The sequence below is a fragment of the Pantherophis guttatus genome, chromosome 1 (assembly GCF_059756535.1).
Source record: "Pantherophis guttatus breed Tessera chromosome 1, ASM5975653v1, whole genome shotgun sequence".
Classification (NCBI taxonomy): Eukaryota; Metazoa; Chordata; class Lepidosauria; order Squamata; family Colubridae; genus Pantherophis; species Pantherophis guttatus.
This window is the reverse complement of record NC_142063.1, coordinates 37,193,333-37,481,690: the sequence shown is the minus strand read 5'-3', so window position 1 is coordinate 37,481,690 and position 288,358 is coordinate 37,193,333. Positions and strand designations below refer to the sequence as shown.

Here is a 288,358-nt window from a genome sequence, read left to right as displayed (position 1 = left end):
TTTTATGATCCCTGCTTGGCAGATTCCCCTGCTTCTTTACCCTTCATGGGCTAGCAAAATAAAGAAGAAAGAACATAACTTAGATTTACCTTTTCCATCTCTGTCACTTGGGCTATTTAAGGAAAGTTCTTAATTTTAACTGTTTAAAAACAAAACCCCAAAGCCAAAGTTAGATCCATCACTGCACTGTTCTATCAATTAACTTGCCAAAAAAGAAAGGGAAATGCTCAGCTTTTCACCACACCACCAGTGAGTTTAATGGTCATGAGCCAGAGATGGTATTCAGCAGGTTCTGACCAGTTCTGAAGAACCAGTAGTGGAAATTTTGAGTAGTTCGGAGAATCGGCAAATACCACGTCTGACTGGCCCCGCCCTCACCTATTCTCTGCCTCCCGAATCCCAGCTGATTGGGAGGAAATGGGAATTTTGCAATAACCTTCCCCTGGAGTGGGGTGGGAATGGAGATTTTACAGTATCCTTCCCCTGCCGCGCCCACCAAGCCATGCCACGCTCACCAAGCCACACCCACAGAACCAATAGTAATTTTTTTTTTAATCCCACCACTGTCATGAGCGTGTTAGCTGTTAGCGAGGGGTAGGTTGTACTCCTGTACTAAAATACTCATGATCACGCTGGGGTTAAGCTGGAACTACTGATCTCCTCTATAATAACTCAGCATTAGTTTCAGTGCAAGGAAAATATAAACACATCAAGAATGTTTTTCCACTAGTCTCTTCCTTGACAAGAATCAGTAATTGTTTTGGCTATTCATTAGGGAAACTGAAAGCCTGCATACTTGTAGCAGAGGAAAGATTACTTGATTTTAAAACTGATAGAGGACAAATTACTGGCAAGAAAACAACCTCAGCAAGTGGACTAGAATTTTTAGAGAGCATAATTTTGAATATGTATGCGTACACAGGTACATGTGCTTGTTCAAGAATCTTAAGAATAAGAACGCTTAAAATGCAACTCTCCTATTGTTACAAGTGGGCTGCCTTGCTCCTTCTAGGCATCATAGAATATCTTACATGCAATCCTACAGGTTCAGCAGAGATTGGGACAATTTTGTTATTTTCCAGAATGCATATGCATTATTTAGCTCCATGGATTTTATCAGTGCACCCATCTTTCCAGATATGCATGATCTGAAAAGTCATAGGGGATTATAATGGCTGAACTTTGTATTCTTTACTCTTTGTATGTAGAAAATCAGTTGTCAAAAGGGATTTTGGTCTAATTTTTATTATTTATAATAAGGTTCTAATGATATAAGGTTCAGCAAATCAGTCTGTCTTCCCTTGTTCTGCATGAGTGTAGCCATGAATTCAATCCATTCAATTTGCAATTGGTTCCTAATAAAGGAAACTCCACAAAAATGCACATGTATTTATGGAGACCATTTCCCCACATGCACCTCATAATTTTTCCTAATTATATACATTATGACATGCCACTTTTCCTATTTTGTACTTTGGGGATGTAATTTCTACTAAAAAGAAGTCCAAAATTTTAAAAAAGGAAATCATTTGAAGTTGTTTTAAGCCAAATATTGATCCAGAAGTTGTAGATTAATGCAATTTAAACTAATTAATCTACCATCTCTCCTGTAGGGTAGTGAAAAAGTGAAGGACAATGAAAGCTGCATATGGAATTGTAAAAAAAAAGAAATGTCCAATTTAAGTATCAGAACAAAGGCCCTTTTCATTCACGCCTTGTATCTTAATCTGCTTGGATGTTCATCAAACTACTAAGAATTTGGTTTCTCTCATCCAGTTTCAGAGATATTTTGCCATATGATTAACGCCTTGGGTCTACTTTTGAATTTTTAGGAACACAACCCAAGAGTTCGTTTTTCAATAGACATTTGGGTGTAACAAACAGCAAAAGAATATCTAGGGGCACATGAAGGAGTAACAGGGAAAGAAATATTTATTGGAAGGCACTGAACAGTCATACAAAGAGCTTTATAAATAGACTTTACTCCATATAAATCCCCCAGCTGTAATAGTAACAGATAAGCTGGCGCCATAATATCTGTGGTGACTTTACAGTGATAGATAACAGTGAAGTTGAAATTGATGAAGGGATTCAGACAACATGGCAGAAAAGGTACAGATACCAATTCACTGATTTCTAAAAAGCACAATATCGGGGATACATTTTATTGCAATACAAGTTTCTTTCAATTTCTCAGAATTTGCAATTAAGCAAAATATGAAGCTAGCTAAATTATCTGAGCTGAATAACTAATGTAATTCCTATGTTATGGTAAAATTAAACTCGCTTTGGTTTTCAGATTTTATTCATACCCAAGGGGCGTCAATGGATTGTGAAGTTTCCTTTCATCCCTCTTGGAAGATCATAACAAGTGACTTTCAGTGTGTACTATATTTCCCCTGTATGGCCAAATTGTTTTCATCCTATGCTTTTAGGGTTTTCCCTACTTGCATAAACATGTCCTGACAAGCTTTCCCCCCCCCCTGCCCTGTCATGCTGTTGTCTTTTTCTCATCCCCCAGTTGTATCTGAGGCTGTCTTAAGTCATTTTTTTACTCCCCTTCAACAGGTAACAAATTGCTGTATCTTAACTGTGAGTATTTCTGACTTGCTTGATTGACCACTAGTTCTGTCATTGGTGCTCCATAGGGTAGCAATCATCCCGATTCCTTCTGAATGCATCATGCTAATGTAAGCATGCCCCTTCCTCTCTTCCCTGGACACTGCTTTTCAGGGCAATTTTGCTTTAGGTAGTAGAAAAGTCTAGTTCATCCAAACTGGTTTTCTGCCTTTGCCTATTGCTTACTAGTTGTTCAAATCTATCCCAATTTAAAGAACTGGAGAATAGCAACTGACCAGCAGTGACTGATGGGAGAGGGGCCTGTTGGGAGAAGTAAAAGAGAGACAGTGCTTGGTGAAAAAGTCAGGTCTTAAGAGCTTTCTGAAAAGGCAGGGAGGATTGGAGCCATTCAGATCTTTACAGGACTGGTATTCCACAGGGCATAGTGTGTGATGCCCTAAAAACCAGGTGGCACTTCAGTCATAGTCATGGATGCCAACTTGAATCTTTTTACCATACCCTACAGTCACCCTGCAACATGCTTTAATCCTAACTGATGATAAGAATACAGCAGCCAACATTTTAAAAGCATGTTAGATAATAAATTACTTGATTAAAGCAAGCAGCTATGCCAGTTCAGTTCTACACTGAGTGACAAATAAAATATTGCTGGATGCTATATGTCCTCCCTGCCCATCCCTCTCTCTGCCAAGAAAACTCATTAATGGGGATTGTAGCTCAGAAAGCAACCAATAGGAGTATAAAAGATTTGCAGATGACATGCTAACTACCTTTTCTGATTTTTTCCCCCTGTTTGGATTCATAATGTGAATTTCATATTGAGGTTGAAGAGAATGGCCAAACCATGGAATTAAAACAAAACAACATAAATCTGCAAGTCCCTTGGAAAAGTTATACAATATTTACCACTTGACTCCTTGGTTTGGGAAAGAATATCATGTTGATTTCCCTTCTTAAATTGAGAGAGAAAATATATTATTCATAACAGAATATTCTGGAAAAAAGGTAAAGATTTGGGCATGCTTTTAAAACAAGCCAGTCTTGGCAGTTTTACTTTTCTTAGAATCTGCTCAGCAAGAAGATGGAAAAGCTTTTGTAAAGAATTGATGGAGTTAGGAATATAATTATAGTACCTAATATTAGGAATCACTTTTTTAAGGGAGCCAGTGTGCTCTAGTTATTGTTGTGAAAGGTTTGGCTGCAAGGAGAAATAAAGACTGAGAGTGGAGTAGAGTAGAGTAGAGTAGACTAATGTGTGTCTGGTGTGCATGTGTATGGGACAGAGGGGGGAGAATGATATTGGAACAGTCAAATAATATTATAACAAGGAACTTGAAATGTATTATGAACAGAATAAAGGCAAATCTAATTAGTCAAATGGATAAATATTATTATTAAATTATTTTAATGATTTTATTACAAAATAAATAATGAAAATACAATAATATATCAATTTCAAATTAATTTTACAATTGCATCCCAAGCTGATAATAAACGTATCACTGAAAAGACACAGTAATTGCCTTAGACATTTGCATTGGTAGCTGATACAGCTGATACAACATGCTTTACTTTGCAATAGGACTTATATAACATTAAAAGCAATGATTTAAATTATTTTGTTTTATTTAGTGGAATCTAGAGCAACTTCAGAGCCATTCTTCCACCCTTGAGGAAGATGTAGAACTCCAGCAGAAAGATTGTAAGAAAGAGAAGAGGTAGAACAGAAAGCACAAAGCAAGACTCAGACAAACAATCAAGCAATAAACAATAGCCTAATGAAGGGACTACCAAGGAGTACACAACACTCTACCAGCTCTGACGAGCCAAGCTACTGTATATAAACAGAGAGCAAACCCCACTGCCTTCTACCACTGAAGATCTGACCACTGGTCAGATAATGAAATGGCTGTAAGCCAAACTCAGAAAGCACCAAGGACTCCAAAGATTCTAGGCTGTCTCTTATAACAAGCCCAACCTGTCAGTCTGCTTCTCCCTCTGCTAATGATAATCTGAAGCCAAAAGAAGAGAATTCTCAGTATACTTTCCAAGAGGGATTGATGCTAGCTGGCCTGCAACGAAATACATAAAATATGAAATGTGTGTCACATATTGATTATGTACTAATATTAATCTGCACAGTTAAATGACCATCAACACACAACTTTTTTGTACATTATTGATGATGAGCAGCCAATTTTTGAAGATTGTACTAAAACTTTGACATATATGGATTATCTACTTACAAGATAATATTACCATTGAGAACAGAGGTGGGAATGACATTTTTTAAATAAAATTTTTGAAGAGAAACCAAAACCAAAAGGCATTTCTAATAACCATGCCACAGAAATTGATGAGGTATCCTTCTGCAAATACAATGGTAGTCATCATGATGAAGAATCCTGCTATCAGTCTGCAACGGAAGAAAGTTTTTAGTATTTCAGTAGCCATTCAACTGAATTTGGCAACTTCTAACTGCACAAGTTCCAATGTGCACATATAGCTCGCCTCTGAGCAATTTTACGAATGTTCTTAGATTTCTTCATATGATTTCTATGACAGTTTAAGATTTAAGGTATTACTTTTTTGAACAAATAAGCATTTCAAGACCAAAAATATCTATCAAATCTATTAAGTTATTGGTTAATTGATTAAATTATAGAGTTTTCGATCTTACTCTTGTGACTTGGCTGGAGTCCCCTGCCATCTGATTAATGTTTTCTAAAAAAAAATGATGAACCTCTTGGTTTTGTCCTTTCTGTGTATTATTGTATCCCATATATCGGCTCTCTGCACAGCTTAGAGTCCTGCTGTCATAAAATGCAAGTTGTGTGGGAGCTTACACAAATAGAAAATATTCCTTGTTTTCACCATTTCAATCTCCAGTGTATAGGCAGGAATGTTGAGGCAGAGAAGGCTTGCTTCTGAGCCCAACCATACATGAACGATTGGATTTGCAAGCTGCTCCCAAGCCCGCTTTTTTTTGACAATGTTTTCTCCAGCTGCATTTTGCAAACTGCTTTCAGAGCTCACTATTTTTATAATTGAATGCTGGGGGCAGGGAGCAAGGCACAGAATCTGGCTCTCCAATCTAGGCACCAAGGGTAGGAGACTTAAGGATGAATGCACACTCCTCCCAGGGCAGAGGTATGGAAAAAGTAAAAAACCCTCTTTTATCAGTTTCAGCTTTCGGAATGATACTGGTTGCAGGCAATGTTTTGAGAGCATCCATGGTTATATTTTCCTGTGAATGGATAGAATTCTCTGCATACGGTAGGATTCAGTATCTTTTCTTTTACACAATGTACTTATGACCCAAAGGGAAAAAACAAACAAACCCAGAATAAGGATGTTGATACTTTACAAGTAGTGATGTGAATGGAGATTGCCATTATTTCTTTTTTTTCTGCAGCATCTTTTGATTTTTGCCATTTCTCTGCATTTACCAACAATATCCAAATCCTAAAGCTCAGGCAGAGTTGTGGCTACCAGGATAACTACTTGCAGCTGAATACAGAATCCTATCCAAAGAAATTCCTCATGAAAAGAACCTAATCCAGAGACTATTCTTTGCATTAGGAACCATAGAGAGGGCTTCATAAAAAGGAAATAGGTATAATGTGAAGACATGGCCAAATGTTGGACACTTGTGGCGGTATTATCTACTAGCCCAAGAGGAACAAAAGAAACAAAAGGAACCAGAGATCCTGACATTTAAAATCACATTCTGTTAATTTAATGTGAGAGAACTCTTGTGAAATTATGTGAGAAAGACAAAAACAGAAAAAAAGAAAATTAAGTAGGTATATGCCTCTAATATATATATATATATATATATATATATATATATATATATATATATATATATATATATATATTAAAAAGAATCAAATAAATTAATATAATATAATAAAATCACCCCCACCCCAGCAACAGCCAATCACACGACCCATTTCATGGGCTCCATCCTGCTCTGGTTATCTCTGGGTAATTGTATCTAAAGGCCTTGGGAATGGACATTAACGACTGGGAAACCTTGACCTCTGATCGTTCAGCTTGGCAGCTAAAGACGCAGCGTGGCCTTCTCCAATTCCAAGAGACACTTGTTCGGCAGGCTGAGGCAAAGAGGCAGTCCCGGAACCAGCAAAATCTAGGGGCTGCCCTCAGTGTGGAAGGGATTGCCACTCTCGAATTGGCATTTTTAGTCACACCAAATGCTGTTTTAAGATCTCTTTCCAGAGCACGATACCATAGTCTTTTGAGACTGAAGGTTGCCAATGTATCTGGAAAAGAAAATCAGCTAAAAATATGAACTTCACTTATAAAGTGTGAAGCATTCAGAGAATCCTTCTCCTCCCTTTATCTGTGGAGGTGTCCCTTGGCCTTGCTTCTAAAAGCACATCTTGATCTCATAGCCATAGCCACAGATTGAAAGAAGGAATTGACCGAAGTGCACCTGATCTTCCTTCCCCAATGTTTTATCAAATACATGGAACAGCCTAGAGGTTCACAGCTCCCAAGAAACAGCCAAATACAGATTCCTGTGCCCTCTTCCAAGTATTGGATAGAAGCATACAGACAAATTTTGTTGTTTTGTGTTCAAGTATGTGTATCATTGCCCAAAGCTGTGGAAGGTACGTTGTGTTTATATTTTACATGAAAATGCTGAGAAAATTCTTTTTAAAAATTGATTGAAGAACACACCCAAGAACATTTCAGATACTCTAGACACCCCAAGTAATCTTGTGAGCTTTTTGTACAGAGAATTTTTTTTTATATCAAATTTGTATACCGCCCTACTCCCGAAGGACTCAGGGCAGTGAACAGGCACAAAATAAAACACATAGATACAAAAGTTAAGAGCAGAATTAAAACCAAATTAAATATTTGAGCCCAAGACAATTTAAAATATCCCAAAAATTTAGAACAAATTTAAAATTTCAGTTTAAATTTAAAAATTTAAAAATTAAAAATTAAAAGGGGGGAAAGGTCAGGCCAGGCCGGCTTGCTGAAATAGAAAGGTCTTTAGAGCGTGGCGGAAAGTGCGCAGGTCCAGGATCCTACGTATCTCCAGGGGGAGCTCATTCCAGATAGTAGGTGCCCCCACAGAGAAGGCCCTCCCCCTGGGGGCCGCCAGTCAACACTGTTTGGCCGACGGCACCCGGAGGAGCCCCTCTCTATGAGAGCGTACCGGCTGGTGGGAGGTTGATTGTGGTAGTAGGCGGTCCCGTAAATAGCCAGGTCCTAAGCCATGGAGCGCTCTAAAGGTGGTAACCAGAACCTTGAAGTGCACCCGGAAGACCACCGGGAGCCAGTGCAGCTCGCGCAGGAGAGGTGTTACGTGGGAGCGCCATGTCGCTCCCATAACTACCCGCGTGGCTGCACTCTGCGCCAGTTGGAGCCTCCGGGTGCTCCTCAAGGGGAGCCCCATGTAGAGAGTGTTACAATAGTCCAGGCTTAATAGTCCAGAATTAATGGGAGAAGCAAGGATTCACACCACAGTGAAGATAGAATTGTGAACCTAACATGACATTCAAACATGTACATTCCACTTTGCTAGCCTAGTTTTTGAATCTAGGAAAGAGAGATAAGAAAGTTTCCTCTCTCAGAAAAAGGGGAATATAGGTGTAGGAAAATGGAAACAGGTACAAATGAGGATAAAACATACGTTTGCTTAAAAATCTAACAACAGCAACAGTGTTAAGATGTTGCTCTTCTTGTCAGAGAACTAAGGGTGCTTCACTTTCTTCCCAAAGCCTCACACAGATTAGGTCAAGCCTCTTCAGACAAAGTAATTTTGTTGGTGCTTCAAAATGATGGGAAGTAATCTGCACTGAAGCTGAGCCTGGCTGTCTAGGCTATTAAAGATATCTATATGCCATAGGCGAATAAAAAGATAAGAGGGCAGTCTTATAATGAGAAACAATAACTCTGCACACTTTGTTTACAGTTTACCCCAAAGACTGCAGATTAACACAAATCTCAGAGCATCTTTATTATAGCACTGTGTTGCAGAGTTGGGGTGGGGACTGACAACAGAGGCTGGAATTGCTAAGTAGGCTGGGACCATCTGTCCTCTTGGGGAGGCAAAAATGTGCATGATTGACTGACACCTGCTTGTCAAGGGCAGCCTGCTGGGAAATTTGCTCTTGGATCACTGAGCTCAGGGTTACATTACCTGCATTAGAATCAGACAAACAATCTTGCTTGGATTCCTATTTATTTATTTGCAGGCGCTTGCTGGTTTCTGTTGGCTTGGTAACATTGCATGCCTGTTTTGTTTATTCTTCTTTTAATTGATTTGTAAATGGATAGCTACCTTTTACCCCAAACAGCTGTGATAATAGCTCAGAACAACAATATGTTGCATCATAATGTTATCATATTTTTCATGCTGTGTGTGTTGAGTTGTAAATTGAGGATTTGATCTTTTGTGTTCTAACCTATTAATATTGTAAGCAAATTTCAAAAATCAGCTAACTAAAATAGACATAATAAGTTATAAAGACCTTTTACAAATGCCAGCTGACATAAAGCAATTATTGGAATTAACCTAAACCATTTTCCTACAGTTGTCTTAAATTTGAAGTCATTTATAACCTCTCTAAATATAAAAAACTTTATATGCAACTTACTTTAACAGTTTTTTAAAATGTAGCTATTCATAAATAGAATAAATAACTAGATTTGATTTCTCTAACATTCATGTTCTTTATGAATTCTGAACAGTGAACAATGCTAATGGACCCATTTACTAATATCCATTCATTCAACCATAATAAAGGTTTTACTTGTTTCTGTTTATTAATCAAACTTCTTCTCTTTTTTTGCCAAGTACTGTCTTTCTGCTCCTCACAAAAACAAAAACTAAAATAAATACTTACTAAACTGTGGGCAGATCAAGGTTGAAATCCATGTCAGATTTATTTTACACTCCTTATATCCAAAATATACTTTTGGCATTTCAACATCTAGACCTTCACGTTTGGACTTCAACTCCCAGAATTTTCTAGCCAGCATGCTGGGGAATTCTGAGAGCTGAAGTCCATACATCTCCAAGTTCCCAAGGTTGGGAAACACTGGTCTAGAATGATACTCTGAGTTAAAGTTTGAAAAGTAGGAATTAATATCGGGGGCATTCTCAGTAATGTCAAAAAGTCAAGATGGTACCTATAACTATCAAAGCCTTTATGATATATTAAAAAGTAAGGGGGGGGGTTGAATTAAATAGTCATGGCCACCATCTTGCCTTTATATATATGTGCAAAGGGACACAGTGGCTCAGTGGCTAAGACGCTGAGCTTGTCGATTGAAAGGTTGGCAGTTCAGCAGTTTGAATCCCTAGTGCTGCATAACAGGATGAGCTCCCGTTACTTGTCCCAGCTTCTGCCAACCTAGCAATTTGAAAGCTCGTAAAAATGCAAGTAAAAAAATAGGGACCACCTTTGGTGGGAAGGTTAGGGTTAGGGTTAGCATTCCGTGTGCCTTTGGTGTTTAGTCATGCTGGCCACATGACCACGGAGATGTCTTCAGACAGCACTGGCTCTTTGGCTTTGAAACAGAGATGAACACCGCCCCCTAGAGTCAGGAACGACTAGCACATATGTGCGAGGGGAACCTTTACCTTTACCTTATTCATGTGCAAATGTCCCTGAAATGTAAGTTTATTTCCATGGGACACATGAAACAATCTTCCCACATGGTATTTGATCATTCATTACTAGTATTAAAATGCTTTTGTCTGTGCACATAAGAGGGAAGTGGTGGATCCTGACTTGTATTATCTTTTATATATGCTTAGCCTGTGAAATTTGAAGAAAATCAGCTTTGTTTTTATAGTGCATATAAAATTCTTACATCATATTTTCCCCCAAGTATGAGAATTGAGTTTGATGTTCAGGTCCTTCTATTGTCTTGCATAAATACAGTGAAAAATCATATGGGATCAATTCCGCATGTCAGGCTAAGGTGCAGTCAAAACAATTCTCCTTTAGAGGAGGGGGTCTGTTTTCAATTATCTAACTAAAGGCAATCAATGGTCAATCTCATCAATGACTGATTGCTCTCCACAGTGGCAGGAGCTTTTTGTCGTCTTTTATGGAATATAGAAATAATTGGTTTTTTCTGGCTTTTTCTGTTTTAAAAGAAACCAGCCACATCCCAATATCCAAAGAATCATGTTCTCAGATAATAACATATTTTCTTGATTCAGAATTGTATTTATCTAATTTCATTTTCATGTCTATATTCCCTTGTTTATATGAGTTCTATTGCTGCTGTTCAGGCATTCCCCAAGGCAACAAAACCAGTTTTCTGTTGTCTTGGTATAAAACATTTGTTTTAAAATATAACATGAGTTAACATTTTAAGACTGCAGTACTAAAGACTTACAGTTCAGGAAAGCCTCATTGAAATCATGACATTATTCCTGTCGATGCTAGCTAGAATACTATGTGTACATGAACTGACACTTCACATTTCAGCTGATGAGGCTTGCTTCCTGAATCCTGTTGCCTTTTTTATAGCCAGACCTTTTCTTAAGGAACTGACACTACTTGTGTGGTTTCTCCTTTGTTTATTATCACAACAACTCTAAAAGATCAGTGAGGGTGGAAGAGCAATAGGTCCAAAATTATGTTTAATAATATATATATATATATATTTAATAATTTTATTTCTATACCGCCCTTCTCCCGAAGGACTCAGGGCGGTGTACAGCCTATTAAGAGCACAAGACAAACATCAATTAAAATTATTTAAAATTATTAAATAATTTGGCTCAATTTAAAACCCCAGAAATTTAAAACACCCAATTTAAAATTATTATGTTGATAGCCCGGCCTGGCGGAACAACAGGGTCTTGAGTGCACAGTGAAATACCCGGAGGTCGGAGATCTTACGCATTTCCGGGGGCAGTTCATTCCACAGGGCTGGGGCTCCAGGGCTGGGGCTCCCACAGAGAAGGCCCTCCCCCTGGGTGTCGCCAGCCGACATAACTTGGCCGATGGCACCCTGAGGAGACCCTCTCTATGGGAGCGAACTGGCCGGTGGGAGGCTATTGGTGGCAGAAGTCGGTCTCGGGTCCTATGCCATGGAGCGCTTTAAAGGTGGTGACCAACATCTTGAATCACATTTGTGGCATTTGCATTTTGCTATAGGATCATGATCTATCTCCTACCCTTCTCCCAATGGTTTTTAACACTGGTAATGTGGTTAAATTGATGAATATATTTAAGGTTTATGCTTAATTCATTGTTTATATTCATATGCATGGCTACATATAAGTATAATATTGGCCTACTATTGCCACTTTTAATTCTGGTTTTGAAAGGCTTGGCTTTATTTAAGCAACTGTAATTTGAATTATAATTCCCATCCAGAAATGAAGAAGCAGTTTGCAAAAATTGGACAATAAGCTATCCAAATGAGCTGCTGTTACTACTGTAGTTGCCCTTTTGCTAAATATGAGAGTGACTCATTTTGAGAGTTTCTTGCACTCCAAAAAGATGGGATGCATTGAGCAAAAGGGGGAAAAAAAGGGGGGGGGGCGTTTACTTCTAAATCTACATTTTACATAGTTTCATTGATGTTTACATTTAATTAAATAAATTAAATAATTAAAATTCCTCAGAAATGTGGTATTTAATATTTTTGTCATCATCTTAACAGTTTGGGAAAAAGGGCTATCTTTAAAGTTTTGGAGATTCTCAAGTAACTTTGAGCTTTAGTTAGTACCCTAGAGATGCCATTCCAAATTAATGAGTAACAGTACAGCAAACAATAATAAAACAACAACTAAACCTCCAAAACCCATTTGCCTTGAAGTCGTCAGGGTTTCCCATACTGATTGCTATCTTACAAGCAAATTAAAAAGTGAGTTGACCAGTTTAAAGAATAAGTCTTTTAGTATCAATAAGTCTTTTAGTATCTACCTTAGAGCATGTGAGCATGTCACATGCTCTAAGGTAGTGTTTCTCAATCTTGGCAAGTTTAAGGTGTGTGGACTTCAGTTCCGAGAATTCCCCAGCCAGCTGGCCAAGGTTAAGAAACACTGCTCTAACATTATTTATTATTTATTATTATTTATTAATCAAATTTCTATACCGCCCTACTCCCGAAGGACTCAGGGCGGTGAACAGCCAAGATAAAATACAGATAATACAAATATGAAAAAATCCCTTAAAATTATTAAATATTTCGGCCGAAACACAGATTAAAACACCCAATTTGTAAAATCACGAATTAAAAAATTAAAAAATTTAAAAGATGGGAGTTAGGCCAGGCCAGCTTGCTGAAATAGAAAAGTTTTGAGAGCACGGCGAAATGTGCGCAGGTCCGGGATCTTCCGTATCTCTGGGGGGAGCTCGTTCCAGATGGTAGGTGCCCCCACAGAGAAGGCTCTCCCCCTGGGGGCCGCCAGTCGACACTGTTTGGCCGACGGCACCCTGAGAAGCCCCTCTCTATGGGAACGTATTGGTCGATGAGAGGCTATTGGTAGCAGAAGGCGGTCTCGTAAATACCCCGGTCCGATGCCATGGAGCGCTCTAAAGGTGGTAACCAAAACCTTGAAGCGCACCCGGAAGACCACCGGGAGCCAGTGCAGCTCGTGCAGGAGGGGGGGTCACATGGGAGCGCCACGCTGCTCCCATAACCACCCACGCAGCCGCGTTCTGGACCAGCTAGAGCCTCCGTGTGCTCCTCAAGGGGAGCCCCATGTAGAGAGCATTGCAGTAGTCCAGGCAGGAAGTAACGAGAGCATGAGTGACCGTATTTAACGAGTCCCGATCCAGAAAGGGACGCAACTGGTGAATCAGGCGAACCTGATAAAAAGTCCCCCTGGCCACGGCCGTCACATGCTCTTCCAAAGACAGCTGTGAGTCCAGGAGGACACCCAAGTTGCGAGCCCTCTCCGTGAGGGCCAATGACTCGCCCCCAATAGTCAGTGATGGCACCAACTGACTATATCGGGATGTCGGAAACCACAGCCACTCGGTCTTGGATGGGTTGAGCCTAAGTCTGTTTCTCCCCATCCAGATCCGCACGGCCTGCCTCCAGGCACCGGGACATCACTTCAAGGGCATCGTTGGGGTGGTCCAGGGTGGAGATGTACAGCTGAGCGTTGTCAGCGTACTGATGGTACTTTACCCTGAAACTACGGATAATCTCACCCAGCGGTTTCACATAAATGTTGAACAGAAGGGGCGAGAGGACCAACGCTTGTGGCACCCCACATACAAGGGGCCTCGGGGTCGACCTCTGCCCCCCTGTCAACACAGACTGCGACCGGTCAGAGAGAAAGGAGGAGAACCACCGTAGGATGGTGCCCCCCACCCCTAACTCCTCTAGCTGGTGCAGCATGATACCATGGTCGATGGTATCAAAAGCCGCTGAGAGGTCTAATAGGACCAGGACAGAGGAACAACCCCTGTCCCGAGCCCTCCAGAGATCATCAACCAACGCGACCAATGCCGTTTCCATGCTGTACCCAGGCCTGAAGCCCGACTGGAACGGATCCAGATACGACGATTCATCCAGGTACTGGGGGAGCTGTCGCGCTACCACACTCTCAACAACCTTCGCAACGAAGCGAAGGTTGGAGACTTGACGATAATTTGCCAACACTGCCCGGTCCAGGGAAGGTTTCTTGAGGAGAGGCCTCACCACCGCCTCTTTCAAGGCGGCAGGGAAGACACCCTCACTCAAGGAAGCATTTATAATCCCCTGGAGCCAGCCTTGTGTAACCTCCCGAGAGGCCAGCACCAACCAGGAGGGACACGGGTCCAGTAAACATGTGGCTGCACTCAGTCTGCCCAGTATCCTGTCCACGTCTTCGGGCGTCACAGAATCAAACTCTTCCCAGATAATACTCACAAGACCTGCCTCTGTCCTCCCCACTGAATCTACCCCATCAGAGTCCAGATGTTCCCGAATCTGAGCGATTTTGTCATACAGATACTGTACAAAATCCTCGGCTCTACCCTCCAAGGGGTCCTCCCGCGCTTCCTGGTGGAGCAGGGAGCGGGTCACCCTAAACAGGGCGGCCGGGCGATTATCTGATGATGCAATAAGAGTGGCAAAATAGTTATACTTCGCCACTTTTATTGCCACCAGGTAGGTCTTAATATGAGACCTTACCAGTGTTCGGTCAGATTCAGAATGGCTGGCCCTCCAACCACTCTCCAGGCGTCTTTTCCGGCGCTTCATCTCCCTCAGCTCCTCGGTGAACCAAGGAGCCAGGCGAGATCGACGCCGGGTCAGAGGCTGCAAAGGCATGACCCGATCCAAAGCTCCAGCAGCCGCCCTATCCCAGGCGGCCACCAGCTCCTCAGTCGAGCCGTGTGCCAGAGCCTCAGGAAATGGCCCAAGCTCCGTCTGGAACCTATCAGGATCCATCAGGCGCCTGGGGCGGTACCACCTCAATGGTTCCGCCTCCCTGCGGCGGGGTGCGGCGGTTCGAAGGTCAAAGTGAAAGAGGGAGTGATCTGACCATGACAAGGGCTCGATCACTATATCCCCTATCTCAAGATCACTCAACCACTGACCAGAGACAAAAACCAGGTCTAGCGTGTTTCCCCCCGTGTGAGTAGGGCCATGAACTAACTGGGTCAGGTCCATAGCCGTCATTGAAGCCATGAACTCCCGAGCCACTTCAGACGCCTCACCGATGGATGGCAGGTTAAAATCCCCCATGACCATAACCCTGGGGGTGTCAACCGCCACCGCGGCTATAACGTTGAGCAGCTCGGGCAGGGCTGCCGTCACATGGCAGGGAGCCAGGTACGTAACCAGCACACCCATCTGCACCCCATGACTCCACTTCACAAGGAGGGACTCACAACCAGCCGTCTGAGGAACAGTGGCCTCCCTCGGACCAAGACCTTCTCTAATGACAACCGCGACCCCCCGCCCCTCCCCTGTGTCCTCGGCTGATGGAATGCGCGGAAACCAGGTGGGCACATCTCAACGAGGGGGACCCCCCCTCCTGGCCCAACCAGGTCTCCGTAATACCCGCCAGGTCCGCTCCCCCCTCCTGAACAAGATCACAAATGAGGGGGGCTTTATTTACCACGGACCGGGTGTTGCACAGCATCCCACAACCTGATGTGGCCCCCTGCTCCTGCCATATCTGCCCCTCCCACCCACAGTACTGATGTAATGACCATCCATAACACAAGCTCTAACCCCCTCCTTGACCCCGGTTCCCGCATCTCTAGTGCTGTGCTCTTCAGCCGGCTCTGGCCTCCTCCCCGACAGGTTCTCCCCCAAACCCACCGAACCCATCCCCCTCCCAGAAACCTTTAAAACCTTATCTAAAAATTTCCCCAAAAAACCCCACAACCCCCTCCTCGCCGCATGCCACCTCTCGGGATTCCAAAATCCGTCATCAAGGTAGGCCCTCGATAGTGAGGAGGGCCATATCTGCGAGAGGGGGGAGTCTCGCAGCGCAAGCAGGTCAGCAGCCGTAAACATCGCACAAAACAGAGATGGAGATTCAACTGGTCAGGGCTTCACCAGATCGTCCAATAATACTGGGTCAAAGTAGATCTTCATATCAGGAGCTGGTTCACTGCCCTCTCACGACAGTGAAAGGGGCCAGTGATATCCCCCCACGTCTGGAGGATAATTATCCCAGTCACCCTCTCACAGTGACTGGGGCAGATGACACCGACAATAAAGTCACAATAGTCCATCCTTTCATCTGGCGAATGACAAACAGCCCCCTCAGCACCTGCACACCATTTTGCCCAGTTCTCCTCCAGTTTGGGGTCGCACAAGAAGCCAGCAATTTGTAAAGTTATTAAAGACAATGATGATAATCCCACAGGCACAAGTTCTTCCCTGGGGCGAAAGTAGGGATAGCAGACAAAAAAACCCAGTCCAAGTCCAAGGGTGGGAGGCCATCAAAGGCCAACACCCACACATACCTGGGGAAAGAAAAGGGGGGGAGGAGAAGCCACCCGAGGCGACCGATAGAGCCCTGGTCAGCCTCCCGCCTCTCCTGTCCCAAGACTCCCCAAATCCCCAGTCTCAGCTCTGATGACAAACAAACCCCGGATAACAGGGGTCAAGGCTCAAAAAAGAGCAGATGGTAATCCTGAGGGCAAGGCAAGGCTGTCTGTATTCCCCCATCCACCTGCTGCAAGTTCTTTCCTCAGCCGGATGATCTGTGGCTGCCATTGCCTTCCGCCGCCGCCGCCACCACCACCGCCGTGGCCGGCTCGCAACCGGCACCCTGGGCTCCCCATGGCACCCCCAGGACCCCCGAAAAACGTCAGGAGAGCGTCCCAGAGATCCGTGAGGGGCGAGGGGATGAAGGGCACCTCCAAGCCGCCGCTGCATAGCAACGCCAACCACCGCCGAACGCTCTGGCTTCCATTCCTCCCGGCGCTGACAAGCCGGAAACAGCTGTTTTTAACAGGCTGCCGCCCCATCTCCCGCGGCAGCTTCAAACAGCGCGTCCCGCCCTGCCCTGATATTCCGGAGGGCGAAAAAGCCCTCAGCAGGCAGGGCAGGCATTCCCCTCATTGGGACTGGAGCCGGAGATAGTTAAAGCGGCTCCCGAAGACCCCTGACACCAGTGACCTCTCCATCTCCTCAGCGGAGCTCAGCTGACCGCCGCCATCTTGGGACACGCCGGAACCGGATTCACGAACATGATCTAGGTTTTGGCCTTCAGGGCAGGAATAGATATTAAGTCTTGCCCTGCAATATTGAATAGCACTGAATGGACTTCTTACAGCAAACATAACCAGTAGATCGGGGTGAAATCCAGCAAGTTCTGGAGAACCGGTAGCGGAAATTTTGAGTAGTTTGGAGAATTGGTAAATACCACCTCTGGCTGTCCCCAGAGTGGGGTGGTAATGGAGATTTTGCAGTATCCTTCCCCTGGAGTGGGGTGGTAATGGAGATTTTGCAGTATCCTTCCCTTGCCACGCCCACCAAGCCATGCCCACCAAGCCACTCCATGCCCACCACTCCATGGTCACAGAACCGGTAGTAAAAAAAATTGAATTTCACCACTGCAGTAGATTCGTATTTTGTTATAATAAAAGCCATTCCAAGGCGAAGTGAATACAGTCAAAACATTATAGGCCCCAAAACACCATCAGAAAATTAAAAATGGGGGGAAGGGTATTGGCATTTTTAAAAGAGAGTTCTGATACATGTGCTTGCATAAATGCATAATTAATACCTCTGGAGAAAAAAAAGAAAGACGTTTTCTTAGTTGATTTCTCTATTGTATCTGAACTCTCTCGTAGTTGAGGTATTGAAATATTGTTAGAGTGGGGACCAGGGAGGCAGAAATGCCTTCCTTTTATGAGGCAATATCATGATAATCATGTTTTTATTTGACAAGTACAGGATATTATTTTTCCTGAGGACAGCTAAGGGAGTGTGCAATTTGAAAAAAATATGGATGGAGTGAATAATTCAAGCCATGGCTTCATTGTAAAGTCTGCAAGAGGGGGAAATGTCTGTTTGTCTTTCAGTTTTAGTTGATTCAGTTCTAGTTTGGTAGTAGAACCTAATTCCAAGGCTCAGGTTTTGATGAGTCTCCAGACAAGATGTTTCCAGTCAACTGCCTTCTTCTATTCTCTTTATTCTTTGTCATGGTTGCCATGGTTCCTTTATATATTTCTCTGTCAGTTCTCTTTTCATATTTATTTCCAGAAGGTAAGACCCTGTGAAGCTTTGGTTCAAAGATTTGAACTCTTACATCAAAGCAACAACATAAATCATTGCATTGAATTAAATGTCTCCAAATTGACTGATTTGGACTTTTTTCACACATGCAGGCATGAATTTTTTAATCAAATCAATTCTATTCCAACCATTGCATTGAATTTATAATCCAAATTGAATGGAGGATTTAACTAGAATTGAACTCAGTTCATAGAGATCTGTCAGAGTCAGAGGGCAAGATGTAGACTAGTCAATTCTCCTTCTCACAGTATCTACTTATTCCAAAAAAAGCAGCCAGCAACAGCAAGGTGAAAAGGGCAGCATTATAAGGAAAGTCTCTGTTATACAGGGTAGTAGAAGCCTGTCCATACAGCCCATACTAATTTAAACAGAAAGAACTATAATAAGGAACAGAAGACTCAGACTTGCTTCACAGTGGTTAACATTTACTATTTTATTAATTAACAATATTTCTAACCTGTTCTAAAGAATTCTGTGTAGCATGCAAGTACAAAATCAGAATTTTAAAACATTATACTGTATCTACAATATATCTCATCTCTCTCTCCCTCCCTCTCCCTCTTCCTTTCCTTCTCCCTGTCTCCCCCTTTGTCTATCTCTCCATATTTGGCCCCAGTTTTCAGAGAAGTAGGATCAAAGGCATGTGGAAATAAAATAGCTATGAACAGCTAGCAGAGTGGGGACTATATACACCTCTAGAGGTGGGAAGAGATTTCCAAAAACAGAGAATATATCAACTGGCCACATGTTTCTTCGTTGTGAGATTTGAATTTAAATGTAGTTCATTTGCATTTATCAATATTCTGTATTTGCATTAATGTTTTCATCTGCATTTATCAATATTTCTTTGCTCGGTTCAGTAAGATTCTTAGTGGTTCCATGCAGTAGTGGGTTGCTACCGGTTCGCCCCGGATTGGGCAAACCGGTAGAGGCGGCAGCGGTGAGAGGCTTTGCCCACCCGCCCAGATGCTTTTGTGCATGCACAGAAGTGTTGCGTGCGAGCATGCGTGCACCCACAAGCAAACCAGTAGAACAGGTTTTGAAACTTGCCCCTGGTTCCATGAGCCCTTTCCTGCCTCTTGCCTTTATTGTTATATAGTGGCTCATCATTATCACTCTTGTTCTATGGACTGAGGGAGATATGGAGAGAAGTACTGTTTCACCTAAGTGCTATTGCTAGCAGTATTGCTGTCCTGATATCAGGGCTGGATTTAGATGAAAAGAGGCCCTAGGCTATTCCACTTATGAGGCCCTTTCACCTATAGTGAAAGTGTAATTTTAATTTTGCTAACAATTTGAATGTAGGCCCCTCTTGATCTTGAGGCCCTAGGCTGAAGCCTAGTTAGCCTATAGGAAAATCCGGCCCTGCCTGATATATTTATTAAAAACCAGTTACTAGTTTGTCAATTCTAAGAATATACAAATAAACCCTGTTGATGGCAAAATGGGAGAAAATGAAATGAAAAATTCAAGGGAAAGTGTATATTCAAAATTCAAAAATAAGAAAGAACAGAAAGAATAAGAAAGTTGTATAATTGAAAATAAAATAAAGCATTTGAACTGAAGATCTACAGAGAAATTCAGAAGTATCCCCCCCTTTTTTTTGAGCTCCATAGTTTTATGGCTAATGCACAAAAATTACACTTCTCAGTTTTATAGCCTAAAATAATTGTTACAGACCAAGCAATGGGTTTTCCATTACTGTCATTCAGATGATTTGCTTAATGCTGAGCACATTAGATTTTCTACTTTTGGACACATCAACAGTTTGATTTTGAATTAAAATCTGATTTCAGCTAAGCTTTAGAGGGATGACATACCATAGAGAAATAAAATAAAGATTGGGATTATAATTTCCAAGCAGAGGACCCTGTGCCTAGAGTTAGCCCCTAGATCCAGTTCCAGACAGGAAGTACCTAAGAAAGCTCTAGAAAAATATCAAAAGAAAACTTTATTAAAAGCAATGAAGAAGACCAAACAAGACACATAGCAAAAAGCTGTCAGGTATCAATCATGGTAACAGAAAGAAGCATGTTTAGAACTTGTTAATATGTCACAAATACTGAATTGTAGGGTGTTAATTATGCACTGAGTAAGCCAGTAATTGGGTCCTCCTCAGGATGGAAAGGCAGTTATTTGGGTCTAGAGGAGACCAGTATAAAATATGTAGAGGCAGCTTGAGTAATAAAAGGAAAAACATGAAGCAAGCAAGTGTAAGTATTAAAATGGTATGACATCTTAATCCTAAAATGGGGAAATCTGCCCTTGTCTAGAGATAAAGACAGAATGTACAGTATTTTTCGGAGTATAAGACACACCGGTGTATAAGATGCAGCTTAGTTTTTGAGGAGGAAAATAATAATAAAAAAAATCTGCCTACCAGATATTCATCTGGCTACTGTCCTTAGTCTGGTCAGCTTCAGCTCATTAGTTTGCTGGTTTTTTATCCCCTGCTTGGAGATAAAAAAACAGCTTCTAAGGCACAGCTGAGAGGAAGCAGCAATGAGAAAAGCAGGCAAAGCACGGGGGGGAGATCGCTTCACTCGGCTAGCACCTAGTTAGGGCTGAAAAAAAGCTTCTAAAGAACAGCTGAGAGTCGGAACAAAGCATGGAGATCGCTTCACTCACTAGCACCTCGTTAAAGCACAGCGGAGAGGGAGCAGGCAAAGCTGGGAAGATTGCTCACTAGTGCCTTGTTAGCGCCTCATTAGGGCTGAAGAAAAGCTACGTTCGGAATATAAGACACACCCAAATTTTCAGCCTTTTTTACGGGGAAAAAGGTGCGTCTTATACTCCAAAAAATATGGTATATACAAAATGCAGATGCTACGACTCTTCTGAAAAAGTAGTGATATAACCTTACTTCACTCTTTATAATTAATTATATGAATATTATTACTGTACAGAAATATATTCTGCTCTTGTTTTACCCAGTGCCTTTCTTTTCCTTTCACATTAGATCATTCTTTTCTCTTTAAAAAAACTGTACTAAAGATACACCTTGTTAAGAATATTTTCCAACAAATAAGAGCACCAGAAAAATAATTTGTATTTATACCTCTTTTGACATGAGGAAGGAGGAATTAATTTCCAGGCTATCTGGGTGTGCACACTGATGACAGATGAAGACCTGGCTTTGGTCCTGGGCCTGGGTTAATGTACTGTATGTGTGTGGGGTGGGGGGAGGTGCTGTCATGCTTTGTTTTAATAGTTGTTTTTATTCAGGGCCATCTTGTTTTGTTTTGTCTGTGTTTTTCATTGTTTTAATGTAGTATTTTATTTTGTAAGCGATCCAGAGTCTACTGGAGGGGGCAGTATAATAAATTTGATGGCTAAAAAGATAGCAATGAGTTGTTCTGTGTGTATTTGTGCCACCTTAGCATTTCTTCTATGTTTTGTGTGATGAATTATGTCTGCCTGCCTGCCTGCCTGCCTGCCTGCCTGCTGCCTGCCTATCTATCTATCTATCTATCTATCTATCTATCTATCTATCTATCTATCTACCGGATCTTATTTTATTTTCTTTTTTTTAATTTTAAATTTTTTATTGTAAACACATTAAAACAAAATACAAACATACAACATTTGTATGGAAGAGCCTGTAGTACAGAGGACTAAAGCACTGTTATTAACATCTGCTGCTTGCAATTACTGCAAGTTCAAATCTCACCAGGCTCAAGGTTGACTCAGCCTTCCATCCTTTCAAAGGTAGGTGAAATGAGGACCCAGTTTGTGGGGGCAATAAGCTGACTTTATATAAATATTCAAAAGTATGAAGGCTATTGCTTAACGCATTATAAGCTGCCCTGAGTCTCTGGAGAAGGGCGGCATATAAATTAAAGAAAAAAAAATTATATACATAAACTCTTTTTACAGCTCTTTTGTAGTGATCCTTTCTTAATATTTACTATTTATACATATTTTAACTTTATCTTATTCCATATTGCTATCTTCTTTATTTCATCTACATTTTACTTGACCTTTACATTTTAGTCATTTATATTACAATTTACCAATTTCCCCCTTAATTTTAACATTTCTTTCTCTCTCCTTTATTCCTCTTTCTCATTTTTCCTATCCTCCAACCACTCATACCATCTATGCCAAATTTTATAGCATTCTGTATCTTCTTTCTCCTTGAGTTCTTTTGTCAGTTTGTCCATCTCTGCGGATTCTAAATCTTTTTTAATTAACTCCTCTTCTGTTGCTGGATTTTCCTTTTTCCAATTTTGCGCATAGACTATGCGGGCTGCTGTTAGTATATGTAGTATTAAATTTTTTTTTTTACTTTGTGTAATTTTCTATGAAAATCCCTAGCAACAATGTCTCTGGTTCTCCCTTTATTGATTTCTGTGTTATTTTCTCTAGCCACTTTTTGACTTCGGCTCAAAATGTCTTTGCCACTGAACAAGTCCACCAGAGATGGTAGTATGTTCCATAGTTACTTTTACACTTCCAGCATTTCGGTGAGTTGCTGGGGAATATCTTTGCTATTCTGGCTGGAGGTAAATACCATCTATGGAACATTTTCAACTGGTTTTCCTTATATGCCGTAGATAATGTCAATTTCATGTTTATTTACCACATTTTTCCCACTTCTCTAATTCTACTGTGTGATTGAAGATCCTTGCCCATTTAATCATAGTATCTTTATCTATTTCCTCTTCCATTTTATACCGTAATAAGAATTTATATATTTTATTAATTAGTTTCTGTTCCATCCCATATACAATTTTATCCAATTCATTTTGCTCCAATTGTACCTCATTTGTATATTTTGATCTTATTTGTAAATACCAGGTCTTATTTTCTTTTGGGCCCCAAAGGTTTATTTTCAGGAAGTGTCTTATTTTTTTCCCCATGTATGGGAGATCCACTTCTGCTTGCTCGTGGTGGGGCAGGAGGCCATGCAACATATTAGTGCCGCCACTGATTTGAGGCAGTGACATGGATCTGCCCCACATGCCCTACACTGCTTACCTCAAGGCCCCCTCAGCCAGGCCACCAACACCCTGACACTTGTCATGCCTGCCAACTGCAGCACCAGCACACCACTCAGCCTTCTGCTCCATTGTGGCCACGAGCAAGCGGAAGTGGGCTGGCAGCCATGTAGGCTCCTGCTGCACATGGTTGTAGGCAGCGGTGAAATCTCCCCGGTTCTATCTGGCTTGCCAAACCGGTAGCGCCGGCAGCAGGAAGCTCCGCCCAACTACCAGGACGTCATTACTTTCCAGTTTTTTACCATCTGTGCATGCACAGAAGGTTCTGTGAATGCACAAAAGAGGTGTGTGTGTGCATAGCACACACGCACTCCCGTTCTCAAACCAGTAATGAAGGTAAGTGAATTTCACCATTGGTTGTAGGTGCTCCTGCCGTGAAGCAGTTGTTGGGGCCTGGTTGGCCTGGCTTGGGGGGGGGTGGCTGATGTAAGCCAGTGTGGGCCACATCGGGCAGCTCCACCACCACCCTGCCTCACCTCCTGCTCGTGGCACTGCAAGCAACTAGATGGAATGGGTGGGCGGGCAGCTGTGCAGGCTCTTAAGTAGGGCTTATTTGGGGGGTAGGGCTTATATTAGCACACACATAAAAACATGCTAGAAATTATTTTCAGGATAGGTCTTATTTTCAGGGAAACAGGGTATCTATCATCATCTATCTTTTTCACATGCACATATACAGATACAAAACTTTATCACAACAGTGCCAAACTGCTTTGGGCATGTATCACTGATGATATCACCATTAGATAACAAACCCCCAGCAATATTGGCATTATCAAATTCAAACTGAAAAGCAAATATTTGTGGAAAGCAGAAGTATCACTTTATTCAAAAAAATTTCCCTTTTGATGTGCGAGGATGCATGCATATTATTATCAAGCTACTTCACCAGTGCAGAAAATATCCCAGTACACCACAGCAAATTTTTCTAGCATGTTTTAAAGTGGCTTGCTTGTTGGGAGCCATGTACAATAAAGGTGCATTGATCTCCTTTCTCTTCAAACCAGGAGGAAGGTCTGAAACATCAAGTGAACCAGAAGACCTCATTAACTCGATCTATCAACGATGCTTTTTAATGAATAAAAAAAGTGGGGGGGGCAATGTTATTTTAAAATCTCTGCAGCATCTACCCTTAACGCAGGTCCCTTCTCTCATTATCTCAGCCCTGCCTAGGAGAAAATCAATAAACAATTTGCATTTTTTATCAATATTTAATGTCAGGCTGCAGGATCCTTTGAAACGCTCAAGTCCTTTCAAGACTCATCTTTTCTTTTCCTTTTTTAATTCCTTTATTTATACATTAAAAAAAAACAACAACAGAGACTAAAGGTCCAGCAAAGGCTCAAGTTCTGTGATCAGTTATAGTTACTCTAACATATTAACAATTGTTCTGGCAATCATCATCATCATCAACATCCTCCACAGCTGTCTGTCCAAGAGCAGAAATGGCATTGCTCAGGAAGCATGGTGTTGAATTTTAATGACTGCTGGAGACGAATGAGGCCAGGTAGCTATACAATTAGCAAGCAGTCAAAAATATATGTTATGTCCTAAATGAGGGACAAGATCTCCTCTTGACTCACAGTGTGCAAAGAGCCTTCCCTCTGAAGCCTGTAATGAAGAAGCTAGATGAGATCCCAAGTGGATTGATAGAACAATTACACAGGGGGAAATGGTAGGTGATGCCAAATGTTACTCCTCTGCCAGTTATATATTAGTTCCAACTTGAGTGCTTAGCTTCATCATGCAATTTATTTATTTATTTATTTATTTATTTATTTATTTATTAATCAAATTTCTATACCGCCCTACTCCCGGAGGACTCAGGGCAGTGAACAGCCAAGATAAAATACAGATAATACAAATATTAAAAGTCCCTTAAAATTATTAAATATTTTGGCCGAAACACAGATTAAAACACCTAATTTATAAAATCAAATGAATTAAAAATTTAAAAGAGGAGAGTTAGGCCAGGCCAGCCTGCTGAAATAAAAAAGTTTTGAGAGCACGACAAAACGTGCACAGGTTCGGAATCCTCCGTATCTCTGGGGGGAGCTCGTTCCAGATGGTAGGTGCCCCCACAGAGAAGGCTCTCCCCCTGGGGGCCGCCAGTCGACACTGTTTGGCCGACGGCACCCTGAGAAGCCCCTCTCTATGGGAGCGTATTGGTCGATGAGAGGCTATTGGTAGCAGAAGGCGGTCTCGTAAATACCCCGGTCCGATGCCATGGAGCGCTCTAAAGGTGGTAACCAAAACCTTGAAGCGCACCCGGAAGACCACCGGGAGCCAGTGCAGCTCGTGCAGGAGGGGGGGTCACATGGGAGCGCCACGCTGCTCCCATAACCACCCACGCAGCCGCGTTCTGGACCAGCTAGAGCCTCCGTGTGCTCCTCAAGGGGAGCCCCATGTAGAGAGCATTGCAGTAGTCCAGGCAGGAAGTAACGAGAGCATGAGTGACCGTATTTAACGAGTCCCGATCCAGAAAGGGACGCAACTGGTGAATCAGGCGAACCTGATAAAAAGTCCCCCTGGCCACGGCCGTCACATGTTCTTCCAAAGACAGCTGTGAGTCCAGGAGGACACCCAAGTTGCGAGCCCTCTCCGTGAGGGCCAATGACTCGCCCCCAATAGTCAGTGATGGCACCAACTGACTATATCGGGATGTCGGAAACCACAGCCACTCGGTCTTGGATGGGTTGAGCCTAAGTCTGTTTCTCCCCATCCAGATCCGCACAGCCTGCCTCCAGGCACCGGGACATCACTTCAAGGGCATCGTTGGAGTGGTCCAGGGTGGAGATGTACAGCTGAGTGTTGTCAGCGTACTGATGGTACTTTACCCTGAAACTACGGATGATCTCACCCAGCGGTTTCACATACATGTTGAACAGAAGGGGCGAGAGAACCGACCCTTGTGACACCCCACATACAAGGGGCCTCAGGGTCGACCTCTGCCCCCCTGTCAACACGGACTGCGACCAGTCAGAGAGAAAGGAGGAGAACCACCATAGGACGGTGCCCCCCACCCCTAACTCCTCTAGCTGGTGCAGCATGATACCATGGTCGATGGTATCAAAAGCTGCTGAGAGGTCTAATAGGACTAGGACAGAGGAGTAACCCCTGCCCCGAGCCCTCCAGAGATCATCAACCAACGCGACCAATGCCCTTTCCGTGCTGTACCCAGGCCTGAAGCCCGACTGGAACGGATCCAGATATGACGATTCATCCAGGTACTGAGGGAGCTGTCGCGCTATCACACTCTCAACAATCTTCGCAACGAAGCGAAGGTTGGAGACTGGACGATAATTTGCCAACACTGCCGGGTCCAGGAAAGGCTTCTTGAGGAGAGGCCTCACCAGCGCCTCTTTCAAGACGGGGAAGACACCCTCACTCAGAGAAGCATTTATAATCCCCTGGAGCCAGCTTCGTGTAACCTCCCGAGAGGCCAGCTCCAGCCAGGAGGGACACGGGTCCAGTAAATATGTGGCTGTGCTCAGTCTGCCCAGTATCCTGTCCACGTCTTCGGGCATCACAGAATCAAACTCTTCCCAGATAATACTCACAAGACCTGCCTCTGTCCTCCCCCCTGAATCTACCCAGTCAGAGTCCAGGTGTTGTAGGTAAAGACGGGACAAGGCCAAGCTCTTCAATGCAGGAAAGGTTTATTATGCATAAAGGTTCAAACGGCAGTAACATAGCAAAATGTTTGAACCCTGAAGGGTGTACAAAGGTGTTGTTTTTATACTCTAAATTACGTATACATTTATACGGGTGTATATTTAAACATATATGGTCCTATGAGGAACCGAAAGATGCCTAGTCCAGACATTTGGTAATAGATAAAAGCAAAAAGGGAGTCACATGAATATACTGGGAGTCACTTATACTTATCATATGTTATACATGACATTTAGGGTGGAATGCAGAAGTGAACAACAGGATGCATCTGTCTGGGTCAGTCTGCTCTTTTGAGATAAAAATACCTTGTGTCATCTCAGCAACTCCTTACTGGCAGGGAGAGAAATATTTAGCCTTGACCAAAGTTTCAGGCCTTTATTACTGAGGCTTCGAGTTAGAACCAAAGAATATGTATGTACCCCAAATCTAATCCTCTTCACAGGTGTTCCCGAATCTGAGCGATTTTGTCATACAGATACTGTACAAAATCCTCGGCTCTACCTCCAAGGGGTCCTCCCACACTTCCTGGTGGAGCAGGGAGTGGGTCACCCTAAACAGAGTGGCCGGGCGATTATCTGATGATGCAATAAGAGCAGCAAAATAATTATACTTCGCCACTTTTATCGCCACCAGGTAGGTCTTAATATGAGACCTTACCAGTGTTCGGTCAGATTCAGAATGGCTGGCCCTCCAACCGCTCTCCAGGCATCTTTTCTGGCGCTTCATCTCCCTCAGCTCCTCAGTGAACCAAGGAGCCAGGTGAGATTGGCGCCGGGTCAGAGGCTGCAAAGGCATGACCCGATCCAAAGCTCCAGCGGCCACCCTATCCCAGGTGGCCACCAGCTTCTCAGTCAAGCCATGTGCCAGAGCCTCAGGAAATGGCCCAAGCTCCGTCTGGAACCTATCTGGATCCATCAGGCGCCTGGGGCAGTACCACCTCAATGGTTCCTCCTCCCGGCGGTGGGGTGCGGCAGTTCAAAGGTCAAAGTAAAGGAGGGAGTGATCCGACCATGATAAGGGCTCGATCACTATATCCCCTATCTCAAGATCACTCAACCACTGACCAGAGACAAAAACCAGGTCTAGCGTGTTTCCCCCCATGTGAGTAGGGCAATGAACTAACTGGGTCAGGTCCATGGCCATCATGGAACCATTAACTCCCGAGCCACCTCAGACGCTTCACCGACGGATGGCAGGTTAAAATCCCCCATGACCATAAGCCTGGGGGTGTCAACTGTCACCACGGCTATGACGTTGAGCAGCTTGGGCAGGGCTGCTGTCACGTGGCAGGGAGCCAGGTACGTAACCAGCACGCCCATCTGCACCCATGACCCCACTTCACAAGGAGGGACTCACATCCAGCCATCTGAGGAACAGTGGCCTCCCTCGGACCAAGACCTTCTCTAATGACAACCGCGACCCCCCTCCCCTCCCCTGTGTCCTCGGCTGATGGAATGCACGGAAACTGGGTGGGCACATCTCAATGAGGGGGACCCCCCCTCCTGGCCCAATCAGGTCTCCCTAATACCCGCCAGGTCTGCTCCCCCCTCCTGAACAAGATCACAAATGAGGGGGGCTTTATTTACCACGGACTGAGCGTTGCACAGCATCAGCCAAAGGCCCAGGGCCTGAGGGTCTGTGCAACCTGGGGAACGAGAGGAGCATTGGAGGCCGGAGCGCGCCACCGCTTGGAGCCAGCAGGCACGCGCTCCCACAACCTGATGTGGCCCCCTGCTCCTGCCATATCTGCCCCTCCCACCCACAGTACTGATGTAATGTCCATCCACAACACAAGCTCTAACCCCCTCCTTGACCCCGGTTCCCGCACCTCTTGTGCTGCGCTCTTCAGCCAGCTCTAGCCTCCTCCCCGACAGGTTCTCCCCCAAACCCACAGAGCCCACCCCCTCCCAGAAACCTTTAAAACCTTATCTAAAAATTTCCCCAAAAAACCCCACAACCCCCTCCTCGCCGCATGCCACCTCTTGGGATTCCAAAATCCGTCATCAAGGTAGGCCCTCGATAGTGAGGAGGGCCAAACCTGGGAGAGGGGGGAGTCTCGCAGTGCAAGCAGGTCAGCAGCTGTAAACATCACACAAAACAGAGGTGGAGAGTCAACCAGTCAGGGCTTCACCAGATCGTCCAATAATACTGGGTCAAAGTAGATCTTCATATCAGTAGCTGGTTCACTGCCCTCTCACAGCAGTGAAAGGGGCCAGTGGCATCCCCCCAGGATAATTATCCCAGTCACCCTCTCATAGTGACTGGGCCAGATGACACCGACAATAAAGTCGCAATAGTCCATCCTTTCATCTGGCGGATGACAAACAGCCCCCTCAGCACCTGCACACCGTTTTGCCCAGTTCTCCTCCAGTTTGGGGTCACACAAGAAGCCAGCAGTTTGTAAAGTTATTAAAGACAATGGTGATAATTCCACAGGCACAAGCTCTTCCCTGGGGCGAGAGTAGGGATAGCAGACAAAGAACCCAGTCCAAGGGTGGGTGGCCATCAAAGGCCTACACCCACCCATACCTGGGGGAAAAGGGGGGGGAGGAGAAGCCACCCGAGGCGACCAATAGACCAACCCTGATCAGCCTCCCGCCTCTCCTGCCCCAAATCTCCCCAAATCCCCAGTCTCAGCTCTGATGACATAAAACCCCAGATAGTAGGGGTCACAGTCCAAAAAAGAGCAGATGGTAATCCTGAGGGCAAGGCAATGAATTCCATTGACTTTTCTAAATGAACACTGCAAGAAGTAGTTAAACTGACTTTTGTTTCCCTGCTGTACTTAGTTCAAGGAAATATCAGGGACATGGCTATGATGTCACATATTGAGTAGACTAAGTACTAACAAGATTTCATATGTGTCAGAGATTGCTAGACCTAAATACGCCATCACTCTGCTAAACAAATAATTCCCTCAACACTGTCAAACTAGTCACTAAGTCTGCATTACTATTAATCTTCTCATTGTTCCTATCACCCATATCCTCCCACTTATGACTGTATGACTGTAACCTTGTTGCTGGTAGCCTTAAGCTATATATTGATTGTTTCCCTATGACTATCATTAAGTATTGTACTTTATGATTCTTGATGAATGTATCTTTTCTTTTATGTACTCTGAGAGCGTATGCACCAAGACGAATTCCTTGTGTGTTCAATCACACTTGGCCAATAAAGAATTTTATAAAGAATTCTATTCTAAATTACATTGACAGTTTTGAAGACTTAAGATATCCTGTGACATATCAAGACATTATAAAATATAGATCTCTAGGAATCTACAGATTGGACAATTTCATGAAAGAAGATAATAAGCAGAGCCCTGTTAGACCAGACCTAAGTGAACAGACTTGCCGTACAATTATTCTTCAGCATCTGGCAATGTACACTCATACAGCTCTTAAAGGCTGAGGTTAACTGTAGTCTTCAAAGTCCTGCAGCCATTGATGGACATATTTGTCTAAATTGTCTTTTGGAGTGATTGTCATTCATCTTCTAGCACAGAGGCCTTCACCTCATTTTGGAGAAATAGATAACTATCATACAACTATTCACCCAACTATTTGATGAGAAAAGTTGTGTTATTTAGTACAGTGCATTTTTACTGTGCATTTAGTAAGCTAACTATGCATTATAGTTTTGGGTTAGGAGAAAACTCCTAACTGAGGAGCCTATTTTCACTTATTTGGAGTGACAAATAGGTGCTGCAAAATGTAAAATTAATGCGTCAGGTTAATTTCATGCACCCCTTGCCTCAGACCGATTAGTGTAAATTAAATTTCATGCTCATCAGCTAGAGTCATCACGAATGTTCTGCGTGAACCTGTAGATTTGTGATGATCACAGGAGCAAAGCGTTGTTGGATGCTGTTTGCTCAGAGCACGAATGGCTTTTTTTTTTTTTACCATAGTAATGAGGAAGCTGTGCAGTTGCTGTTCAATAAATAATGAGTATTTTCTGCAAATAGGGAACATTAATCGGCTCCAGTCACCACAGTAACTGAATGGTGGTCGTTACATGGATGAATAATCTGATCTTGTTATAACAACAAACATATATGTCATGTTCTCTCTGGGTAATGTGTTGCATAATTTGCCATCGCATCCTTAAGCAGCTTGGTCCAGTTCAAATCACTGCAGATGACGGAGTATATTAATTTTTGCTTAGACCCTCCACTTAAGAAAACTTTGAAGGATGCAAGATAATGGCTCCAGGAGTCATATAATTCTTCATATCCTCATCCTTGAGGTCAGAGGCAATGTTCCCATCTTCCTTTTCTCTGCCAAATTCCACAACGGGGTTCTTCCAAAGTCATGGAATCCTACTGCAAAAAAAAAAAAAAATCAAAAATATGCCATGCATTTCAAGCAGAAATTGGGATGGAGCAGCTCAGACAGTCTCCAGAGAGTTTCCAACCCATATCAGAAATGTAGACCAGCCATCCAGTCACAATAATTACTCTCTTGAAATAGTTGGAGCTATTGCAAATTTTTCAGGAAAAATGTAAGCATCCCTCTGTACGCTAAGAAAGACTTTATGTTTTCTATGCTGAAAATGGTTCTACTTGTTTTGAACTTGAGTGAAAACCAGGAAGGACTCTGTGTAGGGCAAAAGCCAGCAAAAACACCATTGCTCCATTATGGTTTTCTCAAAAGCAGGCAAGAAATAGGATTCCCACAAAAAGATTTGCTTTGTAGGTTATTCTAAATTATGAATCTCTTTGTGGTAATCAGGAGACAATTTTATCCTCAGTGAAATAACGTGAGGTAAGACTAGCCTTCTGGAAGATCTTTAAAAAATGTTGTTGTTTTTTCAACTGACTTATGAAACCCATAATATTGGGTGGATGGTGCTAGATGGTTACATGATGGTTAATTGAAATGTATGTATTATTATATTTTCCATGATTAAAAAAATTAGTTTTAGAATTTTAATAGGTTTTAATGCATTTAGAGTGTTTTATTTTGTATGCTGCCCCGAGTCACTTTCTGGGATGGGCAGATATAGAAATGTGATAAATTAAATAAATATAACCCTTTCCTTCCTTGGCTATTTCTTTATAGGTAGTCCGTGTTACCAGTCACAATTGGGATAGCCCAGGGATGAAATGCACTGATGTCTGCTACCAGTTCACTTCACTACCAGTTCGCTTCATGCGCACATGCACAGTGCACCCCAAACACGTGCTTCGTGTGCATGCACACTGCAGGCGCTACCGCGTAGCACTGAAAAAGGAGGATTAAGAAGCCTTTTCTAAGGTAAGTAGAACAGTGAGCGGGGGAAACAGCTGTGCCAGGTGATTTAGATTTGCTAGAAAGGGTTTCCTGCTTTCTAGCGAATATAAATTCGCTAATCTTTGGAAATACCGATTTGCCTGATCCGGTAGCATTTTTTTTACTATCAGTTCACCCAAACCGGTAGCTTTTATTATTATCGGTTCGGGCGAACTGGTCCGAAGCGGTAGCATTTCAACCCTGGGATAGCCTCTCAGTGAAAGTATCACTAAGTGAAACTGTAACTGGTCTACGAATTGTCAAATCCTATAATTCCTATTATCAGGCATGGTTTTGTACCTAATGTTCAGCTGTTTTCAAGTTTATTTCTCATTTTCATGGAATCATAAGGTACATTTGAGGTCTTCTAGCGTTGACTAGGGCAAGAATCGTCAGATGATTCCCAGATAAATGGCTGTTCAACCTTTGTTTGAAAACTTCCAATGATGTAACACCCATGACTTCAGGAGGTGGATGGTTCCTTTGCTTAGTAGCTTTCATGGTCTGGAATTTTTTCTTATTTTGAATTTGGGTGTTTTAAATAAATACATAGCAGCCATCCTTTTATTTTGGGCAAAGTAATGATGAGGGAATGTGATGGCAAAAGTTGAGTTCTAACTTTAGTATGCCCAGTGTTTTGTTTTAAACTCCTGTGGCCACTCTCCAGTAGACCTGCCCTTTGTTTATCTTCGCATACATTACCCAGCCTCAGAACTGTCCTCTCTTTTAGCACAGGACAACCCGGTTCATTCTATCAAAGTGAACCAACTTCTCTTGAGGATGCACATAAACTGTGGATGACATTACTCCCTCTGGGAAATCTGATATTCTAAGTATGTCATTTTGCCTTTGCAATTGTTTCTCTGCTGCCATCTGAAAGTGTAAGTGGCCTTAGATGGGAAAGCATGTGTGAAGTGGAGCTAGCAAAATAACTTTGAATTAACTGGTTAAAATGACAAATGATTTGAGGAGAAATAGTTCAGTGAAATGGCTCCTCCCATCCACACAGTTTGTTTTATTGATTTGATTTATTTCACTAATTCCTCAGCCCATTTACCTCTGGTTTACTTCTGCTTACACACATAAAGGATTGCTCTATTAAGCTCTATTTTACTTCTGCATTTCCGCTGTGGTATTAAATAGAAATGGCTTCTGAACCTAAAACACTAGCAGGAATTGCAAGTCATTGTTAAATATTTCATCATTTACTACATATTTTCCCCAAAATAAGACCCTGTCTTATATTTTTTTGAACCCTGAAATAAGCGCTTGGCCTTATTGCCATGCGCTTAAAAGCCCGATTGGGCTTATTATCAGGGGATGTCTTATTTTGCGGGGAAACGGGGTAATTTTCAAACAAAGAATGATGAACCAAACCAGGCTATTTTCAAAGTAAGCATGAGTGTTTTTAACATTCATGCTATGATGATTCTATGTTTAAACCTTCCCAATCAGGTTTGGCTCCTGACAACTGCCTGGACAAGTCCCTGCAGTTTTCTTGGTGAGATTTCTGAGTGCCATTGTCTATTTCCTGAGAATGAGACAAGTGATTAGCTGAAGTCAGGATTAGAACTCATGGTGTCCTGGTTCCTAGCCTGATCTCTTAACTGCTACATTGAGCCTTTCTGTTTGGAATATAAGTACTGCAATTAGGGATGGACCTTGGGGCTGAGATCCAGGTATACTCATTTCAAAGGGAGGCAAATGACCACTCAGAGAGCAGATGATGATGACTGCAATAACAAACTGGTCCAGGTATCAACCATCTGCACTGGTGCATGTCAATGTCCACCAAAGCTGAACCTACAAAGTGGAACATTCATTCTACAGGTCTGTTATCAGCATCTAGACTGGGCACACATCAATCCAGGATCTTATTTTACTATTTCAATATTTTAAATTTATTATGCATTTTGACCACAGAAATATGTTTCTTCCCAAGAATTAGGAGAAGAGAGGAAACTGCATTTTATTGCTGTGGTAATGACAGTTCTATTTGTTTGAATTTAACATGTAAGTCATGCTTTTGGAATTTCATATTATCTTTTTTTAATCACATATTAGAAATGCAATTTAAAGGTGTGAAATTGTGACGGGGCAGGAGAAAGTTTTCATTATAAGGGGAGCTTTTTGCTAATTGGAGTAGAGTGCATTTTAAGACTATTTGGACCAGTGTAAAAAATAATCAAATTCTGTCATTAATCTTAATATTAAAAAGTGACAAAAACATTGATAATGTTCACATATATGAATCCTCTCTGAATTCAGTGCTGAACTGTGAGTAGCACAGTTGTGAGTAGTACAACAATATGATGAATGGTTAAGGGAACTAGGTATGTCTAGCCTATTGAAGAGAACAATAAGAGAGACATGAGAGTTGTCTTTCAGTACTTTGAGGGACTGTCAGAGAAAAGAGAAGGTTGACCTGAGTGTAGGACAAGAAATAATGGGTAGATAGAAGCTTGGTAAAGAGAGACCCAACTGAGAATTAAGAAGAAATTTCCTGACAGTGAGAACAATTAATAATGGAATAGCTTAACTTCCAGAGTTGTGCGCGCTCCATTGCTGGAGGCTTTCAAGAAAAGATTGGACAACTATTTGTCTGGGATGCTATAAGGTCTCCTGCCTTAAGTAGCCAGTTGGACTAGAAGACCTCCAAGGTCCCTTCCAGCACTATGATTCTATGAGTTCTGTGACATCCTTCATGTAAGATTTCATTCTGGCCTTACTTGTCTTGTGTTAGAGAAAATATGTTAACTGCACAAATACATGTATGCACTTACAAAACACTCTTATTATTCTTTAAAAGTTAGCAGCCTTTAACAGTAATGGCATGCAGTTAGCAGATTAAAGACTACAGTATTTCCCTAGTGTATGCATTGTGGCTAGATTCATCCAATCTCTAATGGAAATTGTAATTTCACAGCTATTGTGTTTAACAAAGCTTAGAAGCATCAGTTGTCTTATTAACATTTACAGTTCATTTTTCTAATGGATAATATTATCTATGAGAAATTAAGTAAAGATTATTAGTATTTGAAATAAGGAAAAAGAACATTTTTTCTTTTCCTGGTCCATTTTAATGAACTCTGGTTAGCAGCAGAGGAAAATTCATACCCACATTCAGGAACATACCTCATTCTTCATATTTGTCACATGAACAAAGCTTTGCTTAATGTATATTATACAGGTAGTCCTTGTTCAGTGATCATTCATTCATTGATTGTTCAAATCAGTACAACAGTACTGAATGAAGGGACTTGTTTCTCATAGTTGTGGCCATGGCAGTGTTCCTGTGGTCACATGATTGGATTCAAGTGCTTGTCGTGTGGCTCACCATTAGATGGTCCAACCATCCTGCAGTCACATGATCCTCATTTGCAACTTTGATTGGCAGCTTTCCACAAGCAAAGTCAATGAGGAAGCTGACAGGAGGCTGAAAATGGCAATCACATGATGGTGGGTTGATCTGATCATGTGGGATTCACCTAATGACAACAACTGGATCCACCTCAACTCCTGTTGTAAATTGGTGTGGTCACGTGATATTGTGCTTTATGACCATGTTACTTAATGACAGAGTTACTGGTCCCAATTATGAGGAAGCAAGGACTACATGCATTTATTATTTTATTCATTATCAAATTTCTATACTGCTTTCTAAAAGAATCTTCATAGTACACAATATAATAAAAAACCTATAGCACCCACAATATATAGTAGAAAAAATAACCACAGGAAATTATAGCAATGTAATTCAGTAATTAATGAAAATAATTCAAAATTCTTTTTTAGAAAAAAATGGAGCAATATACAATAACAATATGTTATTGCATATAATTATGTATATTAAGAAAGTTAAAAATGAGCTCAAAGCCTCAAAGAGTATTATTTTAATACCAATTTTAATACAAAAGGAACAAAGCTTGATTACACATCTGTATCTCCCAAGTAACAACACATAAAATGAATATCTTTAAAAAATACTATCAAATGATGAAGAATATTTGATTTATTTATTTGTAAAATGTATTATGCGCCTATCTTATCTCACAATAACTCTGAACGGCTTACAATATTCAAAGATAAAACTATATAAAACCTAATAATATATATATATATATATTATCCTAAATTGTACTTTTGCTATAAGGTGAAGAACAACAGGTGGGTATAGATGAAAATATATTGAGGTGGGATCCTCAACAAAAAATTTCAACAAGAAACTCTCTTACCTAGAATCCAGCTGGTGATCCTATCATGCAATTTCATAAACTAATTCTTAAAGGCCAGACAGATCAAGGCCAATTGTAATTTTGGGGGAAAGGCTGTTCCATATGGTAAGTGTTGCAACATAAAAGCCACGTCTCCAGGGTCCCAGAAGATGACACTGTTTAATTGATGGGACCTGAAGCATGTTAGATCCATTGATTCTTATAAAATGGGGTAAAGATTACCGGAGACAGATAATGCTGCAAATATCCAGACTCTGTGCTATGAAGGTGACCTCCAGCATTTTGAACTGCACCCAAAAACTTACTGATAACCAAGTACAATAGCAATATTACACATGGATACAGAAATGAACACAGAACTACTTGAGTTGCTGTGTTTAGGCCAATTATAGGTTATAGTAGTTTTCTCATATTAGATGATAATATGAGAAGTAGATTAGATGAGAGGTAATTTAGGCATGAGTGATTGTGAGTAGAGTCATCCAATCCAGGAATGAGTAAAATTGATATAAAGGATTGATTTGTGCAAAGGCTACAGCTGCCATAGGAGCAAATGAGTCTATTACACCCCCCTCCAGAACTGATAAAAATTCTGTGGATCTTGGTGCAGCCCAAATTCATAACAATTCAGTCTTGCTAAGGTTGAGCCTAAGTCTGTTTATCTTCATTCAGTCTCCCACGTGCTCCATACACTCAAAAAGAAACTTGATGGTATCATCTTCATGACTCGCAGTTGAGAGGTGTGATTATACGTAAGAATCTGGAATCCTGTTTCTGAAAGCAATTGACATTTCCATATACATTGCTTAATTTTATTTTCTTCATCCTTTTATTCCTTTACAGTTTTATTCCTCCTGTTCTAGGAGTTTAAAGCGGAGGTACACGGTTTTTCTCTCCTGATTTCTTATCCCAAGAACAGTGGGAGGTAGGTTAGATATACTGTAGCAATTGATTGAAAGTTGCCCAGTGAGCTTCATAGATTAAAATAGATGTGGATTTCCCCAGTCCCAGCCCAATACTATGTCATGAGTGGAAGGTAGGAGAGTGATACAAAACCCTGGGAACTAAAACATGTATGTCTATATGCATGCAGACAGTGAAGATTGCTTGGAATTCTGTCAGGCACCAAGAATCAGGATCATATATTAAGTTGCAGTTCAAAAGGTTTATTGCTCAAATATATGCACAAGAATCTAGTAAACTAAAGTTCAATACTAAATTGGTGCCAGATAAGGGTCAATGGAATTCAAGAAAGGTTGGATTTGGACCATTTGTGGGAATGTAAGGAAATGTAATGACTCTAAGCTGCTGATGTGCTTAACTCCAACCCTGAACTCTGCCTGCTCTTCTCCTACAGAATCATCTGCAAGGAATGTATTTTATGCAGAAATGATGCTGAAGGAGAAGTGTAATATATCTGTCAGTTGTGGAGTGGCATCTTCTATTTGCAAATCAATTACAAATGAAAACAGAAAGTGCAAATTATCTCAGCCATCTGGCTCTTAATGCATGCCCATTGTTATGCTCAAACTGTCATGGTAATAAAACAGCATATTAGTTGCAAACAAGGTTTAGATAAATTCTAGTGGCTCAGTCTGAGTTCTTGTTTCTAGGGCATGTTCTTAGGGTATCAAGGACTTCTAAAATTAGAAGAAGTGTGACGAATACTGTAAATTCACAATTAAAAAAAAAGAAAAATAGAAAACAATGAAAAGCAAATCATTTGCTAGCAGAAACCAAATTCTGGAATAAGTAGAAATATGCATATAAATCTTTCGCAAGATAGTTTTTGGTATCTAGCGTTTTTTTCATCAGAAATTTTTAATGAAGAGACTCACCAGTTGAGATACAAGTGGACAAGAATTGCATATTCTTTACAGTATTTAAAACAAACAAAGAAAGTGTAGTATAAATTTTTACAGGTAGAACTAATCTATGTTAACTCTTAAAAGAGGACAAGATTAGGAAACAGGAGTCCTACTGATTCTTGGAATGTACTTTAATGAAGTTAGGGTGGGTGTTGTAACAGAATATTTCAGTTTATACCAGAAACAGTAAAGCTGGATTTGTTTATAAGTTTATTTTTCATACTTTCTCCTTTTCCAGAATTCAGTTATCTTTTCTGTTATGGTGTTACATTTTCCTGACATTCTTTAAAAGACTGTGAAGAAAAAAAAGTACCCTAAATAAGTATCACCTTGGAAATACTATGGCAGTGAAGAGTTTTCACATAATAAAGTGTAGAGAAGCACAGGACCATTTTCACCTCTTAAAATAAACCTACTAACTAATACTAAAACTATGAATCCACCTAAAGAGTAGTCAAATTTATTTGTTGCTAAAACAAAGCAACAATTAATACCAAACATAAATTAAGAATCATTTCACTTTCTTTTACTTTTAACTGCTTGATTCTACACTGTACAGTTGTTTCTATGACTTATTGTGAACCATAAGTAAAGAATTTGATTTGAATTGAATGCTTTCCAGTAAGATAAAGTGCGGGCTAATTTATTAGCCTTAGCTGCAGCAGATGCAATATTCCCTGTTACTGTAATGGAACAATTTTTGGCACATTGTTCAATCTGCAACCAGCTGAAGCAAAAACCACTTTTAATCTAAGAACTCTCAAGTTCTATGCAAGCTAGATTTTCTAATTTAGAAAAAAAAAAACCTTCAACTCAACATATTGTGCTGCTGTCGGTATCCCATCAGCTCAAAAATAAATGTAATATATTGACACAATCAGAATGTGACTGCTATCAACTTACAACATCTCCAGCACAAGTTGTAATTTGCATCTCTCTCTCTTTCCCTCCCTCCCTCCCTCTCTCCCTCTCCCCCACTCTCTGTTCTTCACCCACAGAAAATTTACTGTGTAAGGGAAATTGGTTTATATTTTTCATTATGGACTTATTTATATTTTTGTGCACTATAGTGCAAAATATGTAGAGACTTTTTATTACTTCAGCAAATGATTAACCCTGCATTTTATATACAATTACCTGGTTTGATTGATTGCCCATAAGGGAATAGATCTGGCAAATGGGGAAAAATCCCTAAAAATAAGGGCTAATCCCCTTTCTTCTGAAAGAAAGAGGAAAAGAGCATTTATGAACACAGCTGTTCCCTCCATCCCACTGTGTCTACATCTAAGCTACAAAGATTAGTATTGCTATATTAGTTTAATTGTCATCACTTTTCTCAGAATGTCTTGAGAATCTTAATTTGCTAAGATGCTGGGAACTTTTTTTTAATAAACATAGTTTGCCTCAGTCAAAGAATTACAATTCTGAAGCTTCCGTGGGAAGGCAGAATGGTCTGTAAATGAAATTACATTTCAGAGTTGAGTTGAAATGTCATCCACCTTTTTGTAATCTTATTTGTAGGTGGCAAAACGGTGTGTGTATGTGTGGGGAGACATTTCTACATCTTTTGAATAGGGGCATGAACAATATTTTGGTAGACAGGGAAATGTTTAATAAAACTGCGTGAAAATACCCTTGGTTGGTATCCCTTTTTCTTTCCCCAAAGTCTGGAAAGTGACATGACATGGTTCTCAAGGGTCCTTTCATTAAAACATATGAAGCCCTTCCAGGTGGGGCTACAGCAATGGTGGGATTCATTTTTTTTTACTACCGGTTCTGTGGGCATGGCTTGGTGGGCATGGCCAGGGGATATGACAGGCAGCAGTCGGCCTCCTGCACCCCCCGGGAACAAAAATGAGTCGTGAAGGGATGCTCCACACCCCCGCACCCCGTTTTGGGCCTAGTAGGCCTCCCTGCAGCTTCCTGGTAGCAAAAACAGGGCATGTGGGGACTCCTGAAAGGGCCAGCCAGCCATTTAACTACCGGTTCGTCTGAACCGGCCTGAACCGGCTGAATCCCACTGCTTTGTTTGAAGCGAGGTGAGAAGAGGCGAGATAGTGTTAAATAACAATGCCCTTTATTAGGCAAGGCCTAATAACAGCAAACACCCTTTACAGTAGGAACAAATGAACAAGGCAACAATTTCTGTCACGGCTGCTATTTATACAGCAGCTGTCAAACAGGTGGCCAATCATGCGCACTCATTTCTCCCGCTGGCCGAGCTGTCACTTCACAGCCAATAGGCAACACTTCCATGTTGCTGGGCAGAGGCGTGGCTACGTATGCCACACCCACCACTGGCTGCAGTGTTGGGATTCTCTTTAGAAAACTCATCAGAGCAACATGGTCTCATTGTCATTGCTTCTTGGGATGAGAAAAAGAGAAAGAGCAGCTGCTGGAGGAAATTCTGGGTAAGCTCTGTAAAATTTTCCCATCATTTCCCCAGAAGTGTTAATCACCCTATTTTTTCTCTTTAACTCAGTGCATACCAGCCAATACAATACTTTTGTGAGAAATTCAGTCTAGCAAACTAATATGGAATAATTACTACTCTGATCTTGTCACAATGCCAAAAGACCCTCCAAAAGGTAGGATCCCAAGGAAAGTACTGGGGCCCTGCTACACCTGAACCAGCTCTTAGGAATCTCAAGACTCCTGTTCTTGTTCATACCCCTATTCAAAAGATGTAGAAATGATTTTCAGCCTCCCAAACACCTTCTGCATTTCTAGATCACTAGAATTAGGAGGGACTAAATTACAGCAAGAAAAGAACACCCAAAAGTGCTTTTTCAAAAGGCAACTGGACTTCCTTTGTTTTTGCTTGAAGATGTTTCACTTCTCATCCAAGAAGCTTCTTCAGTTCTTTATGACCTGGATGACTGAGAATCTCCATAGACAAGAGAAGGAACCGATGATATTCCACATGTTGTTTAGTTACAACTCTCAGTGACTCCAACTAGCATGGTCATTAGTGAAAGATTTCTATGAAGGATTTCTCCATTTCTCTCTAGCACCAAAATAATACATATTTAACTGAAGTTTGTAGGAAAATAACATTTAAGTGAATTGCAAAATTCAACAGGAATGGGTTATTTCTTACAGGCTACTGTGCATCTTTCTGTCCACTTCTGGTCAAATTTAGCTTAAATGGAGTGGCATTGAAATGAATGGATACTAAAATTACACACACACACAAAAACAGGCGCACACGCACACACATGCACACACACCCACACCCCTTTCTAGAGGAAGATAAATTAAATATACCATTTAAGTAAGTCTCTATTCACTTCCTAAGTAGCAAAAGAGAGACAATAGATCATCTGGTCTGGCTTTTGCATCTTTTCTCTTGATGAATTTGGCCCATGCCTAAAATTGAAAAGAAATCCTGTTTTTCTTATTGGAGACAAATCTAGCAAGCAGGAAGCATATGTTGCACTTGGGACCACATGCTGGGGAGTGGGAGCTGGAGGCTCTCACATCAATCAGTTAACTTCAAACAATACCTCCATTCACAGGGGACGGGGAGGTTGTGCCATTAAAGTCAGCCAGAGGAGGTCTCTAATGCCATTTGGCAGCCCCAGAGAGCTGCAGAACATCCATCTGACAAAGTTGCCACAAGCAACAAGCATAATAAGACCAACAACAATAATAAGAAGAGTAAAAATAATAGTAATAAAAGGGTGGGATAAGTGGGGAAGCCTGGAGGGGAAGATAGATAATCAATAGGCCAGATATCAATTTGCGTTTCACTCAGTGTAAAAATGTATTGACGAGGCAGAGAAAGGGGAGACTGCCATGGGGAGTCTTAAAGGTTTACCATGAAATCTTTAACACTATTTGGCTAATGTGATCTTGGCAATAATTACATAGCTTGGAAAACTTGGTGTTTATTTATGTCTCTCTCCAAAGGGCAGCATGGGGTGTATTGATTGGTATTAGAAATGATAATGAGGTTATTTTGTGTGTTGGCAGAATGACTTAAACCGTTTGCCTGCTCCTAATAAATCAGAGCTCTGGACGAGATGCACTGACTTCAATTTTGAATAGCCTGCTTTCTCTTTCTCTCCCCATTTTAGTCTTAAAATCGTTTCTGTCTCGAATATGGTAATCTTTCAAAGAATGTAGGCTCAGATTTTCTTTACCAAAACAATATTAATTACTATGTTACTTACAAACATAGCAAGAATCCAAAAAAAACAACAACACACCATTAGATCCATCCAGAGTTCTTCTGATTTTTACATTCCAATAAGCATTTCGGTTTTGAATCCAAAGAAATATTAAATAGGGGCATTCAGTCCATGAGCTTTGTACAGTTGATGAGTAAGCTATGAATTTCTAACAATGAAAGGGAATTCCTCCTTGCTAATCTTATATGTCAAAACTGGATATTATTAAATATGCAAATATGGAAATGGATAAAATCCAATATCTAATTTCCACCCTGGCTTTTTCTCCTTTCTTCCCTTGAGATGGAAGAACCCAAGAATACAATTGGAGGATGCATAAGAAGTAGACAGAATTACTTTTATTCCAATCCCATCAAAGGATATATTTTCTACAAAAAAGAGTATACAGTTGGATTCTACCAATGATAGCAGATCTAATAATCTCTCATTCAAATGAAATAAAATGGTTAGTACCCAAACCTGACCCTCCGTATAATTATCAAGGGTTCTTCTTTTCATGAGCCTCCAAATTACCTCTCATAAAGTAATATATAATGGAGACAGTGACCTATCACTAGTTTCTAGACTGACGTAAGGAAACTGAGGTTCACCAACATCTTCTACAGAGATCTAGCCTCGACATCTGGGCCAGGGATATGATTCATTACAATTTAAAATTATCTAGTTGAACCCTGTTGTGAATCTACTGAGGACTTTTCAGTATTGATTAAAACAGGAAATGCAGTTAATTATAGTCAGTAGTGGACTTGGAGTTTTTGCAACCTTGGGTGAGAATTTCATTGCCTCTCTACTGGGAAGTTAGATTTTTATAATTATAATTAATTTATCAGTTCTGATACATTGGTTATCAGAGGCTTGAGTTTCCTCAAAGTTCTATTTTATTAGAGATGTCATATTGGCACATCTGGGAAAACCTGAATCTGAAAGTTTCCAGGTTTTCCCCACCGAAGTGAAAGTTCAAGTCCCTGCCCAACACCCACATGTCCATCACATGGTCCAATCAAAGCACCATTCCAACTGGAGATACCTCCCAGTCATCCAACCCCAGGTGCCAAGGCAAGGCATCCTTGACTCTCTGAGAAAGGAATGTTATTTTGACTACATATCACCCATACTCTATGCAATCCCTAATGACATGATTATCATTTCTGATTATAGTTGGCTGAAAAGAAACTATTTGAACCTTTTGAGATGAAAGACGACAGATATTGTTTAGCGCATTGTAAGCCGCCCTGAGTCTCCGGAGAAGGGTGGCATATAAATCAAATTAAAAAAACAAACAAACTAAATGATCTCTCACTAAGGCAATTGCTACTAATACAGTGAAAAAAAAATGTGACGTATTGCCCATACATTTTGCATATGTATCTTTAAAACTATAGTTGAAGACAAGCCTTGAGGTTGATTATATAAACAACTTATCAGAATCAACATCTTCCTCAACATGCAAAGATACAGTTTGCATCCTTCCAGTGGTTTCTACTAAAAAAAGGTGGTATCAGATAACTTCCTACAAATTTATTGGTGCAGCTGCAGATGGCAGCTGGTTGTAAGTCAATGACTACCTGGAAAGACAAATGGACTGTATCTTCTTTGGTGGAAAGTTGAACACCTTTCATATGCGCTGTTTCCGACGAATTCTTGGCATCACCTGGCAGGACAAAGGAGCATTGATTGTGCCTCAGGGAGTTGGGGGGGGGGCTTACGAGTCATACGAATTGGAATTTACTGTAGTTGCCAAGGGAACCCACTTAACCCAGTGGTTCTGGGCACTGCAACTCCACCCCTCCTCTTTTTCACCTCTCTCCCAAACTTTGCCATCTGACCACTCTGCACAGTGGCATTCATCAGTGGTAGTACTGGGGCTGGGGCTGAAGTATAGGTCAGGGGCTTTCAGCAATGTATGTAGGCATTGGCTTCAGCTTCTGTGCCATAGTGCCATTGAGAAATGCTGCCTCAAGTCCCACACCACTGGCCTCACACCTTTGTGCTTTTCAATCTCCAAGTCGTGCAACCCACATCTTTCCTAAGCCATATATCACTTTCCTTTCCCAAGCTGGCATTCAGATCATGTGATTTGGAAAAGGAATGATGCACACAATTTGGGGAATGAGGTTTCTGAAGTATCACATGTCTGGAGCACCTCTTGTTCTCCAGCTCAGCATCCCATTCTCATGATCTTTCAGTATCTTGCCCAGGTCTTGCAAGAGGGGGATGCTGGGTTGGAGAACTCAAGCATGCAGGCATTGTGCCCTCCTTCCTTCTTTGGCCACATGGATCATGGCTTCCTTCCCCCACTTAGCTCACTTGCATGTACCATGGCCTCCATTTTTCTTTCCTTGCTCTTGTTTTGAACAAATGCTTGTAAGTAGAGGACTAGCTTTACTTACCGTGGTGGCCCAGTGGTTAGAGTGCAGTAATGCAGGCTACTTCTGCTGACTGCCAGCTGCCTGCAATTTGGCAGTTTGAATCTCACTTGGCTCCAGGTTGACTCAGCCTTCCATCCTTCCGAGGTTGGTAAAATGAGGACCCAGACTGTTGGAGGCAATATGCTGACTCTATAAATCGCTTAGAGAGGGCTGTAAAGCACTGTGAAGTGATATATAAGTCTAAATGCTATTGCTACCTGCATTTGGAAGATTTAAACAAGAAAGAACAAGGTTCTCTCATCACTGCAAATATGTTGCAGCTGTGCAATTTGTATAATCTCATAGGCTGATCATTAACACTCAATGTGATATTGCAATTCCAAATGCAGAAGAAAAGGGCACCCTCTTTCTGTCCCCCACATTATCTCCTTTGCACTTTTCAACAGACCATTAATTATAAGTCTTCATAACCTATTATTCTTCCACCGGATATTCAGGCCATTCTGAAACTCTACTTATTTATTTTCCTTAATGGGAAGCTTGTCAAAAGTCTTTTGAAAACTCAAGTAGATTACCCATCCATCCATTCCTTTTAAGTGGTTATTTAATGAATTCATTTAATGAGTCTTTATAAAGGATGTGGACAGGTTAGAAAGGCAGTGATTTTTCCCATGCTAAAGCTGTGCTGGTCCTGGTCATTTCCAATTATTCTATTCCAATAGAATTTTCTTTCTAAATTGTCATTTTGATTGGCAAACCCCCCAAATATCAAACGGAGCCTTGGGGGATCAAGCCAAACAGTCTTCTCAGGGCAGAGCTATTTTTAGTACCTTTTAACACAGGGTGTATCCTTTAGCAATTGATATTTAGGAAAACATGGCCACGGATGGAGAAACTATTTTAACAAGCAATTGGTAAGACCCATAACTGCCCTAATCCTTTTTACAAATCTCATCTTGGTGTGAAGACTTTGCTACAAGGGGTCGCAGTGCATTCTCTAAGTTGATTATGCAACATGTAAAGAGGCAATTTCATTCTGCTGACTTAGAAAGCCATCTCATTTTGTATCTTAAACCCTGAAATAAGCTGGTGTTAGAATCCAAACTATTGTAGATCCATATTAATTCGACATAAATCTTAGAAAGAAAGCAATTTTCAGTGGGGGTTACTCAAGAGTGTGAGCATAGAACTGCACCATATATTCTTAAAATGAGTCTGCATTAAGAAAATGAACACCAACTAATGTAATTTCTTTTTAATATTCTTTTCATTTGTATATTATTTGTATATTTGAATATTATTTCTCCACTTCCTCTACTTAGCTATTAGAGTGCTTTACATAAAATAACAGATATCAAAATCCCATTTAAATCTATTTTATGTGAAGGAAAATTGTAGAGAATGATGCTTTCAAGAAATCAAATTGTGGGCTTTGTGCAATCCTTGAAATAAAATAAAAAAATCTAACCAACAAACACAGCCATCACACTATTCCAGTTTGGGCTAAGCAACATTATGCAGAGTGTAGAAAGGAAATAAGAAATAGTATGCTAATGATACTAAAGGCAGGAAGTAAAAAGAAGAAAAGAAAGAGCTTCAAAACCTCATTTCCATCAAATATTTTCACTGTACTTTTCCATACTTTTCTATTCTTGGAAACAATCTATGCTTCCACCATGTGGATGCACTGCTGCATACACTGTCTTATGTTGCCTACATTTCTTCCCCCTCTCTTTCTGAGGATCTCAACACTCCATCCAACCCCCGCTTTCTCAGTCATCCCTATTCTTTTGACCCTTTCACTCTTCCTTCATATAGTTGTTTTCCAATTTAATCCCTGTTCCTTTTCTCTGTATGCTCACACTACCTCAATGTTCTTTTCATGCAGTTCTGATCATTCACTTTTGTATTCAATTCAGGGGTGCCTGTGGAGGAAGGCTATACGACCAGAATGAAGAAGGCAACACTGCAGCACATAAGCTCTGCCTTTTTGTATATGTGCTATGATGTCTATGCATGTCCCCAAGGGTTGGAGCTTGTGGGAAATATAGCAACACCGCCTTTTGATGAAAGCAACGAGCACCTGTGGAGACCATTGATGTAATCCACATTTATTCTTGACCTCCTTATACATTCTGTTTTACCACACATTTCTTAAAATCCCCATTCCATAGAATCCACCTTACTTTTATGTTTAGCATGATATACCCACCCCTCACTTCTGTCTAACAAAATGGATAGAAACAGTCCTATACTTAGCAATGTTCACTTCTTTCCACCAAGATTCAGTCCTCACAAAGGACCATATAATAGCCACTATTTGCAAACCATAAAACAAATATTGATTCATTTTTCCATCTTTGGCACATTCTACCAAGTTATGTAAATCCAAATATTTGCTTTAATTTTTAATCTTTTATATATAACTCAATTGTTAACTTCATTTTCCTTGTCTACGTTTTGGTCTCTGATAGATTAGTTGTCATATTTGTAGTCCTTGCTGCTTTACCTCTATTCCCTATCATTTGCTGTAATTTATTTGACTTTTCAACTGATGGCATAGTATTATCTGCATACAAAAGTATATGTACATTCACCAACCACACACAGCTTTAACATTCCTTCAAACATTCCATATACATTTATCCCCAAATGTATTTTAAAGGATATCAAATATCCTTGTCTTACTTTCTGCTCGGTGTTGATATATTTCTTAAACATTCTATTTATTCTCATGCATCCTTTACTTTTATCATATACAGGTTTTATCATATTCAGCAACCAATTTTCAATTCTATAATCATGCATAACATTCCATAATTTAAATTTATTAAGTTTTGCTCACTGATACATTTCTTTGTAACCCGCTAAAGAGTAAATATCCGGTCTTCATGTAGCCTGCACAACTTAAAGGCACACTATGCTTCCCAAATGTTGCTCTCTGGCAGAATTCTGGTTACAAGAATTGACAAACACTTTCCCAGGCTAATTTAAAAACCCAATTCCTTTGTAGTGTTTTATATATTTTACTGCAATTGGGCAAAAATACAGAGAAAGCAAAATAACAAATTAAAAATGGATATATACAGTTATCCAATTAGCCATTAAATTAAGACAAAAACAACCAAATAAAAATAAAAAATAAGTAACTCAAAAATTAACTGTTAAATTGATGTAAATGACTTAACGTGTACATCTAATAACAATATAACAAATTGTGTATTAAAAATGACAGTCCATATAAAACCTATGCTGAAGGAAAATTTATTGTTTGTTTTTTTTAATTTGAAATAATTTTTTTTTCAAAAATTGGTAAATTACATATTTCTTGAATCCAGTCTTTGATATCTGAAGTAGTTATAATTTCTAGTCTTTCAGTGTAATTAGTCTGACTATTTCTTACTGAGATCCCTTCATTCCAAACACCCAATGAAAAAGAACTCATTCATGAAGCTATCTATCTGGACCCGTACCAGTCGGGCTTCAGACAGGGGTACAACACCGAAACGGCATTGGTCGCGTTGGTGGATGATCTCTGGCGGGCTCGGGACAGGGGCTGCTCCTCTGTCCTAGTCCTATTAGATCTCTCAGCGGCTTTTGATACCATCGACCATGGTATCATGCTGCAGCGGTTGACAGGGTTAGGAATAGGGGGCACCGTTCTGCGGTGGTTCTCCTCCTTCCTCTCCGACCGCTCACAGTTCGTGTTGACAGGGGGGCAGAAGTCGACCTCGAGGCACCTCACATGGGGAGTGCCGCAAGGGTCGGTCCTCTCGCCCCTTCTGTTCAACATTTATGTGAAGCCGCTGGGCGAGATCATCCGTGGTTTTCGGGTGAAGTGTCATCTGTACGCTGATGATACTCAGCTGTACATCTCCACCCCTGACCACCCCAACGATGCCCTTGAAGTGATGTCTCGCTGCCTGGAGGCCGTGCGGGTCTGGATGGGGAGGAACAGGCTCAGACTCAACCCTTCCAAGACCGAGTGGCTGTGGCTCCCGGCGTCCCGATATAGTCAGCAGGTGCCATCGCTGACTATTGGGGGTGAATCCCTGCCCCCCACAGAGAGGGCTCGCAATCTGGGTGTCCTCCTGGACGCACGGCTGTCTTTAGAAGAGCATATGACGGCCATGGCCAGGGGGGCCTTTTATCAGGTTTGCCTGATTCACCAGTTGCAGTCCTTTCTGGACCGGGACGCCTTGTGCACGGTCACTCACGCCCTTGTCATCTCCCGGCTGGACTATTGTAATGCTCTCTACATGGGGCTCCCCCTGAAGAGCACTTGGAGGCTCCAGCTGGTCCAGAATGCGGCCACGCGGGTGGTTATGGGCGCAACTCGTTGCGCCCATGTGACACCCTTCCTGCGCGAGCTGCACTGGCTCCCAGTGGTCTTCCGGGGGCGATTCAAGGTGCTGGTCACCACCTTTAAAGCGCTCCATGGCACAGGACCTGGGTACCTCCGAGACCGTCTTCTGCCACCAATAGCCTCCCACCGGCCAGTTCGCTCCCACAGAGAGGGCCTCCTCAGGGTGCCATCAGCCAAGTTATGTCTGCTGGCGACACCCAGAGGGAGGGCCTTCTCTGTGGGTGCCCCAGCCCTGTGGAATGAACTGCCCCCGGAAATACGTAAGATCTCCGACCTCCAGGTATTTCGTTGCACACTCAAGACCCTGTTGTTCTGCCAGGCTGGGCTATCAACATAACAATTTTAAATTGGGTTTTTAAATTTCTGGGGTTTTAAAATTTACCCGAATTTATTTAATAATTTTAAACTATTTTAACTGATGTTGTTTTGTGTTTTTAATAGGCTGTACACCGCCCTGAGTCCTTCGGGAGAAGGGCGGTATAGAAATAAAATTATTATTATTATTATTATTATTATTATTATTATTATTATTATTATTACTATTATTATCATCATCATTATCATTATCATTATCATTATCATCATTATCATTATCATTATCATTATCATTATCATTATCATTATCATTATTGCAGGGTGGCATCATCCTGACTTTTGTTCATAGTATTCCCATAATCTACTGAATCTTTAGCCAATAGAAAAAATCAGATCTTCCTTAGTTGTTTTATGATCTCCTCTTGAATCTTTATATGTCTCAATATCAGAGGACTAGTATTTCCATAAATGCCTCATTTTGCAAATAATAATGTTTGCCCTTTTCCAGTCACCTGGCACTTCTTCAGGGCTTTCCAAAGATAATGGACAGAGGCTTAGCTCAGCTAATTCTTTTAGCAGTCTACAAAACAGTTCATCTAGTCCTGCAGATCAGAGCTTGTTCAAAGTAAATGAGTAACTCCAGCCATGTCTTTCTCAGTTTCAAGTTGCAATCCTTGGTCCTCCACCTGTTCTTCCCAATTGCTCAGTGGAACATAAAATCCTTTTGTAGAAGAGGATTGAGCCAAAGTGGAAGTTGAGTTGTCTATTCTACTGTTGTTGTTCCTATAATTATCTTCACAACTTCACTAGGCAGCTGATTACTATTTCTTTTCCCTTTCTCTTTGTTTGTTTGTATCTGAAGAAATTTGACTGTGAGATGTCTTGAATTTAAAAAAAAAATGGAAAGAAAACATATCCATTTAATGACCTCTAAAGGGGCTAAAGATGTGCTACAGTTAGGAAACAAAGAGCTTAATCCACAGTTTTGCATTCAGATTTCAGAATGCAAACATGACAGTTTTCATGCTGGATCAAATATAGTGAATTATTTTTACATCTAAGGAGGAAAATGGCTTTTGCTGCTCTAATAATTGTTCATCTGTATATAGCCTTACATTCCTTGTCTCATTTCCTATTATATCTGACAAGACATCATAGGACATGACCATGTGAGCTTGTCAGTTATTTTGCAGGAGGTTTTTTTTTTTTTTTTTGGAGTGGAAACAAAAATCAATATTGAAGTTTTCCTTTTTCAGTTTTGGTTGCTGCCCGGTCATTGTGCACATTGATGTGGGCCATCTATTTGATTAGGAAAACACTCATGAGGCCTTTGGTTATGATGCTTACAAAAGTCACAGAGAGACCAAACTGAAAGCATCCAGCCCCCTTGATAGTAATAGATATAAACTTTTGATGAAAATTCAGTTCAAATGTAATTAGCAGTAGATGCATTAAGCACATCAGAGAATGAATGTTTGTCATACATGGTTAAACAGATCAGTTGTAGATGCTATAACTAATTTTAAACCATGGAAACAGACAGGCTGTTGACAATCTATAGTAATTGATTCATCATTTATTAAAATGTCCATTAATCACAGCAAAGCTTCTCACATCATGTGGCTGACTGGAGCCCTTACAATTCTTTCACTGAAATGCTCTGATAAATATGAGTAAAGGTAAAGACTGGAATATATAATCTCAGTAAAAAGAAGCATTACTTTGTGGAAAATAGGATTCTTGATCTTAAAGCAAACAAAAATGTAACTGTTCCAGGATTCTAAAAGTTTCCTGTGATGTTTTATGTCAACTTTCTTTTTTCATGTCAAGTTGTTTTTCATAAAATCACAGAACTGCCAGCTTGAAAACTTCCCCAATCACGCCTTTTCAATGTAAAACTATGCAATTTTCAGTAAATTAACTCAAATAATACAGTATAGAAGCCTATTGACTACACCCACCCAGCCTATGATATTTTCACATAATCCATAAAAATAGTTTAAAGGAGGGGCATCAGATCTTAAAATTTACAGCACAATATTTTCCCTTTTTCTCAGTGTTTCTGTGTTTTCTGTGCCCATTCCCAGAAGTCATTGTAAAGCATTCGAAGGCAGTGCTGGCAGCATGTTTAAGTAGGCATTCCCCTCCAGTGGTGGTATTCAGCCGGTTTGAGCTCATTCAGGTGAACCTGTAGTTAAATTGCTGGCTGGCCCTTCCCCTCCCCTCCCCTTCCAGGAGTCCCCATGCGCCCCATTTTGGCTCCTAAGTAAGTGCAGGGAGGCCTACTAGGTCCAAAATGGGACACAAGGGGTGTGTGGTGCCCCCCATGACCCATATTTGCTCCCAGGAGGCTTCAGGGAGCCTTGGTACTACAGTGGTTTAGAGCACCCTGTTATTAACACAGCTGCCTGCAATTTACTGCTGGTTCGAATCTCTCCAAGGCTCAAGGTTGACTCAGCCTTCCATCCTTTCTAAGGTAGGTTAAATGAGGACCCAGTTTGTGGGGGCAATAAGCTGACTTTGTATAAAATATACAAAAGTATGAAGGCTATTGCTTAGCGCACTGTAAGCCGCCCTGAGTCTCCGGAGAAGGGCGGCATATAAATCAAATTAAAAAAAAAAAAAAAAGGGAGGCCTCCTACGCCCAAAATGGGGTATGGGGGGTGGTGCAGCCCCCCACAGCCCGTTTTTGCTCCCAGGAGACTGCTGGGAAGCGTACTAGGCCCAAAATGGGGCATGGGGGTATGTCATGCGGCCCCCCCTGTGGGCCATTTTTTCTCCCAAGAGACTGCAGAGAGGCCTACAAGGCCCAAAACTGGGTGCAGAGGGGTGGTGCATCCCCTACACCCTGTTTTTGCTCCCGGGGGAGTGCAGGAGGACGAATGCTGCCTGTCACACCCACTGGCCATGCCCACCATAGCCGTGTCCACCCTACCGGTCATTAGGTTAACAATCGGTCAGTTGTTAAATTATTTGAATCCCACCACTGTTCCCTAATATGGTTGTGGGAGTATTTGTTTTTGGCAAGCTTCTGAGACAAGAATATTGCATGAAGCCTTGAACTGTATTTCTCCCAAGAAAATACCAACTGATTATTCAAAAGTCACTAAGTTTAGAAATGGATATAAAGATTGCAACATTTGTTTAGCAAAAAGTAATAGGCTCAAAGATAATCTCTTAGTACCCTCCGTTGAATCCTTCAGTATTCGTATAATTATTAGGTAGACCTTTATGTAGCAGATTTTACTCAAAATTTGTCTCTGTTCAATATGGATTGTATATATAAGGAGTAGAATGTTCACTTGAACCCCCAATCTTTTTGCAAGATGATCAATATATTATTATTATTGGTGTTTCATAGAAACTAATGGCCAGTAATTGGACAATCCCAAAGGCTAAAATAATTCTTTAATTCTTTTAATTGATTAATTTCACTGGCTGTTATGAAAAATACTGGTCTTCGTAATACATCCTCTGAATCCTTAGAGTAATTACTAAAGTAGAGAAAATATTTGAACTGGCAACAGCTGTTTCATAGAAATACTCAAGAGATGCTTTGCCAAATTTCCTCAAGCCTGAGGAGAACGAGCCATCGTCTGAAACTGCCAGAACAGAAGTCTGTGAAAAACCCTGGCTTCTAGTTTCTACTTGCTTTGTGATCTCAGCATGAAACATTTTTGGCATTACAGCCCCAACTAGCAATTTATATATCAGTTGGGGTCCTCAGATAAAATATGTGAGGTACCTCTAGTCTAGATTAGTAGAACTGAAGAAATGGAGCCAAGAGGGTTGGGTAGATTTAAGTCCATCCTCAGGTTTGGAGATTCACTGATCAATTGCTTCTCTTAGCTCAGTCTTCGTAATGAGGTTATGTAAGATGTCCTGGAGAAAAGATAGGATACAACCCATAACCTAACAAACTTCTTGTCAGCCTCTATGATGCTTGCTTGCTTTCGGCTGCCATAGTAACGGGAGGGGGGAAGGTATAATAGGTATTTGGGAGGGGGGAAGTGAGCTGGTGGAGATGTCTCGTGAAAGGGAGGAAAACTCTCACTGTCTTCGTAGCAGCTGCAGGGAGTGCTGATAGCAGTCAAGGTCAACTGTTCCGGCATGCCAGATAGATGGGACCATCTGAAGAAGCATCACACAGGACACCTTGGGGAGATGTGGATTGGACATTCAACTTGGGTCCTTGGGGGGAGGGATTTGGGGATGCTTTCAATATGTAATTTTTGCACCTATTGCCTCAGACTTTGCTTTCCTTTCATTGCATTCAGTTCATACTCAGTAAAAGTACCTTTCTCTACAAACATGGAGTTGGGGTTTTTCTTTCTTGAGTTTTGAACGGAGGCACACCTGACATTTTTGTTATTTCACACAAAGAACAATAGCTTCAATTATATCATGGAAGCCTTTTGTATAGACCCATGAAATAACTGGAGAGAGAGAAAATGCTCTTAGGACTAGTGCTTTTAAACATTAGCTCCTTTTATTTCTTTCAAAAATATAGCTACTAAGTAAACATTTACTTTTCTCCTTGGGAACTGACCTTTAGTATTAAGTAGAGGTCACCTGAATAGCATCATGCATATTTGAATGGTTATACAGGGCTTATTCTACACTGAGTTTCCCCAGGGTAATTATTTCAAATCAGAGCCAGGGAACTTTAATATCTGTATGCAATATGTATTTACACTTCATGGCAATGCATTAAACAAAATTCTATCACATTCCGTCTTTGTCTTTGTAATTTTTTTTTCCGTTTCAAAGGCATGTTGTACATGATCAGCTTGCAAATTCCTAAAAGTGTTGGGAGGGCTTCTGGTATTGTTAAAGCAGACCTGGCAGGTGAGGAATAACAGCTAAGAGGTGAGGAAATAGCAAAATATAAAAATGTAAAGGTGCTCACAAAGACAGCAGGGAGTGGGGAGATAGAGTCACTAGGCGTCTATCTAAGTCTGATATTCTCATCATAGTTTTTGGGGTGGAAGAATTGTGTGTGTGTGGTGGAGTAACAGTAACTGAGATCAGCAGCCCTCATTTCCCACCCCTCTTGCCATTACCATGTATTATAAACTTTAAGTTTGTGTGTGTGTGTGCGCGCACACACACCTTCATGTCAGTCTTGACTCCTGACAAATGCCTGGACAAATCTCTGCAGTTTCTTGGCCTGATTTCGAAAGTGGTTTGCCCTTGCCTTCTTCTTCCTAGGGCTGACATAGAATGAATGGTCAAAAGCAGGGGTGGGTTCTACTTACTTTTACTACCGGTTCGTAACGGGAGCGCGCACACTTCTGCACATGCGCACATCATCAATTATGACATCTGGGCAGGTGGGCGGAGCCTCCCACCACTTTTACTACCAGTTCTAAAGAACTGGACAGAACCGGGAGCAACCCACCACTGGTCCAAGGCTATCAATTGGCTTTGTGCTTAAGGCAGGACTAGAAGATATGCTCTCCCCATTTCTAGTATGACACTGATATGATAGCATTATCCAAAGCCTGAGAATATTTTGGTAGAGTCCTTAGGAGGAATAGGACAGGAGTTTTGTCCAAAGTTTGAGTAAGTGTTTTGAAACATTAGATGGATCAATATTATTCATTTAAGGTGGAAAAAAACAATTCCTTAAAACATGGCCCCTAGAACTATTTCAGCATTTTAGGCCAACACATAATCTTATTGATTGGGCCACTGACTTCAACAGAGGGGGAAAAAATGAAAGCAAAATCCTAAATAAATATAATGAAAAGATACTTAATTACGGAACCATTAGATGGCTTAAGCCTGATCACGGTGTTGTTTTTCAGAAGACATGAGGTAGAAACCTCAATGGGAATTTTAACTGAGACTCAGAGGACAAATTAAGACAGCCATCCTGTTGTAAAGTTGTTAAATACAATGGGTGTGTGTGGAAGTAGCTACTCTTTGGTTTACTGATTGTATGAGCTTAAATGTACCTGCAATGAATTTATTAGAATGGTTTAAGGATCACAAATCTTCCAGTTGGCCTTTCTTTTGACAATATGGAAATAATAATACTAGATAAAATCTCCTTTGAGTGAAACCAACTTCATGGACATATCCATGTATGGGTAGTCCTTGATTTATCACCAGAGGTGGTATTCAGCAGGTTCTGAACAGTTCTGGAGAACAGGTAGTGGAAATTTTGAGTAGTTCGGAGAACCGGCAAATACCACCTCTGACTGGCCCTGCCCCCATCTATTCTCTGCCTCCTTGATCCCTGCCTCCTGATCAGGAGGAAATGGGGATTTTGCAGTAAGTTTCCCCTGGAGTGGGGAGGGAATGAATATTTTACAGTATCCTTCCCCTGCCACGCCCACCAAGCCATGCCCACAGAATCAGTAGTAAAAATTTTTTAATCCCACCACTGTTTATCACCATGCATTTTGAGACTTTTTTGAAGTTCGATGGCACTGAAAAAGATAATTTATGGACCAGTGATTGCACTTATAACCATTACAGCATCCCATGGTCATGGGCTTGTGATCTGGGGGTTTGGCAACCAGCTTGCACTTATGAAAGTTGCAGAATCCTGCAGTCAGATGATTACCATTTGTAACCTTCCCAGCTGATTTCCAATAAGCAAACTGAATGTGGAAGCTGACAGGAAAGGTTACAAGTCACGGTAATGTGATGTCTTGCTTAACAACAAATTATACATATATATATTTGCTTTGTTCCAATTAGCTTTGCTGCTTTGCTATTGAAGTACCATCAACATCAACTGTCAGTCTTCACGGAAATAAAATTCATGTACCAGTTTACAAGGATTAAGATGGCAATCATTCCCAAAGGGCAGTAGTTTAAAACACCAGTAATATCCAAAACAATGCTTTTTATAAGTGTATTTTAAGACAGCGATGTACTGCTAACCAAATGCTCTATAACAAATGCAACATCTGCCAGGCCTATTACAAATTCTTGTATAAAATGAAATTAATCACCAGGCCTGCACAAATGAGAAAGAAAACAAACTGAAGAAAGATATTAAACCATGAATTCCCCTTTATATTTCAGTTTTTTGTAATCAGTGATTTCTGGCCAAGGCTTAAAATAATTTGTTTTGTCTGAGCACTGAGTTAGTAAGAATCTTTGTGAGATTACATTTTTGCAATGAAAATTGCACATTTATCAGTGTATCTTTCTGTCAAGCTGGTAGTTGTGCAGAGAGCTTAAGTTTCCATTACTTATAAAGAACTGATTCTTTAAGTAAGGATATGCATTTATGATGGAATAAGGAAAGCATTGAACTGAATGGGGCTATTTTGGTTCAGTTGGCATTTGTTCCAAAACTAATGCTGAGCAGAGCAACTGAGATGCTCATCCAGACTAGTGCATTCAACATATATACCGTTCAAGAGTGGAAAAGATTATTCAGGTTTGTGTTGGCCTCAGATATCTCCTTTATTTATACTTTTCATTTTTTTGTAAAAAAATAAATAAATAGAGACTATATGTTTGTACAAAAATAGGCTTTTGTAGCAAATTCCTAAAAGGAAACCCAATAGTTATCACAGTGGAGTTGTGTAGTTTTTACAGCCCAGAGAAGCTAGAAAGACCTAACTCAGACCTAATTTCACTCAGTTTCACATTTTTCAGCTTTAAGCTTGTTTCATTTCATTTCCACATGTTTCCCTTTTGAATGTTTTCCCCCAAAAGATGACTGAATGGATATCATCATCATCCCATAATATTACAATGAAGATGGCAACATGTTAAAAGGTAGCAAAGCAAAGTCAAAAGTCCTTGATTCCTATTTTGTTTCAGCCCTTGATTTTGATTCTAATGACATTGATATTAACTTTGGCCTTGATTTTAATAATATTTTTATTTTTAGGTTTTATGTTATGTATTTTTCATAACCTCACTGAAGATATAAACAGAAAGGCAGGATATAAATGAAAAGTATCACCATCACTGTTATTATCATAATTACTTTTGGAAGCGGGTCTTTCTCCTGCTTTCCTGATATTGTGACTCAACCAGAAATCTTAGAAGGTTCAGGACAGATCACCATATGATAATTATGCTCTTTCCTTTGATGTTCTCTGCTTCCCTCACCACTTTGTTTTTGTGTTGTCTGTAGAAAAATATGTTGCAACGAAGCAGGAAAACAGCAATTTGTCTGATTAAGCAGAAAAGCACATAACACAGACATTGATGCTGCTGGAATTCGTGGTCTGGACTGTATCGTCTGCATATCTCAAGACCCTTTCCTGTAATTTTGAGGGAAGATGAGTAATTGAAATAGCTAGTTAGCCTAGGCCCGAGACACATATACAGTGATTTTCTGCCACTGGAATACTGTCTCTAGAAATGAAACAGCCAAGGAAAAGACTCAGAAGACTAGAGAGTAGCCAACAACAGCTCTCTTCTAGTCTCATTTGAGGCAGCTACCTCACTCTGCATAATAGAATCTGTTGATTCTTCTTGAAAACAGGGAAAAAAGGATTGTAGAGTTTGCAAGAAGACCCTCAAACAAAATATAAACACTCAAAAAAGGGAAACAAGGGAAGGGGAGAGAGAAAACCCCAATGAACTGGTGTAACAGGTTTCAAGCATAGGATCTGTGATTTCTCAAACAATTAAGCAAGGACAATAAAAGAAAATAGAGATCAATAACTATGTAAAATAATACTCCATTTGAACAAGAAAAGAGGGGGTGGGGGAATGAGAAAATGGCTATAGCTGAATGTCAATGCTTTTCCAGCAGGTCATTCAAATATATGCCTCAAATAAAATAAAGAAAATATCTTAAAAAAAAGAAAATATCTGTGGTTTGAAAAGAGACCCTGTCAGAAAGTAACATATCTATGTTATTCAAGGAAGAGAACAAAAGTCTCTACGAATGGTTATTATAATGACTCTAGCATCCTTTTAAAACTGCATTCATTATTTGACTTCTAAACACAGCATAGCCCAGGGATAAATTTTGTTGAAGCTTTGGACAATTCCAGTGTATATGGAAAATATTTTTACCCTTTATCTGCCTGAATATAAATGTGCTCAATGCTTGCTCCCTTCAATCCCAAGGGAAGATATTTCAAAGAATTCCTGCCATTGATGTTAATATAGCTCCTGAGGGAAGTCCCAACATTGAGAAATTATTGATAGAATTTGGATAACTCTTCATTGAACTTCTCTGCTCATAAATGTGATGGAGAATTTGAAAAAAAATCATTTGGGTGAGATCAAACTGATGCCTTCTTCTTCTGCGTGATTGGTTTTGGCCACATAAAAATTGAAAGAATTAATTTTGCTTCAGGTATATTCCATGAGTGTTGATTTTTTTTATTTTCATTCCTGTATAAAGTATGTTATGCTTTACAAATTCCCTGGTATACTTCTTTGTTTAAATAAAGTTTATCTCAAAATAAACGTATGGCCAGAAATATTTTATCAGCAGATGATGGAGACTGGTCGAAACAGGGCCATGGAAAAACCAAGCAGCATGAAATGTGTCTAGGTTGTAAAGAATTAAACTGTGGGATTTTTTTTTAAAAAAAAACACTTTAGGGCAGTTGCAAACTATATGTTTCTACATATAGTTGTTGTTTTATATATTATTTGACCATGTAGTGTTTTTTAAATGGATTGAGCAGCAGCAACATCAATAACAAAAAAAAAAGTTATATAAATTCAACTGATGGGCTACATCATATTTAAAAACCTGGATCATGTATATTGGTGAAGCAAATGAAGAAAGGAATTTTGAATAATGCAAGTTTAATTATGGAATATTTAGTTGCAATATGCAAAATACTACTGTGGAGAAAACATTGCTCCTGCTTTTATTCCCCACTCTCAATTTGCAATGATGTAATCTAATAATTGAATTCTTCAGAGGAATAATTTAAAGTAGTGCTAGAAATGAAACAGCCAGGGAAAGCTTATGGAAGATTTCCTAAAATAAAATGTGGTTGCTATCATTGATCTGTCCAAGTGATGCACAGTGCAAAAGCTTTGGGCATGCATTGGGGTGCATTCTTAATTCAGGACAAATGCCATGCATAAACAGATTAGGAACCCTGAAATATACTTAGAATTCTCTACATTATGAACCTGATACAAGCAATATATTATAATACAAGATATTATGATGCAAGATAATATATTATCTAAAGCATTCTCAACATAAAGTCTCTGGATAAGCTATGACATTGTCTTTCAAACTTGGCAAATTTAAGGTGTGGGGACTTCATCTCCCAGAGTTAAAGTCGGCACATCTTAAAGTTGCCAAGTTTGCAAAAACGCTGAGTTATACTGTTTCAGTGGTAGGTTGTCCCCGGTTTGCACCGGTTCTATAGAACTGGTAGTAAAACCGGCAGGAGGCTCCGCTCATCAACCCCAACATCATCAAAACACTTCTGTGCATGTGCGCTGCGAACTGGTAGTAAAGGTAAGTAGAACCCACCCCTGTACTGTTTCCCCTGACAATCAATTAATATTATCCTCTGGACACATCAGGTTGTTCAACAAGATGAATGACTGCATGCACTGTTTACAGTTGTACATATATTGGTTCGTACATGAACAAAGTTCATAATGAAATAGGCTCTTGACCCCAATGGAAATCACTGCAGAGTATAGTTGTTGTAAAAATGATCTGAATGGCAAAAAGGGATGGTTCTAGGAATGTTCCCATGATGAGCAGTCTGACTCAGGCTATGGTATTTTCAGTATAGACTTTCATAAGATCTTATGAAAGTAAGATTCATGAATCTTATGAAAGTAAGATTCAAAAGCATCTGATGTAGCCCACCCATTGAGTTTATGTAACAGAGCTAATCCTTCAATTTGCAAATGCCTTAGGCACAGATTCCTAAAAGGACCCTTATGATGAATAGTTAGATCATAATGTAAATAGTTTTGGACCAATGAGAATCCAGGTGCAGCCCACCCATTTATTTCAGTTTTCATCTAAATGTGATGGCCAGACAACAACCAAGAGATTGCACTAATTCGTTCAAAAGGTATAATTGGATATCATCAACATGCTGATGATAACATACCACAAACTAGCAGATGACCTCACCTTGCAGTTTCATGTAGATGCTGAAAAGGAAGGAGGAGGGAAGAACATTGCAGTATTCTAGAAAGAAGGGTCCTAGGAGACAATCTCTTCCCACCAACCAACACTGACTGAAACCAGTCATGCAGAAAGGAAAAGAACCACAGTAACATGATGCCCCTGATCTCCAACCCACAGAGCTAGATTAGAAGGATACCATCATCAATGGTAACAAAGGCTACTGAGGGAGATCAAGAAGCACATGGATGAATCACTATTGCCATCCCCAGCTCAATCACAGGTCATCAACAAGCATGACCAAAACTATCTCAGTACTGAATCCTAGTCTGAAATGGGTCTAGATAATCTGATTCATTCAGGTTTGTCATCAGCTGCCAACTATAGGCCAACTGTAGCTCCTCTTTGTATGCCATATCTACATCAGCATGCAAGTTTCAAGCAATTACATCTTGCGGATCCAAAGTGCATTTAAATAGTTAAAGATTTCTATTTTATTTAATCCCAGAATTCATGTTTTGTAAATATTTAATACTGAAAAGCATGCTTTGCGATATTTTGTCCTAAAAGAAACATTTACATGAATGTTATTTCACAAATACATCTTTTCATTTCTGTTTTGCTCATTTATGAGGTTTTTTGGAGGGGATGAACATCAAGATTTTTATTCTAACATTTGGAAAAATGTGTTCGCTGAAAAAATCATTGTACTCTGATCTTAATCTTAGTTCCAGGAAATGTGAATCAAGTCAGTTTGTACAAGAATGAAAAAGGTAGATTGAATGAAATCTTCCAGCATCCAGAAGAGCTCAGACTGTTTGTTCAATGCCTCTGAAAAAGACATAACTTTGTCAGATTCTGAGTAATGTTGAAAAAATAGAGGTGTGGCCCGATGGCAGCTTTGAAAATGTCATTCCTCATTCCTTCCATAGGTAGAAATTATAGATTGAAACAAAATGCTGTGAATGTTCTGTCTATCTCAGAATTTATATCCTCCTCTTGCACATAGGAAACTGGAAGAAGATTTCCATTGCTTATTATTGAACATTCTTTGATATTGCAAATGATAAAAAAGATTTGGGAGTGAATCTGCTTTCATGGATCCATACAAATTCCTTTTCCTTCAAGGAATATTGTAGGCAAAACATTTAGTAAAGCTCCACAAATTTATCCTCCATCTAATTTATTCCCAATTGTTGTTAAAGGGAAACCCAGGAACTTTTCAGCTCACAAGAGGATTAATTCTGGTTCTCTTTTGAGTCAAAATTCTCTTCCTTTTTTGTGGAAAGGAAGTCACAGTGTTAGAGTGGGGTAGTGAGGATTGTCTGTAAAAGAAGCGATGAAGAAATGCGTTGACACAATGACAGTGAGCCATAAGATCCTTTTAATTGCTCGTTTTTTACCTGCCAAAGACAACAACACCAGAAACAAAAAGATAGTGACAGGACATTTTCAGAATGATCACCAAGTCTTATTTCTCTGCTCAGCTTGTCCAGCAGGACTTCGTGCTTTGCTGACATGTTATACCACAGCTCCATCTTCTCAGGAGAATTATCAGCAAAGGATGGGGGAATGCTAAAGACGCATAATTACCTTCCCAGCACAAAGAAAGATCTTTGATCTCACATGCATCTCAGTACCAATTTACTTACTGTTGGAAATAAACTCAAGTCAACTTGGCTTGTCCACAGGAGGCTGTTAAGTAAATCGAATTGGGTACTTATCAAACTGGGAACTTTTCAATTGCTTCAAATTATTATGCAGGGACATATAATTTATTCTCAGTCATACCTAGAATGAACTGTGAGCTGGGATGTCACCATTGCTATGAAATCATTTGTCAGATTTAGAAGTGTGCCTCAGTCTCAAACCTCACCTCGGCTGGTTTTACAGGGGATAGATTTAATAGAGTTTAAAGGGTTATGGGCACACAGAGTGGGGATTTGTGTCTGAAAGCTTCATCTGTTTGCTAAACTGAGCTGAGACTATATTACGTATCACTAGGTGATGAAAACTAATAGTAATACAGTAATATCAATTTCTATTCTGATTGAATCAGTCATGTTTAAAAGCATATAGTTTTGCTTTTCAGGGTTTTTTCCTCACTTCAGAGTATACCATCTGTGAGGCTTTGGAAAGCTACTAGTAGTTTGAGCTGAACTATTCTACACTGAAACCTTATATTAAATCTTGGTGTGTTAGATGAGCTGTCTATTGAATTCAAGATTCTGTTATGATTTATAAGACATCTTAGTCATGGAAATGGCATCCCTTTCAATGGACGATCACATCTTTTTAGTAGCTCTATGTTATAAGTAAAGCATCTCTATACTTAAGCCTTTATTTACTTTGGTGTGTTAAAATTGAGTAGTTTTCAGTTATAGCGTCGTTTTCCTTTTTAAAATCTGGATTTTGTTTTTACTTCTGTAAAAGGTTCTGTCATTCTTTATGGAGACTAATAGACAAATGCAAAGAATAGCAACAGATAATATGGCAGGATATGATTTGGATTGGTTCAATGTTGAGACTGGATTGAACCCTTTTCCCCCATGGTTCTCATGTGAATTGGGCCCTCTCACCTTAGTTATTTGGGGTGAAAAGCTCCTACTGGCATTCATAGAAGTGTTTCAGCTATTGTAAATGTAAATCATGAAGTGGTCTGATTCCATTTGGAATACTAGTTGGCGCAAAGGCTTTAAGAACTCTGTATCTCACACAGCAACTTGGTAATTATAAGATGTCTGGACTTCAATTCCAAGAATTGGGAGTTCCAGTTCCAGTATAGCTCAGAATCATTTTTTTAATTCATGTTTTAAAGATCAGTAGTAGGCTAAAAATGCGAACAATTTCACATCTGGCTTGGTCCGTAGGATAAAATTTCAAATTAGATAGACAAATACAAATATCAGGTACTTTTTAACCACTTACATTCTTGGACCTTTGTCCAGAAACAATTTCTGCTAGTGTCATTTGTGGCTATACTATAGCTGGATGTACTATAATCAAAGTTTGTGAAGGGAAAAAATATATTTGACCCTAAGAAAAGCTGCGGTGAATGTCAAAATACTTAAGTGACAAGGGCTTGGCAGCACAAGGAAATGACAGCCAATCGCTAGTTTTTAACCCACCAATCAGCCAATAGGAAGGGGCCACATAAATACAACTCACAGAACAACCCAAAACATATATTCCAGTAGAGACTATGTTGCAATATTTTTAGGATCAGACTCAATAATAATAATTAGAATTAGAGGTTCAAATATAGTTCTCTTTAATCATAGTAGGCATTCTATATTCACTGAATATTCACAGATAGAAGCAAGGAAAAATGGCGAAGGTGGCTCCTTATATATACAAAGGGTGGAGCCAAGAGTGGGAGTGGTGAATTATGAATACATTAAGAAACAAAGAATAAGTTAACCCCTGATACCCCATATATACATTATTTACACATTAGGGAATAAGGCATTTACATCTGACAAATCCCCCTCTAAATGCCGGTTCGCTATACAACACCAATTACATTCAGATTCAGAACAATATAAGACATACAATTTGGAAGTTAAGTATTTGTGCTGTTTAGAAGGTAAAGGCTTCGTCAATATGTCAGCTAATTGTTCAGAGGTATCGCAATGTACTGCTTTGATAAATCCATCTTGGGACAATTGTCTCACATGCTTAAATTTTATATCTATATGCCTAGATCTTTGTCCAATGGCATCGGACCTAGATATTTCAATGGCCGCTTTATTGTCCTCATGCATAACAAAAGGCAAAGCAGGTTTTTTCCAAACATCTGAAATTAAATCATTAAACCATACAAGGTTATTTGCAGCTTTGGATAAACAAACATATTCCGCTTCTGTGGTTGAAGTGGCTACCAATTCTTGTTTACCAGTGTACCAGTAAACTGGACAGTCATTTAACAGGAAAACATAACCAGAAGTACTTTTTCTGCATGATGTATCTCCAGCCCAATCCGCATCTGCGTAACATGTAAGTCTTGGTTCTTTGTTATCACTAGGCTCTAATACTAGACAAAAGTCTAATGTATTTTTCAGGTATCTTAAATTTCTTTTGACAGCTTCCCAGTGGTACATTGTTGGTTTACTAACGTGCCTTGATAATAAATTGAGTGGTAATGCAATATCTGGCCTGGTCCAATTGGATATATAAAGAAGTGAACCTATGACTGATCTATAGAATGTATTATCCTTGAATTCAGGGGAAGATTCATCAGTATTTCTGAGGAAATCAGTTTGCATAGGAGTGTCACAGGGTTTGGCATTGTTTAAATTGCATTTGTTTAGAAGTTCAATAATCTTATCTTTCTGGGTAAGTTTGAAACCCCTTCTAGTTTTGTTAATTTGTACACCAAGGTATTTGTTTATTTTACCTAGAGATTTTAACGAGAAATGTTCATTTAACTTGTTTACAAAGATTTCTCTTCTCTCTCTGTGTTTTCCTATATATAAAATATCATCTACGTAAATCAATACAAACTCAACGTGATCATCACTCTTTTTGACAAAGAAACAGTTATCAGCAGTGGTAGCGTTGAAATCCATGGTTTTAAGTACTTTTACCAAGCAATCGTACCATCTTTTGCCAGATTGCTTTAACCCGTATAAACTCTTGTTCAATAGCCAAATTTCATTTTTATTAGTGTATTGACTGTGAGGTGCTCTTACGTATATTTCCTTATCTAGTTTTGCGTGTAGGTACGCAGTCTGTATGTCATATTGAAATACATCAAGATTGAGAGTGGATGCTACTACTAGAGCTGTTTTCACACTCTCTGTCCTTACTGTGGGGGAGTATGTGTCAGTATAGTCCTCCGGATATTTTTGTGCATAACCTTGTGCAACCAATCTAGCTTTGTATAAGGTATTGCCTCCTTCTAGATTCTTAATTTTATAAATCCACCTGGTACCAATAATTGTTTTATCCTTGGGTGCAATCGCAGGTGTGAATACATTTAATCCTTGCAAACTCTCCATCTCTTTTTTCATAGCTAGTTCCCATTTTTCTTTTTCTTCACGAGGTAGTTTTAATACTTCCTCATATGTATTAGGTGTTATTTGTTCATCATCCATGTGCATTATGTAATCTTTGTATTTATTTGGTATTTGATTTCTGTTGTTCCTAATAGCTCTTTCTGGTTTGCTATGGTAGTCATGTAAATATCTTGCTTCCTTTTTTGTTAATGTGTCTGTCTTTATTTTGTGTTGGCTATTTGTCCATGTTTTGGTTTTTCTTTTACTTTTATTAATATTTTGATTTTCTATCGTCCCTTCCTCACGAGATTTGGTATCCTTGCATTTACTTGGAAATATTTCATTAAGATGTAATTTAGACCAGTTGGCCTGTTCATGGAACACAGCTGTTCTGGAAACTATAAATTTATTATTATCAATGAATCTGTACCCTTTGGTGCCAGTTTCATATCCCATAAATCTTAATCTTCTGGATACGTTTTCTCCTTTTCTCCTCAATTGTTTGGGTATGTGTACGTCTGCAGTGACCCCAAATATGTGCATGTGTGCTAATTTTGGTTTCCTATTATACATCACCTCATATGGTGTCTTATTCACAATACTGGACCAAGTTCTATTTTGAGTGTAATTTGAATAATGTAGGGCTTCTGACCAAAATTGTTTGCCTAAACCAGCATCCTCTAATGTGCATCTAATCATGGTTTGTAATGTGGAATTCTTTCTCTCTGCAATCCCGTTTTGGAACGCAGAAAATGGACTAGACGTGTAATGTAACATTCCTCTATCCTTTAACCATTGGGAGAATTCCTTAGACATGAATTCACATCCCCTATCTGTCATAATTTGTTTTATTCTGATATTATGTTGTGTTTCTATGCGTTTGTAAAATTCCTTAAATTTTTGAAAGGTTTCATCCTTGTGTTTTAATGTGTAAACAAAACCATAGCGACTGTAATCGTCTACTATTGTTAGGAAGTAACGTTTTCTATAAGTGATTGATGGAGTTAATGGACCAACTAAATCCATGTGTACTAAGTCAAAAATTTTGTTAGTTGATCTGGTGGATTTTTTTGGTCTGGGACTAGTCTTTAATTTAGTAGATTTACATACTGAGCATTCCAAATAATTTTCACAATTTTTTATTTTGACACCTTCTGCGTGTTCAGTCATTTTTTGTACTACAGGAAAACTTGCATGTCCTAACTTCCTATGTAAGATATGAGCACACTCGTCATGAATTGGTTTACCTATTTTTGGTTTCTTCTCATTGTGTGTATCTGTGTGTTCATGAGATATTTTACATTCATCATTGTCACTGTTACTAATATTTTCATCATCTGCCTCAATGCAATCTTCCATATTTGAATCAATGTTATGTAACCATCTTTCTTTTGTTATCAGATAGGGTAGGCCTCCTTTAATCATCACAGTGCCTACATTTGTTTTATTCTTTTCTAAAGTTGCTTTTCCCTTTGAGAAAACTATATTGATGTCAGAATCTCTGCTTAATTTTATGACACTTAGTATGTTATGAGGTATTTCTGGTATTAACAATACCCCCTCTATTTTTCCTAGACCAGGCAAGGTCACATTCCCTCTGCCTAGTACTTGAACTTTTTCTTGATTAGCTACCTTTATTACAAATTTATCTTCTGTAAATGAAGACAATATATTTTTGTTATTAGTGGTGTGATTAGTTGCTCCTGAATCAATAAGCCAATTATTGTTCTCATTTGGTTGCGTTTTGGTGCTATCTTGTTTATTTAGTCCATTCAATGAACCAGATTTTCTCTCTTTTGAATTTTCCCTGCCCCCTCTACTTTCTCTGTAATTTGGTGGGCTTCTATATTTATGTCTATCTGTGGAAGGCTGTCTATAATTGTATTTATTCCTATATTCTGACCTGTGTCTTTCCTTTAAAATTTTGGGACAATCTCTTCTATTGTGTTCTCTGGACCCACAATTGTGGCATTTAAAGATTTCATTATATTTTTCTTGGAAAGCTACCTTCCTAAAAGGTTTGTATTCTGTGTGATTGCTATAACGATTTTTTCTTGAATTGTCTTCTGCTATCAATTTGTTAGACAGACTTTCTACTGATAAATATCCTAGATTGATGGTGTCTAAGTGTGACATAAAACTATCCCATGATGAATCAAGTGAGTTAATAATGACACTTTTCATTGTTTGATCTGAAATCACTTCCCCCCTCAAATGCAGTTCAGCTCTTATTTTGTTTAAAGATATTAAATGCTCACTTATGGAAACCCCTGGTTTTACTCTGGAAGAAAAGAAGTCCTTAGACATTCTTGTGGTGGTAGCTACACTATCGCTGTGAAACAAATTAAACATGCATTGAATTATTTCTGAGACAGTTAGATTTGGTTTGATGCTATGATACATTGCAGGAGACACGCTAGATATTATTAAGAAAAATGCCTTATGGTGTAAACAATCTATTTTTAAAGTCCAAGGTCTTCTTGGGGGACTAGTGATAAAGAATAGTAAATTTTCTTTCATAAAGACAACCTGGAGCTGTTGATACCATTCTTGTAAATTAATGCCATCAACTCTAAGTTTTGGGAAGTCACTGGGTAAGTTACCCACATTATTTTGTCCATTACTTACAACCTGAGGCAGTCCGTGGTCTCGCAAGTGTAGAAAATTGCAAAACGGCATGGGGATGCTCGCAACGAGTCTGCGCGGTTCTCTGGCCAGTTCAAGTCTTTCCGGACCGTCTACGTAGTTTCGCACATGCGCGTTGTTCATTTCTTCTTTGACTTCGTCGTGGAAGGTTCTCTCCGTCGCAGCTCGCTCGCTCCGTTCCTCTTCAGATGAGTCGGTCTCTGGCTCGGTCTTAGGAGTTCTGATGGCGGCGACTGTTCTTCTCTTTCTTTTGGGTGCGTTGGCACTTGCTTCGGTCTGCGGTGTAGGTCGGAATCGACACGGCTCTCTGGGCTCGGGCGTCGTTGTTCTCGAAGTCAGGATGGGAGCGTGCAGGTCTTGAAGTATCGGCTTGTCTGCTTGCTTCTTCGTTGGCGCTTTGGAAATTTTTAATTTTGGCCCGAATGCGGCAAAAAGCGTCTTCATTGCTGACTTTACTTGTGATTTCGTTAAATCGTTTTCATTTTCTGATTCTGGCTCTTCCGAAGAGTTTGAATCCTCCTTTTCACTTTCGTTGTCTGATAACGTTTTTCGCGCCAGAAATTTTGAACTGAGCATTTTGATTGGCTCTGCTTCGCTCACTTTGGAGGCTTGTTGAAACCAAGATGGCTGCCATTCAAAATTTCGCGCGGGATCACATCTTTTCTTTTTCGTAACGACTTTCTCTGTAGTCATATCACTCACAGTTTTTTGTTCTTTGGGTTTCTCTTTAGCGATGTTTTTCTCTCTCGCTGCTCCGCTGTTCTTCAGCATTTCTTGGAGGTTCGCGATGAGGCTTTCATCATTCTTCTGGCTTTTCAAAATCTTTAGTATCTCTGACCTGAGTTCATTATTTTCTATTTCGATTTCTTCCTGGCCATCATTTTCATTTATTAGTTCTTCTTCTTCAGTGGTGTATTCTTCGGATTCTCTCGAAATCGCGTTTGTGAATTCGTTGATTATTTCTTGTTCAGTTTCTATTTCTTTGCTGTAGGCCCTGGTGTTGGGCCTATCTTTCTTAGACATTTTTAGTTATTTATTGAGTCAATTAACCATCCTCTGCTACCAGTTTGTTGCAATATTTTTAGGATCAGACTCAATAATAATAATTAGAATTAGAGGTTCAAATATAGTTCTCTTTAATCATAGTAGGCATTCTATATTCACTGAATATTCACAGATAGAAGCAAGGAAAAATGGCGAAGGTGGCTCCTTATATATACAAAGGGTGGAGCCAAGAGTGGGAGTGGTGAATTATGAATACATTAAGAAACAAAGAATAAGTTAACCCCTGATACCCCATATATACATTATTTACACATTAGGGAATAAGGCATTTACATCTGACAGACTAGTTCAGTAGCGGGTTTCAATTTCGGCCGCTACAGGTTTGATGCATCTTACTGTGAAGAAATGGTTGGTAAAGTTGACAGATTTTGCTGAAATGGATAAATTGATTTCTTTGAACAGAGAAAAGACATTATCAACATGATGATGGAAGCCTCTCATGGACTTTTTGTGTAAAAATGAAAACAATGTGATTTATGGTTTTATTGATTAGGGTACATTATGGAAAGAAAAATAATATGATGTAACTTTAGAGAGAGAAATTAAAATATATTGTACTGATAACTGCTATGAAGAATATTGGAAACTATTTCTTTATATATTTATATTTTTATTTCTTTTCTTTTTAATATGTGCATGTTTTGTTGTTTCTTTGATTTTTTTGTTTTTCTTTTTTCTTCTTTACTTTATATTAGTTTGTATTAGTTTTTATCTTCCTGTTTAAATGTGCCAATCAAAAATATAAAAACAAACAGAAATGGAATTTTGATTTTACTAGTAAAAGAATCCAATTTTTGCAAAGCAACCATCTTCACTAATCCTCTCTTCACTGTACGTCTGTAAGAACTGGTAAAATCTTTTACCTCCTTTTATCTGACTCCATTGAATTTGAAGGGTCTTTAATCATTGCTCTGTGCATAGATTAGTCTGTGTTGTTATTCCTTTATGTCTTGTGGATTTTCTTTAATCCTTTGTAAAACCTCTGAGTTACATTTCTGTGACAAAGGCAAAGCAAAACAAGGATGGATTTAATTTAGGGAAATGAATTTGGAAACAGACTCTTCTTTTCCAAATGTTTATTTTTGGGGGAGTGGTTTGTATTTTTATTTCAAGTTCTCTGCTGCATTATCTGATATACAAAAGATCTTCATCACAGTAAAGAAAGGCTCCTTACAAATGCACAGCTTAGTATGGAATGGGTCTTCCTTTTTTTCTCAGGTATTAATCTTATGAAAGATCATAGGAAATAATGTTGCAGAAGAAGAATAAGAATGCTAGGTTAAACACGACCCCATAATTTTATTCTATCTGTAGCTAGCTGAAGAAAAGAAGGATAGACTGGGAGGGACATATGAGCATTCCTAGTGATGTTAGTGGAAGAGGCATTGCTGAAGTTCTTTGGTTCAGTTTTCAGCTTTGGAGACAATTAATTGTAGAAAAGGGAGGCAGAATGCTATCATTTCTAGCTTTAAATTATCCTAATTCTCTGCCCCTAGATCACATTGCAGAATTTAGCTATCTTGGGAAGCTAAATAGGGACAAAACTGCTTAGCAGATCTTCTCTTCTATTAGTTGTGCTTCAACCCTTTTTGACGTGATTTGATGGGGAGGTATGAAACCTGGTTGAAAGGGGGATCTTACAAAGTGAATCATTCTATGTTTGAACCAGAGGAAAAAGTTTCTTCATCACTTTAAAAAAAAACAAAACCACAATACAATTAATTGATGATTTTCCAGCAGCATGTAACCAAGTCTGCTAAGTCATTGGAGAAATTCTTTAATTCCTTGATCATACTTAGGAGGCAGAAACATGTAGAGATAGTCTTCCATTATTTAAGAGAATTTGCATGTCTTCAAATCCTGTCAACCGCTTAGAATACATAAAGCCTGTTTGCATGACATGAACGATCTAGCCATCATGTCTCATCTTTAGGTATTAATACTGCATAACACATGATGGCTGGTCTTTCAAATGCCAGGCACTGTTATATTAGTTTTCTTCTTACTGGAAGAATCTTGTGGCCAGACATGGCACACATCAGAGTTCTTTCAACTGATTAGGCAAGAAACTTACAAGAAGAGATTTCCAAAGCATGAAAAGTTAGATGAATTGGTATAGACCAGAAAAGCTAAAAAACAACAACCCCCTATTATTGAAAGATTTACATATACCGTATTTTTCAGAATATAAGACGCACCGGAGCATAAGACGCAGCTTAGTTTTTGGGGAGGAAAATAGGAAAAAAAAAAAAAAAACCTGCCTACCAGATATTCATCTGGCTAGCGTCCTTAGTCTGGTCAGCTTCAGCACATTAGTTTGCTGGTTTTTTATCCCCTGCTTGGGGATAAAAAACAGCTTCTAAGGCACAGCTGAGAGGAAGCAGCAATGAGAAAAGCAGGCAAAGCACGGGGGGAGATCGCTTCACTCGGCTAGCGCCTAGTTAGGGCTGAAAAAAAGCTTCTAAAGAACAGCTGAAAGTCAGAGCAAAGCATGGAGATCTCTTCACTTGCTAGTGCCTCATTAAAGCACAGGAGAGAATCAAGGGAGCAGGCAAAGCTGGGAAGATCGCTTCACTCACTAGCGCCTTGTTAGGGCTGAAAAAAGCTTTGAAAAAACTACATTCAGAATAAAAGACGCACCCAAATTTTCAGCCTTTTTTAGGGGGAAAAAGGTGTGTCTTATACTCTGAAAAATATGGTAATTGAAAGTCAAATGAATGGCCTACAGTATTTTAAACGAAATCAAGGCTTACATTCTCTTTCTCCCACCTATATGATTTAGTGGGTCATAAATGGATCTCTTTTGGGCAGTTTCCGTCTGATTTTTGTTTTGATAACATGACTCTGATATCAGGCTGTTTGCTTTTGTCTATTTGAAAAGTAGCTCATGCATCACAAGTAGAGAAAGGTTTGATAATCCTACCTGTATCTGCCTCTTTCTCCCATTTTCTATCCATCTTGTACTCACATGGTGGTAAAAATCAAAACTATTGCTGTTGAATTTCTACTATTTCTACTATTATTTCTATAATATTTTATTGATCCAGACAGCTACCCCCATGACATGGATGACTAGGAGGAATTATTTGACTCATAAATAAACTCAGCCTCTTTGGAACTAGATTAATAAACCTCATGATTCATTCAGATATGCCAAGCTTAGGAACCTCAATCATACTAGTCTAATTGTCTTGGCTTCTTTTTATGCTTTTGCAGTATTTATATTTTCTACATTGCCCTTATGTCAGAATTGAGGCAAATGCTTGCTTTCAAATAAACTTATTAAGTTATTAAAATGAAAATTCTGACTACACAGTAGTTCCCTCAAGATTCAGATTGCCCAATTATTTTTCATGTATTTTTTCTTATGCTTGGAAATAGAAGTAGCTAGGCTTTGGTAAGAATTCACTCTTAGATAATGAAAAAAGGCAAAATCTTGTATATTTCTTTAAAGTGTTTGAACCTACATTCCTTCTAGTACAGAGACTAGAAGGACTTCTAGTTCTTCTCCCACAGACTTGGGAATTTGGGTTGTGTTAGCAATGAAAGATATGGCCTTAGTCAAGCACTTAACTCTTCTCCCCTTTGTGGACACATTTTGCGTTTGGGTGTAACAGATATCGGAGCATCCAGGGAACTTCAGAGCTATCCCAGGATTTGCTAAAGCTAAATCACTAGGAAAAGAGTTCTCAATCAAAGGGTAACATTATTAGAACAGAACAGAACAGAACAGAACAGAACAGAATAGAATTCTTTATTGGCCAAGTGTGATTGGACACACAAGGGATTTGTCTTGGTGCATACACTCTCAGTGTACATAAAAAAAAAGATACATTCGTTAAGAATCATAAGGTACAACACTTATAGTCATAGGGTACAAATAAGCAATCAAATCATATTAGGAAACAATCAATATAAATTGTAAGGATACAAGCAACAAAATTACAGTCATACAGTAATAAGTGGGAGGAGATGGGTGACAGGAACGATGAGAAAATTAATAGTAGTGCAGACTTAGTAAATAGTTTGACAGTGTTGAGGGAATTATTTCCTTAGCAGAGTGATGGCGTTCAGGAAAAAACTGTCTTTGTGTCTAGTTGTTCCGGTGTGCAGTGCTCTATAGCGTCGTTTTGAGGGTAGGATTTATTTATTTTTCTCTTTCTCATTTATTTATTTTTCTCTTTCTCATTTATTTATTTTTCTCTTTCTCATTTATTTATTTATCTCTTTCTTATTTATTTATTTATTTTTCTCTTTCTAGCAACATCCCGTTTTTAGAAAAGGCTGCTTTTGGGGGCGGGGAGATTATCTGACTGTATACAAATATGTGCAGAAAGCTAATTGTACATGCAGTGTTGAATTTTGCAGGAGAGTTGCGAAGGAATCATTTGGGGCAGATTCACCATATTCTACATGCCATCAAAGAAGGTTCATCTCCCAGAACTAATAATACGCAAACAGCATTTGCCCTGGAAGTCAAAGCAAGGGAAATAGGTTCCTGTTATTTACGCTTGGCAATTTCACCTTTTGGAAGCTCCGTTTTTACTGATAAAACCAAATGCTACACTGGAGGCCTCTTAAACATGTAGCTGTATATTTATCTGACTGATAAAAGAAGTTATCCATCTTTAACATGTGCTGCTTTGGGGGGTACTTGATAAGGGCATAAACAGGGTGCACAGATGCGCCAACAGTCTTGGTAATCATCATACTGTGCCATTAAGGACACAAGGGTTTCATTCTTTCAAGATATATTTTTTCCTTGTAATTGGAAACCTGTCACAGTGCCTTTGCTAGCGGACAGAATATTTATGTACCAGATTCATTAACACAAGGTTGGGGTGTAAGAGGAAGCGCTACCAAGTAATGAAATCAGATGTAATCCAGAGTCCCGCAGAAACAATAATCTTTTCTTTTATATGTATCCATTTCCTTTTATTACGATTGCTCTGAAATTATAAGGAGGAAGAATTAGCCATATTTGCAAACTGCCCCTTTTGGAGCACGGTGTCACATTCCTTCTTGCCATGAGCAATAAACAATGAGCATTACAGCTCACAAATGGAGATCGAGCCAATACATCTTTCTCATTTGGCTCAGTTAAACCTATCCATTTTTGTCAATTTCTGGGATTTTAATTAAAAGACGAGGGTTGGTTCTATACCAAACCAAGCCCAAGCCTAATTACCACAAGTGTTAATTGCGAATCTTGCTGTTTAACCAAATGACTAATAGAATAGGATGGCAAAATGCCTTTCTGACAGCAAACAGATTTCCTGATAAATGAAACAGGGTGCAAATTGAGGCCATCTCCTAGCCTTTGAAATCCTGCTGTACAACTGCTGTGAAAAATAATTGTAGATGATTGGTAGTAGTTTCGGAAAAAGTTGAACGTGCAACTCAGCCTCTACTTAGAAGTGTGTGAATGGGAGAAGAATGGGAACAAATAAGATCTTTAGATGTTCCTAGTTTATGTTTCAAAAGAGAATGAAACGTTTTCTCTTAGACAAAGAAGATTTCAGCAAGCGCCATTCCGGCACAAAGGATAGTTCCTGATTTGTAGCTAAATCATTAGAAGGATTGTTCCCATCTAAATGAATCTATCCAGGTTTTATGATTATTGTTTTATATTTAAGATGGTATTTTTTTACAGTTTTATTTTTAAGATGGTAATTTTTGAAGGCACACAAACAAAGAAAATGAAGCTTCTAGCAGTGCAAATGAGCAGATTATCCAAATCCATTTCATTTTATGGTCTACTTCAACACAGCAATTTTTAGCCTGGGTTTTTATTTCTAAGTGCTTTTATCAATAATAGTTGTTTTCTTTTTAACATAGACATTTTTTTAAAAATAAAATGGTAGTCACACCATTTTTTAAAAAGAAAAATACACAGTACAATGAATTTTAAACTTATTCTTAACTTTTAAAGTGACTTGCTGGCTTAGTCTTTCTTTGCAAGGAGGCATCTCCCTTTCAGAGACAATGTTAGAATGCCCATATTCATTCAATCTCCAATTTCCTGGAACACGGTATAAGTATATGATGTCACATGACCAAATGAGCAGCTGAAGAACTTGATGGAGAGGGGAAAATCTGTAAATAAGCATCACAGTTTATAGTTGAAGAAAGAAAACTTGCTGGGGTGGGGTGGGGGGTGGGGAAGCCTCATTGCCTACCTTTGTCAGAGTTCAACCAGAAGAAAAGTTAGGAAGCCACAGTGAATGAATGAGTGTGTACCACAAGCAAGCTATTCAATTATTTATAGAATGAATATTCAAATCATTTAGTTCATTTTTCTCTTGCCTACCCTATGCACCCTTTTGGATAGGTGTTCTTGATTCAATCTCTCCTTTTTTGGGAAGATGTGATCTATCACATTATTTTTTTCTGATTGTATGAGAATTGTCACATCTTGTACATTTTTAAAAGCAAATTCCATCTCCCAGTCTCTTATAGCTTTGGTTTAATGGATCGATGAATCCTAACTGGATTTCATTTGTGCTACCTCACAGAGGATAATGCTGGAACAAAGGGCCAAATCTGCTCCCATCTGGTGATATGATGTTTATTTCAATCAGTGACCAGATATATCGAACGTATACAAACAACATACAGCAAAGGCCAGCTGTATGTCTAATAGTTAATATTTAAAAAAGCAAAAGCAAAAGTGAAGATTTTTTTTCATAATCCTATTAAATGCATTTATTTTTTGCAGTTCCTTTCTGGTGATGTCTAGCAATAGTGTTTTAAAAGGCTGTGAAAACTCATGTATTCCCACTGTTTTAATTAATGAGTTGTACTGAATGTGTTGTTATGTTTATCAATATTCTGCTGCTATGAGTCTGACTTTGAACTGATAGAAGTATACTCTAATACATAGGGCACAGATCATGAAGGCCCTTTAATGTATTATGGTGAGCACTTTAAAATACAAAAATGTTACTACAGTGTTATCAAGTTTTTATACTAGGCTATTGCTAAGAATGGATTTTGTTCAGAAAAACAATTTATAAATATGTTTTCTGAATACATACAGTTAAGTCAATCATCTAAAACTGAAATACAATGTAAAAACTAAAGGCAAATGTTTTTAGGAAATGTTAAAAAACCATGGTAAAAAGAGAAGTAGAAGCGGCTTTGTGGTATCTAAAGCAGAACAACTAGATTCTATAATATCTTTGTACCATACAGTATAAACCATACAGTACAATTAACTCTCAAATGTCTTTTTTCCTCTATGTATTCAAAAGTTCATCCTGAACTTTAGCTTTGTTTCCCCCAAAATAAGACATCCCCTGATAATAAGCCCAATCGGGCTTTTGAGCGCAAGGCAATAAGGCCAAGCGCTTATTTCAGGGTTCAAAAAAATATAACACAGGGTCTTATTTTTGAGGAAACACAGGTCTGTCTGTCTGTCTGTCTGTCTGTCTGTCTATCATCTATCTATCTATCTATCTATCTATCTATCTATCTATCTATCTATCTCTATCTGCATAAAATGTATCATAAATGGAGCTCATTAATCACGATGCATTGTACTTTGTACCAGCCCATCCTCATAAAAACCTGTATATTAGGCTGAGGGATCCCAGCTAAATTCACACATCACTATGCCATTATCCAGTTGTTATGTTTGTGGCATAAAGGATTTGGCAACCCTTGTCTGTTGTGCCCTATTTAGCAAATAAGTAAAATAAAAACATGGTTTGGTGATGTAATAATCATGTCATTGCCTTGCTTAGTGATACCCCGTGAATGGTACCATTAAGTAAGATGTTTCTTATACAGGTCAACCTTGGAGCTGATCACATGGATGATCAATGGATTTAGGCAGGCAGAAGATTGACTGCTTTAGGCAGTTCATCCATTCTTTGAGCCTGTTGACCCCATAAGCATGGAAAAATTGTCACACCATGTTATGTTACTGTTGAAGTTGCTGATCATACAAATGCACTCTAAGTCTTTTGCCTAATGTTTAAGATATCTCCTTAATCTGTGTTGTGGAAATGTGCTGAACATTATAAAACATATTAGGAATGAATTTAGCACAGAGAATATGGGATTTGCTTATGGCAAGGCCATCCATTGGATTTACAGATGAATACATGTCAATATTTAGCCCGCTACCCATTATACAATGCCTGGATCCATGGGATTTCTTCTACCATCTGGTCCAGATTGGGGTATACTTAGCAAGCAAGAAATTATCCATTTCCCCTTTAAGAAGCAACTGTTGCGAAGAAGCAAGCCTTTTCTAAGATACTAACCAAGATGCAGCTGTTCATGTCTAAACAAGCAATTTCAGGTCTTAATCCAACAAACACTCCTGGGAATTGAAGTGTCCTCTTTTCAATGGCAAAGCAATAATGCACCTCCTGCCCATGTGCATGGGCATTACATCAACTACTTAGCAGCCAATGTTTTGTACCACTTGTATTCAGAAGTGATTAAGCTCCTCTCCCCCCAATATTGTACTGGCCTTGGCTGAATTAGATTTGTGCAAATCAATTCCATCTCTCTCTTTCTGTTTTGACAAAGGTAATTTGTTGCAGATACCTTTCTAGATCCATAACCAAAACGGAATTGGTTTATAAAATATGCAACATTTATCAGCTGAAATTCTGCATTCAATCTCTGCTACAGATTACAAGGTGCCAGATTTTTTTTTTTTTATTTTGAAGAATGGGATCTCTCTGTGCTGCTTTGTTTTTAAAACCGAGATACTTGTCACTCTTCCCTTTTGTATGGAGGATAACAACAGTTTACTCATGGTCGATACTAATTTTGTAAAATGCTGCATTGGAACTCATACAATCATCTGCTCCACAGTTAGATTAAAATAATGAAAATGTTTGGAGAATGCAAATGCCCATGATAATTAGCTATGATGCTTTCCTACTTTTATTAATAAGTCTGAGCTGCAGGCAATTACATTTACATTTCTTATGAAGGCTCAAAGCCTTCAAACAATTTTCTGTTATCTAGGAGAATGGTATTAAAAAGTCAACTTTAAAGTAATCTATATCATGGGCTGTCCATCTGTTTGGATAAGGCATGGCATGTCTTTATTTCTTGCCAATGGAGATTTAGACATTATGGCTGATTTGCAAAAGAATCTGCATTTTCAACAGTTGTGACTAGGTCTGTCTGCATTTTTTATTTTCTGGTAATGGGTTTGAAATAAATTGCTAGTTTGCTGGTATATTCCAACTGGGTGGGATCATCAGCAGATGAAAGCAAGATCTGATTAGAAATGAAAAGGAAAAAGAAAAAAGAAAAGAGACATGTCTAATGCAATTGCCAATATTTTAACTGAAATAGACAGTTCTTTTCCCCCTGCAAAAAGATTGCCTGGTCCAACTTGCTCTCTGTAAAGGTAGGCAGATTCCCAAATCTTGGCAAAGAGACTAAGTTGAGGAAAGACATCATTAATATTGATGTGCAATTCACATGGTGGTGAAAAGCCACCATTGTTAATGGTTGTGAGATTAATATTTGATGAGGCTGGGTGGTACTGAAATTCCATGCTGTCTGGGACAACTCTATGACACAATAAAGGCCAAATGGCCACCAGAGTTTTAGGGAAGGAGAAGCTGCCTTTTGCTTTCTGCACAGACTGAAGAATCATTTTCTGCTCACTGGCATATTTGGATTCTTCAGTCTGTGCAGAAAGCAAAAGCAAATATGCCAGTGAGCAGAAAATGTTACCATCCATTTTCAATATAAAGAATTGGGGTGTGTGGGGGTGGCAGTGGGATGGACGTTGCTACTTCTGTCATCTAACATTGTTTGGGAAGCATCGCAATTGTGATGAAGTGAACCTAGGAAGACCTCAAGTTCAGAAGCCCATTATTTGTTCTAATTCTGAGAATATCAACAGATTGGAAGAAGAATATTGTAGAGTTTCTCATCTTGGGTAATGTCCTCAGAATCAACTGCTGCTACTCAGGAGATAGTGGTGATGGCAATCCATGTGAATGCATCTTGGGATCTAGGAAGTAAACATACATACAAACATTTCCTAAATCATGATGGGATATTTTTATTTCTCAAGGAGCCTATTTTTATATGCAATTTAATATATGTCTATTCCCTCAGCTCCAACTCAGTAAAAGTCCTGCAACCCAGGAATGTGTTCTTCAATAAAACAGAAATCATAGAAAGTTCATACATTAAATGGTTTCATTGTCTTGGATGGGGTGAGGTTTATCTTCTCTGATTAACCACTTTCAATTATCACAGTTTGGCTCACTGCCTAATGAAATTAAAAGTGGATTTATGTATTCTGTCAATCCTGAGATGAGGTGAATATCTGGGATGTTGCCAGTAGGAAAGGTAGAACAAAACAGCTACTACCAATCTGAAAAGAAAAAAAAAGTTGCTGTCAGAGTAATACAAAACAATCCCATAAGCATTTGTAATTTTTATGTTATTCATAAGTACAGTTTCTCTGAGTCCTAATTATTTGTTTAAAAGTAGAAAATTGAAGGAGTAACCATCCAATTTTAAGCATGAACTACCTAACAGCACAATTACTAAGAGCCTCTTCTGTAAATGCAGCTAACATTATGAAATATCACTGAGCTATTAAAAAATACATCCCACTTCCAAAAAATTGGGCTTGTTGAAGAAAACATGAAAGACCATTTACTAGAAACCCTCAAAACATTATTAGACCTAGATCAAATTAGGAGCCATGTTCTGTATCCTTATTTATAATTAACAATCTACTAGTTTAGAAATGATAATGATGTGTACATGTTTCTCATGGAAATGTATAGTTATACTGTTAACACAGCACACACAAAAATATAAAATGATTTCACAATGGCTTTACATTTTACCATTATAAAGATGACTTCAATAATATATATAGAGAGAGGACAGGAACCATAACATAATGGAACAATGGAAAGCTGTGTCTCACACTGGGTCCACACACACATTCAAAATTCTTTAAGGATAATTAATTAAGTAAAAACAATGTTGACATACTCTATTTCAGAAACAAGAAATGTAACATGCAAAAAACATTTGTATAGAGAAAAATTTGGAAATGTTCCTGTAGGGAAAAAGTTAGACACTAAGATATAAAAGCCATAATGGGAAAAGATGCTACTCTGGTTTGTTGCTATATTAAGACCAGTGAGATTACAGCAAAATGTTATAGTAAGGAGTAGAGATGTAACAGAAGTTCAATATGGATTTATTTTAGAATGCAATGAAATGTTACTAGACAATCCATGAATCATTGGGTCATCATTTCAGAAATCTTTCCTTACCTATCACTTGTGCACCTCCCTGCACTCTCCCCAATCTTTTCTACATCTGCACACTATCCCTGATATACACGCATACATACATGTGTATATGTATACTCACACACATATATACACTGTGGGTACCTATCTGTATCTGTATATTATCTACATCTATAATTAGATAGATAGATAAATAGATAGATAGATAGATAGATAGATAGATAGATAGATAGATAGATAGATAGATGATGGATGGATGGATAGATAGATAGATAGATAGATAGATAGATGATGGATGGATAGATAGATAGATAGATAGATAGATAGATAGATAGATAGATGGTACAGGTAGATAGATGATGCATAGAATAGAATAGAATAGAATAGAATAGAATAGAATAGAATAGAATAGAATAGAATAGAATAGAATAGAATAGAATAGAATAGAACAGAATACTTTATTGGCCAAGTGTGATTGGACACACAAGGAATTTATCTTTGGTATATAAGCTCTCAGTGTACATAAAAGCTATAAGTGATAAATCATGATCATAGTCATCATATGTGTTTTATTTCAAGGCTGTTCACCCCCTGAGTCCTTCGGGAGTAGGGCGGTACAGAAATTCAATAAAATAAATAAATAAAATAAATAAATCATAAAAACACATATATAGAGATACATACTGTAGAGATATCTATCTATCTATCTATCTATCTATCTATCTATCTATCTATCTATCTATCTATCTATCTTAAAGGAATCATTAAAAATCACTTATTTGATAAATGATAGGCTTCTTTCATTTAAAGACTAGTCCACAGAAAATTTAATCCAATAAAATAATGCATGAGTATGTTTGACATTGGGTTTAGAGCCAGGATACCCAAGGATGCAACAGTGTCTGTGGATATCTCTCTTCTTGCCCACAGTGCATTTCTCCCATAGCAAACCCTTTTATATCATTAGCAAATGATTTCAATGTTAAATATTGGAAAATAAACATGATAAACAGCCGCAGCCTGTGCTTTGTTTGGATGCATGTCATTCTACTCAGAAAATGACCATGGGCAAACAGAGAAAGGAGGGAGCATCTTTGTGGGACAGGGATTGGGGTGGTGGTCAGTTGGTAAATGCATTTTGTCAGTGGAGGATAGTATTGTACAGCCCTTGGATTCAAGGGTAAAAAGACATTTAATGATTTGTGATAAATCACAGATTTATCTGTGATTTATCACAGTGATAAGAATAGCATGCTTATTCTTCTTTGGGAAGTATGAAGTTGTTACTTCCTTCGCTTCCCCTTCCCCTTCCCTTTCTCCTCCTCCTTTTTCTCCTTCCCCTTCTCTTTCCCCTTCCCCTTCTTTTTCTCCTTCTCCTTCTGCCTCTCCATCATTGTTTAATTATCATCCCTCCTCTATCTCTAACCTTTAGAGTCCCCAAAAATTTGATGCTGTTTTTCTCATTTCTCAAAATCACATTCCATATAGAAAGAGGTGAAATGAACAAATACCCTGCTGGGCACATGTCTGATTAAATAGTCCATAATATATCTTTTCTTGATTTCTGGATGACATTCTTGCTGCAGACCAGCTAAGGTCTTAGCAAGTTAAGGCATCACTTTTTTAAAAAAAATGATAATGACAGCAGTATTTCTAGCAGCAAGAAATCATTCACATCCGCATTCAAAATGTAATAATGGAAACGTTGTGTAGACTATGGAGATTCAAAAAAGCATTTTAAGCTTTCTGCAAAAGTGCATCCAGAGTCACCCTTAAGCATTGATACATGAAAGTAATATTCCTATTGTAATTTTATGGTTAGTTCTCTGAGTGCACTTTTTAAATCAGAATAGAAAAATATCTGAAGCACATTTCAGACTCTGGAACTTAATTGTTCAGCTTGTGGGTCATTCTTCGATTCTTATTCCTTTCTTATGGAAAATCTTAACTCCCATATCTTCTTCAAATTTTATCAGAGGCATAATTTTGCTTTTGGAAATTGATTCATACTTGTAACTGTGTGTGGGAATGACCTTGGGAAATAGTCTGAAGAGCCAGAGCCAGGAGAATGGTCAAATAAAAGGCAACTTAGCCCACAGCAAGAATGTGAGCATGATATAAACATCTCAGAAGGAAATGTCTGTGGAGATTCTCAATCATCCAGGCCATAGTTGTCTCAAAGGTGCTTTTTCAAAAGGCAACTGGACTGTTTTCCTTGAGGAAGAAGAAGAAAATGTTTTGTTTCTCATCCAAGAAGCTTCATCTTCATTCAGGAAACTTCATTCAAGAAGAGGAAGCTTCTTGGGTGAGAAGCAAAATGTTTTCTCTTTCTTCTTCTCAAGGAAAAACAGTCCAGTTGCCTTTTGAAAAAAAAAAAAATCTTTGAAATCTCAGAAGAAACCCTCCCTAGTTTTTTGGGATGTGATGGGGTGGGGAAGCATAGATTCAGACTTGCAAGATTGATGTCAGCCCTGTGAGATAGTCCAGACTGAAGGATGCCCAGATGAACTAACTTTATTTTATTATAAGGTTATATTTACAGAAGGTTTCAAGTTCCTCTGGCTGTAGCTCTTCCTGCTGTCCTCCAAGGTCATTCCCACATACTGTTCAACTTCTGTGGCTATTTCTGTATGACATTGCCTGCTGGTTACAATAAGAGATATTCTTCATTTCAATTTTATATATGAAAAGCCTTTGTGGTTAGTCAACAGGAAAAAGGTCACACAATGACAGATGCCTTGATATTGTACTGTATCCCTCTGAGATTCTTCCATTTTTTTTAAAAAAAACCTTTCTGCTGAAAATACATCTCTTTATTCTGTATTTAATTCAGTCCTTTTAATCAAAACTTTAAGTGTATTTTACCCTTTCAATCAAAAGAGTATTTAAGAAATAGGAGATGCTCCTTATTTTTCACTTACCCTGAACATGCTTGTCTAGCTTAGAACAATGGCAATGAATTGGCTGAAACCTGCACCTAATGGCAAACACTTAGAAATTGTTGTGTGCAATTGGCTGTGTAGGCCAACCAACTATGCAATCATAGAAGCATTCTTTTCTAGCTATAGACAAAGATTGACTCTAGCTTGTTAGAGGTGCCCAGTTCACTAAGATTGGCAAAAGCCAAAATGTCAGCCATATGCTCCAATTTTACCAACAGTTAGGAAATTCAAAATATTATTTGGTAGTGGTTTATTGCAGGGTTAAGTCAAAGGGATTCCATTTGGGGGCATTCTGAGCAGTATAGGAAAAGCTTCCTCCTGCTTTATTATTCTGTTCCTGTATACTTTCTAAATATTTACATTTTTCTCACTTACGATGAACTTATCCATCCTGATACCTTGTATGACATGGTCAAGTCTAATAGGTTGTGTAGCATGTATTGTATTCTTCTGATAACTATATGTGAGGCTGTGCAGAGTTCTAGATTCAAAGAGAAAAATGTGATTCAGAGCTTAGATGATTGTATACAAAGTATCTGTTGGTGGCATCTTTTTCTGTGCTTGCATATCTGTCCTTCATAGATGATGTGAAATCCCAGGAAACAATACGTCTGGTTAAAGATGTTCCTAACAGGTATTGTACACACACTTAGGTGTGTTCTGGCTTACATTTTGCTCTTCGCAGGTGAATTTCTACCCAGCCCTGTTATCTAATTCCTCATTACAAATCTTTGTAACTAATTCATAATAGGCAAGGAAAATGATGCTAATGGTAAGGAGATAGTTAGCCCAATCAAAGCACCACTAGGATAACTCTCCCTAAAGCTGACAGAGCAAGCCACTAGAATATAAACTGAGAGCAAACCCCACTCCCTACTAGCACTGGTAATGTTAGCTAGCTTGTAATGAAATATATGCAAGAAAAGTGCCGAGTTCAGAGTTTAACCCTGAGCTACAAATATTCTCTTTCTTCAGTATATTTAAGATACAATTGTGAAAATAGATGTTGTTTCTATTTGGAAAATTCAACTTTACTTATAGCAAGACTGTAATCGGTGTGTTAAAGCTGAACAATATATTCTGAGATACTCAACGCAATATGAAACTCTGAAGCTTCATTAAACACAGAATGCAATTCAACAAGAATCTTTGCCAGATTGTTTCCTAACTCCACAAACTGATAAAAATAACACTGTATAACATATAATAAAAACAAGGAGGAGGAGGAGGAGGGAGGGAAAGAGGGGGAGGGGGAGGGGAAGGGAGGGGGAGGGGGAGGAGAACTATATACAGTATCTAATATTCTTCTACAACTATACCTGGAACTCGCATTTTTAGGACAGTATCTAATATATGTAGATAAATTGCAAAGATTGGGAATAATTTTTTGAGAATCTGAAAAGGCAGAAGCTAAATGTTTATTTGAGACCTATCAATCCATACTTTCTTCTCAATGTTTCTTATGTTATAAATATGCAACTTTTACTTACATGTTCATATACGCACCTTTGTTTGCCTCTTCACAAATACATTTTTTCAAAATAGACCACATATTATTCACTACATTTCAACCAGCATTTGTTTGTATTAGAATTTCTTCATCTATGTACTTATCTTTAGTAAACATTCCACCAAGGTACACAAATGCATTTATTTTCTCTGGTTCACTTCATTTTACCTGACAAACACAACTACAGCATATCTGAGACAGTAATCTTCAGATCTGTATTCTTTGTTGTATCACACAAACTATGTAACATTCTCAGCCAATTGCACAGTATTGTCTGTTTACAAAAATGTATGTACTTTCATGTCCCTGGGCAATAGCCTCTAACAGGGAATTCTTATACACTTATCTATAAATATATTAAACAACCATGAAGACATCACACATTTGTTTTATTCATTTATCAGTTTTGAACCATTTGCTAAGCATACAATTTAATCTCATGCCTGCTTTATTTCCATCTTATATTACTTTCAGCGATCAAATTTAGGTCTATCTACTATCATATGCTTTCTCTACATCAATAAACATGCAGATTTTTAAGTTTCGTATATACCAGGGGTGAAATCCAGCAGGCTCTGACAGGTTCTGGAGAACAGGTAGCAGAAATTTTGAGTAGTTCAGAGAACCGGCAAATACCACGTCTGGTTGGCCCCAGAATGGGGTGGAAATGGAGATTTTGCAATATCCTTCCCCTGGAGTGGGGTGGGAATGGAGATTTTGCAAAATTCTTCCCCCAGGAGTGGGGTGGGATTGGGGATTTTGCAGTATCCTTCCCCTGGAGTAGGGTGGGAATGGAGATTTTGCAGTATCCTTCCCCTGTCACGCCCACCAAGCCATGCCCACCAAGCCACACCACGCTCACCAAGCCACACCACACCACGCCCACCAAGCCACGCCCACAGAACCGGTAGTAAAAAAAATTGGATTTCACCACTGGTATATATGTATGTTCCTCAATGACCTGCTAAAGAGAAAATATCTCCACTTTGTAAAAGATGAATATATCAAGAAGCAGAATCATAAGTGTGTGTGTGTGTGGGGGGGGAATCCATGGAAGGTGGTGTCAAAAGAAATCAAGACTGTAGCCAGTACCACATAATCAAAGCCTTGCCTCCTATGCAGATGGGACACATATAAAAAAAGGGTTCAATTGCATGGTGGCAGTTGTCACCATCATCTTTTTGACATTGTCTATGTCCCTAATAACTTTGCCCCATGGCTGGTGACACAGCCAGTCTTCAAGGCTTTCTTCTCAACATGTGGATCTCAATCTGCACATACCCAGTGTTCCCTTCAACAGGGGCAAGAAAATATCTACTTGACTTGTGCAATGGTAGATTATTCCCTGCCATACCGAGGGTTTTCCAATATAGTGAGCTGAAGGGTTAGAAGGAGGGCTGACCAAGCTCTGAATTTGAATTTGGATATACCAAATCTCTTATAAAGCTGTAATCAGTAAAGGTCTGATCAATATTTTCCAGCCATGTGAAACTCATTACCAAATGTTCTTTCATTGTAACTATCTTATCCTTGGTGCTGCCAGTACAAATACATTCTCATGTATAAAGTGCTATTTCAGAATTTCTGGTCACACAGGGAATTTTATGTATGTGCCCATTTCTCTGTCACTCAAAGTAGTGAGTTTCAAATTGTTTAATTTGACAGGACTGTATTCCATTTTTAGACCTTCTGGTTGATGGAAAAGCTTTTATGCTTTGGTTCTGCTATTACAATCAAATGGCTATTACACCTCAGAAAGGATAATTATAATACATATGTAATACATTAGATTTCATTTTAATATTTTTATATAAAATAAGAATTGCATTTTTCATACCCCTTTGTTCTGTCTAAATTTTGATGAATGAGCATCATGTCCTTGTCATGCACAACTCAGATGGGATTTAAGGCAAATTTAACTTGAGCTCTAGGAAGCAGTAGAAAGTGAAGCCGTCATCCTATTTGACTCTAACTAGCTCTTATATATCATTGCTTTCCTCATTGCTTCTCAGTAGTTTGAAATCCTAAAAGAATTCACCCCAAGTTGCAGGACATATCTTAGAAGCCTGGGAGACCAACTATCTGAAGATATTTCAGTTGAAGTAGGAATAAAACATTCAGGAAATGAAAATACTTAATATGCTTAGAATATAGAAGAGCTCCCCAAATTAATTGCTTTTCTGTAAGAATGTTTTAAAAAAGCAGAAGGATTTTAGAAATTTCATATACCTTATTGAATTCATTCTTCAATTCGCCGCTCATACATACATATGTACCCATAACTGATCCTCTTTCAGGAAAGCCACCATTATGAAAAGCTTAGAAAGGAAGTAAAAATGGGAAGCCAAAGAAGTTAAAAGTATGAGATAAGAAAATAAAGATAAATCTAATTTAAAGCTATTCCATTCTTGATAATTCCACATACCATTATATGCTGAGAAATTTACCATTGCCTTTACCACATCCATTTAATGCAGAGGTCTTCAAACTTGGCACCTTTAAGACTTGTGGACTTCAACTCCCAGAATTCTCCAGCCAGCTATGCTCCAGCAGAAGACCTCTGATTTATTACTTCATACATTACCTTTTGTTTTTTAAACTTATTTCTTCTCTCGTTAACCCCCAGCCAACTACAGTGTTCTTGGTCTTCATTTAATCTCATTGTTGGTTCAGAAATTGTTTTGTAATTTGGTTCTCATTTATTCTCTCTATATGACCAAAATCACCTCGATGTACTTCTTTCATACCAGTTGCACACTTTGTGTTCAATCCACATTTATTCAGCACTCATCTGTTCTTGACTCTATCATGTCTTGTTTTAACATACACACACTGCTTAAATAATCAATTCCCAGCACATTGAATGTACTTTTATGTTTTTTATGACATATCCAACTTTCAATATAACAGATTAAACATCTTCTCCCAGGAAAAAATAAAAAACCCAAACAGAAATTGATACGTTATAAACAAGATGTATATAAATCATGTCAGAAGTTTTAGTGCTAAATCCTTTTCAACATTTCGTTTGTCCCTCTTATGACATTTCTACAACACCCCCACTCTACCCCATCCCCAAGTATGTTCCCGCTATCCAGCTAGGCTCTTCCTTACTGCCTGTCCTCCCAGTTACTTTCCCCCCCCCCTTCATTGAAGGCAATTTTCTGTTTCCATGTGTTTCTATGTCAGTCATCCATGTTGTAGTGGAGAGAGAAATCCCTGACTCTATTCCTGGTTTCTATACAGAGAACACTCTCTTATTCCTAAATATTTTTAAACATTGAAATTTTGTCTCTGGGCTCCACTCTAAATTAGATTCAGTTGCTGCTCTGGGATGAGATCACTAAGTAAATGTTGTCACGCCATTGATATAAAAGATGCATGTCTTTGGTATTCTGGATGCAATTATGATTGTGAACTGTCAGGCCTCAGTGTTTTTATGTAAATGTGATCAAATGCATTCCTTTACATCTAGCTCTCCCCAAGCACCACTGTTATCCACTTCAGTACTTTCTATCAATTATATTTCAAAGCTGTTCTGTTCAGCTTTCATAAAGAACATGAGGTGTCTGCCAATTTGTGTGTTGATCCAAAGCAAATATTTTGGCTCTTGTTTTCCTACACATATAGGAATAATAGATGGATGCAATTTCTGGTTTACTATCTTGATTGTAATAAGAAACCATGGTTTTAGTACCCATCCAGGTGGGGGTGGGATGGGGTGTTACACTGAATAGAATAGAATAGAATAGAATAGAATAGAATAGAATAGAATAGAATAGAATAGAATAACAGAGTTGGAGGTCTTCTAGTCCAACCCCCTGCCCAGACAGGAAATCCTATACCACTTCAGACAAATGGTTATCCAACATCTTCTTAAAAATTTCCAGTGTTGGGAGCATTTACAACTTCTGGAGGTATGTTGTTCCACTGATTAATTAATTAATTAATTATTGGTTCAATTTATATGCCCCCCTTCTCCGGAGACTCAGTGCGGCTTACAATGCGTTAAGCAATAGCCTTCATACTTTTGTATATACCTGCTTAGTAGGGCTTTCGCCCCCCCCCCCAGCCATGTTCTTTTTTATACAAAGTCAGCTTATTGCCCCCACAAACTGGGTCCTCATTTTACCTACCTCGAAAGGATGGAAGGCTGAGTCAACTTTGAGCCTGGTGAGATTTGAACTTGCAGTAATTGCAGGCAGCTGGTGCTATTTAACAGCACTTTAGTCTGCTGCACCACCAAGGCGCACGAAATGTCTTCTTCTTCTTTTTTTTGTAAGGGAATAATAATTGCTGGCAAGTTAATAAGCACCATATTTGATGGCTACTTGCATTTACTTTGGTAGGTCAAAACTATAGAGAGTTACACATTGGCAAAAAAAAACAGAACATAAAATACAAGCTAGGTGGACACGACCTTGTAGACGACCCTCACTCTGTCAAGGACCTTGGAGTACGCATATCTAATGATCTAAGTGCCAGAGCCCACTGTAACAACATTGCCAAAAAGGCATTAAGAGTTGTTAACTTAATCTTGCATAGCTTCTTCTCTGGTAATACTGTACTGCTAACTACATCATACGAAACATTTGCTAGACCAATTCTTGAACCTGCACTGCATATCAGACATTAATATAATTGAGCGAGTCCAGAGATATTTCACGAGAAGAGTCCTTCACTCCTCCACTTGCAACAGAATACCTTATGCTACCAGACTTGAAATTTTGGGCTTAGACAACTTAGAACTACGCCTTCAGTCTGACCTAAGCGTGGTACATAAAATTATCTGTTACAATGTCCTACCTGTCAATGACTACTTCAGCTTCAACTACAACAATACACAAGCACACAATAGATACAAACTTAAGGTAAACTGCTCTAAACTCGATTGCAGAAAATATGACTTCAGCAACAGAGTGGTCAATGCCTGGAATGCACTAACTGACTCTGTGGTTTCTTCCCCAAACCCCCAAAACTTTAACCTTAAGACTGTCTACTGCTGACCTCACCCCATTCCTAAGAGATCTGTAAGGGGCGTGCATAAGTGCACCAACGTGTCTACCGTCCCTGTTCTAATGTCTCCTTTTATACGTATCCATTTCATGTATTCATAATCTAATTATCTAATACATGCTTGACAAAACAAACAAACAAACAAACAAACAAACAAACAAACAAACAAACAAACACATTTAATCTATACAGTAGTGGCCAAAATTGTGGAAACCTTTTGGGAAAAGTGTATTTTCTAAATCTAGCTAAGAACACCACTTTTTTTTTTGAGTGGTACCATAAAATTATATATCAATGGAAAGATAATTTGATCAAGAACGTAATGCAATAACTTTTATGAAGGATTTGCTATTAGAATAGCAGTTACAGTATAAAGAAGAAAAGTGAAACACATAGAAAAAATGAGATATACAAAAATTATCACGTCAGTTAATACTTAGTTGGGTAACCTTTAGCATGAATTACGGCCTTACAATGTAATTGGTTCACTCCAAGACTTGGAGTGAACCAAGTCTTTTAGTTCTGCAGCTGTTATAATGTGAAACCAAGATTGAATGATTGCTTCTATTAACTGGGTTTTATTGTTGGGTCGCTTCTGACTAACAAGTCTCTTTAGTCAGCTCTATAGATTTTCAATTGGGTTAAGGTCTGAGCTATTCTCAGGCCATTCCAGCAGTGGAATATGATTGTCTTGAAACTCCCCAAAAAAGTGGTGTAATTAGCCATAAAACCTCAAAAATACACTTATCCCAAAAGGTTTTCATAATTTTGGCCACTACTGTATAATAAGGAGGTGGCAACAGTAGCCATCCTGGCAGATATTGATAACATATACTAGGATAAGGTATTTTTAGTATTCATAGGGGAGATGGCTAGGGAGTCCCAAACCTTAGATCTAAATAGACTGGTAAATTAACAAAATATTCTGGCAGAAAACGGTTTACAGACTAATGCAGTCTGCAACTTGGCACTAATACCATTGCCAAGAAAACAGCATTAAGCTTTCCATGCATTCATAAAGAGTTGAAATTACGTTTTTCAGGAAGTCTATTTTAATCTAGATAGATGGTAGTGTGAGTTCAGATTAACTGAGATGCACTGCCAGTGGGGCTTGGATGTAGTAGAGTTAATCAACATTACAACACACTGATCAGTGAGAGAAATGTCATTTTAACACATCCATATGTGGTATGGTATATAAAATTAGTAATGCCTGATAAGTCCTATTGATTTCAGTAGTTTCCTCTAAGCTTGGATTCAGTTCAGTGCACTTTACCATTTATTGTTATTATTAAAGTAAGTCTTCCAAGATTTCAGTCACAGAGGTTATTGTGACAGAAGAAAAGAGAAGAGCTTTATCAACAATTGAGATGGAATGCCTGTTTCAGGCACTACAATTCTTAAAGCAGTGTATCTCGCAAAAACCTCAAGGAGTTTGGATAAGCAAACCTTATAACTGGTTTACCAGAGATCTCAATTCCATACACCCCATCTCCCTCCTTGAGCCCTCTTAAAGAAATTTATAGGATCCTGCCTTCTATTTGATAGTATAGCTTAAATTGGAAAAGTTGTCCAATGGAACTTTTGAAGCATGAATGGAATCAAGAATCAGCATTGGTAAACACTTGCATAGCTATACTTCAGCTGTAGGAAGGAGGGATCATGACTCCCATCCAGAAAGCTATGGCTCTATAATGGCTCCCTTTACCATTGCAATTCATATAGAATTTCCAACAAGCAATAGAAACAAAAATTGCACTATAATTGAACCATTTGTCCTCCCAAAAGCAATTCCCATCCCCCCCCGAAAATCTTTTAGAAAGTCAATTCTGAAGAATATTGTCAAAATATTGCCCTTTGTCCCTTTCTTTCATGCCCTGCAAATAAGTCCATATCTGGCCATTGTTGGGATTGCAATTGTAAACTACTACCATCTTTCCCTGAAAATAAGACCCTGTCTTATATTTTTTGGAACCCTGAAATAAGCGCTTGGCCTTATTGCCATACGCTCAAAAGCCTGATTGGGCTTATTATCAGGGGATGTCTTATTTTGGGGAAAACAGGGTAATGCCAGAAATATACTTTTCCTTTATTTCTTATAATATAAAGGGATAAAGAATATCATGGGGACTACAAATAGCGTGCTTTTCTCTGGAAATTCTTCAGCTCCCAGGAAATATTTTGTTGAACAGACATTGGATTTCTTCAACCTCAGCCAAATAGCAAACAAATTAGTGCCCTCTGAATATGTTTTTTTTTAAAAATTTGATTTATATGCCGCCCTTCTCCGGAGACTCAGGGCGGCTTACAGTGCATTAAGCAATAGCCTTCATTCTTTTGTATATTTATACAAAGTCAGCTTATTGCCCCCACAACTGGGTCCTCAATTTACCTATCTTAGAAAGGATGGAAGGCTGAGTCAACCTTGAGCCTTGGTGAGATTCGAACCTGCAGTAATTGCAGGCAGCTGTTCTTAATAACAGGGTGCTTTAGACCACTGTACTACCAAGGCTCCAATATGTTGGATCCCAACTTCCATAACTATCATTCAGTATAGTATATATCTGGGATTTGGGGGAATTGTAATCCAGTTTAACAGAGGAGAAGTAAGTTAGGAAAAAAATAATAGACATACATAACCTTAATATGCATGGCATTTGCAACAATCCCATGGAGTCAAGAGTTTGGCCAAATTTGAAAGCTATGTTTTCAATATTTTAATACTACTGATTTCTAAATTTCATTGTTAAGGCTGAGTGGATTGGGACTGAAACTGATTTAATTTTCTTTTCTCTGGTCTCATGACTGATCTCATTATACCAGTCATAATGGAATCTCTAATTCTTATCATTCAGGTTGGAATAATATATACCGTATTTTTCAGAGTATAACTCACCTTTTCCCCCCCAAAAAGAGGGTGACAATCTGGGTGCGCCTTATACTCCAAATGTAGCCCCACCCAGCCTCTCAAATGGAGGTTTCAGAGGCTGAAAAAACCCTCAGAAATGAAGCTTCAGAAAAAAAGCCTCTGAAATTAAACTTCAGAAGCTTTTTTTTCTGAAGCTCTGTTTCTGAAGCTTTCAGAGACAGAAAAAAAAATGAACCTCTGGGAACAGCTGATTGAGGGTATTCTGGGAGGCCAATCTACCCGCCAGTCAGCTTTTTTTTTATTTTCCTCCCCAAAAACTAAGGTGCATCTTACACTCCAGTGCGTCTTATACTCCGAAAAATACGGTAGATAACTTACCATGCAATTATTGACATGCGGTTAGAAAGAGCCCCTGCACATCTAATTCCCAATACCAACATTCTAAATATATCCTTATAAACCCAATTGTTAAGGTTTGAAAGGATTCTCATTAACTTATGGGGAAATCATCCTGGGGCACTTGAGACGTGCAAGAAGCCTTTATTTCACATGCCCTAAAACAATATTGTTAGTCACGTTAAACCAATACAGAACAAATGACTTAAGTATTAATAAGTGTTAACTGCCATCTCATTATATGTGCCACTAATCTTTTGGTGAGTTTGTTCCTAACATTTCTGGAAGTATGAACAAACCACCTGTCTGTCCTGCCGAGCATCCCTAATACAACACATGGGATTTTCAGTGCCAAATTTACAAGTCTATTTTTACATTGGCACAATCACAGAGCTGGGCTTATTCTGAAAGGCATATAGAAGTGTATAAGCTTCATTGGAAAGAAATGGGAGGGGGGGTCACAGTGTTAAACTGCTACCTTGAGGCTGAAGAAAATTACTAAGAATGAGTAGTAATGACTCAAGTGAACACCCTGCAGGCAGCCTTCAATATTCAGGTAACTTTATTAACTCTGCATATGTGCATGAGGGGATGAAATAGAAGGGGAGGATTAAAAGTCACCTTTTCTTTTCTTTTCTTTGATGATTTTATCATTTTAAAATAACCAACACTTTAGTTAGCACAATTTTCTATTCATTAAAAAGTTAGCTCTAGCTTGTTTCATTTTTAACTTCGCTTTTAAAGAGCCACTTGTTCAACATTTAAAACTCTCCTTCCAAAGGATTGCTTCTGCTTAGATTTATCCATTTATCAGATCCAATGGCAACCTTTTAAAAATTATTATTTATTTTATTTATTTTATTTTTATTTTATTTTTGAATTTGTATACCGCCCTTCTCCCTGAGGACTCAGGGCGGTGAACAGCCAAATAAAAACATCAAATACAAATATTAAAATACAGTTAAAAATATATATATAAATTTGGCCCCATTAATTAAAACAATAAACAAAACAATTAAAAACACTTAAAAAGAATTAGGCCAGCCCGGCTTGTTGGAAAAGGAAGGTTTTAAGGGCACGGCGGAAGGCACTGAGGTCATGGATTCTCCTTATCTCCTTATTTATTTCTTAACAAGAGAAAAGAATAGAAAAAATTACAAAACACATACACACATAATCCCCCCCCCCAAAAAAAGCAATAGAAAAGAAAAGAAAAAAGAAAAAAAAGGTGGAACTATTAATATTCTGTATATCTCATATTACTCAAACAAATTTCTAAGTTTACTTCAGGCCAGTGGCTCTGTTGGATTTGAGGAGGAATATCCTTCAGAGGTCACAAGATGCTCTGTTTTCCCCATGAACTCATTAGGTTTTTTTTCTTCCTCCTAGCATTCCTCCTTCATGGAATCCTAAATCTGGAGAGGCCATTAAGAGCATCAGGCAGTTTAATTTCCTTGATCCTTCTTTTCTCTCTTTTTGGAAGATAGGATCCGCATTTAGCCTTCTCCAATCATCAAAAAGTTTACATGTTCTCCAGAATATATAAGAATTTGACTTAACCGTGAGCTTCATCCTAAATAGGCATAAAGTAGTTTTGTCTTTGGAAGGAAAGAGTGATAAACCGGAGAACAGTTTATCACTCTTTCCTTCCAATTCCTTATCAGGAAGTAGCATGGTAGGGGAAGAATAGAGAAGGAAAAATTAAGTGTTGCAGTGAACAAGTATGAACATAATCAAATCCCCTGATGGCATTTGATTTCCTGCTATTGCTCCCACCCTAAAAGCACCATTAACCAGATTCCTGCTAAATTTGAGATGATAATTTTATTAAACACTAGAATTCCATGTTCAAACAGATAACATCAGCAACTGCAAATCATATTATAATTACTGCTATCATATTTTAGTCAAGCTGCTTATACTTAGAAATTAAACGATAACATGGGTTTTTTTTCATCAGCATCATCCCCAAAAGAGTTATATGGAAAGTCATAAAAAATTATATACATATATGTGTTCATGCATTCAACTATGGGCCTTCCAGCTATCAATATAAAGCATCTACTTATTATCTCTGTCTGTCTGTCTGTCTGTCTGTCTGTCTGTCTCTCTCATATCTATCTATCTATCTATCTATCTATCATCTATCTATCTATCAATCATCTATCTATCCATCCATCCATCCATCCATCCATCCATCCATCCATCCATCTCTCTCTCTCTCTCATCTATCTATCATCTATCTATCTATCTATCTATCTATCTATCTATCTATCTATCTATCTATCTATCTATCTATCTATCTAATCTCCTGTCTACCTACTTGCCTAGATCGAAATAAAAATCAAAAGCTAATTACAACCGGAAATTATCTCTTAGAAATCCTTAGTTTCCACATAGATGAGTTCTCAGGGGAGAAAGAATGACTATTACAATCAGTTTAACTATATTGCTCTGGTATAATAAGTCCAGTTTGCATGACTGCACTTCTCCATCCTTGTATAAAATCTGTGCAAATAAACTTGTTCCAGTCTGAACAAAGATCTGATTCATGACGGAACATTGCATGATTAGCAGAGCTATCTCACCTCTTAGACAAATGAGACATTTGCTCTATGTATATATGAGTAGTTTGGTTTGCTGTCTGATGTTCACTTCATTGTAAGAAGGACTGAAGTTAGATAAATTATGATGGGTAGTGATTGTACTTGTGACTTTTTTTCCTGGACTTAGAATAATGAGAATGATGTGGCAGCTACATAGTTGACTAGTGATAGTTAGCAATTGTTAGTCTAGGTGGATTGATGAAGAGCAGAGAGGGAAGGAACACTGGCAAGTGAAGACATAAATAGGCTAAAGGGGAAAAAAGATGCTGATGTTCATTCTTACTGCAGCCCCATGACAAAAGTTCTTGGTTTAGATTCTGAATTTTCAAAATTGGAAAGTGATCTTTCACAGGCACCTGGCCATTACTCAACTTCCTGCCCTGAGCTTCACAATTCCCACCGGAACATCTTTATTTTTTGCTGTGATAATTAGATGCATTCAAAGCTTCACACCAAGACTTCTTGATCAATGGATTACCTTCGATGCTGTCAATCACAAGGTACTGTTGGACTCTGTGTGTCACTGAAGAATGAAGCACAGCTGCTGCTGCTGTTGCTCCTCCTGTAGGTCTCTGCCATGAACTTCTCAAGGGACCCTCAGTGTTCTGAGCTGGCATTTCTATTCATCAGCCAAGACATAGGTCTGATTGAAAAAGCAATAGCCATATCTATTAATTTGCATCTCTCCTTGAATATTCATCATTTATGTTTCCCTTTGTTTCCATTCTAATTTAGTTAATGAAGGATAGCTAAGTAAAATATGAATGGGTAATCTCTTCCTTTATTTGGGAAGAAATGAGAATGTTTTATTTTATTTTTATCTCTATTTCACTTTATTTTCTTTTTTTTTTTTAAAGAGTCAAGTACTCCATTTCTTTGAGACAAGTCAAATTTGATATCAGGCTTTCTCCTGAATGACCTTTTCCTGTTCTGACAATAACAAGGGGAATTAAATCCTCTAATGAAATTATTCAATGTCTCGTACCTTGACTTAACCCAAAGATGATTTGTTTGATTTTGGTTTAGCGTATTGTGTGAAATCAGCTGGTGTGGGCTGTAAACCAGGTTTGATATCTAAATCAATAAATTCACAATCATAAATACATATTAATAATGGTTGCAGATAGGTAACTCCTTCCATTTAAGGATGAAACAGAAGAAAATTGGACTGGAGGTCTAAAATAGACACAAAAGAGCCTCGGTGATGCAGCGGACTAAATGCTGTTAAGTGCTAGCACTTAGCTGCCAGCTGCCTGCAATTAGTGTGAGTTCAAATCTCACCAAGCTCAAGGTTGACTCAGCCTTCCATCCTTTCAAGGTAGGTAAATTGAGGACCCAGATTGTGGAAGCAATAAACCAGCTTTGTATATAACAACACTGCTTGCGGGGGGGGGGGGGGGGGGCGAAAGCCCTAATAAGCAAGTATATACATAAAAGTATGCAGGCTATAACGCATTTTAAGCTGCCCTGAGTCTACGAAGAAGGGCGGCATATAAATTGGACTAATAAATAAATAAATCATTATTAAACATTAAGGAGCCTCCCTCCCCACATCTCCTCTCCAATCTATCTGCCCCCATGATCTGACCTAAGCCAATTGTTAGTCCTCAATCCTGTAAAAAAAAATTTAAATGTAATCATATATCTCAAAATATTGTCCCTCTCTGGCTAAGCAAAATGGGTCACTTTTGCCAACTGAAACTTTACAACAATCTTGATATTTTAACAGAATGTATAATACCAGTGTCAGCTGATAAAATGAGTTTTACTTTTCCAATAGTAAAATATTTTTAAATAATAGTCCCCCAATTCTGGAATATCATCCTTAAAAAGTTTAAACTGATGTTAATACCCCAAATTTTCCAGTGCAGCTCCAAACCCATTTATTAACCAAGCATTTATCTCCATCTGCTTTATATCTGCAACATTGTGTTGCATTTCATTGTTGAATGGAAAATGATATGTTATGACATTCTGTTTTCATTATATTGCATTTTTACCTGATGTATACCACCTGCAATCCATCAGAATAAAGAGCAATCTAGTCATTTTTTATAAATACATTTTTTCCCATTCTGGATACCTTGCATCTTTGTTTCCACTGATGTCAAGTGTGCCCATTATCTATTTCAGCATATATAGTTTGTCACTTGGTACCCTATGTCAATAAAAGAGAAAGTGAAGAGAATTTTTACTATGTTATCCTCAGTGTTAACCTAGGGAATCATAAGCTATTTAGAAAGATATGTCATTTAGAATTTGACTTGGATTTTTAGAATTAATATAATGTTTTGTAGGCTTCATAAGAACATTAAGATTTGGTTGTTTGCTGTCGCACCCAAATGACAAATTTTTCATTTACAAAAATTATTTAATTATATTACAAGCTTTGAAAAGTACAAACTTGATAAATCTGTAGAATTTATGGTTGTTAATCTGCTGCAAACTATTTCTTATTGGTTAAAGTTGCTTTGTATAAGATGTTAAGACTTTAGGTTCAATTGAATATGCCAGATAACCCAGTTTCCTAAATCTATGAGTAAGGAAGCAGGGAATGAGTAAGGTAGAAAATATATTAAGCATGGTGCAACATTGTTTCCCTTAAGTAATAATGTCAAAGACTAAATACATTGAAACAATCAAACCTCTAAACAAAGGACTGGCCAAATACTACATTTGCTAAACGAATACATTCAACAAGGAAATCTAATTCTAGCACAGAGAAAACTTGCTGTAAATATGACATAATGGTTGGCTTGCTCAACCATCTTTGTTCAGGATTTGTAAAGTTAAATGCAATTTATTTTAAACTTTGGTTGCTCAATATTTCTCTCACTGATGTGTAGCAACTATTATCATATTTATTGTTAGTTTTATACTATAAGCAGGTACTTGATGGATTGCAAACATTTCATACTGCTGAAGCCATTAATAACTTCCTAAACTGATCTTTTTCTCTCTCTCTCTCTTATGCTTTGTCTTCATTGTGTATCAATGGGGGCTGACTAAGAAAATATGGGAGATGAAAAGACATGAGCAAAAGACATGCCTGAAAATGTTGGTTGGTATTAGAATTGTAATGACAGAATTGCTAAAGTTTCACTCAGGGTAATATTCAAAGTAAATGTGAGTGGTGAGTAATTTTTCTTCAGCAGAACCAGCCAAATTTCCAGAGACTTTTCAAAGGGCACTTCCATGTAAAGTGTGGTGAACTAAAGACATTTACACAAAAGTAGAGCCGATGACTGCAGCAAAGATCAAGGAACCAGTGGGTAGTCCAGTTCCTTGGAACTTCTCAACACTGATTTGTAATACAAAATACCGTAAACTATTCACAGAAGTGAAGAACTGCAAAGGTCTACCCAAGACAAACAAATTTAACCATTGCCAGAAGTAGCCCAGACTACAGACACAAAGCAGAGGGAAGCCAGCATAGCTATTGAATCATTTTTATTCCCAAACCAGGCACTCTCTCTGCCTTCCTTCACAGAAAGGACAAAACCCTCTGAGAAACTCAAGAGAAATTGAAATAAAGAATAACTGAACATCTATAACAGCAGAAAAACAACAAAATTAGGTTTCCTGCATTATTACAAAGAAGCAGCACAAATATTAAAAGATACTACCCTCCCAAACAGCAGATGGACAAAAGATAAGCTCCTAATTGACAAGATTATTTTAGAAAACTCTTTAAGTAAAGGAAGCCCAATTTGAATGTAGCTTGGATTGATTACAAGAAGGCATTCAAGTTCAACTCTCTGCCACACGACTAGATAATCAAATAATAGGAATCAGTGCAAACATCAGAAGCTTTGTGCAAAGATCAACAGCACAATGAAAAACAGAATTGCTCGTCAATAGTGATAGACTGGGAGAGATGAACATTCAGAGAGGAATGTTTCATGGAGACTAGTTATCACTATTACTCACATTGCACTTCTTCTGTCAACAATACTGAACAAGTCAGGTGATGGCTATCAGACACCAAAAAAATCTGCTAGGCTGTCCCACCTCCTTTACAGAAACAATCTAAAGCTGATGGACACTGTCCAGATATACTGCCAAGATATTGCAATGGAGTTTGGAGGGCACAAATGTGTCACCCTTATCTTTAACAGCAGAAAAATAACTAAAACTGAAGGAACCAGGATGCTCTAAGGAAATAACATCAAGAGTCTGGAGGAAGAAGACCACTACAAATACCTGAATATCCTTTATGTGGACAACATCAAGCACACTGGAGTCAAGAGGGAGGATAGAAGTGAAATGTCATGAGGGTGAAGAAAATTTCAAAGTCCAAACTCAGTGTAGTAAATGCCACCAAGATAGTTAACATTTGGGCAATTCCAGTCATTGGAATTGGAATCCAGACCACAGTTGGAACAGTGGACTGGATTCAAGCAGAACTAGAAGTTCTTGACAGGAAGATTAGAAAAAATAATAACAATAAATCATGCCCTTCATCCATACAGCAACATTGACAGACTTTACTTACTGAGGATCATAGGTGGGCATGGAATGTTGTACAGTAGTGGCCAAAATTGTGGAAACCTTTTGGGAAAAGTATATTTTTGAGGTTTGATGGCTAATCACACCCTCCTTTTTTTTGGAGTTTCAACACAATCATATTCCACTGCTAGAATGGCCTGGGAATAGCCCAGACCTTAACCCAATTGAAAATCTATGGAGCCAACTAAAGAGACTTGTTAGTCAGAAGCGACCCAACAATAAAACCCAGTTAATAGAAGCAATCATTCAATCTTGGTTTCACATTATAACAGCTGCAGAACTAAAAGACTTGGTTCACTCCATGGGAAGACGTTGTAAGGCCATAATTCATGCTAAAGGTTACCCAACTAAGTATTAACTGACATGATAATTTTTGTATATCTCATCTTTTCTATGGTGATAATTTTTGTATATCTTCTTTTTTTCTACATGTTTCATTTTTCTTCTTTATACTGTAACTGCTATTCTAATAGCAAATCCTTCATAAAAGTTATTGCATTACATTCTTGATTAAATTATCTTTCCATTGATATATAATTTTTATGGTGCTACTCCAAAAAAAAAAAAAAAAGGTGGTGTTATTAGCTAGTTTTAGAAAATACACTTTTCCCAAAAGGTTTCCATAATTTTGGCCACTACTGTAAGTATATTAAACAGTTGAAGAAGAAAAAATAGCATTGGAAGAATTTCTTAAGGAAAGTGAAGAAAATGCACTGAAGCCAGTACACAATGAAGGCTTACTGAATACTGGAAAGACTAAACTGGTCTATAAGAAAGACCAAATGAAGAATAGAATAGAAAGGAGACATGGCAAGGTAAAATATCACATTGCCAGTAAACTCACAAAACAACAAAGCAAATGACAAGAAAGACTGGCAATGACCAAGAGCAGGAATGTTGAAGAAAGAGACAGAGGGGCTAATTCTGGTGCATAAGACCAAGCCTTGAGTACAAATGCATAAATGACAGAATTGAGAAGACAGCAACAGCAAAGGCTACCTCCACAAAGAAGCTGAAGAAACAGTGGACTACCTAGTCAGTAGTTGGTTTATGTGATCTTGTGGCAGCTAACAATCATATGACAAAATAGGAGCAATGATGCATTGGAATATCTGCAAGAAATATAATTTGCCTGCCAGCAAGAACTGATGGGACCACAAAATAGGTAAAGTAATAGAAAATGAAGAAATGCTGGGACTTTAGAATTCAAACAGACAAGCACCTACCATATAACACCCAGACTTAACAACTGTTGACAAGACAAATAGACAAAAAATGTCTGAATAGTTGACATTGCAATGCCTGGGCACAACAGAAGAGAAAGAACTGGGCAATATCACAAAATAAAAACTCCTGCAAATAAAAGCAGAACAACTGTGAGAAAAGAAAAAGATAGTACCAGCAGTAATAAGCACTTCGGGTGCAATTCCAAAACATTTGGAGCACCACTTAGAAACCATCAGCATTATCAAAATCGCCACCACTCAATTGCAAAAGGCAGTTTTAAGTGGAACAGCTTCCATCCTACAACAATACCTTTAACACCATCAAACAACACTGCCCATTCCAGGTCCCTGGGAAGGACTCAATAGGTGAATAGAAATGCCAAACCCAGTCTAAACATCTGGCTGACTGTGCAACCAAACATAATAAGAAATAAGTGCCTAGCAAAAGAGAATTACAGTATATGGCTATGTCAATATTCCCAAAGCTGCTTATGATAGAAGGGAAAACAGCTATCCTAGGGCAATGTTTTGTACAGAAATCTGTCTGTCTCTCTGTCTCTCTGTAATCTCCCCTGAGCTTCATAAGTCACATCACTATGTAATTCTGAAGGAAGCTACTTTGCAGGATGTCAGTTTTATGTTGAATGTTTGTACAGATCTTTGATCTTTTACTTACATATATTTCTCCAGGACATGGAAGTTGACAGACATGGAAATTCTATTTATACGAATCTGCTTGTACCCCAGAAGTCAAAAACCAGAATATTTCAAACAAAGTAGAAGGAATGTATTTGTTTTTTAGTATTTGAAAGAATAAAGCTTCACATCTTAGATTGCAGTCATAGAGTCCCCATTAGGAGCCAGATGCATTCCATGTTGCATTTTGTTAGCTACGAACAACTGTTAAAATCCCAAGTGACTTTTGTCTGCTGTTTACTTATATTTACAAACCACAAATGTGCAATATTTTTACACATTCCAATTACCCTTTACCTAATTGGCTAATTACTGAATGTTGGAACAGTTGCCTCCTGAATCAGATGTGTCTCAGAAGTCATTTAGGGGAACTGATGTATCCTCTGTAAGCTCTGAACATGAAATGAGACAGAGGAATTGTCAGAAGATATACAAGCGGCCACTTCAACTCTGGGAGAATAGCATCATTCCAAATTATGCATATATTAAAATTGATTTCTTTAATGATTGTTGCATTATAATAACATTTTATCATTCCCTTGAACAGCAGAATTAGGTAGCAAGAGTCATCCAGAATGGAGCCAATGCTAGGTCATTTAGAAATAAAAAGACCATATCACTGTGTGGTGGCACAGTGGTTAGCATGCAGTATTGCAGGCTAATTCAGATCAGTGCCAGTGAGTTCAAACCTCACTGGCTCAAGGTTGACTCAGCCTTCCATCCTTCCCAATAAAATGAGGATCCAGATTGTTGGGAGCAATATGCTGACTTTGTAAACCATTTAGAGTAGGCTGTAAAATACTATGAAGTGGTATATAAGTCTAAGTGCTATTGTTGTTGCTATTGCTGTGTTGTTGCATGATGTTGATTCCAGCATTCCCACTTTTCCTTCTTAATTGCCATTAAGGGAAACAACTTGCCTACTGAACAACTGCATTCTCGGGTTCTAAGTATGACTATGCTTGCACACTGGAGCCTACATGGAAGGAGAGGAAGAATTAAGAAAGTCAAGTTGGTAGACTCTCCCACCCAATCAAAGCCACCTCCTCTATTCATATAACACGTCTAAAAACGTGGGGATTTACTCAACACAGGCAAGGTGATGATTTTAATTTCTCCTCCATAGATACATATGTTTACATGAAAATTTGCACACAGTGGGTGGTTCCTCTCACTTTGAGAGAGATAGTAAAATGTCCTCCTCAAGAAGCCCTCATTAGGTCAAACTGTCCTGAACAATTTTTATCAGGTTTCCAACTTTCTCTTTCTGAGGAAGGTTGCTGAGAAGGTGGTCAGGTTATAACTTCAGAGGGCTCAGGAAGATATGCATTATTTAAAACATTTTTATCTGGAAACAGTACAAGTACGGCATAGGTGGATTTTCTGATTACTTATGGTGAAGCTGATAAGTAATGGTGGGTGGAAGTGCAACTGTTCTGATTCTTCTTCAGTCCTTGTTGGTCTTCAGTCTCCTTTTGGACCACTAAGGGGGATTAGAAGTGGAGCATACAGTTATCTAATGGTTCTCCTCCTTTCTCTGTGGTTAGACCCCTGGTGGCACAGTGATTAAACTGCAGTTTGAAAGCAAACTCTGCCCACAGCCTGGAGTTTGATCTTGATGGGGCTCAAGGTTGATTCAGCCTTCTGAGGTAAATGAAATGAGGACCCAGATTGTGGGCAGCAATATGCAAATAATACTTCTACATTGCAAACTTGCCAGAGCGTGCTGTAAAGAGCTATGGGGCAGTATATAAGCCTAAATGCTATTGCTATTGGATCTGATCAATGGTGATAAAGGGTGGGACAGCCAAAGCCCAAGGCTTCTGACACATGGAGTCCCTCAGGGCTCAACACTCCTGTTATACATCTTGGCCTTAGGCCACCCAAGTGATGCTGTCAATGTCTTATCCCAGAGTGTGCATGTGCCTGGATGAGGAAGAACAGACTTAGGCTCAACCTTGACAAAACTAAGTTCCTATGGACATTTGAACTTTATGAATTTGGAGTGATTTCATTTTTGGGGACTTGAACAGGATTATATTTCCCTCTTCAGAATGGGTGTGCAATTTAGGGGTCTTCATGGTCTTAAAAGTCCTTATTTATTTATTTATTTATTTATCGAATTTCTATACCGCCCTACTCCCGAAGGACTCAGGGCGGTGTCCTTCTCAAGCAGCTGATGGTAGCTGTGTCCCAGAAAACTGTTGCCCAAATTCATCTAGCTGCAGTAATTGCATCTATAGCTAGACTATGAACAGTCATTTTTTCATCTCCTTAGGCTTGAATTGTTGCCATATGCTATACATGGTCTGCCCTTGAAGACTACTCAAAAGCTCGAGCTGGTCCAGAATATAGCACCATAGGGAGTAATGTGACCTTTTCACATTGTTTTCCATGCAAGATTTTTACAGTCTCTATCCTGACCCTGTTGAAATGAAATCTTAAACCTGCCCTGATCCACAGCCCCTGAGTTGGAGCATGGGGTGGTGTTTTGCCTTTTAGAATGGATGCTGAGTCATTCGTTCTTTTCCCAGACTTTCTCTTATTGGTAATGCAATTTTTAATCTTCTATTTTTACTGTTGCATTTGCAAACCTCTCAGAATCACAGATTGGCCCATAGATTTTACAAAACTTCTTTTCTCCCTCTCCTCCTTTTATCATCAGTTAAAACGTCTAATATATAACCTCTGACGTATATCAGAGGTTAATACAACTGCCTAACATGCAGGCACCCAAATTCGAATCCAAGTAAGGGTATGGCTAGCTGATGAGAGCTAAATAGCTTGAAATAGATCTATACTGGTCTCCCTTTATTTCTTTATTAGCAAAATATAAATTGTGTGTGTGTGTGTGTGTGTGTGTGTGTGTGTGTGTGTGTATACACACACCTGGTCTACCCCAACATGTGGAAGGGGGCATTCTGCTCCCTTTCACCTTTCAGCTCCAATCCAGGAGCCCTCAAGCAGTCGCATTCACGACAAACCATTTTATACCAAATTTATAATATATAATTTTAGCTAGCTCACCATTTGTGAATTTGACGTGTGGTCTTTTTAATGCTAAATCATAAGCATAGCTTACTTATCCCAAAAACACCTTCCTTACACTCATACAACACATATACCTGTACTTATTCACATGCACATAGAGACAAAGGTTTCATGTTATTTTCCATGCACTTTCAGCCCCACATGGACCTGAGGCAATTCATATAGATTAGCCAAAGATAATGACCAGTGTAAGCTTTTAAACCAATATTCTCCTCAAGCTTTTTGGACACATAGCAAATGGACAGTAATTAACAATTGTTGTAGGGCAAAAATATCTGCCATGAATCAGGCTCAGCAACAGCCCCCAAATCCTGCTGGGAAATGTACTTTGATTTCTAGCAAATGGTGACTTTATGTTTTTGTTATTTCATGAATTCTGCAGGAAGGGCATATTTCTGTCATTTGGAAGAAATCAAATAGGTTAATCATTTATGATTTCATGCTTGAAAGCATATCTGTGTTACATGCTAGGGAGAGAGATCTGAACCATTACTCTAATGCCCAATGTAGCATAGGCATTTCCTGCTGCTCTGAAGTCCGTCTCATCTAACTGAGCTTTGTCTAAGATATATTATAAATGGATCAGTGGAACAGGGAAGATACAGCCTAATTATGTAAAACCAAAAGAAGAGCACCACTTTGAAAAAGTACACACAGTCCTTGGCATGCTATTTCCTGCAAGTTCAGCTCATCCAAATGTGTTATATTTATAGACTTATGTTGCTATCAACCACAGGCTGGAATACGCAAAATATATGGGAATAAAGGGAAGGCAGAAGCAAACTGGAGGAGAGAATTATGGAGCTAGACAGAGGGTTCTGATTTGAACTGCTCATCTGAAATCACTTAGGACCATTAAAGACATTTTTCCTAGTTGGTGAGCATGTTACGGCAGGAGACCGTAAACTGTGTTATTGTAACGCACCTGTGTTTCTAAGCCTTTGCCTCTTGGGTTACAGCCTCTGTCTTATATTCAGAAAATCACACTAATATTTCGTTACTAAGAATAGACACAATTCTTCCAGGGCAACTAGCTTCCTTTTCATCAGGATTCAGAACTGTGCCATTTTTTGCAGGTCAGTGGCGATGCTATTGCTATTGTCTCATGACTGTCAGTGCAGATTACATCAGGAATCTGATAATTCCTTCTCAGTGCCCACTGAAGCTGACTCCAGATTTGCTGGCACTCTTGTCATCTGCCCTCAGGCAAGATTCCTCCTCCTGTACTTCACAGGGGGCCCCTGGAGGGCCTATTTGGTACTGCAGTTGCAGCTCCGGAGATGCAAGCCATCGCTGAGATTTAATGTTATGGTCTTGAGTTAGCACTGCCATCTGCACTGAATTTCAAATGGAAGGTACTGGATGCACACATCATTTATCACAGCCCTGGAAAACTCTGTTTAAAGATGAGCCATCGAAGATGTAATATATTGCTCTTTGCTGTCCAAATATTGCTGGTTGAAGGTAGTGAGTATTCTTGTTAATAAGCACAGAACATAGTATATATTCCAGTGGTGGTATTTAGCCGGTTCTATCCGGTTCGTGCAAACTGGTAACAGCAGTGTGGGGATGCTCCGCCCACCCTCCCAGACGTAATCACATCCCATTTTTGAGGCTCTGCATTTGCGAACTGGTAGCAAAGGTAATTGATTACCACCCCTGATACATTCAGTACAAGCAGTCCTTGACATATGACCACAATTGGGACGAGAATTTCAATTGCTAAGCAAGGTGGCAGTAAATGAGTCACATCCAATTTTATGACTTTTTTCCACCATGGTTGTTAAGTGAATCTGGCTTTCCCTATTGACTTTCTAGTTGAAAGCCAGCTGGGAATTTCACAAAGGGTAAACACATGATCCAGGGATGTCGCATCCATCATAAATACATGCCAGTTGCCAAGCATCTGAATTTTGATCAAGGGGCTTGCTGTGATGGCTGCAAGTATGAGGACTGATTCTAACTCATTTTTTTTTCAGTGCCGTTGTAACTTTGAATGGTTGCTAAATGAATGGTTGTAAGTGGAGGGCTGCCTGTAGGCTGCCTTAATTTTTCAGATTACAGTCTAGCTTTTGATGCCAAATTATAATGTGTCCAAGCATATAGCTTGAGAATCATTCCCTTGCAGGTTATTAGTTGTGTCACTACGGTATAAGTTAACAAAGAAACAAAAAAAAAAGTGCCAAGTCGAATCATGGAGCTCAACGTTCTGTTTCCTGTAATGAAGAGTCATTTGCCTCTGGGAAGACCTCAAGCAGAACCGAACTGCATTATCTCCCTGTGGATTTGTTCCCTGGAATGGGCTATTTGCAAGCAATACACTTCTGATTCTGGAGATAGCATGTAACCACCATGTCTAGCATTCATGCATAGTCTTCCGTTCATATATTGAGATGAAAATGAGAAATCAAAATGCTAATTGAAAAAATGTCCTCTCCATCATGAATTACACTTTGCATAAAAAAAGACTATATTACCACGAACGTCTGTTTAGACCCTGGCATTTTACAGTACTTTTCTTCACATGCAGGACTCTACCCATTCGATTGTAAGAAAAATTCTGCCTTTCAAGGCACTGGGATTTATTCAAGCTGTGCAATCCTCTAGATTCAGTAGCCAAAAGATGCTTCGTAGCACACACCTGCAAAAATAGCACCTGTCTACATCAGAGAAATGTCAGGAGAAACCAGATTATTTTTGATCAGGTCAGCCAAATCCTGAAAGGATTCCAGAACATTTTCAAAGGAGCATCTTGATAAATTTATTAATAAACATCGTAATAAATAATCTCGTATTTTTTTCATTGATCTTGATATCTGGGAACATTCATACTGCAAAAGTTGCATTTAATCTATTCCATAAATAATGAGGCATCTAAAGATTTTAATTTTCTCATAGTTGTTTCGATGTTTATGCAGAGCTATAAATTACCTGTGTTTATCCCTCATGCTTGGCAGTTTTGCAGTGGCTGATAATGGCTAAGTAAACGTGAGAAGAGTTGAATTCCTCCACTGATTTCAAATAAACCTTATGAGTTGGAGCAATAAAGAATGTTAAATAGCGTGCAGAAAATAACATGCTGTTAGGTACCATATACCTTGCTTCAGTAAGCATTAAGGCATTTTTAATCTGAGTTCTTGCATAGTAAATGGCAATTTAATAAGCTAAGCAACAATAATTTAATATTCTGTAGTCCCTGAGCAAAATATGTCCCTGCTTTATGTGGTTGTTAAATTCAGGGTCAGAGCTTCATGGAATGGCAAAAGCATATCCATCGTTAAAATTTGTCATGTTCTAGTTCCCTAGCAGATATTCACTTCTACTTAGGTCATCCCCTCTAATACTGGTATAGATGGCCTTTGGGATTCTTGGTGCTCTCTGATTTGGTTGTTTTCTTACAGACATTTCATGAATAGAATAGAATAGAATAGAATAGAATAGAATAGAATAGAATAGAATAGAATAGAATAGAATAGAATAGAATAGAATAGAATAGAATAGAATAGAATAGAATAGTGATTGAGCCCTTGTCATGGTCGGATCATTCCCTTCATAGGCTTGACTTTCTAACTGCCACACTCCGCCGCAGGGAGTTGGACCAGACCAGATGGTTCCGCCCCAGGCGCCTGATGGATCCTGATAGGTTCCAGATGGAGCTTGGGCCATTTCCTGAGGCTCTGACTCATGACTTGGCTGAAGAGCTGGTGGCCACCTGGGATAGGGCGGCTGCTCACGCTTTGGACCGAGTCATGCCTTTGCGGCCTCTGACCCGTCGCCGAGTCTACCTGGCTCCCTGGTTCTCCGAGGAGCTGAGGGAGATGAAGCGCCGGAAAAGACGCCTAGAGAGCAGTTGGAGGTCTAGTCGCTCCGAATCCGAATGAACACGGGTGAGGTCTCATATTAAGACCTACCTTGTGGCGATAAAAGTGGCAAAATCTAACTATTTTTCTGCTCTTATTGCATCGGCAGATAACTGCCCGGCCACCCTGTTTAGGGTGACCGGCTCCCTCCTCCATCTGGGAGTGCGGGAGGATCCCTTGCAGGGTCGTGCTGAGGATTTTGTTCAGTATCTGCACGATAAAATCACTCAGATTCGGGAAGGCTTGGTCTCTGATTGGGTAGGTACAGATGGGATGATGGAGGCCGGTCTTGAGAATGTCATTTGGGAGGAGTTCGACCATGTTGCTCCCGAGGACATGGACAGGATACTGGGGCGGCTGAACGCGACCACATGTTTATTGGACCCATGTCCCTCCTGATTGGTGCTGGCCTCCCGGGAGGTTACACGAGGCTGGCTCCAGGGGATTGTCAACGCTCCCTTGAGTGAGGGTGTCTTGCCACTTGCCCTGAAAGAGGCGGTGGTGAGGCCCCTCCTCAAGAAGCCCGTTCTGGATCCAACTGTTTTGGCTAACTACTCCAACCTTCCCTTCGTGGCAAAGGTTGTTGAGAGTGTGGTGGCGCGACAGCTTCCTGGGTACCTGGATGAAGATGTCTATCTGGATCCATTCCAGTCCAGCTTCAGGCCTGGGCACAGTACGGAAACGGCATTGGTCGCATTGGTGGATGATCTCTGGAGGGCTCGGGATAGGGGTTGTTCCTCTATCCTGGTCCTGTTAGATCTCTCAGTGGCTTTTAATACCATCGACCATGGTATCATGCTGTGCCGGTTGGAGGGGTTGGGAGTGGGGGGCACCATTCTGCGGTGGTTCTCCTCCTATCTCTCCGACCGGACGCAGTCGGTGTTGGCAGGGGGGCAGAGGTCGACCCCGAGGCGCCTTGTTTGTGGGGTGCCGCAGGGGTCGGTCCTCTCGCCCCTTCTGTTCAACATTTATGTGAAGCCACTGGGTGAGATCATCCGGCTTTGGGGTGGAGTTCCATCAGTATGCTGACGATACTCAGCTATATATCTCCACCCCAGGCCATCCCAACGATGCCCTTGAAGTAATGTCCTGGTGCCTGGAGGCCGTGCGGATCTGGATGGGGAGTAACAGGCTTCGACTCAACCCTTCCAAGACCGAGTGGCTGTGGCTTCCGGCGTCCCGATATAGCCAGCTGGTGCCATCGCTAGCTATTGGGGGCGATCTATTGGCCCCACAGACAGGGCTCACAACTTGGGCGTCCTCCTGGATGTACGGCTGTCTTTAGAAGAACATATGACGGCCATGGCCAGGGGGGCTTTTTATCAGGTTCGCCTGATTCGCCAGTTGCGTCCCTTTCTGGATTGGGACTCCTTACGCACAGTCACTCAGGCACTCGTCACTTCCCGCCTGGACTACTGCAATGCTCTCTACATGGGGCTCCTCTTGAGGAGCACCCGGAGGCTCCAACTGGTGCAGAATGCAGCCACGTGGGGGATTATGGGAACGAGGAGGCGCTCCCATGTGACACCTCTCCTGCATGAGCTGCATTGGCTTCCAGTGGTCTTCCGGGTGCGCTTCAAGGTGTTGGTCACCACCTTTAAAGCGCTCCATGGCATAGGACCTGGGTATTTGCGGGACCGCCTTCTGCCACTGATAGCCTCCCACCGACCAGTACGCTCCCACAGAGAGGGACTCCTCAGGGTGCTGTCAGCCAGGCAATGTCGGCTGGCGACCCCCAGGGGGAGGGCCTTCTCTGTGGCAGCTCCTGCCCTCTAGAACAATTTGCCCCTGGAGATCCAAAGGATATCAGATTTCCGGGTCTTTCGCCATGCCCTGAAAACTTTTCTTTTCCATCAAACAGGGCTGGCGTGAACCCCCCCTTCTTTAGTCTTTTTTAGTTTTTTAGCTTTTTAAATTGTCAATGGGTTTTAATTTGAATTGTTTTAAATTTGGGCCAAAGTTATGTAATTCTTTTAATAATTTTAAATTTTGTATTGGTATGTGTTTTAGTTCTGGCTGTGCACCGCCCTGAGTCCACTAGGAGAAGGGCGGTATACAAATTGAATAAAATAAATAAATAGAATAATAGAGTTGGAAGGACCTTGGATGTCTTCCAGTACAACCCTTACTCAGGCAGGAAACCCTATACCATTTCAGACAAATGGTTGTCCAATCTCTTCCTAAAAATTTCCAGTGTTGGAGAATTCACAACTTCTGGAGGCAAGTTGTTCCACTGGTTAATTGTTCTAAATGTCATGAAATTTCTTCTTAGTTCTAGGTTGCTTCTCTCCTTGATTAGTTTCCATCCATTGCTTTTTGTCCTGCCCTCAGGTGCTTTGGGGAATAGCTTGACTCCCTCTTCTTTGTGGCAACAAAGATACTGGAACACTGCTATCATGTCATCCCTAGTCCTTCTTTTCATTAAACTAGACATACCCAATTCCAGCAACCATTATTTATATGTTTTAGCTGCCCATCCCCTAATCATCTTTGTTGCTCTTCTCTGCACTCTTTCTAGAGTCTCAACATCTTTTTTACATCGTGGCAACCAAAACTGAATGCAGTATTCCAAGTGTGGCCTTACCAAGGCATTATAAAGTAGTATTAACACTTCATGTATATATACACACACACACACACACACACGGCAATTCTGAACAGCATCTCAGTAGAAGAAACTTCCATCTTTGGGAAGATGGGAAGGTGATTTTTGTTCTGTATATATATATTTAAAAAAACCTATGGCATGTATGCTTGTGCACATATTATCCTGGAGCTCTTAGTAAGCTACATTAGCTAAAATAATTCTAATCCTATAAATGTATTATTATTAAATCTTCAGACATCATATTTCTAAAGCACAAACTAGAAAGTTACAGTTGAATCAGGGCACCACTTAACAGATGTGTGCCTGACTTTCTGTATTATTCAAAAGCAATGAATGCACCAATTTGAAAAGCCCCATTTACTTCTAAACTAGTTGTAAAGCACATTTGTTAGGAAATGTTATTGGTGGTTGTAAGCTACATTACAAACAGAACATTGACCTATTGGACTTCATAGCCATTGGTAACAATTGACTAAACATTTATTAAAACATCTGCTAACTCCTTACAAACTAATTATGATTGCTGTCTTTACTTGAAAGCTTATGTTCTACCTTCTCTAGTGCTGTGTCTGGAAAAGAATGGGGAGAAATTGCCTCAAAACTGATAGGTCTCATTCAAATCCTTAGATTATTGGTATGCTGAACCTATGCAACTGACAAATTGAGCCTGGGTTAATGCCAAATTTAGCTTTCAGTGGGATTATGTTCCTCAGAAGTACTTTGTAGGAAATCTGGAGATTCTCCTGAATGTTCAGCTTCCATTAAAACAGCAAGCAGAAGCTCTGTACAGCAATTTAGAACACTAGACAGCAAACATTCATGTCATTCGCATCTCATTTCGGGGGGAGGGAGAGAGATGAAGTGGGTGGTGCGAGATACAATTTTGCTACCTAAAAAACAATGTTCATCTTCTTAGTTCATTCCCTTAAGTACAGTACTTCAGGTAGTAACATAAATATTACAAATAACTATGTTGGATCACAGAGAAAACTTTTCTTTCCTTGCCTTCATTGATCATTCATCTGTGATGTTTCCTTTTCCCTGGAGTGTCTACTGGGTATAATCAAAAACATCAAGATGGCATCACAAGAATGCAATCATTCAAACCAGACATTTCAATCACACTTTTGTGGCCGCCACCTTGACTTTTTCATCCATGTTCTGTGAACAATGCTACCTGATTGCCTTTCTTCAGAATCACAAAACATCACTTTCTATAAAAGCAAGAAAAGACAAAGGGAAGCCATATGCCGATGTAATACTAGTATCTAGTTATGTGATCTTTCCCAGAAAAACAAGGAAGCCTGCAAGTGCCACAACCTTTGTGAAGGTTGAACTGTGCTGCAAGAGACTTCTTGTATCCTTCATGTTTTAAAATAGCCCAGTACCTCCATGGATATTTTTAGGAAAAGAAGGAAGCTAGCTGGTTTTGTTTATGGCAAATATACATTATGTCTTGGATTGCTCTGAGGGTGTAAAACTAAATCCACCCTCAGAGAAATTCATAGCATAACTCTGTTGCATCCCTATTTGGAATATAAGTTTTGAATAGGACACAATGAATTGGACTATGAAGTCCTCTCAGACCAGAATGCATTCTAAACTAAAACCAACTTCACAGCTTGTATAAAATATAGCAATGTAACAACATGATTACCTAGATGAAAGTTTGCTTATCTAAGAATTATTTTGATAGGTGATTCAGGTTTGAATTTGAAAAATTTGAAGGCTGTCAAATTTTGCAGCTGTGGAACTTGCGTTCCATACTGGATGTATGTTTATACATCTACATTATTCTTTGAAATCTGGGCAGTTCTCAAATTGAAATCTGAAATTCATGAAGTGCAAATATCTGACCTGTTCATAAATCAACCCATGGTAGAGATTCTGATATCCTATATATATATATATTTTAAAAAATAAATAGGTAAACATTTTTCTACTTTTATAACAGAAGTCTGTATAATTTGTCATTTCTGCATTCGTGTTATGAAGAAATATTTGAAAAATGGAGTGGGCTGCTGCTGTGCAAATCAAAATATTCTTCAGATTTAGATTCTACCATGCTGTTTGTTACCTGGTTCAAACTGAGACATGTAGTGACCTTGCTTTCAGTCAAATGGTGAATGGTTGCCCCCTAAAGGGCATGAAAAATATATCTTGGCCACCTTCATGAATTGTTTGCAATATAAGTTGCTTTTTTCTTGGTAAGAAATGACTGTACCTACCCCAATGTATAAGATGGGTAATGATATTCAGTATTTCAGAGAGGAATTCTTAAAATGCTCATGTTTTTATTATTTTAAAATGCTTAAAAACAAACAAATGACCCATTGCTTTCAGCATCCAAAAATGAAACCATATCTCCCATTTTGGTGCTAATATGGAAACTAGGTCCAGGGCATTCTGAAAAAATAAAAACATCTGGCAGCTTCTCGGAGGAGATCTGTGCTACCCCTGCCTATCTTCCCCAGGGGCCATGATCTCCAACTGTCCTATGGAAAGGATCCCAAACAAGATGTCCTTCATTAAAAAAAAAAAAACATATTTTGGTTCATAAAAATATTATTACATTGGAAAGTTATTGTGTAAAAGGACTCTGAATTCTATCCCATTCATCAGTATAACTTTCTGAAAAGTGAATAAAAGAGGACTGAATGGGGGAGGGGGGGTTTGAAAAAAAGCCAACAAAAGAAAGAAAGAATTTGCAAATGAGCTAGATCTAGGTTGGGGTTGCAGAAAAAAATGATATCCCTCCAATGCATCACTATGGGAGATTGTTGGGCAATCACTCAGAGTGCTTATGACTCCTCCATTCTAAGTGTATCGTTCTCTTCCTTCCTGGTCAGATAATCCAGAATGAAGCTGCAGTTAAGAGAAAGAATTCCAGCATTTTCTACTTTATTATTTATAACGGTTTGTTTGTTGCTTGTAAGTTGCTTTGGAAAGATGGTTTTCCACAAAGAGGGGGTGAAATTAATTTTAATTAATACATACAGTACATCGATAAATAAAACATTACTGTGACAAGGAAAACAATAACCACGAACTCAGAACAGACAGAATAAAAGAGCTGGAAGGGTCCAATCACTGCACAACCAAGAGACTCTATACCATTCTGGACAAATGGTTGTTCAATCTCTTCTTAAAAACCTCCAGTGATGGAGCACCCACAGCTTCTGAAGGCAAGCCATTTCCACGAATTAATTGTCCTCACGTCAGGAAATTTCCCCTTATTTTTAGGTTAGTTTTCTCCTTGGTTAGTTTCTATCCATTGCTTCTTGTCCTACCTTCTGGTGCTTTGGAGAAAGGGCGTTGGTCCTACCTGATACGCCCGTTCTCTCCCGCGGGAGGGAACGGCAGGCAGCGCGGGTAAACTCAGTCAGTAGACCAATCAGGACCGGGTCTGCAATGACGTTTAGCCCCGCCCTTCCTGCTGCTCTCTTCAGTTTATCGGCGAGGTAATCACTGCAGACTGTTGCGTGTCTCCTGCTGATAGAAAGGAAAGGTGAGTACGACCCACCCCACCCCGACACCCGAAGGCGCAGCCCCAATAGGGAGGGGGCTGCCTGCCGTTCCCTCCCGCGGGAGAGAACGGGCGTATCAGGTAGGACCAACGCCCTTTCTCCTCCCTGGTTGGGAACGGCAGGCAGCGCGGGACATACCAAAGCTTGATGTCCAACGGGAGGGCAGTACTCGGGCGAGCCGCAGATCAGGAAACATGGACCCGTTGTAGGACCCGTCTGCCGAACGCCGCATCAGCTGACGCGTAGGCATCCAGACGGTAGTGTCTAATAAAAGGTGTCGGGGTAGACCAAGTCGCCGCTTTGCAGACTTCTTCCAAGGACGCTTGAGTAGCCCAAGCCGCGGAAGTGGCTGCACTCCTGGTGGAATGTGCAGTCACCCTGTTGGGGACCGCAAGCGACTGTGACTCATAAGAGAAGGCAATTGTGGCCCGGATCCATCGGCCCAAGGTCGGAGCAGACACCTTGATCCCCATCGTGGTAGGTTGGAACGAGACGAATAAAGCCTCGGTTTTGCGAAAGGAGGCAGAACGAGAAAGGTATATCCGCAAAGCCCTACGGACGTCGAGCTTGTGCCACTGTTCCTCGAGCCGGTGAGACGGGCGAGGGCAAAAATTGGGCAAGGCGACCTCCTGTGATCGATGGTATACAGAATTCACTTTGGGAAGGAACGTGGGGTCCAAACGGAGGACCACCTTGTCGTGATGGAAAACACATAAGTCTTGTCGGATCGACAAGGCGGCCAGTTCGGAAATGCGACGAGCGGATGTAATCGCCACCAAAAACGAAACTTTAAAGGAGAGAAATTTCAGGGAAGTCGTCCGGAGAGGTTCGAAGGGCGATTGAGTGAGAGAGGACAAGACCTTTGAGAGATCCCAGGTAGGGAAACGGTGAATGACCGGGGGGCTCAAGTTGGAAGCGCCCCGCAGAAATTGGCGGATCAGAGGATCCTTGGTAACAGTTGTCAGAGAAGCACATGCGGAGATGGAAGCCAAGGCCGCTACCTGCCGCCTCAGGGTAGAAGGGGCAAGGCCAGAGTCGAAGCCCTCCTGGAGAAAACCGATGACGTGCTCAACCGAGGGCGAAGTCGGACAAACCTGGCGGGCCGAGCACCATGATGAAAAGGAGCGCCAGGTAGACTCGTAGATACGAGCTGTGGAGGGGCGCCGCGCCGCCTGGATGGTTTTGATGGCGGCAGGGGGGATGTTGGCCCTCGTCAAGAATCCCCGCTCAGTCTCCAGGCGGTTAACTGTAGCCATTGGGGCTCTGGGTGGACCAGAGCCCCCTGCAGAAGGCAAATTCGCTCGTCCGGTATTCGCCATGGACTGGCCGTGGACAGGGAGACCAGGTCCGAAAACCAGGGCCGGCGAGGCCAATGAGGAGCTATGAGGATCAGCTCCGACTTCTCCTGTAGGAGTTTCCTGAGGACCCGTGCGATGAGAGGCAGGGGGGGGAAGGCATAAAGAAGCACCCCCCGGGGCCAGGGAGAGCGAAGGGCATCCACCGCCTCTGCTCCTGGTGACGGGAATCTGGAAAGGAAACGAGGGACCTGATGGTTGGAGTGGGAAGCGAACAAGTCAACCTCGGGAAGGCCAAAGCGGTGAGAAAGGTCCAGAAAGAGGTCAGGGTGAAGCTGCCATTCAGAATGGTCCACCCAATTGCGGCTAAGAGAATCAGCCTGAACGTTAGATTTGCCAGAAATGTGAGAAGCCGTCAGAGAGGCCAAGTGAGTCTCGGCCCAGAGGCCGAGTTGTAAGGATTCGTGAAAGAGGGATCTAGAGCGGGTGCCACCCTGCCTGTTAACGTGGGCCTTGGCGGAAACATTATCGGTTAACACAAGAACGTGCTTGCCCTGAAGAAGGGGAAGGAAATGACGTAAGGCGAGAAAAATCGCCCGTAATTCCAGAAAATTAATAGAGGAGTCCTTTTCCGCTTCGGTCCAAAGGCCCTGAACCATATGGGAATCTAAGTGCGCCCCCCAGCCGGAAAGGCTCGCATCAGTCGTAAGAATAGACCGATGAGGTTCTCGAAACAGGGTGCCATTGGCAATAGCCGAAGAAGACCACCATTTTAGAGAGTCCAAAACCTTCGAAGGAAGGGAGACCTTGCGCAACGAGGAAACAGATAGAGAACGCTGAAAGGGAAGAAGGAACCATTGGAGGCGCCTGCTATGTAAGCGGGACCAGGGGACGATGTCGAAGGAGGACACCATTTTCCCCAGAAGGCGGGAGAGAGCAAGAACAGACATGGGCCGGCCGTCCAGACATTGAGAAGCCAGGTCAGATAAGCTGACCTGACGCGCCGGGGAAAGAAACACCATGGATGACACCGTGTCGATGACAGCCCCTAAATGCTGGAGACGGGTCGAAGGCGTTAGAGAACTCTTGGCCCAATTGATTAGGAAACCATGAGCTTGAAATAAACGGATGGAAGTAGAGACATCCTGCTGAGCCCCGGGAAGGGAGGAGGAAAGGATGAGAATGTCATCCAAGTAAAATAAAATACGAATGGGAAGGGACCGAATATGAGCGACAAGGGCCGCCATCAATTTAGTGAAGACTCTGGGCGCAGAGGAAAGGCCGAAAGGGAGAGCCCTATATTGATAGTGAGAGCCCCTAAAGTAAAAACGGAGAAATTTACGGTGGGGTGGAAAAATGGGGACATGCAAATAGGCCTCGGTCAGGTCGACCGAGGCAAGGAAATCACCTTCACGAATGCACTCCAAGATGGTGTGAAGGGAGTGCATTTTGAACCGGCGGTATTTTATGAACCGGTTCAAAGATTTCAGGTCCAGTATGGCCCGCCAGCCCCCCGAGGATTTGGGGACAAGAAAGAGGCGAGAGTAAAAACCGGACCTGCGTTCTGATGGAGGAACGGGCTCGATGGCTTTAATTTTAAGAAGGTGAGCAACAGCAGCCTCCATACGGGCACGGGAAGGAGGATCGCGAGAGAGAGAACAGGGGACGAAAACCCGAGGAGGAGGTGAACTAAACTCCAAACGAAGACCCTCCCGAACAGTAGAACAAACCCAAAGATCGGAGGTAGTGGCGTCCCAGGAACTGGAAAAAAAGGAAAGACGGCCCCCTACCAAGTAGTCTGGAATTCCTTTAACGAGATTTGCGGAAGGGGCGGCCTCTGCCGCCGCGGGGAAACCGTCTCGGGGGGAATCTGGAATGGGATCTGACCTGAAAGTCCTGGTTCTGCATCCCTCTGGAGGGGAAGCTGCGCGAGGAGCGGTTGTAGGAGGTGCCGCTGTCAGATGGACGAAAGGACTGGGCCCGATAATAAGGCTGTTGACGAAAATCCGATCTACGGGAAACAACTGGAAAAATTTTCTTGTGATCCCTGGTTTCCACCAAAATAGGGTCGAGGGCGGAGCCAAAGAGGGACCTACCCTCGTAAGGAGAAGCTGCCAGACGCCATTTACTCCTGGCATCAGCCTGCCAATGGCGGAGCCAGAGGAGCCTCCTGGAGGAGACGGAAGACCCCATGGCCTTGGCTGAAAAGCGAGCCGTGTTGAGGGTGGCGTCAGCCGAAAATTCCATTGCGGCCAGAATTTTATTAATGTCTTGGTGGGAGCGTGTGTCAGAGGCCGGGAGGCGGTCCTGCAGCTGCTTCAACCACAAAATGGATGCCCTGTTGAAGAATGATGCCGCCGAAGCGGTTCTTACCGCCCATGCAGAAGCTTGATGATTTTTGATCAGAGTCCGCTCGGCACGTTTATCCTCAGGACGCAATGACTCCTCAGGAGGGCCAGCAAGATGGGAAGAGGAGGCTAAGGCCACAACAGGAGCATCCACAACCGGCACCTGCAACAAGTCAGAAAAGTCAGTAGGAATAGCATAGAGCTTTTTATCCTGAGAATTGGGCAAGGGGCCAGTGCCCGGAGAGGCCCATTGTCTCTTTACCACATCCGTGAATAATTTCGGTGCAGGCAAGGTATCCACTCTGCTAGGTTGTTCTGAAAAGAGAGAAGCAGATGGGTCATCAGAGGAGGAAGCCGCTCCCTGGGAAGTGGGAGCAGGCAACATTTTGGTGACAGATAGGGCCTTAAAGAGCAAGGAGCGGAATAGGTGGGGTTTGAAAAGGCCAACGAAAGCTGGTTGATCGGGCTCCAGACCCTCATCATCAGACCATTCTTGGTCCAGGGCAAGGTCCTCAGCGGACAGAGAGGCCTGGCTAGCAGAAGCTGGAGAGCAAGGTCTGTCCAGGTGGGGAGAAGCTGCTCCCCTGTGGGAAAAACCACTGACTTGACTGGCGTAGTCTGCCACCTCCGATTCCGCACGCTGGTTGAGGCCCTCAGAGATCCCCTGGCGTATAGCTGATGATATAAGAGAAGCCAGGGCAGGAGAAATAGAAGAAGGCAAGGAGTCCAAGGTAGCAGGGAGGGGAGGTGGTGGAAGGACAGAAGATGGGGGGGGAGGGGGGGGAGGGGGGGCTGGCAGACAGAAGAAACAGCAGGTAATGGAGCTTGAATGGTGGATTCATGAGAGAGACCCTCCTGGGGTAGGGTGGCAAACAGAATGGCCGCTGCACTGGAAGAGGGAGAAGCCCCCATTTCAAGGCGATCCGGTGAAAGGGAAGATCTGTGCGTGGCCTGGGGTTGAACATGAATAAGGGCAGCCTGGGAATTAGCATCCAGAGTAGAGGCCTGAGGGGTTTGAACAACAATCTCCTTGGCGGCCTGCAGCTGCGCTTTCTGAACGGCCCGTTCCAACGCCCTGTGCCTACGCTGTTCATCCTTCTTAAGCTGAGATGATTTATGGGGCTTTTTATGGCTCTTCTGAAGCCCTGAAGTGCCCTCCCCAGGATCGCTGTTATGGCGCTTCCTTGAATTATTAGGGACAGTCCCACGGCCAGCTCTGGATGAACGGGAGTCCGCCATCTTGCAATTCAAGTTTTGGCGCGAAGGAGAAAATGGAGGGAAGGCCCCAGTACTCACTGCGCACCACACACGACAAATCCGAAAATTCGAAGCGCCAGGAGGCTCGCCAAAAGCTGCTAAGCAAAGGCTTGATAAATAGCAGCGAAAACGTCAGCAAGGGCGAGAGGGGGCGAGCGCGTTGCAGGACAGGGCTCCGGAGCGAACTCGTGGGCCCAGCCTGATAAGGAGCCAGCCGGCAACCTGATTGACGCTAGGAGCCGTCCAGGGAAAAGGAGGAGATTCCAAGCCGAAAGGCCTCTCGATCGCCCAGATAGCTCTTAAAAGAGCTGTTTGTTTGTTTTACTCTTTTTTTTTTTTTTTTTTTTTTTTTTTTTTGTGAAGAACAGCAGGAGACTAAACCGTCCAGGTCGACCGAGTCGATAAACTGAAGAGAGCAGCAGGAAGGGCGGGGCTAAACGTCATTGCAGACCCGGTCCTGATTGGTCTACTGACTGAGTTTACCCGCGCTGCCTGCCGTTCCCAACCAGGGAGGAGAATAGGTTGATCCCCTCTTCTCTGTAGTACCCCTCAAATATTTGAACACTGCTATCATGTCATCCAATCCTTCTTTTCACCAGACTAGACTGCAACCATTCTTCCTATATTTTTACCCTAAAGCCCCTATTCATATTTGTTGCTCTTCTTTGCAATCTTTCCAGAGTCTTAACATCATTTTTATATTGTGGCAACAAAAACTTGATGCAATAGTCCATGTGTAGTCTAAACAAGGCATTATAAAGTAGTATTAACACTTCATGTGATCTTGATTCTATCCCTCTGTTAATGCAGCCTAGGATTGCATTGGTTTTTTTGGCAGCTGTAGCACACTGCTGGCTCATATTTAAGTGATTGTTTACCAGGACTACAAGATCCCTCTCACAGTTACTGCTATTGAGCTAGATTCTATCTATTCTATATCTGTACGTTTATTTTTTCCTGCCTATGTGTAAAATTTACTTTTCTCAACACTCAATTTTCTCACCACTGAAATTTCATTTTGTCAACTTTGCTCTTCCTGAAAAAATCCCCAAATGTGTAGAGAAAAATCCTCAAATGCATTTAGATTTCTTCCCTCAAACTAATTCTGAGAACTAGTGGGATCACACTGGTTCTCACCTTTGAAAACATGATATGGACCTAAACAGACATTTCTTCCATGTAGCCAATTGTTTTGATCTTCCCCTAAAGTGATATCTAATAAATGGTGTAGCTATGTACACTCAGACCATATATGGTTTCCTTTTATTGAACAGATAACACAAAGCTAGCCATGCTTGTGTATTTATTAAGGAAACAGAAGACTCGTGTGAATGAGTGTATTGGCTTACAAACAGACAAGCCCTTCTACAGCCCTTCTGTACTGAACAAACCCTTGAATGAGAAATGTGTTTCTAATGTGGTTTACTTCCATTTTGAAAGAGCAGAGGTACTGAAATCCCCCCACAGACACACATTTCATGTTTTATGCATTAAGGAAACATACCTGTGGAGACAGCTCCAAGGGGTGGTAATTAAAATGTGACCACATGCCACATGGAAATGGGATACATTATCAGTTCAGCATTTTATGTGATCATGGCTTTTCCTTTAGAATTTTACCTCATGAATAAAGAGTTGCCTCAATATAAGAAGCATGCTGGGGGAATAAGTCTAGTCTCGTTTCTCATCCTTGCATGGAAAACAACAGCGAGCCCTAACTGTCTTCTTACTTGGTGATCTAATGCCTTTCCATTCTCCGCAATGGCTGTTGAAAATTGGAAATGTACCACGGAGAATCTGACTATAAAATAGCAGGGAGTTGGTTGTCAGGGAGAAAGAAATGAATGTATGGAAGAAGATGGAAACCTAAAAATAAAGATGTGTAACCAATTGTGTTTTCTCTTCCTTTGCTTAATAGACCATCTTCTTTAGACACATAGGATTCTAAATAGCCACTGCATCTCTTCTCCTGTATGTGATGTCCATTCACTGAAGAGATATGGCAAATATTTCAAGGAAAGAGAGTCTTGTTTTTATCTCCTCATTGTCACACTGGGTTTATGGTGAGGGAGAAGGGAAATTTTTGGGTACTCCTATCTCTTCCCCAAAAACATTCTGATCATCATTGTGATTTGAATAGATGGCTAATGGAATGCAGAAAGAGAAATTAGGCAAGGAAAGAAGATTAAAAACATGAATAATGGGAAAAAAGGAAATTTTAGACCAGGATGGAACAAAATGATAAGATCATTCACATTTCTACTGTTGTGTATATCTATAATTGATTTGGAAGGGGAGCATAATTTAAGAACTATTACTTGTGTTGAACTTTTATGTCTTACAAAGTTTGATTATCCAGAGATATAACTTTGATGGTCCTCTGCCTATAAACATTTAGTAGATGTGCATCCTAAATTTCCAGGGTATTCTTACAGAAAGGAAACCAAATCTAGATAGCAGTGTCCATAGTGCTTCATTGCCACCACATGTGGAAATTGGTGCCATCTCTGTGTAAATACCTCCATACTGCAAATCTACTTTTTTGTCTCCTATGATGGCACCCTTATGTATGCCATAATTTGGGAAGCATAACGTTAGAGAGCAATAAAGAGTGAATTTCAGGGGTGACAGGAAATATCAATGCAGATAGATATTATAGTTTGAAATTGAAAACCCCGTGAGCTTGGGGTTGAAACCCTGTGCAGGGACTTTTGAAATGTATTCATCTTGAAACCAATCATTTTCCATATGTTTTAAAGCCTTTGCCAAAAGGTAAACAAGGGATGTCTGGAACTGGTCTGCCTTTGATGAAGACAAGCCAAGAGCAAAGCACGAGTAATTACAGGAAATAAAATCTAAATGAAAAGAGATGAGGAGCTACACAACAAAGCATGTAAACTGCTAAGTATTTAATGCAAACAAATTTGAATGAAGCTCAGAGAGCTGTTTTTGTAACTGAGCTGAATTTTCAAAGATACATTTGTAGAAGTCAATTGAGGTGAATCTAGCCCTCAACTCTGTTTTTGGTTCTGGGGGGAAAATCAGAAATCACAAACCTTTGAAAATCCTTGCTTAAATTAAACACAGTAGATCAGAGAGGTTAGATTGCAAAAAAGAAGAAAAGGTTTTCAAAAACCTCATATTTTTCTTAGATAGACATTTATATGTAGTGTTCAACCAGGCTGACAATTAGGTACTTAGAAGCTTGAGCCAACCACTTGCAAATTAATTGTAGGCTATTCACATCTGTCCTAGCATTTCCTTGTAAAACTAACAAAGATACCAGGTTGAAGCTCTAGAGATGTGTGCACTACCTGAATGGGGCTAGTATGTGACAGATTTCTAAGTTTAGAAAAATAAATATTTTATAATGTTGGATCTAGGGTTTTGGGATAGGCAAAAAGCCCTGAATACTTCCACTTCCCAGCATTTATCCCCTCTAATCCACATCATTTTTATTATACTTATTATATCATATTTATTATTTCTATTTACTTAGCCTCTGCCTCTAATGTCATGGTGCCTTCAGATGTTTTATCCTAGGAGGAAGAAGATAAGTTGAGCACGCCCTCACTCCCAATTCCATTCTAATTCCCAACCATTTCTATGCTCAAAGAACTAGTAGCACTGAGTCAAATATCCAAATAGCAATATAACTTAGTCTTATATACAGCTTCACAGTGCTTTACAGCTCTCTCTAAGCAGTTTACAGAGTCAGCATAGTGCCCTCAACAATCTGGGTCCTCATTTTACCCACCTCGGAAGGATGGAAGACTGAGTCAACCTTGAGCCGGTGAGATTTGAATTGCTGAATTGCAGCAGTCAGCTGAAGTAGCTGTAGTACTACACTCTAACCACTGCTCCACCTTGGCTCTTACTGAAACACACAGCTGTACTCAGCTACAACAAAGAATTCAGTGGCACTAACGGTCTATTTGATTGTGAATATGCCTTTATTTTGACCAAATTTAATGTGGACCAGCTGGATTAGGATGAAGGTTTAAGAGATTTAGCTCTCTTTCAGAATAGTTTAATGTTGAAAACAATATTGGCTATTGCTTTGTGTTCAGAACTTTGACATAGCATAATTACTTCTATATCATCCTGAACTTTAGCTTTTGGCTAGGTCATTAACTTAATACCCTGTTTTCCCCAAAATAAGACATCCCCTGATAATAAGCCCAATCGGGCTTTTGAACGCATGGCAATAAGGCCAAGTGCTTATTTCAGGGTTCAAAAAAATATAAGACAGGGTCTTATTTTTTGGGAAACACAGTAGTTCTGATTCTACTACTCTGAAGTGAATTGATCTAGCTCTCTATTTCCACATATGCCCCATATGTTCCTGTTTTTTACTTGACTTCCTTGGTACACAACTTCTGAAGTCAAAATGTTCCAGTCTTAAAAGGATGGCACAAGCTGGGTAAAGGTTGTGGCTCCTTCTGCTGTTGCTTAGAAAGGAGAAAATCTGATATTGCAAAATAAAAAAAAAGCTTGGTGGGTTGGCCATGGGATCCCTTTGGATGTATCTATTTATACTCATTTCTGGCATTAGGCCTAACTCGGGTACTACATTTCTAACAAGATGTGCCTGCCCCTAATTTTGTTCCAAATATGAACTAAGCAAAGCTTTCATGGTAAAGTTCAGCACATCCCTGCTAACTTCTACTCTCACCCTATACTGTCTGTTATAAGATCTTGCATTCTACAAAGTGCCACCCACTCTGAGAATGAATGTAGGGTGGTAGCTCTGCCACCAAAGATTGCCCCTCTAGCTTTCATTGAACTTCAAAGACTGCTTGCTGTGATCTAAGAGGTTAGTAACTGAAAACAGGCAGCCCTGCTTTTCGGAAAAATCTCCTCTAAGTGGGTTGAATCAAGCTCTGCATTTTTTTCCCTTAATGTACATGTATGTGCATGAGAGACAGAAGAAAGAAGGGAGGACATAAATCAAACCAACTTCATCTTTTCCTGGGAGTGAAGGATTTCATTAAATGTTTGCCCTATAACCAAATGATTAGGTTGTGTGAGCTTCAAAAATAATTTGAAGAAATGGTTTGGACCTTGTACAAACACAACACTCTCTACAATTCATTTGTCATGTTTCTGACTTCTGTATTTATTAAAATTGTGAAGCTTTAATAAATACCAGAGGGTCTTTCCCTACTTTCACCTATGTAGGCACAAACATGCCCTGGCAACACACTTTTTCAGTCATGTCCGTCCCCATGATGTTGCCTTTATCTCATCCTCAGCCTAAGACTTAATGAGTCAGCCCTGAGTCACCTGTAGCTTTTTGATGTTAAAGTAGTATTTTTGCTCCCTTGTATCTCAGGACAGCTGTACTGTACTGTTTGTGCATGACTTGTGTGTGGGCTTGTGTGTGTATGTGATAAGGAGTATTTTTCTTATTATTTTGTCTCAGCCATTGTTTGTTACTGAAATTTTGAAATCTAATTTTATTTTATTGCTATTTTAATGCTTGTAAACTCCCTAGAGTCTATAAGGATTGAGGAGATAGATCAACGGAACAAATAAATTAAAAACGTATACAATCTGTTTAAAATCTGCTACACATTGCTAGAGGCACATAAGAGGACAAAAACTTAAAAGTACATAATAGCAGGCAAAATTTGATAAAAACATGGAGTTCTATAAGCAAAATCATAAGCTTGACAATTTCACCATTAGCTTTTCCTCTAAATGGTTCTGTGTTTGAGACAATTATAGTAAGAAAAGGTAATTACGTATGCAGATATAGTTTACCTAGACTTCATGAATAGTTCAAAACGACTGCACAAATTACTCAGTAAAAACTGGAATATACTATGGTTGATGTACTTATAAATTATTGGAAGGATACAATCAGATCTTTAGAACAAGGGTGAGACAGTAAAAAAAAAAAAGAGAATTTGAAATATCACTTGTTAGGACACATGAACAAATTTCAGATAGGCTATGGAAATAGAACAAATATAAAATGCATGATACAATGAATGCAAAACCTCAAAAATAAAGTTACAACACAACAGTGGGAAAATTCAGTGGTGGGTTGCCCCTGGTTTGGACCGGTTCGCAAGAACCTATAGTAAAACCGGCGGGATGCTCCACCCACTGACCCGGACGTCATCATAGGCGATCTGTGCATGCGCAGAAGAGTGCGCGTGCGGGCACAATGCGAACCAGTAGTAAAGGTAAGTAGAACCCACCCCTGGGAAAATTGTATATCAACTCTATAACATTATAGATATATAATTATATTTATAAATCTAAATGTAAAAGTAACTCTAATTATAAATTAAATTTATAATCAAATTATATAGCATTATGTTAAAAGAGCTGGTTTGCCCTACTGATTAAGGCACCAGATTACAAAGCTTAAACCAGTTACTCCAAATTACAAAAGAAAACTGGTATAAAATGTTTTAGAAATGGAAAAAAATATTTAAGCTTTTGTTGATCAGTGGTACATTTTTGTTTTGAAAATGCTATATTGTAGCCAGGGGTGAAATGTAAAATTTGTTACTACCGGTTCTGTGGGCGTGGCTTGGGGGGGTAATGTGACTGGGTAGGCGTGGCCAACTTTTTTTTAAAAAAACTTTTCAAAGCATTTTTTCTAATGCTTTGAAAAGCCTCTGCCGATCAGGCAACTCAGCTGGGATCGTCAGAGACTTTTCAAAGCATTTTTTAACCACCTCTTCGGCCAAGAGGTTGTGGAAAAAAAATGCTTTGAAAAGCCTCTGATGATCCCAGCTGAGCCGTGCGATCATCAGAGGCTTTTTCTTTTTACTTTTAAAAGCATTTTTTTTAATCGGAAGAGGTGCTTAAAATGCTTAAAAATGCCTTTAAAAGTAAAAAAAAAAAAGCCTCTGATAATCATGCGGTTCACCTGGGCATTGGGGGGGCACAGGGATTTTTGCTACTGGTTCTCCGAACCACCCGCCACCATCGCTACCGGATCAGGTGATCCGGTCCGAACTGGGAGCATTTCACCCCTGATTGTAGCTGTCCTCAGATAAGAAGGGACAAAAATGCTACTTTAACACCAATAAAATGCCACACTTTTTTTTCAAATCAAGTTCCTTTTGAACATTTTGTGTATATTTTTTTCCAGAAGTTGCATATTTTCCTTATTAGAGCTTTTTGTTATATGGTATTTTTAGGAACCTTTTTTTTTTCAAAAGGAGGAGAAATTTGTAGGTTATGAAAAGTACTTTGGCAGAACCATCTAGGAGAGATAGTGATGGGGCAAGTGATGAAAGCTGTGTTGAAAGAAGTTAAGTCCTTCCCTTTGGAACATTCATGGTGAAGTTGCACAAACATACAAAAGGGGGCAAAACTTGTGTAATGATGCTGCTTTGTCATTTTGATGATCTGTATATAGCCATGGATGAAATGTGTTATTTAAAGTACCCACATGTTGTGGCCTGTCAGCCGTCAGCCCTTCCAGCAGCCAAATCAGAGGCGGTGGTGGCGTGGGAGTCAGGGCCAGCATCAGGGCAACATGGGAGCTCTGAGGGGGAAGAGGGAATGGAGCTGGCAGAGAGAGAGAGAGAGGCGGAGCCTGGGCCATCCATCAGCCCTCAGATGGAGAGCCAACAGCCCCCAGGTCTGGAGGTGGTTGATGAAGAAGAAGAGGAACAGCTGGGTCCAGTGTCTGATGCATGGCTGCACAGAAGGCAGAGAAGGGAAGATCAGTGGAAAGCCTTGGGCCGATCCTGGGGAAGAAAGAGCCACCGCTGCTAACAAGGCCCCACCCTAGCTCAGGAGATAAAAGGCAGTGGGCGGAGATGAATAGGTGTGGCAGACAACTATTCATCTTCGGGCTCGATGGACTTGTTAGCCTGTGAGATAAACCTTTTGCTGGGGCTTCCAGCATTCCGAATAAAGGAATCTTTTGAGTTCACTTCAGAGGGTTTGTTGTGTCAGAACACCACGCAATTACCTCCTGTGAGAGAAATTCACTTACCCACCCAAAATCAGTTTAAGATGTCAGCGTTATAGTACAGTTTGGTATATCTAATAAAAATGCCAGTAAGTTCATTGGAAATGTATTCTTAGATATGAAACCAACTATAAATAAAAACTCTTTTCAAAAAATCAAAAACATTTGTTTACTTAATATTGTGCAGACTGAATGGCTGGGATGCATCTTTTTAAAAGAGATTTCCTAAAACAAAAATTGTAAAGAATTTTGAAAGTACATAACAAGATTATTTCAATAAGCTTTGGTATCAATTCAAAGTCCTTGGCAGGTCTGAACAATCAAAGCTTTGGTGAATAAGAAGGTAGAAAAATAATATATGTGATTTTTTATTTTTCCTCTTCCTATGTAATAGTAACGCATTCCATTGTATACGCTCAGTCTAGTGAAATCCATTTTGCACACTGTGAAAAATAATCAAACAAAAACCCTAAATGACTTTTGACAACAGCATTGGATTCTCATCTTCCAGGTAAGATGCCAATGATTTCCAAACAAATACTTTGTTTTGCTAGCTAGGATTAAATGCAAAAATAATAAAAGCTCAGAATCTTCTTTAAAAATATTTTTAAATCTGCATACTAAGGAATAACTACATTCCATTGAAGTTCCTCAATGATGAAGAAATACATTTGGTTCTGTTTGCTACTGAACTCTTACATACCTGATTACCACAAATGATACAAGAAAAATGAAGGACCATGATTATCATCAACCTGGCATACTGACTCTTGGGTGGTATTCCTCCATTTAAAGATGCTTGTTTTTCCTCAAACCTAAACTTAATCTCTAATTTAATGGTTGATATAGTTGTCTGAAGTTTTCTCTCATCAAACATTTTTTGCTCTTTTGATTGATTGTTCATCTGGTTGAATGAGCCAGAGGCAGGTAGTTGAACAGCATCAGAATGCATATTCCAGATGAACTGGAGCCCCACTCCTTTTTATGTGAGTGTGATGCAGGCAACACTCATCCAGTCACATCTGCCATTTAATAGCAATAGCACTTAGACTTATATACCACTTCACAGTGCTTTACAGCCCTCTCTAAGCGGTTTACAGAGTCAGCATATTGCCCCTAACAATCTGGGTTCTCATTTTACCGACCTCAGAAGGATGGAAGGCTGAGTCAACCTTGAGTCTGGTGGGTTTCGAAATGCCAAATTGCAGTCAGCCAGCAGTCAGCAGAAGTAGCCTGCAGTACTGCATTCTAACCACTGCGCCACCGTGGCTCTATAGGTTAATGCTATTGACCTTGCCCTCCCTGAAGATTTTCTGGCTGTAAACACTTTGTTTGTAAATCAGCAGAATGTTATTAGATATATATTGTTTATTACAAACATTTGTATATCAACCAATTACTAGGACTATTTTTATAGCAGGTTGTATATCCATAAAACTTTTAGTTTTGATTCCTAGTTATTGTCAGAATTAATCCTTGCAGATTTCTTGGCAAGATTTCAGAAGTAGTTTTCCCTTGTCTTATTTCTAGGGCTGAGAAAAAGTGACTGAACCAAGGTCACACAGCTGGCTTTTTCCCTAAAATGGGACTAAGCTTCCTGGTTTTTAGTCTGATATCTTAACTGACCTGTAATTTAACTGACATCTGACATTACACCAACTGGCTGTCATTATAGGTTTACAGCCATAAAATACAAACAACAACAAACTGTAATCAGAATTAATAATCAAAAAGGCAGCCCAACACCACTAATTCCCACATACCCTTATTTATATTTTCTGGAAAGCCAACAATGTAGGAGACAAAAGAAACCTGGAGGTAAACCGATTACAATGCCAGGAGTGCAACTGAGAAGTTCTGCCTTTAGGTTCCCATCCCATTGATCTCTCATGCAGTAGAGACTCAGATGATTGTGTAGGACAGATGAATGTCAGAAGAGTAGTCTGAACCTAAGCAGGACTTGAGACATGTATGGTTTTGTTGGGTCACAACTCCGAATGGTGAAACAATACACACCTATCTACAGAAGAGATATAAACAGCTTGGGCATTAAGAATTTATGAAGACTCTGCTGGATGTTAGGCTAACATCCCCATCTCCCACTGTTTAACTTTCTCTTTCTTAAAGTGGCCAAGCAGATATATTCAGGTAGCTTTATTTCACTATCTTTCTCTTATAGCTCCAGTGGTATAGTATTTTTGATACAGGTGGCAGTGTGAACTAGTTGTCACTGACCACTGGTGATCATCATTGTATCTGATGGGACAAAATTCAATTTTTTAGAACAGATTGAAAGAGAACATGCTTTGATGAGCAGTGTTTTGCACGACAAGCTCCTTCACAAGCCTTGTCTTTTCATGCAATCTTGAATATCACAAAGGGGATACTCATTTCTCATAGTCAAAAACCTGAATATAGGAGGCATGGTTCAATGTTAACAAAAAATCTAATAAAATAGTATTTTTCTGGGGTTCCCAGAATCTAATAAATATATCATGTTTTTTTCTCATCCATGTTAGTAATTTCTATTGATACTTAGGGGTGCTTTCTCAGCTGAAATTCAGTGTAACTCTACAGGTTACACTTGATTCAATGGAACTCATTATTAGTGGACCTGGGAATAATACAAGGGGCTTATGGTATCTCAATAAAGTGTTTTGAGTTTATGCATGTGGGCTGGGACAGGACAAAAAGGATAGAAATTCCATGATAGAAAATTAGATTTAAAGAGAGAAATAAAAATGACTGATTAAATGGTCCCCAGTTTCTCATGTACCTCCTTAGGAAACTTAATTACCCACCCCTAATCTTAATTATACCATGTGGACATTCATGTCTTGGACCACATGTCTTACCCAGTTATCCCCTCCAGTTTTATTTCTTTGATTTTACAAACTCCTGGGGTTCCTTTCAATTTCTAGTGGAAAAATTGTCAGAAGTTACCAGCATGATTTTTATCATTTTAAGCTGGTGAGTGTGAAGCACAACATCCTTACTCAAGGATGAAAGAAACAATGTAATCTACAAAACCAACTGTAACCATTGCAACCAATTCTATGTGGGACAAACATCACATCAATTAAAAAACAGGATCCATGAACACTGGTTGGCTATCAAACGCCACAATCCCAAATCCTTAATCTCTACCCACACCGACACCAAACAGCACTAATTTGATTGGAGCAACACAAAAATCATCTGCCACCCACCACCCTCATGAATTCATCAAAGCCTGTGTTCTGCCCCAGCTACGGACCCCAAAGAACGCAGCACACACAAAGTCCGTACAAACCTTAGTTTACTAATTAAGAATTACTAATGAGCTTTCTTAGTAGTTGTTTGAACACAAATACAGTTTAAATCAGTCTTTTCCGAACAAGAGCTGTTAGTTAACTTCATTAACAGCCGACAAGAATCCAAAGAATAATAACTCAATTCTGAGGCACAGTATTTCAGATAACCGTAATCTTACTGTGGTTGGCAGAATGCCCAGAAGCAATTTGCAGGAAAACTGATAAGAGAGAAGCAAGAGCCGATCAAACGTTTCTGGAATCAAGACACGAAGGAAAATGAACGAAGTTGTTTCCTGCAAATTGCATCAGTCATCGTCCTTCCTTAAATAGGCTAGGAGATGGCCAACTAGCTCAAGCCTTACTCTCAAGGAGACCTCCTCCTGAGGAGCCACTCCTGCCTTTTAACAGCTCTACACGCTTGTGCATCGAGAAGAGGCTCCTTCTCTTCTTCCTCTTCACTTATGGGAGCTTCTGGAGGTTCTGAAGGCCCTGGCTGAATCCCCGCCTCTGGCACAACATCTTCTCCAGACTCCTCATTGTCTGACTCAAGTACCAGCTGCACAGGCTGCTGGCGCATCACCACACCAGTCTCCTCGCTGACAGAATCAGCTACTAGCTGCACAGGCCTCTGGAGGGCCACAACAGCCTGGCACTCCACAAGCAATTCCATCAATAGACACATTGACCTACAACCAGACTACAAACCCCACAGAATCCAAATCAACTGCACAGCCAACCAGAGAGAGCACTGACCCTCAACCAACCCATGCAACCCCTCCAGTAGTTCGCCCCCCAACAACCCTGACCTGATGTAACCTCATCACAAGACTTATCACAAGACTCACCGATAACTCAAACTTCACAAGACCCACCATAAGACCCTCACTTGACACACCTACACCTGAAGCCCTTATAAAGAACACTGACATCCCCAAAATTCCATTATCTAGGCTGGTAATCAAACATTTGGAAACCAACCCAGAAGCTTGGAAAATGAACCTTCTACCACATCCTTATTCATGGCTATCTTGAAAGTGATTTATTCCATTCATTCAGTCCCCCAACCGGGGGTCTCGGGTTTTTCTGCATAGCCTACATCAATAACTTTTCATCTTGAAATATCAAGACTTCTCTCCTGAATACCAAGGCCTGTGTTTGATTTTGCATATATTTAATCTATTGCTAAACTTTTCTTCACTTCAGTAAAATTAAACTATCATCAAATAATATTTATAATGATCAAGTGCTTTATGAAATAAAATTGTACACAACTGATTCTTTTAAAAGGCTCCAAACTGGGCTTATTTCCTCAGCATTTATCTTCTTTGCCTGGTCTCCGAACATTTTTCCTGTAAAATAAAATTGTTTTTAATCCCTAAAATCTCCAGGGAGGTATTATTTTTCCCCCTAATAAACATCTCCACTATATGTACTTAATAAAAAAGAGACAAAGTTCTTCATTCATTTAATTATAAGAGAACCGCTTTCCCCCAAATAACAAGATGATTTCAATTGAGCCATTTCTCCCCAAGAAGTATGTCAAACCTTGATTTAAATTCAATTTACTCATGATCACACAAGGCCCCTCAAGCAGTTCTGCAAAGTTAAAGAGAAAGAGATATATACACGCAGATCAAATATTTCCAAAATGTAAAGTATTGCTTAGTTGTGGCTGAAATCAAATTGTTGGCAGTCTATGTTTGATCTGCTTCAGTTTGTGTGTGGTTGTTCCTGTTCCTTCAGCTTTCCCTTTCACTTTAGAGATGAGTGCGGACAAATCTGAGCCAGAATCTGCAATTCACACATCACATGGCATACAAGTGTGAGTAGAATTATAAAATGTACGAGTTGGAAGGGACCTGGAGATCATCTATTCCCCCCCCAAAAAAGAGATCATCTATTCCAATCCTTACAAGTATAGGATTCATTGCTATACATCCCTAATGTTTGGTCATCCAGCCACTATTTAAACACTTTAAGCACTGAAGAAAAAATAGTTCTCGTGTCTTTCCCTTTGGTATTCTCTAATGGGTTGTAAAACAAATTGTCATTCACTCCAGGGGTGGGTTCTACTTACCTTTACTACTGCATCGTGCCCGCGCGCACATGCGCAGTTCACCTATGATGACATCTGGATCAGGCGGAGCCTCCCACTGGTTTTACTACTGGTTCTTGCAAACCAGTCTGAACCGGGGCAACCCACCACTGATTCACTCCCACAAGAACTTGGTGTCAGCATTCCAGAAAAAAACCCTCTTCCAAGTAAAAACTCTGAAGCAAGCATTTTCAAAGTTCTATTTACTAGAATAGGTAATCTGGCACACTTTGTACCAAATGATCAATTTAAAATAATCCAAGGCTTGGATTGTACATTTTCTAACAACACAATTGAGGCTCTTGAGGTAGAGCCAGTCTCCATTGAGAATAGCTTTCTTCAGTGGCTCCAAATCTGTTTAAGAAGCAATGTTCTTTCTTTACCTGCTCACTGGAGCACAGGATATGTAAAAAGCCCATTTCCATCCCAGAGAGCTATAAATTCATTACATTTGCTTCTGCTCAAACACTATGATTTTCAATACATCTGAAGCAAAGCAACCGTAGCCTAAACTCTCAATCATTTAAGTAATGATCCATATAGTGCAATTTAATTTCTGATTTGCATTGGTTTTATTTTACATGAATTATACTTTTGCTATAAAGTTTATAGTAGAGTTTATTAAGGATTCCCACAAAATATTTGTTTCCATACCTGTCTCGTACAGTATCCATGCTGATGGATTTTGAATAAATTCATTCTTTTCAAAAGGAGTCACTATGTTATGAATTGCTGGATAAGATTGTCAGATGTACATCAGAACATGATCTTAGTTTAGTTGCATGTCTGGAAATGATGACATTACTTTCTTGAATACAGGTAATCCTTGACGTACGACCACAGCTGAACCAAAAAATGTGGTTAAGCAAGACAGTTGTTAAATGAATTTTTCTCCATTTTATGACTTTACTTGTCACAGTTATTAAAGGAACCACTACAGTTGTTACATTAGTAATATGGTTGCTGGCTTCTCCATTGACTTTGCTTGTCAGAAGTTTTCACAAGGGGATCACATGACTCGGGGACAGTGCAACCATCATAAATATGAGCCAGTTAACAAATGTCTGAATTTTGATCATGTGATTATGGGAATGCTGCAACAATTGTAAGTGTGAAAAATGGTCAGAAGGCACTTTTTTCAGTGCTATTGTAACTTTGAACAGTCACTAAATGAATGGCTATAAGTCGAACACTACCTATATAGAGATTCTATTTTCATTTCTGTCTTATTACTCATAACTAATACTAAATAAATATTATTACCAAAAACTTTTTTTAAAAAGTCTAGGACCATATCTAAGGTTTTCATTCTAAGATATGAAAAACCATACCTTGTACACTAAATTCATAAGTGGCAGGACTTCCAGTCACAGGGTTTTAACAGTTGCAGTTCAGTCGCAGGACCTCACTATGAATGCAGACAGTTCCAAACTCAAAACCTGCTATCCAGTGGTGGGATTCAAATAATTTAACAACCAGTTCAGCCAGGGTCAGGTTGGCTATAGGAGGTGTGGCCCATCCCCATCCTCCAGCTCCACCGTACATGTGGGACTAGCTTCCCGCGACAGTCAACCTGACCCTGACTGAACCGGTTGTTAAATTTCCACCCTTTGCCAAAAGGTTGTTTCCGAGGGTGCTTGTTTGCATGTTGGTCTTGCAACTGTTTCTGCCTTCTGGATGCATTCCACCTCTCCTTTAAGAGGCGAGGTTTCTGAGGAATGAGGAGGAATGAGGAGGGGGGGTTACATAGAGGCAAGGAGTTGATGCTCCTTAGAGCTTGCATGGGAAGATGAAGAATTGGGAGGAAGTGGAGGGAGGGATTTCCCCCCCATCCCCGTGGAGCTCCATGCAGAGGGTGTCGGTCAGTCTCCAGGCAAAAGTGAGAGGGGTGAGGAGGGGCGAGGAATTAAGTTGGCAGCACGATCGAAGCTGGGCCCAATGTAGGGAAGACTGTGGGGTTAGTTTGGCCAGGCAAATTATTACACACGCACCCGTTATCAAAGTGGATCCTGGGCGCTGTGCTACGCTGCAGTGGAGAAATGGAGCAGCTGGTATGAGGGAAGGAGGAGGAGCAGGTAGAAGAAAGAGGGAAAGCAGCTTTCTCCTTCTCTCATTCCAGCCACTCCGTTGCCTGTTTCACCATTGTAGCACAGTGTCCAGGATCCATTTTGATAGCGGTGTGTGTGTGTGTGTGTGTGTGTGTGTGTGTGTGTGTGTGAGGGGTGGTTCTACTTACCTTTACTACCGGTTTGCAATGGGATCGTGCACACATATGGAGATCACACATATGATGTACATATGATGACATCCGGGGCAGTGGGCGGAGCCTCCCGCCGGTTTTACTACCAGTTCTTACGAACCGGTCCGAACCGGGGGCAACCCACCACTTGTGCGTGTGTAATTTAACAACCGATTCACCTGAACCAGCTGAATCCCACCACTGCTGTTATCATATTGCATGGGGCAAAAATCTTCATACCTGAATACCTGGAAAGTATTGCAAGTCGGTATTGACTTGGATGTGTCAATGCAGGGATTCAATATATGAATTTCTAAGCTTGCCTAAAAGATGTAAGATGGACTAGAAGACCTCCAAGGTCTCTTCCAACCCTATTATTCTATGTTTCATGTTCTAAGCTTGGAATCAATCCTCTTAGTTACCAATTCTGGGTTCTTCCTCCTAGTTTCAACTATATACTAGGAAATTTAAATCTTAGTTGGATATTGTTGACATTTATTAATGAAAAAGAGAAAAATGTTTTTGTCCACATAAACTTCTGTAAATTTCCTAAAATCTTAGACCAGATTTTTTTCTGCATTGTTCTTCAAAATGCAGAATGCTAAACTTTATACTTATATACTTTATATTCCTGAAGGAGAAGCTATTGGCTGGAGATGGTTGGTATACTTACAGAGGAGACACTCACACCTCTCCCCTCCAAAACCTTGGGTTTTTTACTTTAATTTTTTATATCTTTAATCTGTTTTTATAATTGTTGGATGCATGTGTGTTTTATCTTTCTGTAAGCCACTAAGAGTCATCTTGAATTGCAAGATGAGCAGGGAATAAATCTGATAAACAAGCAACTAATAATTACAACTGTCCCTCTACCAAACACACATATTTTCCAGTATTAAACTGTGAGTGGGTATTTATCTTTCTATGCTGTCTGCTTCTGGGTGACAGAAATTGGAAGTACTTATGATGATTGTGATTAATTTCATTAGCACTCAGCTCTTTTTAATACTTCTTTCCTCCTCTCCCTCTGTCTTGGGGTGGGTGGGTTAGATATATGCTTTTTTCATCCAGGGTGACAGTTTAATAGATTCAGAAATGCTTAGCTCTAAAGTGAACCTGTAATATTAATATACTATTGACTAGTTATGGGTTAAGGAAACTGAGGGCATAAAAAAGCAAATGATTACGTACCATTGTGTTAATGTGCTAAGTGGTTCCCATGATTAAACATGTTCTTCAGTTACTTGGAAATTATTAGGTCATTGAAATGAAGCTAATAAAAAAGCAGACTTATGATTTGCTTGAAACCTAGCCTTTCATTTGATAAGAAAGTGACCTTTCCTCATCTTAATGCTTCTGCGCTTTTATTGTAATCAATAAAAACAATCCCTAAGGGGAGAACTGATAATTATTATGCAAGAAATGGGGTGACTATCGAAGTTACAGCAGACATTAAACTATTCACAATCACATCTGATCCTATTCCAAATAAGTGGCTGGTAAATTCAGGGTATGCTACATACAACAGATAGAAGAAAAATTGCGTTTCACTTTCCAGATAAATTAAAATCTCTTTCCTGAGGTGTACATCTATTTTAAACTGCTGGTTTTGCATAAAATTACAGAATAAAATTGCAAAATACAGGAATAGTTCAATATTTCTCTATTGGCCTCGAATGTAAACTTAATAGAGTTCACCTTCCACATATTATGTTCAGAGTGAGAAACAGAAATTGGCCTAAAATAGTTGTAGCTGAACTTCATATGTGACAGAGAATTAGAACCCAAATCATCTCTGCGGTAGCCTAGTTACTCATTATCCATGTATTGCTATGCTAACTGTTTCCAAGTCAGTCAGATTTGGCTTGCAGCTGCATCAACCTCTAGAGAAAACATTACAGTGATTGGCCACTGTTGGGATAATAATAATCCATCACAGAGAGATGCCCATAGAGCTAATAGATCACATACTCAGATCATTAAATTACATCACTCTGAGATGTCATGCCCATAAGAAAAGGCAACATGAATATTTTTGTATGCAAACGTTGAGCCAAAATTCAGGGAATTATGCCACCTAAAAGAAAACTGTGTCCAATATATAGTCATCCAGGAAATGCAAAATTCAACCAAAGTACAACCAGGAAAAAAATGGTCATAAGTCACTGTTTTCAGTGCGGTTGTAACTATGAACCAGTGGTGAAATGTAAAAATTGTTACTACCGGTTCTGTGGGTGTGGCTTGGGGGGGGTGGTTAATGTGATTGGGTGGGCGTAGCCAACTTTTTTTTTTTTTAACTTTTAAAAGGCAACTCAGCTGGGATTGTCAGCTGAGTTTAAATGCTTTTAAAGGCATTTTTTTCCTACAACCTCTTTGGCCGAACAGGTTGTAGGAACCACCCGCTGCCATCGCTACCGGATCAGGCGATCCGGTCTGAACCGGGAGCATTTCACCCCTGCTATGAACTGTCACTAAATGAACTGTTGTAAATTGAGGACTATCTGTACAGGATAAAGCTTATTTCAATGTCAGAGGTTACAGATTGCATGTGCTTTACCTAAACTCAGGTTTTTGACAAAGGTCTGCATGCCATTGAAAATATAGATTGAAAATGATTAAGTATATTAGATTGTCTCTGCAATTTTGTCCTAGTTATCTTTCCAGAAGGTTTGGTATCTAGACTGCTAGAGTAATCCATTTCTAAATATGACAGATTGATATTTTTATACTTTAGGGTTTTTTTGTTTTTATTATTGACTAAATACATTTTAGGCTGTTCTATGCCTTTTCTAGGTTCATCTGTATTTTGAAGAAATGTTTAAAATTTAATACTGTATATAAATACAGTATTTATATACTGTGTAAATGTGATTCAAAATTTTATACACACCCTGGTACTTTTTTGATGCAGGACTTCATTATAAAATGTAATAAACCACAACATGAAATGGATAATTAAATTTATTTATTTTGTATATCATCCTTTAGTTCATCAGGATATCAGAGCAGTGAACCATCAGTGATATCATTAAAAGCCATTTTTAAAAAATATCATAACGGGAAAGGGTGGCTGTTGCCTGGTCCTCCCAAAATTATTGGACTTCAGCTTCATCAGTATGGCCATGGATGAAAGGTATTGGGTATAGCAATTTGACATGTGGTGAGCCACGTGTTCCCCTTCCTCTGAATAATTTAGCAAATAAAATCCCTAACAATAAAATCTAATGAAGCTTCACTCAAGGACCTGCAGTAAAATTTAGATTGAAGATATAGGCAGATATAGATTGATTTAAATGTCACTTAATGCATTCGAGTGATGGGTATTTAAAATGGAAGGTTCTAAATGGGTAGCGGGGAAAAGCAACTTTTTTCAATGAGAGACTACATATTTCTTCACATTATGTTCAACTGTGGGGTGGAATACAGCAATGTTACCAGGATGAACTGGCTATATTGTTAATTTGTGGAGTGGGATTATAATACTAGAAACATAAAACATATTGTTAATGGTAATGATTAAAGTATTAGTTGTCTACAGAGATTCCAAGTCATCCAGATCAAAGTTGTCCCAAAGGTGCTTTTTTAAAAACCAACTGGACTTTCTTTGTTTTGAAAAGAAATAAAGTCCAGTTGCCTTTTGAAATAGGACCTTTGGGATTAAACTATTAGCCTACAAAAGAGGAGACCCAGGATCAAGTCTACTTTCAACCATGGAAATTCAGTGAATGTTTCTGAACCACTCACTCTCTTGCTCAACCCAAAGAACTGACAGTTACCATTTTGCTACTGAATCGCAGTAATGTGCTACTGGAATGGGTCTATGACAACTCGCCACAGCTAACTCAAAGTGGCCAACTTGTCATGGAACAACTCAACATGGCCAACTCGCCACGGGACAACTTGCTGCAGGACAAGAGTTACACTAATATTGAAGAAGTAGTGGAACAGAACCATTAAAGAAAGGATGCCAAAGAAGGGATAAAATAAACTGTGAATGATAAAAATTAAAATATTTTTTTTACTTATTTAAAAAATTAAATTGAATTGCTGAATTGTCCTGCAGCGAATTGTTGGCTATGCTGAGTTGGCCACAATGAATTTGTGGTGAGTTGACTGGCGAGTTGGCCAGAGCAAGTTGGCTGCAGCAAGTTGTTCCATTCCATACTGGAATACAGGCTTGAGAGGCTGTGGAGCTGGGCTGAGGGATCACATATAACATGACGGTCAAGGTTGCCTACTCTTTATAAACATTGTGGGAGAGCAGGAGAAATTACAGGATGGTTTGCTATGCAAGAACATCAGGTTCAAACAGCTGCTGAGATGTTTGGTGCCGATGTGCTCAGCTAATTATATCATTGTAATAATACCATCATTTTCCAAGTCACCCATTGTGTCTAATCAGATATGTCATTTTAGGCTTTTGTCACCTGATATTTGCCAACCCAAATGAACTGTGAAATTTTCAAAAAAATAAATAAATAAAGAGTTTGCAGCCATTTCTGAACTAGGACGTTTCATCTTTGGCTGCCATGATCAGCCATGTAATCTAATAAACCTAATGGTGATAAGGTGCTACAAAAGGAAAGAGAAGAATGCCTGTTAGCAATGGAAGATTTAGCAAAGGAAAAGGATAAGCTCAAAGCTCTTTTAAAAAATGGTATAATTCTAAGATCAACTATCATTTAAATGCAGGTTTTTCACTGGAATGATTGTAGTGGAAACTTTCAAAGTCTCATGAGACTCATAAGAGCCTGGTGGTGCAGTGGATTAAGTGCTGTTAAAGTAGCACTTAGTTGCCAACTGCCTGCAATTACTGCAAGTTCAAATCTCACCAGGCTCAAGGTTGACTCAGCCTTCCATCCTTTCGAGGTAGGTAAAATGAGGACCCGGATTGTGGGGGCAATAAACTGACTTTGTATAAAAAAGCACACCGCTTGGGGGGGGGGGGGTCCATAAGCCCTACTAAGCAGGTATATACAAAAAGTATGAAGGCTATTGCTTAATGCATTGTAAGCTGCCCTGAGTCTCCGGAGAAGGGTGACATATAAATCAAACTAATAAATAAATAAATAAATGATATCAGTAGACATTACTCACGCATGGACTAATAATGCTCTCCTTTAGATTTAGTCCAGCTATTTCATTATTTGCACCATATTTTGCAAAAGGCAGCTTTATTTACCTAGCTAGTAAGATAGATAGTGTGTGTGTATATGTACAACGTCAGCGTTCCAGAAAACCCCAACTCTGAATAAAGACGTAGAAGCAAGCATTTTCCAAAGTTCTATTTACTAGAATAGGTAAACTGGAACATCTGGGAAAACCCGAATCTGAAAGGTCCGGTTTTCCCTCAGTAAATCAAACCCCCCAAAACCATTCCCTCAGTCCTCAGTTGATCACAGTAATAGTCATTAATCATGGTGGCTATATAGACTCGTCTTAAATTCTTAAAGTCAGTATATGATTGAATAACATAATTCTGGAATATGGACTACTATCAATCTTTTCCATATTCTATCCACAAATATTTACAACACATATAATCTGCCCCAATCCTAAAGGAACTGGGAAGCATACAAAATCAATATACAGAAAAAAACTATATCAATAGGAATAATCAGCTGGTTTCTATTTCCAATTCCTCATGGCTCCTGTATAAACTTTATTGAAACTTTGAACTCAAGTCTTCAGGCCCTGATTCACCTGTTGAATCACCACATTTAGCTTTGCAAAAATGTGGCATCAAATGCCTTCAGACTACAGCTGGTAATATATGCTGTTACAAATGCTACTGAATTTTAATTTCTGGCAACCGCAGGCAGCATGGTCAATAGCATGAAATCCTAAGAGTTCAGTAACTTCTAGAGAGCCACAGATTGTCTATAAGTACCTTGCACTAATCTCCAGTCTTTTCCCTGGATTTAAATCCACTACAGTTTGGCTTCTTTTTCCTCCTCTTCTTCTTTCTATGAAAACACTTCTTTAAAAACATGAACTAAAATGACAGGTATTCTCTCTCTCTCTCTCTCTCTCTCTCTCTCTCTCTCTCTCTCTCTCTCTCTCTCTCTCTCTCTCTCTCATAAGTTTAGCAACTGAGGCCTTACTAATATCTGGAAATTGAATCAGCACACATGGTTAATTTCTAAGAGGAGCTGGCATACTTTCCTCTGCTTCACTTGTTAGCTTTTAAAGCCAAGCAAGGTCAATTAAAACCGTGTATTCACTTTATTGCGCAGAAAATAATTGCTCATATTTTGTTACACGATGAAAGGTTATGGAAGATAACTATTTGAAGTCTTTGTTATAGTATACTTAAAGAACTCACTATAGAACATGATAGGCAATTGCTAAGTTATTTTCTTCCCTACTCAGAAATGTTAAATTCAGTGGCTATATAATGGTTTAGAGATTTGTTTTTGATTTACTTCTGGAGAGTCAACCAATTAGATTTTCCTATTTTTTTTTAGCATTAGTTAATGGGAAAATACAATTCCATTATGCTGTTGGGAAAGCTTTTGGGATCAGAAAACCTTGTCCAAGAGCTATTTTTCATAATAATCAAATAGATATTTTCACACATACTGAATGAGTGGCAGTACACTGCATGTACCTCTGAGTTGGCAGTGGTACATGCTGCAGTATGCTATTTGGAACAGGAGTCTCTAAATTTGGGGTTCTAGCTCACTGTCCAGTAGTGGGTTGCTCCTGGTTCTGTCCAGTTCTTTAGAACTGGTAGTAAAAGCGGCGGGAGGCTTCCCCCACCCACCCGGACATCATAATTGACCATCTGCACATGCGCAGAAGCGCACATGTGCGCACGTGCATGCACTCCTGTTGTGAACCGGTAGTAAAGGTAAATAGACCCCACCCCTGATGCTGTCCAATTAGTGAACCCAAAACAAGGAAACACTCTTGGGAGAATTGAATTCCCAAAAGTAACACTTTATTGGATACACCTTGTTGATACTGAAGAAACAAAACCAGATCTGGTTTCCCGCCCAAATACTTGCCCAGTTAAACAATATTTTCTCCTTCTCCTCAGCCCTGGATGATCACATTCAGTGATGGGTTCTTCCCGGTTTGGCCCGATTCAGCCAAGCCAGTAGCGGTGACAATATGACATCACCGAACCAGTTCTCTTTGTTCGGGAGCTGGGTCCTCCCCTCTGCGTTATTCTTACCTTTTATTTGATCCCGTCCCCAATCTATTCGCTGCCTCACAAGTCCCAGCTGATCGGCTAGAAGGGAAAAAACTGTTTAAACTCTTGCCACGGGGCTTCAAAGGGCCGCCCTACAGCTGATCAGTGTTAAAAGGCAGTGTGGTGGTAGACCAGTGCGCTCGAAAAACAAAGAGTAGACCGGTGCCTCCAAAAACAAATGAGTAGACCGGTGCCTGGAAAAACAAATGAGTAGACCGGTACAGCTCTACAAGCAGTTAAAAGCCTGGTAGACCAGTATCTCTGCTAAATCCTAAAGAATTGTCACATGATCATCAAGCCACGCCCACAAAATAAGCCACGCCCACAGAACCGGTAATATAAAAAATTAGAATCCACCCCTGATCACATTGTCCAATTATGAGATGCTCTTTTGTTATGGGAACAGTCCATTTCTTTCTCAAGCACCTGAAGTGGTGACCTCAATGGCTTCCATGCTCTCATGATCTCTGCATACATTCTCTACATTCCATTTCCCCTTTCCCTCCCCCCAGTTCATTGACAACTTGAAAAGCATTAAGGTTTGAAAGAAGCAAAGCGATTCAATCTTGACACTTGCATAATATAACTTATGCATGCTTGAACTAAAACTGGGCTTTGATTTGTGCTATATTGGCCAAATTGGTACCAACTTTACCATTGGTACCATTGGCAATGAATGCTGTACATTGCACAGGTATTATTCAGAGAGACAGAAATACAAGAGTCCATAGATTCAGATCTGTGCATATTCCAAACCTAACATAAGTTACAAGTCAGAATATTGTGCCAAATTTTGAAATAACTAGTATTTATGATTAATATATGTTTTGAAAACTATTTTCTTTATTTAATATTTTACAAGAAAACAAATACAATCTGCAACTGAAATAAATAAAAAGACCCAGAAGACTTTGATTTCTGTCTTTACTTCTATCTTAATTAATTAATTAACTAATTAATTTCTATAGTTGCCTGTCTCAACAAGGTGACTCTGGTTGGTTTACAATTCTAAAATATTAAAATGTTTAAAATAAATGAAAACAACATAAAGATAAATATATAAATATATGTAAGACCACACCTAGAGTTCTGCATCCAGTTTTGGTTACCACACTATAAAAAAGATGTTGAGACTCTAGAAAAAGTGCAGAGAAGAGCAACCAGGACGATTAGGGGACTGGAGACTAAATCATATGAAAAATGGTTACAGGAACTGGGAATGGCTAGTCTAGTGAAGAGAAGGACCAGGGGAGACATGGTAGCCGTCTTCCAATATTTGAGGGGCTGCCACAGAGAGGAGGCAGCTATATAAAAAGCTTGGGAAAGCTATTTTCCAAGGCACCTGAAGGCCAGACAAGGAATAATGGATGGAAACTGACCAAAGAGAGATTCAACCTAGAAATGAGGAGGAACTTTCTGACAATCAACCAATGGAACAGCTTGCCTTCAGAATTTGTGGGAGCTTCATCACTTGAGACTTTAAAGAAAAGGTTGGACTGCCATTTGTCAGAAATGGTGTAGGGTCTCCTGCTTGAACAGGGGAGGGGGGGACTAGATGACCTATAAAGTCCTTTCCAACTCTGCTAATATGTAATCTGCAAATATACAGCAGCCAAGGTAATTATCCAGTATAACTATAAAGCAAAGAGATGGGACCCAGCTAACCAGCATTCTTGCATATATCTACTATATATAGTAAAGAAATGAGGTATGTTTCCATGCATCATATTAAAAAAAATACTACCCCAAAAATTTGAAATGCAAACCTTAATTCTAACTTCATTGGATTTCATCATATTTGTTGTAGTAAAATGGAAACATGGGAAAACCTTGGGGGGAATCTGCCCTTCAACTTAATTTTGGTCTTTTTTTATGTCCTTGGTCATATAATTTGTAAAGCCTATAAATTGTACATTCTGAAAGCAAAATGAGGTGAGCAGGCTTTATTTTGGGAACCCCAGCTTCCTTGTTTAATCTGCCTCTCTGCTAAATCTGATCAGTTGTGTGAAGGCTGATGAATAATGCTCAGGCTTTCCATGTTATTCTCTCTGCAATTTAAGTATTCCTGCTCTAGCTACTAATGCATCCCATGATGCCAAGTTAGTTCCTTGACAGAGGCAACTTTTAATGAGGGTCCTGTGAAAATCTGCATCTCCAACCCACAATCTTTTAAGAAGTTTCCCTCTGCTGATTCCAAAGTCAGCATTTATTTTGCTAAAGAAAATTGTAGTTTGATGTTGGTGGTGGGGGATGGAAGACAAAATGTGCAGTTTGGTAGGAATCAAAACTGGAAGATTTCTGAGGTTATGGAAGCCTGAAGGAGTTGAAGAACAATAACTTCTATTTTTATTATAAAATAGAAATAACTTTCTATTTTTAAAGATATTTATTTGTTACGTTTTAATGTGTTAATGCTGGAAGCCATCAAGTCATTTGCTATGAGATGGGTGGCAAATAAATTCAACAAACAAACAAACAAACTTAGTCAAACAGATGATCTGTCCCCGTACCCACACACACACACACAGCCAGTCGAGGGTTAAGGAAACACTTTGGAACGCACCCAGTTCTTATCTCCGACTTGGCAGCGATAGACACACCGTCTGCCAAGGGACTTTATTTGCACAAACAGACAGATAAAATACGAACGTTCAAGAAAGTCCAAACAGAAATAATATTCCTCCCAGCAGTTCCGGACGAGGCTTTAGTGACTCCAAGGTTTTGCTTTGTTCGTCACAAAAGATCCTTGACCACCACTCTCTATTATATAGTCTCTGGGGTGTGGTCTCTGGGGTGTGGTCCAGTGACTCAGTGCTAATCCCTAGCACGCCTCCTAAACTGCTGCAAACGTTTATCACGCCTTCGGAGGCGTGCGTCCAGGAATGATGTCTCATTATCACTTTGACTGGAATCAGCTGTCTCCTCTCCCTCGACCGGCACTTGAGACAATGCCAGAGGGGAGGGGCCTGGAGAGGGAGGCCTGGCTGACTCCTCTTCCTCATGCTCGGAGCTTTCTTCCTCCGATGGGACAGGCTCAGAGGGCGGGGCCACAACAACAAGCAGCTGGTGAATTCCAAAGAAAGAGAACAAGTGTGACCTGTAGGAGATGACCAGGCTGAGCCTGAGGGAGGGGTCATATGCATCATCAGTCATGAGTCCCTTATGCCCACAAGAGATCGAAGTCCAGTCCACCTTGAATTCCTTTGACTGTTATCGACTACTAATTTGCTTTGACTGTTAGTAGTTCAGATTCTTGTAGAGAGCATAAGCTTGCAATAAATCTTTATATTTATTTGAACTGTCTGGATTTGCTGATTTTCCTGGGGCCTGACATGACTCTTTGTTTTAAGCAGAAAGATGAATAAGGAAGTTTTAATTAAAGATAATAACTTATATAGATTTGTTTCCATTTGGAAACCATTTCTGGATTTTGTACTTGAAACTGAAAAAAATGAAATTCTAATTTTAGTTTTTAATGATTAGATTGGTTTTATAGATTGTTATAAAAATGGCTTGAAATGTTTAGAAATGTAAAACAAAAAATTGAGGCTGTAACTTTTTCTATTCTACTGAGCTGGAAGAAGTTGGTAGTCAACTACTTTTCTTTCTTTTTTATTCTATTTTGCACTTTTCATTCTCTTTTTAATTTTCTAAATTTTTGTTTGTACTCATATTGTTATCTTAAAATAAAACTCCCTTTTTATGACCTTGTATTTTATCTTACAATAAACTAATAAAACTTCAAAAATGAGGAAGATAAATATATTAAAAATCATTATTGTTTTCCTAACATGGAACTTTGTTATTTCCCTTGTTAATGCAAAACTCCTTAAATTTCCCTGTTGCCATTTTCGCATACAAAAACTTTATGAATGTAAGTTTTTTTAAGCAAAAAATTATTGATATGAACTTTTTTTGATAATATACAATTTCTTGTAAGTATCCAATAGCAATTTTTATAAATATGTATGGTATGTTTTCCATGCTAATTGTTGATCAAAGAAATATCAACAAATATCAGTTCTACCATTATTTTGAGAGATCATGCAGAGCCATTTCCAAAAACACAGAAATATAAACAGGTTTTTTGTCAGTAATAGTCACAAGCTTTGAAGCTTTAACATAAATTTCACTATGAAAAGTGCTTAAACACTGGTCTTGCTTTTTGAAATGAGGCTATTTGAAATGCTTGTGAAAACACAACCTGAGTGCCCGAAAAAGTGCAATGAACATTTTCTGTCTGCACTATTTGAATTAGTATTTTTCCCCAGCCTTTACTGTAATTGTTGCATTCTTTTGCTGTTCAAAGAAGTATCTGGAAAAACAATGTTGATACTCCTCTTACCAGGCATATAATAAATGCAGAATAGATGGAGTAACTTGGCAAAATAATCAGAAAAGCAGATCCTCTGTAAAACCATTTCTGAGAGGAGGTAGTTGAAGGAGAGCGGAAAGGAAGGTGCAGGGAGAGGGAAATGTAGCCAGAGGAGAAAGTCACTTGGAAAGACAGCACAGAAGATTTAATTAGAACTAAGAAGAGTCAGAGTGGAGACACTGCAGGAGTTCAGGAAATTGGCTCAGTGGAAGAATGAAGATCAAGAAAACCAGCAAATTACTAAGAAGAATTTCAGATGTTGGATCAATGGAAAGTGCAGAATTTAATTCCAGCACCATAAAACCAGTGTAGAAAACAGATGACAAAAAAACTATTGTCTTGGCAGCATCTGCTTTCCTCTGGAGACACAAAACATTACTGGTCTGTTTGTTTTTGTCATCTCTCTTCCCCTTCCTTTTTAATACATAGAACAAACTTTGGACTTAATGTGTTCTGGATCTGCCAAACCCTACAATTTTCAGTAGTAATAGTGTGTAAGTTATCATCATCATCACCACCACCACCATCATCATCAAATTTTATTTTTCTTCCTCCTAATATTATCTAGTAGTTTATGTTTTCTGAATTTCCACTTTCCCCCCAAAAAAGGCAAGATTGCCTTTTTTTTATCACCTAAGGTGATGGATAAGATTGTCTTTATTCATCACCTTTCTTTGCAAGATTATCTTCCTTTGATTTTCTACAGGATCTAAGCAATGTGTGGCCAACAGCAGCCCTTTTGTGGTCTCTAGAGCCCCCCCAAGTGGGCTGGATCCAACAAGTCTGACCTTTTTTGCTTTTTAGTAAGGTTAGAATGTTAAGATGAAATCTTTCTTCTTCTTTTTTTAATGACCCTGTAATCCCTTGCATCAGGGTGGAGTTAGGGCAACTGAATGGAGCTGAGTGTTTACTGGCCAGATGCCCTTCCTGATGCCTACATGGAGTTTGCAGCAGATATTTTTTCTTTGTACTCAGAGAGAGAAATATCTGTCGCTACCTAGGATCGAACTCACAACCTCCTGATTGTGAGGCGAGAACTCCACCTCTCAGCCACCACACCACTCTATGTTAAGATGAAATATTGGTCTTAAACTAGGAGTGGGCAAGAGGCCACATGAGAAACTGAGTCTATTGTGGAGGATGCACCCCCCCACACACACACACAGCCATCCCACATCCCCCCACCAATGATGCCTTGCCTCACACAGATGCCCCCTGCTGCCACAGGCCAGGTGTGGCCCACAAACTCTAAAATGCCTGGGTCTGCCTTAAACCTTTCAGAAGCTCAGTGCAAAGCAAAGGTAAACACCTCCAGTGAATCACTATCTAGCCTCCATATGAAATTTTACCTTGAGGAACAGCCCATTCCCCAATCTTTATTTGCAGTGGAGGTAAAGGGTTGTTTTGATGCTCTAGGCTTGACAGCAGCTCAAGGCATAGCAGTAATTTTCATTGCTTGTCTTAGCAATTTGGTAGAAGACGATGGCAGCCTGCTCTCAAATTGCTTCTGAGGGTGTGCTGAATTGCCCTTAATTTCATAGCATGCAGTTGAGCTTCATAGCCCACTCTAGGCTGAGGAATGCTATTACAACTAAAGACAAAGCTGTTGTGCATATTTGAAAGTTGCCAAAGGTGTTCAGGTGTTATTTTTTTTTTTAAAAAAAAGAATTAGCTCCTATATGTAATGCAATGCTATAAAAGTATAATAAAACCCAAATCTCATTTGTTCCACTTCATGTTCTTCTTATGCAGTGAAAAAAGAGACCCCATAAAAAGCAGCATCTGTGCTCACTCTGTATGCTAGAAAAAGATCACATGGCTGCTAACTCCATTTACATGTTTTAACTGTTCACATGCCATCTAATTCCATTTGCTACATACTTATTTGGGAGGTGGTGGGGTGTCATTTAAGTAGGGGAAATGAAAATGAAAACAGCCATTCACTTTCTTAAGAAGACAGATTCAAGTGTTTTAGTATATAGTGGCCTGCCAGTATATACTAAAATCACCAGATTAAAAATAGTTTTTTTTTTTGTTTTTTTTTTAAAAGAGATTTTGCCAGCAGGATATTATATTTCTACATTTGGCTCATGTCATCCATTTTACAGAAAGAAAAACATGACAGAATTCCACTGCAAGTGAGCCAGCAATTTAGAAGTCATTCATCTGTTTGTAATTCAAACCAAAGTAATGCCTTAGAACATCAGAATTACTTTCAAATTGGTGAAGAAGGAAAAAGGCATAACAAAATAGAGATTTTGTTTTAATTTTATTCACTAAAATACAGTATGCCTGGCTGGTGCTAACTGTTTGCGCAGAAAAAAAGGAGAATTCATTTTGCTTTAACAGTTTGTACATATTAAATAAGAATCAGTTGGTCTAGTGGTTAATGCACCAGTCTACAAATCAGAGATTGTGAGTTCTAATCCTGAGTTAGGCAGGACGGGGGAATGGAGGAGGAGCGGAGGAGAGGGAGGCAGAAGAAGAAGAAGAAGAAGAAGAAGGAGAAGGAGAAGGAGAAGGAGAAGGAGAAGAAGAAGAAGAAGAAGAAGTAGTAGTAGTTTTATCACTGGAGGTTTTTAAGAAGAGACTGGACAGTCACTTGTCTGAAATTATATAAGGTCTCCTGCTTGAACAGGGGGTTGGACTAGATTCCAAACCTTTGCAACCAGCTTGGGGAGGAGAGAATTGGGCTGCAGTGGGCTGGCATGCACTCACCCCCTGTACGAATGGTAAGTGTAAAATCTTGCTTTTCTCCACATTAAATTTCATTTTGTTGGATAGGGCCCATTGTTTAAGTCTGTCAAGATCTTTTCAGATCCTGAGCTTGTCATCTGGAATGTTGGCTATTCCTGCCAGCTTAGCGTCATGTGCAAATTAGTTGAGTTTTCCTTCTATTCCCCCATCTAATTTATGAAGATATTGAATGCTCATTTCGGTTCATTCTTCCTCCTCCTCCTCCTGTGGCAATCAAGACATCAAGGTGTTGGTCATTACCTTTAAAGCCCTATATGGCTCAGGGCCAGGCTATCTTCAAGACCGCCTTCTACCACATAGCTCCCAGCGACTGGTAAGATCCCACAGAGTCGGTCTCCTCCGGGTCCCGTCAGCTAAACAATGTTGGCTGGCGGGGGAGGGCCTTCTCTGTGGCTACCCTGGCTCTCTGGAACCAATTACCTCCTGAGGTCCAGACCGCCCCCACCCTATTGGCCTTCTGCAAAGCGGTGAAGACCTGGCTCTTCTGGCAGGCCTGTGGCCGTTGATCTCATTATAATGATCTTGAGAGACCTGGCCATGAATTGGAATGCATGTGTTTTAACGTTTTTAAAGTTTTTAATGTTTTAATGTTTTTCTTTTTAACGTCTTTTATGGGATTGTTCGCATTGTTTTATTCTTTGTTGTAAACCGCCCAGAGTCCCTTGGGAGTTGGGCGGCATAGAAATGCGACAAAATAAATAAATAAATAAAAATAATAAATCTCTTTACCACATCAATTTATGTCTCCTTGATTACTAAAATAACTCTGATAATTGTAACTGTAACTCACTCTCTCTCTCTCTCTCTCTCTCTCTCTCTCTCTCTCTCTCTCCCTCCTTCTCCGTCTCCCTCTCCCTCTCTCCCTCTCTCCTCTCTTCTCTTTAATCTATCTTAACCAGGGGAATCTATTAATCAGTGAGCTGACAATTTTTGTGGCACAATAAAACTAAACCATGGGCCAGCACAATTTAAATCAATATTTTTTTTATTGATTTAAGGAGGAGGAAATACATGTTAATGTCATTTTTGGATTAAAATTAGCACTATCATGCCTTGTCATAAACAGCCTCTTTTACAGGGAGTAAAAAGAAAGTAGAGAAGATACCACCTAAAATATTCTGATTCAGCTGTAGATTCAAATCATTGGTTGCCTTTTGGGAAGAAGAAACTTCAATCATTTATCAAATAGTATTTCCCACAAAGAAGACTGAATTTTGTTTCTGGATCACCTGCAATTTTCTTTGCAGTCTCTCCTGTTTTAAAAATTAAGTGGACTTGGAGTCTTGATTTCCCCTGTGCATAGTAATTCGGCCACTTCCCTACATTTCAACATTAACAAGCTCTGAGGGCGGAGGGAGGAAGGAAGCAAAAGAATAAATTCATTCAAGAGTATGAATTGCTCAAAACTCAACCTGAACTTCAGCTGAACTTATACACAGTCTCAATTTTTTTCCCCTTAAAGAACTTGATGATTGGCTTCCTCTAAACTCATCCTGTAGGTGGAAATACCAAAAATTTCCAATGGAATCTCTTTTATGTCATTTCCATTCCAGATGAGGTTGTATTGTTTTTATTTTGGGTGAATCAAAATAAAGATCAGATGGTATTATGAGCTTGGGCTTTTTAAAAAATGCATTTTTTTTTATAACAGTTCAGTAAGATACACAGAACTTTGTTTGAACTGTTTGCTCTTTGTTGCTCCTCCCATTCTTGGCATAGACTGAAAGAAGGGATGGTTTTTACTGATAAAATCCTGTCTTGTATCTCAATTTTATAGGAAGTATTAAATAGTGAAATCTGCTTCAAGTGGCAACATTCAGTTACTTTTCTCAGAATTATTTTTTGATTGTGTTTTTTCCCTGCCTTATCTTTAACTTACCCTTTTATTAAAATTTTTTAACATAATGTTATTTTACCTTAAGATAATGTAAAATGCTTGGAGTTAGCATTTTGCCTGATAAATCACGTCTATATTTTATTGGACTGGGTGCATAGTTAATCCCACTGAAATGAGTTATAAAACATTAGGGCAAGTTAGTCACTTCATAGTTCAAAAAGACACCAATAGATTATTTAAATGCATTATAATGGTTAACATGCTACAAAAATGCACAATTTATGGTAAAACAAAAAAGTATTTCATTCATCCTTTTGAAGTACTCAAAAATGCTTTTCCTCAATTCTGTGTGTGCATTTTGTTGCAGAAACAGGAAGAGAACACTTTAAGGGCATCATGGGGGAATCAGGTGATTTACATCATAAAGCAGAATCCCCATGGATCTAGAATTTTGCTCCTGTCATTTAGCATGGGTACACAACATGTGAACCTTCCGTTCTTACCGAATTAAAACTCCAAGGTCCCAGACAATCTGGCCTAAAATTAGATAAACTACATTCTCCATACTGAGACATTAAGGTGTTGATGTTGCATGTACCTGTGATGTCTCCCTTGAACGATGCCCCAGATACCTCCTTAGATGTCAGCTCAAGGGAGGATGAGCCCATTCCTGGAATGTCAGGAACTGAGTTGATTGATGGCTCTGAATGGCCAACTGGAAGGGATTTGGCTGAGACTCCAGCTGGGAAAGCTTGCAGTGGCAGAAGAGGAGGAGGAACTACCTTCTGTACTCTGCTCCAAGAACACATAAGACAGAGAAAAGGCAGGTGTCAACTTTGAACAGAACCTGGCAACTGAGGAACAGGAAAATGACCTTTTGTCATCCAAACTGATACTAACAACATAGCAGTCAGAGCCATTTTAGTCCAGGAGAACCAGCAGGGCCAGTTGCAGCCCTGTGTGTACACCTCAAAAAAACTGACAGAAATGGAGCAGTGGTGGGGAGTATGGGAGAAGGAAGCCTATGCTGTCCATTAGGTCCTCCTCACCTGGTGCCATTTCCTGGAGGGGAGCAAGATGGACTGACCATAAAAACCTGGAAGTCCTCAAAATCCCAAGGAAACTGTCCCCTAAGCAAGCACACTGGCCCCAATACTTCCAGTGATTTAACTTTACCTTCCGCTACCTTTCCAGCTTATGCTTTGTCAAGATTACCGCAATACAACAGCACCAAACCAGAAATAATTAAGGCCCTACTCCCCAGCTTCAAAATTAGTGGCCGAGTGACCACTAGGGAGAAGGTGAAAGAGGACCCATCTCTGGACAATACCATCACCCTAGCTTTTAAGCAGGCTCTAGACCAAGGTCTCCTACCTTGGCAACTTTAAGCCTGGAGGACTTCAACTCCCAGAATTCCCCAGCCAGCTGGCTGGGGAATTCTGGGAGTTGAAGTCCTCCAGGCTTAAAGTTGCCAAGGTTGGAGACCCCTGCTCTAGACCATGACAAAACCACAAAGACTCCTGCTCAATGAAGGATGGCCTACCTTGGATGGTAGGAAAATTATATGTCCCAGTCGGCCAGAGACTAAAACTCATGCAAACCTGCAATGACTCCAAAGTCTTTGGGTTTGTAAAAACGCTTCACTTACTGAAAAGGCTGTTTTGGTGGCCATCCTTCAAGAAGGACATTGAGAGCTATGTAAGGTTCATTAATTGGAACCTTGACAGCAGGAGCAGAGAAGGTCAGCCAGATTACTCAATAGGAGAAAGCCCCGCCCATCTTGATGGGCTGCACTGGCAAGCTGGCTATTTATCACAGCAGACAGATGGAGGATTTGCTGTGAACGTGTTTGTTTTCTAGCTATATGTTTTCTGACCATTATGATTCCTGACTCACTCTGGATTGACATTGTGTTTGGAATTGAATTGTGCCTTGAAAACTCTGGAGATTTCTTGACTCATGAGCTCTCTTATGTGTGGATTTAAGTTTTGCCTGCTGGATTTAAGTTTGTCTGGTGGAGTTATTTTGTTTGAGCAACTTTGTGGACTATTGAGCCATTGCTTTGTGGACTAACCTTGGCGTGCTCGTGGCTGGACTTAATTGGGACAGTTCTAGGTTTTGGAGAAGGGAATTGCTGGGGAATAGTAATAAACTCACTAAACCACAGTTATGTGTGAGTGTGAGTGAGCAGGGCAGCACAGTATCTGATGCATGTATCAGGATGGGTGCTGCTGATAGTTGTGGATGATGATGATGATGAATTTGAATTATAAATATTCATTTAGACTTTTATGTGGTTATTGGGGGTTTTATTGCTCTTGTAACCTGGTAGATATCCTTTGTTTGAAGTGGCACAAATCACTTGTAAATAATATATCCATACATTTCAGTATGAATGGAACTGTGACATTCAGTTCCATTACAATAACAAGTGTAATATGTCCTTTATTCAAATTGGCAAATATTATTTTCATCATCCCATGGATAACACTCGAAACTTCAACTCGTAAAAGATGATTTAACAACATTTGTAATAAAACTAACTTTAAGGAACATGATAGGTACACTTTTGTATCTCTTTACTTCTGCCTATGTTAGGAAGTGCAAAAGACAGAGACGGAATGAAACTTAAATAATTTATTGTCATTTGTTTGAAAGAAGACAGGCTCCTATTGTGTTTTATAGCCTATAACATTAACTCACCAAAGCATCATTCGGCAGACATATTAGTTTTAGCATGTTGTGAGGGGAAAGAAATGCATACACTAAGCATCTGGTGCTTCTCTGCATCTGTAGCATAAAATATTCTCCACTATTCAACTGATTTCACAGCACAATTTTTTGGATTTTGGAGAATGAAGGAAAGATTCCAAAGTTACCTGTTTTTCTTTAGCCCTTTGATTTCCACAGCAGGCAAATGATGCATGTGGTATAATTATATGGAGAGAAAGTTATTTGATGTTTAATTTTGCCTCAACAAACATTGTTTGCTTCCTAAGCAGCATTTTAGCCCTATCACTATCTTTCTAATAGCTGGGTGTTTTTTTTTAATTACTGATAATTAGTATTTACGCAGAGCCGTTAGCAAACAATTCCTGAAGTGCCTATAGTAATTACACATGTAAATAGTTATGAAAGAAAAATGTGTCTACTGTAATGAACCAGGGAGGAGTGCTTGGTAAAAGAGGGGTCAGAATATAATGGTTCAGAAAAAATAAATAACCCAGGAAACCAAAATATGACCATTACTCATCCTTTTAACTCAAATGTGTTAGTTTATTTCTAGCATTTATAGGCTTCTTTCCAAGAACACTTGTCACAGACAATATTCAGTACAAAAATATGGGAGAAGCTTTGTATAAAACAGGGGAAGTCCCCAAACTCTTCAGCTTGTTGAGCCCTTCATGAAGTTCTAGATTTTTTATCAACCCAAACATATGAAAATTATTGAATAAATACTACTTTAATAGTAATAATAATAATAATAATAAATCCAAAAGATCCAACAAAAGGGATAGCATCAGGCAACTACAGGTCTATTATCTGCTTACTAACAATTTTCAAAGTGCTAACTGATGTAGTAGCTGAGGCATTTCAACAGCATACTCTTTCCATCAGAGCAGAAAGGAAACCGCCCAAACAGCAAAGGGACAAAAAATCAGCTCCTAATTGACAACATGATTTTAGAAAACTGCAAGAGAAGGAAGATCAGTAAGAAGGCATCTGACATATACTTGTCTGGAGTTTGGACTGTACAGATGTGCTACCCTCACCAACAACAGGGAAAAAAATAGTGAAAACTGAAGGAATCAAGATACCCTATGGACTAGAAAAAGACCACAAAAATAATAATGATAATGATTCATGTCCTTCACCTGGCTTTGTATGAATTTATTTTTCATGCTTGGTCTTGTGCAGCCAGAATTAGCCCCTTTGTCTCTTTCTTCAAATTTCCTACTCTTAGCCATTGCCAGATCTTCTTGTTATTTGTTTTGTCTGCTAGTTTTTATATACATACCTTGTAATACTTTGCCTTGCCATCTCTCCCTCTTTTTTTCTTTTTCTTTTTTCTTTATTTATTTGTCAAGCATATATAAGATAACAGGTAAAAGTATAAACATAATTTGAATACATGAAAAGAGTAAGAGTAAAAAGGAATATTAGGACAGGGACGATAGGCACGCTGGTGCACTTATGCATGCCCCTTACAGACCTCTTAGGATTAGGGTGAGGTCAACAGTAGACAGTCTAAGGTTAAAAGTTTTGGGGGTTTGGGGAAGAAACCACAGAGTCAGGTTGTGCATTCCAGGCATTGACCACTCGGTTGCCGAAGTCATATTTTCTGCAATCGAGTTTGGAGCGGTTTACCTTGAGTTTGTATCTATTATTTGCTCATGTACTGTTGTGGTTGAAGCTGAAGTAGTCATTGACAGGTAGGACATTGTGGCAGATAATTTTATGTACTACACTTAAGTCAGACCGAAGATCTTTCTTATAATCCACTTTGGTCTCTCCAATAATCAGTAAGCTTTCCTGGTATGCCAACTTCCCTACATCTTCTTTACTGTCCTACAGATATTTTTTCCCCTTCTTCTGGTTACTTGCAATATTCCATTCCATTTTCTTTGGTAAGTGGAGTCTGTCAACATTGCTGCGTGGATGAAAAGCATGATTCATTGTCATTATTTTTCTGGTGTAGCTATTCAGGCTCTTCAGTTCTGTTTGTGGTCAGTCCACTGTTTCAGCTATATATCTAAAGATTGGAATTGTTCAGGTGTCAATTACCTTGATGATATTTTTCTCCAGTGATTTTGGATTTTAACATGTTCTTTACTCTCATGATATATTCACTTCTAACTTTTTTCTTGACTTCAGTGTTGAAGCTTGAAGAATGCCCAGATATTTGTAGTGTTCATCTTTATTTAGACTCTTGATATCATTTCCTTAGGGCATCTTGATTCCTTCAGTTTTCAGTATTTTTCCAGTCCAACCTTGGCTTTATGTATAAGAAAATCCAGAAAAACTGATGTTTATCAGAAAGTTGGCTGTATAGTGAAAGGCAAAACCCTCAGTTCATTAGTCTTCTAATTAAAGTAAGCAGCTAGTAAGGTAAGGCAAGATGATGGGATCCCACTCATGAGAATTTCACCAAATATCTCTATTTTTTAATTAAATAAAAAAAATCTGTTTCATCAAACAGAATGAGATTTTTTTTTAAAAAAAAAACAGTCAAGACCTTTCTTATTTTCTTCTTATTATTATTTTTTCTAGCAGAGGTTGAGTCAATCTGAATTTTTACAAATCTGACGTCTTTTAGATCTTTTGGTATTCAACTTCCATTCATTTAGCACTTATCTCCACCTTCTGCTTCTTCTTGGCATAAATTATGGGGCCTCTTAAAAAAGAAAAAAAAAAAAACCACCCAGATTCTCACCATTCCCCATTTGGGTCACATCAAGTCTTCTATGAGACCCATAGAAGGAAGAGAAGAAAGGGGAAAGGAAGATTAAATTATTCCACTCTCTGCTTGGTGTCTCTTCTACTACCCTCATATAGATCACATTGCATATTCCATTAGTATAAATTATTAAAGTGAAATGATATTTTTTGTGTGTGCAACCGTTCTGCAGGACCTATTTGAAATTAATCCTTTCACTTTATTATGAGGTAATAAAACTTTACATTTCAGCAAGATAGAAAGAGAGAACTCTGTTCACCTGGGCCACTGAATTCAGGAATCAATATATTTTAAGCCTGACAATAAACTTGCATTCTGTCTCTCTCTCTCCCCCCACCCTCCCTGCCCTCTGCCTGGGTGCATTTATATTCATCAGGCTTGTTCGCGTGCAACATGGCAGATAGCCATCTAATGCTTTCTTTCTCAAGAAATCCTGTTTACAATATCACAAGCAGATAGCATCAGGCCGAGTCACAGGATGGAACTGCTAATCATGTCTCCAGAGGAATACGAGAATGGATCGCTCTGAGCAGGCTGTAGAATGATTAGGGCATGTCTTTACCCCCTTCCCACCCACCCCCACCTTCTCCTTTGTCAGACTCCTGAATGGCATCTATCACAAAGCAGGCTAATCCGAGAGACACACCAACCTCCTTATGTCTTGAATCACAGTTAGACTAATCCTTCTCTGGCATGGAATGAACAAATGGATCAAGTTTATGCTAATTTGGCACAGTTCGATGTTGGTGCTTTGCCCCTCCCAGCTCCCCAAATTAAAGCTTTGCTAGCCTCTAGCATTGTGACTCTAATGCCCATAGAGAAGAAGGGGATGATGAACTGGCGAGGGTTCCTGTGGTTATTTGGAATTTATTCTTTGATAGAGTTTTTATCAGCAGCAAAGCTATAACTTTAGGTGAAGTGTTTCCTAGGATTTCAGGGCACAGCATTATAATTTGCATTTGATACACAGTGTGGTTTCTCTGCAAGTTCCTATTGCCAAGCTGGATCTTGTTAGAGATGAGAACAGCAAGAAATGGATTAAAAGAAGTCTAAAAGTCATTTGGAACTACTTAGAATGCAGGCATTTTCCAGACTGTTGCTTAAAGCATCTGTAGTTCTTACTTTTTTTCCCCTCCAAGGCTTGTTTAGAAATTTATTTCAGTTAAATGTGAATTTAGCAAAGAACAGTATTTACTCAACTCACCCTTTGATCAGTCCATTGATTCAACAGGTGGCGGCACCAGCCCACTGATCCTCAGAAGTTTTCCTTTAAAAAGTAGGCCTTCATTGGCAATGCAAGAAAATACTAGGGCAAATTACCTTGGGAAGGTTTGATTTTATTTATTTAGTTTTCTCCCAGCTTTATTATTTATACCAATAACCCAAGGTAGTGAACATATCCAGCACACCTTCCTCTTCCTGTTTTTCTGACAACAACAGCCCTATGAGGTGGGTTGTGATTGGCCCAAGTCAAACTGGAGAGAGAGTGTGATTGGCCCAAGTCAAACTTACCCACTTGGCTTTCATGGCTGAGGTGGAACTTGAACTCACAGTTTCTCTCATTCTAGCCTTGAGCCTTAACTACTATAATGCAAGAATCCTCATAATACAGGAGCTATCACCCCCCAAAAATCTTACTACTTATATCCTGTTGATGGAAACAAAATAAACAGCAAATAAACAGTACATATGCTCAAAAATCACAGGCCATAATAAAAGAAAAAGTAAGCCAATTAATAATTTGTTCTTAGGCTTAGTCAAAATGAGAGTGCAAGCTTTCAAATCAACAATCAATGTTAGAGTCAATAAACCTTATTGTTGTATCATCCAGTTTAAGTTTCTGGATTTTTCTCTTTTTTGTATCATCCTGATGAAATACAAAGTTTGCACACTTTGATCTATACAGCTATTATTAGATAATAAACTTATTAGAATGAACCATATAAAAAGATATTAACCAACTATATTCACAATTTTTCCCCAATGAATCATAAGCTGCAATGGTTTTTTTATGCGCTCAATGAAATTGTTACTGTTGGGGAAATATTCTTTGTTCTTAGTAATTCAAGTTTCCCTATTTCACCTATGCTCCACCAATGTAGAATATACACATTTGGAAGCAGTTTTCCAATGTCATTTGTTCAAATATGCATTTAACATGGAAAGCTAGTCTGTTTATCATGCAAAGCTATATGATCTTGAGCACTAAAAAAAGAGAAAATGTTGGTTACAGTTACTATACCCTATTAAGTGAAAAAGCACTTCCCAATCAGCCAGAATAGAACTGGAAGGGGCCTTGGAGGTCTTCTAGTCCAACCCCCTGCTCAAAGAGGAAACCCTATATCATTTCAGATAGGTGGCTGTCCAGTCTTTGTAAACCCCAGCTTATGCCACATACTATTTTCTGTACAACAGTGTCATCAGGTATGCAGGTAAATAAATGTAGCACGAATGAAACTACTGCAAATATAGTTGTTGAAAAGTATCAGATTTTTTTTTTCCTTTCCTATGAATGCTGTTACAAGAATTGTTTCTGGTTATACGATAGTTTCAATCAACTGGTCCATGCTCATTTATTCACATAGATGCATAACTAGAAAGAACTGAAAACTACACTTTGCGGCATCTTCTGTTCACATGGCATTTTTGAGATAATTGCCACAGACTGAGATACATTATGTTATACAGCCCCTGATATATTTATAAATGCTCCTAGTATAGAAACAGAGCCACAAAAATGCTTTTGTGATTTTAAGTCAACTCCCAGAATATTTCTCTCTCATGTGTTATTGAATCAGAAAGGCCAGAGAGTAGGAGAAATAAAAAAGAGATAGACCTTAGTAGATATTCTGCTAGCTAATACAATGGTCATCATTCTAAGACCACACTTGGAATATTGCATCCAATTTTGGTCATCATGATATAAAAAAAGATGTCGAGAAAGAGTGCAGAAGAGCAACAAAGATGATTAGGGAACTGGACTAAACCATATGAAGAACGGTTGCAGGAACTGAGTTTGAAGGACTAGGGAAGACAGGATAGCAGTGTTCCAATATCTAAGGGGCTGCCACAAAGAAGAGGTGATCAACTTATTCTCCAAAGCACTAGAAGGCAGGACAAGAAGCAATGGATGGAAACTAATCAAGAAGAAAACCAACCTAGCAGTTAGGAGAAATTTCCTGATCGTTAGAACAATTAATCAGTGGAACAACTTCAGCGATGGGTTTCAAAAAATTTTGGTTTGGTGGGCGTGGCTAGGTGGGGGGCATGTGACTGAGTGGGCATGGCTAATTTGATGTCACTCACGCCCATGCCCACTCACATGACCCCCCCACCTAGCCATGCCCACAGGAAAAGGTAGGAAAATGTTTGGAATTTCCACCTATCTACCCCCGCCCTCCCTTCGCCAGTTGCCCCTGTTTCCCCTCCTTTAGAAGCCTCGGCCCTAGCCCCACTTCCTCTCCCACCACTTCCTCTTTGTTCGGGCTGCTTACTTTCCATGGCAGCTGGTCCAGAGTCCAGAAGGCAAGATAACTGGAGTTTTCTATGGCTGGAAAGAAGATTCTTTAAAGAGCCGCTTTGCAGCTGTGGCAGCTGGCCGCTAGCTACCAAAAAGTACTAGAGGTCGTAGAAAAAGCTGCTGCCATCGCCGCCATGTTCTTTGCACATATGCATCCCATTGGACTTGCAAAGTAATGGGATGCACGTGCGTGAAAAACATGGCGGCAACAAACATGGCAGGCGAGCCAAGTGAGCGGCGACCGGGGGACCATTTTGGGGCCATGGCCAGCCAGCCACTGCTACCGCTTTGGTGACCTTGGCCAAATTTCTGCCAACGGTTCACCCGAACCGGTGCAAACTGGCTGAATTACCACCTCTGAACAACTTGCCTCCAGAAGTTGTGAATGCTCCAACACTGGAGGGTTTTAAGAAGAGATTGGACAACCATTTGTCCAACCATTGACTGAAATGGTATAAGGCTTCCTGCCTGAGCAGGAGATAGAACCAAAAGACCTGCAAGGTCCCTTCCAACTCTGTTATTCTATTTTTCATCAAATGCAAACTAGTAGGACACATTTTGGAATCCTTCTTCACATTTGAAATTGCATCTCCGCTTGTGGAAGATGTCTTCTCTTCCCTCCATTGAATTAAATGGATCACACCAGAACAGCAAGGTTGTCATTTCTGGCTGTATTCACCCATGAATGAAAGCAAGTATTTACTTAAGCATTGGAGTTGAAATAATACTGACTGTAATAACAGCTTTAATAGATCAAAGGATTCTAGAGTTGGGAAGGATCATTTAACCCACCAAGTCCAATTCATATTCAATGTAAGAATCCAAATTAAGGCATCCCTTAGAGATGGCTTTTCAGTATCTGCTTGAACACATCCAGCCAAAAGAAGATTCAGGAACACTCTGAAAAATGGTTTTCATGGCCAAACTGCTTTTATCTTTAGGAAGCTTTTCCTACCATTTATTCAGAAAGTATTTTTTTTTAATTTGCTTCAATTAGGAGTATGCAAAAAATCACCCAACACTCTTTATACTAGATTCTTCACTCCAAAAAGAATTCAACCTATTTTGTGCTAATCCAGATCACAGTTTGTCTCAATTTTGAGGTTTGAATTGAAAAAAAATATAGCTCTACCTCCTTTTTCTGTAACAAGGGGGAAATGATCTATAGCAGGGGTGTCAAACTTGATTTCATTGAGGGACGCATCAGAGTTGTGTTTGACTTTGGGGGGGGGCAGGGTGGGTGTGGCCAGCTTGATGTCACTCCTATCAGGGGTGCCTGTGGTGGCCTGAGCGCTCTGCCAACGATAACAGGCTCCCAAGCTCCGTTTTTGGCTGCCACGGTCTCCTGAAACCCTCTGCCAGTGAAAACGGAGCTCAGGAGGGCTACATATGGCAGAGGCTTGCAGGAGGCCATGGCAGACAAAAACAGAGCTTGGGAGCCAGTTTTCGCTGGCAGAGTACTCGGGCTGCCACAGGCACCCTCGACAGGAGTGATGTTGAGCTGGCCATTCCCACCCTGGCCCCCCGAAGTCAAACACAATCCTGATGCGGCCCTCAATGAAATCAAGTTTGACACCCCTGTACTACAGAATCGAAAACAGATGGCCATCCAGTTTTTGTTTAAAATTGTCCAGCAAAAAAGAGTACACTCTGTTTTCAGTGGCAGAGGGTTGCAGGAGGTCATGGCAGCCAAAAATGGAGCTCAGGGGCCTGCTTTCGCTGGCAGAAGCACCACAGGTTTGCCCTTTGCTGTTTCCAGGGCGGCCCCGTGGGCCAGATCTAAGTACCCCACAGGCCGGATCCGGTCCTGGGGCCTTGAGTTTGACATCCCTGATCTGTAGGATTCTGGGCTATTTTTAATCAGGGACATCGGAAGTTAATCTCGATCACATTTCAAGTGAATTAAAATGTACTCTGAATGGCTGCTTCTGTGTTGTGCTCAGACTTCACACCAAATTGGAATACCAATAAATTTTCTACACTGAGCTTTGAAATGGTAACAAAGGGCTCTAAAGGTGATTTAAATCTTAATGTTAACCAACAATGCACATTTTAAACATCACCAACAAGATTTAAAGAAGTGTCTCTATGCTCATATCATTATTTCCATCCAGATTTACACACTGCCTCCATACAAAGCACTCCATTTGGATGAAGACGGGAAATGAATTTCATCAGACTACATGAATCATGGCTGTAGAACAGAATTTGTCTTGTGACCCTGTGAGTAATGCAATCCTTTCTAAAGAGCAGCAACAAATGATACAATGCTGAGAACAATAATGATGCATTAGTGAGATAATCTCTGGTGGCAAAATGTGTACAGGATGGAAAAGAGCAAATTATGGGCAATGAACTGGTTGTTAGTGTAATAATCAGAATTAGCTTTACTATAACCTTTCTAGCAAGGAGGAAAAAAAAGACAATCCATAATGAGTCTTTGCATTTCTCTATATCTATGGACAGAATTTAACAAATTAGGTTCATATTTGCAGGTTTAAACTTCAGAATAGAACATTGCAAACAAGTGTGTGATAAAGTTATATAACACAAGAAGGAACTATTTAGAATATTTATTTATTTATTTATTTATTTATATTTATTTATTCAGCATACTTTTTAATTGCCCATCTCTCTCAGAAAAGAGCTCTGCATGGGTGAACTTTCTACCAGTCAATATTAAAATTCACTGGAATGTAAATATTTTGAAAAGAAAGAAGGATATCATTTAAATGCAAATCCATCCATTGGCCAACACATCCACTTCATGCCTTGAAATATTCTGGGTCATTTTGAACAGTCTTGGGCTTCATGGCTGGGTAGAAACAATATTTTGTTCAATCATTGCCTCACAAAGGAATACCTAGAGTATATGAATTTTTGCAAAAGAAAGCACAACAAAGCTTAAAATGAATAAATAGCCCCAAATTTCAGTCAATTCATTCTGAATTTATGGCCATAAATCTTTACAACCTTCAGAGGTAAAATGTAACTAAAAAAATGAAACTCACATACCTATTTCAATTGACGGTTGGTTTAAATATCAAATAATGTAGAATAGAATAGAATAGAATAGAATAGAATAGAATAGAATAGAATAGAATAGAATAGAATAGAATAGAATAGAATAGAATAGAATAGAATAGAATTTTTTATTGGCCAAGTGTGATTGGACACACAAGGAATTTGTCTTGGTGCATACGCGCTCGGGGTACATAAAAGAAAAGATACATTCATCAAGAATCATAAGGTACAACAATTAATGATAGTCATAGGGAAACAGTCAATATAAATCTTAAGGATACCAGCAACAAGGTTACAGTCATACAGTCATAAATGGGAGGAGATGGGTGATAGGAACGATGAGAAGATTAATAGTAATGCAGACTTAGTAACGTGTTTGACAGCGTTGAGGAAATTATTTGTTTAGCAGAGAGCTGGCGTTGAGAAAGAAAAGGATAACAGAGACCTTGAAAGTTCTCATCACTGATGAATGTTTCACCAGAAGACTGTGATATAGGCATAAAAGTCTTCTTTACTGCAATTTATGATACTTTTATTCATAGTAAAGGTAAAGATTTCCATGTCCAAATCCAGAGGACGGTGCTCATCTCCATTTCTTAGCCGAGAGAGCTGGCATTGTCCGAAGACACTGCTGTAGTCATATGGCCAGCATGACTATATGTTGAGGCACATAGAATGCTGTTACTGTCCCACTTCAGTGCATCCTTTCAAACTGCTAGGTGAGCAGAAGTTGGGGCATATCCTGCATTTGGTGCTTGGGTCTTGAACCCAGGCTGTCAGCTTTCTAGCTGACTAGCTCAATGTCTTTAACCACTGAGCCATCACACCCTCCTTATTCATAATAAAGTTATTTAATTTATAGGATCTTGCAGTACTTGAATGGCTTTCTCTAAGGAATCTAGTGCAATCATGTGCTTTGTGCAAGAATCCAAATTAAAACATCCCCCTCACATTGATGTGTAATCTTTGCCTAGCTCCTCCAATGAAGGGGACTTTACCAGTCTGAGGAAACAGAGTGGTACCACCATCTAACTCCACTTGGTGTTTTTCCTAATGTTCAATCAAGATCCTCTTTCCCAAATGTTCTCTTGCTCAAGATGTAAAATGAAATTTGGCACATGCAATCACATTCAACCTGACCAGTTATGTAGCCATTACCTAAATTCTTCTGTAGAAGAATTTTCATCACTAAGTACAATAACTAGCCTGTATTCACAAAATTCTTTGCAAGATCCATCTGAAGGGGGGACTTTGCAAGATCCATGTCACTTAACCAGACTTTAAGATATAAATTGGTGAAGTGGATGCATACTTAAAAGGCCCATTTGTCAACGAATGGGATATTCTGCAGATGAAACACACTGTACTATAAATTAATTGTATTAAAGATTATAGGAATGGGAAATGGCAATTTAGACAAATATAAGTATTGTAAAAATGGAATTCATATTGATATAGTATATATGTACAATGAGCACATTTCTCCTTCAGCCACAGGAAATTGAAAAACTTTGCATTTTCTAACTATTTTATTTAGTCTTCTAGGACTTTGAACCAGATGAAGAAAAGAAGCTGACTTTAAGTAAATGAAATTTCACAAGGCTGACAGAATATTATAAATTTAAATGATCATAGGGAATGACAAAGAGACCTTTGTTTAAATGACAGGATTACAAGTTGATTAAGATGGAGCTTCTCATTTAAAGGCATACAGCAAGTGTAATTCTTAGAAAAATTATATTCAGCAGTTTTCCATCACTCTAATCCCATTTCAAGTGAGTTAAATCTAATTTATCCAATGAGTAATTCTTGATCTTCAATGAATTAATGCATAGGTCACTTTCCCTACACTCTCTGTCCCATTTCAAAGAGACACATCACCTTGAGGTGCTGCAACACAGTTAATGTTTTTTTCTTTTCACAACCGTCTTTGTATATCAATATGTTTGTCAGCCTTTGTGGATCTCACAATGCCACAAATTATCCATGCTTCAAGATCTATCTGCTTCAAGATCACTGGCACCAGATTATTTGAAAGAGGGACTTGCAAGCATTTGGGAGAGTCTATACAACCTTGTCCAAATAACCGGTATAGAGTTCAACTTCAATTGCATGAAGCAAAATTTGCTAATTAAACTGAACCATAGCCAAATCTTAAGTGACGCAGTAGCTCAGTGGCTAAGATGCTGAGCTTGTTGATTGAAAGGTCGGCAGTTCAGCAGTTCGAATCCCTAGTGCCGCATAACAGGATTACTTGTCCCAGCTTCTGCCAACCTAGCAGTTCGAAAGCATGTAAAAAATGCAAGTCGAAAAATAGGGATCACCTTTGGTGGGTAGGTAACAGCGTTCCGTGTACCTTTGGCATTTGGTCATGCCGGCCCCATGACCACGGAGACTTCTTCAGACAGTGCAGGCTCTTTGCCTTTGAAACGGAGATGAGCACCGCCCCCTAGAGTCAGGAATGACTAGCACATATGTGCAAAGGGAACTTTACCTTTTTAGCCAAATCTTCCTTGAAGTCTTCAGCTCAATACAGGAGCCTGGAAGATAATATCAGGAAATAACATTAGCCATAAAGATCCAATATATACATTTCCTACTATGCATATTACTTGCATGTGTGAAGCACAATTTCTAGAAAGAACTATGGACTCTTTTTTTTTTTTAGAAAATGTAGCAATGCAAAGTGTGTCCCATTTGGAATCTTTTATGCACTGAAAACCCCATTAAAGGTTTTTTTTGGTGGAAGGAAACTTATGACTAAAATGTCATCTTTCTAAGTGCATCATTTTAAAGATGACTACAGATATTACCTTGTCTCATTTCTTTAAGCTCACTTAAAGACAGTTAAGAAGAGAGCTAACATGGCTTTTAAGATTTATTTTAGAACCAGAAGTGGAGAGGAAAACGATAGCTGAACAAAAGCACACCACAGGATTTCCATCTAATTGGAGAGTGCTATTTAGCACTCATATTGGCAATAATGATAGCATCATTATTATATAGCATTATATAGCAATAAGAGCCGCGGTGGTGCAGTGGTTAGAGTGCAGTACCGCAGGCTACTTCTGCTGATCACCGGCTGCCAGCAGTTCAGCAGTTCAAATCTCACCGACTCAAAGTTGAATCATCCTTCCATCCTTCCGAGGTGGGTAAAATGATGACCCAGATAAACCACTTAGAGTGGGCTGGAAAGCACTGTGAAGTGGTATATAAGTGTAAGAGCCTTGGTGGCGCAGCAGACTAAAGCACTGTTAAGTAACACCAGCTGCCTGCAATTATTGCAAGTTCAAATCTCACCAGGCTCAAGGTTGACTCAGCCTTCCATCCTTTCGAGGTAGGTAAAATGAGGACCCAGTTTGTGGGGACAATAAGCTGACTTTGTATAAAAAAGAACACCGCTGGGGGGTGGGGGGGGCGGCGAAAGCCCTACTAAGCAGGTATATACAAAAGTATGAAGGCTATTGCTTAACCATTGTAAACTGCCCTGAGTCTCTGGAAAAGGGCGGCATATAAATCGAACAAATAAATAAATAAATAAATAAATAAATAAATAAATAAATAAATAAATAAATAAACAAACAAACAGATAAATAAATAAATGCTATTGCTATCTATGATGTGACTTGTTCTTTCTGAGGGTCACAAGGTTTGATCCTCTGTTTATGTTGTGAGATACAATTTATGGCCAAAACAGCATGGAAATGCTTCCAAACCTTCCAAGCTCTTAAAATTGGGTATTTGTAATTATTTCCAGTGTCTACTGCTACATGAAAGTACCTATCAGAATAGCTATACTTCATAAAGATATCTGACTATTTACTTTCTGGAACTTCTTATTTTTTTTATTGTAAACACTTTCCTATTTTGTTGAACCATGTTACCCAATAACTGTTTTTAAGGAACAAAAAAGGTGTGTAAAGATAGTGAAGTGCCAAGAATGCTTGGAAAAGGAGGCATATCAATTAATGGGATAAATCATTGATTCTCAACCTGTGGTCCACGGACCCTGGGGGATACATGAAGGCTTGAATAAATGTTATGATTTAAATCTTGAGTTAAGTCTTGGGGGTCCATAGCAGGGGTGAAATCCAGCAGGTTCTGACAGGTTCTGGAGAACCGGTAGTGGAAATTTTGAGTAGTTCAGAGAACTGGCAAATACCACCTCTGGCTGGCCCCAGACTGATGTGGGAATGGAGATTTTGCAATATCCTTCCCCCAGGAGTGGGGAGGGAATGGGTATTTTGCAGTATCCTTCCCTGGAGTGGGGTGGGAATGGAGATTTTACAGTATCCTTCCCTTGGAGTGGGGTGGGAATGGAGATTTTGCAGTATTCTCCCCCTGCCATGCCCACCAAGCCACTCCCACCAAGCCACACCCACAGAACCGGTAGTAAAAAAGTTTGGATTTCACCACTGGTCCATGGCCATGGTCCATGGCCACAAAAGGTATGTAAAGGGGATCCGTGATGAAGAAAAGGTTGAGAAATTGAGAGAGCTAGAAACAGTTTTGGGGATCAAACCATATCAGATATTCTTTCCAGCCTGGAGTTTAATACAGGTCTGATAGTAATTTGGAAGTTCATAAGGCTTATCATATCCCCTTCCAACTTTTATTATAGTCCAAGCTAGGAATATTTAATTATTTTCTCTAGATTCTAAATTAGGAGTGGGAAAACTGAGGACTGTGTCTCCCATTCCTCCTTTTTAATAAGCCTAAGTCAATTACCAAATTTCACTGGCATTTTTTTAAAAAAAATTCTGATTAATTGTGCTTTTGTTAGGCTTTATCCATTTTATTTATTTGAAAAGGTGCCTTCAAGTCAGTCTTGACTCCTAGTGACTGCTAGACAAGTTCCTGAAGTTTTCTTAGCAAGGTTTCAGAAGTTGTTTGCCCTTGCCTTCTTCCTAGGGCTGAAAGATAGTGACTGGCCCAGGACCACCCAGCTGGCTTTTGCCTAAATGGAATTAGAACTCACAGTCTCCCAGTTTCTTACCTGATGTCTTAATCACTATGCCAAACTGGCTTTTTAAAATTTTTCTCTATAGCTAGTCCTTGTTTAATGATCGCTCATTCAATATGAATGAGGGACACATATGACCAATCCTTCTATTTCATCTGTTGCAGCATTCACACAAACACATGATCACCACTCCTACTCTATATTCTCTGACATTTTCCACCAGCCCTGATGAACGACCAGTATTAAACTTGCCATGATGGCCAAGGATTTATCTCATACAAGTTCCTCTTTCTTATTGCGGTTAATAGTTTTTATCACTATTACTCCCATACAAATGCTGTTTAGAAGCTTGTTTCCTAAGATTTTTGAGGAATCATAAAACAATAGTGTCTGATAAGCCAGTTATAGTTTTATCTCTTCCAAACATCACTTATTTCTATCAAAATACATATTCTATATTAGAGTAGGCATGATAAAGCTGTATTCTTACTAAGGATTTTCATGAGAATTTATCTGTGGGACCACCAAAACAGATGTTATTGCAGATGGGAGCACTGAATAGTCCATTAGCATCCATTTTTCTGGGATAAAAGTTTAATGCAAAAGAAGAAGAAGAAACATATTAGAAAAAGTATAGTATGTGTACTTCTAAATGCTGAAAAAATATATTAAGCTATATGCATTTTTTTTAAAAAAAATCCCATTAAGGATAGCTATGGTTTCAAAAACAAGATATATGAGTAAAACTTACTGTCAAGGTTCCAAGTAACACCCCCAATGAAAGAAAACTCCAAGGCCTGAGTTTCCTCAAAGTTCCATTTTATTAAAGATGTCATATTGGCACCTCTGGGAAAACCCGAATCTGAAAGTTTCCAGTGTTTCCCCACCCAAAGGAAAGTCTAAGCCCAACACCTACAAGTCCATCACATGCTCCAATCCAAACACCAAGCCGACTTCTCCCAGCCATTCCTCTCCAGGTAAAGGGCAAGATGGCCTTGACTCTGAGAAAAGAATGTTATTATGAATACATATCACCCATGCTCCATACAATCCCCCCTCCCAGTTTCCCACAGTAGTAATTATAGCAGGCCTGAAGGCCCAATGCAAAAGATGGCTTCCCGGCCTGACATTTACATTTTAAAGATTGCGCTGAAGAAATGGTCATAAAAATGTATATCAGGACTAAACCGATTAAATTATATGTATATTAAGAAAACTGACTGAGGGGCGTGATGGCTCAGTGGTTAAAGATGCTGACCTAAAAGCTGACAGCCCAGGTTCAAGACCCAAACTTAACGGGGTGAGCTTACATTACTTGTCCTAGCTCTTTCCCACCTAGCAATTTGAAAGCATGCAAATGCGAGTAGATAAATTGGTACCACACCTTGGTGTATAGTCCTGTTGACCACATGACCCCAGAAATATCTTTGGACAATGCAGGCTCCCTTGGCTAAGAAACAGAGATATATACCACCCTCTAGACTCAGACATAACTGGACAGGGGAAACCTTTACTTTTAAGAAAACTGACATATAAAATACATAAAATATAAAATAAATAGAATGAACAAGCCCCAGCATCAACCCCAATTACGCTTGAGCGCCAAAAGTTTTCTACACAAAAGGGTATATTCTAGGCAGAAAGGGAGATTTCTGGCTGGACCACCTTGTTTTGAGAATTTCTATTGTGGGATTAATAATTATCATGTAGACTTCCTTACAGCAAACAAAATAGCAGTCTTAATAAAAATTTGCCCCTCTGAGAATAATCTTTTAATATAAGCTTTGTGATGCAAATACTAGTTTGGTTCCAGTAATTAAGAATCGAGAGCTGAGTCTTCTATGTAAAAATATAATTTATATACAGTATACTTGATTTCATTTACAGAAACCTTAAAGAAAGTCAGCACCTAACAGGCAGAAGAACAGAAAAGTTGCTTGCCAGAGTCTCCCATTTCATTAAGAATCTGCTAGGAAAAAAAAAAAAAACCGACGTTTTTAAAAGTCTTTGGGTAACCTAAGGAATAATTTTTCATGTTTACAGCTTGTCATATTGTGAGCTGACTTTCTATCACAATTTTTCTTTCCCGCCCACCAATACCATCAGTGCCACAGCAGTGGGTTATTTACAGCTTTATCATGTGATCAGAGGAATAAATGATAGAGATGAGATATGTTTTCAGATGAGACAGAAAGTGAGGAATAGGCACAATGAAGTTCAGTCATGTAGATGGATTTTTTTTTGTTTTAGAAAAAGAATGAGCAGCTTTCTTGATAGATGGATGCACCTTTGATTATTAGTAGAGCTGTGTGAAACTGGATTTTTTGATTTCTAAACACTTAACCCGAAGAAGTAGTACAGGAATTGATGTCACTTGTTTGAGGCAGGCCAGAGTAAGGAACAGATAACATAAGTATAACATAGAATTCTCTCTCTCTCCGTCTCCCTCTCCCTCTCCCTCTCCCTCCCGCTCTACCCTCTCCCCCTTTCCCTCTCCCTCCCTCCCTCTCTTTCCACATACACACACATGTATGTGAGTGTATGTATATATTAATAACAGGTACAGTAATGAGAACTGATAATGAAGATATTAAAATGCTACATTTTGGATCAAATGTCTACAGTAAAGGAACCAGCAATCAAGAATAATCCCACAGATTAGCATTTGGTAGGGTAGCAATGAAGACCTTGGAAAGATATTTAAATGTTTTGATGAGTCTGTATCTCCAAAGAGCAGAGTCATAGCCTGTAAGCCACCAGAGTCAGCTCACAGGGGATATGGCAGCATAAAAAAACCAATAATTTAATAAATCATACAAGGAATGATTTGAATGATGATGTTAGAAAACATTCCTTTTCTGGATAGAAAAGGAAATAAATCGTAACAGAATAAATCAATACAGAGTTCTCATTCAAAGTTCAAATGATTAGGTGCAAATTATCACATTTTGAACACACTGTAAAAACCTGGCTCTTTTGAGAAGTCCATAATCCAATAATAATAATTTGGGATTGTGCCAATTTTATATGGCATTGTTATCTTAATAAAGTCATTACACTTATTGTTAATCTTCTTGACACTTTTACAATTTCACTATTGCAAAAAAAAAAAAAAAACCATGAACATAAGACCCTTTAAAAAAAATTTTTAATACTCTCTTCTTTCTTGAATAAAAAAAGCATTAAATACAGATAGGTCAAAATGGAATAAAATGGTGAGTTGCAAGAATTGAAGATTAAAATGTTATTTGATTAGCTCGTTTGCAAACAATAAGTGTCAACAGCTTCCTAGACCTTGTCAGAATCTCTTTTAAGAATGCAAATGTACCCTTTTATCTTCGGTTGCCCTTTTATTAAAACAACTGAAAAGACATTGCTAATAAACAAGACAATTAAATGGAAATGATGTCATCTCCTGGCATTCATTCACATTAATGAGCCTTGCCAGTCTTCTAGAATAAACAGTAATGGCTGGAAAGCAATAATATTCAAAATTGCATTAGCAGACAATGACCCAAGAAGACGTTGTGATGGCCTTTCATATTGGGTTATTGTACATGACATTTTAAACAAATGACCCAAGTCTTATTTTTATTGTGAAACAGTGATTATTTTTACTATGTACTAATGAAATAACCATGAAGCCTAAAGTATATATAAAGAAAGCACAGATCACTGTGTAATGATGACATTATGCACCAATTTATGAAGTACTTTGGTAAAGGTTACTTAGGTTTTGTCCCCTGAGTATCACTATCCCAAATACAGAGTATTTTTTCTCCAAAGAAAAGAAGTGGCAGAACAGAAAGGGATGCTACAAAAAAAGCAGAGGTTAATTCTGCCAGTTCCCCAGTTAATCCAGGATTTGAAGAAAGAACAAATCTCAGATTTCCTGCATAATTCTGAATGTATTTTATAGATTTTTGGCTGCTAATCATGAACCTCTAATTCAGGGGTGTCAAACTGGATTTCTACGAGGGCCAGATCAGCATTGTAGTTCCCCTCAATGGGCCGGTGGGATGGTGGGGAACGGGAGCGGTGGTGATTGGACGGATGCCTCTTGCTCACCCTGATAGCCAAAACAGGGTGGGGGGCACTTGCGCAGCCCCCTCTGCTCCCTTTTTGGCCTCCCCGGCCTCCTGCAGCACTCTGCTGGCTGAAAATGGGCCACACGGGGTGTCCTTATGGCCCATTTTTGGCCAGTAGAGTGCTGCTGGAGGCCAGGGAAGCCTCACGGCCCCCCAGTGAGGCCTCCGCCTGGCCCGTTTTTGGCCAGGAGAGGCACCATGGGACAGTCCTTTGATATTTCCAGGCCAGCCCCATGGGCCAGATTTAAGCACCACATCGGCCAGATCCGGCCTGCAGGCCTTGAGTTTTACACCCCTATTCTAATTTAACCGATTGCATACCATTTAACTTTGGATTTTAATAAACTCCTCTGAATTGATGCCCATTCGTTGACAATAGACAATAGTAACATGACAGATTTTCACTATTTAATCCCATCTTTTTATTGATTAGTATTGTTTTCTAGTCACATCAGATAGCAACAGAGCATAATGTTGAGTAAGCATATTTCATAAATAAATGTTATTATATAGTAGCCCTTTTCAGCCTAACGTTCCTGGAGCAAGTGTTCAAATGGTTCAGTCCTAATTATATTTTTTTTATTTTTGTCTGTCTGTTCTTTGCTGAAGATGGATTTTCTTTTGTACAGCTGCCATAGAAGGAGATTCTTGGGGCATTTCTCAGCTATAGAGTAAGTATCATTGGAACTCAAACACCCCCCTGGGCATTGTTATCTCCTTAACACATTCCCACATGTGCTTTTAGATTATTTTTATATGGAAATCAGGGGCTTACTTCTCACCTCTCTGTTTCTGCAAGTGGCATTACTGTATAAAGCATCCTGTTTTAGGAATGTTAGATATTTCACTAAGTCTTCTTCCACTAAGGCAGCTATTATTATTAAGACTCCATAAAAAGATTACACTTTACTGTGTGTCTAGGTGAAAGCAAATATATGTATTATTTATTTATTTATTTATTTATTTATTTATTTATTTGTTTGTTTGTTTGTTTGTTTGTTTGTTTGTTTGTTTGTTTATAAAATTTGTATGCCGCCCTATCTCCAAGGACTCAGGGTGGCTCACAACAACAATCGACCAAGCAACTGTTAAAATCAACAAATATACACAAAAATATGAAAAGTTTTAAAAAATTTTTTAAATATACTACCCCATCAATCCAGCTTGGGGGACATAAATAGCCAGGCTTTCAATTCATGGCGGAAGGTGTGAAGGTCAGGGGCCAACCGGAGCCTGAAGGGAAGTTGATTCCAAATGGTGGGGGCGCTCACAGAGAAAGCTCTACCCCTGGGGGTCACCAGCCGACATTGTCTAGCTGACGGCACCCTGAGTAGGCCCTCTCTGTGAGAGCGCACCAGGTGATGGGAAGTTGACGCTGGTTGCAGGTGGTCCAACAAAGAGCCTGGGCCTAAGCCATGAAGGGCTTTATAGGTTAACACCAGCACCTTGAATCTCACCCGGAGGGCAACCGGCAACCAATGCAAGCTGTGCAGGAGAGGTGTAATATGGGAGTATCGGGTCACTCCCGCAACAACCCGTGCGGCCGCACTCTGTACCAGCTGAAGCCTCCGGGTGGTCTTCATGGGCAACCCCAGTTAGAGAGCATTGCAGTAGTCAATCTGGGAGGTGACTAGCACATGAGTGACTGTGTGTAGGGCATCTCGGTGCAAGTATGGGCGCAACTGGAGCACCAGGCGAACCTGGGCAAACGCCCCCCCGGTCACGGCTGTGATATGACCCTCCAAACTCAGCCGTGAATCCAAGAGGACACCCAAGTTGCACGCCCTGTCTACGGGAGGCAACACCTCGCCCCCAATAGACAGCGTTGGAACTTCTTGCTTGGCCCGAGATGCCGGTATCCATAGCCACTCGGTCTTGGGTTGAGTCAAAGCCTGTTACTCCCCATCCAGATCCGTACTGCTTCCAGGCACTGGGACATCATGTCGAGGGCATCACTGGGCTGGTTCGGGGTGGATATAAAAACCTGGGTATCATCAGCGTACTGATGATACCCCACCCCCAAACCACGGATGATCTCTCCCAGTGGCTTCATGTAAATGTTGAACAGAAGGGGCGAGAGGACTGACCCCTGGGGCACCCCACAAGTGAGGGGCCTCATGGCCGACCCCTGCCCCCTGCCAACACCGCTTGCGTATGACCCGAGAGGTAGGAGGCGAACCACCATAAAACGATGCCACCCACTCCCAACCCCTTGAGGCGTCGCAGCATGATACCATGGTCAATGGTATCAAAAGCCGTCGAGAGATCTAATAGGACCAGGACTGAGGAATGACCCCTGACCCGAGCCCTCCAGAGAGCATCCACCAGCGCGACCAATGCCGTCTCTGTGTAACCCAATTGGCATGTAACCCAATTGGCATGGGTCTAATCTGCTTCATCTAGGGCCACCGGAAACTGACTTGCCACCACGCTCTCAACAACCTTCGCCAAAAAGCGAAGGTTGGAGACCGGACGAAAGTTGCCCAGAATGGTTGGATCCAAGGCAGGTTTCTTAAGGAGGGGCCTAACCACCGCCTCCTTCAAGGCGGCGGGAAAACTCCCTCCATCCAAGGATGCCGTTATCACTGTCTGGATCCAACTGTGTGTCACCTCCGGAGCTGCATAAACCAGCCAGGAAGGACACGGGTCCAGTATGCAAGTGGTTGCACTCAGCTTCCTCATGATCCTGTCCACTTCCTCTGGGGTAACAGGGTCAAACTCTTCCCAGATAACAAGACCTGCTACCTCCCCACCGTCCAACTCTGCCCAGTCAGAGTCCAAGCTGTCCCGAATCTGAGTGATCTTGTCCCGCAGATGTTGATTAAACTCCTCGGCTCCCCCCCGCAAAGGGTCATCCCCCACCCTCTGATACAGGAGGGAGCAGGATACCCTAAACAGGGCAGCTGGGTGATTATCTGTGGACGCGATGAGGGCGGAGAAGTATGTACAGGTTTACCATGTACACCTAGAATGCTTTCAATAAATATTGCAAATAAGTTTCAAAAGTAGTTCATGAGAAATTGTATTAAGAAAGGACACATAACTTACAATTGTCCTAACAGAGATACACGTTCTTCATGAGCTTAAGAGGGAAATGTCTTTGGTATGAGTGCCCAGTGGGAAAAGGTGAAGAGAAAGAGGTATTAAAAAGCGAATTCAATAATAGAACATAGAATATAGAATAATAGAGTTAGAATGGACTTTGGAGGTTTTCTAGTTCAACCCTCTGCTCAAGCATATCTGCCTTATATCATATCAGACAAATGGTTGTCCAGTCTCTTTTTGAAAGCCTCTAGTGATAGAGCACTCAGAATAGGGTCTGAATACTCTGAATAGGTTCAAAACCTATTCCATTGGTTAATTGCTCTCATCATTAGGAAATTTCTCCTTAGTTCTAGGTTGCTTCTCTTCTTGGTTAGTTTCTTGTCTTGCCTTTTAGTGCTTTGGAAAATAGTTTGACCCTCTCGTCTTTGTAGGAGCCCCTCCAGTATTGGAACAGTGCTATCATGGCATGACATACCCAGTTCCTGTAACCATTCTTCATATGTTTTAGCTTCCAGCCATAACTGATCAGTTGGATCAATCTAATCATCAGTTCTTCTCTGCACTCCTTCCAGAGTCTCAACATCTTTTTTGTATTGTGGTGATCAGAACTGGATTCAGTATTCCAAGTGTGGCAGAATTAGCTATACAAAATTTCAGAAAAATATTTGCCAGGAGACTCAGGAAAAATCATAAGGAAACAGATTGGGAAGAAGAGGAAAGAAGAGTATTAATTTTAGTCTGCTTGCTTGGTCAAGAAATGCATCGTTGTCATTGAATAACTGGGGCAATATTAATTCTTCTGTTAGGGCTAATACCAGAGTTTTCAGTAATTAAATATTTTGAAAGAAAGAGACTCAGCCAGACTGTAAGAAAATCGGAGCAGGAATGTAAGGTAAGCATGAGTAGCACCCAATATTTAATTGCTGACAAGGCCAATAATGTATAATGGGAAAAAAAATCTCAAGAGGGGTGGGAATTCCTAAAAACAAGAGAAATAAATATTTAAATCATAATTGCAAACAATTCCAATGAGAAAGAAAAAGAGGCCAACAGGAAAGGTCAATTTATCCATAGAAAAAAAATATACAGGACATCTGAAAACAAACAAAGCAAAAAGGTGCATGTAAAAGACAGAAGGAGAGGATGGGTTACCAAGGAAGAATGAATACAAACAGCCTGAAATAGTCATGATGATGTCAAGAAAGCTAAGATGAGTTCAGAATGAGCTCAGGTTAATGAAGGCTGCCAAGAAAAAAAAAACAAAAAAACTTGCTTTGTTGTTTTCAAAATAAAAAGAAAGTGGGGTGGGGAGGGGAGGGAAATCACTTTATCAATTGCTCAGTGAAGGTGGCAAAATGCTATATGACGTGGTCATAAAGAAGTACTGCTATACTCAACTCTTACTTTGTCTTACAGCCTTCTTGAATGAGAATCTTTGTCAAGAGCAACATTAAAGAGGCAGAACTGACATTTGAGACTGACAGAAATATGTTCAGGGAATATTGTTTTAATGTGGTAATATGAATGATATCCTGGTTTATTAAAGAAAGCCACTTGTGATTAGGCCTAATCTCAAGTAGTATTTCTGGAAAATCTGAGAGAATTGGGGAAATGTTAAGTGATGAGAGAATAGATATTCCTCTCTTCAAAAATCCAGGATCCAACGTACTTCAGACTAGTCAATCTGAGGTTGAGACCTGTGAAGATTTTGGTGTAAATCATAAATAGATCAGTCTATAAGCACCTTGAAAATCATGAGGTAATTACCAAAAATGGGCATGTATCATGCTCTACTAAAACTGAGCATTTTTCAATCTATTGCTAAAATAAACCAGGCTGAGTTTCAAGTATATCGTCCTTTCAGCAGATCCAAATGGAGGGATTATTTTGTGGGGATGGGGGAGCAATGGATTATGAAGCTTCCCAGATATAACTGCATTCAAACAAAATCATGTTTATGTTATATTCATATTATTTAAAAAATAGCCATTACTTTTATGGAAAGCTTCTGAAAATGTTTGTACTGTATTCAGCAAAATTTCAGAATGTATTAATGTCTATATGAGTGAAAGTTGGGAATAAGTGAGTATATTAAAGAAAGGCTTATATTATGTCCTTGACTTTCTTTTCTTTTTTAAATTAAAGAATGATGCACAAAGCTGGTGATATAAACTAGTGTCCTATTGTTATTTTGGACTTGGGTCCCATACCTTCCATTAGTGTGAACAACGAATTGTAAAAGTTTTAGTCTAAAACAGCAGAAAGGCACCAGGTTGCCTATTCTTAAATAAAATTGTAGTTAGGTACATGCAAAACTCAAATATATCAGATACAGATGGCTTTAAACAACTCTAGTCAATTATATCATACAGGATAAAATGATAATGCTGTATTACAGGAAGATTTTTTTTTGTTCCCTTTTAGTCAATGTTGTTTCTTGGCAACATTTCTTGGGAGCATTTCCACAAGAAATTGATGAAGATGATGCAGTGGTGAAATCCAATTTTTTAAATTACCGGTTCTGTGGGTGTGGCTTGGTGGGCATGGTGTAGCTTGGTGGGCATGGCAGGGGAAGGATACTGCAAAATCTCCATTCCCACCCCACTCCAGGGGAAGGATACTGCAAAATCCCCATTCCCTTCCAACTCCTGAGGCCAGCCAGAGGTGGTATTTGCCGGTTCTCCAAACTACTCAAAATTTCCGCTACCGGTTCTCCAGAACCTGTCAGAACCTGCTGGATTTCACCCCTGTGATGATGTTATCCGTTCAGTTGTGACTGACTCTTGGCAATTCTATGGGCCAGTTCTCTCCACATCTTCCTCTCTTGCACTACTTCTTTAACTTTTTCTATACTCTGGCTGATGTCAGCTTTGATGGTGACAAGAAATTGACCATTGCTTTTTTTGTTAAGGCTGAGGAACAGTTTATTGGTTTTATCACATTTTTACTAATTATTGTAAATTACTCTTTTCTGCGTGCATGCCTTCAAGTCAATATTGACTCCTGACTATTGCCTGCACAAATTTCTGCATTTTTCTTGGCAAGATTTTGGAAGTGGTTTGCCATTATCTGCTTCTTAGGGCTGCAAGAGAGTGACTCACCCTAGCTGATTTTGTGCCTAAGGCGGAACTAGAACTCACAGTCTCCTGGTTTTCAGCTCGACATCTTAAATACTATAGCAAACTGGCTCTCATTGAAATATTGTTTTTGGAATATTTCAAGTTACTTGAAATGGAGGGTGGGGTGGGAATTGACAAAAATGCCATGTAAAAGTATAGTGCCTATTAAGAAAGAGTATAGTTATTACAGAGGCATCCAACTCTTGAGGGAACTTGCCTTCCAGTTTCTCATTCAGTCATGTTCTTGAATGTAATGTTTTTGTCCTTGTTCATGTTCTCTCCCTGACTATTACAGTATTTCTAAAACAGAAACAAAAAGTGAGCAATGTCAATAAGGGGTTATTTGACATCTACAGAATTTGTTCCTCCCTAAGGGAATTTCAGAGTTTGCAGTTAAGAGTTAACAATGCTTTCCTTCTATCCCCTGAGTACTTCATCATTTTACAGCAGGTACATTTTCTTCTCAGTGGGTGAACTATATGATAAACCATAGGCAAACTTTTGAAAAACTGCAAATACTGACACTTTACTGCATATGTAACCATAACAATTGAAAGTACTAATTTTCTAGCTCATATAATATGTGTAAGTACGCCTTAGCAACACTCATGGGGAATGTAATTTAGAAGTGTCTCAATCTTCCTTACCTCAAGCAGAGAATTTCCTGCCACATGCTTAACAAAAAGCCAGCTGTCTAAGGAGACCAGGTGCTTATCTCTGGCAAGTGTCACACTCTCCTCTTTCCAGAAAGTTGTTTCAGGAAATGTTTGTAATGTTCTTTAACCCTCCCATGACAGGTTTGCTCAGTAGAGAGGATGGTAGCTTTAGAAGTCCCACAGGTAAGTGAAAATATCTAGCAAAATACTCTATGATTTTCTAAAGCCACTGCAGAGATTGTGGTATGCTCACCATGTAAAGAAGGTCAATTGCAAAATTTTCTCCAAACAGTACCAGTTCTTATTTTCTGATAGATACTATCCTCTAACTCCAAGTGGTTTAGCTTCTAGGTCTACCAAAATCTTACCTTGTGGGTGGCCAATAATTTGATAGATAGTTAGATAGCAATAGCACTTATATATAGCTTTACAGTGCTTTACAGCCCTCTCTTAGCAGTTTACAGAGTCAGCATATTGCCCAATCTGGGTCCTTATTTTACCGACCCTCAGAAGATACCTTCCGGAAAGCCTTCTTCAGCTGATAATAGAGCTCTGGATTGATCTGGAGCTCTGTTATCGGCTGCAGATGCTTTCCAGCAGGCATCTGAAGATGAAACAGAGGCCAGCAAGATGTGTGCAAGTGGTGGCAAGCGGCCACAAGAAAAGGTGAGGCAGATGTCTGGGTATACGAGGCCTGGTAAGTAGGGAAGCTCCACCCCCCATCCCCACTCTAGCTTATTTTTTTACCTGTGTGCCTCGCCCCACCCCCTGTACCCCAGGGTGGGCAGGGTCTTAATTAGAGCTAAATTTATGGGTGGGGCTTAATTTGATTGCATGCACTCTAAAGCATGATAGGACTTCTTTTTAAGGTGGGTTTTTTTTGGAGAAATATGATAAATAGATAGATAGATAGATAGACAGACAGACAGACAGACAGACAGACAGACAGACAGACAGACAGACAGATAGATAGATAGATATAATCTCAGTAAATAGAAGGGATCATATCAATATTATGAGACAAATAAAATGGCAGACTACAATATATTTGTTATTGCTATTTGTGATAATCACAATATTGAAATCAGCTGTATTATGCTGCTGCTGCTAACAATGAGTCTAACATCAAGAAGTGATTGGCATATTTCTCCTGCTCCTGGAGAAATTTGGCTTAATGATTTTGTCTCCTTTATAAGAAATGGTCATGTAGTACAATTAATCAGTCCAGTTAAAGAACTAGTAATTATTTTTGCATGATGTTCCAAGCTTCTTTAGTTTTAACTTTGGCTAGTTTTTTTGTGGCCTGTTTGACTAGTTTATAGTTCAGTATGTTGTATGCATCCAGGGAACAGATTAATTCTTCTGAAGGATGTCATATAAAAAGTCACTTGGTAAAAATTGTTGAGAGGTCCTTTGTTCAATCTGATCTACATTCTAGCAAATTGCTCTTCAAAACCAAATGGCAACAGTATCAATCAGTTTCAATCTAGGTTTACATACTTACTTGGTCTTATTTCCAATAAACTGGAAATACAAATGTAATAGAGAAAATCACCAATTGTCATTCTTGGAACACTGAAGAGAATCTGAGTGAGATGTTTGAAGGATGTTAAAAGAATGCAATAATGTAATTATTCTTAAGAATCTTAGTGAATCCCCAGACCCTTCTTCCTATACTCTTCCAGTATCTGACTAACTGATGGATGAATATGAGATAATTTGTAAGATGTTTGGAATACATGTCCATACCAGGGGTGAAATGCTCCCGGATCGGACCGGATCACCCGATCTGGTAGCTATCTTGGCCGGTGGTTTGGCAATCTGGGAGCGATGGGGGAGCGAAGCTCCGCCCAGCCGCCCGGGTGCCATTACTTCCTGGTTTTTACCAGGAAGTAATGTGTTTTTACTTTCTACGCTACCGAACCAGTAAGGAAGGTAAGTAGATTTCACCCCTGGTCCATACTATAGATGAGTTACATTATTTACTCCCCCTCTAAGTTATATTCCCAATTTGATTCAAGCTATATACAAACTTAATACTAGAGTCAAACTTTAGTATCTATCAAAAAAATAACACCCCCCCAACTGAAATTGTATAGCTACCCCACTCTTACAATTTGTGTTCCAGATTTCTGAATCTCGGTTTTTAAAAATGTAGCAGATAAAATAAAAGGATAACCGTAGAAGGAACAATAAACACTTCCTGAACCATTCCTTCTGCTAGCTAGAGCAATAAGAAAATTTTTGTCAATCATTCACTTGTTCTTCCCTAGAAATTCTTTGTTAATCTAAGTGACATGTTTAAAAGGGGCAGGGCTTTATTCATCCAATGAACACCACTGTGGATACCTCCACCTGTTTAATAACCAACAGTATAAAGATCTAACACACCTAGTGTTCTGGAAGGTCCCACTGTATAATATTCATTAGGGTGAAAATATAATTAATTGTAAGAAAATTCTATAACAGTCAAATCCAATAGAGGGATGTGCAGAATTCCCATTGTTGCAGTGAAGTCTATAAATCCCTTCTTTTGAAATTGTTGAATTTAGGACTAAGCAAAATTTACTTAGCAGATGATTTTTAAAAATGAAGCTAAGTAAATGACTTTCAAAGAACAGGAAATGTATAATGAGCCATAATAAAGCAGTTTTTATCACAGATGTTTATTATACATCTGGGGATACTTAGCATTTCATGTATTTGGGAAGGTTGTTTGAAAGGGCAGTTGAACCATGTTTCTGCAATACTACATTCACAAATAAGTCATGCTCCTAAACTCCTGGGTGGATATCACCAATAGAAGATTATTGTTTTACCAATTAATCCAGTTTAGTATATGGAACAGAGCTGATGGGAGATTTTTTTCCACTCTGATTATGTTTTTGAATCTTTTTAATTAAGTTGGGGAGGCCTAGCTCAGAAGCTGAATACAGAGATAACCTTGAAGAAGGAATGTGAACATGGTTAAGTAAAGACCAGCTCAACCCTGAGAAATAGGGAAGGATGAGGGGGGAAAATTCAACATTACACTGCATTGATTCTCTTTGCTGTAAGAGTGAGTAGACCAGTGGATTAGTAAACAGTGGTAGGTTTTCAAAGTCTTGTTATTATATTCTTCAACAACAGAGTTGAAATATTTCTTGTGTGTTTGTTTCCTGAACTGAAAGACAAATGGCTGTCTAATCTCTTCTTAAAACCTCTATTAATGGAGCACCCACAATTTCTGGAGGTATATTGTTCCACTAATTACTTGCTTTCATTGTTAGGAAATTTCTCCTTATTTCTAGGTTGGATCTTTTCTTGATAAGTTTCCATCCATTACTTCTCATCCTGTTTTGGAGAAAAGGTCAGCCTCATCTTCTTTGTGACAGCCTCTTAGATATTGGAAGACTGCTATCATGACACCCCTAGTCCTTCTCTTCCTTAGACTATACATACCCAATTCCTGTAATGGTTTTCATATGTTTTAGCTTCCAGTCCCCTAATCATCTTTGTTGCTCTTCTCTGCACTCTCTCTAGAGTAAGGTGACCAGATTTTAACATTGGTAAAGAGGGATACCAGCATTCTTAACAACCATGTCACTCATTTCACAACTGCTTCTCTTCTCCATGGTGATAAGATAGGGCAAAAAACGTAAAATGTGAGGACAGTCGTAAGTTTGAGGACTGGTCAAAAGTGCGAGGACCAGTCAAAAATAACTTTTTCAGCCCTCTGAGTAGTCCATATGCCCAAAAGGACTAACCAGAGGGCTGAAAAAAGTCATTTCTGACAGGTCCTTGCACTTTTGACTGGTCCTCACACTTATGACCATCCTCACATTTATGCCCGTGCAGCATTCTTAACAACCATGTCACTCATTTCACAACTGCTTCTCTTCACCATGATGACAAGATAGGGCAAAAATGTAAAATGTGAGGACAGTCGTAAGTTCGAGGACTGGTCAAAAGTGTGAGGACCAGTCAAAAATAACTTTTTCAGCCCTCTGAGTAGTCCATACAGTACAATGTATTTTCTTTGAACAGAATATTTGGCTGGTTCACAAATTTAAACAGTGTTTAGTCATTTCAATTAAATTTACAATTTCTATATTTCCTTTTTGCCATATTTATTCCTCATCTATTTTTTAAAAAAAAAACAATATTACCCTTCATCCTCATCTCTAATCTTAATCAAATTCAATTTTTCCCTTCTATTCTATATTATACCCCTTCCCATTGTCATCTATTTTTATATCCATCCTCACATTGGTTAATTATGTAATTATGTAATACAGTTGTTTAATACAAATTCAACATTTTAATATAAATCAATTAGTTATATAACTATCTTTTTTGTATATCAATATGAATATGAATATTCCAATTATTTCCATGCAATCCAATTTCTTACAAATCAATTAATTATATTTACCAATAATAATAAACCAAGTAATTTCCCCCATATATTCCTCCAAACCACAACTTAACCATTTCTGCTTTCAACACAATATACAATTAATAGTATCTCAATTATTACAATTCCCTAGTTAAATAGAGCTTTTTTTCTTTTGTGTTTTAAAATCTTGAACTCTCCTCCTAAATTTCCCATTGTTTGCAGCTTTGCACTTACTTTTTTTGGTGAGGAAAAAGAAAAAGAAATCTCTCTCTGACTCATTTTGTCACGTTGCAGCAAAGACCCTGCTTTCGCTTTCGCTTCTTCAGCATAGCTAGGGGAAAAAAAATCTGTTCCAGGAACTTTTTACACTGATCACCTGTAGGGCGGCCCTTTGAAGCCCCGTGGCAAGAGTTGAAACAGTTTTTTTCCCTCTAGTCATCAGCTGGGACTCAGGAGGCAGCCGGGACTCAGGAGGCAGAATGAAAAATCGGGACTTTTTTAAAACGCTGCAGGACGCGGGACAAATTGCTAAAAATCAGGACCGTCCCGCCAAAAGCGGGACGTCTGGTCACCTTACTCTAGAGTCACAACATCCTTTTTTGTATCATGGTGACCAAAAGTGGATGCTGTGATTACCCAGGACAAGGCACGAAAACAATACAGCCAGCTGATAGTTCAAAACTTCCTTTATTGCTCCAATTTTCCCACAAACACTCCCACATTTATGGAAGTCTGGAGCAAAGTATTCTCTCTCACACACACACACAGAGCATCCTCTGGCTGCCAGGAATCCAGCAACACGCTATTAGCACAACGGCTTCAAAGCAAGAAGTCCAATGAGGCAAAGGAACAAGGCAATGAATCTACAAAGCAAGGAAGAAAGCAATGAGTCCGCAAAGCAAGAAACAAGACAATGAGTCCACGAAGCAAGGAATAAGGCAGTGAGTCCATGAAGCAAGGAACAAGCCAAGAAGTCCTGCAACCTCCAGACGTCAAAGTCCTGCAACCTCCAGAACACAAAAGTCCATGAATTCAGTGTTTGTTCGTGACAAACGCCCCTCCCCACAGTGTCTCCTTAAGTCTCAGTCCCTAGGTGTGCCTTATGAAGAGGGGCGGGGCGGTCTCTTCCCAAGTCGTTGAGTCAACCTGCACTGTTCCTGCCTCCTCTCCACTCTCTGTGCTCGAGTATCAGGAGGGGGCGGTCATTGCTCATTGACTGAGCTCCATCACTCTTCATCTCCACTGCCTGTCCTCTCTCAGTCATCCTGCTCCCGTTCCTCCCTGCTGACAAGCTGTCCGAAGCTGGAGGGGGCCGGGGCTGCCTGGTTCTGCTCCTCCCCAAATTCCTCTGAAGCCAACAAGGCCGCCTTCTCGAGTCAGCTCCAGCTCCAGCTCATCCTCCTCCATGGATTCAGGCTCTGATGGGGGCATGACAGATGCAGTAATCCAAGTATGGTCTTACCAAGCCTCATATAAAACTCCCATTCATATTCAATCTATATTAATTCATCAGCCATTCATAGCTGACCCTTTCTCTTCCACACACAGTTCTTAATGCAACACATTTCAACTGCATTCAACTTACTTTTATATTTCTTCTGACATCCACAATATAACAATGTGGCCAGAAGCATATTGTTGTTACTCTTCACTGTTTTAGCGTCCATCAACAAATCTACGTTTCTTAAATTCAGCCACGGACAATCCATTTACCTTTCTACTAGTATTTGTACATCTTATAATTTACCCATCCATTTCTCCACCTTTAGTAAATATTCTATCAAGATACTCAAAAAATAATCTAATTTTTCATCATTTATGTATAACTCCATTTTCTTTATCAAACACAACCAACGTGATCTTTAGTACATTAATATTTAAACCATCATTCTCACTGCATCATACAATCTATCAAACATTTGTTGCAAATCTTTTATGTTTTCCACCAAACTTTATTTATCACATTCATTCATTTTTCAGTGAGGTGCTGAAGAAGAAAAATCTGGCTTGCACATTCTCTGCCTAGTATAGTTGCTTTGCAATTCCCAACTTTTGCTTATGTCAGCTATCATATCCCTTAATCAAAAAGCTGTCAAATGTGTTCATGTACAGGGAGTCTTCGATTTACAACAGTTCATTTAGTGGCCATTCAAAGTTACAATGGCACTGAAAAAAGGTGACTTATGACTATTTTTCACAGTTACGACCTTTGCAGCATCCCCATGGTCATGTGATCAGGAAGCTGATAAGATAAGCAAAACAAGACACGAAGGTATGTGAACTAAGTTGTTCCCTGCAAATTGCTTCAGTCGGCGTTCCTCCTTAAATAGGCTAGGGGAGTGGCCAATTAGCCCCAAGCCTTACTCTTGAGGAGACCTCCTCCTGAGGAGCCACTCCTGCCTTTTGGCAGCTCTGCACGCCCGCACATGGAGAAGAGGCTCCTCCTCTTCGTCCTCTTCACTTAAGGGAGCTTCTGGAGGTTCTGAAGGCTCTGGCTGAATCCCCGCCTCTGGCACCACATCTCCTCCAGCCTCCTCATTGTCCGACTCGAGTGCCAGCTGCACAGGCTGCTGGCACAGCACCACACCAGCCTCCTCGCTGTCTGAATCAGTTACTAGCTGCACAGGCCTCGTACGGGCCACAACAGTCCTGGGGTCATGTGATTTCCTCTTTTGCAACCTACTGACAAGTAAAATCAATGGGGAAGCCAGGCTCATTTAACAACCAGGTTACTAACTTATCAACTGCAGTGATTCATTTAACAACTGTAGTAAGAAAAGTCGTAAAATGGGGCAAAACTCACTTAACAAATGTCTCGCTTAACAACAGAAATTTTGAGCTCGACTGTGGCATAAGTTGACAGCTACCTGTACAGTTAACCTTTTATTTTTTTCATTCTGTTTTGCTATTCTTTTTCTTTGTATAGAGAAAGAACAATGTCTTCCTCCTATGGTCAGATACTGAAACAGCCTTTACACATGCGTTAGCTAAGTTGCATAAGCAAAACACACCCATTTTTTTTCAGTTATAGTTTCTAATGCTGGCTGAAGAATTCTGGGAGTTGAATTCCACGCATCTTAAAGCTGCCAAGGTTGAGAAACACTAGTGTGGGTCAACATTCTCATAGTATTTATGACTTCCTTTTTTTCTTAAAACATTAAAAGAATTTTATTAATATAATCATAAAATATGACGACTGGGGATGGGAGGTAAGGAGTAGAAATCAGCTATTTTAGTCCCTGTTCAGCAGAGGACTCTACTACAGCATCCAAAACAGATGGCCATCCAGTTTTTGTTTAAAATTGTCTAGCAAAAAAAGACTACACTACCCGTGAGGCAATTTGTTCCACTGTTAAATGGCCCATAGGATTAGGAAATTTTTCCTGATGTCCACCCCATATCAGCTTCCTTGTTATTTAAACCCTTAACAATTCTGTCCCCTGTTTCTACATGATAACCCTTTAGTAACTCAAAGACAGCTATTAAGTTCCCCTCAAATTCTACCTTCGCTAGTCTAAACATAACCAATATCTTCACCATCCCTCATAGATTTTTCTTTCCCAGCATCTTATCTTGGTTGTCTTCACTGACATGGTCCAATTTGTCAATGTCCTTCCTAAAGTGCAGCGCTCAGACCTGGACACAGTATTTATGTGTCGAAAGCTGAATGGAGAGAATGGATGATTTTTCTTGACCTAGCATTATACTTCTGCTGATGCAGCCTAGGACTGCTTGTCCTTTTTTTTTTTTTTTTTTACTATTACATTGTGTTGGCTCTTGTGAAACAAGCAGATCTTTTTATAAAACCCCAAACATTCATTCTGGGGTCTCTGAATGGCTTAATCATTTTTTATTTCTCTCCGCTCATTTTCACCCCTTCATTCATGTCACCTAATAGGATATTTTCCGGCTGGACTGTATTCTTTCAGAGTACTTTTTTTTTCTCCCCAGAACTCATTTCTGGTTCTTCCATTATCACCATTCACTGAAATGTAACATGCAGCCTTCCCTGATCTATGAACATTTACCTTTATATGTCATCAGAATAAATAAATCACACCAATTTATACATTCTGATATATATATTGGGTCCATTCATTCACAATTAAGTTTTCATCTTCACTTCCCTGAATATATTTACCAAACCACTTCCAGAAGATCAGATCATTTCCATTTGGATCAATTATATTTGTCCTCTTTTCTCTTCGTTTGACAGATTTACAGTTTCAGTATATTATTTTTTTCATTTTATTTGTAATTTGTAAATTTATCACATACTCCTCTTGTATTCTAGCTTGCATACCAGAGGTGATATTCAGCAAGTTCTGACCAGTTCTGGAAAACCAGTAGCAGAAATTTTGAGTAGTTCAGAGAACTGGTAAATACCAGTTTGACTGGCCCCACTCCTATCTATACTCTGCCTCCTGAGTTCCAGCTGATCGGGAGGAAATGGGGATTCTGCAGTAACTTTCCCCTGAATTGAAGAGGGAATGGAGATTTTATAGTATCCTTTCCCTGGAGTGGGGTGGGAATGGCGATTTTACAGTATCCTTTCCCTGCCACGCCCACCAAGCCATGCCATGGCTACCAAGCCACGCCCACAGAACTGGTAGTAAAAATGTTGAATCCCACCACTGTTGCATACTCCATACTCCTCCACTGATAGACCCACAGATATTGACTTCTATGACCATTATGTCTTAAATGGCCTGCATTTTGTAATATGGAAAAGCTATAGACTAGTCACACCAATACCACAATAAGTCTGGTCTGATAGCGGAAAGGATCGTACATTTATCTATCAAAAGAAAATAATAGTAGAAGAACCAAAATCTCTGCTAACTCTTATAGAAATATACACAATATATCTGGGTAATTTGTGGGGGTTTCCTCCTGTTAAAAAATATCAAGAATAAAATGGCATGTTTAAGTGGTCTTATGGCCAACCCAAGGATAATCTCTCCACATTATGTACTGCATAAATGAAAATCATCCCAAAAGCTTCGTATGGATAACTATGCCCCTCTCAGAGCTATTTAGCTTCTCATATGACCTTGTTTCTGAAACCTAACTCATAAAAGCAACTTAATAAACCTCCTGGACCTGAAATGAACATTTTGATGACACTATGAATACAGTATATGCTAAAGATCTCCTATTCCATTTTTCTATAACCATAAACAGATACGCTTTAATGGTCGAATGCCTTTACCTTAAAAGATTGCAATTTAGCTCCCCAGAGCTATAATAATAAAAACTGCTGACATTCTGTTTTTATTTCTTAGAGTAAAAAACTATCTTACAAAGGAATTTCCCTTCCCCACAATATCTATGGCAAAATAAAATGAAGTCTGGCCTCTCAGTTAAATAGCTTCATTAAAAAGCTTTCCTTCCCCTCCCTTTTTTTAAGGGTGAGGGAGACAACACTTAAGTGTTGAGCTATATATTATATAGCTTGTGAAGTTATATATAACTTGTGAAGAGAAAGTATATTTATATAAGGTCAATTTTTGGGTAGAAACAAAATAAAGAGATAAAACTGGAACTAGCTTTATAACATTACTGTTGCTTTAGTGTACTTGTGGGTTTGGCCTACCCTGCAAGTTGTTGAGGAATTACAACATGCAAGGTATGTGTAGAAGATGTTTGTCAAGTACACATTATAATGTAAATTTACAAAATGTTGCACTTTTGAACCAAATCACATTTATCTGATATTGTGTTTTGTGCTCCTTTCCCTTTCCAAGTAGGTGGAAGCTGCCATGATTGATGTTTGCAGTAGAATGAAATACCAACAGCACTTTCCCCTAAGGAATTAAAATATGGAAATAAAATCAGATCAATTACTTTATTGATGATTTAATCTTTGGTTGAAGATGAGAGTTTAAGATGCTTGCAATTTACACTCAAGTTCAAAATCCCAAGATGCTGCAATAAATTAATACATCTTAAATTTCATTACTAGAAAAAAAATGTTCTATATAACACTTGTTTTACAGATTAGCTCCATAAATCCAATACTTCTCTGTATTGCTTGCATCCTTGCAAAGCCATCTTGCAGTACTTTTTAAATTGACTCAGACTCTGTTAAAAAAAGAATGAACTAGAACATATGCTAAAAGCCAGGTGAATAAAATCCAGCTGATATGGGTGACAATGTCATCCCTATGTCACCACATTCTGCACCAGCTGAAACTTCCAGATACTCTTCAAAGATGATTCCATGTAGAGCTCATTACAGTAGCTCATCTGGGAGGTGACCAGAGCTCAAGTGATTGTGAGCAGAGCTTCCTAATCCAAGAATGGGTACAATTGGTACAAAACACAAAGCTGTGAAAAGGCCCTGTTAGTCACAAGTGCCACTTGTGCTTTGAGCAGGAGTTGCAAGTCCAGGGAAATCTCCAAGTTGTGTGCCAAGTCTGTTTGGGGCAGTGCAAGCCCCATCCAGTACAAAAGGTGGCATAGTCCCAGAATTAGTAGATCCCCAACCCAGAGCTAGGATTCAGTTGGAGCCTATGGTTCCCCATGCAGATCCCTACAGATTCCAGGCACTGGGATAAGGTATCAACAGCATTGTTTAATTTGCCACAGGCAGAGAGGTATAATTGGGTATAATCAGCAATAGATAAGCTCATCCAGCAGCTTCGTGTAGATACTGAAATGGAGATGAGAAAGCACCAAATCCTGTGGAACTCTACATAGTAATGATGAAATATTTCCTCCCCAATCACCATTGACAGGTATTGATCTCAGATCCCGTACTGTGCCACCCTCTCCCAAACCAGAAGGACACAATAGTCAATCGTATTAAGGGCCACTGACAGGTCAAGCAAATCTTGGATGGAAGCACAACCACCATACCGCTCCAACCAGAGATCATTTAAAATGCAACCAGTACCCATTTCTATCTCATATCCTTGACTGAAGGGGATCCAGATAATCCACTTCATACAAACTGATGCATAACCACTTTCTCCACCACCTTCTCTAAAAGTGGAGGGTAAGATATTGCATGAAAATTGTCCAATATCAGGGGTTCCAACAATGATTTCTTGAGGGGGTGGATGCGCAAACCAACACTTCTTTAAGAAGCAAAGGAACAATCCCCTCATCCAAGGAAGAATTAACAAATCACTAGAACCCACTCAAGGGACACCCTGGGCACCTTTAATTAATGAGGAAGAACATGATTCTAAGGAGTAGGTAGCTGAGCTGACAGTGATAATGAGCCTGTTTACTTCCCCAGGCCATGTTCAAACCATTTCCAGATAGCAGAGCAACAGTCAGCCCCAGCCATCTTCCCAGGACCCTCAAAATGGTTGTTGTCCAACTGCCATTGAATTTGAGCAAATTTATCTGGCAGATGCCAAGTAAACTGTCTTCTGAACAATTCTCAGGAGCATTCTCCAAGCCCACTTGTGCCCATAAGAGGATACAGGTTACCCCCCAAAAAAGGGTTGTATGGGGTGGCTATCTGTGGGCACCATAAAGGCAGAGAAGTATTCTCATTTTGCTATTTTACCACTTTGAAGTAGGCTTAATAGCAATTGTTACCTGTGTTCGATCAAATTCATCCTTCGTTGAATTTCAATGGTGCACTAGATGACTCTTTTCCTGTTTTATCTTCCTCAGCTCAGTTCTTCTGCATACCATGAGAAATGATGGGATTTACTAGGAATGGAGTATGACATGTTTGGATTCATTTAGGCAAGCAAGGAATGCAAGTGAATGTCATTGTGATTTGCAGCTTCCCTGGCTTCTATTGCTTCAATTGATGCTCAAGAAGAGATGTCTAATTTTGTTAGAAATTTGTTTAACGGTGATGGTAATATATTGCTAAGTGATAGTAATGCCTCTGAGAATTTGTTGGAGAATTTTCCTTTCCCTGGAGAAATTTGGATTGCACAAATCTAATTATGCTGCTCCTCTTGTAAGGCAAATTTTGAAAGTTTTTTTTTCTGCTCGCATTTATTTTTAACTATGCTAATTCTGTTTAGACAGCCAGTTTGTTGTAGTAGTTAAAGGCACTAGGCCAGAAACTGGGAGACTGTGAGTTCTAATCCCATTTTAGGCCAATCATTCTCTCTCAGCCCTAAGAAGAAAGCCATGGCAAACCACTTACAGATAATGTTGCTAGAAAAACTGCATGAATTTATCCAGGCAGCTGCCAAAATTCAAGACTGATTCCAAGTCATGCACACACTTGCATGCCCACACACAAAGGGAATGGAATTTTTTAGAGATTATATATTGGGTTTTGGTGCTGTCCAACCTCTAACTGCTCAGGAAGCCATCCTGTTGAGTTTGTGCAATTGCAATTATAAGGGATCGTGAAGATGTGTAAGAGATCCAGAGGTCACCATTATTTTAAATAAGAGGGGCCCTCATATTCCTAGTCAATCTGATGTTCTTTCAAGCTGTTTGTACATCTACCAACTGAGACATGCTGTCTTATGGTCCTGAAGGAAAAACTGACACTGTTGCATTTGTGTGTGCTATGCTTACTTCCTTATTTATAAAACAAAGGGTTCATTGATAAAACAAAATCTTCCTATGAAGATACTGTTTGTCTTCTGATGTTGCTCATGGTTGGTTCTTGCTCTGCCAGATCTCTCTCTTTATTTCATAGTTTTGCATAATGCTATTCTTCCAGGTTTGTCAGAGCCTTCATTTTTCATGTGTTATTAGCAACCTAAAGCTGGATTTATTCCTCAAACTGGATTATTTAGGAAATAGCATAGCAAATCAAAAGATCTACAGTAATATGAAAGAATGCAAATTGGATTTGGCAAGTTGCCCAGAAAGGAAAGAAATGGACTGTTTTACTTATTTGGACTCATCTTCCCTCTTTTTGTTAAGGAGCAATCTTAAAGAAAAACACAAGTCTTTACTCATTCAAACAATGGCAACAAAATACAAGCAGATTCATGCTGGTATTCTACAGGGTACCAAATAACCAAATTAATGTGCTTTAAATCATTGTAATAATATGTGATTTTTAATTAGATTTAGCAATTACTGTTCATCAATGAATGCTTTCCCAAGCTAGGGCTATTATCATTGCCTTGAGCAACCCACTAAGAAGATTTCAAACAGTTTTACATTCACCATGATGAAATAAATAGTACTGTTAATTTTATGAAATTAAATAATTTCCTATGCTATCTTTCAAGTACGGGCATTTGGGGAAAGAACTACATTCAACCAACTCATTGAAAAGCAGGTTTCTACAAGGTTTCAATTAAAAACTTGATGGATTCTTGTTTGTACTATGGTTTACCCCTTCAGGCTGGCCGGCATTAATGCAACTATTTCTTGTAAGCCAATGAAGATAAAGCTCTGAACTCATATAATATACAGATGGACACTTGAGGGAGAATGTGGGTAATTGATATTAAATTTGCATTGTGTCACAATTTAAAACAAAACTTTTATAAAACGTTAATGTAGGAGATGACCAGGCTAAATCAAGTGTGGCATCAAATGCATCATCACTCTGGAATTTCTATGCCTCCATAACAGGGGTGAAATCCAGCAGGTTCTGACAGGTTCTGGAGAACCAGTAGCAGAATTTTTGAGCAGTTCAGAGAACCGTAGCAGAAATTTTGAGCAGTTCGGAGAACTGGCAAATACCACCTCTGGCTGGCCCCAGAGTCAGGTGGGAATGGAGATTTTGCAATATCCTTCCCCCAGGAGTGGGGAGGGAATGGGGATTTTACAGTATCCTTCTCCTGCCATGCCTACCAAGCCACACCACACCCACCAAGCCACACCCACAGAACCGGTAGTAAAAAAATTTGGATTTCACCACTGCTCCATAAGAGATCTAAGTCCAGCCCCCCTTGAAGTCCATTGACTCTTATCCAGTGCTAATTTGCCTTGACCATTAGTAGACCACAGATAGCATGAAATAAACTTGTAATACTTTTGAACTCTCTTCTGGCTCCTAATTTCTTGCGCCTGACATTAGTATTGGTGGTATATGACATCAGAGAAATTATCTAAAATGCAAAGCAATGTTGGAAAACTGAAAACATGAGGCTACATTTTATCTATGGTATACTTGTGAAAGATTTTGGGTACCAATTCATCTGTTAATGCAAAATAATTTTTAGATAAATATAATGAAATAACCAGAATTCCTTTTATTGAGACTTATGAACAATGAAAAATAAAAGACTCCTGGCAAAACGATTTTGTATACAATAATTGCAACATTATTATATATACTATGATGAAAGAATTATGAAATTTTCACAGTGGGGGAATGGATAATGAACATATCACAATTTGCTGGAAAGGCAGAGATGACTTTCCTAGTCAGAAAAAAAGGACTTTTTTGAAAGACTGAAAACTTTATATTGACTTTTTGCTGAAAGAAGAAAAAAAAAATCATAAGATTTATAGGTTTAAAGTTTTTATTGAATGGGATTAAGTGTGGAGCTGAAGGGATTTGTATCCAAGGAGAAAGAGGAATTATAAGGTTGTGTTTATAAGGTTGTAATTATAAGATTATACTGTTGAGGCCATACTTGGAGTACTGTGTACAGTGGTCACCATGATACAAAAAGAAGTTAAGATCCTAGAAAGTGTGTAGAGATGAGTAACAAAAGTCATAAAGTATCAAGAGGCTATCATGAATGGTTGATGATATGTCTAGCCTATGGAAAAAAAGGATTGGGGGATAAATGTCTTCCAGAATTTGAGGGGCTGTCACAAGGAAGAGGGCATCCATTTATTTTCCATAGCTCTGGAGGGCAGGACAAGAAGCAATGGGTAGACACTCGTCAGAGGGAGATTCAACCTGGAAGTAAGGAGAAATTCTCTGACACTGAGAACAATTAATCAGTATAATTTCTTGCCTCTCAGAGTTCTGGGTGCTCCATCATTGAAGTTTTTCAAAAATAGATGGACCATTTGACCAGGATGGTATAGGTTGTGCTGCCTTGAGCAGGTGGGTGGACTGGAAGATCTCTGAGGTCCCTTCCAGGCCCATGATTCTACTGGTATGTTTTCTGTAATTATCTGTTGAACACTCAGAAATCATTATATTTCATAACTTAGTTTCTTTTCTTTGTGTTCTTGTATCTCTTTATTTCTTTTTTCTTTTACTTTATTTAAGTAAAGCACTGAACTCCTACTGTGAACCTTGCCCTGTCAGACTGCAGGTGAGTGTCTACAGAGATTCTCAATAATCCAAGTCAGGATTGTCCAAAAGGTGCTTTTTCCAACAGGCAACTGGACTTGTTTGTTTGTTTTTTCTTAATATTTCACTTCTCATCCAAGAGACTCTTCACTTGTTTTCGTTCATTCCTGTAGAACAATTGCTGTCTAACCACTGGGTCCAAGACCTATAAATGGTATTACTGTGTGAATAGCCATGCATCATAAAAACACAGAATATAATGGAGCTTGGGGATCACATAGCCCTACCTCTGTCCAGTGCAGGATCCACTAGTTTAGCATCCCTGACAGATGGCCATCCAGATTTCATTTAAACATCTATAGCAAGAGAGTCCATAATTTCCTGAGGTCATTTCTTCCACTGTTTAATAGCCCTGTTAGGACATTTTTTCCTGATGTCAAACCTAAATCTATGGAATCTGTTTGGGATTAGAGAACATAATGTAATTAAAGGCGTGATACTAAAGAGGGCTTCTCACTTTCCTAAAAAAAAAGAAAGAGAGAGAAAGAACATTAGTGGCCTAATTTATTTTTCATTAGTCTCTGTTGCATTTTCCTTCACCCCACTGCCTGCCTTCACTGCTATAAAGATGCTGTCTCTTTCACTTTTATTTAGATTCATTTGTAGTCCATTTTGATTTCAGATTCTTCTCATAAAGCAGCATGGCACAGTTGAGGTTTGTAAAAGGCATTGGAGGAAGGAAGCCTTTGGTAAGCTTGGTTGTTATATGAAACAAAACAAAACAAAGTAAAATAAAGTCCTCCCCTAGGGGGATTTTAAACATTAATAACTTCTTGCATTTGAAGCAGTCAAAATAGTAAATGTCATTACACAGCTTAACTCAACATTTTCCCACTCTTCAGCAGAGAAACTGTCACAGTTGTTGCATCTGCAATGTTAAATGCCAAAAAAGGCTGAGAGGATAATGTAAGGCCTGTTAAAAATGGACTATCAAAACAGCCTTTTGCAATCTGTTCCTCTCCTGGTGCATTAGATTCCCATTCCATCAACCCCAGTCTTCTTAGTTCTCTCCTGAGCTGTCTTTATGTATCAGCCTGTGATCCCTTCATGGGTGGTCATATAAATCCAAAATATGCAGGAAGTTGTATATTCATGTTAGAAGAATGTTATGCTTTAAGATCAAACAAGTTGGGTGCATAGCCATTTACCTTGCATCAAGTTTCTCCAGATTTATTTGTCATGCTACAGCATTTTTTGTTTCACTGGAGTTCACTCTCAAAGTTTCCTCAATATTTACAGTTTCTCTAGGCTTTTCCTGAAATGGGCCACGTGAACAGAAATGAAGATAGACATCTAGAATACTTAACACTATGAACACTATCGTGTGTTTTTGAGAAAGCAAGCAGTTCTCTCCCCATGTCTTCCCTCAGGGCACTTTTCAACGAAGAGGGAAATAGAAAACAATAAATTTTCCTAGGTTTCAGAGCAACATCAATGAAACCTGAAAATAAAACTCTTAAATGATACTGCCTGTGTGCCTTAGATGAGAATGACCTTTATTACCTCAATCTTTACAAATGTTTTTTTTAAGCATAAAAATACTTCTCTATAATTCCAATTGCAATTCCTTATCAAGATTTAGTATCAGAGAAATGTTCTTATGTATCAATATATTTCAAAATTGTTTGCCTATCTAGAGAAACAAAGGAACTCGACCATGTCAACCAACTTTATTTTGACATTGTCCCTCCCGAAAAAATCACTTCCACTAGCGTCTGTCCATGCAGTGTGAAATCTGCCAAGAGAGAAACTTCAACATACAGAGCTGTGTGCATAAAGGTCTCCTCAGAAGATGGATTCTCCAATTACAGAATACATGAAAACGAAGTCCTCGCTGTATAAAAGGTAACTTGAATTATGCATCACCTGGAGTGGTGAAAATAGGTATGGTTCCAATCATTCTTCTCATAGCTAGGGCTATGAGGGCTGTATTTTTCTATTGATTCTTACAGAATATATTTTTTCACATAAACACATGAACCTTCTCATTTCTCCCAGAACATTTGTAGAGACTCTTTAATGTATATCCTGTATCTTTTTAAGAATTCAGATTGTCATAAAAGCGGTATAAGACTTTTTTCATATTAGAAAGATTAATTCAGGCACATCTTTATATAATGTTGTGTATTTTGTCCTTATAAGGGATGTCCGGAGCCCAGACTAGGACATTGGGTTTGTCATCGGGGATTAAACATTTTGATCTAGAACTTTGAGAAGATGGTGTGAAAATTATGTGGACATTCTGATATGAATAATTGGAAGGTGTTCTGAGACAGAAAAATAACTGAGGAGGATAAAAGTAAAAAAGGATGTGGAGAAGAGAGCAAAACCTGCCATCACAGAGTGAACATTCAGAAACAGATCCAGAGGATGGAAGCTGATACATACAATTACATATTCTATCAGTTGCAAACAACTCTGAGAAAGCAATAACTCAGCCAGACCACATCCCTTCCTATGTTCTTATTGAAAAACTTACCTTAAATTGTACATCCATCTGACATGCTTCCTCCCTTTCATTTCCCTTTCTATTGAATTTGGTGGGTTTTTTTTTTTTACTTTTTTATTCGATTAAGTGGACCATTGTTTCACCATTCTTCTTTTTATGAATTATGAAGAGCAGGTCTGGTGATGCTGGAGGTAATATTGGTGAGAAGTACTAAATTTAAGCATTACAAAAAATCAACCCAAGAAAATGGTAATTGGTAATAACTCTGGAACCAAACTAGCCACAAAAAATAAAAAAATTTGAAACCAGCTGGGCAGATTTCTAGAACCCTGAGGGAACGGTGGCAACGGTGCTTAAATTGTATGTACATTGTATTATTCTTATAAAGAATGATAGAATTAGTTTAATCTTTTTTATGCTGTCTATTTTTCCAACACTTGCTACTGCCCCTCCCCCACCCCAGTAAATTAGATATGACAATTGATAGCTACTGGCAGTCTCTTAGGTTTATTTAATACTAAAGCAAGTTCTACTCCCTAGTAGGACTGCAACCAGCGCTGAATAAGCAATTGGCTCTGTAGTTAGGAAGACTTTGTCTGGCTCTGGCAGGTACACCATTTGCAGTCATTTCTGGAGTAAAAGATGATATTGACAGTCACTTATGTCCTTGCTGTTTTGAAGTAGGTCCCTGCAATATATTTCACTTGGGAAGGCTTCTAGGAAACTTCAGCTACTACAAAATGTTTAGAATGAGGGCACCTTAGCAGCTTAAAATTCTGATACTGCATTTTCCACATTTGTTTCTAGATAAAATTTAAAGTGTTGGTGATTGCCTATAAAGCCATAAGTGTCATATGTCCAGTTTATCCTGTGAGAATGATTCTGCAGCATCTGCAGGAGGGATTAAAATTTAAAAGGTGATGGGCATAGTTATTTGATTATAAACTAGCCCATTTTCTAAATGGGCTGATGGGGCTTTGATCATGACCAGTCGTGGGTTTCAAAATTTTTTACTACCTGTTCTGTGGGTGTGGAGGGGAAGGATACTATAAAAACTCCATTCCCTCCTCACTCCAGGGGAAGGTTACTGCAAAATCCCCATTTCTTCCCGATCAGCTGGGCCTCGGGAGGCAGAGGATAGATGGGGGCGGGGCCAGTCAGAGGTGGTATTTACTGGTTCTCCGAACTACTCAAAATTTCCGCTACCGGTTCTCCAGAACTGGTCAGAACCTGCTGAAACCCACCTCTGATCATGACCCTATACCCGCCATCTTGCAGATTTTGAGCATCCCTGCAGATGCCCATGAAATGCCTGCTCTAGAAAGAACCTACTTGCTCAACTTGTTGACTTTTGAGACAATACTCTGGCTTCTTCATCCTCAGAAAGTTAAGCTCTAAAGCATGTCTTTTCATTGATTGCTGTATCCCCTATGAAATATGCTGCTCCCAGGAACTTGAAAGGCTTCTACATTTATATCATTTCATGCAGCAATAGCAATAGCAATAGCAATAGCAATAGCAATAGCAACAATACTTAGATTTATATACCGCTTCACAGTCCTCTCTAAGCGGTTTACAGATATATATCACCCCCAACAATCAGCATATCGCCCCCAACAATCTGAGTCCTCATTTTATCAACCTTGGAAGGATGGAAGGCTGAGTCAATCTTGAGATTCAATCTGCCAAATTGCAGGCAGCCGGCTGTCAGCAGAAGTAGCCTGCAAGTACTGCATTCTAACCACTGTGCCACCTTGGCTCTAAAGACTTGCAATAAAGATTTGTCTTTTGTTAAGAGCATTTGAAGATTAAAGATCCATAGGGTTGTTTTTTTTAAACCCTTAATTGCCTTGTTGAGCATCAATATAATAATTTTTTTATCGTTTATTATTACTGTTGATTTATTTATTTTATCTGAAGTTAGCAACTTACAACATTTGAAATAGAACATAATATACAAATCTTAGTAAGAAAATGAGTAAATAAACAGTACTGACATCTAAGAACCAAGAAATGTCAGGTTCTGCTAACCTTCAATTTGCCACCTTTTGCTCTAGAGCCCCATTCTCTTTATTTCACCAGAGTCCACCTAGAGAACATCTGGTTGCAAAGTGATCTTGTCATTTCTATCCCTTACTTAACTTTGTTATGGAAGGCAACAAAATATAATCAGGTTATTGTTTATTTTTTTAAAAAAGATGAAGGGATTGTCTTAATCTCACTGTCATGCAAGAACCATCCCTTTCCCCATCCAGTCAGTTAAATGTTTTTTTGTTTTGTTTTTTTGCGATGGAAATATAATTTTTGATATGTTTTCATGTATAGCAATTTAAATAAAAGTGAAGGAAACACTTCAGAAATGTGATTTGGCAGCTTTCTGTAACACGTTCAGTGCCAAATCTGACAGCAAAGTTATTGCTGAAAGCAATTTGAATTTTATTTTACATTTTTTTTCTTCTCAAATTTCCCAGCTGCCTCTCCTGTTTCTTCAATTGCCGTCTGCTGCCATTTATTACAATTCCTTCCTTCATGCCCTAACTTCCACTCTTCACAGATTAAAACTTTGAGAATCACCAGGAGGGATTTTTTTCCCCTCAAGAGATCATATACATGCTATTATTCTGGCATCTCAAATGGAAACTACCATGTGGGTGGCTTGGGGAGAGATTTCCCAGTTCAGATTACAGCGAGTTGTGTTATATGTTTGTAATTTAACTTCAGAAGCTGAAGGAAGAGTGGGCAGCTCTTATATTTTTGCCTGTGGTGAAATAAACCCATTTTTCCCCCTCTGCTTCATTGATAGTCGGAGATTATATCTTTCCCTTTCTTAATTAAGCATGTAACTGATTTTATGGCTTGATCTTTTCTTTTTTTTCTTTTTTTTTTCTGACTGCCTTTTCCAAACTTGATTTAAACATCTTGGCGGTTTACTCTTGGCACCTAAGAAGCCAGGTTTTTGCTTTGTAACAAATGCTTTTTAAACCAGATAAGGGTCTAGAAATACCAAAGACAAATCAACCCCAAGGACAAAACTCATACTTAGCCCAGTGAGTCTCAATTCTCCCCCTAACTGATCATCTTGAAGCAAAAGAAATGAATGGAAGGACAGATATTTCTACATGTCCACAGGAATCAGAAGAGCCCCGGTCTCTTAACTTTTACAAGGATTTCCCCCCTCTATATTCAGTGATTTCAAGATGAAGGTCTAAGAAGGGCACTTCATCAGTCAATAAATGTCTTCATAATAGCATATTATAGGCTCTTCTGACATTTGCACCTGGTTTTCAGCAGTCTTCTTGACATAATTTAAATTGATGTCCTCATGAAGTTTTAAATAATTTGGGCAAAAAAACTAATGCCCCTCCTTTTAAGCAAAAAACAAAAAAAATGATATAGTTTTACTTTCTCTATCCTGTGATATTTGTGACCATTAGTAACTTCATATATTGGAACAGGGAGTCCATTAGTCAATCCCAAAATTATCTAAAAGAGGAAGCTTGTTCAAATTGTGGATAACAAAAGCAGTTCAATGAAGGACTGAGAGGTAGGAGACAGTTCTACCCATCCTTTGAATTGCAACTAGAAATATCTTTTTTCCCCCCCCAGAATGTTATCATAGCTTTACATTTTGTGTATGGACTTAGATCAATCTAGTGATCCTGTTAACGGAATACATAGCTCTCAATGGACAGAGTAATAACTCAGTTTATACGGAAGATGCAATTCCAATGTGAAATAACTTAGTTGAGTGTGACGGTATATAACTCTAATATGACAGAAGGGAATGTTTTATTTTTGTTTGCTATATGCAGGTAGCCCTCGACTTATAACCATTCATTTAACAACAACTCTTTGTGGGTTGCCAAAAAGAAGAGGGAGTGAAGCTATTCTCCAAAGCACCTGAGGTAGGACAAGAAACAATGGATGGAAACTAATCAAGGAGAGAAGCAACTTAGAATTAAGAAGAAATTGCATGACAGTTAGAACAATTAATCCATGGAACAACTTGCCTCCAGAAGTTGTAAATGCTCCAACACTGGAAATTTTAAAGACATTGGATAATGATTGAAATGGTATAGGGTTTGCTACCTGAGCAGTAGGTTGGACTAGAAGACCTCCAAGCTCCCTTCCGACTCTGTTATTCTATTCTATTCTATTCTATTCTATTCTATTCTATTCTATTCTATTCTATTCTATTCTATTCTATTCTATTCTATTCTATTCTATTCTATCCTATCCTATCCTATCCTATCCCATCCCATCCCATCCCATCCCATCCCATTCCATTCTATTCTATTCTCCACTGAAAAAGGTGACTTACATTCCAGTTCTCACTTAAAACCATCACAGCATCTCAGAGTCACATGGCAACCAATTTATTTACAACAGTTGCAGCATCCTGGGGTAATCGGATTGCCATATGCGACTTTCCCAACTAAGCAAAGTCAATGGGGGAAGCTGGATTCGCTTAATGACCACATGAGTCAGTGAATAATTGTTTGATTGAGTGAACATCCATGTGAGTCACTTCACAACGATGGCAAAAAAGTTTGCAAAATTGGGCAGAACTTACTTAATGATCACATCACTTAGCAACTGACACTGTGGTCCTAATTGTGGTCATATGTTGAGGTCTAGCTGTGATTCTATGGTTCATCTTTTTTTTTTTTTTGATCTGTTAGTATGGCATATGAATGGATCATAATGTATAACATTTAGGATAACATTGTTAGCCTAAATATAACTTCGCTATGTAGGCTATATGGAAATACAAAGAAGGATTTCTGTCTCCAAATTTGATAGACCGATAGTTAGAACCAATAGTTCATGTGTTTGTACTTGTCTTCTCTATTTCTAAATCAGTAAATTGTACAACAAATGTCATTAATCCCCACTGGGATCTCACCCAAATTAATTATTTAATCAATCGTATCCAGATTGTGAAACTCAGTCCTTCTCCAGAATCCATCAGTCCTCAGGGAATGAGCAACGTGGCAACCAGAAACAAAGAGATCTAAAAGCTAAATTTTGCCAATCAATATTCTAATTCTCCAACAGGCAAGGAAATTTGGAGGGTGGAAAGATGCTCAAGGATAGAAATTAGTGTTAACATATAGGAACAACCGGAGCCAAACAACATAGTTTCCCATAATATTTACCGCTGAGCATTTTCTTATTTTATTTTATTTACTTAACATTGCTGGGTCTATATCTTGCCTGTATTCATGGGTGAAATTAAATTTAAGGTGGGCAATTCAATTCAGGGGAAAAAATGGACTGGAGAAAACTGTTCTACCATAGTAAGCAATTTGGACCTATGACTGCACAGGCTTCGAGACTGCTAAAGGGTTGCTACAGAATAGAAGATAATTAATAGGAGCTCTGGCTGGTATAAACTAACCCAAGCTTACTAGAGGCAACAACAGTACAGTGACTCTAATCAACGAACAAAATGGCCTGAAACACAGACCTTGATGAGCAAAGAAACAGCTGCAGGTAAGGAAGGCAGAGGTCAGGATTCTTAAGCTGTTTGGAAGCAGATCTGGCTGCATATCTTCAATGCAGGAGGCGGTAATCACCTGGCTAGCAAGCAGCCTGGAGCAGACAGAAAAATTGGATAATAAACAGAGCATGATAATGTATCAGATTGCTAAGCAGTGTCTGCAATCTCCTGGTTAGAAGATATTGTCTGACATAGTTTTATGGACTCAGAAAACGATGCCTCACTCTATGAGTAAGTAAACAGAAAAGGCCAGCACTTTCTAATATAGCTCCTGGCAACCTTGAATTATGTCTGGCCTCTGAGTTTGAGCTGCAGTTTCAAGCCATACATTACTGAGTGCATTAAAGAAATTCTAATCACTAAGTACTGATCGCTAAAAGTTGTTCTCAAACAGTGTCCTTAGAAGCCTGACTTGCTCAGGACTTTCCCTGAGCAGAAAGTACAGCCTAAATCTTAGCTAGTTAGTATTCCATATAGTGCACTTCACTTCTCTGGTAGGAATTTGTTGAAGGCAGATTAATATTCTCATGTTTGGATCACTCATTTTCAAAGGTTCCAGGGGAATAAATATGAAAACTTCTATTTGATAAAAGCTGAACATAAGTTAATTATTAATTAAGAAATATTTAATTATGATACCATTGGAAAAAGGGATGCGGTAGATCAGTGGCTAAGATGCTGAGCTTGTTGATCGAAAGGTCAGCAGTTCAGCGGTTCGAATCCCTAGTGCTGCGTAACGGGGTGAGCTCCCATTACTTGTCCCAGCTTCTGCCAACCTAGCAGTTCGAAAGCACATAAAAAATACAAGTAGAAAAATAGGGACCACCTTTGGTGGGAACAACGCTCCGTGAATCTTTGGCATTTAGTCATGCCAACCACATGACCACAGAGATGTCTTCGGACAGCGCTGGCTCTTCGGCTTTGAAACGGAGATGGGCACCGACCCCTAGAGTCGGGAACAACTACACCATTGGAAAAGACCGTAATGTTGGAAAAGATTGAAGGCAAAAGGAGAAGGGGATGGCAGAGGTTGAAATGTTTAATAGTATCTTTGACACAAGGAGCAGACTCTGGGAGGCAGTGGAGAAAGGGGGGTTCTGGCGTGCTGTGGTCCATGGGGTTTCAAAGAGTTGGACATGATTTAGAGAATGGACAACACTGATGACTCTCTTTTTATGATCCTGTAATCCCTTAATTTGGGGGTAGACTCAGGATGACTGGATGGTGCTGAGTGTTTACTGGCCAGATGTCCTTTCTGAATTTGCATCAGATATTTTTTTCTTTGCATTCTAGGAAAGCAACATCAGCCACTACCTAGGATTGAACTCTCAACCTTCTGAGTGGTAGGTGAGTGTCTTCACCATTAGGCCACCACACCACTCAATGAACAACAACAACATGGTATCATAATTTAGTTTGAAATATAACTAAAATCTAATTGAGGTAAGAACAAAAGTAAGAATGCATTCAAAAGCCCACATCTGACACCCAGAGATATATTAATAAAAATAATAGATTTTGTCCCATCCTTCTGCTTTGACAAACTGGTCTTCCAATCTCACCTTCTCCTTTTACCTGTCTAAAACTGGTGTTAATACATAACTGCATGGTTAACAGAAAGGCTTTAAGACCATCATTGATCTCTTCAAGGAAGAATGTGCATTTGGAGATAGATTGTATAATGGAGATCTCCCAAAATTAATAAGGGAATGTAATCCTCAACTCTTCCCACCTATTAGAAGAAGTTCTGGTCATGTGCTTAGGAAAGAGGGATGAGTTGTGTGGTTGTTCAAATAATCTGGCCAGATACTTCAGTTTATCAGTTTTGAAATTAAAAAAAAAAAAGCATAACCAAATTGTAGAAATATGTTAATTGCATGTAGTTTCAAGTTGAAAATGAGGAAAAAATGTGTCAGAGTGCAGAATACAGAAACTGCAGTATCAATATGACTGGATGCAGATGAAAGCCATTGGGATGTATTGTGTTTGGCCAAATTCCAATTCAGATTGCATCATTTAGAACAAAAATGTAACTCCACATTTTTGTTCTAATGATGAAGCACAATTCCTATTCGAATTAATGTAGGACCCCCATTGAACTTCAAAAGGTATCTTAAGTGATCCTGAAATAGAGATACTGTGTTAATAAAATTATATTTTTTAAAATGCTAATTTTAGATTTTGTTCCTCTAGGGTGAATATATCAATCTGGATATACTCATCTTAGATCAGCAAACAAATCAACCCAGAATTCCACAAATGACCAGGTTCAAATAATCCTACTTTAGAGACATCTTTCAAAGATCCAGCTCTATGGAAAATGCTCTAATACTGAAAAAGATGGAAGAAAGCAGAAGAAAAGGGTGACCAGCAGCAAGGCGGATGGACACAATTACAATAACAATGAGTTCACTGTTGAAAGACCTGAAAGCTTAGATTAAGCATACAGTAAATCATCAGGGAGAAGAAGAGAAGATCTATCTATGTGGTTGCTAGAAATAAAAAATAACATGATGGCACATAATCAATCAATCAATCAATCTGGTTGGGAATGGGAAAAAGTGACAGATTCATCTTTTAATCACAGTCTATTATGAGTACACTCATCACAAAACTTTCAAAAGTGACGTTGACTTTCTGACAAACAACATTACATTATGTTCACAAACAAAAATTACCTGCTGTAACACTCATCCTTGAGGGGACAATCTCACTTGGTTTTCCAGATCTGATGCTATACAATTAGTCCAAGGACTATCCAATTGAGGCAGAAATCTTCTTCAAGAAATACCCTTCTGGAGTTGCAAAATCTCCTCTTTTATGCATTTTCTTTCACTTTACTTTTCTAGGAAAAGTGCAAATCCACGTTACCATCTGATTTTCAAGTATAAAGATATTGCATGAACACTGAATAGCTAAGACTTCATAACATTTTTTGGTGCATAAAGAGTTGGCTCTTATTGAGTGCATTGGTCCACATTGAAAAATGTTACTTTTACATCATATAAGAAATTGATAGTCACCCAAAATAACTATTGGGGATATAAACCTATCATGCGGATCATTTTAATGCTACTAGCTGAACCCATTTGTTTATATTTTCTTTTTTATGTATATGATTTCTTATTTTCATTGGTTTTATCTCTTAAAATGATTCGCATGATAGGTTTATATCCCCAATAGTTATTTTGGGTGACTATCAACTTTGAGCCAGTCCGAATTGAACTGCTGGCATTGAGCAATGCCAGCAGTTCAATTCGGACTGGCTCAAGATTGTTGGGAGCAATATGCTGACATTGTAAACCACTCAGAGAGTGCTGTAAAGCACCTGTGGAGTCTAAATTCTATTGCTATTGTTATTTGATGAAAAGAACAATGCAAAATATCCCTTGGGGGTATACTTTTTGTTGTTAACATAAGCCAAGTCAGGCTTTGCCACCTTCCCTTGCCCATTTTTATTGATAACTGGAAAGGAGGGAATATAACCCCAGCTTGAAATTTACAATGCATTGTTATTGGAACTTCCTTTGCTGAATTATGCAGCTTAAAAGTTGTGCTGGTTTTTTTTCATTAGCATCTCTATTTGACTATGTCATTTAACTTAGGTTCCTTTCCAACATAAATTTAACATGTTTCTTTCCATAATGCATTGCAAATTGGTCACATTAAGAGTAGGAATATTACTGATATGAATAGAGTTTGCCCTTTTCATACTTTTTGAAAGCACGTAGTTTGCACACAAAACTTTTGCCAATGTAAGCTGTTTTTCCCCCAAACACATGGACATTTCTCTGAACAAAACATTACACTATAGCCATTAATCATTTCTATTTTCTTAAGAATGCCACAAAGTCTATGTGTAATCCATTGGAAATGAAAAGCTAGTATTTTGTTTGAAGCATGCCATATGGCATGCTTCAAACCTCAGAAAACATATATATATATATATATATATATATATATATATATATATATATATATATATATATTTAAAATTTTGCTTACGTTTAAAGTAATATTTTTAAATGTAAAACATATAAATAAAATATATTTTATATAATATACAGTTTATAAAATAAAGTATATAATATAATATAATATTTATAATACTATTTTTAAATGTAATGTTGAGAGAAATGTTGTACGAATGAACCAGCACACAGCTTTCCATATTATGATTTTTTTTAAAAAAAAACTTTTTCAACAACAAACATATGAACAACTTTCTTGGAAGTTTGAAACATCTGAAATTTTAAATTCCAGTAACACTCACTTGTGTACAGCGGCTAAACATGGAATATGCAAAACAGTTGCATGTTATTGTATAGAAACATTTTATTTTCCCATTAATTTTCATGGAAAGGGCACCTCTCAATGTGCTAACCAATAGCATTTCAAGCCCCCATCCATTAATATAAACTGAGAAGCCCATATGTGCTTCATGGCCCTTTTACTGAATCAGAAAATTGCATTTTATAACAAGATAGATAACCATAATCTCCATTCAAACGTTGAAAATAGAGACAGGGGCTCTACTGCCAAAGAAAAGATTTAAGATGGGCTAAGTATTGCAATTACCTGAAGGTTGCTTTGAATGCTACTTGTTTTTTTTGTAATGGTCTCCAGTTTCTCCTGATTACCAAATGTAATAGACTTTTATGCTACAATGCAACTGTTGAACATTTTAATTGGAATGCCATGTCAAATTTTTAAATTAAAAATCAAATACTCAAAGCACCAGTGCATTTTTGATTACAGAGATTAAAACCTAATTGAATTCTCTTGCACAAGCAAAAAAAAAAAAAATCGTCTGAAAATTTAATTAGAGCAATGTTAAAAGCAGTTGATTTTCTTAAGGAAAAATCCCACAATCCTTAATTAGGAAAAACCAAAATGCAAAATAACAGCCTTTACATTTCCCCCCTCCCCTTCCTCCCCCTTTTGCACCACACCCTCAAAATCACAGTCTGTCTCTCACATACACATATTCTCAATTATGGAGACATCATATATGTGGCTGGAATGAAAGAATACTCAGATGTAACTTTCCAAATGATTTCATAATAAAGGAAAATCTGGGTTTTGCTTGACTGAAGCTTGTATTTCCCTTTGATCAATACTGAATTATTCATGGTGAATTTCTGGCAACATTCCAAGAACGTTCACATGTTAGAGAGTGAAAAAAATAACACATATATATGAAAAGAAAGATCCTAAATAAACATGATTCGATAAGTCAAAATTTGTTTCAATCCCACACTGAGGGTGGGAAAATTAACATTAACAGAAGTGACCTTACTATTCCGAAGGATTATGTGTGGCAATGAACAAAAAATGGAGGTCAGCAATGGAGCAATGATCAGGATCTATCCCTCCCTTTTTCTCTTTCTTCTCAACCTTCTAAATAACTATGAAGTGGGAATGCCAGGTGGACTGTGAGAATTTATATACCTTAGATTGTAGCTATACAGAGTGTAAGGGTTTTTAGTAATTGCTGAATCTTCAGGTTCTAATAAAAAATCAAAGTAGTCTGCTGACCCCTGCTGTAATTCTTAAATGAGTGATATTTTTGAAATTCAGCTTGGTTTTTCCACATTAAGGTTTAGTTGTGGACATTTCTGTGTCCATCCCCAACCCCCCGTACAGTCTATTTATCCTGTACTCTTTCTTTCTTTCTTTCTTTCTTTCTTTCTTTCTTTCTTTCTTTCTTTCTTTCTTTCTTTCTTTCTTTCTTTCTTTCTCTCTTTCTTTCTCTCTCTCTCTCTTTCTTTCTTTTCTATCTTTCCTTCCTTCCTTCCCTCTCCCTCCCTCCCATCTTCCCTCCCCTCGCCTTTCCTTTCCTCTCTTCCCCTCCTCTCTCCTCCCTCCCCTCCCCTCCTCTCCTCCTTCCTTCCTCCCTCTCTCCCTCTCTCCCTCTCTCCCATCCATCCATCCATCCATCCATAAGAATTATAAGAGCAGAAAAAAGTTTAAAGAGAAATGAATGTTCTATGTTTTTTACAAGATGTATATTTGAATGATACTTGTAAATTGAAGCAATGATACATTGCAATCACCCATAAATTATCTAGATTAATAATTACTGCAAACTACTGAATAGCTGGAGCTTTCTGATGCTGAACAATAAATATTTTGGTTATAAGTCAATTTCTTTTGTTCAAAAAATAAAATTCTATGCGATAGACCTAACTTCAAAAGAATATACACATCTGAAAATATTAAATCTCAAAGCTGAGTTAATGCAGGTAACTTGTTTTTTTACCAAATGTAACACAATATTTAAATAAAAATTACGTTTACTGTGTCTCTGACGAATTATCTTGTTGAAAAAGATGTAATGTAAAATATTAAAATTTGGGTTTAAAAAAAATCTTTTTACTGGTTAAGTAAAACATGCAAGCAAAAAACCAAAAGGAAAAGAAAAAAAATGTATGTATGTATGTATGTATGTATGTATGTATGTATGTATATATATATATATATATATATATATATATACACACACACACATATACACATTTAAGCAATTTCAAAAGTAAAAATAGAAACTACTACAAAAGATTTTTAAAAATTACACACACAAAAAAAAAGACATTCTGATAGCCTTTGTTCTTTCTTCCATGCCACCACCTTCCCCTTTCATCAGCTACTAATTTCAATATCCTTATATTTAATTGCATTTTCTCCTATTTGTAGATATTGATGTACGCATTCTGGCAAATAGTTTCACTGATTGTTTATTTTAATTTCCCCTCCCCTCCCCCTTATACGTGCATATTTTTGAAAGCTGTAAACCGCATCACAAATTCTGGGAAAACACTTTTCATGTATGGTCATGAAATGCAAATTAGATCAGTTCACATCAAATCAAAGCTTCTTCCATCCCTAAGGCTCTGATAAAAGCAGTAGAATATCACAGAGCCATAGCCAGCAAGGGTCAGCAGGAAAATAAGGTGAAGTTAGACTTGTAAGATCCAGATTTAACTCTACCTTCAGCCATGGAAACATATCAGATGACTTCTAGCCAGTCATTCTCTTCCTGATCAGTCTGCTTCACACAAGTGTCAGACTTCATACAAACTCAAGCAATAAATCTTTATTTTCCAGAAACTCAACCCTACCTTTAGTAAACCAGTTGATACAAGAAGCTTCAAAAACTTATCACAAATAGATAAGTTGCTTTATTGCAGAAAAATAATCTTCTATCTATCTATCTATCTATCTATCTATCTATCTATCTATCATCTATCTTATTTCTATCTATCTCTGTCTATCTCTATCTCTATATATAGTATATGCAGATGATCTACCAACTGCAGCTTACTTTGTAGCAAATCAAAGTTGTAGAAGATGCTTCATAGAATAGAAGGGAGGAATGATAATCTTAGTACAGAAAGAAAAGAGCAATTTGTACAGTAGCATACAAATGATAAGGACGATATAGAGAGATATCATATGTAAGAGTAAAAGTACATCATCTGCAGCCCTCCCCCCAAACTATTCATATACCCCAAGTATGTTATAATTTTAATCAGCAGAAGGGAAAATATTAAATATGATTTATAGTTAATTTATAGTAATTTCAATTCAATATAGAGCCTTTGAAAAAGACAAGATTTCGTTTTTGTCTTAACATCACACAGAACCCTTTAAAATATTTTTCTTGCTTCTTTATTTAAAATACTTTTACCAAATGGAAAATCCAGTTGTGAATGTATTAAATTGAAAGGCGAAACCTGAACAATCTCAAACTCTGAACAATCAATTTTAACTGAAATTTGGGAGGAGACAGCTCACATCTACTATATTTATTACATAAATATAGCAGACTGTGGAAATATACCTGGAGTGCAATGGAAACATACCTGAGCTAATTCTAGAAGCTGTTAAATAACAGCTGGTGTTTTTCCCTTAAATCCATATCCTGCTTACTTCAGTTAATTAAAGGAAACATCTTTGTTCTATCTCAAAGTTGACACTCTCATGAAGGATTGCATTATTTTATGAATTGGGATGAAGACCACATTGCTAGCATACCTAAAGTTGATAAACAATTCTTTTCAAGCACAAATCACTAGTGTCAGACAGAAGGGCAGGCCAAGCTAATTCAGGAACAATACTGTATCTAATCAGCAACCATAACCAGAGAGTCAGTTTGGTGTAGTGGTTAAAACATCAGGTTACAAGCCAGGAGACTGTGAGTTCTAGTCCCACCTTTGGCATGAAACCAGCTGGATAACCTTGAATTCTCACTTTCTCTCAACCCTAGGATTGGGAGGCAATGGCAAACCGTTTCAGAAAAACTCTTGCCAAGAAAATTGCAGGGGCTTGTCCTGGAAGTTTTTGAGAATCAGACACAATTGAACAGAAGTGGGGAAAAAAAACTCCTAATATTCTATAAATGTATACAGTATATTAGGCACATGGATTTCAATGGATTTCATAAGCACTCTATGAACACTCTAACACTAAGCACTCTATTATGAATGGTTCCAGATCATGTGCTGGCTTTAATCTTTGAAAGCTTTGAGAGAAAGATCCCTTTTTCTCATGTGAATTTATCGGATCTCTGAAATCAGTTCTAGAAGTCTTTCTCCAAGGTTTTTTTTTATGAGTTTTTGCTGTTTTGCTTCTGTTTCTTCTTTTGTTTTTCTTTGGGAAAAATGATGCAGTGTTTTGAGACTGAGCAAAGTGAAGTGGTTATGGTGCTGGAATGAAAACAGAGAAACCCAGATTCTGATCCACCCTTAGGCATGGAAGCCAAGGTTGACCTTGGGCCAGCCTCTCCTTCTGATCTCTAATCAGTGTCAGCTCTGCAAAGAAAGGTAAATGAATTCCCTTACTGTATCATGCTGTACATAATTAAGAGCAGGGTAAAAATAAGTGGACCTTGCGACCATGTGGCAAAACATTGTTGCCTGTTTTTATTTCCCCAAAGAATACCAACTGAATGCATTAGTATGCCATTCTACTGTTTGGAATGTTACAATGCAGTTCACAGTTAAACGCATGCAAAAATGCCTGTTTTATGGAAGTTGCCAGACAAAAATGTGTATACAATTGTGTTCAGTTAAAAAAAAAAACCCACCAAATCTGAGAGATAATATCATTAAAATATGCATATTAAGGAAAGAATATGGAAAATGTATATTAAGTACAATGCCCATGAAGATGAATGCAAATTTTTATACAGGCTTTGCTTAAAAATGCAAACTTGAAATGAGAAACACATTTAAGATTTAAAAAAATGACAACTTGAGAAACACTACATTCAATAGGTTCACAATCTCAATTCTTATCCTTAAAAATAGCTGTGTTGATCGTTCTTTTAGATGGATGAAAGAATCATGCCATTTGAAAGGCGAGCTAAAAGTAATATTGGGGATTTCTAATGTGTAACTCATGCTGTTAAATATACCTATACTTATACCTATATTACACCTATACCTAGCAAAGTCCTGGAAAAGATCAAGAACATACTGGTATAAGGTTTTGACTTGTACTTTATTTCCCAGCAACTTAATACAGAACATTTGTGTAGAAGATTTCCTAGATAAAATCCAGTGATTTGCCATGAATTCTAACCATGCATATGTCTCTCTGTGTTTTAATGCATATGCTGGGCTTTTTCAAAGAGGAAATTGTCAAGGTGGGGGCACAATTGCCCCAGGCTCATGAATGGAGGGGCTTCTATCTCAAATGTAATTTAATACAATCAATATTTTTAAGGCAGCAAAATTGATTAGTTTATTTTGATTAGTTAAAATATAATAGCAAGAGTCATTTTAGTATTTCAGGTCAATTACTCTGCAATTGATTTCAGCAGAGAGAAAAAAACAATGGAGAAAAAGAATTAAGACTCAGTAAAATGTATTTGTATGTAGAGTAGGGGGAGTGTTCCAATGAATGCTTAAAAAGAGCCTCTGGACTGGGTTAAAATGTTAGATCTTGGCAGGAATGTCTGAAAATGTGGAAATTGGGTTTGCATGCTGGGAGGTGGGAGACACTGAGGAAAGCTACACCCACTGCCTTCTAGGCTTTGAGGCTGGATCAAAGAATGATAGCTCCCCATTTTGCTTATACATTAAATGCACCACCTGGTTATAGGTATTTTCCTACTTTCACATCATGGTCAAATATCACTTTATTTCTGTCTTTAATTAGGCACAAGTCCCACCATGCACATGCTTACAATTTTAATTTTCCACCAGTTCTAAGTGACATCAACAATTGTCAGGAGTATAATGAAATATTGGTCTCATACAGCCTATATTGCAACACATTCAGTCCCCAACTTATCGCTGCTTAATTAAAATTTGTTACTGTGCCACGAACCTCATTGTGCATAGTAACACCCTGCATATATTACCAGCAATTTGCCACATTGATAAATAAACATTACATTCATATGGTGGTTTTTTGCCATCAAGCATGAAGGAAGACCCATGATTAAAAAAACAAAACAAAAATCTTTTAATTACAAAATTCATTAAAATCAATCTCAAATAATAATAAAAAAAGCTTTGCATTCCTAATGCTAAAACGCTAAAAGTGATCAATGAACCACAGCTAAACAAAACTAAACACATTCATTGAAGTTGTCAAGAAGGATGGTGGAGGGGAGAGAGCTGTTTAATTGATCAGACTAATATAACACATATTAGGAGAACGACACTGCAGAAGACATTTAGAGAAAGAGTGGAATTAGATATCTTGGATAGTGGAACAACATTCATTGTAGAAAACACCTTGCACTGGAGGCCAGTGTGGTGGAATTATGTTGGGTTTAAATCTGAGCATTTTGAATCTGGACTCAATAATAAATGGACTCACCACGTGATCATATCTTAGACAGTTAAGTTGTGTCTCAAGATTGTTTGAAGGACAACATGGAGAACAAGTGCTTTCCTTATACATACAACAACAGGGCAGTTTTCAGACTGAGGCTTTTACGAAGTCAACTTCTGCTACAGTGCAGTGTTGCAGTGCCATTCATGGTCCAAGTCCTAGTCATTAGGAGGCTAGATGATCTGTTGAGAGGACTGTTCTGAGTTTATCCTTAGTGACCATTGTAAGTGTTGACTCTTTGCTCATATTCTTTTCAATGTCTTTACATGTTGTTAGCCACCTAGAATTGCATTTGCAAGATGGGCACTCATATAAATTGCAACGAAGAAATGAATATAGAAATAAATAAAGCAGCCAGAGCTGGAACTCCTGCTCTACAACGTGACAGCATTTTCTAAAGAACTCTTGCTGGTTCCATATAATTCCTGCCTTTATCTATGCTCCTCAGTCAATGCAACTTCTTTTTATGAGTAGAAACAGCCAACCTCTGGCAACTTTTCTCATGTTATCTGCTACTTGATCTCCAGCTGTCTTTGACTGTCTGCCTCTAAGCTCTTTGATTTTCATATGTGGAATATGGTCTCAGCCCCTTTTTAATTAGATCTTCTGCCTCTGGTAAATTTGACCCTTATTTGTCTTGATAGGAAACAGGGCCCTGTGGCAGTTTGCCACAAAGCTCAGCCCAGGTTTGGCTAAAAGACAGAGTGCAGATGTTCAAGGAATCTTTCAATAAACCTTTTATTCCAAACCTAGTTGAGAGAGTAAAGGAAAAAGGTAGTTTATGGTTATAGAATTCTTATGACGACCTTTCTCCTGGGCTTGGAAATCCTCTCATTACCAAAATCAACACCCATCTTGGAATACAGGTAGTCTTTGACTTACAACCTCAATTGAGCCCAAAATTTCTAATATTAAACAAGACAGTTAAGTGAATTTTGCCCCATTTTATAACCTTTCTTACAACAGTTGTTAAGTGAATCTGACTTCCTCATTGACTTTGCTTGTCAGAAGGTCCAACAGATTATCACAGGACCCTGGGGTACTGCAACCATCATAAATATAAATCAGTTGCCCAGCATCTGAATTTTGATCACATAACTATGGAATTGCTGCAATGGTCGTGAGTGTAAAAATAGCAATAGCAACAGCACTTATATATTGCTTATATACAACTTATATACAACAACTTATATATTGCTTCAAAGTGCTTTACAGCTCTCTCTAAGCAGTTTACAGAGTCAGAAACAGTGATAAGTCACTTTTCCAGTGCTGTTGTAACTTCGAATGGTCACTAAGTGAACTGTTGTAAATTGAGGACTACCTATACTATTCTCTCAGTTGCTATAAGAAGCCATAAGCATCTTTAAAGAGACAACAACTGACATTTTGCCAATTCTACCCCATAACATACAGTATTTAGAAATCTAAAAAACAGTTTTCACCACAAGAAGAATGACTCCCTTGGTAGCAAAGGAGTAAGCTTGAAAAATTATATATAGACATGTGGACAATCAGCACAATTTAAAATTCTGGGTATTTCCCATGAATAAAAAAGTGTAGAGGAACATTAAAGGCGATGATGCATGCCCCTTCCCCCTGAATCCTTCTTCTGTACGCATATGAGGTTTCATATAGTTCTTATATCAAAACACTAGGTTGGTTGTGGAATCAGAAAGATTCCCTTACTCACTATTCACATAATGGTTATTCTTTTTGTGTTGGTTTTACCTCCCATTAACAGTCATATATTAATCTTGTTCTTTTATCTTGACAATATGTTAGCTGTAGTAGCTCATATCACGAGTCTGTTCAGCTAAATTCTTTGTTGATTTGAACATGACAGCAGTTGAAAAGACAAAGCAGTCTATGAAGATAATAAATATATCACCCAAGCTTGTTGTTCTCACCTTCTCGTGCTCTTTCTTCTTTTGTTAAAATCCCCCTGAGGAAATATTTTAAATATTTCTGCTTGCTACGGGGATGATTTTGTAATGATAATTTGATGAAGATTACTAATGCTAATACTAGTATGTTTTGATTCCTGTAGGAATGTTTTCAGTTTCAATAAAATACTTAGTTGTACCAAGCATCCAATATGTACTTTAATGAATTTTTGACAACATCTCTCTTAAAATAAAATCACAAAGGCCCCCTCTCTGCCTCTAAGTCGAAGAGTGGCCAAGAAAATATACAGATGTATTCATAGCAGATGTCAAAAACCATTTTCTCTGAGGCTGTATTGGTGTTACCAATCTCCTCATGAGATAACATACTTTTCCTCCCCCATGTGCAGCCTCCATGCTAAATGTAAGCTATGTTGCACACTCCCGGTAATAATGTTCTGCTTTGGATATTAAAGACAAAATTGCTCCTTGCTGGAGCTATTTCTATTAAATACATATATTTTTATTAAGAATTTTAATTACTGTAGTAAAAAACTAAACTTAAAGAAAATAGCATGGAGAGAAAGGATAGAAAGTACAGGACAAAAAAAAAAGAAGGAAGAAAAAGAATATAATAAAGGAAGACAATATAAAGAAGCTAATTCCAACCTTTATGACAAGAAGTGTAAACAAATTTAATAACTCTTCACCCTTTATGTCAAGTTCCCAAATACCAAGAAAGACACACTGATATTCTTCTAGGCAGTTTGTTTTATTGTGCCTGCCCATAGACAGAGGTCTTGCCCAGTGGTGGGATGCTGCCGGTTTAACAACTGGTTTGATGAGCGTGCACTTTGTGCATGTGCCTAAGGAGCTTGCACACAACGCTGAAAATGCAGCATTTAGAAGCTCAGCTGCTTACCTTCCAAGTCAGTAACAATAAGTAGAACAGCGAGGGGGGGGGGAATCAGCTGTGCTGCATGATTGAGATGAGCTACAAAGCATGAAATAAAGGACAGGATAGAGTGGGGTTGGGTGGGTGGGGCCAACTGATCATCGGAGCTACCTGTTTGCCCAAACTGGTCTGAACCGGCTGAATACTACCTCTGGTCTTGCCAAACTAAAGCAAACTATACCATTAAACATATAATCTGAGAACAACTAAGAAGGAACTGTTCTACTCTCTTTCTCCTACTCAAATTATCTAAACTTTGCTATTTTTTGCTTGGCTGGAATGCCCTCCCTCCCTCCTGGGAATCTGAACTACCTTCTATCACACTTTATAAAGTTAAACAGGTACCTCTTTCTCCCATATGCAATCCCTTACGTGTCAGAAAATCCATAAAATATCAACTTTTCAATCCTGGTGTTAGCAAAAAGTCCATAAAAAGTTGCCAGAAGATTGCAAAAATGCCTTATTTTAACTTTGATCAAATAAACCAAGTTGATATTTCTTCCTTTGACTTTTAATGATTTTAATCTTTAATTCTGTCAACTATTGTGCTTGAGGTAGAAAAAAATGAAACTTTGATTTTGGGTTTTATTGATTACATAGATTTGTTGTTCTAGAAATGGCTAGTTTACACTATTATGTAAAAGTAAAAAGTTGAGGTTTGATGTTACTATCTTATTCTACTGCACCAAAGCGAGTCGGAAATCAATGCCTTTTTTTCTTTTCCCCTTCTTTTCTATACTTTTCCTTTCCCTTTTTCTTCCCCTATTTTTCCTATTATTTGCTTTTGTATTTTATATTATAAACTAATAAAAAGCCCCCCAAAATTATATAAATATTGTCATAGGATTGGTTTCTCTTCAATTCTTGTTCTAGACCAGAAGGATGGGACATACAGTATGGAGTGAAACTAATGCATTAATCCTAGCTAGGATTTTGCTAGATTACCTAGATCAGAGCTCTTCAAACTTGGCAGCTTTAAGACTTGTGGATTCAACGCCCAGAATTCTGCAGCCAGCAGAGTTGAAGTCCACAAGTCTTAAAGCTGCCAAGCTTGGGGACCCCTGACCTAATTGATCTTTGATTGTGAGATTAATGCTGTGGAGACTACATGATTCTCTTCATTAAAAGAAAGAGCTGACACTATATGCTTCTTGAAGCAGTTCAGCTTGCTTTAAAAATCCTCCCTGTTTTCTATTGGACCTATTTATCAAAATCAAAAGTTTATTCAAAACCTTTTTGATGAGGGAATATTGGAGACGGTAGAAAAGTATATTCTCCAACACAATTCACCAAAGCTGGGAACGGACTGTGTGTCACAACATTTTTTCTACAACAAGACAAAGTGAAGCAACATAGTGACTTTGTTCTCAGAAGTGAGTTGTTCATATTGTTCTCCAAAGCAATTTCAATGCAGTTGTTTGTATTGAAACAAAAACACCCTTGATGATTTTCTGGAGTGTTGTTTGTACAAACATTTTCTTAACTCTTATTTTGCTGTTCCAACCTAGGCCACAGAGTTGCATACACTCCTCAGAAAAGCCTTGATTATAGTCTTCAAAGTCCATCCAAAAATGGCTGCCAAATAGTAATTGTTAATATGACAAAAGGAGAATATGAGATATAGTCATATTCATTGTATTTAACTCATTCAATTTAATTTTAATTGCATTTAAATAGACAGTGGATTAAATCAAATTTAACTTTTATGGTCCTGGCCCCATCTACATTTTGGAGTGCAGCCTCTGGCATGACACTTAAAGGTTAAGTGCGGCCTCAGCCCAAAAAGGATTGCACATATCTCCCTGATATATTAAAAAAAAAAATCAAGGAATAGAATGCTTTTGGTATCTGATGTTTGGACTATACTAGCTTAAATATCACCTATCCATATCTCTGCCACATGATTTTTCTCAAATAGCTCCTAGATAGCTTTCCATCTCTCTCTCTCTCTGTGTGTGTGTGTGTGTGTGTGAGAGAGAGAGAGAGAGAGAGTGTCAAGAAGGAGAAGAAAAGTTAAGGAGGCTGAAGAAACACAGGTCCAGTTGCCCTGAAGCAGCATAAATGAATGATTGTCTTCTCCTTGATAATAAGAAGGAACAACTTCTGAAGACAAAATTGTTGGAGTGACAAGAGAAAGAGAAGGCAGCATAGTGGTCTTTTGTCTAAGGAAGATTTAAGCATCAACTAACAGCCTTTCCAGATAGAATAGACTGGAAACACAACCAGATGAGCTAATTCTACTCGTAAAGCTGCTGTAGAAGATGACAATTAAGCCCAAGGGTGGGGACAAATGCATCATAAGTCATGAATCGCTGTGCGCCTGCAGAGATCTAAGTCCAGCCTACACTGAAGATCTCTCTTATCTCCTGCTCATATCCCTTCACAATTTGCAGTGTTGAGGACTGCCTAGGGCAGTGATGACTAACCTTTTTGCCGTCGTGTGCCAAAAATGGAGGGAGCACGGGGGGGGGTCATGCTCTCGTGTGCCAGCACCCATAATTCAATGTCCCCATGCCCCCCATGCATGCACGCATGACCCCCTCGGCATGCTCGCATGACCCCACTGCGCTCCCCTGCTTTTGGCATGCGATGGCAAAAAGGTTACTGGTGGGCTTGGTAGGCCTGTTTTTCGCCCTCCTCAGGCTCCAGAGGCTTTCTTGGAGCCTGGGGAGGGCGAAAATGGCCTTCCCCATCCCTCCGGAGGCCCTCTGGAGGCTGGAAACAGCCTGTTTTCCTATTTCCAGTGGGCCCAGAAGGCCCGAAAATCAGCTAGCCAGCGCACACATGCATTCTGGAGCTGAGCTAGGGCAATGCTCACGTGCCCACAGATATGGCTCCGCGTGCCACCTGTGGCACACGTGCCATAGGTTCGCCATCACGGGCCTAGGGTTATAATGTGGAACAACCCATCAGAGAATGGCTCCCACCTTATCTGTCTTTAAGCATCTCTTATAAACCTGATTTTTCTCTAGGTTCTTCAAGTCTGAGATTAATTGACAAACTGATAAGGATAGAGATGGATCATTTTGTTTCCAGAATGACCACTGTCTTATGGTTAGTGTATTGTTATTAGTACTCTGTGTGTGTTTGTTTCATTTTATGAAGCCACCCAAAGTAATTTGCAGTGAAGTGACCTAGAAATGTAACAAAGAAACAGATTTCCCACAGAGATTCTTGGACTTATTTTCACACAGTCATTGCAGAAACAGCCATTCTGTTTTGAGCATGGACCATTGTCACTTTCTTTTTTTATTATTGGAAGAAAGTTTGGGGAGCCATAAACCAGGGAAAGTGATTGAAGTACCTGACATATTCCTTGAAAATATATACTGTGTCAGGGTTCTAAGTAACACCCCAACAAAAGACGACTTTGAGGCTAGAAGTTCCTCAAAGTTCCATTTTATTAGAGATGTCATATTGGCACATCTGGGAAAACCCAAATTTGAAAGCTTCTAGGTTTTCCCCACCCAAAAGAAAGTCCAAGTCCCTTCCCCTGCACCCACATGTCCATCACATGGTCCAATCAATGCACCGTCCTAACTGGAGATGCCTCCCAGTCATGCCACTCCAGGTGAAGGGCAGAATATCCTTGACTCTCAGAGAAAGGAATGTTATTATGGCTAAATATCTCTACCACTCTATCCTATCCCCCTCCCAGTTTCCCACAGCACTAAGTGTGGCAACCCTGAAGATCCAAAGAAAAAGATGGCCTCCAGGCCTGACACACTGAACATTCATGTTTGAATTTCTTGAAATTCCTAAATGAGAGATCAATGCTCTGTGCCTCCTAGTTTTTGTTCCCTTGATAAGCAGAAATATAAGTGCAAAAGAAACAGCAGATACTATATATTAGAAACATGGGGGTGTATGTGCATGGAGGAGTGACTAAGTAACCCCATTGAATCATTTGGTTTAGTCTAAAGTGATAGAATCATCCTTTGGGGAACATTTGGAGGAAAGGAATTGAATTAATATGATCATTGGAGAGTGAAGTAATAGATTTTATCATCTTGTGTAAGGTAAACTGTATTAACATATGCAGATTGATGAACGGGAAGGGAACAAGCAATCAGTGTAACTCTGCCATTTGTCATATTTATGGAATTCAATCTTCAATTTATATACAGAATTACCCACTGATGCTGTTGCCCTGTTGCCCAAAGCTAGAAATGTCTGGAGATTATCTGAAACCCCAGGAACTCTGATGAAATAGGATAACATTGGGACAAGATTTGCAAGCAAGTAAAACCTGCAAGTTTCTCATGTGGGTAAGGAGGGTTGCTAAAGAGACGCTTCAGGAGTGAGGTGGGGGTTTAAAACAGATCACTTTTGCATTTGATTCTATGGCTTTATAGAAATCTTGGGTACTGACTGAAGAAATCATATTCAGTTGCAATCTTTGCGGTTTTTATATTCTTAGCACTGATATGTGCAGATGTTCCAGCTATTTCCATTCACCCTTTTGAATGACAGCTCTGATGCAGCTCTGGTCTTGCTCAAACCAACATCTCTTAACTTAGGCAGGGCCCTTCAGCTAGAGCTCGGATATGCCTACTCTACATACTCAAACAAGATACTGAAAACCATTTCCAGTGTATGAAGTTTGCCCAATGCATGCTCTCCTGTGATATAGTATCTGATCTGTGAAAACTTAAAAGATAAAAATCCAAGCAAGGACAGGATAATCCATTTACATTTTCTCTGAAGTAACCCTATGCACTGCAAAATTTAGCATTTCAGAGAGCAGTAAGTCATAGATGTATAAATAACCCGCAACCTATTCCTTTTTTCCAGAATACCCCCATTTTCACTGTGAAATCTGACTTGTTTTTGACATATGACAGAAAAGTATAGTGTGAAATAGCATTTGGTTGTGCCAATTAAAGGAGAAAGAGATGGCAACTTAGTCAACTTAGTCAACAATGTTGGATTTTTACCCCCTCCTGCCATGCCTCTTTCTCCACTTCTTTGAGTAAACATCAGGGACAGCTACAGGCTGACCTTGGTTCAATTGTTTTCTTTTCCTTCATTGTCTAAAGACAAGGTCTACCTAAACTTGTCAGTTAGTTGAGGAAAGGATTTTACTAAAGGCTGTAAGTGTCTTGGAAACCAAGGTCTTATCAGTGCCTGGGAAAAAACACAATGAAGCTAGATAGAACTATATAAATAAACAAGAAGTCAACTGAGCGTGAATAGAAAGGCCACTTAGAAAATACAAAACACTGTTTTTAAAATAAAGGATTATTTATATCCTCAACCTGAATGTTTAAGGGTTATCTCAGTTGTTATTCAACTTCCAAAGGTTATCTCTACATTTCTATCAGCATTAGCTGAAAGATTCTTCTGAAAGATAATTCATAAGGCAGTTTTGCAAATTCTGCTTGGCCCATCGCCAATATAAGGTCTCTTACTGCTCTTATAGGACTGGAATGGGTGACTTAATCCTCTTTCTTCCACCCGTGGCACATATACACTGGACCCATGTTCTCTAATTTGATTAAAACATATTGTTTTCTGACCCCAGTGCTTTTAAGCCCTTTAGAGCAGAAACTCTCCACTACTTTGTTCTGTATTAGCAACTCCAGTTCCAATTGGCTACAGGGTTTGGCATATTCCCTCCTCTCTAGCAGCTGGTTTGGTGCCCTGGGCAGCCATTTCATCCAGGTCTCCTGGGTTGTTATGTTCTCTGCTGGTTAGAAATAGCTGTTTTTAAATATATTCTTGAGTGTGAGCCAATAATGACTTGTTAAGTCAATGAACCATCCTCAATCTTGAAACTCATGTTCCATTTAGTCTTTACATTTCCCAGTGGGTGTCATTTCTGCTTCTTTCTAGGATGGGTGAAGGATATTCCTCTTTTACTGTCACTTTTCATTTTCCTTATCTTCATTAAAAAAAATTAACTTTCAAGATAAAAACATGGTTACTTCATTGTTATGAAGCTGAATAAGGCAAGCATTTGCAGGCTGTTCTATGTAAGACCCAACCATGAAATTCAACAGTGAAAAAAGCAAGGTTCTACATTTAGGGAAGAGAAACAAAATGCACAGATACCGTATATGTGGTACCTTGCTCAATAGTAGTAACTGTGAGAGGGATCTTGGAGTCCTAGTGGACAACCATTTGGATATGAGCCAGCACTGTGCAGCAGCTGCCAAAAAAGCCAACACAGTTCTGGGCTGCATAAATAGAGGGATAGAATCAAGATCACGTGAAGTGTTAATACCATTTTATAATGCCTTGGTAAGGCCACACTTGGAATACTGCATTCAGATTTGGTCACCACGATGTAAAAAAGATGTTGAGTCTTCGGAGAAAGGCGGCATACAAGTTGAACAAATAAATAAATAAAAAAGATGTTGAGACTCTAGAAAGAGTGCAGAGAAGACCAGCAAAGATGATTAGGGGACTGGAGGCTAAAATATATGAAGAATGGTTGCAGGAACTGGGTATGTCTAGTTTAATGAAAAGAAGGACTAGGGGAGACATGATAGCAGTGTTCCAATATCTCAGAGGTTGCCACAAAGAAGAGACAGTCAAACTATTCTTCAAAGCACTGAGGGTAGAACAAGAAGCAATGGGTGGAAACTAATCAAGGAGAGAAGCAATTTAGAACTAAGGAGAAATTTCCTGACACTTAGAACAATTAATAAGTGGAACAACTTGCCTGCAGAAGTTGTGAATGCTCCAACACTGGAAATTTTTAAGAAGATGTTGGATAACCATTTGTCTGAAGTGGTGTAGGGTTTCCTGCCTGGGCAGGGGGTTGGACTAGAAGACCTCCAAGGTCCCTTCCAACTCTGTTATTCTATTCTATTCTATTCTATTCTATTCTATTCTATTCTATTCTATTCTATTCTATTCTATTCTATTCTATTCTATTCTATTCTATTCTATTCTACCAAATGGAAAGGTGGAAAGGACAGGAGAAAGCAGGGGAATAACCAAACAGGTTGTATGGTGGCTATAGTCAAGTTTAGCACTAACCTAACCTTGTTGGCAACTCATTGCCAACTGGTTTGGAATTTCTGAAGCTGGTTTAAGAAACAAACATAACCTGCAGTTTAGAATTGCCTCTAGTGTAGGTCTTCAGTGTTTCCTATTTTCTATATTCTCCTTTGCCATCATATCTGATAATTTGGTTGGCTGGGAGGTGTTCAAATTGGCTCCTGCTCCCCCCTCCAAAAAAAGTCTATTCATGGTATATGAAGAGACCAAAGCATTATGATCTCCCAAGCTGAGCTTCCTTGTTTGGTCTCAGCTTCCAACCATTTTGGTTAATTCTTGCTCTTCTATGATACTGCAGAATTGTAATTTTACTTCTGTGATCACAGACTATGCCTTAGTCCCAGAGGAAGTGACTGGAAGAAGTAGATGAATTTTGAGTCAATTTATTTAGAATTCAGAGAACTGGTCCAAAATATTCCTTCACCTTTCCCAAGTAAAATAAGCTACCCAAATCAAGGCACATTATAGCTTATGTCAGGCAAATTGTTTTGTTATGTGTTGTTGTTAGTTGCGAAGTCATGTCCAACCCATCATGACCCCATGGACAACGTTCCTCCAGGCCTTCCTGTCATCTACCATCTTCTGGAGTCCATTTAAGCTCATGCTTACTGCTTCAGTGACTCCATCCAGCCACCTTATTCTCTGTTGTCCTCTTCTTCTTTTACCCTCAGTCTTTCCCAGCATTAGGTTCTTCTCCAGTGAGTCCTTCCTTTTCATTAGGTGGCCAAAGTATTTGAGCTTCATCTTCAGGATCTGACCTTCTAAAGAGCAGTCAGGGTTGATCTCCTCTAGGACTGACCGGTTTGATCGCTTTGCAGTCCAAGGGACTCACAGGAGTCTTCTCCAGCACCAGAGTTCAAAGGCCTCAATTCTTTGTTATGTACATTTTATTAATCTCTCTCCTGCTGCCTGACAGTAAAGTAAGTAAATACAATAATGCTAAATAAAACAACTGCTTTATTGATGAGGCAATTGCCTCATATTATCAAATAATAGACTAAACTCTATATGCTAGGTTTTTGGAAAAGATGATCACACTTGGTTTTGTCTTGGTCTAATTATTTTATTTCATTCCCATAGCCAAAGCATTCAGTACAGGAACAGAAGCCACTTCAAGCTCCAGGAATTAGTGGAAAAGCTATCAGAGTAACATAAAGCAGCTTTGAGGCAGTGCATTGCGGAAGCCAAGCATCTTTTCATGGCTTTGCACAATTCAAAAGTTTCTGCAGCACAGGTCATGGGAGGCAAATGATGAAAGCAATGTTATGCCATTTGGATTCAAGTTGTGCCCTTCTTGTAAGTGTGCACCTCTTGGTCTGTGGGCACCCGTGTATGAAAGCGACTGAATCTTAATGGCCCAATGCTGCTTTTATCTTTCTGATGAAAGCAACGTCCTTCAGGTGACTTGACACAACCCCCATATATGTTTGTTTATATACACAAACACTCACATATACACTTACAGTAAGGGAAAACACACTGTCGGAGAAAAGGATTTTCTTTTGAAGTTAAAGACGGAAGTAATGTCTTTTTCAATTTGTCGTCTTCCACCTGTGGAGGATGTTAATAATTAGCATTTTTAAGCAACCTGCTGTGTCAGTCCAATTTTAAACAAACTTTAAGGTATGAACTATTGGCCCTTACCAAATAATTGGCTGAAAAGTAGAGACAAGATGAGCAGTGAAGACTTTGCTTTGCTCAAATGAAGTTATAACCTAGCCAAATCCATTTCATGCCTTTTGTCTCCCTTGTTATGTGGGCAAGTATGTGCTGCAACATAATAGGCATAATTTATGGCTTATTTGTTATGCCAAGTACACACCTATAGAGTCCTTTTAAATGGATAAAAGGGAAATACAGGTTGAATGCATTACAGCAGCTTAATTGTTTTTTACTGCTCATTAAATTTTGAGTTAATTACATAGCAACCCACTTTATGTTTTTTACATTACATTTTACTCCTTGTGCACTTAACTTGAAGGAGAAAAGTCATTTTTATTGCTTTATTTATCCAAGTTTTTTTTTTTATGTACCTGTGATGACTAGATGTATGCAGATAAGAAGATAACAGAGCAATTTAAATTATTTGACCTTTGCTAGCAGGGCTGGCTCAGCATATTTTGCTCTCCCTAAGTAGTTATTTCATGCTTTGTAAGAAGTAAATCCAGGATCCTTTGAAATGTGACAGGAGAACATTTGGGTGCCAGGATTATCTCCGTTGTCTAACTAACTAATCAGTAGTTTTCAGTATTCACCGGGAAAAAAATTGTACTCTATCTCTCAGATTCTGGAGATTGCTTTGGTAATTCATCGAAAACATTTCAGGTGACAATTTATCTTGCTGTATCTTTGGGACAATTCTGAGTATGTAATATGTTGCCGAAAATTCAGACCTACTAATAGGCTGTCACTAGAGGTAAATCCAATTAGAGTACCCCAAATGTCAGATTAATATAGAATTCTATCTCCACCTAGATGTTCTTAAAAAGCCTGCTGGTAAACAAGTTGTAATGGCAAACCATTTCTTGGCATAGTCCAAAGGTGACTCTGGTGCTAAAGGTTCAATTTAGCCTCCAAGATCTCATTAATTGATTATGTGCAATCAAGTTGGTGTTGACTTTTAACAACCAGATATATAGATTTTCTCCATGGCTATCTGTCCCTAAACAGATCCTTAAAGTGTTCCAATGGTGCATCAATCACCTCTTTCCTTTCACTTTTCCAAGCATTAGAGCCTTCTCCAGAGAATCAGGTCATTGCATAAAATGTGTCTAAAGTATAATAATCTGAACCATTTAAAAACAATCTGATAGATTATCTGAATTATTTGTACCTGGTCAACAACATCTGTGTTGATTTGTTCAATGATCCATTGACTTGTTTTCTCGACTGTCCATGATATTCTCAGAATTCTCCAAAATTCAAAAGGCATCAATGTTTTTTTTTAATCTGATTTCTTCAAGGTCCAATTTTTGTTTCCATAAAGTGTCACAGGGGATACCATTGTTTGCACTATTCTGATTCTTGTAGTTACAGATACATTATGCCATCTGAATATTTCCACGGCCTACATACCTTTTCTACCAAGTGGTAGTCTGTAGCATATTCCTGATTATTTCCTTTGCTACTCTTGATATTTCATCCTAAACGTTAAAAGAAGTGACCACTTCAATAATTTATCACTTCTAGGGCTGTTTTTGTACCTGCTGACATTATTTGCTCTTCATTATATTCACATTTGTTTATATATGTTGGATTAAATCAAACTTCGCTGGGGTTATAAACCCATGGCATATATCCCCAGTGTTCCTTGTTCATCTCTCCCAGGAACATTCTTGCCATGATGAAGTAGCAGAAGCAGGATTTACAGAGCCATATCCCATATCTGTTGGTACATCTTTTTAAAATCAATAATGTGCATTGTTATGGCAGTTTCTGACAGATCCTTTTTAGCTAGCTAAAAATTCAGCCCAGTTGTATTTCAGTGACAGAACATATGTTTATGGATTTCTTGGAATAGAAGTAATCGGAGCTATTGATCTCCTGAAGCATGGACAATCTGACTACTAAAAGTAGGTAAAACATTTGTTACATACTTTGTTTTGGATACAAAACATTCTGGATTTTGTATTGTATCTAGGCAGGGTTTGAAAAGGCTTCTGCCTCAAAGCCTGGAGAACTGCTGCCATATATACATATACTGTATATGGGGTATACAGGAAGACATTACTGCAGTAGCTTGACCAATAAACTGAAGAAGGAAGCATGGATTTCCCATTGAAATGGGGTGGGGGTGGGGAATAAGGATTATATGGTAAGCTTGACTGGTGAAAAAAATCATCTCGTGAACAGGTTCTGCCTGCAAGAGTAGTATCCTGAGAACTGTTGATTACCAGTTATAGCCATTGCCTGATGAATATGTAGAAATTGTAGAGGGAATTTAAGGCAACCAGGTTCAAGGATACAAGTTCACTAGCAAATGAACCATGAAAGCAGGCAGAAGTTTTTCAGGGGGATTCAAGAAGCATCTTTCATGTTATGAGATGCTCGGAATCACTTCTGTGTGAGTTGGGTGGCCATATAAATGTGCTTAATAAAGAAAATAATCCCTGTTCCTTGTAAATCAGCTTGATTAACCTGACAGTCTAAACATGGAAAAAGAATTATAAATCTTCTAGTGGTATCTTAAGAAACAAAATGGTGAACACATAGAACTCTGGACTTCTGGCCTGAAATGCTGTCCTGCCTCAAAGTAACCAGGGACATATTTTTGCAATGGTGTCTGATGAAAAGAGGATTGGAACATGGCTACACCAACCAATGAAAGGGTGATGTCTACTTATTAGAGCAAACAAAACAGTTACTTCCTGATAGAAATAGCAATTCTCCACAAAGAAGACAATCAAAAGAGCTCCCCACAGAAAGATGCAGGTAGAAAGGATTTTTGCCCCATCTTATTCATGCCCTCTTTAATATCATGAAATTTGGCCATTTACCGGTAAATGTAACAGTTCAGTTCAAACCTGCTGCTATCATTCACTTATTTTGCCATTTTAAAACTTCTCTATTGATTGTATCCAAGTTAACAAAGGGTGAATTGTTCCTCAGGGGAAATAGACTAATCTGAGGCAGGATGAAAATAACGCAAACAGAGTTGAGGATTTTGGATTTTGTTATTTTTGGATGAATCGCCAATACAGTGGAGTTTATTTGATTAAGTGTGAACAGAATGGTCAATGAAGCAGAAAACAGGACACAACTGATAAAACATTTGAATGAAAGATAAAGCCACTATTATAGTACATGTCAGATCATTCCATAAAAGTGCATTACAATATGGAGACTTTTTAAAATGATACATAAAAAAGAGTTCTTGGTGCTCTCTGAACTCGGTTGTTTTCTTGCAGATGTTTCATTACTAGGTAATGAACTAGGTAGGTAGGTAGGTAGGTAGGTAGCTAGCTAGCTAGGTAACATTATCAGTGCTAGATGAATGAAAATAAAAATGCAACATGAAAACAATAATAGAACTAACAGGAGTATTCCTTCTTGAAAATGAAACCAATTTTGTATTCAGAAAGAATGATAGCTTCATTTCTAACAAATGTAACAATCAATCATATATTATTTACTTACTTACAATAAGATCACTTAATTACACTGCATAAGAAATATCTAATAGACCATTTTATCAGATGTATAGAAATGGTTTACTAAATGCTTGAGATCAGCAGGTAAAAGGAAAGAGGCTTTTCCTAAACCAGGTGAAAATTCATTAGATTTTTGAATGTGACTGAAAGTTTATCTACTTCTGTTCCTCATTCCCACCTACATTTTGTATGCATTTGGCTCCTGAATTATAGAGTCTGTGCTGGCAAGAAATCTGAAGCTCAACCACTGTGTAACAGTCTCCCAGTGGCTTTCAGCTGCAAACAATTTGTAGAGATTCTGTAGTGAATTAGGCTCATAATTTCTTTTTCCCAGAGACATTTGCTACTCCACCTTTGCTGAGGATCCAAAGTGTTGTATTGTTTGTTGTTTTTGTTTTTTAATGGAAAGCCTTTCTGGAATATTCTTTCTTGATATTTTGGATAGATTGGATGGTGAGAACCAGTTGGTGTGTTTTTGTAACATATGTAGTATGTTTTCCTGGACATATATTATCTTTTTGATTCTTTGTTGTTTATTATCCTTTAAAGTGTATGCTATCCGGAGTTGCTCTGGGGGATCATGTAGCCTTGAAACCTAATTAAGGGGGGGGGAGATAACTTTAAAAATTGGGAAGTGTTATTAGTCTACATCCTTACTGTGTATTTACATATTCCTTGTATGTTAATTGTAGTATATTGTTCTAACATATATGCCATCCAGAGTACACATGTTAATCTCATGCTCTCCTTTTGATCCAGCTGCAAACCATCATTCAGCAGGAGTTCTCAGCTGCAATGATTCTCTGCACCTTCAGAGAGTACAGCTCACCATAATTCCCCAGCAGAACCTCCATTATAGTACTATTTTTAACAATATTATCCTGTTATGGGATTTTGGAGTGAATATTCCCAAATATTTCCAATAGGTACCAGGATAAATAACAGGTATGTTGTAGGGGTGGGTTCTACTTACCTTTACTACCGGTTCGCATTGTGTGAATGCACAGATCGCACATGCACAGATTGTTTCTGATGACGTCCGGGTCAGTGGGAGGAGCTTCCGACCGGTTTTACTACCGGTTTTATAGAACTGGTCTAAACCGGGGGCAACCCACCACTGGTATGTTGTTATCACCTATATGAAACAGGTTCTGTTTTGCAGAATAACTGTATATCTCTTTAAAAGCTATCTGTGGCAGATCCTATTAACATTTTAAAGCTGCCCTCCGTGTACCCAATTTTTCCTGTTTTTCTCCCTAAGATTGAGATTCAACTAAGAGGTAAGATAAGATAATCTTTATTGTCATTTTTTACTGTGAGCTCACTAGCACACATTAAAAATGAAATTCTGTTGCCCGCTTTCAACTATATATATATGCTATATCAGGGGTGAAATGCTCCCGGTTCAGACCGGATTGCCTGATCCGATAGGGATGGCGGCGGGTGGTTCGGAGAAATGGTAGCAAAAAACCCTGTGCCCCCACCCAATGCCCAGCTGAGCCACTCGATCATCAGAGGCTTTTTTTTTTACTTTTAAAAGCATTTTTTCTACAACCTCTTCAGCCGAAAAAATGCTTTTAAAAGTAAAAAAAAAAAAAGCCTCTGATGATCGCGCAGCTCAGCTGGGATCATCAGAAGCTTTTAAAAGCGTTTTTTTATGCAACCTCTTCGTCTGAAGAGGTTGTAGAAAAAATGCTTTTAAAAGCCTCTGATGATCCCAGCTGAGTTGCCCGATTGTCAGAGGCTTTTAAAAGTTTTTTTTAACAACCTCTTCAGCCGAAGAGGTTGTAGAAAAAATGCTTTTAAAAGTAAAAAAAAAAAAAGTTGGCCATGCCCACCCAGTCACATTACCCCCATCACCACCAAGCCACGCCCACAGAACCGGTAGTAACAAATTTTACATTTCATCACTGTGCTATATACATACATATGTGTGCCATATAGGTCATGAAAAGGATGTGTAGCATACCTGATGATACTGCAGACCCTACTCAAGCAACGCTTATGTGCTATGTCCTGGATAGAAGACTAATCAGTTGAACTGAGCAGTCCAAGTGAAATGGAAAATGTAAATAATCTTCGCTGTCCTAACTGAAACTATGTTTTTCTATATATTTCCTTCATTCCTTTAGGAGTTAAAATAGGAACATCCCGTAGTATCTCAGAATGATTTTTCCAATCTCATTCAGTACATAGCACTCTTGCTTTCTCACCTTCCTTGCACAACTTGAAACTTGAAATGGCTAACAAGGTCCGTAGAATAATAATAATAATACATTACAATACATAAACAAATGCAGAAAATGCATTTACCTTCTCATAAACTTTTGCGTCAGTGGCTCACCCTGGTATTAATAGGGACAAAAAAACTGGAGCATTAAAAGGAAAATATCCCAATTCTTTGTGGAATATCAATAGTTGGACTCATGATTCCATCATCTCCTCAAAATTATTACAAGACATTTGATATTCTGCCCTGAGCTTCCTTTTTTTTTTCTTTTTTACAGCTGACCCACATCTGTGAGCATTTCCCAATTTTTATTCCAGGCATTTATATCAGTTGGAAATTGCTATGTATTATTTCTGAGCTTGAAAACACAAACCAACAAAGCGACAGCCAGAAGAGGCTCTTTCATTTTTATGTATTCTTTTGGAATGAATATTATGTTTGCACTTTGTTTGTTTGTTTTTTTGTTTTTCAGCAATCAGAATTTCTCGGTGAAAAAATATTATTTTGATTTCAGGCTTGAATAACTGATATACTAATTACCATATTCAGACTTGGATCCTGAATCTTTCTGCAGCCAAATCTATTCCCATACACGTCTGCATATACAAAGAGAGGTATCAAGAGGCACAGTTTGCATAGATATAAAAAGTCCTTTCCTAGAAGATGCACTACAAAACAATCCAGTGTAGATTGTGAATACTCAATAGCTATTGAACGTTGGAGAAAATCAGAAAAGTGAGGGACAGTAATAACAACCTAGCTGGAAATCTCAGTCATTAGATTACTTAGATCTAATTAAAGGCAATTAAAGGCATTTCTCACTTCATTTTTCTATTTCACAATGTCCCTTTTTATGCCTGGTAGATGATACAAAACCCAGCATTTTCTAAGGGAACAATAAAATACAATGTCCCCTTATGTAGAACATATACAAATGGCCTTCTGGTTCAATTTATCCAGCATTTTGCTTTTCATAAATGCCACTGAGATTGGACATGTGCACAATTGTTACTTGAAGAAAAGTTGATCCCATCCTAGGGATAAAATTAAATATTCAAGAACAATAGACCTCAATAGATGGTTTAGCCTTTTCTGAACTCATCCAATTTTCTTTTAAAGCCATCTAGGTTAGTGACCATCATCACATTTGGGTTCATCAGTGAACTTTACAGGCTAATAATGCACCATAGGAAAATGTGCTTTCTTTTGTTTGTTCTAAATGTCATTCCAGTCAATTTAATTGGGTGAACCCTAACTCTAGTATTTTGAGAGAAGAAGAAATGCTTCTCCCTATCTATCTTCTCCATCCATTCGCTATTTTATACAATTGTCTAAGAATTTTGGTTATCTCCTGTGCTCTTTTTCTAGCTTTGTAGTATACATTTTTCAAATGTGGTAGCTGGGGATTACATACAGAATGCCAGCTGTGGATATACTATAGTTGTGATGGCGAACCTATGGCACTTGAAGCCATGTTGCCCGGCATGTGCGGCCTTGCCAGTTTGTCTTCTGGGTTTCTGGCACGCATGCACATGCGACGATCAGCTGTCCTTCGCACATGTGGCAGTGCCAAAAACCAGTGTGCATATTCATGCTGGCCAGCTGATTGTTGGGTGCTCATGTGCACCAGAACCCGGAAGTTTGGCTTTTCCGGAGCATGACTCTGACAAGATTGCACGCACGACATTTCCATGCCGAAAAGGTTCGCCATGACTGTACTATAGGTTTGTATAAGGGTATTACAGGTAGTCCTCGACTTACAACAGTTCATTTAGTAACCGTTCAAAGTTACAATGGCACTGAAAAAAGTGACTTATGACCATTTTTCACACTTATGACCTTTGCAGCATCCTCATGATCACGTGATTTACATTCAGATGCTTGACAACTGACTCACATTTATGATGGTCTGAGCTTCATTGTTTTCTTGCAGATTTTTCATTACCAGATGAGTCCCCCACCTCCACACCCACCAGTTAGAAGTCCTGATAACAGTAGTAACTGCTACTGCTCCTTTTCTTCTTTTTGGGGGACCGGGTGGGTAATAATTTGTTTGCTTCTAGATAACCATTCCCCAAACTTCTTGCTCATGTAGATATATTGTGACCAACAGAGTATATTCATTTTCCGCAACTTCTGTAAAGTTTCTAGAGTTTGTCAAAAACTTTTGGGACTTGGGTTTCTTGACAACTCAAACTCCTTGAAAATAAGTAATGAAATGAACAGTTTCTGTACTTTGACATTTTAAAAAAGAGCTTCAGCTATAATCCATTGTATCAGTCATATCAATCATAATAGGAGTGTTTTGTGAATAACAGTCCTAATATACTGGGGAACCATTGTAGCAATTATTATTCTTTCAAGTTGAATTTCTTATTACATTTGCATCTTCTGGTTCACTATCTAGGGCTGATTTTGCAAGGAAGATATAAAAAAAAATGGAATATGTTTCTGACTACACAATCCTTTCCCATCAGACCTGATTATATTAAAAAGAAAAAAGAACTGCAGTTGATAACTTTGATTGTTTTGTGATCTACTCCCATTCTTAGGCTATTTTTAATCCACAACTCATTGTTATTAGTTTATTGATGACTCTTCTAATGCCTCCCATTAACCATTTATAGTATTTTCTAAATAATAATATTGATATACCTCTTTCAACTTCATGACATTAAAAGTATTGATTTATTTTAATTGAAATTTTGCGTATACAGTCTGTGACATTAATCTTGCTTTATAATACAAATGTTAATAAAATAAGCTAAAATGTAATATAGAAATCTCTTTAGATCAACAAATTAATAGAATATACTAAAGAGGCAATCATACATTCTTTTAATCTGTATAGTATTGAGTAGTATGCTGATCTGTATAGTACTTTAATCAATATAGTATTTTGAACTATTTCTTGTTTGCATTCAATATATATTGAAATATTGCTTTCTTCTATTAAAATGGTGACTCCATAAATGCATCAGCATCAAGCATCCAGACTTCATTCCTTTGCTGTTAAGCTGTATAAAGAAAGTATCCGTAGATAACTAAAAACAAAGCATTAAATATATAATGTTGACACAGGTGTAATGATACCTATTATGGATGCATCTTCTATATTAGCTCAGAAAACCAACATCAGAAAACAATAAATATCATGAAGTAGAAAAATTGTTCACCAATTATTGTGTTTGATGACACAGCTGTAATAATTGTTTCTATTCATAATTTCTATGATTCCCCATTGAAAAGCATTTATGAAAGATGAAAGGTTGACTATACCAGAATCAAGGGAATCATTTACGAATAAACTCATGTCTGCATCTCACTGGATGCCATGCTAATTAACAGGGAGCACCACTGTGAGTTGCTAATAGAATTGCTGTCACAGCTGACAATAATATCAGAATTGGAGAGCAAAGGGCTTTCAAGTATGTACAACTGGCAAATGAAATGAAAAACTTATATAGTTTAAATGGCAGCTAGCTTTGTCCCAATAGTTATATCAGAGTATGGATTGGTTTGGTATCCAAGAATATTAGATTTAGTTACTTGGAGTTTTGGGCTGATAATAGGAATGCTACATGGAATGAAAAAGAATATTTTTCTTTGAAACAACGAGACTAGATAGACAGAATAAGAAGAGACTGTCTTTTTTGAAACCTGGCCATTCACCTATCTAACCAAATGGCCTTCCATGATTTCAAAGGATACTTGTAAGTGGACTAGTTAATTAGAAATTGATGGATTTTACTTCTGAAATATGATTTAAGAATTATCCTCATAATCTACAATAAATTATAGAACTAGGAACTGAATGTGGACCTTCTATATATGTAGTAGGAGGTTTTTTACTGAGTTTCAAAATTCTCACCCAAATTAGTAATTATACTTTTGGCTGTTTGAAGAGTATCTAATTGACCTTCTCCATCCTGAGCTTACTTTGGATATCCTTACGTTTGATATCATACTACGGGACTTTTGATCAATGACTCATTAGGATACATTGGGGTAGGCCAGGTAGGTAGACTTCCAATTCTCTTCAATGCCTTTTAGATGACTATAGAGTTGTTTATAGAGTCATTATGCCCTAATCTATTGGTTCTTTAGCAAACAGATTCAGTCATTTTTAATGCATTTCTTTTTGTGACTATCTTTTTTTCATATGTTTATTGGGAGCCTTTTTTGAATCTTTACATTCTATTCCATTTATCTTTGTATTCCATTTTATGTATGTGTTACATTTATATCTTGCTTTTTCTGTAAATTCAACACAGCATCCTCAATTTTTGCCCCACATTCAGAGATCTATTGGGTTGCAAAAGGGTGACTGATTCAGTAAGAATGTTCTCTCTGGTTGTAAGGCAACTCTAACAACTTCAAAGAGTGGCATTCATAAAATCTTCCTTTTGGTTCATATGGAATTCAGCTCATATTATTTTAAAAAGGGTTATTAAAGGCTGCTTTTATCCTGAACATTATGTTAATAACTCTTCTTGATTTGAATTCTTTAGGATTGTTATTTTTTTCTATAAACAGTTTGGGTTTGTGAAACATACTAGATTATGTAGCACTAATTCCCAATGTTTCTGTCTCCTTATATTGAAGATGAGGACCTGGTCATCATGAACATTCCATCAAGAACTTCTGACCATTTGGGTATTATGACTTTCTTGTAGGACTAATTGTGAGTAATCTTAGAATCTAAGTTACCTCAGAATCCCTATGGCATAGAAGTTCACTAGATGACTTGGGAGCAGCCATTCTCATTCAATCACACCATAGCATTTTGGTAGAGAATTATTTATATTTATAAGTAAGAAATCCCATATACTCCATCCTGACTACTGGAGGAAAGGTGGAATAAAATAAAAAGAGTAAGTACCTATGGCAACTTAATTCCATCCCATAATATTGCAAGGCCTTGCTTTATAACTTCACTGAGCCCATCCTTTTCAGTCTCAGTTAGGCTCTAGATAACTCTGTGCTTTATTTGTTGATATTTTCTGTTATAATATTTACAGCTATTTATATGCAGATAGCTTCCTGGAGTGCTCTATATGAAGTAGAGATTGATTCTGTGAAAAGTTCATTTAAAATACCTTTCAGAGGCAGAAGTAGGTGTCTTTTTACCACTTGCTAAACTATTCCTTCAAGTAAAAATTGTATTCATTCATGTCAGGTCCAAAACCTGCCTGAATCTCCATGACTGATCACTTTGAATGTCCTTTCTTAAAAACAATTCCCATATCTGGGAAGCTTTTCTTGGAGAAACTTATTTTGACTCTAAATGGCAGGCTGAGGAAAAGTCAGACTCTGCTATGGTGTAGTAGGAAACAGACCTGCAAATTTCCTCAAAGTTAAAGATTTCTAATCGTCTGATAAGTTTAATTAACAAACTATTTCTTCTGGATGTTTTACTTTAAATAGAAAATCATAATTTCTCATTCTTCTCCATTGGATTTATAAATATAATTATATTAAATTGGAAACTGCTTTTGCTTTAGGCTTTTTTGTTAACCTGGTGAGTGGCCAGACAACTGGGTATATACCTTTTAAAAAGCTATTAGCAAATTACAAAAGCATAATGCCCTTCTGGCTAGCAACAGAAATAATGTAATTTAATGTATTTTTTTAAAAAAAATATTAACATATTTCTCAAATTTGTATGCTACCACAAATCCATAATAGACATAGTGATTAACAATATAAACATATAAACAAAATAAAGCAAGACAATGAAACAAAACAATAAAGACATTAACCAATAATATCACAACACTTGATCTACCTAATCAAGAGCACACAGATCTCTTTTTCCCAAAAGCTGTCCTTAATTGCTTTTCTCCTTCTAATATTTTCCATTATGGTTATTATGATGATCTGTCCTATTTCTCCACCTTGCTGTTCCCACAATTTCTTCCACATGCTTCTCTTTACTGGCCAGTCTTACCTGTCTTGCAAAGAATATATACTATAGCTATGCCCAGCAGGTTCACTCATGATATCTCTGAAATGAAACCAGGTGTAGTGCAAGACATTTTGCTGCCTGAGGCAAAGAACAAGCATGCATCAACTATTAGTGAATTACTAAACTATTACTACCAATTACTGAAGCAAGCTGGATTGGCAGTTGAAACTTTCTTCAGCACTGGTGATCACATTGCGTGTTCCATCATGCTTGAGACAGTAGTACATGTTTGAGGGGGTCCAGAATATATTGTCCTTTAGCAGAGGAGAGCAACCAACTTTTCACTATCTTCTCATATTTGCTGAGGTATTAATTTTCTTGGTGAAATAGACCAGCCCTGCCTGGAATCTATTAAGCATTGCTTTTCAGAAAAGTTGGCATTTGCAGGAGAAACAAACCCTGACTGGTGAGGCATCTTAAAGACTAAATTAGTCAGGTTTAATCTGCGATGGTGCAGTAGAGTGGTTCATTGGTTAGAATGCAGTACTGTAGGCTACTTCTGTTGACCACCGGCTGCCAGCAGTTTGGCAGATCGAATCTCACCAGGCTCAAGGTTGATTCATCCTTCCATCCTTCCGAGGTGGTAAAATGAGGACCCAGATTGTTGGGGGCAATATGCTGACTCTGTAAAATGCTTAGAGAGGGCTGTAAAGCACTGTGAAGCGGTATATAAGTCTAAGTGCTATATTTCTAGTGTTGTTTTAGGTGCCATAGGAATCTCTATTTTTAGTTGCAATTCTTATCGCTGATATTTTTCTGTGCACATATAAAACTTTTCAGATTGCAAACCCAGCTGTAAGATGCCCATTTCTGGAAACACTGATGGATTCATTCTTACTGCATAGAAGTTAAATGACTTCAATTTTTTTTTAAAAAAAAATGTAGGCAGCTGTGTTGGCCTATTAAAACAAAATCCAATCAGGAACAGGACTTAGTGTTATATTAATTTTTCATGTTATTTGATTCTTCATGCAAAAGCTCCATTTTGAGATGTTGAAGAATGTCTGTCAAGAAATTACTTCCATACGTTCACTAGATGTTCACATCTGTGCCATTTTTTAAAAAAAAGTATAAATGAAAATTGCCGGTTCTCCCTTTATTCAATGCCTGTGTTAAAGTTAAAGCATATTAATAGTGCAATACTTTAAAAGTCTGTTCTGAAGCAAGATTTATTCAGATCAATGGGGCCTGTTCTCAGAAAGATGGGTCTAAGAGTCAGCAATAAGATTTTCTTTCTCTCTTTTCTATCAAGATTCCAGATTGTGTAGGAAGCATCTAAGTACTGGTTTAAAAATAATTGAGGCACTATAATAACTGTTTAAAGTATATTTTGAGAAGCTAAGACTCTTTAAACCTCTTGCTCTAAAGTGAATTGCATTTAAAAGTTTATGCTTAAAATTATGTGCATAAAATACTTAACCCTTGGTTAATCTGATATGTGTATATATACATGCATGCATACACATGTGTGTATGTATCCAGATTAAATCAATTTTAATAATCTCTCTGAATCTATTTTCCTGTTTTCTAGGTGGTTTATAAATTATGCTGAAAATTAGGAACTATAAACAAAAAATTGATTCTCACCCTTAGGCATTAAGGGTTTTATTTTTGCAGAATACTTCACTGAATTGATAATAAATGATTAGATATAGTAGAGGGGAAACATACTGAGAGTAGCAGGCAGTATAGATGCTGCCTTCATAACTACAATGAAATCTTGATTTTATCGCTGAATTTGGGGAAGAGAAGTCTGATAAATCAAAGGATCTGTTAAATTGGCACATGCATAATTTACATAGTCATTTATGTAAAATTGTTATTTGCATAATGATGAAATTTACCTTGTGTATAGATTGACATTATTCATTCAAATGACATACATTCACACATAGGAGGTATTTTGTGGAATGGTGAGCTCTGGTATTCATTATTTATTTGGGGCATTTTAGATGCTCTTTTCATATTAGCCCAAAGGTGCTTTTTCAAGAGGCAACTGGACTTTCTGATTTTTCTTTGAAGACATTCAAATAAAAACCAGAGAGTCCAGTTGCCTCTTGAAAAAGCACCTTTGGGACAACCATGACCTGGATGATTCAGAATCTCCATAGACCTTTCATATTAACTTAAAAGCTAATTTTATTTATTTGTTTAAAATATTTATGTAGTTAGTTTATAGTTAATTTGATTTGTATACCGCCCTACTCCCGAAGGACTCGGGGTGGTGAACAGCCAAGCAATAAAATACATAAATACACAAAATTTAAAAACCAGATAAAATCAAATTAAATCATTTTGGCCCGGACAGATTAAAACACCCCAATAATTTAAAAACAGATTAAAATTTACATATTAAAAGAGGAGGAGATTAGGCCAAGCCCGCTTGATGGAATAAAAAGGTCTTCACAGCGTGGCGGAAGGTGCGCAGATCCGGGATCCTCCGTATCTCTGGGGGGAGCTCATTCCAGACAGTAGGTGCCCCCACAGAGAAGGCTCTCCCTCTAGGGGCCGCCAGCCGACACTGTTTGGCTGACGGCACCCGGAGGAGTCCCTCTCTATGAGAGTGTACTGGCCGGTGGGAGGCTATTGGTGGTAGTAGGCGGTCCCATAAATAACCAGGTCCTAAACCATGGAGCGCTTTAAAGGTGGTAACCAAAACCTTGAAGCGCACCCGGAAGACCACCGGGAGCCAGTGCAGCTCGCGCAGGAGAGGTGTCACATGGGAGCGCCATGACGCTCCCATTACCATCCGCGCGGCTGCACTCTGCGCCAGTTGGAGCCTCCGGGTGCTCCTCAAGGGGAGCCCCATGTAGAAAGCATTACAATAGTCCAGGTGGGAGGTGTAGGCACCCATCTTTCAACCAGATCTGGACAACTCCCAATCAAAGATTAAAAGACATATTAAATCATCTTACAAACTAAAACTGAGAGAGGGAGGCTCTGTGCTATGGTGATTCTCCCTCTCTGGATGGTTCCAATCACTGTTGGTAGGAGAGGAGAGGTCAAGCCTTAGGTCCCTGTAATGCTTCTTTTTAACATCTACATAGAGAGGTCATCCACTGGTATAGGGTTCAGTATCAGCAGTATGCTGGTGATGCCCAATTATATATCACAATGCCTAACCAGACAAATAATCCAGTGCTGGTGCAATTCTGACTTGGCAACGTCTATTTTTCAAAAGGACTGGAAACCCTTTATGGACTTTTTGCTGAAAATGAAAAAAAAAAATTAACTGGTGACTTCTGGATTTGATGAAAGAAAGAGAAAAATATGGGAAGAAGAGAAATGTGATATAACCTTAAAGAGGGCAGACAGACAATAAATTTATTTGTAATTGCTGTAAAAAAGATCAAAAACTGATCCTTTACATATTTTCTTCTTTTTCCCCTCTATTTTCCATCCTCTATTTACATTTTTATTTATACACTTGCTTTTTTTTCTTTTTTTTTAAATTTATATTGCTTGTTTGTTTTTATTATTGTATAAAATCTCTCAATAAAAATTATTTTAAAACAATGCATGTCTCAAAGGAAACGGCCTTGGGTTGTTGAGATGGCTATGAGTTTGCACTGTCGCTATCTCTTGTTTTTCTGCTTCCCCCAATGAAGGAGAGATTCAAGATAGCTGAAATCTGGCAGAATACTTGGCATGTGGTTGTTCTTTGATTACCCTACACGGTCCACCAAAAGACAACAAATGGGCAGATAAATCCCTACTTTCTTTTGTCTATACAAGATAGATAAGCCACCAGAACACGTGGCTTTGGTTAAACTGAAGGAAAGCACTTGTGCCAGGGGTGGGTTTTACTTACCTTTACTATTCGTTCGCAATGGGAGCATGCATGCACGCGTGCTTCTGTACATGCGCAGATTGTCAATTATGATGTCCAGGCGGGTGGGCGGAGCCTCCTGCCGCTTTTACTACCAGTTCTAAAGAACTGGACAGAACCGGGAGCAACCCACCACTGAATTGTGCCCATGCTTTCCTACAAAGTAGGTAATAAGGAGAGCTGGCTTCCTGTCTTCTGACACAAGATAAATGACTGGGTGGGAGAGCATCAGAGGGTTTTTTAAAATTTATTTCATTAAAAAAATTATATTGCTGCCGATTTGCACATGGTGACTCAAGGCGGCTTACAGGGCTGTAAAAACATCATATAAAAAAATAAAACTAATAAAACAATCAAATAATCAAATAATATAATAGCCCCCCACCCCTCACCCTGGCAACAATACATCACTCAAGCCATTTAGTGGGTTCCATCCTACTCTGGGTTCCCCAGGTCTGCTGGCAGAACCAGGTTTTCAGCGCCTTCTGGAAGAGTGTTAGAGTGGAGGGCCATTCTAGAGAGAAGGAGGGCCATGTTTCAGAGAGAGGGAGCCACCACAGAGAAGACCGTTCTTCTGGGTCCCACTAGGTGTATCTCCCTAGGGGATGGGGCCAGCAACATTTTTTGCCTCCCTGCTCTAGTGGGTTGGATAGATGTGACCAGCAAGAGATAGTTCCTCAGATAAAGCCATGAAGGGCTTTAAAGGTGACAACCAGCACCTCGAATTGCACCTGGTTGAAATCTATTGCTGTTGCGGGATGCACAGTTTTCTAAACATTCTTCCATGGCAATTTAAATATGTTGATCTGTAATAAGGAAAAAATCCATAAAACATATTTTCTTAGATGTTCTAAAAGCCAGGAGCATCAACAGTAGGATTAGACTCTTTAAAACTCTTTATAGACTAAAGAATATTTTTAGCTTTTAATATTAGCCATGTGATTGCACAATATTGCATTATTCTGCAGCAAAATTATCTGTGCCAGATTAGAACTCTTCAAAGTGTTCAGTGCTGCTTTAAGTGCTTCACTTTCCTTATTTTTTTTTAAAGAGAGCTTATCAATCATGTGGTAACATTTATAAAGGACAGTTTTATACTTATATAGAATTTTCCTGTAACTTTAAATTAATCAGAATAATCTGTCAAATCAAAAACCTTTACCTTAAAGAGAACCTGCCTTCTTTGGTCTGTAAATCCCCATTAAGAACTAGATAAATTTGTATTAAAATCTGAAGTATCAAAACCCTTCAGCACCCTTAAAACTATGGAATAGTCCAGCTGCATTCCTGAAAATATTAAACCTGGAATAAACCTCTTTATGCTAACAGGATTGCTCTGGGTTATATTGCATGATGCAAATCTGCCTATTTAGCAATAGCAATAGCATTTAGACTTATATATTGCTTCACAGTGCTTTATAGTCCTCTCTAAGCGGTTTACAGAGTCAGCATATTTCCCCCAACTATCTAGGTCCTCATTTTACCGACCTTGGAAAGATGGGAGGCTGAGTCAACCTTGAGCCTGGTGAGATTCGAACTGCCAAATTGCAGGCAGCCAGCAGAAGTAGCATGCAGTACCGTACTCTAACCACTGTGCCACCACAGCTCATTTATCCATTATACTGCATCTTTTATAATAAACATTCCAGGGATGCTTGGAACAACCTCCATGTGTTAAAATAGAGTCCAAGTAGGCATTTTATTTGAAAAGATGACTTTAAAACATACTAATCTTGACTTTTAAATCAATGTTTGGTCAAAGTATATCTGATTTTTGGCCCACATGGCAATTATACATTTCCATTAGCTTCACTTTTGCCCAGCACTTGTGAGGTGGAAAGACAGAAGTCTTTATCTGTTTATTCTCCTGATATTTCATGAGTCAATATTTATTCTGGTTTTCTGCAACAAAGGCAATCACTTTTCAGACAAAACACAAGGCAGCTCATGTTAAGGAACTATTAAAGGTTTCTTCAGAAAAACTTCTAAGATAAAAGAGGTGGAAAAGAATAGTTTGTTTTGCTTTTTAATCTTATTCTATATAATTGTCTTGTCTCTTTTCAAAGCCCATATTTTATGTATATTTTCCCATGTTTAGGGGGAAATGCACACAAAATCTTTATATATATGGTAGTCCTGCAGCAAGTGACTTATGGTAGGAAAAATGTGTATAACTAGGAAAAATCACATAAAAAGTACATGGATTTTTATCCATGAAAGAAACAAACATAAGATAATGTAGAAAACAGGAACAAAATGTAGCATTTGAAAAATGAGAAGGCAAGAAAAAGTGAAACTGATAGCTACGATGCCCACTGCGACACTGAAAATGCAGCCCTGTGTAGATGTTCGAAAATTCTTTTTTATCTAATAAGGCAGCTGCAAAGGGTTTTAGATTATCTTAAAGTTGAGAAGAGGCTGCTTAATACCTTCTAGCAGTCATTTTGAGAAGTCAAAAGGCAGAGGGGAAAAAGAATAAATATATCTTTCTTGGCTCCCAGCTTTCATGAGAAGAAATCGAAAATGCTTTGGCTCATACATGATTTTTTTTTGTTCTTTATAGGTTTCCAAGAAAAAGCCCAGAGAGGTCCACCATCTTCCACCCCAGAGAAATTTATCAAGGAGTATGAAAAAAGAGAGATCTAAAGTAAATTATCAAAGCTGCATGTCTCAAGAGATTTGTTGTTTCTTCTTTGAAAGGTAAATGTGAGTTGTTGTTGTTGTTTTTTTAAAAAAAAAACTCATTTGATATAGTTGTTAAGATACCTGGCTAGAAACCAGGAGGCTGTGAGTTCTAGTCTCACCTTAGTCACAAAGCCAACTGGCTTATCTTGAGGCAGACTCTCTGTCAGTCTTAGGAAGGAGAAAGCAGTGGTAAACCACTTCTGAAAATGTTGCCAACTATGAGAAGTAATCCAGGCACTTGCCAGGAGTCAACACTGACTTGAGCCCCCATCCCTCAAAACAGAAATCAGCCAGACTTCATATAATACTCAGAAATCATTTTAATATCTGAAATCCAGTTTTTCCCTCATCAAATTAGTCAAGTCTGCTTAGAAAAGGTTTGCAAGGAAGTTGCTCTCTGATAAACTTACATCCATTGTCTCACAATTACTACAATCACTCTGTGAATCAGAAACTATATTTTTAAGAGCTCCATATCCCTTTTTATAACCCTGTAATCAGTGGTGGGCTGCTGCCAGTTCAGACCGGTTTGGGGAACTGGTAGTTCCAATGATCAGCTGGCCCCGCTCACCCGCCCACCCGCCCTATCCTGTCCTATATTTCCTTCTTTCTGGCTCAGCTGATTCACATGACACAGCTGATTTCTGCGCCTCTGCTGTTCTACTTACCGGGGCTGCCTTAGAAGGTAAGCAGCTGAGCTTCAAATTGCTGTATTTTGAATGCTGCACACAAGCTCGTTAGATGCGTGCAAAGCAGGTGCTCACCGAACCAGTTGTTAAACTGGTTGCAGCCCATCACTGCCTGTAATCACTTAATTTGTGTAGTGTTGGGGCAACTGGATGGAGCTGAGCATTTACTGGCTGGCTTTCCTTCCTGATGTCACACGGAGTTCACAGCAGATATTTTTTCTTTGCATCTAGGAGAGAAAAATCCTACATAGGATTGAACTATCAACCTTCCACGTGGGAGGCAAGCATCTTTACCACTAGGCCACCACCACCATGCTCTCTCTCTCTCTCTCTCTCTCTCTCTCTCTCTCTCTCTCTCTCTCTCTCTCTTCATATCCCACCTTTATTATTTTTACAAATAACTCAAGGTGGCAAACACACTTTCCTCTTATTTTCTCCACAACAACCCAGTGAGGTGAGTTGGGAGAGAGGCTGGTGATGATAACCTCCATGAAAATACCACTATACATCTGATTGAGAAAGTGTCTAAATGCATATGCATTTATGGCAGGGATCTGATATTTTTTTTCATGGGTTTTACCTAGCTCCCATCTTCAAGCCCTTTTAAAAGCCAGGAAAAAAAAGCTACAGAAGAAAATGAAGAGCATATATTTGATCTGAGCTTTCCTTTCCTGATCTTTTTGAAGTACACTGATTGTGCTGCAAAAGGAAAAAAAAAAGAGGGGGAAAGACATAAAGCATGAATTTTGAAAAAGCTTCGGTACACTAATGGGCCTGTACATTACAATGAAATGCTATCCTCCCACAAAGTGTGTGACATGCCATATCCAACCAATTCATAGTTATTACCATATAGAGACTGTCAAATGAAACCATAATGGTGGTAAATTGAAAGTAAAATGTTAGGCAAGGTTCATACGGCTCAGTAACTGTTGAAAACTCAAGCCATTTATTTCATGAATGTTGGGCATGAAAACAGAAGTATCTGCCCTGAAACAGGGGAGCTGAAATGAATTCTCAGAGCTGGCTGCAACAGGTACTATTTACCTGAAAAAAAAGTCTTAGATTTTTACTTTAAAATGGGAATGTTATCTCCGGTGCACTGAATATATGGCAATATTTTAGTTTTTGATCTCATCTCCTGGTGGAAGAGACGAGAATCACCTGAAATGCAGGCTCAACTTTCTTTCATGCATCTATAATATGAAATATTTACAGTCGTATTACTGAAAGATTTATTCATATTATTCACGTAGGGTTCTATCCAAAATTCTTGCTTGGAAGTTTTTGGCTCCAAAATGGATAGATGATTCATTATTGGGTCAAATTGAAAAGAGAATAAAAATTGGAAGGTCCTTTATTTTCTTTATTTATATGGATTACTAAATCCAGATTATTTTTAAGAAAACAAATTACTATTGTCACAAAACCTGCTGTGCTGAAACAAATGAACCATAGTATGGCATAATATGGTGGATGGTTAACATGCAATATGCTAAGAAAATAGTTTAATTTTCAGTCATAGATAACCTGATCCCATTGTCCTAATTAGATTATCCTAATCTAATATGTTGTTAAAAGTCAACCATAGATTATTGGGAAAGAAAGGAAGAAATTGAGCTTCTTAGAGAATGGTTGAAATAAAACAGGCAAATTGCCTGGAAGTGGAATCAAAATGCAGGGGAATATTGTTCCAGGAATTATTTTTTAAAATTAAAGAAAGCCAATGATGTCATTTTCTAGAGTGCCAAATTGGCAGAATCCCTTCGTAAGTAAATGAAGTAATGAAGGACATTTCAAGTTTTATGATTGTCTGTGATGGCTCTTAATAAGGAAAGTCAGAGAAATTAATTAAGCAGAATTTGTTTTGAGGTTTTGCTTTGATATATTTCCTTTAGCCGTTTAAATGATAACACTTTGCAATTTTTTTGCCTTTCTAATAATAATAATTTTAAAAACCCCTAAAGGCTGCATTTCAGCTAGCTGAAAGAAAGGCTATATTATTTACTATATTTCTTACTCACTACAGTCTGAAGGTGCTTGGTAGATGACAATAAAAAAGAGAGAGCAATAAAATATCTACAGTAAAAAAAAAATGTAAAGGGGGTAAGTCTTTGAGAGAAACGAAACCTTATGTTAGAATAATAAATTAATTTTGTAAGCTAGTAAATGGCGTAAAGGGTGCAACCAAAATGCCTAAAACTGATGGCCCTGAGAGCAAGAAGTTCAGATAATAAAGAGCAGGTTAGCGTTCCCTGACAAAGTGTGAAGGTCATTTGATGACAATAATAATCTGTTAATATTTGCTATATTGTTAATAACAGAAGCATGGAAAGGAAACTCTCTATGAAAATATAGAAATTGTGGAGGTGCCTACATTGAAGAAGCATTTTTTTTTTCTTATTTGATATGAGGGCATAATTTGAGAATCATATATTAATTACATTGACTTTATCGTTCCTCATGTAGCCTCCCAGTAGATATATAATCCTTAGCCTTTGTAACTTTGGAGCTCTCTGACTTTTGAGCTGGAGTCCCATGACCACTGTAGTTTCCACCTGAATAAAGACACTTTTTGATTTCTCCTGAAAACCTACAAAATGAAAGTACATAATCATAAATCCATACTTACCATCATCCTGAAGAAACAGGATAGGAAGAGTATTGATACTTTTAAAAATTGGTGTAGGAGAAAATTGAGAATACAATGGATAGCCAAGAAAACCAACAAATTGATCATTGAACAAATCAACCCACAGTTCTCCCTCAGGGCAAAAATAATCAAGTTCATATTATCCTATTTCAGACACATTGTGCAAACACTTATCTGTCTGGAGAAAGCTCTGATGCTGGGAAAAGTGGAAGGAAAGAGAAGAAGATGATGACCAGCAGCAAGGGAGAGGAATTCAATTATAGAGGCAATGGGTTAAAATAACAGCATTGTTAAAAGACCTGAAAGGCCCAATAGGGTTAGATTATCATGGAAAGAATATTTCTTTGTGTAATTAAAATATAGCATATAATAAATTAATCAACTATCATCCTAGTCATCATGCAATACCAAAGCCCTTCTGAAACAAATGAAAAGCCTAAACTGTAAGAATCTTCCACACTTCAGGTGTGAGGTTTCCAAACTGCAGGAACTGCCTCACAAAAACAGTGCCTGGATTAACTATTAAGCGAATAAACCAGGTGTGGGTTCTACTTATCTTTACTATTGGTTCACAACGGGGCCGCGCACGCACTATTCTGTGCATGTGCAGAAGCTTCTGCACATGCACAGAAGCATTTTGATGATGTCGGGGTCGGTGGGCAGAGCCTCCCACCAGTTTTACTACTGGTTCTATAGAACCGGGTGCGAACCGGGAGCAACCTACCACTGGAATAAGCACATGCTTAGAATACCAAGAGAAGGGGCATGATAGAGGTCCCCCCCCCCTTTAACACATTCACTGACACACTCAACTTGTTTTTTTTTTCTGGGACATCTGAATCAAGTTGGTCAATTCTAACTAGAGGACAAGGTCCAGAATCAAAGCCCATAAGGCCCTATTGGTAACAACAAGGACCTTGAATTGTACTTGGAAGCTAATCAGAAGCCAGTGTACGGCTGAAAACAAAGGTGTAACATGGTGATGGTGCCTAGTACTAGTCAATACATTTAGTACTAATTGAAGCTTCTGGATATTCTTCATAAGCAGAGTTTATTTGTGAACTAGTCTAGCCACACAATGATGTATGAGGTATTATTAAAAGGTATTTCTGCTGCAGTTAGTTTTGCAACTGGCACATAACCAGGCTTGAAAAAAAGGCCCATGAATGAGTAACCAAGAATCCAGGTGGAGTCTCAACTCATAGCTTTCAAATTAGCTCATTGAACAACCAGCATCTATATTTTTCTGGGATTCAACATCAGCCTGTTTTTCCCTATCCAAGCTCTAATGGTGCCAGACCCACTCTAGAGGGGATAAACATCAGTACCAGTAGACCTCGCTAAATGATTGCCTTCTTTTGGTGATCATTTGAAGTTATAACAGAACTGAAAAAATTACTTTACAACTAGTCTTTGCATTTATGTTCATCCATGATTCCCATGGTCACAGGATCACCATTTGTATGCTTTACAACCGGCTTCCAATCAGCAGAGTCGGTGGAGAAGCTGGCAGTAAAATCACAAATTGTGATCATGTGATGTCTCACTTGAAGTGCAGTGACCCTCTTAACAACTTAATGGGAAGTGTCATTGTAAACTCATCATGGTCCTGTTGCTAGTCCCAACTGCAGTTGCTAAGTGAGGACTACCTATAGCATCTTTTGCAAGATCTGCAATAGTGAGATAAAGTATCATCAGTATATTGATGATACTTTATCATAAAATATCAGCATATTGATATTCCTATAACCTAAACCAGCAAAGGACCTTCCCCAGGACTTCCTGTACTGTAGAATTGAAAAGAAAGGAAGAATCAACACAAGAGAGAGTCTACTTAGCTGACTCTGTACTTCAACAAAATTAACTGGAACCATTCACTAATGAAGGAGTAGAAATAGTGCTTCCAATCCCCAACCTTTGCAGATGTTCCAGAATAATGTTATGGTCAATATTCTCTGTAATAGATCCTTCATATTATAAGACTGAAAATAAAAAAAATATGTGATTTCTCAGCCTGCACTTCTGGAGATAACTGGCTGGCTGCCACCTATGAGTGATATATCAAACTCAGTGGAGGTAACTGCTCATTCCACTAGTAAGGAGAGTGAGTGGGCTGAGCAGTGGAGATTGACTCTTTTAGAGGATGGAGCATTAATTTCTCTAATTAGGACATGGTCCAGACTGCCTCCTTTTGTTGGCTCTGCATTTCTTTGGCCTCTCATTCCTTAAAAAAAAAAAGCTGATTTTTTTTCCCTTCAGCTTGCAGCTCTTGGACTAGATATAATGGATCGTTTTGGCTGTAAGATCTTGGACTGCAGAATACTAGCTCTTCTTGGTAGTATTTAAGCCACAGGTAGGAGTTAGAGGCAAGATTTTCTTTCTCTGTAGATCTTTCTTTGCCTAATTTACAGTTGTTTAGACCTACCATTATCTGCTAAGTGATTTATGATCAAACTAATACAACTGTTTGAAAACATGCTAATTGCTTCCTGCTCAGCCAAATGTAGGGCAGTACTGAAGACTACTCAGAAATCTAAAAAGACCAAGAAGGTCACATTAGTGCCTTCCAGATTTTAACATCTGTCAAAAAGGAATGACAAAAGTCATCTCCATCTCATGCCTGGGCATGAACCCTGGTAAGAATAGGTCCATATTTTTCTTCTCGTATGCTTTGTAATTTACTCAACTTTATTCAGGCTTGATTTATTCACATATATGCTATGTATTCAGAAACAGGGCCAACTGGGATGATAGTATCCTATTCATAACTCTTTTTTTTACCCATTAAGCTGCAATTTTATAAAAGAGTCTCCAGCTTTAAGAATCCTGAAGGCATTGTATGATTATTCACACAGAGTATCTGTCATGGTGTCTTTCATGACCACTAACAATCACCAATATACAAGGCAAAAATTATTGTACTTTTATTAAATTTAGATCCCTCTTTTCTTCCAGAAGATAAACGTATTATATATAGTATTCCCTGGGCCAGTTTTTCCTACAGAAAACTTATCAGATAGAGTGCACTGAGACATATCCTTGGTTGTAGTAACTTGCCTCTGAAATGATACCCCACCCCATCCCAGAAATCCATGTGGTTCCAAAGATCTCTAAAAACATGGCGGTTCTCCCAACAGCCATGTTTTTAGGGTTAAGGGAGGCTGTAGGGTTTTTAGGGTTGGGTTAGGGAGGCTGTAGAGCCCTGTCAATATGTTTGGATGTGTGTGGATGTTTGTGCTGCATATGCTGTATATGATATTGTTCAGATTCTTTGTTGTTTTCATTTTTGGAAATTGTACGTCATTCTTGAGTCAGGTGGCTTCTAAAATCAGAGATGGAGACAAAGACAGAGACAAGGAAAACAAACAGACTAGGCAAGACCACCCAATAGGTTTTCTTGAATGAGCATCAGTTAGAACTAGGGCTTCTGAGGTGCTAGCACAATACTTTGACTCTCATACAACATATATGAATTAATGAAGATTTTGTTCTGTGGAGAAACTGAAAGTGGAGAAGTTGTTATCTTTTCCAATCCATCTATTACTCATTTTTGCTTTGGCAGTTATTGGTTATTCCTGTTGTATTTTGTTGGTTAATAGGTTAATCTTCTGGCACATTTCTTAATAGTTAAATATATCAAATAAATATGATCCACAGCTTGTGACCCATGATTGTACAGAGCCAGTTTAGTCTAGTGATTAAGGCACTAGACTAGAAAGTATGAGACCATGAGTTCAAGGCTTGTTTTAGCCATGAAAGCCAACTGGGTGATTTTGGGCCAGTCACTCTCTCAGCCCAACCCATCTCACAGGGTTTTGTTATGGGGAAAATAGGAGGAGGAAGGTGTCTTGGGAATGTTTGGTGCCTTGAGTTATTTGTAAAAAATAATAAAGGTAGGATAGAAATAAATAAATAGACAACAGCATGTAAAAATTAGTTCTCCATTACCTCCTTCAGCCTTCTAGGATGATCTGTACATTTACATGAAAACACATTTCCAAATGAAGCATTTGTCTGTAACTATTTACCATTCTATTTCCTAACAATCCCATTGGGCTCTATGCTGGCCCAGAGACATACCTGGAAATAAACATTATTCTTGAAATTAATGTTTTGCTTTGTGGCATACTAGCTTTTGATTTATTTTTAATTAAAAGTAGCTCATAAATAAAATTAGGTTGTTTTAGAACATGGAATTATTTTTATTGTTGGTTGAAAAAGAGATATAAATGATTAATTTTATAACTATGTATAAAAATTTGATAGTAAGAATATGACTACAGGAATGGACTTTTACAGTGGATTGGATGATGATTAAGATAGAAGAAACTGTTGGAACAAGAAGAACAAAAAGAAAAGTAGAAGTCAACACCGAGATGTCACAGGAGAGGGATGATTGATGTTTTAAATGTTTATTTGTTTTATATAAAAAAAGTTATATATAAAAAAATAAAAATAAAATTAGGTTGGATGGGGAGTCTAGCAGACACCAAGCTTATGTCGCTGAGCATATTGACCCCCTCAGGGACAGCTTTGGGAATCCAGGTAGAGTGTAGCTCTGCTCTTTTGTGACTTCCTTAGTTATATATTTCTTCACAATCTTGAGAATTAGGGAAATAATTTGCTGATAATTCTTAAATTGTTCCCCCTCACAGAAAATCTACTGAATTAGGTTCTTCATTTGAGCCAAGAGAAAATCTTACGTGAAACTATACAATCAGTTTTAATGATTTTTTTGTAGCAGTATCTCTAATGGGACCAGGGATAAAAAAATAAAAGCAAGATGGCAACCAAAATGGCATGTTAAACCCTGCTACATTTCCATGTGCACTTTGATTGCATGAGTGCAAGCTGCCATCTTGACTTTTTTTTTTGAACATTCTACCTCCCCAAACACTGGTGTAGTGCTCTATTCGGTCCTTTCCTTTAGGCAATTGCCTGAAGGAATCATTCTCCAGTATCAACAAAACAGAGATTCATTCACTATTATGTGAGCTGCAAATTTATTTGAAAGTGTTCATTTTTTATGCTCTATTCCAGCTCTCAGGAAATCTCATGTCCCCGCCCAAAATCCTTGCTGAACTGTCTCATTTCACTTCCTAAAACAATTCAGGGAATTTTGAATACAGTAGATGTTATTCCTTGATTGATTCCATTTATATCACTTTCTCACTTTTCTTGAGAGAAGAAAGTGGCATATACAACATTCTTCCCTTCATTTTATTTGTACAATAGCCTTGTGAGGTAGGCTAAATTGAGAAAGAATGACTGATCGGAAATCATCAAGAAAGCTTTGCAGTGATTTAAGCTTTGTCCTCTCCAGTTCAGCCACATTTTAACTACAATGAACATTCTTGCTATTTACAGCTGATATCTTTATAAATGTATTTGTACATTTGTACATAACTACCATATTTGTAGTTATGGATAGTGATGTTCTACTGATTCTTTGAGGAAGGGGGAAAAAATATAAAAACTTGGGAAAAATCATCCTGAAAGTTTGTATTCAAAAGCATTAATTTCTTTCTATTAAAGTCATTATTATGTTTCCTATGTAGTCCTGCTTTAATGGAAAATGGAAGGAAACAAATGTGACAAGAGGACAAATCAGGGCAACAACAAAACCTCTGACATACAGTTCCACTGAATATTTCTTCCATTTCCCTTCTTGAGCTGAATTTAGCAGCACACGAAGTCCCAAATAAAACAAAAACAAGGTTTGTGGAGCAAAAGGTCACATGTTGTAAAATTCCTAACTACCACCCTCCAAATACTGGAAATAACATTCCATCCTATTTATTTAATCCCACTCTTGTTCGAAGCTCAGCCTCACAGAAACATTTTTCATAAAGCTGTTACAGATGGAAAATGGACTATATAATTTGGGGAATTATTGATTCTAGAAACATGAATTAAAGGCAGTCTACAATTTGTCTACAATTTTCATTTCCCAGATAACTTTACAAGATCTGCAAGTGAAAGTTTAGCACCCAACCTTGCCTTCTAGAAGACGCCAACATAATGCAGTCTGAAAGTAAATCCCATAGTAAATCTAGATCTAGAAGTTCAATTTAGTTACAGTTTACTGAACGGCTGGGGGGGAAATAGTCCTCCTGTAGTATCTTCAGTCACTTCAGAGTAGTGGTGGGTTTCAAAATTTTTTATTACCAGTTCTCTGGATGTGGCTTGGTGGGCATGGCGTGGCTTGCTGGGCATGGCAGGGGAAGGATACTGTAAAATCTCCATTCCCACCCCGCTCCAGGAAAAGGTTACTGCAAAATCCCCATTTCCTGCTAATCAGCTGCGATTTGGGAGGCAGAGAATAGATGGGGGCGGGGCCAGTCAGAGGTGGTATTTACTGGTTCTCTGAACTACTCAAAATTTCTGCTACCAGTTCTCCAGAACTGGTCAGAACCTGCTGGAACCCACCTCTGCTTCAGAGGGCAACCAGTGGAACAGCTTGCCTTCAGAAGTTGTGAGTGCTCCATCACGGGAGGTTTTTAAGAAGAGACTGGACACCCACTTGACTGAAAATATATAGAGTTTCCTGCTTGAGTAGGGGCGGAGATTAAAAGATCTCCAAGGTCCTTTCAGCTCTATTTTAATTAACTGATTATCTTCAGATGAACATTAGTGATATATTAGAGATTTGATTATGTGGCATCAAGCTGGTATTGATTTTTAGAACCCAGATAGATTTCCATCTTGACGATGTGTTCTAAACTCATTTTTCCAATCATCCAACAGTATACCCATTGCCAGTGTAGTTGAGACCATCCGTTTTGCTGCTGGTCATCCTCTTCTGCTTTTGCTCCCAAATAAGACAGGCTGAAATGCTCATTTATCCTGCCTATACTCTTCCAAAGGGTAGACGTACAATCTTTCAAGTACTCTTTTACTCAGCTTCTCATTTTTCTAAACTCTAGTGGATTTCGTCATTTCACATTCATTTGTGAGTAAAGAAACAGTAACATAGGAACCTCTGCATGCATTTTTATATGTTAGGATATGTATTTTCCCCCCCTCCTACAAACTTTTCCTAGCAGGCACACTTTTGCAAATCAAAGAAGGAAAGTGGCCTAGAGACCTTCCCCCAACAATCGGTTTTCTGCTGGGGGAAACTTAGCAATAGCCTGATGAAGCCAGCCCTTAATGCCAGCTATAGGTAGAACTATAAATGTCCTGGTAGAAAATGCATCACCTGACACAGGAAAAATCCATTATCCACAAAATACTACCTTTAGTTAAGGAGACAGTAGAGAGAACAGCAGCTTAGAGCAAAAGAAAAAGCTTTCTCCTTGTTGCCGAAAAATGTTATCAGCAGGAGTTCCAAATGATTTAGAGCTATTCTGAGAAAGAAGCATTTTATCATCAAGCAGAATGGGAAATTATCCAGATTGCAAGATGACTAGGGGTGTGTGTGTGTGTGTGTGTGTGTGTGTGTGTGTGTGTGTGTGTGGGTGGTTTGGGGAATTGTTTCCTGTACTATACAGAGGGGAAAATCAAAGGGAACAAAAAACTAAATTTCACCCTTTTTCATTGTCTCCAGATTTATTTTAACATACTAAAAAGGTTCTTCTTTTCTATGTACCTGTTAGTTCGATGGTGCTTCTTTGTAGCTCTTATTTACTTTTCATTAGGTAAACTAGTGGTCATTGTTGTCCTAAATGTTTTTTTTTTCTTAAAAAGAAATAAAAGTAAGAAAAAAATCAAGCTGTGGGTGAGCCTTGGGTGGGGATTGTAGGTATTTTCATAGTTTAGGAAGGAACATTACCAAACATTTAAACATTACCAAATGTTTAAATCATTTGGATTGGGTGGGATTGAGAAGATAAATGTTGATGCTCATTAATTTTGGAGAAGGGAAGGAAGCTGTCAAATTATTAGGATCAGGTACTTTTAAACTCAATCTTCAGCCAGTACAAGATAGACACTGTTCCGACAATGGTATATTGTGTTTATGCTATGTTTATGGATTTTCTAAGACATTTGAACTTTCTTTCTTTCTTTCTTTCTTTCTTTCTTTCTTTCTTTCTTTCTTTCTTTCTTTCTTTCTTTCTCTTTCTTTCTTTCTTTCTTTCTTTCTTTCTCTCTCTCTCTCTCTCTCTCTCTCTCTCTCTCTCTCTCTCTCTCTTTCTCTCTCTCTCTCTCTCCCTCCCTCCCTCCCTCCCTCCCTCCCTCCCTTCCTCCATTAATCAATCAAATTTGTATGGCCATCCATCTCATGCAAAAATGACTAAAGGTAAAGGTTTCCCTGTCCAATCATGTCCAGTTCTAGGGCATGGTGCTCATCTACATTTCTTGGCTGAGGGAGCCAGCATTGTCCAAAAACAATTTCCATGGGGTGACCAGCATGACTAGATGCCAAAGGAGTGTGGAATGCTGTTACCTCCCCACCACCTCTACTTACATTTGCATGCTTTTGAACTGCTAGGTGGGCAGGAGCTGGGGCAAGTAATGGGAGCTCACCCCATTGGACAGAGGTCAGGTCTCGAACCTGGGCTATAAGCTCTTTAGCTGACAAGCTCAGGATCTTTAACCACCGAGCCATTGGGCTCCCTTACAACAAGATTGTGAACAGTTAATATATTTTAAAAAAAACAATTATTATTAAAAATAGGAAAGCATCACAAAAGCTAAGACAGAATAAAGGTAAAGGTAAAGGTTCCCCTCACATATGTGCTAGTTGTTCCTGACTCTAGGGGGCGGTGCTCATCTCAGTTTCAAAACCGAAGAGCCAGCACTGTCCGAAGACATCTCCATGGTCATGTGGCCGGCATGACTAAACACCAAAGGCGCACGGAACGCTGTTACCTTCCCACCAAAGGTGGTCCCTATTTTTCTAATTGTATTTTTTACATGCTTTTGAACTGCTAGGTTGGCAGAAGCTGGGACAAGAACAGGAGCTCACCCCGTTATGCGGCACTAGGGATTTGATCCGCTGACAGAATAGGAGATTTAATAACAATGGAGCCACCTCAGTACCTCATCAGTCCCTGGGATCCCCAGCTCTAAAGGCTTAGCCAGGTTTTGAGGAACTTTTGGAAAATCAATATAGATGGAATCAGCCTCACTTTGTGGGGGTGGATGCATAAGGTGGGTGCCATGGTAGAGACGGCTTGTCTCCGTGGACTCACCAAAAGGGACTCGTTCCCTAACAAAAGGGATCTGTAGCATACCTCCTGCACTGAGTCTGGTAGAACAGGCCAACGTAAACTGAGAGACAGCTCTTCAAATAATCTGGCATCAGTCATGTTAAAGGTCAAAAAGAATACCTTGAATTGGACCCAGAAGCAGACTGGCAACCAACATAGGTTGCGGAGTGGAGGTGAAATCTGTGTTGTTCTAAAGACAAAAATAACTGGCCCAAATATTGGGTAAATCAGGATGCTGGAGGAGAGGTCATTGACTAGATGGCCCCTCTTACATTCTAACTATCATTTTATTATGATGACATATGCCAACATTCTTTTCTTGTTCAATATTTTCATTATTAGGAGTACTAAAAGTCACAGTTGTATCAAAAGAGCTATATGAAGTCTAATAAAATAAAGCAAAACAAGCAATATATATTTTGACCTTGAGGCTAACAGAAAATGATGCCACTTACCCTCTACCAAAGCAGATTTTGCTGTAAGTAGATAAAAACTGATTACTATAAGATGATTTGTTCATATTCGAGATGAATGGCAGGTTTTTTTTTGTAAATTTTTTTTATTTTTTCCAACATAAACATAAAAAAGAAAATTTTTCTCAAGAATGAAGTCTTGGTCTGGTCACAAATGGGTATATTAGTTTAACAAATAAAAACAAATAATTTTAACCTATATTACAGCATCTTAATTTAAATCTTTCTATTACCTCATCATATATCTTAATCTCCTACTTAAGCAAAGCTCATTTTTATATTCAATTATAAATTCAATTATAAATCAAAATTCAATACCGCTCTGTCTAAATTTTTTTTCCATTGCTCCTTTTAACATCAACATTAAACACAAAAACAGTCTAATCTATTAATCTATATATTTACCTTACAATTTTATCACCACAAATCTTAATTTCCAAATGTATACATTTGGATGTATACAACTCAATTTTTATTTCAATCTATTAATCAAAATTTCTTTCTATTTTTCTCATTTTCTAGACCCAATTCATCCTATCTTGATCTTAAACTTTTACACAGACATCTCAAAATTTTCCATTTCATTTTAATTATCATTTTAATTATCGCCCAACATTTTCTTTTTCACCCCTTATTAATAATTATTCTTCAATGAGATGAATGGCAGTTATTAAGCATGTCACATCTATTGTTTCTGGAGTACCATGGCTCCGTTTAAGAGGCTTAACAATGAGTTATTAGTGTTCTGCAATTTTGTAAATTAGCTCACAGTAGCCAGGCAATGCTGTTATGGAATTATATTTTATTATTTATTTGTAAGCAGCTCTGACAATGTAATACAGATTAAAATTCTGCCAAATTACTTAGGAAAGAAAGAAATGTCATTCTGGTTCTGAACAACGGGGGGTGGGGGTGGGGGTGAGGGTGTACTTCTTATAAAGCATTTATTTAATTTTTTGACTGGAGCGCCTCAGCTTCTTCCAAGAGAAAAATGCATTCATTTTGCTGATTCAGGAAACAGAACCTAATGAGGCTGTGCAGGTCTTCAAAGGGGCACTTTGCTTCATTGGACAACTAAGCAGAGTGTCCCTTTGGTGGCAAGGCCACAATGACATCAGTATAGTGAGATAGCCATGCTGGTATTGCTGAAGCAAAGCAGTCAATCAAGGCAAAGAGAGACATTGAAAACCTGGCTGTTTCCCTGGGCATTTGGGTCAGGTAGCTAGAAGAGCTCTGGTGTTGTTGATGAATGTTTTTTTTTCTTGTGAATGGGGTTATTAGCACTTAGCAATAGCACTTAGACTTATATACCCCTTCACAGTGCTTTACAGCCCTCTCTAAGTGGTTTACAGCGTCAACATATTGCTCCCAACAATCTGGAAAATCATTTTACTGACCTCAGAAGGATGAAAAGCAGTGGTGAAATCTAAAATTTGTTGCTACCAGTTCTGTGGGCGTGGCTTAGTGGGGAGGGGGTAATGTGACTGGGTGGGTGTTGCCAATTTTTTTTTTTTACTTTTAAAACCATTTTTTCTACAACCTCTTCGGCGAAGAGGTTGTAAAAAAGTGCTTTCAAAAAGCTCTGATGATCCCAGCTGAGTTGCCTGATCATCAGAGGCTTTTTTTCTTTTAAAAGCCTCTGCCAATCAAGCAACTCAGCTTGGATCATCAGAGGCATTTAAAAGAAAAAAAGCCTCTGCCGATCAGGCAATTCAGCTTGGATCCTCAGAGGCTCTTAAAAGCATTTTTTCTACAATCTCTGAAGAGGTTGTAGAAAAAATGCTTTTAAAAGCCTTTGAGGATCCCAGCTGAGCCGCGCGATCATCAGAGGCTTTTTTTTTTTACTTTTAAAAGCATTTTTTCAGCTGAAGAGGTTGTAGAAAAAATGCTTTTAAAAACTAAAAAAAAAAAAAGCCTCTGATGATTGCGTGACTCAGCTGGGCATGGGGGGGGGCAGGAATTTTTGCTACCAGTTCTCCAAACCACCCGCCTCCATCACTACCGGATTGGGTGATCCTGTCCGAACCGGGAGCATTTCACCCCTGATGGAAAGCTGAATCAACCTTGAGTCAGAGAATCGAACTGCAGGCAGGCCAAACTGCAGGCAGGCAGCAGAAGTAGCCTGCAGTACTACTGCATTCTAACCACTGTGCCACCATGGCTCATTGTTAGTATTTGGGTTACATATTATGGGCTTTTTATTATTTTAATTCTTATAAGCTACCCAGACTCATTTGTATGAGATGAACTTTTTTATTAGCACTAAATCCTTCCATGCTATGTAGTATATCAGGCAGTAAGGGATCTCCAGCATTTTCAGTCTTGGGCAAGTACTTCAGTATCTTTCCATGTGATCTTTAGAGTCTTATAGTGTTCCATGAACACATTTTGCCATTTATTTCATGGGTGTCATCTTGGTTGGTTTGTTGGTATCAGGGATCCATCCCATTGCCATCTTGGGGATTCGATTGTTCTCCATTTGTAGAATTTGACCTGCAAGTTGGATTCTCATGCTTGTGACAATGTTATGTAGTTTGCAGAAGAAACTCTTTTGGAACACTTCTGGAGTCCACTTTTTGGTGAGATGGGCAGTAATATTTTACACACAAACACACACTCAAATGCATGTAAAACATTACTCTGTGTGTGTATTTTACACACACATATATAAATGCAAACATGCATACTACATATAAAATCATGGTAGATCAGCCTCATCTTTCCCCTTTACCTTTTGTTAAAGATAAGGGATACAGGACAAAGCATTTCATTGAGGGAGATTGTAATTGTCAGCCATATGAAGTAGACCAGACAGAAAACATGAACGTAAGAACAAACTCTAGTTTGTTATGAGGTTATATTAATAGAATCTTACAAGTCCAAAAATACTTCTCTTCCCCCGTCCCCTTTACAGTTCAAAAAATAAGACAGAGTCCCTTCTTAGCCGCTTGCCCCATCATCATTCCTGCTATGGGCTAAGATGACTTTTATTTCACCATTCTCTTTGTTGGGTCTCATTAGTCTGTATCTCAAGGTCATTCTCACTTGCCATCACAGTGGTATATCCATAGAGACCTGGAATTTGAAATAAAGTCAGTTAATTCAATATATAATTTCTGGGAGGCAATGCTAGCATTTTTTTTTCAATCTCTCCTGACTTTGACAGTGGGAAATTTGCAACCAAGAATTATGCTTCCAGGTTTGACAAGGTAATTGTAAAACGGGACATTTTTCCTTTCTATTATGAAGTGGAAAACCCATGAAAATAGGGCCTATAACTCAAAATAGGTAGGTAGGTAGGTAGGTAGGTAGGTAGGTAGGTAGGTAGGAAGGAAGGAAGGAAGGAAGGAAGGAAGGAAGGAAGGAAGGAAGGAAGGAAGGCTTTCCCTGATACCCACAAAATCTCACCGTTTGATGTGATGCAGCTCTACCATCTTTGAGTCAATGCAGCTCTACCATCTTTGAGTCATTGCCCTTCTCACTTCAATTCTTAGTTCCCACTAATATTAAATGCAGTCCCTGGCCTTGAAAAAGTTCCTCCATCCTAATTTTAGGTCCTGCTTCCTTTTGAGGAAGTTATTTTTAACCCTTCTTGACCCTCACATCTTTCAATAAGTCTGAGAAAGAGGCTTCCCTAAAATCCAGAAAACCTTCCCCCCTGCCTTAACCAGAAGTTAGTTGCAGGTTGCGCGAATCAAAAGCAATGCCAAAAAAAAAAAAAACCAAGTCAGACTTTACTGTAGCAAATAAAATATGGCATGCTGTGGATCCATATACAACAAATCTTTGTAGTTACGAAGGTCTGCACCTCTCACTTTATAGGAGATACTGTCATACACCAGCTGAGATCAGCACAGATTAAAATGGCTGTCAGATTCCAAGTTGAACTGCAATTAAGTGACCATGGAGCTTGAAAAGCCTGTTGTCTTCAGAGAGCTGTCAGTGATGGATGGGGGAAAGGGTTGTTCCCAGACTAGGAGCTCAGCCAAATACAAATAGGAGGTGAGAGTTCAACCTGATACAAGGCACATGACCACACAAAGAAATGTGCAAGGAACGGAAATGAAAAAGCTGTTACTACACTGTTTGGATAGTGATGCCCTGGGGAGACATTATATATTTGACCAGTTTCCAGAGAAAATTCTAGGCAAGCCAAAAGCTTTTCAACATTTGGTGGTGGTGGTGGGGAGAATAATCACTTCTTCCCACTGTAAAGACAGCCTGTAGAAAACAAGCTTGGAAAAGTTTATTTGGTAATGTCAGGGATTTTTCCAACTAGAAGTGGTAGGGTTTTCTGTGAGGATATTATGTCATGTGGATACTGTATTTGGTATGTTATTTATTTATATACCACTGAAGCATCTCCACTGTTCCAAAATTCATATTTCTCAAAACAATGTATAATTTATGTTGGAGAACTAGAAGCAGCTTTTCCTAGGTAGAGATGCCTTTCCTATAAATCCTAGGTAACCTCCTTGTTAGATTACTAGACTGTGTAATTCAGGGAAATGTCTTTGAATCCAGCCTGGAAGCTACAATTAATTCACAAAGTCAGCCACAAAATACTTAATTTTATCACACATTTTGAATGTATCTTCTTGGTACGTGAAAAGCTCTATTGGCTTCCCTTTTTTTTCTAGAGCAGAATTCAAAATACTGATACTTAAAATCCCAGCTGGGTTCCAATCTAGATCACCGAGAAAATGTCTTCTTCTAAAATGAGTTGTATGAATCAATGGACACCTGGGCATTGTCAATAATATAATATAAGCAATTTCATACTAGTATATATTTAAGCATTTCTTAAGCAAAGGAAGCTTTTGGTTGACATGATAACAATATTCTCAGTAGGTTTAATCAATATTGTAACTCAGTTCATGATTGTTAAATCTTAGGAAGGTAGGTTGGAAGCTATCTTATTCCAGTTTAACTGTCTTAATTTAGTCCAGTGTCTATGGAGATTCTCAATCATCCAGGTCATGGTTGTCCCAAAGGTGATTTTTCAAAATCCAACTGGACTTTATTTTTCCTTGAGATGTTATATTTCTCATCCAAGAAGCTTCTTCAATTCACTGAAGAGGCTACTTGGATGAGTAGTGAAACGTCTTCAAGGAAAACAAAGTCCAGCTGCCTTTTGAAAATGCACCTTTGGGACAATTTAGCCCAGTATTATCTATAATATTTTGACCAGAAATTGCAGCCAGTCACATGGAACTCTTTTCCATTTTTTGGAACTATTCAAAATTCTCATAGAATGAAAATGTCAACCTGTCCAGAGATGTTATGTCTTTATTGTTAACTCTCCTGCAGTACACAGATGCATTTAAAAAACAAATATAGCTAAAATATTTTCTTAGCTTTATTTTACTTGAAGATGCTGGAGAGTTCCATTGGTAATGAATATATTCTGGAGTTCATTTCTGAAATGTCTAATATGAGATGTATTACCACACTGGATGATGGTATGTGTCATTTGATAATTGTTTGTGTGAGGGAGTATTTAATTCCTTAGTTTCATTCTTTGTGCTTTCTATGGGATGAATAAGGCAATGTACAAAAATAAAGCAATAATTTGGCGACAGTTCGTCAAAATGAAATCAGGCAATCTATTTAGAACAGCTACAGTATATATATTACCTCTCTTTCTTCAAAGGTATTAACATAACCCTCTGTTACCCAACTAGGTAACATCATCAGTGCTCAGTCAGAGAGCACAAGGACACGGTAGTCTTGCTCTGAGGGAGGTGCTGCATGCATTTAATAGGATGCTAGAGTTTCTGAATTCTGTCCCATAGACATGGGTTACAGCATACACAGGTTGTTTCATTTGAACAACTGTTTGTGAGTCTCCCCTTTTCCCATTAGAAAAAGGGGTGAGAGCCATCACATTCATCACAAAGAAATGATCAACAGCAATATCCTGCATCTAAACAGAAACACAGCTTCCTAGCTTCTTACATTAATAAAACCATATAACACTTTGGAAAGGATTCTTTATTTGCTGAATGAAAGCATATTTCTATCAATAAATCATTCTGGCTTTTGCGGGGCACTGCAAAGGCCTTTTTAAATTAAGGGAAGCGTGGTTGGCCTGATCCTCCACTGCTGAATAAATAGGCTTTTTTTTTTTGTCTGTAAAGAGTATTTCAGATTCTCCCTACTACCATCCCACTCTTAAATAACAACACACTATAAATATTGAAGGTGGAATTTTCCATGTTCCATGAAAATGACTTGGTTAATGTGATTTTCCACCTGAAAATGGAAAGCAAAATAAAAAAAACAAGGAACTAACTGCACAAAGGAGAAATCTGGCTTTATGTAATGGCAGGAAAGTGAATGTTGGTAGTACATAATCAATTTTTTCTCCTTTTAGTAATGCAACTGTTTGAGACTGTAAGTCTGCAGGTGGTTTCTGAAGGTTGTAGATCATAGCCTGTTTCAAACTGTGGAGTTATTTATGCTGTCTTTGAGCATATTCCTTACTAAAGGGGACTTAACTCATGAGAAACTTGTATAGTATACTTCAATTATTACAATTACACCTTAAGAAAAATATATTTGGAGCTCATATTCCTTTTTTGGCAATAATCTAAATTCATAAGGTATAATTCCTTTCTTTATGATCTCAATTGATTATGATTTGTGAAAACCTTCAGCTCACTTAGGTAATATTTGGCTTATCAGAAAACAGGAAGGTATCAATTTTAAGAACTAATATTGCTGTGAGAAAAAGGATTGTTCAAAATATATTAGGATGTGAACTGTTATTTTTGTAATATATTTGAAGCCCAATTAGAATCTTTAATCAGGATTTAACAATATCATTTCAAAAACAAAGGATTTCACACCCCTCCCTTAAGCCTCTTTCTCTAATAAACTTTACTTCAATCAATTTTATTACAGCAAATGGTATACTAGGAGCACTGAGTAGTATAATTTTCTTAAGGCATTTGATACTCTTAGTATTCTGATCAGGGGCTGGATGAATCTGTTTTCTGAGCACAAATTCATTCAATCTTCTTCCTCATAAATTTTTAGTCTTTAAATTATCTGCGTGAAAATTCATATCCCATTTTATGTGCATTTCCCTTAATGTAAACAATTTTGTATCAAACTTCCTGACCGTCTGCATTTATGTATGCATTGTTTGATCAGAAACTGCATCATAAAATCTGTAAAAATATGAAAATTAAAGGAGAATAGCATCCGGGTTTGTGAATTATTTTGTGGGGTAAATTAGATTAGTTCAAATAATATGAACTCAAAATATATATCGTTTATTTACTTTCCTTTGACATTCTTATATTTTTGCGTGACTAACATAACAGCTATCAGGCGGCCTTTGTTACCCCTCCAAAAATTGAAATAATCTTAAATTATTATATTTCATACTTTTCATTGCTGTCTCACTCTTTTCTATAGAGTGCAAAAATTTGCTTTGACTTTTGGAATTTGGTCAAAGGAATTAGAAAGATTGATTCCATTTTACCTCAGACATTTTCTGTGACAACCTGTACACATTATTTAACATCTTGTTTTAGCAGACTGGTGTTGAATATTTTTCTTTGTCTTGATAAATGTGAAACTCAAATGCTTCAAAAGGCATTATTTGCAATTTTGGTTCAGCTGTAGAAAGTAAACAAGAGGAAATGAGTGAGGGTTTTTTTTCAGGATGTTGATATGGAAAACATTGGTCAAGCCATGCTATATTTAAACATCTGCCTTTGTTACACATTAAATATTGATCCCTCTTCACCCTGGTAATCATCTGGTTGTGCTGCCCAAAGTAAAAGGAAATAAGGACCTCTCCCTTCCTTGACACAATGGAAAATGAAGAGGAAGGTATATCAAGAGAAAGGATACAATTTATTTGTAAGATTACAAACAAATAGTTTTTCAGGCCCACTACACAGAACATGCCTCCAACTCATGGCCTTGTCCCTTTTAATAGCAAGGGACAGACTGTATAAATGGGCAAAAATAGAGGATTGGCATGCCAGGAGCCTGTCCCCATACATGTTAAATTTGCTTTTTTGTTGTTTTGGGGGGGAGAGAATTTTAGGGGTTGAGAAATTGACATAGTGAAACAGCTACTGACTAGTAAATAAGGATCTGTTAACTAATAGATCTTCTTATTGGTTGTTGGTTGCTAATTCTAAGTAACTACTGTAGAACCATAGGGAAGAAATGACTGTAGGATTCCAGTAACTAAAATGATGGGAACTGAAATTTTGTTTTGTTTAGATTCTGAAATCAGAAAATTTGGATGATGGAAAGGCTGGTCTTTGAAAACACTTCATATTTCATACTTGAAAACCAAATACTTCACCACTTCAATGGAAGAGTCTTCTTATATTCTCTGTTTTATTTTGTTTTGTTTCCTCATGTTTAATCTTTGTTTTGTGAGATGTCATCTTTAGTTTAAGGTCATATTCTTTTCTGGTAAAAGCTATCCACTGCCTGAGGCAAAGAGGGAGAGGAAACCTTATAATGGTTGTTGGAAGTGGGGGTTAGATTCCCATAGGATGGAAGCAGCATGCTCATTTTCTCAGAATTAAGTTTGATTTTGCTCACGTTTTGTTGATTTTCAACTACATTTATTCCATTCTGTCTCCATATCAGATTGCAAATTATTTTCTTAAGCCTACATGACAGTTAATATGCATTTTCATATGCATATCTCCTATTAGATCCTATTAAATGCTCATTTTTAAATGCGATTTGTCCTGAATATTATGCATACCCTACATAGGAATCAGAGCAATATTTGACATCAGTGTGTGCCCACCTACCACTTAATATTTCTAGATATTCTTTTTGACTAGACTTTCCCAATCTAGGAATTCTCTATTTTATGCAGATTCAGTCACAAAAGTGCTCAACAACACCAATCTTAGGAGATGAAATCCATAGCGCTGGAGAGCCCCTAGATTCGGAAAGATTATGATAGTACATTGGATTAAATTATTTTCAGCTAGTTGATCTCCTCTTTTTGCTGGCTAAAGGAAATGTATATTTGCTGCAAAAGCAAAACAGCTCTGATTTAACAATTGGTGCTTCTATGTTCCCACATGGAAGACCAAATTCAATCTTATCAAAGTTTCCGGTTGAATTTTCATGACTGAAGTGTCTATGACTTTCCAGAAATGTACATTAGGGCAGACATAATTTTAAAAATGTTACCTATGTTTTTTCCTCTTTCCTTCCTTTTAACCTGTTTAATGATTTTTTAAAAAATCATATTGACTCATAGAGGGTTATTAAAATCTCAAAAGCTTACATATGAACACTATTTCATAACTAACTAATTGGCTTACTAAATCTGCTGCTTCAAACTAGCTTTTTTTCTTTCTAGGTCAACACAGAATATTTTCTTTTATTAAAGAAATTGTCTGTTTTTAACAGTGTTTGGTTGGTAGGCATGGGTGCCCACAGGGCAAGTAACCAGGAGATGTCACATACAGCATGATATAATCATGAAAATATAAGTAATTTGCCTCATGTCATTTCTGCAGTGACATCAAGGTATGTGTAATATCATTATTGCCCTTAGCAGACACCTATGTCAGCCAGTAGAAATATTATGGAATAGTAGCTACTAAACTAACCAAGACATTTCCACAATCTCCCAGTTTATATGGCTGAAATGATCAGCCTCTAACTTTAAAAAGACTCAAGTAGTAAAGGATTATCATGAAACAAATGCTGTTCAGCCTTCAGTATTTCAGATAAATCTCTCCTCTTTTTATAGGTGATTATTTTGAGTTTCTGCAGAATAAGTTGAAATCTGGTTATCAGATATCAAAATGTTTTTTATCCAGCTAGCTGAAGCCTGTACTTGTAGTAACCAAAGGCAATATTGATTGATAGAATTCCTATGCAAAAGCAGTGACAAGAGGCAGTAATGCTTGTTTATACAGGAATTAGGCAGTTCTGTAGGTATTGCTTGAATGTTGTGATGTGACAATAATCTTAATTGTACATTCCAGGAAAACAAACACATATCATTGCTGTAAATTTCTTGGTTGATTAAAGTGGTATACTAAAGGCCAACAGATGTGTGTGTGTGCTGGCATATGTCTTACATCTAAATATTTGCATTGCTGGAAAAAAGTGTCAGCATTTGTGGTATCAGAATTTTGTTGACTACATTGTGTAGTTCCTTTGTGCCTTGAACTTGTTTACAATTTAAAGTAATGTTTTGGAGATCTGATATAAGAGGGAAAAAGAGTCGGAAGAGAAAAATAAGCACATTAAAGGTATTGCTTGTTTAAAAAAGTTATGCAATTAAGTTACCTTGAAATTATATTTGGGAATGGTAGGAGGAAACCCTGAAAAGGTTGAGGAATACCAGCAGTAATTGGTTCAAGGCAAGCCAGTTGAAAAGGCCATTCAGAACCTTCAAGGACTTGGTATGGAAGACTAGTGTCCCTACATCCCTTGTCTGCAGACATGCTGGACTGTGTCAACTTGAGAGTATATGATTTATGATTATGGATCCTGTTCTATCACACAAATCATCAGAAATGTTCCACCATCATCCTTCTGATTGATCTGCAAATTTCCTTCAGACATCTTTCTATATAGAAATTTTCTGTAAAGGGTTTTTTATAGTATAAATTTATATTATATATAAATATATTATATAAACTACAAATGAAAATAGTGGGAAAATGGGAAAGAGGTCAAGAAAGAAGAGTAAGATGAAGGAAAATAGAAAAAAGCATTAACTCTTTTCAGTGAAGAATGAACATAATAATACAGCCTCAACTTTTTACTTTACTTAGTCAGGATCTCTTAGCCATTTCTATAACACCCCCCTCCCCGCCCACGTCTAATCAGTAAATCCCAAAATCAAAGTTTCATATTTTTCTATCTCAAGCACAAAATCCAGAAGCGGTTTCCAGATAGAAACAAAGTTAGACTATTCTTTTCTCTGATTAAAGCAGTTTATATGGCCATCTCTGCTAGTTCCATCAGTTTCTCCAAGCATTTTCTATTGTGGAAAATAATATTTTTCAAGTTCTTTGTCCAGTAAACCTAGAAGAAAAGTCTCTGGTTTAATTTGCATATTTGTTTTCTTCTGTATTAAAATATGAATCATACTTCAGAATGTCTTTGCTTTGTGACAAGTCCACCAAAGATGGTAGAAAGTTCCTTCCTTAGGTTTACATTTCCAACATACATTTGAAGTACCTTTATAAGTCTTACGCAGCAAAGGTATTGAGAAGTTTGGGAATTCATACATTCTGCAAGAAAATTGCTATATTTTTCTTTTCCCTTAGAGCCTTTGTGTATAAGATTTGAATGCAGAGGCTAGTTCAAGTGATTGAAAATGTTCTTATTCCACTTTCATCAAAAAGAGTCAAAGTAGTTTGTAAGTAACTGGTATACATATCAATAAAAAAAAAAAACACCACTTACTTTCTTGGCCAGATGACTTTCAGTCTAAGTGCATGCAAGGAAAACTGTTGTTCTAGTAGTAAAAGCATCTATCAGTGGAAACTGAATTACATCTCTTCAGCCTGGTGATATGCAGTCATTCAAAACCCAAGTGGAAAAAATGCTTCAGAGAGATCATTGGTGAATGTATAGTACTGTCTGCAGTTCCTTAAAGAAGCTACACCTTGTCCTGGGTTTGCCCCATAGCTATGCAACCCCAAGAAACAATGTACAATTCAAGCAATCTTAAGTTCATTAATGTTTTAAGCAATTATATTGATATATACTTTCTTCTCTTTTTAAGGTTTAAGTTACCGTAACCATCTTTGTGCTAATATCTATATTTTGTAATATACTGTTTACATTTTATGGGAGTATGTGGTGGTCTAGTGGTAAAGTTGCTCGCCTGGCACTTGGAAGGTTGAGAGTTCAATCCTAAATAGTGGCAGATGTTTCTCTCATAGGACGCAAAGAAAAACATATCTGCTGCATACTCCACATAGGCATCAGGAAGGGCATCCGGCCAGTAAACACTCAGCTCCATCCAGTCACCCCAACTCTACCCTGAATTAAGGCATTACAGAGTCATAAAAAGGGAGTTTATTCACTGTAATATAGAATGCAATAAAATGATTACTTGAAAAAAAAATATAACTTTTAAAAAGATGCATTTGTCTTAAGGATCCCATCTTTTCCTGGGATAGCACAATTAAGTATCCATCCCCCCTAAATCTTTTTGTGCTTTGAATTTGAATAGTGGCATATTACTCTCTCAAATCCTTATAAAAGCTTTATCGTATTAATATTCATATTTGGTACGTGTGTGTGTGTATTTAACTATCTAGATGATAATCATCTGCTGTGGCTACGATTAGCTTCTTCCTTTGCTGTTTATGTATTTATGAAATGTATGAGTTGCTCTATAAAAAATGTTCATATTATGAAAAATCCATTGAAATAAAGGTATAATAATATGCTAATGGTTGAAATGAACAAGTAAGCAACAGAGTCTAAATCAAGGATCCTACCAAGAGAAGCTAAGCCAATGAGCTATAGTTACTTAAAAGTAGTATAATTAAATGACTTGTTTTTAATTGTTATATGTGTTTTTTTTAATGAAAAAGTGGTGTATAAATGTTAGAAAACAATGCCTAGCAGTTGTAGCAATAAATCAGCTTTGAAATGCTGCTACAAGTACGTTGTACAGTTCACTTGTGATCTGAGATTGTTGCCTTTGGAAAGGATGGAAAGCAGGGAAGCCAAATCATTTGAATCTCTGCCATTATTTGTAAGAGCCAAATAGTTTTGTGCAGAAAGCATGGCTTAGTTTCCATCCATAAAACTCTTATCTTTGGATTCATTCATGGAAAAAGCCATTTGTAAGGATGTTGCTGCTCTCTTTGAAGCCAAGGCTGAATCATTGCAATTTCTCTTGAGGGGGTGGCTATAGGGTGGAACATCAAGGCCCTCGTGCCATGGGGGATTCAGTCAGGCCTCAGATCAAATCAAAACATCCCGTAATTCAGCAAGTGAAGGTTTTTCCTGTCCTTGAATGTTCCATGGTGGACAAAGAAGCAACTGCTGGATTTAATAAAACTGTAAAACGTACTGAATCCCTCTAGCGGATAACAAGTGACAGACATAAATACATTCTTTGGTTATTGAAAATGTTGAATTGCAAGTAAAACATTTTTCCCTAAGAGAAGAATACCTCTTTAAGGGGCTACCACTTTTGGCTGCAACAAAGCAACCTAGGTAGCATTGTCACATTCTTTAAATTTCTGCTTTAGATAGAACCTAGATCGGGTGTCAGCAATCTGTGGCTCTGGAGCCGCATGTGTCTCTTTTGTCCCCCTGCTGTGGCTCCCTGTTGGCTGAACCCACCACTGGCTAGCCCTGCCCCTTACCCTCCCCTCCCAGTCATTCATCGCCTGGCCTGAGAAGGTAAGGGTGAGGGTGGGGGATGGAGACTTGCTTCATATTCCAGAGCGGGAGTGAAGTGCCCCTTAGTTGCTGACTATATATAGTCAGATGCCACTGACTGTTTTTTATGATTTTCAGATAGATAGATATATAGAGAGAGACACACACACACAGAGAGAGGGAGAAAGACAGAGACAGATACACAGAGATTACCTGTTTCCCACAGAAAAGAAAACACTGGGAGCAACAAACCTTGCTAGGCATGGCTGGGGGGGATCATGTGACTGGGTGGGAGTGAATGACGTTGAGTTGGCCATGCTCACCCAGGTTTATGGCTCCCAGTGTTTTCTTTTCTGTGGGAAACGGGTCCAAATGGCTCTTTGAGTATTTAAAGTTGCAGACCCCTGACCTAGATGAATGTTTCCGAAAAAAACATATTATTATGCATATTATATGCATAACATGCATATTATTAACTGTGCCCAGTAGTTTTTCTGAAAAAAAAAACCTGCTTCCCCTTTGGCTGGAGAAATGAAAAGTATGGAGAAACTCCTATATTCAATCTTCCCAGCCCACCAATAGGAGTAGAATGAATCATCCTAAGCAGATCTTCAGAATGATAAAATTTTTGACCAAAGCAGATTTCTGCATTGGAAGTCTTTATGGGCATTTCTTAATGCATGGTTACAAGACCAGTAATCATTGCTTAGCTGGAATGGGTCTGTAGGAAGAAAATCAGAGCTGCAGGAGAGAAAGGAATACCTATGGAGTCTTTGGATCCCATTGACCACTAGATGGCAACAAAAAAATTAATACAGTAATTTTTAAATACACATTCTCTTTCCTGTCATCCAGTGGGCATCCAGATTGTTCCAACCAGTTGACCAAATTCTTATAAGTTTTGGTTTGGGTATTTCTTTTCTCCATATGCAGGTTTATGAAAACAGTTGTCTGGCACATCTAAACCAATCAGTGTACTTTGAAATAAACTGTCAAATGTAATTTTTTGTGATTGAAAAATATATAAATGCTAAATGTCCAATATTGGCTATTTTTTCACCCATAAAATGGCCACTGTGGTAACCCTCGACTATCCATTACACTCCAGGGATACTTTTTTCCACCTTTGCTTACTTTTATCACTTTTCTGGCAAACAGCTCACTTCCAAAAAAGCATTAGGAAATAGATAGATAGATAGATAGATAGATAGATAGATAGATAGATAGGTAGGTAGGTAGGTAGGTAGGTAGGTAGGTAGATAGAACGAAAGAAAGAAAGAAAGAAAGAAAGAAAGAAAGAAAGAAAGAAAGAGATATGAACAACAGATTTGTGATTATTCTCATTTTACCTAGTGATAAAAAAAATAAGACCTAGGCAGTAGCAAAAGTGAAGCAGATAGTAGACAATGAACTTTTTATAAACTTCTTAACTAATCCTAAATGCCAATTTCTTACTCATTCATCATTCTTATATTGTTATATCTTTATCAAGCAGCCTGGAGGAAATGTGAGGCAAGAGGGAGACTATAAGCTCGTGCACAAGTTCTCTGTGGCAATTGCAAATCAGGCTGCTTTTATCCTATGGCACTTTGTGGTTTGCCATTATTATTATTATTTTTTTCTCTTCACTAGTTGTACATGCTGTAAAATGCCCTGTAGGTCATCTCATGTCTTAAGAGCATGAGGTATAAATCACCTCTTTCATTTTCTAATTCCTTCAGTTCATTCTACAAATCATTTGGTTTTGTTCATTCTGCTGCCATTCTGCATATAACATAGCCATTCACCTTCTTTGCTTTCTAAGAATGCCTCAGAGTCCTATGTAGGACCTGGAAATGTTCTTCCAAATAAAGAGGATTATTAGAGACTCGCATGTTGCTGAGAAACTGCTGAGTTGTTATAAGTAATCGTTAATTTTAAATTTTAAAATCTAAAGTTAGGTGGGGAAGGGCTCCGGGTGCTCATATTGGCCCCCATGGTGGAGTGATACAGTATTAGATATTGCAAGCTCTTGTGGAAAATTTCATTGGTAGCTTCGGATTGGCCTTAAATTCACTGAAGAAAGAACAGCATTTGGTTGTGAAATAGGTACTATATATTTCTTCACAGATCCAGATAAGATTGCTGGGCAAGAATATCATCACCCAACTCCTAGGAATTTAAATAAATACCACAGTTTAAAGAAATTGTACTTTTCTTACTTACTTAAGATTAAAGAAATCTTACTTTTTTCATCTTAGAATTCATTCCTGCTGAGTTTAGATGAGCTAGACATTACAATATCTGGCTCAAGGAATGTAGGTAGCCATACTTAGATTCCACTGTGACTAGTCCTTCCTTTTTAAAAATAGCAAAATCTCCTTATCATATCCTTCTACAAGACTAAAGACAACCAGAAATAACAGCATACAGTAGCAGTGTGAAAATGAATGTTTTATGATATGGGAATTACTGCAGAAAAATTAAAACCAGCCAACCATGTATGCTTCCAAGCTCTAGCACTTATAACTTTTTATAGATATTCTTTATAGCCTCTGCACACTACGTGAGGCCAAGATTGAAACTTATTCATATTTCCCTCTATTAAAATGGAAGGGTTTTATCTCAGTATAGAATGCTGTAACAGAATAATAGGAAAAGGAGAGGAAAACAAACATGTATGTTAAAGTAGTTGCTTACTAGATGTGTGAATGCACTAAGTGTAGTATATCTTGACTTGACCAAAGCATTTGGCAAAGTACACCATGACATGCAATTAACAAGCTAACTATGATTGGGCTAAATAGCATGACAAAAAGTAATTTATACAGCTGATTTTTAAATCATACTTCTAGTGCTTAACAGTGGTACCCTTTCTCCTTTCTTCTCTCCTTCCATTCTTCTTTATCCTTCCTTCCTTCCTTCCTTCCTTCCTTCCTTCCTTCCTTCCTTCCTTCCTTCCTTCCTTTCTCCCTCCCTCCCTCCCTCCCTCCCTCCCTGTATATATGTACACCAGAGATGCTACATGGGTTGGGAAAGTGTCACAGATTTTAGACACATTTTGTAAACTATCCCATTTGAGGTACCTTGTTCAAAAATTGTTGCCCTATGATGCACAGTTTGCCCAGCTAAAAGTCATGATAATGACTATTTTTGTAGTATATAGATGCTGAACTTCATAACAGCAGGTGGAGGCTGTGAGGTTGATGTCTGGCATAAAATAGATTTGCTGATGGATTACATGGCCTTTTGCAATGGCATTTCTTGTTGACTTACCCTGAATTTCTTGTCCTTTATTAATATTTAGTAATTTGCATATGTGGGAGAGAATGAAATAGCAATGTGACACATGTATGTTCTTTTCAGATTCTATCTTAGTGATAATGTTTTCATAGAATTCTACTGGGAAATAATAGCAATAGCAATAGCACTTAGACTTATATACTGCTTTACAGTGCTTTTACAGCCCTCTCTAAGCAGTTTACAGAGTCAGCATATTGCCCCCAACAATTGCTGTAGTGGCTCCCTGTGGTCTTCCAGGTGCAATTCAAGGTGTTGTTTGCCACCTTTAAAGTGCTCCATGGCTTGGGACCTGGCTATTTATGAGACCGCCTTCTGCCACCGATAGCCTCCCATCGACCAGTACGCTCCCACAGAGAGGGGCTCCTCCTGGTGTCGTCAGCTAGGCAATGTCAGCTGATGACCCCCAGGGGGGGAGCATTCTCTGTGGGGGGGCCTACCCTCTGGAATGAGCTGCCCCTGGAGATTCGTAGGATTCACGACCTACGTACCTTTCGTCGCGCCCTAAAAACATTATTATTCCAACAAGCAGGGCTGGCCTAAATAATAATAACATTTTACTATTTTAAATGGGGTGTTTTATTAGAGTTTTTTGGCCAATTTATTTAATTGTTTTAAATTGTTTTTAATTTGTATATTGTCATGGTTTTATTTTTGGCTGTACACCACCCTGAGTCCTTCGGGAGAAGAGCGGTATAGAAATTCAATTAAATAAATAAATAAATAAATAAATAAATAAATAAATAAATAAATAAATAAATTTGTGTTCTCATTTTACCCACCTCAGAAGGATGGAAGGCTGAGGCAACCTTGAGCCTGGTGAGATTTGAACTGCCAAATTGCAGGCAGCCAGCAGTCAGCAGAAGTAGCCTGTAGTGCTGCACTCTAACCACTCTAACCATTATGCCACCATGGCTCATAATTAAGCTATCCAAACAAAATGGCTGATTCGTAGTAATGGATGAAGTTTTAGAAAGTTTTCGGTATTGTCACTTTCCCTGTTTAAGTACAACTTCAGATATGGCAGCAAGATGGTGGATATTTCTCAACTATTCAGTTTCTGCAAAATGAAGCTATGGAAAGCTCTGAAATGTGCTTTGCTTCAGTGCTGCTTGGGTGACAGAGTTCTGTCAACAGTTGTTGACAGAACTCTGTCCCCAACCCAGTGGTGGGTTGTCCCCGATTCGGACCAGTTTGCAAGAACCAGTAGTAAAACCAGTCGGAGGTCCAGCCCACCGCCCCGGATGTCATCATCAGCGATCTGCGCATGCGCAGAAGCTTGTGCGATCCCATTGCAAACCGGTAGTAAAGGTAAGTAGAACCCACCCCTGCCCCAACTTCTAAAAGAGGACTATGAAGTTGGTATATTGCCTTGAATATGGAGCTTCCTCCAGCGCTTTCTGTGACCTACAGGGAGTCCCAGAGAAGGTCCTGAAATAACAGAAAATACTTTAATGTGTCAGATTGCATAATCTGTTCTCCTTCATTGAGCTGACTTTTGAATTGCAGGCCTATAACCCAGGAGACTGTGAGTTCTAGTCCTGCCTTAGGAATGATAGCCGGCTGGGTGACCTTGGGGCTAGTCACTCTCTCTCAGGCCAGCCTCACAGGGTTCTTATTATGGGGGAGATTGGAGGAAGAAGGAGTATTAGGTATGTTTGCCCCTTGAGAAACTTATATTTATTGGTTCGATTTATATGCCGTCCTTCTCCGGAGACTCAGGGCGGCTTACAATGCGTTAAGCAATAGCCTTCATACTTTTTTATATACCTGCTTAGTAGGGCTTTCGGCCCCCCTAAGCGGTGTTCTTTTTTTAATACAAAGTCAGTTTATTGCCCCCACAATCCGGGTCCTCATTTTACTTACCTCGAAAGGGTGGAAGGCTGAGTCAACCTTGAGCCTGGTGAGATTTGAACTTGCAGTAATTGCAGGCAGCTGGTGCTACTTTAACAGCACTTTAGTCTGCTGCACCACCAAGGCTCTTATATTACTCTTATACAAAGTAATAAAGAAAGGATTTAAAAAGTCACATAAATAATCATAAAATAATTTGCCATATTTGCAGATATTGCCTTGCCTGATGCCATGCTGGAACATTTCCTGCAGATTTGCAGCAGCTTGAAGATTCTTCTGGGCACTGAAATCTTTGAACTTAGGGCAGCATAAAAAAGAAAAGAAAGAATCAAGATATAATCCTTTTAGCCAACTGTCAAAACTGATAAATAAAATAAGTCTGAGCCAAAGTGTTATTATTGGATTCCAGTAAGAACAAAGAAACAAAACAAGAACTCAAAAGGAAGGACAAGAAGCAACTTCTACTCTGATTTAACTTCAGATTTCCTCACATAGCCATATCCAGTTGGCTGTGTGATGCCACGATGTCAGTTCAGACTAAAGGAATGAACACATTTTTATTCAGGCATCTTACTGATTTCAGCTGAAATTATTTTAAAATAACGTTCAATAGCAATAGGAGGCACAATCATTGCCCATTACTAGGGCTGATGATAAAAGATGAAAAAGATAAGTGGAAAACACTCATTCTAATCTAGATGTTGAAAATTATGGTGATGATAAATAAATAAATACATCATCAACAAATGTGCAGCTCAGTCTGTAAATATATCTATAATGAGTCTTCTGTCTATTGCTGTTATTTTAGTGCCTACCAACTGTGCTGATTAATACATGAGGTGAATCATATTAGACTTTATTAAAGAATATTAGAAAAATTGTCTTGTATTTTAAGATTAACAAATTATTTTCCTGAAAGATCTCATATTAGATTAGAACTGAAAGTTGGAAGAAGACAGTTAGTAGCATATTTATACTTATTCTTCCTCAGTATTTAAAGAAAGAATACTGCAAAGTCCACATCACTTTTAGGGAAAAAAAATAGAAGTATATATTTCAGGTTTTATGGTATGAAAAGAAAACACAATATTGAATACTTAAAATACTTAATATTATATGATATATAATATATATATATATATATATATCATTATTGTAAAATTTCACAACTGCTTTTCTTAGTTATTATACACAGAAAAAAAAATAACTGCAACATCAGGTAAAACTTAAATTAAGCAGTTAAGTATTATCCAAAGCACAACGTGCAATAAAGGAATAGAACAACTTAAAAGGTAAAGGTTCCCCTCACACATATGTGCTAGTCATTCTCAACTCTAGGAGGTGGTGCTCATCTCCATTTCAAAGCCAAAGAGCCAGCGCTGTCTGAAGACGTCTCTGTGGTCATGTGGTTGGCATGAGGAAGCGCCAAAGGTGCACGGAACGCTGTTACCTTCCCGTCAAAGGTGGTCCCTATTTTTCTACTTGCATTTTTTATGTGCTTTCAAACTGTTAGGTTGGCAGAAGCTGGGATAAGTAACAGGAGCTCACTCCATTACACAGCACTAGGGATTCAAACTGCTGAACTGCCGACCTTTCAATCGACAAGCTCAGTGTCTTAGCCACTGAGCCACCACATCCCTTAGAACAACTGAAGGCAATGCCTAATTGATCCTTTAACAAAATGCCCACTGAAAGGAAAGTGATATTTTTTGTAGTCTCTGAATCGCAGCCTGGGATCCTGGACAAGAATTAGACAAAAGAGAAGCCAGAATTGTGAAACAGATCTTCTCTTCTGCAGATTGGAACAAAGGACAAAGGAGAAAATAATTAATGTAGAGAAGTGGAAAGGGACACCAGGAAATATTCACCACTACAGAAGAGAGACATTGTAAGTCCTTCACTTATAGGGATTTATATACTCATGATAACCAATTAGGATCAGGATTGAGGGGACAGAGTTTTCACCATTCTATTACAATCATGGTTGGGATTTTTTTACCACCCCGCTAAGAACACTTTTCATGAAATCCCCATGAAAAATACCTTGAGCTCCTGGGATATAACTCCAAGAACTAAATGAATATGATCAATACTATATGACTTCTAGCTATTCCCAAACTTAGAGTTACATTCATGAGCCTTCTCTGGTTAAACTTTTTTCTAATGTAGTTCATGTTCTTGAGGAGGAAAGTCTGGGACAGAGGAGAAATGGGAGAGTGGAGAAGTAACCTGTTTCCTGATTAGGATGTCAAACTCCTGTTGCCTGAGCCACCTGTGATACCCGTGTTGTATGTTGACTGCATAGATTCTATCCAAATTAAGGGAAAGGGGAAACAGGAAAAAACAGCAATTATACAAGAACATAATCTAGCTCCATGCACACTGGCACAGCTGTGCATTTGAAAAGCTTATGAATATGGACTAGAGGCATTAGCCTCTCTCATATGCATTCCCACAAATATTTAAAACATGGTACTGTTGTAATATAGCTCCAGTACATCTCTCCTGTCCATTAATTTGCATAGGCTCCTTTGAAAACTGCCTAAAGTGCAGATGTGGCCATCACCACTTCTGATGTGTGAAGTACAAAAACACTTCCTTTAATCTTTCCTGAATAGGATCATCAAATATCTGCACAGGCAAAGGGGAAAAATCGATCATTAGAAAGAAGAACCAATGGGTGTAAAGAGTCTCATTAATTGTTTGACTTTCTTGGTATTCATAAAAAGATATATATTGCAAACAACTGAAAACATAGCCCTTCAGGCATATACAATTACTTTTCCAGCATCAGAAAGACTAGTTTTTCAACTCTTTATCTTCAAGAACATATACTAGCAGTAATAAAGAATTGACAACAATGTATTTTTAAAAATTTCATCATAGAAGTGTATGATGAGTCATGTGTCCTACAGATAATATTCATAAGAGATTTGAGGGGTAGATCAGGGGTGCTATTCAGCAGGTTCTGACAGGTCCTGGAGCACTGGTAGAGGAAATTTTGAGTAGTTCGGAGAACCAGCAAATACCACCTCTGGCTGGCCCCAGAGTGGGGAGGGAATGGGGATTTTGTAGTATCCTTCCCCTGGAGTGGAGTGGGAATGGGGATTTTGCAGTATCCTTCCCCTGCCATGCCCACCAAGCCACGCCCACAGAACTAGTAGTAAAAAATTTGAATTCCACCACTGGGTTAGATTGAAGTCAATCATTGGAATTAGGAAATAAATAATAAATGTTATTATTTATTATAATACATAATATTAAAAAGGAGCTTAGCAAGTTGAGGTGGTTGAGTCTGTCCATGGATGAGGGGAAAAAAGAACCAGATAATTTACAAGATCACCATAGAGAAAAGTTTGAATGGCTACTGTTATGAAAGCAGTTCAAACAGCAACTATTGAATGTGACCATTTAAACACAGATGAAATAACGCTTCCTGTGAACTATCTTTATCTTGAGCAAATGTAAATTTTTATGAGAGTAACCATGCTGTTTTACTCCCTCTAATATTTCAGTTCTACTTTATAATTTCACTGCATATATACCTGAAGATTTTTCTTTCTTTAGTCAGCTGTCAAAAGCAACTCTGTTCCTTCAGTAGATCTCTCTTTTCAGTTACAACTTTCTATATCTTTAAATTAATATTAAACTATTTAAAATTAATATTATGGTTTTAATCAAAGGCTTTAGCCCACAAACCCAAGCTATTTCTTCTCTATTAGCAACAGGGGTGAAGGGGTCTTATCAAAGTTTATTTGTTCATATCAAAGCTCTTATTTGATCTCCTGAAAGAGATTGGTGAATGCACAATTAAGAAATTCCTCGTATACGTCTTTCCCCAAAGGACAAAAAGAAAAAAACAACAACCTGCTAAGGCCTATTAGCTTTTCAATATATTTCTCACCTCAGGAAATGAATTAGCTTCCCAGGCTAATTTAGAAAAATATTTCATGCACATGAATATCCACATCATGTGTCACAGCCCACGATATCACAGGGTGGCTGTGTATTTGATTTAATCTGTTGAGGATTGAACAATCAGATAATTGCATTATAAAGGTCAAATAGTTATTTTAGCAGTTGCTATAAGCTTTTTATACACTCAGGTTCATGGTCCACATTGCCTTTTAGATTTTCCAAGATGGAGTATTCAGCAATCTGATAATCCTGCATCACTCTAAATATTGTCAGTATGAGGCCACACTGGGGTTCATCTGACATGTTGAGAGCTGCACTGCAGACACGAGTGAGACCAGATCCAATTTTGGGAGAAGAATTCAGAAATTTTAAGAAGACTGACAACCCATTAGACAGAAGATATTTTCAAATAAAGGACCGTAGTCTGATAGTTATTTATTACACTTTTATCCCATCTTAATTCCTTTATAAGTAACTCAAGGGGGCAAACATACCTAATACTCAGAGGTGGGATTCAAAAATTTTTACTACCAGTTCTGTGAGCATGGCTTGGTGGGCATGGCTTGGTGGTGTGGCAGGGGAAGGATACTGTAAAATCTCCATTCTCACCTCACTCCACGGGAAGGTTACTGGAAAATCCCCACTTCCTCCCAATCAGCTGGGACTCAGGAGTCAGAGAATAGATAGAGGTGGGGCCAGTCAGAGGTGGTATTTACCGGTTCTCCAAACTACTCAAAATTTCCACTACCAGTTCTCCAGAACTGGTCAGAACCTGCTGAATACCACCTCTGCTAATACTCCCTCTTGCATCTGTCTAACCTATCAAAAAAACAAACACCCTGTAATATGCAAATAGGAATGCAAGGAAGAAAATTGTAAGAGAACACCTATCCACTTTAGATGAGTTCAAATCACCAGGACCAGATGGTTTATACCCCAAGGTTCTGAAAGAACTGGCAGACGTGATCTCAGAACCACTGAATTATATTTTTCAAAATCCTGGAGCACCAGAGTACTACCAGATGCCTGGAAAAGAGCTGATGTAATTCCCATCTTCAAAAAACTGGGTCCAGGAAACTACAGACCTATCAGCCTGACCACAATACCAGGGAAGATTCAGAAAAAGACAATCAAGCAATGAATCTGTGAACACGTAGAAGGCAAAGTCATAACCAGAAGCCAACATGGATTTGTCAAAAAAAGATTATGCAAGACTAATCTTATTGCATTTTTTGACTATGGATATGCTATGGATATAATTTACTGGGATGTCAGTAAGGCATTTGATAAAATAGTCCACAACCTAACACCTGATCAGATAGAAAAATGTAGGTCAGCATCACCACCAGATGGCTGACCAATCACACTCAACGTGTGGTCCTTAATAATATGCCTACTTTGTTCTTTTAAAATTTGCCCAATGATTAAGTGACTTGTCCTATATCAAGGCAGCTTAACTAAGAAGCAATGCATATGGTAGCATCATCTGTAGAATTAAGAAAGCCTCAGGAGGATTTGGAATAAGTTTATATCCTTATTTTTGTTGCTGTTCATTCAACACACAAAGCCTTAAATAATGTATTTGCCTAACATACTGAATAAAACTACATTTTTGCTCGATACAACATTTTCATCAGGAATGCAACATAACATTTATCTTTAATGTAGTTGTTTGTTAGCATGTTGTCCAAGTCTTATATTTGTAGTTTATATCTTATTCTAACGTAGTAATTATTTTTTCACAGTTTTACTAACATTTTAATTTTAGTTCTCTAGAACAAGAGAAAGTTTCTTCCCCTGAGTTCCCCCCACCAAATATACCCGCTTCCCTGAATTTTAGCAACTCCACCGCCTATAAATATGGCAAGGATTTTTAGGTGCAACTGTGTTTTTTTTTTCAGCCAAGGTGATGAGTGAATTGGCTCCATTTCTCGGTTTAGAAAGAAAAGTGCCTGTCACCTAGCAATCGATAAGAATTCATTTGGATTTCAAAGCAATGGCAAGCAATCAGGAAGAATTCATTAGGGAGTTTGTAGGCTATGTCATACACTCTTCTGCAGCAATTCCACCATCACTCTGCATTCATTAAGTGCTATTTTCTGTTGGAAATAATGAGCTGTGGAAACACTGTTAGCAGAGACTAATGGAATAAAAATGCATTTCCATATTGTAAATACTTTCTGCTAGAGATCTTCGCTGCTTGTACCAGAAAAGATATAAAAGAACATTTCTCTCCCTATCCTTCGCCTGAACTTTTCTGGTTGAATGAGTACACCTCAATTAAGTATCCGATTAGAGATGAACAAACTCAGAATTAGAATTTTTAAGATCCTTCTGACTTTACTGCCTTCAAAATGTCAATGGTTTAATTATTGCATTGTTTCCAACCGAGTACCGTTTATTCAGGAACGCAGCTACTTAGCAAGAGTTTTACTATAATTGGATCTGTGTAAAATTCCTCATCCATTATTACAGTGGAGGTTTTTATAGGACATTTTTACTTTGGACAAAAATATTCCCCCCTCCCTTATATTCTCATCTTCTCTCTGTGTGTTTTAAAGAACTTGGGCTTTTAAAAATGTTTCTTGACCTTTTTAAATGTGGTCTTAAAGATTGTTTCCCAGATTGGACCAATAAGAGACAAAGTGATATACTTCTAACAGAAACCCAAAATGGTGTTTGCAAAAAAAAGCATATTCTAAATAATAATTAGGCACATCTGGGAGCACCCAGAATCTCCTGAAATAGTACTAAGGGCTACACTTCCTTGGTTCTGGTATAAAGAACATTCAGTATTGTGAGTTTTTTTTTTTTAATGGTTGTTCTCAAGACCTCATGATTCATTGCCAAAATTCATTTAGCCATAGCCAGTCATCTGCAGAAAGATGGCAGTTGGATCATTTTGTCATGTCAACTAAATTTCATTTTTGCTTTAGTTGAAATTCTTTGCTCTTTTGAATGGAAATTCAGACCGCTAGATGAGAAAAATACATCATTACATAGAATCATGAATTCAAATGCATAGAAATTTTCTCCTGTGAAGTATGATCCATCTCCATACATTTGTTTCTTTGTGATAAGGAAATGTTAGCTCTTAACGCAGGGGTGGTCACTGCAATGCTAATGGAGAAAGAACTAGGAATTTATTTGTTTGTTTGTTTGTTTGTTTATCAAATTTAGAGATCACCCCTCTTCCTCACACAATGACTCTGGGCAATTGATATTATATATATTTTGCAGCTTCTTTCCAATGCAGTCTGATTGTTTTTTTCCTGTGTCTTTTATTAATTGGAATATCTTCTTCTGGAACCTCAAGATGGCATATGACAAGGTCTTTTTCAAAGCTTTTCTTCACATCAGAATATGCCAGAACATGGAGAACAGAGTGGCGTAGTGGCCTGGTGGTGAAGTCGCTTACCTCCCACTCAGAAGGTTGAGATGATGGATAGTGACTGAACCAAAGTCACCCTGCATACAAATTCACCCTGCATATAAAATCATTGGATACAAGGTTAAGTTGTGTCCAGTGCCATGTTAATTACTAGTTCCCACACTCATCCATATAAGAGATTCATCGTTATGAAGTATATGCACTAAAAAGATATGTGTAAAATACAAATGTGTTCAACAGTAGCTTTAATAATTAGATAAGGCAATAGGAATATTTTTTTATGTTTCACAAATGTTTAGTTAGAATTTGTCCAATATCTCTTGTTTTCAGTGTTTGGTTGACATCACGTAGGCCCTTCAGTCAATCTGGCATTTGCTCTAACATTTATTGACATAGGACAGCCATCCATTTCCTCCTTTAGTTCACTTCAGCTCTGAAATCCAATATACAAAAGACTGAATCTTAAATGAAACAGCTTCTCACAAAAGAAGTAGATTGTATCAGCCAAGATTATCTACCCTCCCCCTCCCATTTGTATAGGTGTCTATGTGTGTGTGTGTGTGTGTGTGTGAGGGAGAGATATACTGTAGTATATATAATACTGCATTAACCCAAAATATTTTCCCATTTTAATTAAAACTGCATCCTAAATGCAAATTTCAGTGAAATTGAGATGAATGTGTAAATTGCTTCTTAGATGATCTGCCCAAACATGTTAAGGAGGGCAGAGACTGTAATATTAAGGTTAATAATGCCCCCCCCCTTTTGGAATACCACTTATAGACCACAAATATTGTGGGCATTTTCATAGATTATTGCAGCAGTGTGTGGAGAAAAAAACTTCAATTTTTAGTGTGGGAGGTACAGCATGACCAGTGAAAGCTCAGATCAATTTCACATCTCTCTTATGTTATTTATTAAACTTTTTTCCACCACCTCAAGCATCAACATATTAACCTGTAACTCCAGCATCTATAACTTCTTCCACCCTGCATTCCTTGAAATGTGTGTGATCCTGTGGTGGCATCAAGTCTACCGAGAAGTGTTATGCACTTGGAGAACAGAATCTGTTTTTATCAGTTCCTAATAGTTTTAGAATTCCCCTTCTGGATATTTAAATCAATCCATGTGGAGATTTCAGTTAGATTATAAAGTAAAATAAAAACCGCAACTAATCCAAGAAAACGCATATTACTGAAAGTTCACAGTTTTGACAAATAGTTTATGGCTTCTAATAACTAGAACAACACCAATAATCTGGACAAAAGGTTGAAGCAATACAGAACACCTCATTATGTTCATGGAGATAATGTCTTTCTTTCCTTTTTCATGACTAAAATCCTTATTTTACTCCTGATTCCAAGATTTTAGTAAAAATATTCAAGTATTCATACTGAGACAAATATATTCCAGCCTCCAAGTCAAGTTCAGCTCAGCTCCTAGACACTTCTATTCCTCCTATTTTTCTTTCAAATTTCTTTCATATTTCTCCTAAGAAATGCTAAGGCCTATTAGCATTTCAATATATTTCTCACCTCAGGAAACAAATTTTGTTGACTGTAATATGGAAGTGATTTGTGATTGCCTTCATTTTTGGTGTTCTCTGAGCTTGCTTTTCCTCCTGTTACTCTGACAAGTTCAACCACAATTTCAACTTGAAAATTGTAGACATCATAGACCAAGCCAGATCTAAAAATGCAAAAGAATGCCTAGAAGCATGGAATTTCAACAAATCAGTCATAAACAAACATTCAGATAAGCTCACTGACAAATCATTCAAGAGGCAACCAGAAGCAAAGGAAAGAGACAAATCTTTCCAAAAATCAGCACCCAGATAAGCAGAAACCAGCATCAAGTAAACAAGAACAATTAAAGAAGAAATAAAGTACTATCCAAAAAGCAATCAAGAAAGAAATAATACCAATTAAGGCTAGTCTGATAAACTACCACATATCAGCAGACAGCAAACTGCACTTCACCCCGTGCCCTAAGGATGTTACCTAATCTGGTGAAATGTCTATAGGAAAGGAAGCAAGTTCGGAAAACATCAAGAACCCTTAAAATTCAGCTCATATTCTCCTTTATGGCACAACCAGGATTATCTGATGGATGGTCTCCCATCCAAATAATACCAGCCTGATTCTGCTTGCTGTAGACAAGGGCAATCAGACAACCACTACTGCTATAACCAGCAATTTTCTTAGGGACCACAGCCACACTATTTCCTAGTGCTAATTTACATATACCAGGCTAGGAATACCAACCAACCTATTTCTCCCAGCCAAGTCTCCTTTTTCCAAGAGGCCCTACCCATATAATTCAATCCAGCAAGATTGGACATGCTGCAGATTCCATCAGTCAAAGACAGTGGTGAAATGTAAAATTTGTTACTACTAGTTCTGTGGGCGTGGCTTGGTGGTGGTGGTGGGGTAATGTGACTGGGTGGGCATGGCCAACTCTTTTTTTTTAACTTTTAAAAGCATTTTTTCTACAACCTCTTTGGCCGAAGAGGTTGCAGAAAAAAATGCTTTTAAAAGCCTCTGACGATCCCAGCTGAGCCGCGCGATCATCAGAGGCTTTTTTTTTTACTTTTAAAAGCATTTTTTCAGCCAAAGAAAAAATGCTTTTAAAAGTAAAAAAAAAAAAAAAAGCCTCTGATGTCTCGCACAGCTCAGCTGGGCATGGGGCATGGGCAGGGATTTTTGCTACTGGTTATCTGAACCACCCTCCGTCATCGCTACCAGATCGGGTGATCCAGTCCGAACCGTGAGTATTTCACCCCTGGTCAAAGAGTATCAACTGGCAGGAACTAGAAGGCAAGACTCTGGTGTAGTCCCTGCTTTGTGGAATATTCTCTCCTTGGAGATTAGAATGAGCCCAACACTGTTGGACTCTCGTAAAGTTTTAAAAACTGTGTCCCTGGGTCTTGGTGTTAAGGGGGTCATTTCTTGGCTTTACTTTTAGTTGATTTAGTATCTTGGCTGCCATATGTATCTATTTTTGGGATGTTTTTATTATTTTAACAGTTTTAAGGTTTTAGAGTTGTAAGCTACCCAGAGTCATTTGGCTGAGATGTGCACTGTAGAAATTGAATAAATAAACATAATTTGTCCCATAACTAAAATATGACTATTCTCTGCTTTACTTTGAATTAATTTAATAATACAAAAGACCAAAGATGCATTTATAGCTGAAATCACTTACTACGGCTCAAAAGATACAAGGTTTTCTTTTTACCACTACTGAGAAAGCATTTACATAATAATAAAATGCAACACTTGTTTTATAACATATATGGTACCAGCATTCCTTAAACTTTTAAATATCTGTAAATACTGAGTTAAATATGTTGCTATATTTTTGCTTGTCTATCTAGTATTGTAGCCCATTGAATGGCTTTAGTAATGGACCTCTATTTGATGATGATGATGACACTTGATTTATAATGCTATGTTTCTGTTCACATTACCTCTCTGATCAAGTTTAGATAGGGAATGTTCATCTATCAGGGATGCTACTTGAAATAATTCAAAATCTGTATTCAGATTTCTGCTGAATATTAGTGCCGAATCCCTGCACAATGCTAATTACACACGAATAGAAGGCTTTTGTTTTCACGTTGATTGCTTTGTAAAGGGAGTATTTCTCAGCCAACTCTGTGTTGCTCTTCCTTTCTCTGAACAACATTTGCTCTTGATGGAACTGGCTTCAGACAAAAGGCAATGTTACAGCTTTAATGAAAATTTAAAAGTCAATGAGACACAAACTGAAAAAGAGAGGGGAAGAGAGAGAGATGACCCAGGATGAGAATAGTCCAATGAATAAATTCAAACCATTTAGAGAATGTTTGGAAAGATCAGAAGGGCACCTTTGCTTGCAGCATTTTAACGAGCCTTGGAGAATTAGCAGGAGGCCTGAAAAATGAATGGCAGTGGCAAAGAGTAATTCGGTCGCCATCACTTGAGGGTGATGAATGAGGATGTGTCGCAGCCTCTGGAGAGAAGAGTAATCTTTTCTAAAACAATTGTGTTTAGTCTACACAGGAGGGAGACATATTGCAACAGTGCTGATGCTGGGGATTAATGAAATGTTCATGGGATGCACTTTAGAATTGCTTTTCTGGATCAAGCCAGGGATCAGAATAACATTGCTCTCTATCAGGTTTGCTGGATCCTCAGAAGAAGCCCTGACAATGATAGCAACTCTATATTAATGTGCTTAATAGATAGCTATTAAGATCGAACTTCTGCTTGGCTTAGGAAATGGGTGGGTATTTCAGTGCTAAAAGCCAAATATACTCAATAATGCTCAAAATGTGTATGGACTACTAGTTGTTCTCCTGGCTGCTATTTCCCCATGCCAATTTCACTGAGAAGTAGAGCAGTCTAACAAGGCTGACAAATTGTGGATCATCAATTTGGTAACAAAAATGCAAAGAAAATCTTTTCTTATCTTTCATTGTTATTTAAACAAATTGATCTCTGAGAACCATTTACCGCAGGAAAAAAATGGTCCAGTAGGAGAAGAGATCAAACAAAAAGAATGGTGCAGAGATATTGGATCCCTCAATCCATTTTTTCTTTTTCTTCTTTCCTTACAAGAAAAAAAAAAAGAGAGATGCACCACCAGGAACCAGGACAGGCTGTTTATATTCTATGTTGCTCAGAACAATTGGAATTAAAGTGTTCACGCAGGATGAATTTAATATGTGCTGCATCTTAATGATGCTTGAGTTGTGTTGATAATGCTTTCTTTTTTAACAAAATGAAAAAGGCTTTGTTTTGTGGTTATTGTCAATGCTGGTATTTTGAGAGGATGGGGAATCTTGAACAAAGCATCCTTTATGAACTCTCTTAATCTCAGGTCCAAGACTTCTCTTATACTGGCAGTGATATACATACATAACTCCTCTGTTCAAATTAAAATGTAGTTACTATTAAGATAGTGGTCTCCTTATGAGCCACATAACCAAGTTTATTATTGTGAATACAATTCACAACAACAACGTGACACAGCATGCAACACAGGATATATTAGGTCCATGAACATCCCAACTCCCCCTTTTTAGCCCCCACAAATGATAAAAGTGTGTGTGTGTGTATGTGTGTGTGTGTATGTGTGTGTGTACACACAGAGAGACATGTATACATGCATGCTATGAAAAGCTTGGCATGCTCTTTAAGGTGATGTAAGTCACATGCGCCTGGTTATGAAACTGTAGTTTCGTTTGTCCTTTGCAAACCTAATGCAAACTATAGTACTGGGAACATAAGAATGTTCACGTTGGACTAAATTGTCCTTTTATTAGTGTCCACATCCAAATACTTTAATAAATGTCAAAATAAAGCATGAAGCAACATCATCTCATTGTTCACAGATATATATTTGATAAGCTTAAAAAGATAAAGAGGTCAGGGAATTATTATTATGCACTGTTCATATTATTTTGTTCTAACTGTTATAAACTGAAATACCTTACATTTTTTGACTCTGCTCCTTTTTGCAGATACAGACCAGGGAGGAGCCCATAGCTCATTGACATAGAAAA

General features: G+C 38.8%; 3 long non-coding RNA genes across 7 annotated transcripts; 2 read left to right on the top strand and 1 right to left on the bottom strand.

Moving 5' to 3' along the window:
- Positions 1-79,377: 79,377 nt before the first annotated feature.
- Positions 79,378-158,909, bottom strand: LOC117666153 (uncharacterized). Of its 2 annotated transcripts, none has more exons than XR_004591657.3 (3): positions 158,728-158,909; positions 96,428-96,592; positions 79,378-79,709 (listed from the first exon to the last, which is right to left on the bottom strand). It is a non-coding gene; the product is annotated as an uncharacterized LOC117666153 (long non-coding RNA). The 2 variants fall into 2 exon arrangements; XR_004591658.3 differs by lacking the exon at positions 158,728-158,909 and adding an exon at positions 134,314-134,404.
- Positions 149,520-206,386, top strand: LOC148116386 (uncharacterized). 4 transcript variants are annotated; one of them, XR_015728371.1, is made up of 8 exons: positions 149,520-150,203; positions 163,158-163,266; positions 173,728-173,789; positions 195,439-195,484; positions 197,160-197,367; positions 201,784-201,876; positions 204,768-204,917; positions 205,668-206,386. It is a non-coding gene; the product is annotated as an uncharacterized LOC148116386 (long non-coding RNA). The 4 variants fall into 4 exon arrangements; XR_015728373.1 differs by having other exon boundaries at positions 173,748-173,789; positions 195,439-197,367; XR_015728372.1 differs by lacking the exon at positions 195,439-195,484.
- Positions 206,387-236,238: 29,852 nt separating this feature from the next.
- LOC117666154 (uncharacterized) lies at positions 236,239-275,890 on the top strand. The gene is made up of 5 exons (XR_015733497.1): positions 236,239-236,422; positions 243,909-244,045; positions 247,526-249,725; positions 256,870-257,005; positions 275,713-275,890. It is a non-coding gene; the product is annotated as an uncharacterized LOC117666154 (long non-coding RNA).
- The last annotated feature ends 12,468 nt before the right edge of the window (positions 275,891-288,358 follow it).